The following is a 287,500-nucleotide window of genomic DNA, read 5'->3' as shown; positions in this document are numbered from 1 at the left end:
GTCTATTAACCACGTTAGTTTTGAAGGGCGCTAAATTCACATTAAATGTTAACGAAATAAGCAATTATGAAGAATGAAAATTAGAGAATGTAAATATAAGCATTGAGTTAATATTTTTGGCTGTCTTCGGTCCTATAACACACCTGGCCGTGCCGACAAATTTATCATACCGCGCTAACGCGCGGTATTCAATTTGTCGGCACAGCCAGGTGTGTTATAGGACCGAAGACAGCCAAAAATATTAATTCAATGCTTAAATATATAGGAAAAATATTTAAAAATCTTCTTCTTAAGAACCAGTGGGCCAGGAAAGCTGAAACCTATGTGGAAGCATCCTGGGGTAGTGTAAATTCTACATTGTTAAAATCAACAACCCCGGGGATAGGGCGGGGCCATAATAGGGGGTCAAAGATTTACATTGAAATATGCAGAAAAAATCTTTTAAAATCTTCTTCTCAAGAATCAGTGGGCCAGGAAAGATGAAACTTAATTGGAAACATCCTGGGGTAGTGTAGATTCTAAATTGTTCAAATCATGACCCCCAAGGGTAGGATGGGGTCATAATAGGGAATCCAAGATTTAGATAGAAATATATAGGAACAATCTTTAAAAATCTTCCTCTCAAGAACCAGTCGGCCAGAAAAGCTGATACTTATGTGGAGGCATCCTGTGTTAGTATAGATTCTAATTTGTTAAAATCATGACCCCCAGGGTTAGGGCGGGGCCACAGTAGGGAATCCAAATTTTACATAGAAATATATAGGAAAAATATTTAAAAATCTTCTTCTTAAGAACCAGTGGGCCAGGAAAGCTGAAACTTGGGTCGAAGCATCCTGGGGTAGTGTAGATTGTAGTTTGTTAAAATCATGACCCCCGGGGGGTAGGGTGGGACCACAATAGGAAATCCAAGTTTTATATAGAAATAATAGTAGGAAAAATCTTCTCAAGAACCAGTGGGCCAGGAAAACTGAAACTTAGGTCGAAGCATGCTGGAGTAGTGTAGATTCTAAATTATTATAATCAAGATGGGGGGTGTTGGCAGGAGGGGGGGGGGTGTAGTGGGCCACAATAAATATTAGAAATGGGGAAATTTGGTAAATAACTGCATCACCAAAGTTACTCAGGTGAGCGATGTGGCCCATGGGCCTCTTGTTTTTCATCAAGTCATTTGGATTGTAACTTTAAAAAAATGTTTATGCTTGTACAAAGCTTATTAAATTCCAGATGCCAAAGCTTATTAAATTCCAGATGCCCAATGTTTATCCATCTCTTCATTTCTTCAATACTGATAAACTATGCAAGGCTACAAACCACTTTACCTCAGATGCACAGAGAACTTTTTTCAATATATTTAATCCAGAACTCTGTATATTCCTTTATAAAAGAATTTTGCAATAAAACAAAAAGTCTGGTTAATTAGGATACTTTACTTTAAAAAACTTTTGATACAAATTTTCAATCCTTAAGGTTTTGGCATTAGTCATTATAAAATCTATCACAATGGAAAAAAAACTGATAGCATCATGACTGTTGCCATGGATACAACCTCATAAGATAAAAATATGGAATTAAAGAGCTGTCACTGAAGAAGTCTCTCATGGTTCCAGTCATAGATAAAAAAGAAAACAGCGAGATAAAACATGACACGTAGTGGGACTCCATAATACAGCGTAATGCCTCCAGCAACGTGGGCGTCGAAATGATCCCCCCGCTGAGCCTGAGCCGATGCTACAAGAGTAGTCGTCACTAGGCCCCGGGCTTAACAGGGGGTCATCCAGACACCCCGGGGCTACAGAGGCTGTGGTAAAACAAGACTGAAGAGAGAAATCACAGAAATGTTCGGTGACAACACTTCACAAAAGCATTGTGTAATATCAGCTCTGAAGTTCTCCTCTGGACTTAAGAAAAAAGACAAATAATGAAAGGAAACAATGTCTGCACATGTCAACAAAACAGTGAGTTATGTAGCTCCTGTCATAACTTAGGTTTTCTCTATGTACATATAACATCTGACAACTGTTAAAAATCATAAAAATCTTACATTATTACATATATACAGAGTCTATGCATTCACACGCCACTCAAAAATCCAAATAGTTCATAAACAAGCTCATAATTAACTGGAGTCTGTCAAATGTTCAATGATACTAAACACACATAAAGGAAAATGTCAGAACAAAATGAAAAACTGTTGAACATCACAATAAAAATGTTCACAAAATACATAACAGTTTTAAGTATTATAAGATAAAATTCATGTCCCATAATGCTCTCTGTTGTTAAATTATAAAAAAAACACAAAAAACAATGCTAAGAGTCGGATTCCTGTATACTGATTTGATAAAATATCTTCAACATCAATATAAATACTTGACAATTATATATCAGTAGATCATTATATATATTAAGAACTTATCTGCCTATACACAACAACTTTGGTGACCGATTAGACAATGAAGTAAATAACAATGTAAATTAGGACTCTGATTAATATAAATAACATGATCAGGCCCATGTAAGACTAGAGGGTATGATTTCTGTCTGTCCATGCCAGAGACAAGTGGATTCTCCATCTGTAGGTCACGTTCCTACAGACACGAGAGGTATATCAAAACGATCACGACTGATGAACAATTATATCTACATACACACATGCACACGCAGATATTTCGTGTGTCCCATGTATCAACTGCGTATACACCCAAAAAATCGAGGGTTCATTATGCACTGAGACTTCATACAAAATTATGATATGGAACTTTTGGAAAACAAACATGATGCCTGAAGAAATTCAGTGTGAAGTATGATATAAAAGAATGAATCCGTACACACACGCGATGTGATTCTTCATTCAGAAGTTCTCCGTTCCTCTCATTCAGGTCAATGTTTGGTCTGGAGCTTGGTTTCTATGGTAACATCACAGTCTCTCCACACACAAAGGAATATCACAGCTGGGGAGGATCAAGGTTTTTTTACTGGCTGAAGGTCAAAGGTCAATATCTAAAACTGTGAGCATGTCTAGTCAAACGGAACTTCTGAAAATACGGCAAATAATCCTTCGTTACCAAACAATTTTCAGAATTTCTTCCAAAGCATGTCAAAAACATTTACCCACATAAATATATTCACATATATTTGCCATATATTAATATTATTTATAATTGTAAAAAATGATATTTACATTATTTAACCTTAACTAAAATACGTAACAGCGAATTGTGAAGACATAACATACAGTCTCAGTGTCCATGCTTTATAGTTCATCAGTCAACAATAATTCAATACATGCACAAGTCAGCATTCTCAGGGAGCGGGTTATATAAATTACAGGTGTCATCTCAATGGTTTCTGTTATAAGGTCTCACATATACACACAAATGGCACAACTTTGATCAGATCATGAATTCAGTTTATGGTAGTATTATAAATATTTCTTGTCGTTTTAAGTTAATTTTTCCTATCTAATCTCATTATCTACATGTTTCCATACAAAGTATTAATAGGAATTTCAAATAAATTGATTTGAATTCTTATTGCACAAACTTTGATTATTAATTCATTGAATTCTGTTACACAGATCTGCATGCAGATATTCAAACCTAACAATTATTCATAAAACTACATCAAACGCAATCAATGTACATTTTATATACATGTACATTAATAAATATTTACATATATTCAGTGTATGAAAGAAACAAAAGGTTGCATCAAGCAACATTGCAAACCAGAGCCAGCTGGTTTGATTTTAAGTGAGTTTTATTGCACCGAGAACAATTAATTCATTCTGTCAGTCACACTAAGTTATGGTTCACTGGATTGCCACATCCTCCAGAGGAATCTTAGTCCTGTTTTTCATGTTGACTCGTCTTCTGCACAAAAATTAAAAGGTAAAATTCCACTTCAAGTCCATCTCTGGTGAATAATTAGACAGTTTTTAACAATCACCGCCACCAACCGCAATACATGTATACGGAAAAGCAGGCACATAGATAACATACAACCTGTACTGCTTTTAAAGTTTTAAATGGTAGAGTTCAGGTTAGTTCAAGCTCTATGAATATATACACCTATGGCAATAAAATGGTACACGCCAAAAAATTTGAACCGTTGGAAGAAAAGCATAAGACTCTATATACAGGAAAAAAACTAGCAATTTTCACAACATGCAAAATGTGGCTTCAAAATACAAAGAAGAACTGATGAGTATTGATAAATATGACCTTCATATTAAGGTTTTCTACTGGTTCTATGATTGATTACAATGTACATTTAACCTCGGCAATAACGAGCCAGACAAACTCGAGTTTACAGATGCTCATCTTTCTGACTGGTAATTGCTGTACTCGGAATGATCAAGGTTACTCTTTTTACAGGCTCACCCAAGATGAGAATCCCCAAAGTCGAGCTTATTTGGCCAGTATAATGATGAGTATGGAAGACAAGCGTTAATTCCCACTCCCAATGGGACCAGAGCTGTCAATCAAAGTCCTACTCTCATCAGACCCGCCCAATCAAGGAATCTAACCAATGAACTTGGTCCTGTATGGCCCTGACATCCACAACAGGCCAGATAAGCAGGGTAGGTTGATGGCAGATTTTAAGTTTTTGACTTTAAGAGTGTTCAGACTTGATTGGGCCAACCCTGGCTGCTCAGTAGCATTCTCTATAAAAAGACAGCGCCAGAGACAGATCTCCATGCAAGGACAGAGGGATCATAAAGTGGTGACAAATACCATTTCATCGTCACTGGTTTCCTCTGAGCTGGGACTGTAGCTCTTGTGATTCAGGTCATCGTTGGTGGAGTAACAGTTATAGTCCTTCATCTCCTGCACCAGGAACCCCCCGAGATGTTCATAGTAGGGGCTTCTCTGGCCAGGGTGGAGCGCCCCCGTGTGATTCTCATCTGGTGGGTGAAGTAACATTCTTGCTGCCATGTTCATGTCGTCCGCTGTCATATCATTGGCCTCTGCAATTTCTTGTTGTAACGTGTGAGCATCTACATAGCGATCTAAGCCCTCCTCGGTCAGCACCTGAAAAATAGGTGTTATTTGTGGATGTTCATTGATGAAATTGTCCTGCATAAGATAAAATTAAGTCATTCTATTTTAATCTGGAAATAAAAGATTACCACACTGTAAAACAATACTTCAAACAATATGGGTCCTTAATGAAGGGAAAACCTTTTTTCTTTACCATATGAAAATAAAAATTGGTCAGGGGCTATATTTATCTTAACCAATACATTAGTGATATAATATTTACTTTTAGATACATCTTTGCATGTAGAATTTATAAAGTACCTTTTCTACCAAGCTTTCAGCACTGGATTTATTGTGACTGCCGTGTCGATATTTCTGATTGGCCATCACATAGTTCGGTATGATGAGAGGCCCCGCCTCTTTGGTACGGGAGTACATGCCCGAGGAGTCCTGAATGGCCATGGTGTCAGAGCCTCTATGTAGATTCTGCCTCGGTGACATGTTGCGTCCTTCAATGAGGGAGTTTGAACGTGAGAATGTGGAATGTGCTGAAATTGGTGGTAGACATGCATGGTTAGTGGACATACACAGTCACACATGCTGGGACAGTCATTATAACATTAAGCCTTACAGAGAGTGAATGTTAATAAAACAACCCAGACCCAAATAACACTTTTCTTTGCTTGTGGGGATTGATTTCATGAAAATACATTACTGGAAGAGATGAATTCATCTCTTCATGCTGCAAAAACAGTGAAAATCAAACCCACAGAATAGTGATTTCACAGTACATAATGCCTCAAACATTTATGATACAGCATGTAGCACTTTGAAACATATAACACATGACGTCTGGGCTAAATCACAAAGGACACCTCATTAAAATTTTATAAGCAAGCATGCTATTAATTCCACCTGGCATTTTTAAACAGAATAAGATAAACTTCCATATGATTACAATTCTGTTGTTTGCAATTGAAACTTTTAGACGCAACAGACCATGTAGTGTCCAGTCTAAAATAATTCTGAATATATGTTATTGTGAAGACATTTCCAAGCTTTCTCTGCACAAAGTTAGTCAAACAAAGCAGATATTTATGTTGTGTAATTCATTATCAACCAGCACAGGGTAAAATTCCAATTTACAAAGCAGAAATGAGGTTTGAACAACACACAGTAGTGGTTGGGTTTCAATGACAAATACATTTATAAAATATTAGCACACAAATCTATCATGAAATGATGGACATTTTGAGCTTTAGAGCATAAATTTAAAACAAATCTGACTAAAATTCAATATATCAACAGGAAAAAAAAAAACAGAAGTCTCTGTCGAGACTGTAGCTCTACTGGTTTATACTTAATAAAACAAAGGAAGAGAAAAGTCGCAGTTGGGACTTGAAACTTTAAAACAGCAATAAATAGAAAAATAATCCTTGCCACTCATCAAAATAAAAACCAATGCATAGAATTAAGTATCTTAGTATAGTCTACTTGTGTGCCAAGTTATATTGAAATCGGGACTAAAACTGTAGAAGGAGTAGCATTTTGAAAGATTTTCACAAAAATTTCTATTTTTAGTAACCATGGCAACACCATTCATCGAAATCAAAAACCGATATACAGAATAATTATATATCTTAGTGTAGTCTACTTGTGCCAAGTTATATTGAAATCGGACTAAAATTGTAAGAGGAGTAGCATTTTGAAAGAATTTCACAGATATTTCTATTTTTAGTAACCATGGCAACACCATTCATCGAAATCAAAAACCGATGCATAGTATTATGTATCTTAGTGTAGTCTACTTGTGTGCCAAGTTATATTGAAATCGGACCAAAACTGTAGGAGGAGTAGCATTTTGAAAGAATTTCACAGATATTTCTATTTTGAGAAACAATGGCAACACCATTCATCGAAATCAAAAAGCAATGCATAGTATCATGTATCTTAGTGTAGTCTACTTGTGTGCCAAGTTATATTGAAATCGGACCAAAACTGTAGGAGGAGTAGCATTTTGAAAGAATTTCACAGAAATTTCTATTTTTAGTAACCACGGCAACACCGTTCATCGAAATCAAAAATTGATGCACAGAATTATGTATCTTAGTGTAGTCTACTTGTGGGCTAAGTTATATTGAAATCAGACCAAAACTGTACATTACTATCGCATAAGCTCTTCTGGTCTCTGACCAGTAGAGCTAATAAAGTTGCAAGATCCACCTAATAATTATGTTTAAACAAAGTTGTGATTTAATTAAAAAGATCTTTACATTCAGCCATTCTAGTCCATCAGAGAAAATTTCTGATTAAAATAATATAATTTAGTACCTTGGTTTTGGAAGGAAGCTCTGTTTTCTGGAAGCCCTAATTTAGAATAATCGTTTGGCCGCTGTCGACCATCACTGGTCAGTCCTGCCACTGCCATGGCCTAAATAAGCAAAGTCATTACTTACAATATGCCGCATCAAACAAAATAAAGTATTTACAACGTAACAAACCACACAAATAAGTATGTTTTTATGAAGCTCTGTTTTAAATCAAGATCAAGATAAAATATAAATTCAAGTAAATCATTATTTTAAATGAAAACAACTGTAAACTAGGTGGATATTTATGTGACTTTGAACTCTGAATTGGGCATTGCATCTCAATGTGATGCATTCAGGAAGTTTTAAAGAGAGAAAGTTCTGATGATCTGTCCTCTCAGACAAACAAACAGAGGTAAAGATAAAAAGAGGACATTCAGCAAAGTTTCTTTTGCCTGAGATACTGTAAACATACTTTTTTCAACGGGGTCATAATTCTGCAGAATCTCAATTTCTGTTTAATTCACGGGTAAAAAATTACGCGGATTTTCTAGACTATCAATATATGCCTTACATTTATATTAAGTACGCTTGGACAAATTTCCGCGGAAAATTTGTGACTGCGTACATACCGTAAATTAATACCACGCGGAAAAATGTACTTCTACAGTATGCTCTACACAATAGTCATCCATGTTACCTGAGTTTGAGCAAGCTTTAATGGTTCTGCGATCTTCTTCATGAGAGGATTTTCATCACTCTGTTGTTTCCCTATGCAGGCCAAACGTAGTGATGCTCCCCGACGACTTAACTTCCTTGGGGGAGGAGTAGGAGGGGCATTATCCTCTCGCTCATAATCACTGTCCTCTTGTGGCAGACTAAAAATAAAGGTTAAAATCAGACTTATTCTCAATAGACATAGATGTTTGCTTTACTTTTTCTCTATGGACATACTGTATACAGGGAAATTTTTGCCCCCATTTTATTTTTGCCCATTTCGCCCTACCCATTTGGGAGAATTTAAAATGGGGCCAATTCAAAGATTTCAGTATAATTTCTTACATAAAACTATGATTGGGCGAATTTAAAACAGTGCAAAATTATCTGCAAGTGTGAAAGGACAAAAATGACACCGCGTAGATGCCCTGTTTACTTACTCTCTGTAGACGTAGATGCCCTGTTTCTTGGTGACATCCTGAGGCTTATACTTGTCCCACTGAGGGACCTCAGATTCGGAGCCGTCCTGGCTTATTGGGCTCCTAGGGGGGACAGTGTCGTGGCTGATGGGGCTCCTAGGGGGGACAGTGTCGTGGCTGATGGGGCTCCTAGGGGGGACAGCGTCGTGGCTGATGGGGCTCCTGGGGACTAAGTCACGGTGGGATTCAGACGATGAAATTCCACTGAAAGATAAATTCATAAATAGTAAATTTTGCTTTTCAACATAAATGCTAGTTAATGAAAAGTGCTTTATTTGACCTTTTTCAGTTTCAGATGACTGACAGATCTAAACTTTCAATATACTGCCATTAATTCAACAGTTTAACCATTAACTACACTTTTACTTCAAACCAAACATTACCTGGTATGGCTTTGACGACGGGAATCATTGCTCATCATTGGTGAGACGCGAACAGGAGCTAGGGGGGAGGGAGTTCGGTTGATGGCATTGCGCTGTTCCACACTCAGATGGTTACAGCTGTCTGCTGGGGTCACTTTTCCGTTGAGTGAGTTTTGCGGTGAGAGGTTGGTGTGGGAGGAGATTTTGGGTGTTTGATTGATCAGAAGTGACTGTGTCCGACTGGCAAAAGGGATGGCAGTTTTATGGACTCCTGCGAGGGCTGTCATGACACTGCCAAATCCAAACAGTTTGTGGTTCCGCTGTTAGAAGGAAAGAATGTAATCAGGAGATTAGTAAAGACAGGTATGAGACAAGAAGTGGGGGGTGGAGGGGGCAGGAAGGACTACACGGAGGGGGCCGACTTTTGGGATTGGTTTTGTTTTCCCTGCCCAGTCTTGTGTGCGCCGGTCACAGCTTTGATAACATTGCCAAACAAGCTGTGGATTCTCTGTAATTACACAACAGACTGACACAATGTTCTCCCTCTAACACAGCTTCAGAGGAACAATAGAATACTGATTTAATTTACAAGAATTATACACAAAACAACACATATTTCTCCATTACAAACCCTGTGCATAGGTTCCTCGACATCCTTTTCAGCGAAGTCCTCCTCGTCTAAGTTTCCTGATATTGCACGGCGAATTTCTGGTCCCAGGTCATGTACAGCTCGCAACCCAGCCTGTACAACAGAGCAAATTAATAGGAAATTTATTGAGATCTACCAAAACCTAGGTCATGAAGGTCAAAATATGAGGTAATGAATTTCAAAATGTCACTCACAATGAACAGTGTGTAAGAGCAACACATATTAAAAGTAACAGCTGTCCCTGAATTAGCTACACAAGCACAGTTTGTAACATTTAAGTAGCTGCAACCAACAATTAACGAGCATGTCTTATAAGTAATTTGCCCGGCAGTTTCATCCTTTGTCTTACTTGTAGAGCATTTGTGTGCTCCTGCCCCTTCTCTATCTTTTTCATCTGCTCCTTTCGTTTTTTGAATCGCCTGAAGTAGTCTTGAATCAAAAAGGTTGCATAGAATTTTCCCACTGTCACGTCATCTTCTCCTGCAATGACAAAATAACCGACCCATTAAGAAACCTCTGATATGCTCTATACATAAAGTCAAACTTGTCTCATCTGGATGTTGTGTATTACGAAATCTTGTCTAATACTATGTAAACTTTCAGTCCCTTTTAGTCATTTCAGTTGGTTTTAATGATGTCTAATCTATTTTTTTTATAGTCAATTTTTGAGGATTCAGTGCTGTTTGGATTAGACAAGTTTCACTGTACATAAAATCATCTCATTAACTTATCAACACGTGTGTATATAGATCAGGAGAACCTGTCAAGAGTTTGACATGGGATGTCTTATCTCTTAATAAAGCTAGGTTTTTTTGTGTAAATCCATAAGATTTTCTATTCACAGAAAACAGCTGAATTAAAGGATATATACAGATATAGTGAAAAGTAGAATTCTTATTTTATAAATACTGTAAATCACTTTTTATTCGCGAGAACTTTATTTTCGCGTAATTACGCGACAGGGTATGTTCGCGAAAATTTCATTCTCGCGTATAATAGAATTCCGTAAGATTATATAGAGCAGTGACCACAATTCGTGAAAATTTTGTCTCGCTATAAAAGAGACAATGACTAGCTCGTAAAAATAAGGTGTCACGAAAATTAAGTGATCTACAGTAGACTATTTCTGAATAAATAATACCCCATCATAAATGAGAAATCACAAAAATCTACTTTTTTACTCCAATCTCAAAAATGATACTACATCAAGTCACTCAGGAAACCTACTGTAAATTAAGGAAATGGTGAAGAATTGTGTCCGAGAAAAACAGTACTACATAAAATAATCTCTACACAGAGGACGTCACACCAAATAAAATTGGCTAAATTTTGATATCCAAAATATTCTAAATTGTTCAGTATAATTATTGGTACTACACCTGTTTATAATTTCTTCCACAGAGAAGAAAAAATCATACAAGAGCCTTCAAATACAGAATATTTCCAAAAAGAGTTTATTCCAGAATAAAGTAATTTTCTTCCTCTGTAAATCAAAAACAGCTAGAACTGAACAAACATGCATGATCTCTCCTACGGAGAACTCAACATCAAACCATTCAGGAGAGAGCTCCCGTGGACCTCCTTACAGACACACTACCGACAGGAAAGTGGTGATCTGGTGCTCTAGTGTCACAACAAACAAAATATAAAACTCACTACCAGCAGGGGGGACTACTTGGTCCAGAAGTTTAGGACTGGTTCGTTTCCAGATTGTTTTGATGACTCTACGTAGATCCTCGTTAGCCTCGTCAATGTTTCCTTCCGTTTTGATCTTTAGAGACGTTCGCACCAAGGCAAACAGCGTGGCATTAAACATCACGGTTCCGTCACTGTTCAGGGGCATGTTCATACTGACAAGACGCTGGAAATACAAAGAGGGTGTGATATGATTTCATAGAATTTAAATTGACAATGTTTGCACACTAGGGTTCAGTATTTCTCACCTAAAATAATGTATATGTATTATATTTCGTGTGTACAATATTTAGCAGAAATTGACTTTTGAATATGTTAAAATAGATTTGAATAAGTGCAGTTCCCAATATTCTCTATTATGTATATATGTGCAAGACATTTAGTGTTAAGGTACTTGAATTAGCCGAAGTTTCTTTCCGCCAAAAGTGCTAAAAAGAATACATAGCCAAATGTAATACATTTACAGTGATTTTTTTTTCAAAAAGATGCATGTAGCATGTTTGTGAAAAATAAGGGGCATGATACTTATTTTCAGTATTGCTACTGAAGGGCTACCTTAAAAAATAAGGATATGCTTACCTTACAGGCAACTCTGTGAGGACAAAGCTTCCCAAATCCCAAAGGGGGTGATATCTTTCTGAGCAGCTGGACAACATCTAAATGCTTTATTCTTCCTCTGGGAAATACAATCACATCATATGAATTTTTGAAGCATTTGAACAGACTGATCATTTTTACAATGTTTTAAATAAATATATATACTCGGATATTTTTTTAATGTGAGAAATAACCTGACACTTCAGACTACAGTTGACTTACTTTGCCTCTGGATCGTACTCTGACCACAGCCTGACAAACTCGTCCAGATGATGCGGCCCCAGAATCGACCAATCACGAGTCAGATAGTCAAAGTTATCCATAATGACAGCCACAAACAAGTTAATAATCTGAAAATAATGACATCAATCTATATTCACTTTTAAGAATTAAGGCATATACCAGGTTTTACTTTATCCAAAATTGTACTAGTTAATGCCCCTTCTCCCCATGCTACCCCCCCCATCTCCCCATGCTAACCCCTCTCTCCATGCTAACGCCCCATCTCCCCATGCTAATCCCGCCTCTCCCCATGCTAACCCCCCTCCTCTCCTCTCTGTTCCACTCACCAAGAATGAACACAACATGTAGAAGGAGATGAAGTAGAAGTAGGCCACGCCGTTTCCACATTTCTCGTCTGGCTTGGCGTCAGACATAGCGTCACAGTCCTGACCCCCCACACAGGATAACATGATGTCCTGCCACGCCTCTCCTGTAGCCGACCTGTAACAGAAATGCCCCCCTGTCTTACTGTCAGTCTAAGAATATCTTCATGAGAACCTTTACAACAGGCTTCAGTGATAATTTTAGAAAACGCAATACATTTATTGTTCTTTTTTTAAACATTATTGTTTTATAAAAGTATATGGATCTTGTCAATTCCAAGATGGTTTGTAAATCGAAATCTTGCCTTATACAGTGCAAACTTTGTCTCATACATAGTAAATTCATTTATTTTTAACGAATGTTGTCTTAATCTTGAATATTTTCAAGTCTGGTCAATTTCTTTTAAACCAATGGTGCTGGATTAAACAAGATTTTTTTTTTTTTTTTTACATATAAAGATGTCTTAAACTATAGAGATATCTGATGGTGAAGCTTTAATATACATTTATTATAAAAATGGACTGAAAAGTTATCATCATATTAAGCAAGACTTTGGATTACACAATGTCCAGAGAAGACAAGTTTTACTGTAGAAATATCCATAGTGTACTTTACCTGAAGAGAACTAATACTGCTTGAGGAAATGTCTGGAAATTATTGTTCCTGTGGATCTGAGAGTCCTCCACGTCTGTAGAGATTTTACCAAACAACTGTCAAAGATAGCAATGATTGGAATTAATCACTTAAAATGATTTCAAACTGTGACAAAGTCATATTAAGTAATGAAGATTTGATAAAGCTATCTTATAGTAGAACAATGGTAAGAACAGGGTTCAGCGCTTTACCTGCATTCCAATAACGGCATAGATGAAAAACAGCATGACGATGAGCAGAGCAACATAGGGAAGTGCCTGAAAAAGTGAACAGCAATGGTAAATTGTTGTAACATGATAAGAATTTCTTTATATAAAAATATTTATAAAAGATACAGACACATCATTTACATATTGTTTCAAGTCAATTGAGGACTGCACATTTTTTTAAAAAAAACTCTCATTGACATCCAGAAGTGTGTACAATGTTAATAAAAACTGTTACATGTATAATAGATTCCGTAACATTCACTATTGTTTAATTAATATGGTGCCATTGTTTAAAATGGTGAGAAGCAATTAAAATTAACTTTTTCTCTTTTGTTTTTACATGGCTGAATTACAAGTAAATACTTGAAATCAACAGTCCATTTGCCATTACATGTTCTCGCAATCTGACGCCCACAAATCATCTAGCAATATCAAGTACTCACCTAAAATTAGGAATCTACTGTACAGTACTTACTTGAAAGGACTTGATAAATGTCCAAAGAAGAGTTCGTATTCCCTCGCCTCGACTCAGAAGTTTGACCAATCTCATCACTCGGAATAGACGGAAAAAGTTAATGCTGATTATGCCTTGCCCGGGCTGTAAGAGAAAAGAGGGGTATATATGTAGAGGTGTTCAATATGTACAGGATCTCATCAACATGACACTGCCCGAGGCAATACACACTAGCAAATATAAAGGCTTGCAAATATTGAAATAAAACAACTGGGTGCATTAATCTACATCCCAGAAAATAAATTTACAGACTAACAATTTTAATTGTGTATGCCTAAAAAATTGCTGATACAAGTGAAAACATGTAAAAACACGAGTGAAAAAAACCTTCCTGTCCCCGGTTAGCTGTCAAATAAAAGCAAATCACTTCACGACAACACATATGATAAAAAAACCATTTCAAACTTAAGTAAAACCGTCTTTAAGAAACAATGAAGATATAACTCTTTTAATTACTTGTGTAAAAATATCAGATATAATTTTTTAAATTCTGAATCATTCAAAGTATATGGAGTATATGTTTACATGCATATAGCTGTGTGTGTGATTCTTATCACGTACATGTACATTATTTCAAAAATGTGTTTTACCAAAAACAGATATTGTCTCCAATATATAGTTTACATATTGTAATGATCTACACTATTTCCACTATAGGATATTTTCTGACATACATATGGAATATCTTACATCCAGATCCTCGTCTTGCTTGAAATCAATTCCGTTAACAATGTACTACATGTATATACATAACAAACAGTTGACATATTACTACACATTGAGGGTATATACTGACGTAACACTGACCTATTTATACAGGGGGAGGGTGTGTCTAGACCACCATTATCATGCACATATACAACACATCCCTATAGAGTCTATCAGAGTAACAGGGTGTCCCAGATGGGGCAGAGAGCTGGAGGGAGGGGGAGAGGCGAGGCAGCGCTGGGGGTGATACTGTAGGCTAATTACTGAGCAGGGCTCTACCCAAGCAACTTCTAAATACAGTCTTCATTTCTGAGTACACATGTACTCAGTATCTTGTTCATTTAAGCGTTTAACTTTACCATTAATATAGATTAGAAATAAAAACTCTTAAGTTACTTAATAAATTCTTTTTCCTTAGAAATCTTTGATCTTAAAAAAAAATAGTCAAAAGGTTTAATATTCAAGGATAAACACTACATATCTCTATTTCAGCCTCAGAATAGTGAAGGAAACTCTATGTAACACAAAGTCAAGCAATTTGCTTCATTTCTTTTAGCAAAAAAGAAATAAAATGGATTTAGACATGCAGGAGGGATAAGACATGCTAAGCAGTCTCTGTAGGCCATGCTTTAGGAGAGAGAGACCTATAGGAGTCTAACATTCAGTGCACAGTCAACCAACCTTGGCTCGCTATTAGATTGTTGTAATTACAAAGTGAACCCATAATTAGTAACAAAATACAATCAGCATCTGGCATAGAAAAAAATTGGACACACAAACTTAAACATGTCAAATATAAGCAGTCTACTAAAGAATGATAATATCTGCAGCCCAATGGAAAACTCCAAATACATACAAAATAAATCAGTGTTTGTTCAAATGAAAATGAAGAAAATATTTATAATGCAAGTTTTCATCACCAAGACATTGAGAGTAGAAATATAGAAGAGAAATAAAAAGAAAGTAGTCTAAGAGTGTTTGTTTTCTACACTATAAAGTGTTCAAAATTGATATAAATTTGCCTCAACAGACTAATATTTAGAATGCTACTCGATAAAAGTATATAGACAAGTCATCAATATTATGGTTTACAAAAAAACCCAGATACAACTGAACATATAACTATTTAGTCTGAAGGAAGAATTTATGGAAATGTCAATCAAAATATTGATGAATTATTTATCATCCAAAAATGTTATAAGTGAAATCCATTTGTTTCGACTGCACCTAGCCATAAGAATATAAAAATAGGTCAAAGATTACAAAGCTCACCTCGACAAATGTTGTCTATGGGTAAGGCAAATACCGTATCATATTTTTTTTCTCGTTACTGTGCATCCCAAAATCAATATTCATGCAAGTTTGGTTAAAGTAGGACTTGTAGTTAATTGGAGATGGACTTGCTCCAAAAACTTGAACCTGTTCTCAAAACAATGTCAGTCATCTCCAACATACAAAGCAAGAATGAAAGTGTCCATCCTTTCAAGCATCATCCATGCAAGTTGAATTGTAATAGACCATATAATTATAAAGCTACTCCACAAACATCACCCAGGAAACCTATCTGGAAATTATAGTTATATGTCAAATTCAGTATCTGAAGCAAGTCTGGAAGTGACCATCCCTTCTTTCATCATCCATGTTTGTTTGATTCAGCTATGACTCTAATTCACACACTTGAAAAATAAAGGTCAGATCCAGCATCTGAAGTAGGTTGGGTAGTGTCCATTTCTAGATGCATCATCCAAGAAATAAAGTTTGGTCCAAGTAGGGCTTATTGTTACCTAGGAATGGACTTTGTCGAGGTGAGCTAAAAATTATTGGACTTGTCCGTCCAACCCTAATCCAGCCTGGTTCATGGAAATGTATTAATATCACATCAACCAGTGCAAACAGACTATTCACACACAAAATGGAAAAAAAACTACCATCACATGTTGTAAAAAATATAATGTTATGAAAGTTAACATGAGAAATTTCCAAAGACAAATTACAAACAGCTACTGGTGGTGCCTTGTCATGTAATACTACAGTCCGAGTCAGTCCATGCATTCTAAGTGAAATGTTCCACCATGCAAAGATTATTATCCATCAAAACAGTGGTCATTTTCTTACAACTCAGGGCAAAACAAACTTCAATATCTATCTCAGACTCAAATGAGAAGTCTGTGAGCCAATGCTCACTAGTAATACCCTGAAGTGAATATACACAAGTTCAGTTACTGTCAGACACAGGGATAAACAGGTAATTGATGAGGGATTCATACAAAAATGAATCCCACCACATGACATGTCTAAACATAAAGTGTGCTTAATTTCCCGCATATGCAATGAGTAGTTACTGAGAAAACTGCAACAAAACTTTCTCACAGACAGACAGTTACATGAGAGTAAAGGGGAAAGTTGTATATAAAGTAATGAATTCTGGAACAAAGATGTATCATTTAGTTGAGTTTTATTTTATCGTATCTTTTTTTTCATGTATTTCTAGACACTAAATTCAGTATGTATAAATCTCACTCAATTTCAATAAGCAGATGCAAGTTAAATGAATGATCAGTGACTATATAATGAATAAATTTTCACTCAGATTGAAAAAAAGAAACAAATCTCTATAATAATAACAAAACACCAAGTTAAAAAAGAGCTATTGGATTAATGAAATATCCACAGTGAACTATTGAGGAGACAATTAACATCCGGCCTGCTTCAGAGAAATAAGACAGACAAAACTGACATCATACTATGTTAATGTATAAATCAGGCACTGCTTCAGAATCTAATGTCTGTCGGTCATTGTATCTGTTATCTATAATGGCCGGAGAGCTGTTAATGGCATCTAAACTGTTCATTGCTACGTCAGAGTGATTTTGTTGTTAATGGCATCTAATCTGTTTATTGCTACATGTACAACTGTACATCAGAGTGATTCAGCCCTTACAGTCTTTAGTGAATCAAGACAATTGCTGGGAATCTAGTGAATTTGAAGCCCCCGAGATGAATTTAGACACGATGGTCCATAGTCATATTTGTTATATTTAAAAAAATATTTAAAGTTAAGTTTCGACAAATTCAGCTGCACTGTAATAAAGCAAGGAAGTGCCCAAAATACAAAGGTTATATCAAATGCATCAATCCTATCATCTCTGTTGACTGGTGGCACATGACTTCTATTCATTAATTTAGACACCTTAATAACATTTCTTCAAGTTTTCCTGTTTTTACTTCAGTGTGTCTCTTTAAGAAGACCTGGCTGATTTCTAATAAATTTGTTTTATTATTAGTACAGTTAAAGATTCATAAATGAGAAAAAAGAAATAAATAACAAAACTAGTCCAAAAAGAAGCAAAAGAGACATAGGAACAATTATTATTCAATGAGGAAAAGAAACTAAAAAATAATCAGAAAAGTAAAGGTTGAAAATAAAGTTATAAGAACATTTTGTAAGAATTTGAAAATCTGTCACAAGGACAGTAGTAATGAAGCACAGCCTCTACATAAAGGTAAGAAAGTTCAGATTCTGTTATAACTAACAGTCAACATCTAGAGAAAGCCGTAAGCTGTCTACTGATCATCAGCCCCCTAGAACTCAGCTAGACATACAAGCAGTCAGTTTTATTTGTGTAGCACCATTCATTTAGTCTGCCGTTACGTTTCTTCAGACATGACTTTGAGATTTCTTTGGGAAGAATTGAATTTAGAGATTAAATAAAGGTGATATTTCAAACAATTTGAAATATGCGTCCAAATTTTAAAAAATTTTTGTTTAATATGGAAACGGAAAATCATGTCTGTTTTAAAAAGCTGGGTTACTCAGATCCAGACAAATGTCTTGAATCACTAAAAATTGTTGTGAAAAATACTAAAACACATGTCAACTAGAGATTAAAACAGCCTCATTTAGCAGTGCATTTAGATCACATTATTACCTTTAAATCTCCCTTTTCTCGCTGAAATGTGCAATGTTTTTTAAAGTTTCAAATCCTAAACATGGTTTTTTTTTTTTAAAAAAGATAATGGTCTAGAACCTAATGTAGATGGGTCGTACTATTAAAAATAGAAAAATATCAGAGAATCGTATAAACTTCCACTACATGAGAAAATACAATCAAAAAATAGGTCAGCTGAAATAGCAGAAAAAAGAAAGTTAAGACTGACAAAGAGAATCTTTTCACGATGCAGTCTCTGCCATGTTAATCTCACATGACAAAAAGAGGAAGCAAAAGTCACAAGAATTTCATCCTCATAAACCACAGTCATCAGACCACAGATGCAGGTCACGAGGAGATGAGGAGACAGGTCCTCGAAGAACCCCCAGAGGAGGGGCAAAATACTTACATTGACCTCCGTGTAGATAATATCTATAAAGCTGCCCAGGACGATGATAAAATCAAACACATTCCAGGGGTCTCCAAAATAGTTCTACAAAATAACATAAATGTCAAATAATTAAGCTGCAACTGTCTCAAATGTTTCTCAATTGTAAAATTCTTAAGAAAGTGCACTTTTGAAAAGAAAGCTATATCTAGATTGGGGTAACACTGATGTTTTACCCTAAATCTAAATGCCATCAGTTTCAGGATAAACTCAATGGTGAAGACTCCAGTGAAGATCATGTTTAGGTAATCCAGGGCATCTGAGTAAGCTTCTGACTGTCCATCATACTGAAACACAGACACACAGACAAGGTTAGAACATCAAGGCTCCTCCACACATCTACTGTTTATAGCAACATCAGGCAAAGGCTTTAAATCTATTAAATTTTAATCCATAGCTAATTTTGTGAGATATATCAAACAAAACACGAATCATTCTATACACAAACCTTCATGGCCAGAATAACGGTGTTGAGAATAATCAAGGTGAAAATGCCGTACTCAAAAGCTCGACTGGTGACAAACCACCAGATCTTGTACTGCCAGCGAGCTTTAGGAATGTAGCGCCGGGTAGGACGAGTTTTGAGAGCAAACTCAATACATTTTCTCTGAAATGATACGTCAAGATCATTTTTATTTTTAATTGTTAAATGTGGGTAAGGAACAAACTTTCTTTTTTTCCTCCTCTCATTTAATCAGACCAATGAATTGCATATGTTTCTACAAAAAAAAGCTTCAAAACATCTCTATTTTCACACGTTATAATAACGCTTTTTTTTTTTTACTTTAAATCTGTACATTTTTATTGGGAAAAAAAAAAAAAATTCAACACATGACTCATTACAGGTATACAATTAGATTTTTCATTAATTATCAGAACTCAGTAATTTCCTTTTCCACAGTAAAGTACAATTTCAGCAAGGATGTGATTTCTTACTTGATTCCCCTTTAACAGCAAGTCAGATAAAGTTTCAGTACAATGTGATGTCTTACTTGATTTTTGTCCAGCTCACAGTTCTTATACTCCTGTTCTCCTTCATTCTGAAACGTGACGATCACAAAACCCACGAAGATGTTCATCATGAAGAAAGCGATGACAATGATGAAGATAAAATAGAAGATGGCCACAAAGGGTTGGTAGTTATAAATAGGCCCATGGTTCTCATCGTTGGCATCAATGGACTGATACAGCAACCTTTTAATACATTACAAACATTATAACTCAGGGTCAAAGAGTATTTTAGTACAAAATTCTAGACTTTCCTTTGCTTTGTCAAATCATAATTAACTTAGTTTCAAGTCTATTTAAGAATTCTTGGGAATTTACACAGAAATATAATTCTATGTATGATTAAATTTACTGGACGTTTTCAGATATAAAAACGATATATACCCTGGCCATCCCTCAAACGTGGAGACAGTAAACAGTGTCAACATGGCCTTGGGAACATTGTCGTAATTCAGGTCGTTGTTTGTCCATTCCCGTTCCTTCACTTCAGGTTTATCTATTTCTCCTTCTGGGTAGTCAATGTAACGACCCCTGCAGAAAACAACACCAAAATCAAGGATAAAATCAATGACAAAATCAACAAAAAAATCAACATCAAAATCAACGACAATTCGTAGGGTGTAATGGAATGAGGCATGAAGATATATATATATCTTTGAGACTATCACAAATCTTGGCAATCTCTGCAAGTCTTTTCTTATTCATTATCAATGTAATAATTCTTGTAAGTAATTGGTATTTACCAATTCCAATCAATCTGATTAAAATTTGATCCTCTATGCTACTTTTTTAACAATATGTTGCTTACGAAGTGACACATAGTTAAAAAAAGGCATTATAATTACTGACCTGCACTCCATCTCTGTCAGTTTGGATCTGTCTGAACAACTGTAAAACCGACCCTGAAATCAGAGGACATTATCACTTTAATTAATGAACCAATACATGCAATATCACCTACATCATCTAGTACCATTGCATCATAGCTGAACCATACATTTTTTAAGAGTAATCTTAGGACCCTATCTAGAAAAACCTTAAAAAGTTGGACTCCGATGACAGCGAACATAAACTGTAGGAGAAAGGTGACCAGCATGATGTTGTAGATGGTGCGTACAGCCACAATCACACATTGTACCACGTGCTGCAATAGAAGGGGAACACAGGTAAAAACTGACCTCAAAGAAATATACAGAACGAAACAATTGAAAGGATTCATCTGTACTAGCTGTAGTCTACAGTGTGTGTGACTGAAGATGACAGACTGACAGACAGACAGACAGGAGACAAACCTTGAGTCCTTTAGCCCTGTTGATGGCTCTCAGTGGTCTTAACACTCTCAGCACCCTGAGAATCTTGACTACAGATATGGCTTGATTGCTGAAAAAAAGAACAAAAATTTAGGAGTGCTGGACAGGAGTGATGTTTTTACAGCTTTAGAGCTGAGCATAAAAAAAATAATTCTCTCTGGAGAATAGTGAGCACAGTCTCTGCTCCCAATGCAAATTTATGCCAAAACAGACAGGAAACTTACTTAAGAACAAATGATATGATGGATACTCCAACAACAATGAAGTCCAAAATATTGAAGAAACTGCGGCAAAATGAACCTTTGTGCAAAATAAGTCCATAAGTGATGATCTACAAAAAAGTTTAATATTTGTCAGCAGCTGTAAAATGAACAATTCATTACGAGACACAAAGAAAGGATGCTCAAATACAAATAATCTCACCTTGATTATAATCTCAACGGTAAAAACGGAAGTAAAAAATATATCAAAGTAGTTCAGGATCTACAATGAAATAACACAATGAAAATTTTTTTAAAAGTGCAATATTAAAATAATAAACCAAATTCATAGGAAGAGACCCAGATTCACCATTAATAAATTTATAACACCTATGTTGTATTATATTAGGGGATCGGTGCCACACTTACTTCGTTTCTCTTGGACTCTGACTGTAGAGGGTCCTCAGCCGCTAACATTCCACTACTGATCAGAATACAGGCCAGGACGATGTTACCAAAGTACGGGTGGTTACAGATCCTGTGGCAAATCTTACGGAATCTGTCAAATACAACACTGAGATTACAAGACCTGTCATACTAAACACAGTGGATTAAAGTTGTGATAGACACAGAGGTGTATGGTGTCATAGACATTATTAGATGGTCAAAATGTGCTTAAACTGGAAATTTGTCATAAGTTCATTAAAGCAAACCTAATATAACTGTGATAGGATTGTCTTATAGCTCTATGATTTATCTTAGTGATATTTATCAAATATGGTGGTTTAAGTGTAATTCTGTGTGGGAAAAGTACCAACCTTGCACATACAAACTATTTAGACTCTTTAGAACTTGTTGCTCTGACACACATTTTCAAAAATGTCAATGTTTTGATTTATTTTTGAATGTTTTATTTTAACATTATGTAAGATTTTGGACTTACTTGTTGGAGGGTTTTAAAATGAAGAGTGAAGTAGCCTTAGGAATAGGTTTGATTTTCTCAGGAATGTGGAGTTCTGACATTCGTCGTGGTCGAGCGGTTGAGGGCGCCTGAGATTCCTCCTCCTCATCTTCCAGTTCTTCCATGTCCTCCTCATCTGCCTCATCCTCAGCAGCAGTCTCTCCCTCTACAACACATAACTCTACATCATCAAACTCCTCAGTACATTACACAACCCTAAATCATCAACCTCCTCATTACAACACACAACTCTAAATCATCAACCTCCTCATTACAACACACAACCCTAAATCATCAACCTCCTCAGTACAACACATAACTCTAAATCATCAACCTCCTCATTACAACACACAACTCTATATCATCAACCTCCTCAGTACAACACACAACTCTACATCATCAACCTCCTCATTACAACACACAACTCTACATCATCAACCTCCTCATCTTACACAACACACAACTCTAAATCATCAACCTCCTCATTACAACACACAACTCTATATCATCAACCTCCTCATTACAACACACAACTCTAAATCATCAACCTCCTCATTACAACAAACAACACTAAATCATCAACCTCCTCATTTCAATATACAACTCTAAATCATCAATCTCCTCAGTACAACACACAACTCTAAATCATCAACCTCCTCATTACAACACACAACTCTAAATCATCAACCTCATCATTACAACACACAACTCTAAATCATCAACCTCCTCATTACAATACACAACTCTAAATCATCAACCTCCTTGTTACAACACATAACTCTAAATCATCAACCTCCTCAGTACAACACACAACTCTACATCATCAACCTCCTCAGTACAATACACAACTCTAAATCATCAACCTCCTTGTTACAACACACAACTCTAAATCATCAACCTTCTCAGTACAACACACAACTCTAAATCATCAACCTCTTCATTACAACATACAACTCTACATCATCAACCTCCTCATTACAACATACAACTCTAAATCATCAACGTCCTTGTTACAACACACAACTTATCATCAACCTCCTCATTACAACACACAACTCTAAATCATCAACCTCCTCATTACAACAAACAACACTAAATCATCAACCTCCTCATTTCAATATACAACTCTAAATCATCAATCTCCTCAGTACAACACACAACTCTAAATCATCAACCTCCTCATTACAACACACAACTCTAAATCATCAACCTCCTCATTACAACACACAACTCTAAATCATCAACCTCCTCATTACAACACACAACTCTAAATCATCAACCTCCTCATTACAACACACAACTCTAAATCATCAACCTCCTCATTACAACACACAACTCTAAATCATCAACCTCCTCATTACAACACACAACTCTAAATCAGCAACCTCCTTGTTACAACACACAACTCTAAATCAGCAACCTCCTCTTTACAACACACAACTCTAAATCAGCAACCTCCTCATTACAACACACAACTCTATATCATCAACCTCCTCATTACAACACACAACTCTAAATCATCAACCTCCTCATTACAACACATAGCTCTAAATCATCAACCTCCTCATTACAACACACAACTCTAAATCAGCAACCTCCTCATTACAACACACAACTCTAAATCATCAACCTCCTTGTTACAACACACAACTCTAAATCAGCAACCTCCTCATTACAACACACAACTCTAAATCATCAACCTCCTCATTACATACACAAATCTAAATCATGAACCTCCTCATTACAACACACAACTCTAAATCATCAACCTCCTCATTACAACACACAACTCTAAATCAGCAACCTCCTCATGAACTCCAATACATTATCCTCTATTGTCATACAAATATAATCTACAACCCTTAATAAGTTAATAGGTGTTGCCTAAAAGTGCTGACAAATGGAAAAATTAGAAAATTATTTACATTACTAGTGTCAAGATATTCTTAAATTAAGTGCCCTTCCTTGAAAGAAATGCTAAAATGGACTTCCTTACAGGGAAACAAAAGATCTTAAAGAAATGACTAAAAATGCAGCATTAGAATCTATATCAAGTTCTGTTAAATAAACTAGAGCTGTTGAATCAAGACTTCAGGTGAGGAACTATTGAAATACAACATATTTTGTACACTTCATTGATCAATGCATCCAATGATTTCAATAAGCTTGAGGAAAATTCTCTGCATTGAAATCCACTTGACCGCTTGTGAGACACTAGGAAGATCGAGACCTGTAACTTAAGTCTGAACTAGTGTCTACAGACAGGGGCAAATGGGCAGACCAAGGGTCATAACTCCAGTATATCCACTTTCACCTTGTAATATATGGTACCGTATAATCCCTATTAACCGCCCCAGGTGCTTAGAAAATTGCGAAAATGGGGCAGTTATTTTGGTATTCTCTTCCTAAAATTTAATGTCATATTTTAATTTCAAAAAATCTTTTGAAAAAAAAATAAATTCAAAGAAACACTAAATATGTCTAACTTTACTTAAAGTGAAGATCATCCATCCATATTATTCTAAATGATTCATTTTCCAGCAAGAAATTGGATTATGGAAAGTTTCATTTTCACTTTCTTCAAATCTTGGCAGACTCGATACGATTCTAGATGAATTTAATCACTGTACAGGGGGCCCTTATTTCCTGACAATTAAAAAAGACCTATCCACTTTCATAGGGATTATACGGTATAATGACAATAGATCAAAGCCTAGGTATTAAACCATAAAGCAAAAACACACTACACAGACCATAAATAAAACATTTCTGTTGATTCAGACTGAAGATAGATAACACCTGTCTGCAAGGTCTGTAGATAATGGGTTCCTTAACTTCTGTTCGTTTGTTGAAAAAAATTTTTTCTAACACTCCATCCTTAATTTGTTGAACTGTCAAAAAATCTGACGCTTATAGGATGTCACTCACAACAGACCGACAGATACATTTATGTTAGTTCACCTTTAACAAAGTGATGCAGTGAACCACTGCTGGCTTGGTTTCACCGACACATTCATGCATTATAAAAGCAAAGAAATTTTGGGTAATCAACTCACTGTATTTATTAATACATCTCTCTATGAATTCATAGTTATTTATACTTATTTCATGAATGCTTATTATTCCTATTGTTAGTAATACACAATCATTTCATATCTAATTAATCAGCAAATGCTCCATGCATATTAATGGACAAGCATGCAAAGGTGTTAGTGTTCTAACCTGCAAAAACCTTTTTAAAATATGCACAAGTACATCTTTCCCTTGTGTGTTCTTCAGATATTATTATTAAATTATTTTTTTTTACGTGAAAAAGTGCCATCAAGAATTTCTTACACATGTGGAAGAAAGGAAATATGAGACAATACGTAAAAAAACTAAATCACTACAAGTAAACTTGATTTACAAAAAAAATTACTGCAAAGAAAAAAAAAGAAAACGACGAAATATAGCAACAAATGACACTATAACGAGACGGCCATTACCTAGGAGATCAAACGAGCTGGTATCACTGGCACTCGGGTCGTCATCTTCTGGGTAATAGAAAACGTGGATTCAAATTCTGGGTTAGTGCAAGATAAACAGGTGGGAATCATAACATTAGAGATTGGGCTAAACCTTTACCCATTAATACACAATTTTGGTTATATATCTTGTTAAATAGTTGTCATGCTTGGCAAGAAAACATACATAAATTTGATAGCCATGTTGCAATATCCATTATTTCATTTGTTACATTTATAGTAGTAAATAGGGCTATACAGAAAAGGCAAGTAACAAAGAAGAAGAAAATTCTAGTCAGAAAAAAAAAATATTTTAAAGCTTTATTGAAAAATTAAATGAATTGAGAAAAGCTAATTTTGCCAAGAACAAGCTGTGATTGTAGTAAGCAAAGAAGCTGGAGTATGTCACAAGTTATTATTACACAATGCATTCTCAAAGATTTTATAGGACACCTTGACATAATTAAAAAGGACAGTCAAACACCATCGCAATATGATAAATTGTTTCATTCCCCATCTAGACCATTTAGACATAATGCAACACTTACTGTAGGTTACCATCAGAGCAAATTTTCCAAAGTAGAATTTACAGTTTTAAATATAGAACATTAATTAAACATAGCACCAGGCTGGGAAACATAAGGTGCCCACAGCATAAGTGCAAGATTTAATCCCCCCAACCACTTATTGTTATAGCCATGTAAGTTTAGTCAATGTTCATAATGAAAGAAATCTTAGAAATGATTCAGTGCCAAAGTTAAACATTTTTCTTCAAAAATCCCTGCAATTTTAATCAATTTAACCTGCCTTGCATAACATTTCTACAAATAACCCCAAAGAAGAATCAGAATTCTTAGCAAGGAATCAATTTGGGTCTTGGGGAATCTTCAGGTTACTAAATTAGATGAAGCTAACATTTCAATCTACATATAAGGTAGCAGCTGTATTTCTTGACATCATAAAATCACTAAAATTACTTTTTTCTTAAAACTTTTCCACACCACACCCCCACTCCCTCAGCAAACTTTGTCAAGATGACCTAAAATCTTTGTTATTAATGAAAAATAAAGGCATAAAACAAATACTGAACCTGCTTCAAAAACACAGACAGGCACTTCACATTGTACAATTATGGTAAAAACATTCAGAGAAAACACGGTACTCAGTAACTGATGAAGATTACTTGTCAGTTACTATTTATCTACCCTAACTGAGGAAGATTCTAACATATTATTTTCTCTTCCACATACTTTCCTTACAGATACAAGGTATTATTGTCTTTCATCATGGCAATATATATATATGGTCTTCGTTGTGGGAAAAACTGCCACAGTTCCGAAAATGTGTTATTTGCATTCATTCTATAAAACGTAGGTTCTCCTACATACAAAGGGGCTACCATTATAGACATACAGATAGTCTACCATTATAGGAAAAAAATTGCAAATAAAGAACAAAAGGTTGTCTAGATCTTCTGCTATTGGCAATTAGATCAAAAAGTGGCTAGAAAGTCAGTAAAAGGTTTTCTCGTACCATTGCCTTCAGGGGGACCATAAAACACAATGTGTTGGGAGGAATCAGGTGGATTTAGGAAGAGAACTTACCCTCAATAGGTACATGGTTTGAGTCTCTGTATTCATCCTCTGTATGTCCCAGGTTGATTCTTACTCGGTGTTCATCTGTCTCTGGACCAACATCTTGCCTACAATTATTTCAGAAAAATATCATAATTTACATAAAATAAAACAAATTATCCTGTGGAGTAAAAAACCACATCCTAATAAAAAATACTGCAATCAGATCAACTATGCATTAGTCATTCTGATAAATGTCAACTTTGCTGTTTGTTTTGTTTCTTTTACTATAGGATGCTTGTTTTTAATGCTGTACAGTGAGTCTTTGACCTGATTAATGAGTTGATCCAATGCCTTGACCTTACTATAGGATGATTGTTTAATGCTGTACAATGAGTCCTTGACCTGATTATGAGTTGACCCATTACCTTGACCTGTGTGACCTCTGACTTGGCTGTCGAGAATGGTAAGCATTTTCTTCCTCTCCACCATTTTCATTCATTCCAACTCCTTCATCTGGTTCCAGCTCTGCTTCCTAAACAGAAAAGAAAACAAAATGTTGTCAATTATGTCATAGAAAGAACTGTCCAGCAATTAAATTGAATTTATCTGACACTTCATGTTAATAATGTGATGCACAACTCACTTACAAGTACAGTCAAACTTGTTTTAAGAGGCCACCTTTGGGAAGTCTGGAAACTGGCCACTTAAGACAGATGGCCTCTTATTCCAGTTTGCACTCAAAAAGGACATTCAGTCAATAAATAAACAACATTAAGCACTACAGTTAAATTAATTAATCATAATTAAACAGTTCAATTTCACAAAAGCTTTTTATGTGTATATATAATAATTCAAGCTCATTTAAAAAGAATATTTAAGAATTTGAAATGTTTAAGATTTTAGTGCATATTTCTGTTCCTACATATTGGTTAAACATCTTGCATTCATAAGTGTGCTTTTGTTACATTGAATTAATAAATAAACTCTTTTAATTTTCATTTGAAGAAATACATACAGTGCCTGACTATTATCCTTTTTTATCAAGAAAAAAACCCCACAAAAATACAGTTTAATGGTAAAGAAAATAAAGCATAGGAATTTAAGTAAAAATATGTCAATAAAAATTTCAATTACATATGTTAAAAAGATAGTCAGCAGTGTACCCCCCCCCCCCAACTTAATTAATCGGTAATTAACTTACTTGCTGAAGTTTATAAAGTCTGATTAATTTTATTTTGATAAAGCTGTCAGAATTTTTGTTTAACATACACAGACACACAAATAAAATTAACCAGCTGACCAGAGAGATGTATTTACGCAGCTGAGAATCATTCCATAACACAGGTGTCACATTCAGTAGAGCGTTACTAATCCCTATCAATCGTCTCTTGATAGTGAAATTCACGAGATAATCCTGCCATATGAAGCACTTTGTATTTACAAGAGTAGCAATTAGGGCTTCTACATGGAATCAAAATCTAAAAGGTGTGAATTTCTTTAGCTAGAGGAAAGTATCAATTGTAATTTTCTTTTAATTTTTCACCATTTTAATTACAAATTGATTTAACAGGACAAACATTTTTTTTCATAAACACAAACAGAGTTCAGCGTATCTAAAAGAAATTTTTTTAATTGCATTAATAGGTTAAATTGACTATCGAGGATATAATTACCCAAGCCAAAACGTTTAAGAGATGTGATAGAATCGCAACAAGTGACGAAATGGCCGCCTATTACAGTGTCAATAAGGCTGTTGGGGGAGGATTGGACTGGCCACTGGCCGCGTTACACAAGTGGCCGTTTATTCCAGTTAAAATATATAGCGAAAAATCATCGGGGGGAACTCAATCAAGTGGCCGTTGATTTCCGTTGGCCGCTAAGACAAGTTTGACTGTATATTCATTTTTCACAGTAAAATGATAATTTCTGCAGTATTTTGAAGTCAAAATTGCAAAAAATATATTTGTGTAATTCATCATAAACATTTGATATATGTCAATTCTTTTAAATTCAGAAACTTGAAAGGTTAGCTTGAAAGGTTAGCTCAAAATACCAGAATTTCAAGTGCAAAATGACAGGTCCAATGTGATTAAACAACCCTGAGAACAAAGTGACTATTCAGTCCTGAGTGCACATGAACTTCATAGTCCTGAACCAACATAACTTCTTTGCCCGAGTTCAAAGTAACTACTGAGCCCTGAGTAACTAAGACCTGCCCCCTACCTTGGATTTCTCCTCCCCCTCCGGTGTTTTGGATCTCCGTAGTGATCGTATCCGTTCCTTTTCGTCCTCCTTTTCCCCCTCCTCCTCCGTCAGACTCTGGGCGTCGGCCAAGTTATCCACGGCGATAGCCAAGAAGACGTTCAGTAGGATATCTATAGCTTTGTCAAGGAAACCGCTGTCTCAGGTATGTTTATTTGACGAAAAATATGTAAAGTCACTATCATTTAATTATTTGAGGTCAAAATATTTTAACTTTAATGCTTGTATATATATATATTTTATCTACTGTTTTCCACAGTGTCAAAATTCCACAGAATCACAATTTCTGATCAATCCATTTGAAGAAAACTGTGTATTTCTGAGAATAATACTATATGCCTTAAAGTCGGCTGGAACAAACAGAGTGCTTTTTTAAGTACCAGAAAAAATACTTCTCTAAAATAATGCTCCTAGGTGTTTCACTTCTCTGGTAGTTTTAGCTTTGTTTAGCATTAAGGATACAGTTACCACAGATGAAGAGGATGACAAAGTAGAGACAGGTGATTAATCCCGCAGAGTTGACACCGCCATACGAGTTAATGCCATTGTACATCACCATATTCCAGTCCTCACCAGTCAATATCTAAAACAGGCAAATTTATCAGTAATTCTATGGGAAAATATCTTCACAGAAATTTTTATCAGAACACATAGCAATAATCTGGAATACATGTTTTAGACAAGTAGTTTAAACTTTGACCATTACTATGTATCAAGCCATAAATATTATGGTATTTAAAAAAAAAATCCCTCCTTTTACTTGTGGGCCCAGTACTTAAAAAATCACAAAATGATACTCTACTTCTGTTCTGTTTTATAAATGTGTAATGTTTGTCAGAAACTGTATGCATTATACCTGTTTAACAGGTCTTAAAGTTCATTGGGAGATTGTTCCAAAAACATTAACCTAGTCACTTGTTTGGAAAATGTAGGCTTAGACCCAGCATCAGATGATGTTTTGAACTTGCCTCCAAACAACTGCAAGTTTGGTCCAGTAGGGCACATAATTACAATGAACAGCTCCTAAAACTTTAACAGAGGAGAATGCCGACACTGGCGATGGAGCGCATCTGTTCGACAGGGAGGCCACCCTTTTACTTATGGGCCCAGTACTTAAAAAATCACAAAACGATACTCTACTTCTGTTCTGTTTTATAAATGGGTAATTTTTGTTCAACTTTTCGTTATACTCTCTCTTTCACTAAAATCTCTCTCTCTCTCTCCTCTCTTACTCTTGTTCTCCTCCAAACAACTGCATACCCAGTAAGGCACAGATTACAATGAACAGAAAGAGGAGAAGCAACAAGCTGGCGATGGAGCGCATACTGTTTAACAGGGAGGCCACCAGGTTACGAAGGGAGGACCAGTATCTGAAAATAATAATCATAAACAATCAAATACTGCTAATGGTCATCAGGGTAAGCTTATTTAGAATTGTTAAAATGCTGTGTAAACAAATAATGACCTGGTTACACAATCAACCTTTTTATCATGTTGATATTTGCTATAAATGCGTCACAAAGCTTTTATAAAAGTCTGAAAATGTTCAACTTAAATAATAAGAATCTGAATTTTCATATACAAAGTGGAAATTTTAGCGAAACGCAAATTTAGCGATTTGTCCTTAAAAATTGGCATTTTAATTTTAGCCAGATGTAATTTCAGCGATTTTAAAAAGCTCACTAAAGAAGCTATTACAAATAAAGGGCAATTAATTTTTAGCGATATTCAATTTTGGCAATCTTGGCACCCTCGCTAATAATGCCAACATTTAAATCCTTGCTAAAAATTCTGCTTATACGGTACAACTATCATATATATAAACAAGAATCTTGCCTGGACATTTATTACTGAACATAGATTTCTGTTGGATGTTCCCAACCCTTAATTCATCCTATGGATCAACCCTTAATTCATCCAATGGATAGAAATGAAATATTACAGCATATCGAGTGATTTCAGTTTTACCTTGTAGCTTTAAAAACACGAAGCAATCGAGCACATCTGAGCACACTGACTCCTAGGGGTGGAAAGACATTGGTGTAAATGAGAATGACTTCTATGATGCTGAAGAGGACGACAAAACTGTCAAAACGGTTAAATAAGGAGACAAAGTAGCCCTGTAGTCCCAGACTGTACATCTTCAACAACATCTCCAGGGTAAACAGGATCACAAAGAACAAATTGGCAATTGCTGCAAAGTATATTATATGTAGTCATTTTATATCATTAAGGTTGAAAGGAGATTTTGCATTACCGGTACTTTTAATTAAATCACTTTTATCATGATCTATTGTCAAATCAATTTCGCAAACATTAGATCTGTATACCATGATACATGTACTTTAGTTGAAAATAGATTATTTGCATTTCAATTTTTTTTCAAATGTATCAAGTCAGTTGTCAATTAAGTTTCACAGACATTGCAACTCAGTGAGACACCTCACTTTGTGCTAATTAAGGTATGTTGCAGTAAAATTCATGTTTTCTCTGAAATCCCACACACCTTGAAAGCTATCCAACCAATGGGGCTGTCCGTGATGTTCAGAAGTTAACACACACGTATTTAGGAACACCATCACTATGACAGTCCAATAAAAAGCTTGGGATTTGACTAATTTTCTACACATTCGACGACATCTCCTGTTCCATTTCCGTAACCTCCGACTGAAAAGGGGGAAAAATCAAAACATACATACATATATACAAACAGCTCCTTATCCCTGTACAAAACCACTAATATCATCCTGCAAATTTTGTTTTCTATTACTACATGTATACATTTATGCCCCCTTTTGCCCTACTCAAAGATGAAGAAATTCAAGATGGAGCAAAATCGTCCTGTAGGTTTTCCTATTTCATTGATATTGTTAGTTTCATGCCTGTTTACCTTTTTCTGTGCCACCACGTCTGTTGGATTTCCCCACTCTCTACATCCTCAGTCTTCACTGAAGTAGTCTCTTGGTTTTCTATTTAAATATTCAAGAGAACACAATAAACTTAGAGTTAAATCATCCAAATTATAATGAAAATATTTTAAAGCTTCATATTTTTTTTTTTATGTTTTATTATATATTTTGCGATTTAAAGAACAGTGTAAATTCTTTGCGTACTGCAATTTACGTTTAAATGACTTCCTTGGAAAATTTAACATACCAGTACATGTAGGTATTAAGCATTTTGTAAAATAAAGTAAATCTGAGTGCCATTGATTGGAAAAAAGAATTTCTTGGAAAAGTGCCAACATGTAAGAGGGTCGAGACATTTCAAAATTGTTGGAGACACTTTCTACGCAAAAAACAGAAAAGGGTTGAGGTTTGAAATGATGGCTCTTAGAGATTTGATAACATGCATAAAAAGATTCTAGATGAATAAAGAACTCTCTGAAGAAACACTCAAAAAACAGCAGGGATATATAGGGAAATGACAAAAGAGCATAAGGAACATCAGATTTGATTGTGGAGGTAGAGAGAATAAGAAAAAAAGAAAACATATGGTGTAGTCATAGCCACAATCAGGGTAGAGAGTCACAAGAAGTGAATAGGCTGCCACATCACAAAACCTCAGAGGTGCCACAGACGAGACAAGCCGCCCCACCAAAGACAAGGTCATTTACATATACAAGTACCCAATGGAAATAGCTAGATAATTCAACCTTGGAATCCACATTTTTATACATGTAAATCATATTTTCTTGATTCACATCAATTATGATAATTGGAAAAGATTTTCTCCCTAGATGCCCGTTATTGAATTACTCTAGATCATTCTGGTAACTCAATACTGTAACGAGGCTAAATTAATTATCTGTAAAGATCTTTTATGGAAACATTCCGATATTTTCCATACTTCTTCAATACCTGAACTGTAAAATAATAATGCTTTTTGCCCTCCATCCCAATGGCTGTACTTGAAACTGTACCAAATCAATAAGAGCTTTCTGTGTCTGGATTCAGTGGAGTTAAAACTGAGGTGAATGCATTCAGAAAAAGTAACATGGAGCTATTTCTGGCTTGTTTACAAAGATAAATCTCATTGACAAGTCCATTCATTCATATTAAGAAATCAGCACATTACCTTCTCACAGTATTCTTTAATACAAGTCAAGGTCAACAACCAAACACTTAAAAACAACAATTTCTTCAACATATTATTTTGTCTTCTTAAGCAAAAATTATACTAACAACATACTGTCTGTGAGGCAAATAAATGTATATGAAAAAAAATCCATATCTGTTTTTTTATTTGGTACAGCTAGGATTTCTCACTATAACTACCATCAGATCCCCCTGACATCCCCTAACTTCCCCCTGACATCCCCTGAATTCTCCCTGACATCCCCTGAATTCTCCTTGACATCCCCTGACATCCCCTGACTTCCCCCTGACACCCTGATATGTTCACTGTGTTCCCTGGCACCTCTGATACTCACTGTGGCGGGGAGTAGCACCTTCTTCATTTTCTTCCTCGTTTTCCGGGTCTATATCTTCTGCTTGAGTAATCCAGTCTAGATATCCCCGGAGATCTTCTTCCAGTTGCTTCTTCTCTCGCAACTTCTGAAAATCACCCCGAGCTTTGGCTTTCTCTCTCTCTTTAGAAAATTCACTGAAAGCAGAATTCTTTCAGAATAAAGTGAATTTTTAAAAGAAACAATTTCAATCAAATTTTGCTATGCACTTTTTTTTGAGATTAAGAAACCTAGAAATACTTACCCACTAAGTACACCTAAAACTAAGTTGAGTACAAAAAATGATCCAATAATGATTAAACTAATGAAGTATATCCAGGGCCAGCTATTTCCTAGTGAATCATTTATCTGAAATAGAAAGTATCAGATTTTTTACATGTTCATAGGCTATAACAATAAACCATCAATTAACCCCCCTCCCCCCCCCCAAAAAAAAAATCTATGGTTTCTCTATAATACATCAAATTCAATCTGATTAAAATCAAATTCATTATGTTACTTTGTTTCAGACATGTTTGATACCTACATTATATAAGACATCTGTCCACCCCTCTAATGTGATACATTGGAATACTGTTAACATTGCTAAACCGAAGTTGTCAAAGTTTGTGATTCCATCGTTTGGGCCAGCCCAATATTTCTGACACACAGAGTCGTTAGGACAAGTAAATCCTTTCCCACAGGGATGGACATTAGAAAGAGTCATGACGGAATCTAAATAGACAAAAGAACAATCAGTCATTTATCCAGCATCTCTTTATGTTCATCTGATTCTTAATCCACTAAATTACCTACCATTCACCCTCAATCCATCAGCTCAGCCCACTTCATTAAGACTATTTTCATGTCAACTTTAATTTACTTAAAGGTAATAGTTGTATAATTTGAAATATATCCTTAAAAAGTATAAGAACTGGATATAGCCCTTTTGTATAGCATCATTTTGATCTATCAGGGCATTGAGAACAGAACACACAAAAAAACCTCTTACTTGTTTCTTTATCAAAACATGTTTCATGCATGGATCCTGAGAAAAGTTCTAATCCCACGATGGCATATATAAATATGACAAAGATCACAAGCAAAGCTATATGAAGTAAAGGCACCATGGCACGCACAATGGCGTTAAGCACCACCTGTAGACCTGAAAAGAAACCACACAATATGTACATAAAGCACCACCTAAGGTCTGAAAGGAAAACCACACAAATACTGTAAACCAACTTTTATTCACGTGCAAGAAATATCAGAGAGTTCTGCGGCCTAACTTTATTCACGAATACTAATCACTGCGAACCATTCATTTTGCTAAGTATTTGTAGAGAATGTTTCCTCAGTTGTGGAAATTAATCGTCGCGGATTGATTTTAAACTGACGAATCACAAATAAAAATTGATGCGAATAATAGTTGGTTTACAGTATCAAGTCCAAAGCTTCAATAGGAATTTGAGCTATCAAAATGCATATTTTTATTTAAATGATTTAAAGAAAATTGAAGTTAAATTTTTCAAGATATTCTTGACATGTATGAACAATTGATATTTTAAAAATTAAACTAAATATATGATTACTTCTGTTTTTTTCTTAGAACAGTGAAACTTGTCTAAACCAGACATCATTTGTACCAAAGAAATTGGCCAGTTTAAACAACATTCAGAATTTAACTGTTTTAAACCAAAGAATTTCTGGAAAGGGACTCAGACGTTAACAACTGTATTAGGCAAGATTTTGGAATACTCAACTTGGATTAGACAAGTTTCACTGCAGTGTATTCTGTTATATGTTTAATATGGGCTGAAAAATGGCATGCAAAAACAAGTTTAGTTAATGTTAAAACAAAAACAAATAAAAACATAAAAAGCAAACAAAATCAATGACTTAAGTAATAATTATATAAATCTGTGTACCATAATGTAGGGTCCATTATATTTTGTTTCTTAAGTTTCCTAATTAAACAGAGAGGGAAAAAATTAAAAATTAAATTTCCATTGAATTTTGTATCAAATATTAAAAATTGTAATTCATTGCCTATAGCAAACACACTTAATATAATGAACTGAGTCCTACATCAAAACAGCAATTTGAAAGTGCTTTTCATTCCCAAAGGCTTTGAAATATATTGTAAACTTTTTTCATTTCTTTAAAAGAGGAACTAAAAATTTCAGGGACAGTATTCTCATAATATATAATTTCTTTATACATATGTACATTTCTTGTTACATCTGATGTGGGTGTAATGCATTATGCCTATAACAATGTTATATTTCAATTGATAAACCACAGCACCTGTCTTCAATCACTCAGAACTTGTTAATGTACTTTTCCTGCCCACATAACCCCCTAATCTGCCATTCCCTCATACCTGGCATAGAGTTATACATATACCACCACTGTAGCTCAACCTGATCCTAGTCTCACCTGGGTTTTATTATCTGTCTTCATTGAGAAACCATAGGAATCAAACTGGATGTTGCAAAATTCATGTATTTTTTGGTACTATTGGGGATTTTTACAATTCAATTTCATTTTCATTTTATTTTAATTCTGTTTATTTTTTAAAATCAATTCGTATACCACCAAAAAAAAAAAATTAAAATGAAATTAAAAATAAAATTATACACTTGAGTTTTCAAAGTATACCATCAAAATAGTTTAAAATTGGTCCACACTTAAATTACAAAATAAATGTAAAATAAGACACAAATAACACACATCATGATTAAATAAAACAATATTCTACAACCAAACACACAGAAAAAATGCACTGTGGGAGATCACACAAGTCATTCCTTAAATTGCACACTACATACTGGGTCAAGGGAGATAAAGTATGTCACAGCACAAATCAAAGGGACAAAACTCTGCCTCAGCTTTAAGTGCTAGCAATATGCAGATGTATTAAAAATAATTGTCACAAGCACTGTGCTTTTTTGAAAAGTACTGAAACTGTTTCACAAATTAGCTTAACATGGTATGACACATATATCATTTTCTGACAGTAATGTCTTAGGTGCACTTTTCTGTGACATCTTATTTTTCAGTAAATGCACTGAAAATGGAAAATAATAGCTGAAATTTTGATTGAAGATTGAACATTACCCTGTATTATGCTGTGCATACATATAACTCCTTTCTATTTTCAGAAAGCCCTGCGGTGCCAGAAATGTAATGACAGGTTCTTGCCCTGTTCGTACTAATATAGAAAGGGCAAAGTTTTTGTCTTCTTACAAGTAAACAAAGAATTTAATTTTTTTTTAACTTATGCCAAGGAAAATTAAAAAGTTCATCTGATGCTATATTTTATAAGTTCAAAGGATAAAGAGACCAAAATTCTCAGAAACTATAGGGACATTGGGTAAAACTCTGAAGAGCTACATGTACCATTTCAATGGTCTTTTCAACCCTTTACAAGTCTGCAGAGAAGAATTTCAATGGAATTTTTTATCAAAATTACTTTACCAAAGTACCTAAATTTATATTTTTTCATGTTGTACAGAAACAACATGAAATATATTGTTACATATTAGTACTCCAAGACCTGGGTATCCTTTTATAATCATTATACAAGTTCCTTAGTTCAGAGAGGACATTATTTTTTGTACACCTCCGGCAATAAAAATAATTTAAAATTGTTATATGAAATTAAAGGTTACATAAAGGAAGGAAAATTCCGAATTCAAAATGTTACAGATTTAGTTGCTATATTTAGGCTTTCATTTATATTTTTTTAAAAGTGGGGAAATTATGTTAATATTAATGGTTAAATGTAGGACAATGAATCAATTTTTACTAAAAAAATTAGAGGAAAAGGTAAGAAAGTATAAGTAAACGATGTTTTTTAGGGTACTTAATTCTTCAAAGGTATTTTTCTCTAAGGAAGTCTTGGGTCAGTTTGGTTCACTGGAGCAGGTTTATCTATTCATCTATGTGGATGTAATCAGTCTTTATTGTCAAGTGCTAAAAGAATTTACAGGACACTGATTAAAAAAAAAATACACCAAACACCTAGATACTTACTGGGCACGCCTGAAACCAGACGTAGGGGCCGCAGAACCCTAAATGCTCGCAGGGCTTTTACATCAAAATTACTGATGTTCATTGTCGATAAGACAGTGCTTATTATACTGAAACGAAGAGGGAAGAAGCTACAACCCATGCTAAAACACAACCCATCTGCCATCTCACTGGCCATTCTACAAATCTCTCCTTCTTGTAATGTCAGAATACAATAGATGTCAGCAGTAACCACCAAAACACATGAACTCTTTTACAAGTTCATTTACAAATTTCTTTAATTTCATCAAATGAAATACAGTATCGTAGCTTTTTTGTCCATATACAAAAACTGGTACATGTACTCCAAAAGAGCTACAACTATTACTGCACTTTTATAGAATTACATGGGTTGGTTTACACATATATACATTGACTGTTAATCAAGCAATAAAACTCCTCCTCCCGATCGCAAGCAGTAAAACAGAAAAAAAGATATAAGGGTTAGAGAGATTAGTCCACTAAGGTCTCCCGGTATGGCTGTGTTGGTTACTTACTAGGGGCCCGCGAGACCAATCGTAAAGGACGCAATACCCTGAAGGCTCGCAACGCCTTAACATCAAATCCATATACATTTAACAAAGATAGCACTGGCGTTATAATACTGAAAACAAAACAGGTTACAATTATTTCAAATCATTTCAATTATTTCAGTCTTAAAGTATTCCAAAATGGATTGATCTGCAATGCAGCAAGTGATATCTGTAAATAATAAATATAAATATGAAATGAGATCCATCTGCGAGTAACTGCACGCCTGCAAACAAAAAGTCATGTTAGAGTACAAATACGTAATATGGATTTTTTCAAGCAGACATGATCATAAGCATCAATATGTAATGAATCATCACCATTGTTAAAAATAAACTTTGTTACAGATCCGTAAATTATCTTGGTTAAGTTTTAATCAGATATAATAAGCATTCTGACATTTAAGAGATTAATTTCAAAAATCATTTTTTATGTCATATATCACGTTTAACAACATACAATGAAATGAAAACTTTGACAAATTGCAGGGAATATACGTGGATAAAAAAAAAAGTTGACACTGACAATATGGGCATACAAATAATCTCTATTCAAATTAATATAGAACCACAATAAGGTACATAGGGAGAATAAATCAAAAGATTTATACTTGATTGAGTGAAAAATAATGTAGAAACAAATATGTCTACACCAAGAAGTGCAAGGATATGACACAGTGGACAATGTTTAATATGACCAAAGATGGTACATTTATTATGTCTTTGTACGTGTTAAAACTGAAAAATAAAGTCTTGGCTTATTTCGAACAAAGTGCACAATGACCAACCAATGCTTCCATTAATAAAGAATTAGATTTGTTGGAGCAATTTATTATGTTCACTTATCTTCAAAGAACTGCCTTAAATTCTTTAACTTCAATGTGTGTGTTGATTGGATGATCACTGGTCTTTTACTAACTTGGCATTTCTTGAATGAGAGACTAATGAACCCAGAAAATCAAAATAAGGCTAACGATGAATAATGGCAAAAATGTATCATTTATTGACCCTCCAAAGGTCTATCCTTAGTAGGTCGACATAATTATCAAGATTTCCTCACAAACTCAATGAAGATGAACAATATGTTTTCGCTATAGTGACAAACTAAGAACTGCAAATGACCGTGAAAGATGTTTAAAGCGAAAAACCTCTAAATTATGGCAAAAATATTCAATGATATAGTTATCTGGTGTGTTTTTTTTTAAATTAAATTATACAAAAACTAGAGTGATTAAAATTGTGTGGCTTGATTTGCACACTTAAAGTCTGTGTTGATAGAAGCCACAACATCTAGTGGTCACTATAGACAGTATTGACAGCATGCACTAATTTGTACTCACATTATAAAGATTGAGATAAGACTAACCAACAGAAAGAAAATCAGTGTCATGTGATTGATGTTCTCAAACTGGTACCAAACTCACTGCTCTCATACTAAACTCGTTGATATTCTCAAACTCATTGGTGTACTCAAACTCAAATCAAACTCATTTAACCTCAAACCAGTACTCAATGCCTTTTTGCATTACATGAGTTCTTTTTAATAATTAATCATTGCTGTTTTTTATCATTTTTATTTTATTTTTTGGTTATTTTCTATTTATTTATACATTATAAACATAATCAAAGGACTGCAATGCTAGCTTGATAAAGAAAAGCAAGTGTGAATGCTACTGAAAGAAAGAAATTAAATGTAGCTGAAGAAATTTTATTCACTTTTTTGGGAGGTCATTAATTCTCCTGAAGTTAAATCTGACAGTATTTTTTTTATAAACAGTAACTATAAACCAAAGGTGTTTAAATATATAAATAACTTTTCCAGAATAAAATGCTTAATATAAGTTATTAACTCAGAAAAAAATTTAAAATCAAATTTTAAAAAGAAGTGAATAATTATTGGTCGTTAGGCAACTGGTAAAATTGCTTTATAAGAAGAGAATCTATAAATATAGTGATTTATTATATATAATAATATAGAGTAAAAAATATAGTTCCTAAATTTTTCTATACAGAAAAACTAAAAGCATTTCACTATAAATCCCACATATAACCATGAAAACAATCTTCTATATTTCTTTTTTATTTCCAAATTCATGTTAAATAAAATTTCAAGATTTCATGAAAATCTGTTCAATTTTTTTTTTCCAAATAAGGAAGCGAACAATCTTGGAATATATATGTAAAATAAACTAAGCTTGCATTGTAGAAAGATAGCGACAACTACATGTATCAATAAATATAGACAAAAACTTTATATTTAAATCTGATCATGTGAGGAATAGACTTACCCAATAACTACAATTATAAAATCTAGGATGTTCCATCCATTACGGAGGTAGGCACCTGAATGTAGCACGAATCCGTACGCTATAATTTTCATGATTGCTTCTAAGGTGAATATAACTAAAAAAAAATATTCCACTCTTTCCTGAAAATACAAATATGAAGCAAATAACTATGATGTTTAAAACAATGTGAAAATCAATCATATATCAATATATTATTCATCAAATAATCTGTAATCAAGATGGGATAACCTATTAGGATTCCGTACGTGAGAAAAGAAATGCAACTTAAGCAGTGAAAGAATAAGGAACCTGTAATTTCACTTTTGGCCATTTTTAAGTACCAGGTACCTTAATATGGGCCTATTATGGTTAAGATGACAGATAGGCTTTACCGCCATTTAATTTCAAAGCTCCAAGAACCTCAATAACATCAACTATTATAACCATAAACATACTGATAAGGGAGATAACATCAACTCATTAATTAATTAATGACTATTTCTCTCAAATTTTGCATTACTACAAGGTATTGCTGGTTTTTGTGAATTACACATTATTTTTCCTGAGTGATCAGAGGGATGGGGAACCATAAAAATGTCTCTTGTACGTTACATGTATGTACGAGGTGATAACCATATATGAGTATATGTTAATTACATAATGAGTGGTAGAGCTCCTTAAGGTTGTATGCAATGTACATGTGCATGTATTTCAAAACTTATTTAGCTTTTCAATGCAGAGATAATTTTTCAAGATAAATTCTTGATTTAAAATCATACTATCATCAGATACCTCTTAGACAAAAAAATCAGCATATATCAAAAAGGGTTTTGAACAGATAAACCAATTGATAACACTTTTTGTGCTTGAAGAAGAAAAATTATTGTGCTAAAACTTCCTTATAATTTAATTTAGAAAAGAAATTCTAAAAGTTGCACAAAGGTTCTGCAATTAACATGGAAAAGACTGATTTGTTAATGAAACAAGTTTTAATAAGGGAAAACAAATTCGATGGTTTCATTTTGTATGCAATATGACTTTTATGTTGAATGTGCTGCAGTAGCCAATATCAAGCTACTTTATAAACCAAGTTTCCAGCAAAATGGGTTAACCAGTGGAACGAATGAAGGCACCTTAAAATATAATAAAATTTACATATAATGACATTCTTTTTTTAAATTCTGTGCTGCATGATCATGTAAATGATTTATGGATATTCATCTATTATACTTTTTTGCAAAGGAATTAAGGGTAAAAATGTTGTTTCCATGAATTGCCAGATGTATTTTTAAGGACTTAGGTAATAATTTTAACTACTTCTATCAATCCCAAATCATTGGTGGTTATAAAAAGATTATGTGATTTAAAAAAAAAAACTATTCCATCTTTCTCTAATAAGCTAAAATTCAGTAATGTTCTTAAAAAAATCAGGCATTAAATGCTGGTGGGATACATTTGTCAATGTTACACAATCCATTTAGTACCCGGTAGTCTAGTTCACTGTCACCTGCCTTCACCTGAGAATAATGCTTGACAGACTTAATGCCCAAAAAATAATAATGCCTCCTCATTATAGAGTCCTATCAAGATATAATCAAGAGAACTGCCAAATGAGGGAGAGTGAATGGTGGCCGATTTTGAAGACAATTTAGATCGGTTGTGTGTCGACTTCCTAGCTCGTCCCTGCATTAGGCCGGCGATCAATAGTCTCCGATGCCATCAATATATCTATTCTGGAGGTGATCTGACACAAAGGTTCCTGATTCAAAACATAATGCACAGTAATCCTAAATGGAGGCACCAATCAATAGCGCCAACAACAAGGCAATTTCACAGTCTACGCGTCACCATAAGGGCTCTCAACTACATTGGGTGTATGTCTGAAAATTATCAGGTGTCAGTCCAGAATTGCAGATTGAATTTATTGCCATAATTATAAAAAATACAGGTATTTAATGTACTAACAGTCAACAGTCATACCATGAAGAAAATGTCTTAGTATTGGGTGGACAACTTCCAAAATATCAATTGAGGACATAAAGCCAAATAAATGTTTTCCATTGGGGCCAGATTCTCATGCTCTGGAAGGTCAAACTAAAAGCTAGAACCATAATATCAATCTACTCTTTTTTACTTAATTGTGCATCATCATACCAGGTTATGCAATTTCATTTTCTAAGAAGTCTGTTTTACACCAGCCATCAGTAGAAATCAGAGGGGGGAACTCACATGGGTTGCGGTAGATTGTGCTGACTATGCACTGATTGCTGCTATTCCTTAGATTAATTAGAGGAAATACTTGAAAAGGGTCCAAGTAACACATCCAGAGAAATTGTACATCGGCTGAGAATAATGAACTAGCCCTCAGTGTATCTGTGACATATCTATTGCAGACAACTATTTTAGATCTGGTATCCATTAATACAAAGTAACTTGATTTTAGGCTTTGTACATGTATGTACTGGGTTGAGAGTATTTTTAGAATATACCGTATATCTCATGCTGGTCACTGACAAAATTAGATTCTTCCGAGCTGTCCAGTTTGTAGTTCACCTATTAACCAAAGTCTGAGGCTTTTGTTTTATTAGTTGTGTACCTATTTATCACAGTTTGATTGTTTTCTTTTTTACTATAGTTTGGTGCTTCTTTTTCTCATTTCTTTACTCGAGTTGGTTGTTAATATACATATTTACCAGAGCTTGGTACTTTCATGTTTTTAACCATATTTAAATTGGTCATACCATTTACCATATTTTGTACTTGTTGTTCACCAGAGCTAATCTTTTAACTAGAACTGGGTACTCATATGTAAACTAGATTTGGTACTTATCTTGGTCTAGGGCTCGGTCATCTTTTAATTTTTAAAGTTTGTGGTTTGGTGCTCAGTGCTTAATTGACAATTTTTTGTTTATTAATTGCCACTTCTGATAGACGATGAACTTTCTAAAGAACACACACAACCTAGTTTAAATTTAAACTTAATTTTCTTTTTCCATGCTTCAAAAATTGAAGGACCTTAAAGAGATTTTATTATGCCTGGGAATGCTGTGAATCTCATCTGAATCAAAATTTTAGGAAACACCTGATAAATAAAAAATTTTGTTCATATTTCTTTGAAAAACACAAGGATTTTCATTATTTGATTTCTTTTCAAAACTACTGGAAATGTACTATGCTGATTTATTGTCCAAGGACATATGATGGAACAATGAATGTAAATTGTAAGTAGGAATATCTTGAAAATGATCAGTGGGAAAGCTTAGTTAAACATTGTTAAAAAAAAAAACAACTTTTACTTGTACATTGCACATGACCTAAATCTAGGGATGGTGAATCTTTGCCGAATTTACTTTTGAATACTTGGTTCCTTTGTTTTATCACAGCTTTTAGCCCACACTATTCAGTCAAGATCAGGGCCTTTGTTTTTAGCCAAAGCTTGGTGCTGACATTTTTAACGTTTTACACTGCCTTGACTTACCAGTGCTGCGTTAACCTCATTGGAATCCTGGTTTGGGTAAGGATGGAACACTGCTAGTGCTACACAGTTAGCAAAAATGGTCAGGAGAATAAGATACTCAAACGCTGTGAAATAGCAGTTAAGGCAAACAAAGGTACAGAATAATTATTATTAATATCATTGTCTCTATTTTTTACATAATAAAAACAAATACCATCCCTTTCCATCTTTTCCATTTTCCTGCTTTCTCTCTTGCAATGAAAGAACAGGCTAAAAGAAAGGAGAATTCTGCTACTACAAAGAAAATCACACAAGAACACAAAACTGAACAAGTTTTGAAGTTCAGGGTAATTTCCATAACATAAGAATGCCTTTTGTATAATATGCTGGTAGACAATGGACATAATTGATATTGGAAGCTGCTGATTACACTAAAAAATATTTAGGAAAAAGAACACATACTAGTACAAACATTTATAGATCGAATGTTTTCTATAACTAATTGTAACTTCCCTGATTTGTTCAAAATAATGATCATGGAAGAGAAAGTTGCAAATGTATTTAAACTCAAGTTTTAATGTTTTTGATAATTTGTACATGTACTAAGTTTTCATTAAAATCAAACCAAAAAATAATATATATATTAGGCCATAATAAATAAATTGCTAGATTCTCATCCGAATTTTTTTAAAAATCGAGGCGGGCGGGCGGCTTTTATTTTGCATTTTTTATTTTTTCAATTTTGCAGATTTTTTATTGACCTGGTCAATCGGTGTAATTTTATCTACAATACCCGAATAAAAGTCATAGTAAAGGTTCAATTATCTCTTACTTCAAATCATCACCAATCTTTTTCAACCAATGAACCTTGTTTAAACTATATACGCATGTATTACAGCAATTACCATCTTTTTGTCAAAATCATGTCATAGAGACGGGGGTATAAAATCGGGGCGGGCGGGGATGAGAATCTATGAATATTTTTATTATGGCCTTAAAGCATTAATTATAGTTTAAAAGTTTATGAATTAATTTCATTTTAATACATGAGGCATCATCTCCCATTTAGACTACTGATGGATTTATGGATCTTGGTAAAGTTTACATGTGTACCAAGTTTTATTGAAATCAAAACTAAACATGCACATGAAGGAGGTGTTCCTTGGAAAATACATAACATATCATTCTACTTTTGGTACCCAATGATATTGAATATGAAAAAAAAACAAATAAAATTAATTGTCTTGATTTAAACTACTTGTGTTCTACGTTTTATATCAAATCATACAATAGCAGTAGAAAAAACTTTATTTATGAAAATTTTTATTAAATGGACAAACAGACTATGGTCTCTTACCAATAACATGGGTAAATTACGAGCTTAAATTGAAGTAAATTCATGAATTTAGAAACTAATTTTAGGAACACTTTCCCTTTCATTTCAAGTGATCTCATCATTCTTCAAGTGCCAAGAATGACTGAGCTTCTACAATCCCAGTATAACAAAGTTAGGACCTCAACAAAAACTCCCCCCTTTTACACCAGCTGTATTCTTGTTTACCTCAACTTTGATCACGTCACACCCACAGGTCCTGAGTGTATCTTTTATGTTACTATACATTTCATATGTACATCCACATTTCCATGGCCAGGACCAGAAATTTCATTCTTTTGAATCACCTGACCTTAACCTTTGCAAAGAACTTTGGCATACGGTTATGACAAATGCACAAACTATCCAAATGATAGAGCATAAGAATTTCAAAACCCAATCAAAGACAATAGATACAGGTAAACCTGCAGAACCTACAGAGGGAGTGATGTGTTAATTCTTATAGATTTCATCAACTCTTCCAATTTTCTGGGTACTTACATGGACAAATATGGCTATAACATATAAAAGTATCTCTGTTGTTTTTTTTTTATTTTAAATAAATTACACTGGTTAATTTAAAGACTATGTTTTACAACAAATATGGGAAAAACTTTCAAAAATGACAAGAGTTTAATACTATACTTATATAAATCATACAGACATCATGACCCATAGCATAAATGTAGGGTATATATGTCAAGGTGTGAATTACTCTGCAGACACTTTTTACCTGACATAAAAAAGTCTAACATGTATTTTTATCTTGTAATTTTATTCTATCTCTAACCGGGTCATAAAACCTTGGAAACAGAATTTATTATCTACCAACCATAAAGAGACCGCGGCCAATAACCTCCTCTGACAATTTACAAAAAACATAAAACTGTTAGACCAGAATTACTTCAAATGTTTTCTTCTGATATCAAATCACAAATCTTATGTTAATTTAGGCTACAGTGTATTCCCTCTGTGTTAAATTGTGGTACCTAGGTTGCTTGTCCTAATATACAGTATATGTAATATTGGGGTATGTTATTTGCAATACGAAAAAAAAAATACATGTACTGAGCAGATAAAATGTTGTGTAACATCAATAAATGTCTGACACGGCACCTCCTGGCGTACAGAATTTGGAGTTCTGGGTTGGTTTGGCAGTGGGCCCAGTAGCCACCGACACCGAGAATGTATAAACCTGCGTGGGAGGAAGTTTTCAAACATCCTCAAACAAAGTGATATAAGTGTAGCATCTCAGAATTCTACCAGATAACAGTCTCGTGCACTCACAGAACTCAGAAAATTTCTGCAACGCCGGGGCATCTAGTGGTGTCGTATTGACAGTCATTAGAGTACTGAACTGATGGTTTGTAACACTGTATCAAACCAACAGGTCTTCCTGGAATTGAAATGGAGATGGAATAAAAACCTTTGGGGGAAAATTCCACAGATCCATGGCTATCTCCTTTACAAATATTTTGCATTGTGAACTTCTCAACAGGGGGCATGTATGTCGATGTAAATGATACCAGAAGTCTCTGTCGAGACTGAAGCTCTACTGGTTTGAACTTATAGCAAAGGAAGAGAAAAGTACTTAAGCAGCTGGGATTTGAAACTAAATAGAATAATGATCGTTGATAAAGTCTCTTTATGTTCTTAGTGTAGTCTACTTGTGTGCCAAGTTATACTGAAATCAGACCAAAACTGTAGGAGGAGTAGCATTTTGAAACAATTTTACAGAAATTTCTATTTTTAGTAACCACGGCAACACCGTTCATCAAAATTAAAAACCGATGCACAGAATTATGTATCTTAGTGTATTCTACTTATGTGCCAAGTTATATTGAAATCAGATCAAAACTGTAGGAGGAGTAGCATTTTGAAACAATTTTACAGATATTTCTATTTTTAGTAACCACGGCAACACCGTTCATCGAAATCAAAAACCGATAAATAGAATTATGTATCAGTGTAGTCTACTTGTGTGCCAAGTTATAATGAAATCAAACCAAAACTGTAGGAGGAGTAGCATTTTGAAAGAATTTCACAGAAATTTCTATTTTTAGTAACCACGGCAACACCGTTCATCAAAATCAAAAACCGATACACAGAATTATGTATCTTAGTGTATTCTACTTTTTTGCCAAGTAATACTGAAATCAGACCAAAACTGTAGGAGGAATAGCATTTTGAAAGAATTTCACAGAAATTTCTATTTTTAGGGCAACACCGGAAATCAAAAACCGATACACAGAATTATGTATCTTAGTGTAGTCTACTTGTGTGCCAAGTTATAATGAAATCAAACCAAAACTGTAGGAGGAGTAGCATTTTGATTTCACAGAAATTTCTATTTTTAGTAACCACGGCAACACCGTTCATCACAAATATTTTGCATTGTTTGAACTTCTGTAGGAGGAGTAGCGTTTTGAAAGAATTTCACACTAGGGGGAAATCAAAAACCGATATATAGTATGTATCTTAGTGTAGTCTACTTGTATGCCAATGATAAAAACCACCATGCACATCAAGAAGACTATATGTAATTATGGCAGTGTCAGACATCATTCTAAGGTTCCTAAAGCATTCTGATGGGAACCATATTCTAACACTCAGGGTTTTTTCATAGATACACTGCATATGAACACAATTTTTTTTTCTTCTTCCTGGCCAATACTTGCTAACAATATTTATAGTCAAAATGACAACAAATCTGATTCCAGGGAGAAATGAGGCAATTATTTCAGACCCATAAACTCTACCAGAACTGACACTCAACTACATCATTGCTTAGTAATCCTCAGTCCCACTTAAGCTCCTTACTAACTTATGACCATTGTAACTAGGCTAAACTACCAGAGCTTTGTAATAAAGCCCCTTACAAGACCACTTTATGTGCTTCATTTCCATAGTCCAATGAACTGTTCATAAAGATATACAGTAAAAAAATCAAAGACATTCTCAACACAAGGAAGTGTTCAGTGAAGCTTTCTTATCTTACTACAGTTGATATCCTGAATGTCAATTCATGTACCTCAAAATTCCATGGATTAGAATTACCAACAACCTTATGTATTTAACATCAATTTTTCAAAAATCCATTTACCTTGAAGTTTCCCCCCAGTAGTGAGTTTCAGATAATAAGGTTTGACTGTAGTAATATAAAACAATAAACATTATTTATTTGAATTTCAAACATTATAGGCTTTTAGTTATACACCCGTAAAATATGTTCAGCAAGGCTTATAATTTCAACATCCATGCAAGTTCAACATGAAGGTCAAAAGAACTCTGCTATAGAACTTTAATAATTCAGATTTTTGCCACTCATCCAGATTACATAACCTGAATCAGCATCCAGAAGATGGTTAGTATATAGTCAGCATCTTGGGATGCACTATACATAAAAATTAAGGTAGAGCATCATACAAATATAGTAACTTAAGAAATAGACCTGCTCCAGAAACTTTACTCTCTGAATTGAGGTCAAATATAGTGAATCAAAATTCTACAGTTTAACTTCACTATCATGAATATTGATAACTTGATAACTATAATGTCTTAGTGAGTAATAATTTATCTCAAATTTAAACCAGGAATGGATGCTTTTCTTTCATTATAAGTGTAATTCATCATGTCCGATAGAATTATAATATATTATTTGTAGAGTCTTGGGGAATGCAAATTCACTGTAAGCATCAGTTCATTATAAGTGTGTTCACAATAAGTGTGTTTTACTGTATACTAAACTACTTAGTCTAATATGGTTGTTGAATGCATTTTACAAAAGACATGACCTATATTTCAATGTAAATTTATGGGTAAAATATATATCTGCAAATATTGAACCTTTGATAACTTCTATATAGTCTACCTGGTGTGTGAATTCTATCTTTACCATACTGCTAAACTTCATGTTCATCTGTGAAAGTGGCTTTGACTTTGACTTTTGTTTCATTGCATAAGCACTGAATAAGAGTGAGACAAAAAATTAACTTGTTTTCAGTTTATGACAAGAGCTGTCTGAATGCTGATGAAGAATTCATCATTTTAGTTCCTGTTTTCATGTCAACAGTACACATAAGACAGCTCAACATCTAAATATGATATGTATACAATAAAAGATCAACATCTGCAAGATGTCATTCAATGCAAATGTGTGCACGGTGAACTGAACATTACAGGTGTTCAATGAAAGCTTAACATCCATGATAGGTGTTCATCAAGTCCGAACGTTTAAAAGAAGTTCATTGGAACTTGAAAGCTTTACAAGAGGTGTTCATTACTGGCAGTCCAATATTTATAAGAGGTGTTCATTACAGATAGTCCAGTATTTACAAGAGGTGTTCATTACAGATAGTCCAATATTTACAAGAGGTGTTCATTACAGATAGCCCAGTATTTACAAGAGGTGTTCATTACTGGCAGTCCAATATTTACAAGAGGTGTTCATTACAGATAGCCCAGTATTTACAAGAGGTGTTCATTACTGGCAGTCCAATATTTACAAGAGGTGTTCATTACAGATAGCCCAGTATTTACAAGAGGTGTTCATTACAGATAGTCCAATATTTACAAGAGGTGTTCATTGATAAGATCTAATATCTTTCTGGTATTCAATGAAAGCCCCATTTGCAATTGGTGACCAGATGTTCAATGTAAGATCAACATTTCAAAGGACAATTCAATAACATACATGAACAAATGCAAGAGTATTGTACAGAAACAGATGGTGGACTGACCGACAGACAGACCGACCAACCGACAGACAGCAGCAAAGCAATATGCCCTCCTTTCTTCGAAGGGGGGCATAACAAAATTGTACGTAACAGTTCAAGACAAGCCTGAAGAAGATCTGCATCAGATACTGTATTTATAATGCAATCAACCATTACAATTAACACAAATTCCTCCTTTACTATTTGTGAAAACAGGAATTTGGACATGGATAACCAAATATTTTGTACATTTGTATAAGATTTAGATGCATATTCTCTAGACCTAACATCTAAAATGTTTATCATGTTTATATCTAAAATAATGATGAAAATTTTTACTCAATTTGCTTAAGGTATTTTGGTTCTAACTAGATCTTGATCTTCTTTTGTGTGTATTATGTAATGCATTTACAACACAAACCAAGTCAATACCAGACAAGCATATGTTGAGAGATCAGTGAACATCCAATACAAAAGCAATGTCACCTCCAAAACCTCTCTAAATTCATCAAATGCAACAGCTCTTACAAGTCTAGCCTGCTCAAAGAAAATCCCTATCTCTTAGTTAATAAAATCTCCCTTCTTCATAAAATTGATTATTTAACCCTTATAAGCATCCCCATCTTTGAAGTCAAGATAAAGGGAAGACTCTCCAACAAAGGCCTTCAGATACACACACATGTTTATGTATGAGGTACAGTATGGGGATTAATTGGATACAGATGCTGCCCGCTGATTATTGTGTAAACAGTTACTTAGGGGGTCAGGGAGTCACTGGACAATTAAGCTGGCTCTCCAGGGGCCCTTATCACATCATACAATGTAGTTATCACATAATGGACATCGGCCAATGGCTACTACTATGAATACCAGGTGTATACCAAATGTATCAGGGGAGAACAGATGACCTCAGGGGAGAACAGATGACCTAGGACTATATTATACAGAGAACATAGAAAAGTACTATAAAAGTCCTAGTATTCCATTTGGAACCAAAATTATGCTTAAATTTATTACCTTTAAAAACTGTACAATCCAAATGTTTTGGTATTTTCTATTACAGGGAGTTAGTGTAAGTTAATTGTAATTCTTTGATATATTATACATGACAGAATCATTGTGTTGTCAGTGGTGAGGTGCAGCTTCCTCAACTACATGTATTAAGCAAGGTCAATTTCTTACTCTGCAGACATTTGAATTTCGGCCAACGATGTTCTGCAGACATAAAGAACTATAGCTTGTAACTTAGCTTGGTCCGAATTAACCCTGTATTTGAAAATGTCTTTTACAGGCAAGGAACTAATTTTGCCTGCCCTAAATTTAAGTAAAGTATCACAATTAAAACAATGAAAATTAACTGAAAGTGTCTGAGATAAAGTACCCCTACTTTCCCTCCCTTTATTTTTCATACTGACAAGCCATCATTTTTCTCCTCATAATCTATTTGATTTCCATAATTCCAGCACTGTTGAAGCCCCAGACATTATAACACTAGACTGTATCCCATTCAATGTGGAGCACCTATTCTTTACAAAGCCAGACATAATGGGATAAAGCCAATGTTGCTGTATCTTCAGTAAATCATTTTAGTCACTAAATTCCTATATTGTGTGGACCGCTTGTCTATAGCCACTCCTGTCTGTGATGGATGGGCCAGGGCTTCAGATTCCTCAATGACTGGCAGGCATCACTTCTCCTAAGCTCTTCTCAACCAATCCTCCCCAAAAAATCAAATTAAGAGCATTGTTACAGATGAACCTTATAAATCTATAATTGCGCAATGCAGAACATCATGCTGAAGAAATGAGAGAAAAAAAGAGATCATTTATCTGATGTCTGCATGCACAAAAACACACACAGACATACACATAAAACCTTGCTTAATCTTTATGTTTTTAAATTTAATGATTCAAGCAGTGTCAGTACGTCATGTGAAGATAACTTCTGCATGTTTACATTACCTAGATAACGTCATAAACTAGTTCTGATAGACATTATCAGAATTTTTGTTCTGTATCAATTGTATAGGGAACTTACAAAACAGTTTTAAAAACAAATCTAACAGTTTCTACGACTGTATTTTTTCCTACAGAAGATTATAAATCAAAGCCTCCGACAAGATGTGATTTTCCATGGAAAGACAAAAATCAATATATATTAATGCACATTTTTATAAAATGATGTGCAATAAGGCTATATGGCTAAAACAGTAGAATGAAAAAGCATGTCTACTGAGTCTCGTTACTTTGATGGGGTATAGATTTTTAGCAATACACGGCGATCTTTGTGACCAGCAGGTTCTACCCGCTAAAACGTATTGACGGCCTCATTGATTTTTCTCTCGTTGCTATCAGGTGTTTTATTTTCACATGGCCGCCAATTGATTTCCAACCATTTCTATGCTAGCATCCAATATCGTCCTTCAACTTAAAATCAACTCATCACATACATACACTACTTTATAATTGAATTCTATAAGCCAAGATCTGTTCTAATCAATACCATCAATACTTTCTATCATATATAAGGGAGGAATTTTTTTCCGAATAGAATTATTTTCCTTAATTTTTTTCAGGAATTAAAATTGTAAAATAACATAAACTCCAACAGAATAATTGTCTATGTCCGTTGGTCAATAAATCAAGATAGACCAATGACATTGCACAGTAATGCCATAAAATAGCCTTTAATTTTGACTTTCTTCTTCTTTGAGTCAGTATCTAGATATATATATATATTTCCCTGGATTTTATTTGATATCTGCATTTCAATCAAGAGAATTTAGGAATCAGTTTTCTTCATATGCACTACAGATTTGTCATATTAAATTTGATATTAATTATCATGAAAATGATACAGTTGACATATATCATAATCAGAAACAATGGACAATCCCATGAAATATATGAGGTAACAAACAGTGTTCAAGCTCAAAGGTAAATTAAACATTACAAAATAGGAGCAGAGCAAACACAAAACATCAGAGGTGGGATCAGGTGCCATGGAGGAGTGAGCATCCCCTGTCGACAGGTCACACCTGCCATGTGCTTCTTGTCATGATCAGGAAATAAAGGAAAAATCTGTCCACAGGTCAATCAGTGTGTATATAATGACCTAACAATAAGTATGAAAAACACTTGTACAACTACTGCCATGAAGTGAAAATCAAGTAAAATTGAACCATAGGACTTGAACTAATCTATTCACCACTTATGGAATAGCTAAAGTTCTGACTGTATTTTAACTGACTTGAAAAATGCTGATGAGAGACTTAAATGTATGCATGCAGAGTCATTAAGGTTCCAACTAAAGATTATTCCTTAAATTGCCCATGTCCACAAATAAAAACCTAGACTAATGTTTCATAGTTAGGTACAATACAAGTTGCTATAAATCAATTTCTTCAGACAACTTAAAATTTTTCTCACATAGTGGAACCATGCAATGCTTGTTGTGACCAAAATATGACATCTTTGTGACGAATTGTCAATTATACTCCTACATATTAGGTAAAGATCGACCAACTATAAATCAAATTCAAAGACAAAAAATTAATAAGCTTATGGTTATATATGCATATTAACTTACATTTCACTAACCTAGATATTTGCTGGGCTGAAACATTCCAAAGAATATGTTAAGTTCAATACAATGACAGATACATCATATTCAGGGCTCTCACACCACTTTTTGGGACTGGGGCCAGGGCCGTTCAAATTGGGAAAATTATCATCATTTTGGGAGAAGTTGGATGACCAACATTCATTAAAAAAATCCTCAAATTTTGCTTTTTTAGAATTTTGTCATCAATTTAACTCTGGTTTTGAATAAACCATTAAACAGAACAAACATGGCTACGTAGGCTCTTTATGAAAGTACATTAGCTTTGTCATAATTATCTTTGAGTGTTGATAATTGCGGTTATTTGTCTTTCTGAGTGACAGTCGCTAGTCACAGTCCCGAATTTCCTCAATCACATGGACATCGTTGCTTGCCAATAGAGCGCGAGATAGAACATGCCTTAGCGTGGGTATGTTTCTAGGTGTAACTTACTAATATTTAAATGAAATGTCTATTTTTGAAACAAAAATGATGTTTTTTTGTTGATTTTCATGACAAGATACTCTGCACTCATAGTTACACATTTCTGTTAAAACAATAACCTGGTTCCCCGAACCAGTTTACGCATCCATTTGGCGTGAACTAATTAATAATCGTACATAAAACTTGTTTGTTTCACTTTCATTTGCAAGTGTGTTTTTTTTTGGGGGGGGGGGGGTTATGCGATTAAGTTTCATGGATTTTTTTTTTTTTAATTAATATTTTGCTATGGAAATTGGGAAATTTACACCGTTCTTTCAAATTCAAAGAAAAAAATTAATACCTTTTTTGCATTGCATATTAACTTACAGTTAACTAACCTAGATATTTGCTGGGCTGAAACATTCCATAGAATATGCTAAGTTCAATACAAGAGCCCTGATATTGAAAACATTGTATTGTGGTGCAAGTTTTGCAATAAGTATTGTATTGTGAAGAGGGTATATGAATTGTTTCTACAACACCCATCCCCCTTTCATCTTTCTGACTGTAAAGTCAGCCTCAAGATCTATATATGTGTATGTTTTTCCCTGACTATTGTAGCAGAGTTAATGCATCACCTAGATATGTAAACGCCACATTGTATTCTCAGTCTTTGACCTTGGCCTTTGCTCAAGAGACAAAATCAATAATGTCTTCCTCTAATTATTCTTTATCTGCACAAAAAATGTACAGACTGTCAGAAGGTAAAAGAAATTTATTAAGTTCTGGCATCATATCATTAAATGCTCAAATAAGCTTGAACTCTGAACTTTGACCTTGAACTAGCTTAGATAAATTGATTCCAAAATCTACAAGATCTATAGACCTGTGTTGCCCACCAGAAACCCTCCCCACAGGGGCCCACTGCTTATGTCTTTCCGAAATATCAAAATTATGCATCTCTACAAAGGTGTTTATGATAATTGCAAATACTGTATCTGTATGTGTGTGTGGGTTTTTTTTTCTTTCTAAATTTGACCTTCCACTATTAAGTGACCCTAAAACTGCAAATGTCTTAAATAACTCCATCTATATGTGATCTATGCAACAAATATAAAGCCATTAGTTTGATTAGAAACGTTTTAAAGTAAAATGCAATTCTTACATCAAAGTGTTGATGAACTGTATGATTTTGACGCCAATCAAATAAAACAAAAGAAGATAAGATTTGGCCCCCACTTTGACTAAGTTTCCACAGATCTATACTGGCAACATTACAGAATATGACCTCTCCCAGGTCACAGGTTTTGTCAGACTGTCCCTCTCTGTGTTAAATAAAACAAAGTCTACAAACAAACAACGGTGTTAAACAAACAAAATTTGTTTGGAAAAGCTTTGCTGGCAATAATTTAAAGTGACAATGAACTTTCTCCTTATAGATCTAATCTAGAAAGTAGCTATAATGTGGTTTGTCAGCTTCAAATAAATATGTATGGGAATTTTAGACAGACAAGAAGCTGGACAAAAGCAGGACTGGTCCACTGGGACCCCACCAGCTGCCATGTTAACCACGTTAACAGACTGCCAATGGTTACTGCTGAACAGAATGTCTCTGCTTTACTCATTGATTTGCTACTGCTGTTTTGTGTACAGGACCACAAAGCCATTGTATCAAATGTTGAATATTGCATAATTTTCTGCAGAATAGGACATATTATCACTACTTAGCTTAAGTGCTTTGCAACATTATATTCTGAGGCCTGGTATCAATATATACATTAGAGCCATCAGCAAAATTCTACAAAAGGCATTCAAATTTGACACATTTACAATAATTCCAAACCTGACGCCTTGAGACATGCACAACCAGTACAAATCAATCTGCCTTGATGACTAGATGCCGTTTTTCTTACCTTTACCGGTTCAAGTTTACAGGCAGAAAAATCTTTTATACCAAACCTCAGCCATACATCCAAGCAACAGAGCTATAGTGAGACCATACAAACCATGGTATAATCCCAAAAAGAAATTGGTTTGAAATAAATTCCAAAGAATTTAACAAATGCAAAAGGATATCTCCATTCCACAATCCTGATACACAATTTTCGTATAGGGTTTTTCAACGTTAAACAAAACAAAGCCCTGGGTGGCCTCACATTTTGGTTTTGTTGTTTTCGTGGTGGTGCTCGTTTTCGAGTCATTGTGCTGGTGTTTCCGACGTTGGCGGTAGCAGCCCCGAGCGCGGCGGCCCAGGCAGAGCTAAGCGGTTTGTTGTTAGAGTCAGTCCTGATGGTGATCCCCCCTCCTGGCTGAGGCTTGGAGTAGATGTGTGGCCCCTGATGAGTGTTTCCACTGGGAGAACTGAAATTCTCATTGTTTCTTCCTACAAATATGAAGAAATGTCAAATCAGCCACTAGCTGTCATACATTGTGAATTTACTAGGTGTACATACTTGATACATTTTAACAAACTTTAAACAACACACCAAATAATTAAGAGGAAAGATAAGTCTGTGTGCTCACAAATTTTAATTCACAAAGTAATGAGGTATGGACAAGGGGTTCCACTTCCTGCTACTGGGGCTACAAATGGGGGTGGAGGGGCTTGGAAATTTTCAAAAATAAAGGTACCAAAACCTGCATTTGGGCTGTAGTGTACAGCAACATGTTATTTCACTACATGTTAAAATACATGTATAAATTGTTTTTCCTTATTAAAAGATTTCACATCTTCAAGGTTAAATTCATTGTCTACAGCAGATCAGTTCAATTAATTGCATTCTATGTCATCATGTGCATTGATGTTTCAAACACTTGGTGATAAAGATTATCGATAGTTGGACCTAACAACAATGGGTGGACAATAAGGAAGTTGACAGTGCGACCAAGACTCAATGTTACTCCTTATACCTGGCTTATCAAATTTGGAATTTGTGCTTTTTCATTTACCTTTACATTAAATTAATTACTATATATGTGAGTGTGATATTTAAAAATTTTGCCAAAGGAAAAGAAATAAATCAGTCTCCTGTCCCATTTTTCTCTATAGATACATAAAAAATATCAATATTTTTTAAAAAGTTCTTATACATGTTATATGCAGAAACTTCTAAAACAATCAATTTTAATCCCATGACAATTGGCAAGCGAAAAAAATTACTTCAGAAATTCATTTGTACATTTTGTCTAGGCAATAGAGGGATATTCTCAGTTTCACACATTAAAATCTCTCGGCTACAACACAACAACCTTTGGTATATTAAACTTTCACAGGCAATGAAAGTATTGATTATCAGCAGCCCAGGAGTTCTGACACTGAGAGCTGACAGTAAATGTACCGTCATTTTTACCAGTCACTTCTGGTCACCTAAACCAAAGCTCTACTCAAACTAACTGTACCAACCTCACGGTCACCATAAGGAAGCGGTCAGGCTATATCCTCATACACCGGTCACTGCCCAGGGGTAAGCTGTGGGATCTCCACACTGTGATACCTGCTAGTTTAAGTGCAGGTGACGGACTAAAGCCTAACAATGGCCGACAATGCCTCCTATATAACAGGCCCAATATCTATACCAGATACATCAATATACGGAAGCCCTTACCGCTGAATTTCACTCAGCACCCATGTATAGACTTATAGTGTAAATAAATTGAAAAAATATGTTAAAATCAATACTGCTTTGGAATGTCTTCACATAGACAGTAGCAGCATGAGCTATTTAGGTTGTCTGACTGCTGAACACAATGACTGATAGGTGGTTTTCAGCAGCAGGCAGCTAGTACAGACTGACTTTTGTTGGCAGGCAGTACCTCAGGGAATCCATTATTGATCACACTCTAAACAATGGTGACCTATTAAATTTCTTTGCAAGCCAGTTGATTGAATATTGGGCTACAAAGTAACTTTATAATCTAGTAGATATTGAGTGATTACTTAACATGTGCTGTTTATTGATCCAGGAAGATAATGAAGGGAGATAATGCAGGATTTTCAAAGAGAAAATACATTGATCTAGTATAGACCATGACATAAAAATATGTTTATAGTAATTTAATTCATTAGTTTTGTTTAATTATTTCATGCTAAATAAAGTTCTTACACGTGTACTTGAAAAAAATTCCCAACCCCTTATTCTTAAAGTACTTATTATTCTTCAATATATCCATTAAATCATTTTTGCTGAACTTTTGTCCCTATTTTCGTGAGAACATTGGTTGAACAAGTGATGCATTGAGGGTCCAAAGTAACAGCAGAAAGATTTTGTTTGGATCAATGTGCTAAGTCCGAATTTTCTCTTCGCCCTGGCTTTGCTTTACTTGAGCTCACAGTGACCGCATGTCCTCGCTATGATGCAAAACGTGAATGAACTATGATTCAGAACCAAAAGTGATCCGAACTGAAAATGAAAATCTTGTACTGCACATCAATTACCGACAAAATTACCATGGTGTCACGATAAGTACTGTTTCATTCCTTTAGTATATGCCCCTCAGTGGGTCACTTACTGATCATTTTGAAAAACAAATTTGACTGAGAAACGTTTGCTCTTTGATCAAAATTATTACATTTTCTTTCCCACTTTGGTTCAGGGACTAACGAAGGACTGCCTTTTAAGATATAAAATGGTTAATGATCTTTGGAACCTGATCTTTTTGACAGTGTAAGAATTAATTCTGTTTATTCATCAGTTCATTGGGTGATTAACAAAGAATTTATCTAGCAAGTAAAACTGAAAAATCTATAGATGTCAAAAACTTATTATGACTTTGACCTTAACAATTGACCTTTGACCCCCCCCCCCAAATCTTTGGACTAAATTAAGTTTCTCTGTGCACCAAGTTAAGAATGAAAGATCAAATTATCTTTTTATTTGACTATAACATGGAAAGACAAGCTTGTACAAACAACAACGTTAGGAATACCTTTCTTGTACAAAGGAATTACTGCCCAATAAAATCTGAGGACTGCTTTATAGAATCTATACCTATTTTTATGCCACATTAGGGTAACTGGATTTCTGCAGCAATATACTGATAAATTAATTAGGGATCAATATATCTGCAGTTCAAATAGTAATTTTTCTGGCATCTACTTCATCAATTATGCAGTAAAGTAAGAGTCTTCTCATAAAGCTCTCCACTAATTCATTCACTGGGGCCCTGAATTTACTGGAATCCATCACCAGGTATCAGCAGTCTCAGGTTCCTGAGACAAAATGGTGTACTACTACATCTCTCACAATGCAATTTGGATAACACTGATATAAATTTCAATCTTGAACTGTTTCCGAGAGCTGCAACAAAACATTTACCGGGTAGTCTAAAACACAAGTTTATAAGGCAGCTCTATCAATTTAAAACAGTTTTTGCTTCCTAACAAAATGATTGATTGATTGCGTATTGTTTAACGTCCCACTCGAGAATTTTTCACTCATATGGAGATGTCACCGTTTGTATATATATCACTATATCACTAAATAATTTGCTAGATTCTGTTATTAGGCCAAATAAAAAAATAAGTGTGGTTCCGGTTACCCACCTTCCCTATTTTTCACACCGACCCTAAACTTTTTTTTTTGGCAATTTCCTTCTTTTTTTCCCAGAACTTTCTCTCTTTCCAGTGTAAAGACAAATAATGACCCCTAGAGAATAATGACGGGGGGATTTTCATAACTAGGCACCCATCAATGTTGACTAGTATATTATCATGCCACATTGAAATGCCACTGCAAAGCAGTGATAGGTATTACGAAGAAAAAATTAAAATATTTTGTTAAAAAAAAACAAAAAAATTCCTAATCCTTACCTACCTATCCTAATTGTTTGGAAGGTGTAACCAGAACCTCACCTATTTTTTTGTTTGGCCTTACTTGAAAAAGTTGTTTATAAGGAAAGTACAAAAAGAATATCAAAGATCCGTTTGTGAAAATCAGGAGTTGACAAGAGATACCTTGAGCATGAGCGGAACTGCTGACTCAGTGAGATACAGAGTCTGAGTGGATCGAGCTTATACTCAGTGAGGTGAGTATTCAACAGGATTCATAAATCACAATGTCTACATTTCTTTTTGTTCTTTCCTGCATCATTTACACCAGATTTAAGGAATTCCATTTAGATCTTTCCTCACATTTTACTACAGATCTGAAGACCTATGTAGACTGGAATGTAGATTAAAAAGCCATTAAAAACATATAAATACTTTCATCTTTTTTTAAGCTTGCGAGAGAATAAAATCATATTACTTGGACCTGTAATCTTTCATATAATGTTTGCTTTTAAAACCTTCTCTCGACTCGGGTTAAAATTATTGGGTCTGTAGGTACTGGTGGCAAAACCTTTTCTCCAGAAAAAAAAACTTTGAGTTGCAACACTTTTAGTCAGTCAGTCAGAAGAGGCAAACAAAGAATTTTTTGAAGATGTATGGCCTTGCTTTTCTAAGTATGACCGACTACATGTATTTGTTTTCATGGGTTGTTGCAGGGTATCTGGGTAACTATATTCATATACCAAATCATTAACATATATGTGACCTCACTTGTAACAGACAAATGATGACTTGTTCATATTTGGTGATTGTCCCCCCCCCCCTCCTTTGAATCTAACTACATGTAGTTGTACTATCTGATAAAGTTCATTTATGGAGTTCATTCTAAATAACTTGGAAGGATACATTTTATTCATTAGGCTGACCTAATGTGAATGTTACAACAACAAAATGTCCCCAAAATTACTATCAGCAATTTCGGTATGTAATTTGTCTTTCAAATCTTAGTGTAAAAGCAATATACATGTAATAGGGCTTGATGTACTCAGTCACTCTGCCTTTGGTGAGTGGGTGGGAATTATCACATTGTCAAATGAATGCTATTCATATGTATTATCCATCACATTGGACACAAATATTTAATACATTTGGATTGATATTTTGCATTGTTTATTTGTAAGTAAACATGTATATGTACCAAGAAAAGCACTAAGTTCATTACATATTAATGCCTATACACTTGACAACTGCTGAGGATAAGCTGAAATAACTCAATGGTACGGAATTTCAGATCAGGGAGTGTTTGCCATAGAACAGATGAGAATGTCTAAAGCGTTTGTAAATAATGCTAAGTTTACACAGTGTAATAAGATATACAGTCTTAACTGAATTGCTTCTAAGTTCTGGTATAAATATACATGTACGCAAAATTTATCGAAATTTCATTGATTGATTGTATTTTAATTGTTTTACATCCCATTTGAGAATTAATGTTTCACATATAAAGAGAGGTCTTAATTTTCAAATTCATTCATTATCAAGTATACATATTCAGAATTTGGAAATAAAAGTTTTTAAGATAACTCAAATTTTTTCTCTACAATATTGTTGTTCCTAGAAGTGGAGTACAGTGGAGCCTCATTTATCCGGACGCTTTGGTTCCCAGTGAATTTGTCCGGATATGTGAACCGTCCGGATACCTGAATCACCAGTTAAACAAAACAATATAACATTTAAAATTTCTGTCCCGATGAAAAAGCGTCCGGATACTGAAGCATCCGGATATCTGGGGTCCGGATATCTGAAGGTCCACTGTACATGGATTTTGGTTTGTCCATCAGTCTGTATTCTGTCTGTATAACACTTTCATTTCCATATATACAATATGTCTAAAAAGGAGCCTTTGAGCAATTTGCTATAAAAATTTATAGCCAACTTCCTAAGGCATAAGGAAGACTCCAATTGATACTGAGGTCAAAGGTCAAGGTCAGTAATCCCTAAATTCTTAATGTGCAATATTTTCACAAAATATTTCTCAAAAATAAACATTGAACTTAATTTCACAGAAATTTGGCATCATAACTCTCTGTGGCCTAAAGAAGTCCCATTGATTATTAGGTCAAAAGGTCAAGGTCAGAAACTTATACCTTGCAAAAAAAAATTATTTTTAAGATGATTACTTTTCATTGAGTTTTTTCAATGAAATTTTATATTGCATCTCTCAATGCCTTAAAGAAGAAACCTTATGAATTTGAGGTCAAAAGGTCAAAGGTGAGAGTCAAAAATTCATACTTTCTGATTGCATGTGTAACAGTTTCTTTCCAGATGATATTGCAAAAAGCCTTTGAGCTTTTCCAATGAAAATCTAATATATTTCAACTCTCTATGGGGCCAAAAAAAATAATAGTCTTGTTTCCTGCTACCAGCCTGAAAAAAATAGGGTAGGTAGGTCGGAAAATTATTTTATTTTTTTGTTTTATTTTATTTTTTTCAATGGTATTTGTTGGATATGAATATTACAAAACCAAATTGAACATGTCATTGGTCAATATTATCGTTTAAAATAAGTAGTTTTTCATGCAGGTCCATATTTAAAACATATATATTTCATGAAATACCACTTGAATGTATATATGTTTCACTTTTGGATCATAAAATTTTCAATTTTCCCTCAAAAACTAAATAAAAACTTTAGGGTCGGGTGCCAAAAAATAGGGTAGGTCGGGTAGCAGGAAACAAGACTATTTTTATTTTTGGCCTGGTCTAAAAAGATGACTCTTATTGGTTTAAAGATCAAAAAGTGGAAAGTCAAGGTGAGAAATTTTAACATTGCAAAATAGTTCATAATTATTTTCTTTCCTTTAGCTCATCAATAGAATTTTATTCTGTCTCATACAAAATTCTATATCTGGATATTTTTAAGTCAAAAAGTTAAAGTTCAAGGTCAGAATTCATACATTGCCAAAAAATGTTTCAAGATGATTTATACCTAAGTTGTCCTTCTTCTTAAAAAAAGTCTTGTAACTCCCAATGATTTGAAGAAGAGACCTAATAAATTTTTACATTGATTGTATGTCAAAAGGCAAAGGTAAAAAAAAAAATGGCTTGCAAAAATGGTTTCCTGCTGATGACTTTAGTAATCATTTAGATTTTGAAGAAAAGAAAAAAAATCTTTAGTCAAAATGACCCTTTTTGATTTTGAGGTCTAAGAACAAGCCTGAAGGTCAGAAATTCATATACTGCATGCTTGGTTTTTTCACTTTTTAAAATTCTATAATTGATTTTGCCAAGAAACTTAAGCCGTCAGGTCATGTTTCCTTTAAAACTATCTTCATTTTTCCTTGGATTTTTTCCTCTTTAAACATGTTAATTTTTTTTCTTTAGCAAAAGACAAAGATTCTCTGAACTGGATTTTTTTCAAACTGATTATATAAAATTCAATATTTTTTTTGATTATCTATCTTTTTTTTTAAAGTTATTACATATTTAGCAACTCAACTTCTTCAAGTCGATTGGACTAAAATAAATTTAGCAAAGAACAGTAAGCTCTCTCCTAAATAATTAATCTCAGACATTAATATGCTCTTGTGTTAATTACTACACAGACACAAATATCAAGGTCATTACACCCCATTCCCCTTCCATCAGTACCACACATTAACATTCAATATTCTGATATACCATTACCAGATTGGGCTACAAAAAGGAATCAGTCCTCATCAAATAGTCCCCAAAAGAAAACTCTGTGAACTCATTCATATGATTGATATTTATATATCACCTTTGTTAAAATGTGTTTTACAATTCATTTTATAATTAAGCAAGTCTTGCTTATCTCCAGTATGTACCTGAAGATTTTCTTTAATGATATGACACCCAATAGTTTGCTGTTCATAATTAGCACAGCTATCACGGGAGGGTTTGTGTGATAATTGAAACATTATGTGCAGTATGTGGCCTTGGTCAGCCAATATTGCCCATACATTACTTGACACTTGCTTAGTGGCCAGTGGTAATGAGAAAAAGCTTCATCTGTTCCTCAGTGGTAATATTAGAGGTTCCAGAGGCTGCAGACATTAGTAGACATTCCTGACCAAGAAGGATTCAATTAGTGCATAGCCCTAGGATCAATCTGCAGGATTAATCAGGCCAAGTCATGTTATTTTATATCTAGATAGAGCACCCCAATGGTGGGGGAAACACTGCCAATTATAAAGGTGTTTTTTCATGGGTGGCTGACTATAACATCTGGCTATGTAATTTTTTATTGTCGGGTGAAAAACCTCAAAAGTTGAAATTTTTTCACCTTTCCTAAATTGCCTCAAGGCCATGGCATTACAAATTTCATACTCCATGCAAAAATAACTTGCTTTACACTTAATGTATTCAAAATTAAGCATTATAAATTCATAGCATAGAGACATTAATAATTTTTGGGGTAATTAATTCTGTCACTGTGCAACAAGAATGGGAGTTAAATCACTTGTTGATTTTTTTTTTAAAATATCCTTGGGCTGATTTTCTTCAGCATCTACAATTGCAGCATGTGGTTACTCCACTACACGTGTAATATTAGGCCACAAAATTTTGGTTTTACACTGACACAATCAATTTCTTTCAGCTTGAACATCTCTGATTTATTTTATGTTGACAGGTGTCCTTCAGAAAATATTTCAACACCTCACTCTTATTTGCATTTATATTCTGCTGAATATACATCCAGGTAACAATCAACTTGAAATGACATTGTTTCACTTGATTTTAATATTACACGTTCTTCGTTCAAAATTGATAAGCAAAGCTATTCAAAGCATCCAGCATCCCCAACAGTCTGCCATCTTTATCGAATATCGGCTTTGTATTTTTTTTTCTCGCACAGGGAATTTAAAAAACATCGTGATTACTACTTAATTAAATAAAGAAGGAAGAAAACAAAGCTTGAATACACTCACCTGGGCCCGGAGACGCCATCCTAAACGTCAATGTGTTAAAACAATTCCCAAATTATATATCAAGAATCTGCATTTTTCATATCGCCCATTATTCAATGCAGCTTCCAGCATCATTCATCCGGGGTTTAAACCCATCATGATGATAATAAATCTACATATAGTCTAGAAATGGTTTAGTCATAGGAATTGAACAAGCCTCACTGTCTGTGTAATTCCTCGACAATTTTTCAAGTCATACACATCGCGAGTATGTTTTCTGACAGAGCTCAGTAGCCGATAACCATCGACAAGCAGCTCACCGCGGATGGTTACGCTTGACCAATTTTTTTGGTGCCAGCATTTATCGGATCGAATTTCAAATAAAGCTCAACATCATAAAATAATTCAATATCATCAATAAAATGCAAAAATATTTATTTATTTTTTATTTTAAGATTTATTTTCGACACATGTGGCGCAGTGAATATTATTCGCTGCTAGCCTGTATTTGTAAAACAATGGCGGAAGAGAGTAGGATGAATTTGGCTGCACTGCAGCAAAGAGATCCGTACATAAACGAAATTGCCGAAACTGCTACACAAGTAGCTTTGTATTCTTTTAATCCTAAAACTAATCAATGGGTAAGTAATGAAAATCATCCTGTATGTGTGTTTATGGCATGAAACATGCCCTTCTTGATAGTCTATTTTTATACATTGCATGTAATATTTATTGCGTTTGTCGATCTTGTTGGTTGTTGATGGTTATGTTGTAAAGAATCACAGACATGGGGAGGTAATGAAAATATTTAGTATGTTCTTGTAAGAAAAATGCTCATACTCAATATTTTCTTGAACTTCCAGTGCCTGTGTATAGAATGGTGTGTAAAGACTTGGAGAAAGTTCATAATGATACATGTAATGATAATATATATTCTGTGTAATATGTTTTACGGTGTGACCGTTGGGGCGAGCGCAGTTTATTTACTATCATAAACCTACACATGTACTGTCTATCATTCAAGAAATAGAAAGCAAAAAGAATAAAACAAAACAATAAAAAGAAATCATTTCCCAAGCATCGGGATCGAGATTCCAAACTTCTCGGAAGTTTCTGACAAAATCGGAAATACCCGAACCGTTGAAGTGACAAAAGTATGACGTCAGATAAAAAGTTCTGTTGACTTAGGACGCAAATGCTAGTTTTTGGAAAAGAGATTGCATTAAATCGTTCTTTTCAAGTAAGTTGTTGCTATGTTTTAGCCACCATGTTGCTATGCACCGCAACATGTTTTCCGACTTTCACGGAAGCAACCGACATAACTTCGTCAAAATTTGTAAGTTTCCGGTGACGTCATTTGTATCATTTCCGAAGGGCAAGGTGAAGGCCGGTGTTGTGGCATGGGGGTATTTTTTTGAATAAGGTAAGGCAAAATCATTTCATTAAGATTTCGGTAAGAAACAATGTTCCTTTAATTTTTTTTACTATTTTTGATTTATTTGCGCAAAGGACATTGGATAGTGCAGGAATTCTGGGAATGTTGCACTGAGAAATTTGGCTGACGTATGTACAGATTTCAATCCGAATTTCCTCTGTTCATACACGTTAGTCTATTGAGCTCGCTTCAGCGTCGCTTTGCGACGCTCGCTGCGCTCTCTAATATGTTAATGGTGCAACAGATCTATAGCACAGTTCTATACCTATGCAGTTTTCTTCTAACTGCACATGACATTTGATTGCATCATATGTATGTTGCATTACCAAACCAAAGCTTTAGCTAGAATAATCTATCTGTGTCTCACCACAACGTTTTTTCTCGCTTTAAATTTACAAGCCATGGTTACATTCGGAACTCTCTAGATTGTTCGTAGCAAATGTACTGAGTTTGAGTTATTGCCCATGTTTATTTTGCTACATTGTGTATACACAGAATGAATTCTATTGTTAAACCGGGTCCGTAAATATCATTTTAACAATTATCTATTTTTCTTTAATAGCCATTTAATAATTGATGTGATTTTAGTTTTCATCGAACCTTTTGATGCTACAGCGTGAACAAAGTTTGCAGTGAGATACAAGTTGCAAAACATTTTGGAGTTTGGACCATAGGTTAAAAATACTGTAGAAATAATTTCATTTGGATCAATGTGGAAAGCACTCACAGTGATAAGCTTCAATATGTTTGCAGTTTGGCTTTGACTTTTTTGTGGGTCATTGAACATTCAATTGGTTGGTCAGTAAAAAGGAAAATAGGTGCATGTGCCCTGCTGTGATTCTCATTATTATTTGGCTTACGGATAACCCAAAGACATTTTTAAAAAACTAGATATTTCCAGAGGTTCTTGATACATTTTCATTTAAAATTAAAAATGGTTGAAATTTAAGGACTTAAACTTAGCGTTTCTGATAATTTACAGCAAAACTTACAGCCCAAAGGCAACTATTTTCCCCGATGAATTCCCTCTGAAGTGAGTCCTATAAAGGATAATGTTTAAACAAACTACTAGAGCCAGTAGAAGTATTACTTTGTTTCCCTATTATCTATGCAACCACTCCCCCATTTGCATTTTTTAAAGTTCTTTAGTTTAAATAAAGAATTTTTTTTGTAATATTGATGTTAGTTTTAACTGCACAGATTATGTAGACATAGCAGGTAAAAGCCTCCAGCACTTGAATCACATGCTTCTTATATGAACTTGAGCATCTTACAACTGTGTTATAATTATAAAAAACCAATATTTTTTTCAGCATGTATTAAGAAATGTACCAAAATCTAAAAGAGAAAAGTATGTGATTAAACATACGGAATAAATTTTTAAAAATTATTGAATTTATAAAATCTTGAATCATATTCACTCTATTCACCATTCTTTCTATTAAGACAACATTTAAATGACCTTAAGAAAAAAATCAATCAAAATTTTCCTCATAACTTAATATTTTGATAAGTTCTTTCAGGTTGCTAACTTTTTTTTTCAATTTAACCATTTGTAAAATAATGGGTCAACTATAAAATAACACATACTGTATTGTATTCAAGGATGGGTTGTGGGAGGGGGAGGGGGGAGGCTTTAAAAAGTGGATACATTATAGGCATTGCACAGTGTGATTCTGTTAACGGAACAGTACTTTACATGTACAAAAAGGTGTGGTTCTATTGGCTGATACAAATGTCAAATGAGAATCACTCTAGTCACTATACATTAATTGTTATTGAAGGCTTGACCACTGAGGTTTATCTATATTGAATATGTCTTGAAACAGTGCAGTATGCAGTGTATGTGCTGTATGTTATTATATTTAACATGTGCATTGTGTAAGAATGAACAAGATAATTACTGGTATAGTATACAATGTTTGTCAAAAACCAGCCTAAAATGTCTTATTAACAAAGTCTTCTATTTCAATATACATAAAGGTTAAAGTTTTTAAAAACTGGGTTAAATTCTAGGGTCAGGGTCAAATGGTCAAAAATATTTATAACCGCATTGAAAGGTTTTGTCACAGTGAATACACATACAATATTTAATTTTGGTAATTTTTCGGAAAAAGTGGGTTAAACTGTAAGGTCAGGAGGAAAATTTGGTGATATCCGAAGAAAGGTCTTGTCCCAAGGAATACACTTATGAAATATGAAAGCCATAGCCCCATCGACTCAAAAGTTATGGGCAAGATTAAATTTTTGGCAGACAAATAGATAGACAGATGGATGGACAGGGCAAAAACTATATACCCCTCAATCTTCGATTATGGGGACATAAAAAATATGAACAAGATGTGTTTGTGAAACACTATGCGCCTGGCGGCAACAAAATTAAAAATGACATATTTTTAGCATATAGGTCACAGTCAAGGTCACAAGGTCATTGATCTTGGTGTCATGTGAAAGAAGTTGATTAGTGAAGAATGCGTACCAAATATGAAGTCTCTATCTCTCATGGTTCAAAAGTTATGGTGAAGATTCAAAAAAGCTATTTTTAGCATATAGGACACAGTCAAGGTCACAAGGTCATTTACCTTGGTGTCTTGTGAAAGGGCTTAATTAGTGGAGTATGCATGCCAATTAATAAGTCTCTTAGACTATCTTTCTTCATTCAAAAGTTATGGCGAAGGTTAAAGTTTGCCAACAAAAAAGTGATATTTAGCGTATAGGTCACAGTTGAGGTCACAAGGTCATTGACTATGGTGTCATTTAAAAGAGCTTAATCAGTGCTTTATGCATACCAAATATGAAGTCTTTATCTTTTATGGTTCAAAAGTTATGGCGAAGGTTAAAGTTTGCAGAAAAAAACTATTTTTAGCATACAGGTAACAGTCAAAGTCACAAAGGTCATTGACCTTGGTGTCATTTGAAAGAGTTTAATTAGTAGAGTATGCTCAAGAAAGATAAAGTCTCTTTCATTCATGGTTCAAAAGTTATGGCGAAGGTTAAAGTTTGCGGACAAAATGACAGACAGACAGACAAGACAAAAACAATATACGCCTCGGATCTTTCGATCCGGATACATAAAAATATGGCACTTGAACCAGCAGACATGATACCTCACCAAAAACTAGAACAATATAGTTAAACCCTGCACTAGAAACTCTTATAGACAACATTGGATTAATTGGCTTAAAATATTGATTTATAAAATTAAAAAATCTGTCAGCATAAAATCTTAGCAAAAACAAAGAACCTGTAGTAATAAATTCACCCTCATGTCCTTATGCATTTCCTTTATGTCTGACATAGGTGGTGAAAAATCAAGTTTCCACCGGGACTCGAAATCCAGGGTCTCTGGTGTACTGTGCCAGCACTCTTACCACTGAGTTAATGAGATTCAATATATTGACTGACTTTCACACACCAGTGAACTCTGTAACATATTCCCCCTCTTTGTAGAAATTTATCCTGGAATTCTAGGATTTAAGGAAATGCTATAAGGCAAGTTCCTAGGGAAAAGTGAGTATTGTACATTGGGCGCCAAATGTCACAGATGGTGAAAAATGAAGTCAACCAAGACTCGAGCTTAGGGCCTCTGGCACAACATGTCAGCACTTTGACCACTGAGCTATTGAGATTCGATATATAGTCTGACTTTCACACACCTTTAAATCTGGTGACATATATTAGGCATAAAAAAGAGACTTGGCCTTCATGTTTGATTTTTTTGTGGAAAGAGCCTTCACATATGAATGAAATTTTCTTTTTTAAGAATCTTGTATGATTGATAATTACCGTAACAAAACAGTTTTTATGATTGTTTTCTCTCTTCTGCCTTTTTGATTGCTGTTCAAGGTTATGTTTAACAGTTGTTAAATGGTTTGGTTTAGGTTCAGAATGCTTTCATACATGAAAAGTCCCTTTCATATTGGAAGATCTCCCAGTATGTCATGTATGTTTAAGAAATATTAAAGGATTTGCCTGTTTCATTCACAAATTGATGTGTTCAGAAAGCAGGTATTCTGTTTCCAGATAAAAAGCTCATTCGACATTGACAGATAATACTTAGAACTTTTACCATAAGTCAAAGAGGAATAACTCTGTTATACATGCAGGTAGCAATGGTCTGGTTTAATGTACTTTTATGAGCAAGCTGCCTAAATAAATATAAAATGGTAAAATGCCAACTGGAGAAGTTCATTGTTTTGCATACACTGTCAGTCCATTCAATTTTTGTATTTTTTCTAATGATAAATATTATTTTTGAATACATGTATTAATAAAATGATTTTAGTTTTAGACATCTATGTTAAGTGCATGAATTACAGACCGTTAGTATTTTGTGCCATCCCAATGACATTTGATAGAATCATGACACTTTCACAAAATTTAGTATATTAAAAGGTCTTCCATACTACTTGAAGAATCTTTCCTCAATGGATACTAATCAAATTCACATTTTGTTTAGTTTGTTAATTTTTGATTGAATTATGTCCCTTGGATTCATCACATTCTAAAATGTTCATTTTTCTGTTTTAATTTCTACCAGAATCTAGGCAACATATGCCAGTAGGAGAAAAAGGTCTTGCAATTGGAATGCTCTTAGAATGCTTGTTTTAACTTAGATGTTTTTTTATTACACTTCCCTTCAACTGAAAGCTTGCTAAGAAAGCAGAAAAACATTGATAAAGAAAAACATATAATTACAGTCAAAACTCATTATCTTGAACTCAATGAGACCAAGAAAGACTTTGAAATAGATTGTAGATGTGAGATGACAAGGATTTATATACCGTACTTTGAGAAAAAAGTGATTGGGTCTTCACTTCACTTGAGTATATCCATGTTACTGAAGATTTTGAGGTTCAAGATACAGAAGTTAGACTGTGTGTAGGATGATATATACAATAGTGTTTCCACTGATTCATTGATATATGTACAGTAAAACTCAGTTCTAACAAAGTCACTAGTACTGGGACTTATAAATTACTTCGCTATATCAGTAATTCGTTTAAGAAATTCTATATCCGTGAATTCACAATATCCGTTTTCGTACTAAACAAGTTTAACTGTATATCATCTGTTAAAAGATTTTCCAGACAGACAGTTCTTGTTATTGTCATGTCAATATATCCTGGTGCTTTCTCTTTTAATTTAATATTTCTTGTTTACTACATTTATAAATAGCCGGTGAGCTATTTTTTATGCCCCCTCTCTCTCCTCTCCAGTCTATTCTGGTTGAGGGATTGATGCAGTTCTAATGTTTTCAGCAGGTGCTCTGTATCCATCAGATATTTAAGTCCTATTGAATCTGATGTAGACAGGGAACTCGCATTCATTCAGATTTTCTCTAAAGCTCACGAAAACAAAAACAGAGTTGTATATCAGAAATGTCAATTGATGAACAGTTTCTTTTTAAAAATAAATGGTTCTATGAATAGGCATGATCATGGTGATGTATGTCTACAAGAAGAATATAACCTTAATTTTTTCTGTTTGTCTGCATGTTGGTGTTGGATTTTTTTTTTTTCTTTGAGAGTGTTTTAATGTTTCCATACTGCTTCCTGAATAACTGTTGTCAATTTTCAGAGCATTTGTTAACCAAATTAAACACTACACTGTCTGAGATTGCCTGACACTCTTTTAACTTGAAATGACACAAATCGTTCCAAAGAATTATTATTGAGTTATCAGCATTTTTGACAGTAGAGACTTCTAAAACCTATCGATATTTTTTGTCTATAAGATCTGTTCTTAATTTTTCGGTTTAAAACACTCTAAAACCCACTTCAAACTATTTAGCTCTTTGCAGATTTTACATGTAAAACACCTACTCTTTTCAAGTTGCTTGTAATTTGCTTGTTTCAGGTGTATATTCTGGCCATTTGAAATATAATAGCTTGTAAAAAGTTCATACCACTTTAGCATCTACACCCTGTTTGAGGTTAAATTACTCTAGCTAGAATCCAAATTTACAAAACTAAACTATATCATAGGTACATACTAACTAGTTTTATTAATAGGATTCACAAACTGTAGGGCATAATAAACTAATTCTGAATTCTGTACTGACAATTTATTTAATCCAAGTTATCCAGATTCAGTCCTCTTTTTCTGAACTAACAGACTACAATAGATATTCATCGGTGTACAGTTTATTTCATGACATTTAGAAGAAAAGGGTGCAATTAAAGAGCAAGTCAAAACTTTACAAATACAAGCATCCTGTTCAGTTTCTTTTATTTTTTAAATGGACCCAAATGGTGGCAATGGTAAAAAGAGATGTGGTATTAATTAAAACTGTTTATGTTTGTTGATAAACCAAAAACAAGAGGTTCAAGGGCCTTAATGGTCACCTGAGTATTAAATGACCCTTGACGTATTGCTGAATGACCCAATGTGACCTTAAAAGGGAGAGGATAATCCAATTTTGTTTTGAAGTGAGTATTTCTAAAGTATTCAATGTTAAACATCATAAAGGAGATACAAAGGTTAAGTTTTTCTTTCTGATTTCTTTAAAAAGTCTTTAGTAGACACAAAGATTTTGCATAATCTGAAGGTGTCTTTGTTCTCTATCCAAGGTCATATGGGTAAGTTCAAGGTCTTAGAAAGAAAAATGTGATCAATATGTTATTTTGAGTACACTCAATATGTTTATGGTAGAGAAACGTAGGAAGTAATACTTGACATCAAAAATCCATATGATTTTAACTGTTGTATGACTGGCTGTTAAAAGATGCTACATTCAAGGTCACTGGCAGAAAATTAAGACAGATGGATGACTTCAAGGGTTGTATAAGCAGTCAGAAGATGTGCTTTCAACATATGACTCAAGAATTACACAAGAAGATCAAAGTCACTGAAATATTACGGAGATTTGTGTGATGACTGATGAGTACAACACAAATTTAAACTAGAGGTACTGTGAGCAATGAGCTCACGAAGTGATACCCCCCGCCTCCCATATGAATATAATGGCAGTGTCCATGTTTTGCTATAGAAAAGTTCAAACCCAAAATATGTGTTGGATCAAAAAGTAAAATAGGAGGTCACAATGGCAATATGTAATAAAGATTCTGTGAAAGTTTCATCAAATTTCATTCTGTGGTATGAGAGGAGTTGCGGATAAGAGATGGGTACCCCAAAGCGTAACAGATGGACGGACGGACAAACATACCGATTACTATATACCCTCCCGCATTTCAGGCGGGGGATATTATAAAGTGACATACACATGACATTATCCCTATGGTATGCACTAGATTTTAACTCAATGAAAAGTACAAGGTTATGATGCAAGGAATAATGTTTTTCATTTGATTTTCTTGCAGGAGAAGACTTCCATTGAGGGATCGTTATTTGTATATAAGAGGTAAGTGCTGGTAGTGTGAGTGGCTGAGGAGATAGAACAGTAGGGTTCATTATCAGAGAATGGGCTTCTTCCCAGGGAGTCACAGATAAGAGAGAAGACAACTGTTATAAGGGGGGCTGTACTGTACCCATCAGAATGCCTGACCCCCATATTGTTCTTATGAATGATGTATTTCTAATTCAAGCTGATTCCCGTATCTTGTCAGAAAAACGAGTTTTTAATCCAAAAGTGCATGCATACGCAGAAGTACATATGTATCTGGTGTGAAGAAATTAAAAGTTTATTGTAAACATGAGAAAATTCAATCTGCAGCTGCCCAGGTTTTGGAACTTTTTTCAATTCATGAACAAATGCAATAAAATTGCAAAATTTTATCACAAACTGCAGTTTAGCAAATGAAACGGATTCACAGAATGTAAAACTCTCTGTGGTTTGTGCAATTTTAATAGTTTTCGATAGCAAATTTCTCGATCAGCACTTGATCATTTTTTTTTTACATGATTTATGAAACAAAGTTTTAAAAATCTTGTCAGGAATACAGATCAGTATGTCATTGTTCAATGTTCATTTTGAATATGTTTTTATAAAAATGGAAACTGAAAATTTTCAAGATATTAGCCTTTTTAGCTTACCTGATCAAAAATCATGGATATATTGATATATAGAATGGATATGACATGGACACATGATTTCTAGAAAAATGGCTGCAGAAGAGAGTCTCAAACGGATACTCTCTCCCTAAGCTGGAAAATATTGTTACAAGGGGTTATTATTTTGGTCAAATCTTCAAGTCATTTCTGGAAATTTTATGGGGGAGGTGTTACAGTCACACCCACACATTCCCCTGTTCTGACAAAATCTTAAGGACGGTTCCAAATTCGTGCAAGTTATGACCCCAGTAGAGACCACAATATAGGAATCTTTGGAAGTATAGAAGTGCCATGATTGGCCATTAACATGCTTTCTTAGGTGTTCAAATCATGTCTTAGGGGAAGGGGGAAGGGCTCAATAGAAAATCAAAGTTCAAAACCAGCTTTATCTTCAAACTTTTCAATACGAAGTGCTTAGGTGACTTTTGTGGCCTATGGGCCTCTTTTTTTCAAATAATGGATCCTAGGGTAGGATGGGGCTTATATTATTGATCAAATTTCACTCAGTGCATGTATATAGAAAGAAGAATGTTATTATTGATCAAATTTCACTCAATGCATGTATATAGAAAGAAGAATGTTTTGACCAGATTTTTATTTCATAAAAAAAGAAAAATATGGCAACATTCTTGAGGTAAGAATGGGACTGATACAGTTGTGCATTGACAGTTGTTGCTAAGTGCTGCAAAGAATGCAAATGTTGACAGACTTCAGCTGCATCTCCACGTGTAAAAAGCTAGGCCGGTTTACTAAGTATAGACACTCTTTGCAAGACGAGAAATTATGGAGCACTGAAGAGAGGGCTGCTTCTGCCAAGAAGCCAGTAACACATGGTATGGTTTATTATTTTCTCTAGTGATTTGGTTCTGGAAGAATAATTAAGGCGATTGACTAGAGTGCCAGATTATACCCCAGTACACACAGTATGTGTTTTTGTTCTTTTCCACCAATACAGGTAAATGTTTCATCTATGACGAATAGGAGAAAATGAGGTCATATTTAAGAGCCAAAAAACTATTGGTAGATATATTGATTGCTTGGCAAATGACAGTGTTTGCCAAGAGAAGAGATTTGAGTTATATATATTATGTCCAATGTTTTGGTATACCGTCTTTGATGGAATTACAAATTCCAGACATAACCCACTCATTTAATGCATCACATTTATCCCGTATATCCATTTGTATAAGTTATTGAAGAGAGAAGATTTGTATTTAATGTGTTCATTTCTCACCATAATTAATTCCTCAGATTGCTTCAGTAAGATAATGGATCTATATGTCCAATACCTCTCTCTCAGGCAAGCACTTGTCTGCAGAGTGACAAAGTTTGGTAGTACTTGTATACTCAGAAATTCCTGGAGGGGGTTTGGAATCTGGAGGGAAATACCTGCCCCCCTCAGGCAGCCAGTAAGAAGTCCCCCCTTTGGCAAAGTGTGAGAATGAGCCTAATGTGTAGTGGCAGCATCGCCTCAATTCTGCACGCAGTGACGGGTTTAATATTCATACTTATATACAAGGCATGCACTCTGTGGTCTGTCATTAATTAACTCAGAGTTTTCCTTTGCTGAGATTATTGGATTTAGTTTAATAAAAAAAAGTTCTAAAGCCATAATCCTTGCATATTAAGACAGGCATATGTCTAGTTTATAAACATGACGTGTTGATTTTCTCATTTCTGTATGATGGTTACATTCTTTCGTACATTACCTGGAAAATTTTACTTTGCATGAAGATACAATTATATTGCTATATAAAAAATACTTTTCAATACATCTTAAATTTTCCCCATTCATGTCAGCACCAGCTGTTACAAATTATAAAAAAGAAGTGTTAATGTAACATTACAATGCAGAAAAATTCTATCAAAAAATCATTGACCATCTCCATAACATACAGCCATCTGCAGCAAGTGCATGAAAACCAAAGGAAAGGCATTGTCTTTCCATTTATACCTCCACCCCCTTGTTGGGGTCACAGAGAGGTCAAGAAATGTTAGAGGGACAGTGATCTGTCCATCAAAGGGCCAGAGGTTGCCATGGTAACCCTGGTAATTAACAGCATACCCCTCAAGGTAGATCTTACCTGCGGATCGCCAGACAACGTGTAACCTCCATGCTGTCTGGTCAGTGTCACATTCTGAGGTCCGATTCCATTGATTGAGCGATTTGGCAATAAAATTCCAAGAGCTGAGAAATGTATCACACACAGAGCTACCAGATATATGTCGAGGGAAACACAGAGTATTATGTAGACTAGAGCAGCTAACTATAACTATAGTCGACAAATGACTTTGAAGTAAATTAGCGTGTAGGTATAGACACCAGCGGAGCTGTAGAACAGCTGTAACTCACACAAACCTAACTGACTCCTCTCCGTCTTCCCCTCTTTAACCCTAAGTATGTAAACTGCATGTTTGCATTGGAAAAATTGTGTTGCAGTATTGTCAGTTTGAGCTCTTATCGAATGTTCAGGGAGTCAAGAGTTTACATAACACAAGCAGGTTTTTTTTTTTTTTTGGATTCCGACAAATGGAAAACAATTAATCAGCACAAATATTTCCTGATTTTTTGGGGGGGCAAATTCAATTCACCAGACGCAGGCAAAGATGTACTTGAGGTGTTTCTAGACTAATTCGTTTTAAAATTATTTTTTTTCTTTAGTTGAATGCGTAATTTCAAAAAAAAACTTTCTGCTGGTGGTAGGGGGTGATTATCAGTCAGGTTTTGTTTACGAGCCTCCTAATACAATGGTTTTGACCTGCTTCCTACTGGAGATTTTTGTGAAAGACACATTTAAGGATCGAAAATTTTTTCCTGAAGTAGATAAGATAATCAATTGCCTTAATATTTGTACTACATGATCTCTAAAATGATGTCAGTATTCAATAACTTTTTGTTTCCTTTCAATGCTAGTTACAAAAACTCTCTGAACAGTACAAAAGAGCGAGCATGGTGGGTTAAATAAACAGAAAAAAAGTGTGTGCAAGAAAAAGTCTGCATAAATGCTAAGATTTTTTGTTAAAATTGATTTGAATGTTTACAACCTAAGTGTGCATTACAAAAAATATATCATTTAGTTTCATGGATTAAATGGTTTTAAAAAAGTGTAATTGGGGGGGGGTTGTAGATTTTATTTTATGCATGGTTTTCAATAAATGAAGTTTTATGTTTGTCTTCATTTCAAATTTTTATATTTATATTTTTAAAAATGTGGTGGCCATGAATTTGTTATTGTTTCTTTATACAAATGTATGAAAACAAAAATAAATTTCTCATAAAAATTAATGATTTAACGAACAGTATATTTTTGACATTTTGCTAAAGCAAACATTTGAGAATAAAACCTGTTTAGGTCACATATAATCCCTTTGGGCTCAATACTCAAAAAATATTGTATATATACTCCTCAGGTAGATAAATCATCTTATTGACCTGGAAACAGACAATATTTATTATCAAACTTTTTATGAATCATTCTGTCAGAAAATTTAAGTATGAAAGATATGTGAAAGTACAGTGTTATCACTATGTGTGGAATGTTCTGAAGTTTGATTTTTTAGTGAACATTGACCTTTAGTTTCAATTTTTTATCTAGCAAGATGGAGTACCATTGTACTTATTTTGTGATCAAGGTTACGCTATATCCAATGGAAATTACTTTGATAAAAAGCAGTACCATTTTTTAAAAAGCATTCTAACTTTTCAATCCATTCTGGACTTATCTAGCAGCCCCATTGTTTTAGTGGCCACTTACTCAGAAATGGTTCCGTGAAATGATGGCAACAGCTGTGTCATATTGCTACTGATTTATATTAACCTTTGCAAACAAATATTGGGGTTATCATTTCCATCTGTGTTGTAATGTTTTTCTTTTGGCCATACATTATATTATTATAATATGATATGAATGATATGATATCATATGAAGAATGAACATTTGTTTTGTCAGATTAACTTTGAAAATTGACTCTGTGTCAAGAGCTGTATTTTATCCTTGTATCAAGGTCATTTTGAACAAGGTCAAGAAACTTTGAAATAGAGAAACAATAAAAGCATACTCTTGAAAAAAAATTTTCTTGTGATATGAGGGAATGTCCTGAATCTCACTAAGGTCAAAGAAATTTAAAAATATAAAGGTCTTGTCATTCTCCTTCTTGACTAGGATCAAACTCAAAGAGGAGAGAAAAGAGAATACCTAAAGATTTTACTGGCAAAAAAGGTTGCTTCTGACCAGAGGATGTGTAACAGTCCTGTGCTGTGGTCATTTGGACAAGGTTAAACTCATCAGGATAGAAGTGTAATATTCTTGTCTATAGCTCAATTTTTCAATGGATTGATTTCATAAAATCACTACAGGAATGTCAGGAACAAAGGATCTTAAGACAAGGTCAAGGTCATACAAGTCAGAATGTGATTTTTTTAAAGGTTTTTGAAATACATGTATTAAATCTGAATGATTAAACTTTGAAATTGAAGGAATTTCAGAAGGTTATAGTTGGCACAAAGGAGATGTTTACAAAAGGTCAAGGTCATACAAAAGAGATGTTAACAGAGGTCATACAACTCTGAATTAGAAACATTCTAATGCAAGGAATGTGGATGGTCATATTTTCAGACTCAGATCATGGGAATTTAAGTGTTCAAATGCTACCTGTTTTGAAATTTTACATTTTGACTCAATATGAATTATTGAGTCTCTTCAATCTACCAAAAGTGTAATCCCCCACACTCACTAAAAATAAGTGATTGTTAAGAAAACAAAACAAAAAACATCCTTGATCGAATTCCTTAAAATGAAAATGAAACCCTGGGGAAAAAATATGAAAGAAAAACTTCCTTGTTTTTATGACAATTGCAAAGAGTTTGAGTTTGTTTCACTTAATAAACCCTCCATATGAACACAGGGGAAACACAGGGTCTGCTTTGTGTTGTGTGGCTGAACCCACTTGTCTTGGAGAGGGAGCTGTTTCAGTTTGCTTTCTTTTTCTGTCACAGGTCGGCTTCTCCAAACAACGGCTTCATGATTCTGAACCGGCTGGGGTTGAACAACCTGATAGAGCCTATCACAAAAGATTTGGAATTCCAGCTCCAGGACCCCTTCCTTCTGTATCGCAATACCAAAGGTCAGTGATTGGAGCCAATGTGTCAGTCAGCTAACAGATATACAAGACGGAATCTTCTTTATTTTTTATCGAAGGGCAAAGATCATTAGAGTTTTGAGTTTGTTTTCTTTATAAACTTTCTACAGCTTTTGACTTGTTGCCCTTCTAGTTAAAGCCTCTTTTTTTCCTTTTGCCTTGAAAAAAAGATATTCCTGTATAATATTCTATTTTTTTTTTATTATATACATCAATTATATCCCTTTTCGGAAGCCTACGGACAATTTTGCCTTCTATTATTGAATATACATTGTAAGTGTATGCAAGATTGACCTTGGGTTTCCGACAAATTGTATCGTGAGTTTTCACTGTTTGACAAAACCAAGGTAAAGGATAAGTGGACAGAGAGGGGACATTTTTTCAGTTTATAGCATAAAATGAAGAACACAAGTGCTGAAGTTTTCCATTTGAATGGAACATTTTGAGCTATTTTTAGATTGATTGTCATATAATGACACACCCATTTCTTTAGAAAGAAAAAAAATGGGTCAAATGGTTCATTCGAATATCTGGAACAGGTATTTCATAAATATAATAGCCAATTAACGGTTGATATAAGCACTTAGTAAGCATGTGTTCCACCGATACATGTTTTAGTAACTCCAATAAACATGATAAATTCAAACTTTATGTAGAAATTCGTTGCAATGCATTTTTTTCACAGAAGCGGTGACTCTCCAACTCTTTCTTATAACTTTAAAAATCTCCATTTTAGTGTAACTCATGTTGCTAGTTGCAAAGAGTAGGGTATACTAAAGCATTTTTCTTTGTCGTTTCTAAAGAAATAGGCATGTCATTATATAACAAATGAATTTCAATTGGAAACACCCAAATTTACTTTCCACACAAACAAAAAATTTTATCACAGTGACTTCAATGTGCTTCATTGTATATTCCGTGTCACTGTAGTCATTGCCACTGAGTGCTGAGCAAACTAAGATCTACATTTAAAGAGGCTGGGGGGTGGCAGCCATTTTTAGACTATTTCGATCTCCTTTAAAAGAAGAGCTCCATATAAAGATATACAAAAATGATCAAATTCTAAAACTAAAATGTAGGAATTTTTTCTTTGCCAAATGATAGTTGACAGCTTAAGATACCGAATCTAAAAAAATAAGTTAAATCTGGTGGTTAATTTGTGGTTAATTTGTTGACCGCCCAGCCTCCTTAAAGTCTATCACCAGATCTGGTGATGTCTCTTTAGGAGAAAAAAATTTGGATGTAAAACATTAAATAATCAATTAATCAAAGTTCAAGGTCATCCATAACATGAAAACTACAAATAAAATAAGTAAAGCTACCCAAAAAACACTTATTAAAGTTGCATGTAGTTTCTCCAAAATACATAAAAAATTTTATTTTACTAGAACCAAATTCAAAGTTTTGCTGAACATGTTATTTTGACTAGTGACATGTGATGATGATAGGTAGGCAGGTGTCTTTTTTCAATCTAATCTCTATCTCTGTGATAAGAATGAAACCCATCTGTTGTGATAAGATACTGTATAGACTAGTAAATCACTGACCACCTGACCACCCAGCTTACAGCCGAAACTGATACACGTCTATCATAGAGCCTCAGGAACTGTGTACACAATGTTATTTACTAAATTTCCATTGTATGTCGTTATTTTAAATCAAAGAAAATTGAATCACAATTTTATCCTCAATTTCCAGGAAATAGTGTTCAATTGGTTTCAAAGTATAATTTATGAAATAGTCCTCAAAAGGTTTCATTTAAAAGTATTTCATTTCAATTAACAGGTCCAAAACGATTAATAAAAACTTCACTACTAGTCCAACACGTACTGAATGATAGTTTTTCATTGGTCTGCAGTGGCATCTCTATTGGTTACATAATTATATGATATTTTATCTGTTAAGAAGATATCTGATTTTCGTCATGAATTACCCAGAAAACTTGCTGACGCCATAAAGAAGCATTATTTTCCCACCTCCTTGATATGTAATTATCCTGCTGGGTAACTCATTGAAAGTATTTTAGTCGATTTCAGCAAGATCTTAAAAGTACGTGAAATAAGTACTAATGTTTTAGAAACTCATGATATTTTATTTTTGTTTTCAGCGATCTATGGCATTTGGTTCTATGATAAAGATGAGTGCGCTCGGATTGGACAGTTAATGAATAGGTAGGTGAGAGTTTCGGGACCAGTGTCTGTGTTATCATGACGTAATCGGGCTGAGTAATTAGTGTCTTCACTATCGGAAACCTTGTCTGCACAACATATGCTTATATATGTGTTCTGAGCAGATAGATCGTTTTGATACCAGCTCTAAAAAAAAATTGTCTGTAGGTGTTTGAAGGAATTTGTTTAATCAAGAAAACTGGATATAAATTATGAAAAACTACATTAATTTACATGAAGAAATTGAGCTTAAAAAATCCTGTTCTAACAAGAAGCAGAAATATCTGCAATGTAATGCAGATAAATGGTTTTTAAGAAATGGTTATATAAGTGAAACTGTCAAACAGCCAAATGATGTAGTTTTCTCCTGTAACCTGTTTACCAAGGAAATATTTTTGATGAGAAAAGAAGACTTTTGGTGGTTTTATTTTTAAAGATAAGAAAAATAATATTTATGATAGACTTTTTGGAAAAATTATATCTATATCTCATTTCTTGCTCAAAAATTGATATGATCTCATATCTGTAAAAAGGAGAAAGCTTGTAGATAAAGTATAATTTTTTAAATATGCATGTATGTTCAGGTGCGACTCCAGGAATTGAAGTTGGTGGGAGGGGGGGCAAAAAATAGGCAGGGGGGCCCAAAGGCAAAGCCCTTGGAAGCTCCTGGATTATAGTAGACATTTTTAACATTGTATCAAGGAAACTATGTTTTATGCTAACTTCGACAATTTGAGGGGTGTAGGGATGTGCTCCCCTTAAATCCGCCTCTGATGTTATGAATAAAAAAAATATTTTTCATTATTCTTTCTGACTCTCATTGAAGAAAAGCGACACATGAAAAACAGATGTTCCACATGTGCTGCTGCAAGATCTGGCAGAATCTGAGTGTTTTCTGTCAAAACATGCAGCAAAGCTGGCGCAGCAAAAAATCATATTACAGAATTGTTCACAATTAATAAGAAAATTAAACAGCTGACCTGAGCTGTAAGCTAAAGTGAGATTTTCGGATCACCCATTGTCTAGCTTCTGTAAACTTGACACATTTTTTTTCTTCTCTAGAGCTATTTGGCCAATTTAACCAAACTTGGCATAAATTATCCTTGGATAAAGGGGTTTCATAATTGATCAAGTAAAGGGTTATGTCCTTCTAGGAGGAAGGAGGAAAAAGCAAAAATTGGGTGAGGTTATTCATTGGTTATGCATATTTTCCAACCGTCCTTAAAACTCTTGCATACCTAACAAACTAGACAGCAGTTCCTTAAATGTTATTAAAAAAAAATAAATATTTAACACCCAACTTGCCATAGTGATTATTGTTGTGAAGACTTAACCCTGCTGTCTGTTGGAAGACAGTTACCTCTGACCACTAAACAATGGTGTCTAAATTAGAGGATGTTTACCTCAAGCATTGACAGGTCTATTATGAAGCATTGATTAAATAAGAAATCATTAAGAGTAATTGCTAACAGTTCATATATTTTCATGAGAATTTATAGAGCAAGGGAAAAAATGAACACTCTCAATTGAATTTGTAGTGTTGAGTTGCAAAAGATCTACAAGATACTGTAAAGTGGTTAACAGTATATTGAAGGGATGAAAGTTTGATGATTTCAGTATATTAGAAAGATGACAAGTTGAAACTTTTACAATCTACCAGTATTTAACACACAATGCTGTTGTACAGGAATGTGAAAGTTGACGAGTGTAAATTTTGATAATTAGGAATCTGTGATTTTGTCCATGATTTCACATTGTCAAAGTTCTCACGTTCACAGTACATCCACCCCTATAATTTTCAAGAAGATTTTAAGAGAATGTTATGTATTTCCTTGTATGCCCAACTAAGCCCCATCCTACATGTAGGGCCTGAACTAAGAAGATTGGTATTTTAGGGTTATTCACTCATCGTGTCTGTATACAACATGTCCTTTGACATTGATCATTACACCCTACAATGTGCAGGGTGGCTAGTTGTCCTTCTTAAAAATTAATACTGAAGGGATCATTTTATTAGCTGAATTCCCAAATGTAATTGTTAGCTCTAATTATAGACTTATGTCAGATATAAAGTACACTGTACATGAATTACCCGGTAAATGCTTCTCATAGTTTGGTTTAGACCCCAGTTAGACTAATGGTTTTATTTAAATTTTCAGCTAATATTACAATCTGTATGAATAAAAAGTTTACCCTGTGCACATGTAATTGAAAGCAAGTGGAATTTTGTTTAATTTGCTAATGATCAATATCTTTCCTGCACATTTATCTCAAAATATATATCTGCACATTGATTGGAGAGTGGAAAGTAATATTGAAAATCAATTGCACTTTTTGCATTAAACTTCAAACATTTGATCACATGCAAAATTGATGAAACTTTTTTTATAGATGGGTTTGTTTTTCTTCAGTCTATTGCAGTTGGCGATTGATTACCATCGAGCGAAATCTGACATGAGACAACGAAGAGCTTCAGAGTCAGACAGCATGTTGGAAAAAGAAGAAAGTTTACCGAAAAATGTAGACATTTTACAGATGTTGTCTAAAGCTCAGCACGAATATGACAAGGTAAGTTAAGTTGTACCTAAAGTGTTTCTGAACTGACAGAAGAGACCTCACTTTCTGTTCTGTTTATTATATAATCTCAAAAAATTTCTTTTTCATGGTTTTGAAATCTTGTAAAATTATCAAAAATAAAATTGCTGCAAAGGTATGCTACAAGCATTATTAATTTCCCAAAAGACATGTACATGTAAATGTTTAATTGATCGGGTGAACACTGTACTCCATGAACCTTTTGTTTGGGCTGTCTTTTTAAAAGGTCCTTTGTTATTTTCATACCTTCCAGTCTAAATGCAGCAGCAGTAGTTTACTGGCAAGGGATCTGTCTGTCCCTTGATAGTCCGTCCAATGCTCCGTCTGTCTACAAACTTACTGCAATCGTGTCACCTCTCATATCTTTCTTACATGATGGACATTAGAATTATTACTCCACACTAAGATTGCTCATGACCTAAGGGTGTGTCATGACCTTGACCCAAGGTCATTTGGGGAAGTTCAAGGTCACTGGAAGAAAAATTTCATAATTCGTGTCCGGTCCATATCTTTTTATTGATAAACTTGGTAGGTCCATTTCACACAAAGATTGCCCATGACCAAACTTGGGTGTGTCATGACCTTGACCCAAGGTCATTTGAGAAAGTTCAAGGTCACTGGAAGAAAATTTTCAAAAATCATGTTTGATACATATCTTATATAGATAACCTTGGTAGGTTCTTTTCACACAAAGATTGCCCATGACCCAAGGATGTGTCATGACCTTGACCCAAGGTCAATTTGGAAAGTTCAAGGTCACTGGAAGAAAATTTTCATAATTCCTGTCCGGTCCATTTTTCTTATGGATAAACTTGGTAGGTTTTTATTTCACACAAAGATTGCCCATGACCCAAGGGTGTGTCATGACCTTGACCCAAGGTCATTTGGGGAAGTTCATGGTCACTGGAAGAAAAATATCATAATTCGTGTCCGGTCCATATCTTTCTTATGGATAAACTTGGTAGATTCTCATTTCACACAAAGATTGCCCATGACCCAAGGGTGTGTCATGACCTTGACCCAAGGTCATTTTGGGTAGTTCAAGGTCACTGGAAGAAAAAATTATGATGTGAGATCTTGCTTATGGATAAACTTGGTAGGTTCTCATTTCACTGAAAGATTGTTTTGACCCAAGGGTGTGTCATGACCTTGACCCAAGGTCATTTGGGGTAGTTAAGGTCACTGGAAGAAAATATTAATTCGTGTCCGGTCCATATCTTTCTTATGGATAAACTTGGTAGGTTCTCATTTCACTGAAAGATTGCCCATGACCCAAGGGTGTGTCATGACCTTGACCCAAGATTATCTGGGGAAGTTCAAGGTCACTGGAATAAAAATTTCATAATTGGTGTCTGATACATATTTTTATTATGGAAAAACTTACTTCTGAAAAACCCAGCGGGGGGTATTTTGTCCCGTTTGGACAGTTCTAGTTGTTTGGGCTGTCCTGTTAAAAGGTCCTTAGTTATTTTCATACCTTCCAGTCTAAATGCAGCAGCAGTAGTTTACCAAAGGCAAGGGATCCCAAACCCTTGATAGATAACCCCAATGCTTCAGCGACGAAGGCTACAAACTTACTCAGACCCACACCTCTCAAGATGGCTGAAGTTAATGATGAAGGTAAGAATTATTGTGCCCCACTATGGCCCTAACCATTGATTCAAGAGAGTAATTTTTTATCTTTCCTTCTGTCTGCTTTTTAGCTCACCTCGAAAAAGTCGAGATGAGCTTATGCTATACCCTTGGCGTCGGTGTCGGCGTCCCAGTTAAAGTTTTAGGAGCAGGTCCATTCCAAAGTAACCATAAGCCCTACCTGGACCAAATGTGCATGGATGATGCATCTAGGGATGGACCAAGTAACTATAAGCCCTACGTGACTAAACTTGCATGGATGATGCATCTAGGGATAGACACTACCAGACTTGCTTCGGATGCTGGATCTGACCTACATTTTCCAGATAAGTGACCAGGTTAAAGTTTTTGGAGCAGGTCCATTCCAAAGTAACTATAAGCCCTACCCGGACATAAACTTGCATGGATGATGCATCTAGGGATGGACATATACACTTGCTTCGGATGCTGGATCTGACCTACATTTTCCAGGCATGAGTGACCAGGTTAAAGTTTTTCTCTAGAGTAACTATAAGCCCTACCCAGACCAAACTGGCATGGATGATGCATCTAGGGATGGACACTACCAGACTTGCTTCGGATAATGGATCTGACCTACATTTTCCAGAGGAGTGACTAGGTTAATCCCAATAAACTATAAGCCCTACCCGGACCAAACTTGCATGGATGATTTGTCTAAGGATAGACAATTGAAACTTGCTTCGGGTGCTCGATCTGACCTACATTTTCCAAACGAGTGACCAGATTAAAGTTTTTGGAACAGATTAATCCCCAATGAACTTTAAGACCTGAACTTCCTTGAATATTGTTTTCAGGATAAATACTAACTGTTAAGAAAATATGATGTGAGATTTGCATTACTTAAACTGATAACATTCGTCTAGGTGAGCTTCGTAATCTTTGATTACCTATGTTTTTTAGCTTGCAAATACTTTAACTTTTGAATGGTAAGTGTTTTACTGTTTTAATGATTTTCTTTTTATGACGAAAAAATCATTGTTGCTGTTCTTTACCAGGTGGAGGGGAGCCGGATAGGACTAAGGCTTCATCAGTGCCCCCTGCCACTGCCCCTGCCACAGGTGCAGGAACAGCACCCATCAGTCTAGAAACTTTGTTCAGGAATGCTAGTCTACAGCAGCAGAGTGGTAACAGACAAGATCAACCCCGCCCGCAGCCATTTCACAGGTCAGTCAGCCCCACCCACAGCCATTTTACAGGTCAGTCAGCCCTGCCCACAGCCATTTCAGAGGTCAGTTAGCCCTGCCCATAGCCATTTCATAGGTCAGTTAGCCCTGCCCACATCCATTTCACAGGTCAACCCTGCCCTGCCCATAGCCATTTCACAGGTCAGCCCTTCCCACAGCCATTTCACAGGTCAGCCCTGCCCACATCCATTTCACAGGTCAGCCCTGCCCACATCCATTTCAGAGGTCAGTTAGCCATGCCCATAGCCATTTCACAGGTCAGTAAGCCCCACCCACAGCCATTTCACAGGTCAGTTAGCCATGCCCACGGCCATTTCACAGGTCAGTTAGTCCTGCCCACATTAATTTCACAGGTCAGTTAGCCCTGCCCACAGCCATTCCACAGGTCAGTAAACCCTGCCTACAGCCAATCAGCCATTTCACAGGTCAGTAAGCTCTGCTCATAGCAATTTACAGGTCAGTTAGCCCTGCCCACAGTCATTTCACAAGTAGTTAGCTCCGCCAAACCACTATTTCACAGGTCGGTTAGCTCTGCCAAGTCATTTCACAAGTAGTTAGCCCTGCCCACAGCCATTTCACAGGTCAGTAAGCACCACCCAGTCATTTCACAAGAAGTAGCCCTGCCCACAGTCAATTTACAGGTCAGTTAGCCCTGGCCACAGCAATTTTGCAGGTCAATTAGCCCTGCCCACAGTCATATCACAAGTAGTTAGCCCCGCCCATAGCCATTCCCAGGTTAGTTAGCTCTGCCCACAGCCATTTCACAGGTCAGTAAGCCCTGCCTACAGCCATTTCACAGGTCAGCTGGTCACTAAGATTGAAGTCAAATATACAGAATATATGTGTGTCTTCCTTGATTGAATTCTCATAATTTTTCTATGTACCATATAAGTGGAAATTTTAGTGAGACACAATTTTAGCGATTTCTGCCTAAGAACTGGTATTTTATTTTTAGTGAGACACAATTTTAGCGATTTTAAAATGCTAACAAAAGAATCTATTACAAATAATACGCAATTAATTTTTAGCGATGTCAGCACCCTCGCTAATAATGCCAAAATTAAATCCTCGATAAAAATTCTACTTATACGGTATATTTTGTTTGCAATCTAAGGTTATATTTTTTAAAAATGTTTATACTTAATTTATTTCAGGTCTATGTCTATGACAGAGGGGGACTCTAAATCTCAAGACTTATTGCGTCACATCATGTCAAGTGGTTCAATGGTGGAAGACATAGAAAGGCAGCAACACCGGGACGTCCCCCCTAAACCCCCCTCAGCCCCCTCACTCCAGACCCTCCCACAAAACTTCAAGTCAGACCAAAGAGTATCACCACCTAACAAAGAGAGGGAGAACAAGGCAGCTCCCACAAAGTATGATCTTTCACCTTATTTGAAAACAAATGAAAAAGAGGCAGAAGGTGGGGAGGATAAAGGGAGGAGGAAGTCCCCCAGCGTACAGACGGAGGGGGCGGAGAGTCTACTGACACCGGCAGCATTACAGACCTCAATGTCCCTCAGTGCAGATGTGGTATACAGAATATACAAATCATTAGTTAATTTTACAAAGTACAGTCCATCTTGTGTGGAAAAACTTCTGTTTCATGAGAGTTTTAATTAAAGCTTGCACAAGAATATTTTATTAAACAGCATGCTTAATAAGAATACTTTTTATTAAAAGATTCCACAAGAAAAGTTTATTAAGCATAGGAATTTTCATGTAAAGTATATGTAATTCAGTTATTGAGTGGCTTTTGTTATTGAGTGTTTGATGTATATTTCAGACCTCTGGTTTATCTCGGTTACTGCCTCAGAATCCCGATGTTTTACTGACCCCCATGGCATTCACTCAGTCCCCCAAAGCAGGCTCCCCTGCCACCACACTATCATGTAAGTAATAGATGTAAGTAATAGAAGTTCAACCTGAGGCTTCATTCATATTGCATAGTCCTGATATCTTAGTTCTAACTTTCATTTCCCGTGTTTGGTTTGTTTTTTTTTGAAAAAATTATTTAAGTTTTGAGATAAGAATAAATACAGCAGGAAATTTTGTAAATATTTTGTTTTTTGTTTCAGTTACAACTCAGGACTCGTCAGATGACCTACCAATAGCTGCCCTTACTAGAGAACAACTACAGCAAGCCCTCGTACATCTAATCAAGGTTAGCTCTTACAATCACATTATACTAGGTCCTTAGCACAGTTAAAAGGCATACAAACATGAATTATCTCTGTCTGATGGTTGTACATTCCATTAATATTTCATCATACCGTAAAAGTGGAAATTTTAGCTGGACGCAAATTTTGTGATTTGTCCTTAAAAACTGGTAAAATTATTTTTAGCGAGATGTTATTTTAGCGATTTTAAAATGCACATTAAAGAAGCTATTACAAATAAAACACAATTAATATTTAGCGGTATTCAATTTTAGCGATCTCGGCACCCTCGCTAATAATGCCAAAATTAAAACCTCGCTAAAAATTATACTTACGGTATTATATCTACAAAATATGACAAATTTGTCATCTATAATTTTGTTTTGGATTTTCCAGAATGATTCCAGTTTTATAGACAGTATACATCAAGCCTATCTCAACAGTTTAAAGTTATCCCACAAGACATAGCATTTTAAAGACCCACTATAGAGTCCCAGAAAGCCAAAGGATTGCCTATTCAATCATGTGACCAGGACCTCAATTCAGTCATATGACCAGGATTTCAACTCAGTCATTTGACCAGGATTTCAACTCAGTCATGTGACCAGGATTTCAAATTCACCAGAATCCATGAACAATTTTTATCAGTAGCAGATAGTGCTTTATTTCATTGTTGTTGTTCGTTGTGATCAGGACAAATACAAAATTTTATATCTGTGAAATGAGATTGCATTTTTTTTTCTCTCTGGCTGCTTTAAAGTGCAATTCCTGATCATTGGGTTTTTATTATATTGTAACACAAGAGTGTCATTTTTGTCAAGTGCTTAAATTATAGGTTGCTCATAAGGTTTTCAGTATTATTTTTATTGACACTTGCATATCCTGTGTATATGGAGAACAATTTCATATAAGGTTGATAATGTAAAAGATATAGACAGATGTGATCTCAGAATATGGTGTCATAATTTTAATTAGAAAATCAATATGTTGTGGAGAGATGTTATTTATTTTTGTTTGAAAGATTTATATGCTTTTTGCAGTTTGTACCAAGTGTATTTGGTATATATGATTATTTTTTTTTTTAACATTATAACTTGACTTGCACAATTTTGTTAAAGTCACAATTGCTGTGTTCATTTATGTCACCCACTGAGATTGCTTTCATCTGATTTTTTTCCCCAGTGTATTAAGATATCCAAGGTTTTCACCTTCCTTGTAAATGATTTTCTTTAAAAAAAGTGGCTCTCTTATTTTACAACTTATTCCCTATAACTACATGTCTTATCCTTATTTTGTTGGCATGATTTGAGGTAGCTATTTGATATTTTTAAGTGCTTTGTACGTTGCCATGGTTTGTGGTCCATTTACTCTCCATATTAATTCGGTGCTTTCATTATATATGAGTTGATATAGAGGTCTTATCAAGCATAACCAAATACAGGGTCATTTTCTAGGTTTTGAGTTCTTGGAAGTTATTGTCCAATTTTAATTTATGCTAGTATTTGCCATATTTCAGTCAGTACAGTGTATGATTCTTATGTTGAAATACTGTATCAAATACAGGGGAATACTTTTCCATTGGCTCATAGCCTCATACCTATCACCAGCTCCTTATTTATATCAGTGATTAAAATTTGTTTTCATTCATTATACTACAATCTTTACTCTAATGTTTGTTCTTTAAGGTTGATATTTACAAGTAGATCTAGACTGATTTATTTAATATAATTCAATCTTAGGGATATCATCTATTTTACTTTCTGTCAAAAATCTTGATACAAGTCGATTACAGAAATGTTTGAGAGAGGAAGGAACTATAACTCTGCAAATGAGAATGATGAGCTATACAAACCTTTAACAGATTACAAAATTGTTTAAAGACATTTTAAACTTACTTCATTTAAAGACCTAGAAAGAGTTTGTTTTGTACCAAAAAATAATTTCACTCAAAGAAAATTATTCACTTCAATCAATAGCTTCCAGTTTGTTGATGTAAATATTATACGAGTTATGAAGTTTGTGAAATGTAAGGAACATGAAGTATAAGACAACTATTTTTTTAAAAATCATGTGAGGAGAATGCGGGTCTATATTTTAAAACAGTTTAAATTATTTTGGCTTATCCCTTTAACCTAAAAAGAGAAAGAGAGATAACATGCATTTCATACAAGATACATGTACATTACTAAATAGTTTACTTGGAACAGTTAAATGTCCAAATCTTGAATATGGCTGTATTTTTTGTATAACTTGAGAATTTTACAAGTTATTAGAAAATTATTGTTGCAATGGAAATCATGGGCAAATATTGTAAAGTAAATGGGTGCTACACTGTAAACAGTTATTTGCTTTATATCAAGAATCATTTGCCATTAGCATTTCTCATTCCTGATTTGTAAAATCACTGTTCAGTCAGTTTGATGTGAGTAGAATGTAAGTCTGTGAAGTGAGTGTCATGATTGTAGTCTGTATGTCTGTGTTGTAAGATTATAGGACTTTTTTACAGTCTATTTATAGTGTAGTCTCTAGTACTCATGTATTTCATGTCAACAATTAAAGGCTCATGTATCAGAAGTTACCAACAACAGAAGTGATTTGACACAGTTGGTGAAGGGACTTTTGTTCATAAAGACTTTGAATGGTCTTATCCTTTCCTATTGTGTTAGTAATTTGAGAAATCATGTAGAGTTTTCCTTCAGTATTTAGCTGTGTGTGTGTTTGTCTGTCTGTGTTTGCTATTGTTGGACCCTGCTCGGTGAGTTTTCTAGGTATTTAAGTAAATGTGAGTAAATTTTGTTTTTCTTGTTGATAGTCATTCCATTAACATATAAGGAAATGGCTGTTATATAACTTATATTTACTTTTATTTTCTTGTTTTTCTTGCCATTTAGAAAGAAAAAAAGAGAATTCTGTGGTTGTATTTGTATGTAAGTATATGTTTGTGAATGAAGAATGAAAGCAATTGAATGTTTGTATGTGGAACTGTTTATAAAACAGTTCTTTGTCTTATGAGTGATATGTGCAGTACATGATGATGTTGTAGGAGTGGTCAGTGACACAGTATGTTGATTGTGGTCAATCAAGGAGAGTGTTTAGCTGAGTATTTGTTGTGGTTTACATAAAGAAACACACAGTACACAAGTTCTGGTATCAAAAGAGAGAGGTTATTCCTTTTTTTTTAATTGGGTGAGGGGTTGGGGGCAGCTTTTGTTTTCCTCAAACTTTCATATCCAAAAAAATCTTAAATCTTTCATGTGGTTAAAATCTTTCAGGGTTCCAATACTATGATAGCATTTTATAAATTTTTCTTGCAATTTTTCGGGTAGAAAGGCAGAAGGGAGTTTTTTCTTAAAGGAGGGAGATTTAACCAACACTGAAATGTTGTCTGTGTATAATTATGTTGTGGAAATCAATTTTAGAACAGAAAGTATTTGTAATTTAGGGAAGTATTTGAAAATGTTCTTTTAACCTCTTGATTCCTAAGATATGAAGGATTGAGGTTATGTATGTTTTTGTTTTGTCCATTTGTCGGTCTTTCCTTGTCCTTAGCTTTAAAAGTTGAATGAAAATGAATTGGAGACTTCTTTATTGTTAGAGAAGAAAGTCAAGGTCCTACTAAGTTAAAGGTCATCAGAAATTTTTCCCTATAAGATTTTGCCAGTTCTAGGAGCATTGTGTTTCAATATCCCATTTGTCATTAAAGTCTGAACAATGGTTTAGTAAGTGTATTGGTTCTGATAATTTAATTTGATTTAATGAAAAGGAATAAAAACATTTTAAAATGTTGTTATTACAGGAAACTGGCCGTTTTGCATTACAACAACATGATTGTAATACACTGTATTTACAGTAATTTGCTTTGTTTTGTTTATATTTTCAAGCAAGATATCTTGGAATTTAACAAATAAGTACTGTAGATCACTTAATTTTCGCGACACCTTATTTTCGCAAGATAGTCATTGACTCTGGGTTAGCGAGACAAAATTTTCGCAAATTGTGGTTATTGCTCTATATATTTTTAAGGAATACTATTATACGCGAGAATTAAATTTTCGCGAGCACACTGTCTCGCATAATTACGCGAAAATTAAGTTCTCGTTAATAAAAAGTGATTTACAGTAAGCATTTTCCTTGCTGAGAAAAACTTAATTTTGTCAAAAAAAAGGATGAACAAAATTGAGAATTTAAATTATTTCCAATATGATCATTTTAAAGAGTACGTTTTTGTACAATTCTTGAACAAGTACTACAGTATAATATTGTTTTATTTTTCAAATGCCAAATTGTATTTCTAAAAATTTTCTTTTACCCGGTACATAAAATGTTATTTCTGTTGTGTGATTTTCTGTAAATCGCAAATTGCACCATCTTTAAAGTTACACTCGCAAAAAGATTTAAACCTAGCAGTCATTTGGTTTGTATTTCAGAATATATACTGTATACAGTGTATCTGTTGACCAGTTAACATCATATGGTATGTTAGCTTGCATTGTAATTTGCAAACAAATGTGCAATTCAGCATTTCATTCTATAGAGAAATGGTGAAGCATTGAATGTTGTCAGGTTGTAGTTGTCTATGAGTGGTGCTAATTGCTCGTAACATTCAAAGGGTGCATTTTTGGTTATTAAGCTGAAATCTCATAAAAGAAATTCACTTGAATAAGCAAGTGAAAAAATGTTTGGAAGAACAAGAATTGGATTATTTTAAAGATTTAACAAAATGTATGGTTGGGAGACAAACCTTCGATAAATTCATTTTTGCTAACATTGTAATACATGTATTGTATTATTCATTGGTCACTTTTATTTCTTTTGTTTTGGCTATATTGATTGCTTTCAAATTACTTTAAATGACATACATATGTATTGGGGAAATGATAATGTCCAGACAGCTGTCGTAGAAAAATATGTACTTATACTAAGGCTAAAAAGGGTTGGTGGGGTTGTCACAATATAATTTTTTTTTGAGTGTGACTGTTTATATTTATCAAAAGGATACTGGAGTATTACAGTTTGACCTTTTACAAAATGTATTTGTAATTCTATGGGGGAGTCAGGGACCCCTGTATTACTAGTTGTTCATTCCAACCAGTCTTCAATTGTTCTGAATCAGTTTTTGTCCCTAATTTTAAAATTGATCATTATTTTCTTAAAGAATTTGTATAGGTGAAGCGTATGGGGTTTTTTTTGGTGGATCAAACAGTTGTCTATCTATTGGGATGTTAGTTTAAGAATATCTTTCTCTTGATTTACATTTCCAGTAAATTTATGATATCATTTTACAGTTTAATTTTTATGAGAGCAGTTATTACTTTTAGGGCATTGGATTATTTTGTTGTTTTTCAATTGTTATGCTTCTTTTGTTGTTCCTATCATGTTTCTTTAAATGTATACTAATTAATACAATGCATCCTCCAAACCTAGTTCAAAAAATTTTAAAATTTATCGCTAAAATTTGTTACAATTTTAATAGCCAAGTCCATTCATTTATAATGATGTATTTTGCAATATCATTTGGGGGCAGGGGGTGTCCTTATCAACATATTCAAAAAGTACAAAATAAATGTGTCCAATTTTTTTTAGGCATTATACATATATTGTGGAAACAAACCAGGGAATTTTATTTCAGTTTTTGTCCTTTGTCAAGAAATGGTTTCATTTATATTCAAAATGAAAAACATTTTAGAATTGAAAGAAAACGTGTAAAATTTGATTAATTTTTCAGATTGTCCTAAAGATTATGAAAATAAATGATTTCTAACAAAAATTAATAATGTGTTGTGATTATTAAAATTGCATACTTTAAAATCACATATTTTTGTGGGCCGGGTCAAATTTCGTGGTTTGAGGAAAATCTCTTAGTTCTTGGGGATTTGATTTCGTGGATCGAGAATTAATGAGTACTTATGTATGTAACATTTTACATTTCGTGGTGGACATGAATTCGTGGGTCTCGTCATACCTTGAAAACAACAAAAATTAAACCCCCATGAAAATTTGTGATTTCACGGTATATGTACAGAGGCATTCTCATTTCTTAATCATTTTTCAGTCCCTGTTCAATTCTGTAGAAACTTTTCTTGGGGTTAGTTACCCAAGGAAAAGTCTTGTTACAAAGAAAACACTTGTGAGTTATTGAAACCCTAGAATCAAGCATTCAAACAGACAAGATTAAATAAAGTTTTTGTAGACAAACAGATTATCAGATAGATTAACAGACAGACACTAAACAGACGGACTGACCAAAAATATATACCCTTGAGTCTTTGATTATTGGGACAGAAAAAATTGTTACTCTATTACATTATGATAACTTTCATTTCAAAAGCTTACAGAAAATCTAAGGTGCACAATACCACTAGGCTATGTAGCAAAAATTCTGTGAAAGTCTCATTAAATTTCATTCAGTGGTAGGCCTATAAAAGAAATTTCGGGTAAGAGATTGGTACCGAAATGCGTATTAGACAGATGTATGGACACCCCATCACTAGATACCCCCTGATTTTCAAACAGGGGAAATATGAGCCACGTTTACATTGAAGAAAACTACAGAGAACGAAGATACTTATTACAGTGTTTATTATGGGTATCGAGAACTATATTAAAATGACAACACGAAAATATTCCGATATCTAAAATTCTTCCAGTGTTCTAATCATTTATTTTCGACAAGCTTTTGATGTTTGTTAAAATACATACCAATCTTACTTATGATACCTGGAATGTAGGTTTATGTGAAAAATTGTCGTGTTTACAGAGGTTTTTCTGCAGACATACGCGTCGCAGCGATTCAGATTTGTTTCATTGTAAAAGTATATCAACTGTATCAAGCACTATACCGCACAAAACTGAAGACCAAAAAAAAAAAAAAAATTTCATATATTTCAAACACTCATAAATAGTTCTTCATACCATACGTATCAATTTATGTGTAGACTTTAGAATTTATTAATTGTCGGCTCTTAAATTAATAAATTCTTCTGAACTGATCAAAATCCGGAACTGGGCCAAATGATTGTATATATGTACAGCTCAACGCACTTTTTCAACTCGCATGGATTTTCGCACAAATTAAAGTCACATTTTTCTTGGAGTAAAACTTAAAATTATCGAGTTTCAGTACGAGAAATAATCTTTATATTATTAAATATTTTACGTTTAAGGTGCATATTCTCTAAAATCATAAAGTTTTAAATGCTAATGTTCTTAAAAGGAATTGATTTATAAATTGTATGATGATAAATGTGTATGGTTCTAACATTGGTATTTACAAATTAATTAATCAAACTTTCTTTGAGACGTTTTGGTTGAAATGTTCAAATTTACTTCTTACAGATGAGTATTTTTCTAGGTTCTTTGCACATTTATCATACTTCTCTTGGTTTTGTAGAAATGCTGCGCCGAAAAATGACAAAACTGCATAAAGAAACCATGTGAAAGGATAGGATAATAAAGTATTGTTTATCTTTCAACATAGTAAATTGTAAATATTGAAAAGAAAATTCTTTTAAATTTATGCTCTGAAACTTTAAAATTTTGTGTTGGAAGGTATCTTTCATGATGCTAGATTTCAGGACCTGAAAAAATGCCATCTTTTAACATGGAAACCAGTCGAACAGGATGTTAAATACTTCTTCCATCTTGCGCTTTAGTGTCATATTAATGTAAAGAAAACTAGAGGTACTGTGAGCAATGAGCTCACTAAATGATATCCCCCGCCTCCCATATGAATAAAATGGCAGTGTCCATGTTTTGCTCTGGAATATCCAAAATATATGTCAGATCAAAAAGTAAAATAGGAGGTGCACAATGGCAATATGTAATAAAGATTCTGTGAAAGTTTCATTAAATTTCATTCAGTGGTATGAGAGGAGTTGCGGATAAGAGATGGGTACCCCAAAGCGTAACAGACGTACGGACGGACAGACGGACGGACGTACAGACGGACGGAATTAACGATTATTATATACCCTCCCGCTTTTCAAGCGGGGGGTATAAAAATGAGATTACATTAACTGCACTGTTTCTGTATTAAGGCAAGGCAAAAGTATGCTTTAAAATGAACGGATACAAAGATGGTTGCATTTGACGAGAAAATATGAAAAAAAAGATTCGGAAACTCTCATAATATATCATCCAAGAGAATATAAAAATCCTACCAATTATTATGTGTGAGAATTATGTTTAAAGTGATGGAATATGATCAAAATTAAGTTATAAATCATTTTTAAAATATATTTTGTTGTCATGTTACACAATTTTACATTATAACAATGTGGCCTTAATTTGTGCGAAAAATCATGCGAGTTTAAAAAGTGTATTGAGCTGTACACGTGGTTATATGAATATAGTGCTTAGATCTCTCAACTTATTCAATAATAGGCCCCTAAAGAGTATTTTTCAAGTTTGATGAATTTTTTAATCGAGGTCGGCTACTGACAGAGAAGTTGAAGTTACAGTACTTCAGTCTCGTCTAAACCCACCAATTGTAAATTCCGTGGTCGTTATCATGACCTTGTTTGCACTGCAATATTGTAACTTTTTAATTCATTGGGTAGAATTTTGGCTGCCTTGTTTTATACTAATTGTTCGGCCTTTGATTTTTATACTGATTTTATTTTTATACTGATTTTATAGGGAGTGTTCCGTCTTCTGATCAATACATACCGATCACACAGTAGGCGTGGCCAGTTGGCAAGGATGCTTAATTATTACTCCTAAGTACCTGGTTAATGCGAACACAACAATCCTTAATTATATATTCTTTTTTATTTATTTTCTAAATTATGTCAAGAAATAATTATTTTCGGAAGAGTGCATGTATTGACGATATATTATCGCTTTCCTTCATATATTGATTCAATAAAGATGCATCCCAAAGAACTTGAAATAAACTTGAAATAAAATACAGCACAGAGTCTGTCACATCTGTTTCATATTTGGATGTTTTATTATATACGATAAAGGTCAACAAACACAAACTTAATTAAACTGAATGACAAACGAGATGACATCAAAATTTTTACCATCAACTTTCCATATCCATATAGTGCTTATATGGATATGGAAGAGCATGCCCCAAATTTGATCAATTATTAAACCGAGACAGGATAATATCAGAGAAGTTATTATACTGTATTTGACTAGGGAGTGTCCCATCTACCTGATCAATACATATTTATCACACGGCGGCTGTGAGCGGTCAGCAGGGGATGCTTACTCCTCCGAGGCACCTGATCCCACCCCTGGGATTTCCAGGAGCCCGTGTTTCATGCGTTCTTCACAGATTTGTAATGTTTTTAGATTTTTTTTAATATCGTCACCTTCTCCAAATTTGAAAGTTAATGAAATCCCTTGTGTTGGTTGCCAATTTTTTTTTTACTGATATACACGTATGATATGAAAATATTTAAATTTCTATTTGTTTTTTTTTTCTGTGATAACTCTTTAAAAGTTAGTAGAGTTGATTTTTTGATAATTCTGCCGGAATGTAAATTAGGCAAATCGATAGGTCAGGTGTTAAGGAGACCTAATATGCATACAAACCTCGTGCGCATCTGTCTTTGTGTCTGACGCTAAGGAGGCTAATATACATAATTATAAATCTTGTGCAGCTATCTTTGTGTTTGATGTCAGTAGGCGAGGACTATTGAAATTGACATGTGAAGCCTCGTGAAAGTTAAATCTATTGGTCTACATTTTTTAATACGGATGGGTATTGACCAGAAATTTCGTACTGTGATATATTGCGATATTTTTTTTTAACTGTATTGCGATATGTATTGCAATATTTTCATTTTCTTATGAAATTAACTTTAATTTACATGAAGAACAGACATAACTATAATGAGTTAGCAAAAGGAAAAAAACAATCTTGCTGGTTTTGTTAAAGCTATGCTCTGGAATACACCCATAAAATAGCGTCTTTTTTTACCGTTTGGCTTTTTAACAACTCTTCTTATATTTATTTTTTTTTTATTTTTAATGATAACATTTCTTAGTTTAAGCATTTTGTCGATATTTCGATATTACAAAAACGTATTGCAATACGATATTCTTTGTCATTGTATTGCAATTCTAGAATACCGAAATATCGATATTTTTGTCCAGCCCTATTTTCTAATAAATGGATCACTGTGTAGAATCGATATTCTGTTGATTTACTTATGTTACCACGTGTGCCCTCTCCTCATCCCTGGATAAAGGATCATCGCAATTACGTTAATTACACGTAATTGTTACGATGAGTGCTGGTTATAAAAAATCTCGTTGAAGTTCTGAAAAATTCCTTATTTCGGCTCAGGTGAGCTTTTTTTGATCAAAAGTCCGTTGTCTGTCACTGTTGGCGTCGTCGTCGTTGTTGGCGTTGTCTCGTAAACTTTTTACATTTCCCTCTTCTTCTCAAGAACCACTTGGCCAACTTTAACAAAACTTGCCACAAAGTATCCTTTGGTGAAGGGGATTCAATTTGTTCAAATGAAGGGCCACGCCCTAATTCAAGGGGAGATATTATGAATTATTGAAAAATGAATGGCATTTAAACAAAAAATCTTCTCAAGAACCACTGGGCCAAGAAAGATGAAACTCACGTGGAAGCATCCTCATGTAGTTTAGATTCAAGTTTGTTCAAATCATGACCCCGGGGGTAGGGTGAGGCCACAATGGACGGTCAAAGTTTTACATATGAATGTATATGGAAAATCTTCTTCTCAAAAACAGCCAAGCCATGATTAGTAATATTTATATGAAGCATTTTCAGGTGGTGTAGATTCAAGTTTGTTCATATCATGACCCCCGGGGGTAGGGAGGGGCCACAATGATCGATCAAAGTTTTACACAGGAATATGTGGGAAAAATGTTCTTCTCAAGAACAGCAATGCCATGGTTGGTTATATTTACGTAAAAGCATCCTCATGTGGTGTAGATTCAAAGTTCAAATGGGGTAGGGTGAGACCACAATGGTCGATCAAAGTTGTTTTTTTCTTCTAGCCAGGTGAGCGATGTGGGCCCTGGGCCTCTTGTTTATTTTTGTCAAGATGGTGTACTATAACCGCCGCCCCCGCCATTCTCTTTGCATTGTGTCCCTAATCTAAGTCAGGAACGTAGCATCGTTTTTGAAAGTGGGGGGGCCAACCTGAGAAATTTTTTTTTTACTTACCTGAAAAAGTTGACAAGCAAAAAAAAAAAAAAAAAACAAAACAAAAAAACAAAAAAAGGAAAAGTTGCCCAAAGTCGAAAATCCTATTTCGTGGGGGGGGGGGGGGGGGGGGGGGGGGAGGGGGGTGGGGGTGTGGGGGGGGGGGGCGGGGGGGGGGGGGTAGTGGCCAACTTTTTTTTCAAGACAACTTTCTTTCAATTCAAACTTTTTGGGGTAAATTTTCTTTATAACACTACACTGTGCTGAAATGTGGGGGGTGGGGCAACCTTCCTTTCAGTAAACATTTTCTATAGTAAAGGTAATGTCATGCAAAAAGTTATCACCCCCCCCCCGGCAAGCCCCCTGATACTACGTGCCTGTAAGTAATTTCCTTTTTAGACTGAAAAAAATTCCTATGTGCCTGGATTCACAAACGTGGACGAAACATTTGCCCCAGAACATTAATTTTCATTTTTAGGAGGAATATGATAGTGTCTTGTTTGAGCACTCATCAAAAAGTCCAATTATAGGATGCCAAAAGTGAAAAAAGAAAGGAAATTAATGTTTACATTTTGTTTTCTTTATTCCTTACAGTTTTGTCTTTGTCCGAGGTAAAGTTACAAGTAGTTAACATACTTTATTTCTACATGAATGTACTGGTTCATCAATAGGCGCGGTAAAAAAAAAATTCACGTGCAGGGCGGGACAAATAGCTTGACAGAAGCGGGGCTTGTAGCACGTGGATTGCCGGTGTAACGTTGATTTTTGACCCAGGTTGAAAATTGACCCGGGGGTCATTTTTCAACATGGAATACTGAGACGTAAGATGTTGAATTTAGACCCTAGTCCGTTGAAAACTGAGCCGGGTCGTGGAATTTTGATCACGAAACCGGCTCTAAATTCAACAGCATAAAAACACATATTTATAAATGACTTGGTTTTCACAACTGTGATTTAATCCATGGGCATAGGGAGGGGGGGGGGGGGGGGTAGCTTTATATATAGGAACCTTTTTTGCAAAGACAGACATAATTAATATATACATTGAACAAAATGAAATTGGTTTAGCCCTCCCCCTTTCAACAGGCTTGTTACAGTGTAGTCATAGAAAGAAGAGTAAGTGGTAGTTCTTGATTAAAAACAAAAAATCGGACCCCCCCCCCCCCCCCCCCCCCCCCCGAATAGGATTTCGGGTTTGGACTATTAGTTTTGTCAATGGACAAATTTTCTTTTCTTTTCTTTTTTTTTTTTTTTGTCAATTATTTTTAAAATTTGATTTTTTAAAATTCTTTTTCAATTATCCCCCCGCACTTTTAATTTGCTCCCGACACCAATGTAATCAATAAACAAAGAAAAAATCATTTATTTAGTATATGTAAATCATTAGAATATGTAAATCATTAGAATATGTAAATCCTATTAGTATACATAGTTACACAATATACAATCTAGTTCAGAAATTTGTTTATCTATATTTGCTTTTTCCTAACAACTCTTCATTTATTTCAATCTTAAATTTCGTAGTATTAGCATTTGGGAAATGGTGAGAGTTTAACGCACGATGCACATACGTTTTAATGCTTACAAATCTTAATATCTACACAGAGAAAGTTCTCACAACCCAGCGGTATTCAAAGGTTTCGTTCAAGGTAAATGCAATTTTAGACATTTGCGAAATACCAATGGCACTGCTCTCAGTATTACTAGTATTCTACAAGACTTTAAGAAACACTTGTCAAAGAGAAGCTTCTCTGATAAAGAAATAGATCCTATTATCACAGGAATAATTGGAACAGACAGAAATGATATCCTAAATAAAAGTAACGGCCAACTGAGACCCCACAATAAATTAATTATGGTTACAAAATATAATACGAGAGTCAACGGACTAAAAAACGCATCTTAAAATAATGGAACGAAACGAAAAAAGACACAAGATGCAAAGAAATATTTATCTCGGAACCAATTAAAGCCTATAGCAAAGACAAAAGCCAAGGCGATTATGATATAATTTTAGATCATGTTTACCACAAGAATACACTGCTAAGGTGGACCCCTGATGAGGCAAACCTTAGGGCAAGTACCCGTTACAAAAACTGCCGAACACTCAATACAATCCGGGGTAATGTATATTTCTATATATATTAATGAATACATTTTACTTATATTTTCAACAGAAAGGAATGCCTGGTTTAGAAGTTTGGTTTAGAGTGTAGGGTCCTAATAAATTTCATGGACAAGTTGGGCCTGTTCATAGTTTTGTAGTTATTTATGGATGCGATGGATTTTAGAAAGTATTGTCAAAAAATTAACTTGCCATGCTTGAAGATAACTGAATGTACATATATACACGGGATGATAGTTTTTTTTTTTCTATTACTCTTGAAAAGGGAAAAAAATTGAAACCGAAATATAAGTATAGAGATACTGATAAATCCCGTAAAAGAAACTCCAAATAATGTTCAAACTATGAGGTGGGGTCAATATTCAACAGGGTCAATTTTCAACTTGTTGAGGTCATCAGGGATAAGAAAAAAAATATCAAGCTGTTGAAAAATGACCCCGGGTATAATTAAATTCAACGACTTTTGGTCTCAATTTTCAACGGAGAAAAAAACACCCCTGGTTCAATATTCAACGTTGAAAAATGACCCCCGGTTCAATTTTCAACTCGGGTCAATATTCAACGTTACACCTGAATCAAGAGCAGTAAATATAAGGAATAACTGTCAGATTTTACGATTGATCGCATCATGAAATCGAAAAATAAAACAGTAAGTCCTTAATTAATTAAAATATTTCTTGGGATTATGGGTTTGTTTTGTTACTGTGAAATATTTGAAACACTATACATTTTTGACTGTATGCGAGGGCAACATTGCGTTTTGTCGGACCCAAGAACTGAGACCTAAACTAATGCCTTTAGGTCGAAGGCAGACAGTTTGGTTCGAGCTAGGGTCGACAAAACGCATGTTGTTCTAGAATACTGTCAATAAATATTTTGTTATACCGTTCATTTTATTTATTTATTTATTAAATATATGTATGTTGTACTGCCTTCCGTGATGTAACCTCTGGTCCCTCACTGTTGAACACCAACGAATGCAAAATTTAATGAGATTACGACCCGCCCGTTGTGTGACGTAACGGTCCAACATCTCATCGACAGGTCCAACATCTCACTCAGCTCAGAGGTTAAACAGAAATGTATAGCTTTATATATAGGAACAATTCTTAAAGGTATAACAATCTCCGGTACTATATTGTTCAGGATATAAGTCGGGTCCAGCAAAGAATTCACTTGAATTGAGCAAGAGCCAGTCATAATTTTTGAATCTCTAAATTTAATCTCCCGAACCCGCACACACACACAAAAAAAAGGGGGGGGGTAAGCAAACTTATCAGACATGGTAGATTTTTTATGAAAGTATAAACACTAAAAAATAGAGTAAATAAATAAATAGGCCCGAAATAAATCAATAAACAAATTAAAAAACAAACAAAAACGTAAAATAAAAAAAAATGAATCAATCAACTAATCAAACAAATAATTAAGCCTAAATTGATAAATAAATTGAGTATAGCCTAACTTGAAGAAATGAAACTAGTTTTTTCATGCTGTCTCTGTTGAAGTCAATCAGAACATCCGTTAGATCTGTTCTGTGATTATCCGAGAATGCTGCATGTCTGACGGAACATCGATCGACAAATGTCGCTCCGTCAATCACAGCTGGGGACTGCTTTTACGCTGTGCTTTATTCAAATGACCTTTGACATTGGCCGTCACGTGACAAAAACACACATTGAGAAAACTGGATATGGAGGGAAGCAAACGTACAATATCAACACGACGAAAATGAGGAAGTAAATATTGATTAAACCGAGATAAGATGGACGATGGTGTATGGAGACCAGCAAATGACAATTATGGAGTCGGTAAGTATAAAAAGTTATTAACACAAGAAATATTCACCACTGACAAGGTTGACCAGAGGAGATGCATGACATGTTTCGTTTGAACCGTGTCAAAAAGGATGTCGCATCATGTCATTTGACTGCTGTCATTATAGTATATTACGAGCTGTCAATGTTGTCACTTGTTGAATTGCGATTTTATGATGATTTTCAAGACAAAATTTTCTGCGAGTGAAGAAATTCAAGGAAGCTAGAAAAACTGCAATCTAGAGCTGTCATTTATAAATATACAATTAACTTGCAGAAAGACAATTAATACCTCTTTAATTTAGAATGCACGACTCATGATTTTGTACAAATAATGAACTGTGTGAGCAATGATTAGGAGATATGTATATCAAACTAATTTTTTTATCATTACTAAACACATCATTACCACAGCAACTGTTCATCCATTTGTTTCAGTTGAAAAGAAAAAAATGTAAATGGGTCATTCATTTTCACTGACCAGGAGAAATGAAGGGATGATTATTTATCAGTATTCACCAGTCTGTCTGTACACTTTGAGTGGAAGTCCATGCACCGGCCTACACTTGGTTTGCATGCTTTAATTATTACACACCTGAGTATGCATCTTTTATTAAGGGAAAAAGAAACTGGAAGGTTAAAATTAAATAATTATAAAACTGCTGATAAGCACACATATGCACTAAATAGTTTTGCTCATGTTTGCTAACGTCCCAATATCCAGACAATTGTTATGACACCCTCCATTAGTATACAAATTCGGGGTGGGGGGGGGGGTTGAAAGGACCTCCTGCTTACTGTATGTGCGGATGCTTTACTACAGAGCTACCGGTTTGACATACCAAATTCCCGTTACACTCCCCTGCCTTCTTTTTTGAGGTTTTTCATCCTGAAAACCTTACTGAGGCTCTTGTAAACTACCTGTGAATTAATTTTGTTTTTGTGTGTAAAATATAACAGGTGACCTGGAGAAGTTGGCGGGATTGGCACTCAAACCAGGATCCCCCGCTAACCATTCTACCACTGAACTACTGGATTGATTAAATTTAAATATTAATATTGCATTAAAGGTTGCAGTGTTTAAAATTAACCTAAAATATTTGTGATATGAGATAAATGGGAAACTCCAAAAGACATGTCAATTTAAGTAAAATATTACCATGATTTAATCATATTTAGATCTATAAGTTGAGAAAAGTTGGGCTGCAGACTAATCCGAGACTTTTTGTTTATCAAAAGTCTTTCAGTTTAGTAATGTCAGGTAAGATTCATAAAGAATTAGATCAAATTATGTTTTTTTTTTTTAGTTGACTCAGGTTTATTAGCATCAATAACATTGGTTTAACCTAAATTTCAAAGACATTAAATAAATCTGATTTTATAGATGTTGACGGGAGTCATGTAGTGACTGTATCTATGTACCAGTTTGTTCAGTTACCCATTTTGAAAATATGCAACAATCATCCATTTCCCTACTTTATGTTACAATGTCCTTGACCCATTATCTTTCAGTTGTCTTGAAACTATTTAATTGTTGTTCTGCATGGTTGATATTGAAAGGAGCGGGGGCTGAAATAATGTTTTTTTTTTAATCTCATCTAAGTATTGTCATGTGAAAAAAGTGGAAATTAATGAATTAATGTTCAGACTGATAAACATGTTGAACTAGGATATGATTATAACAACTTTTGATTAGAATGACTTACAAATTTTTGACCTGAAGTTTGTTTCAATTGAATTTCTTCCATATCTTCTGAAATGTCAATTAATTGAACCCCCCCCCCCCCCCCCCCCAAAAATCATTAGGCCTAGAAATTACTTTTGCAGTGATAGATTTACAATGAAAATAAACAATATCACTTGAAATATTTGAAAGCATATATCAATAATCATGTATGGATCTAGGTTTTGGGGGAAACCATCCTTTCTAGAGAAGTTGGGTAAATTAGCCATGGATCTGAAATTTAATATCATAAATGCCCATGCATGTAGAGTTACTGTAGATAAAAGCCAAGTTAAACCATATTTCAGAGATACCTCTTTTTGAAAATTTTTACTGGACTACGAGTACATTAAATTTCCTGTTGTAAAGCAGAGTAAAAATTATTTTAGATTTAATTATAAATGTACCAGGTAAGTGGAATTTTTTCTCATCGAAAGGGGAAAATGGAATATTTAGGGGAAATTTTCTCTTGGGAAAAAATACCAATATTGCTAGTAAACCTGTCTAAGATTTAAACCCCTAATAATTGTTACTGGTCTTAGCGAACCCTATATTTGTATCTTAAACTGGAATTTTTAATGACTCTGAAAAATTGACATTGACAAGATTAAAAAGTAAATAATGTGTTTATTTCAAATGTTCTGTAACAGAGTAGATCCCTGTTGATCTTTTGTTTTTGTATAGCAAAGAGATAAAAAGAAGCTTAATGACTGAGACCTGAGTTTATTGGAAATTTTGAGATATTGCCTAGTATATGAAATCCCAAGGAAATTGACTTGTCATAAATAATGAAATCATTTATTTCCCATATATTAAGTTTTTAGAGATTTCTTTAGCTCTTCTGGTCCAAAGATCAGTAGAGTTAATTTGATAGATAGATGTCTTATTGTCTGTCCATCTGCTTGTTAAAAGTTTTGGGTAATTTTAATGGGGTCTTGGCATTATCAGCTTTACTGCAGACCAGAAACTGTTTTGTTTCCGTTTTTGTCCATGCATAAACAGTTCTTAAAAATCACTGTCCTCCTCATGTAATTTTGGTTCAATTTTAATATAACTAATAGTTCTCAACTTGAATTACCTGAAATACATGATTCTTATTAGTTTCTAGTTTCAAAGAACAGTGTTACCATGGTTACTAAGCTATAATTTTTTTATTTTAAAAATTCTTTAAAAATGCTACTCATGTTGAGAGTTCCAGGTTTTTCCAAATTTCAATTAATTTTTACACAATCCTGTTCTTTGACTTTTTGTTTCAATGAATTGTGTTGCCATGGCAACTACTAAAAAAGATTTTTTGGAATTTTCTTGAAAGGTAAGTGCACCTACTACAGATTTAGTCTGATTGCAATATTTAGCACACAGAGGTACTTGAACAAGTATCATTTATTCTGTTTATTGCTGTGGTCATAGTTTTAAGTCGATCATTGCAAGTGTTTTTTATAAGTTCAAAACACAAGAGGAACATTCCCATCAGAGACTTCTACTTTACAAACCACCAAAACCATGTGCATATGTCAGAACCTTCTGTAATGTTTCTAAAATTACTGCTGCTCAAATGCTATAAGATTATAAATCTATTATAAAACCTTTACTACCTAGATTTGCAGCCTTAATAGAAAGGAAATTCCTCTTTTGTCTTTCCTTATTCTCTTTTCCTCAATCCTGTCTATGAAGGAGTATTTATTTTTTGTTTTACAACTACATGTACATCAAAGTTCATGTAGGGTTTATTTTCAATGAACAGCAAAATTTAAGGGTTATAAAAATACCGAAAATTCTCCCAACTGATTTAGATGTTTTGACCTGTTTAATACGGACACGTACATGTAAGCAATGCAATATGTAACTATATTTAAAACACTATATTGTTTATAAGGAAAACAATCTTAGCAGGAATGGATGGCATCTTTGACAAGAAATGCATCCAAAAATTTCTAGTCAAAATGTGGTATGAAAATTGATGTATTTTCTTCCCTTTGAATTTGATGGATTTCTTACATGAATGTTGAAGTTAAAAATTTATAGATGTGTAGATGTTATTTGAGAATTAATTACATAGGTGTTAGTTTTATTTAGATTGTCATCAATGTCATGGGTAAAATGATGTTGTGTCTATATTTATATGCAGAGTAGTGATTTGTATAGTGAGAAGCATGCATAAACATCTCAATCAGAAAAGATTAAGGGTGCATGCAGTTTCAGATCTTCAAATCATACTTCTAAACAAGGGAACTTTAAATAGGGTATACCCATTAGTGACATGCCTGGTATGAAATTTTATGGCCTGCAGATTGAAATGTTTAAGAATCCAGTGTTACATCCAAGACTTTTACAATTAACTTTGTGTTTAGGTTTTTCTCTTTGCATTTAATGAAAGCTATCTAAATGAGCAATCATTTGAGTGATTCACAAATATAATCAACAGCAAACCAGTTCTGTAGTCTCTGGTAAATTGACTGCTTTCAGCTGATGTTATCTCAGTTGACAAGGTGAAATCTCAGTACGAGGGTCAAGCTCTGAAATTTGACAATCTCTAGATTCAGAGAAGTTTCTGAAGAAGGAAGTTTCCCTAAGTCTGTCACTGATTTAAGAATTTTGTCTTTTTTATCCATCCTTTCTTTAAATCTATGTACATTACAAATTACTGTGTATTCATATAATTTTTTGTTTGGCTATGGAACCTCAGAATTTACTAGATACCCCACCCCCCAAAAAAAAAACACTAATAATTTTTCATGTCCTCCAAAAATATCACATTATATAAATCTTGAATTTGGACAATGACATGCTAAAAATTTAAACCTGTACTCAGTCCATAAAGTGTCCAAGTTGGTTGACTGGTTATGTATTATTCCATCAAATAACAACCTATAGGAGATTTGGAGTACATCAGTTGAACTCATTAAGAGGCAGATTTAAACATACACAAGGAAGGTGATGAGAACAGAATAGGTAGATAGTGTGTCTACAATAATGTGTCAGAGCTCTCTAATAGGCTGCCAGAAAGCCAGGGACATGAATGGGATGGAATGTAATGGCCAGGAAATAAATAAAGGCCTCTCAAACAATATAGATGTGCTTTTATGAAAAATCACTCACCAGGATTGGTTCTATATATATAGTACTCACCGTAATGGGGTAAAATATAGAGCCATGATCGACTAGCAGGGAAAATAGTTAGGCCAGTGTTAGTTTATAAGTGATTTCTGTCAATCTGTGAATACATATTTATACTTCCTTCATTGTTCAATTTAAGTGTTGTAATTAAGATCAGTGATTGAGGCTGCATTTAATTAAATGCTCAACATGTATATGTTTTACTTGTGGAATATTTATATATTTTGTGAAACAGGGCCAGTATGATTTTTTTTATGTTCTTGGTAAATAAACCAGGAAAACACAAAACAGAGCATTGGTTTCAATATTTTGTAGTGTAGTTAACAGGGATGCGTTGGTGCTCGAAGGAAGATGATAGTTTAATATTATAATATGGGTCAAAGTTAACTGTTTCAAAATAGTGAAATTATAATCAGCACTTGACAATCCAGAATTCTTCTAATGGGGACACACTGAAAATGTTTTGAGGGTCAATAATTTATTAATTAAAAGGCTGCATAATATTATATTGTGAGATTGTACCGGGTAAATATCTTAGTTTTGACTGTCAGAAAACTTTCGCTTTCCATACTGTAAGATATTACATATTTAGATGCAGCTGTTGATTTTGAATGTTAAATTTCTGTTTTAGGAAGACTATATATTTAATTAAAGATGTATAAATATAGACTACGACGAGATATTATATACGTCCTTTGTATCAATTATCAGTATTGATGACGTGTTGGCACACTACAACAAATAGATCAATTTAAAATTAAATGTTTTATAAATACATGTACTTCTGCATCAGATTCCTTCAAGATGTTTTTCCACATAGTAATTTATGATAAGGAATGTTTTCTTACACCTGTACAACAAAATGTTTTAATCAAAATGTCCCTGTGACCCTGTGGTTTATAGACCTGTGGTGATTTATTGTGGTACATGTAGTAGCTGTATATTTATATATATAGCTCTATAAAGGCTTGACTGATTCGTTTGTCAGCTTTTCTGCAGTGAACGGTGAATCCTAATTAGTTTGAAAAAATGACATTGCATAAATTTATTAAAAAAAGCAATATGATCTAGTGTTTGTTTAACCTTTAACGTAAGTTTATTAAAAATTTAATTCTTAAGCAATTACGATGAGTTAGGGTTTGTTTATTTAACTTTGATGCTAATGTGGAAATTGAAATAGACGAGGAATTTTTTTATGTACCAAGTTGTCAGTCCTCCCACAGTGGTTGAAGAAATGAGGTATATACCTGACTTTTCAAAGTATACTTAATATATTGCACAATCTGTGTTTGGTTAGCAGTTCATGCACAATTAAAGCACCCACATCTAAATTGTCTGAATTTCATACACATGATTGTCAAGTTCACGAGAATCAAGTTTTGTCATTGTCATTGAAGAATGTATAGAAGGAATTGTCAGGAGTTGAAAATTGAGCAATCGTTCTGGGTGTCATGGGGGAATATATGACTATTAATATTCATTGGGAATTCCTTGCCTAGTTCAGAGTCACAGCTAACTTTGGAGTTGTGGACTATTTATTGATCAGAAATATATAATTTCATTCATCAGTGATTCGTTTTTTAAGCCTATCTCGCATCAGTTTACTGTGTGTCATACATCTACCAATTAAGTACCAACCTAACTAATTTATGCAAATGTTGACTGTTTGCTTAACTAGGCACCCCAAAAACTACATCTTATGTCACTCTGTTAAAAGATGCAAAATAAAGCAAATAGTTGCTTTAAATTTATGAGAATTATGCAAGCTGTTTATTTATTGTAAAAGTTAAAAGCTGCAAAATCATATTTACACAAATTATGATGTATGCAATTTTATATATATATATATCAGCTACATGTAGACAGAAAAGTTGGGATTTTTTCTTGGAAAGGATATCCCCTATAAAACATACAATTTTTCAAAAAGTTTAGGACAGTACATATTTCCTTAAAAAGAAAATAAAGAACAAAACTGAAGAAAGATATTATACTGATCAATTCAACAATCAGTCACGCTCTCTCTATTGTTCTACTTTAATAAATCTTGATACACTGAGTGCAAGGCTGATTTATACATTTATCTTTCCCTGTTTTAAAATTGGTTACTGGTATATTAAAATAATGCAATTGGATTTTTTTTTCAATTATATCTGATTCACTTTTGATTAAATCTCTGAAAGAATATTGATTTATTGAGTGTGTGTGTGTGTTTTTTAAGAAACTTACCGGGTAATGTGTAAAGTTTTAGGCATAGTGTGTGATAAAATAAAGGCATTTCATATTGAATCATATCTTTTAATCCAGAGTGTGCAGTAGTTCAAAAGTGCTTTAAATTCAAAAGCCATTTGAAGGTAACAAAAATTGTGTAAAAGAGACCACCTAGATTATAATTGAAACGGAGACTCTAGGTTTGTTTGATGTTTCATACAGTGACATCATTATACACATTTGCAGTTCTATAAATAGTTTCTGTCTCTACTTCCTTTTGAATTCTTCACTTTCAAGAACTATCTCCTTCTTCAACCAGGAACTGACCTTCGTCTTACAGATGGGCACTGATTGTGCTCCTTTGTTAGCCAAGGCCATCTATGTTTGAAATAATATTTGTCTACCCTCTCCTGACTCAGGGTAGGGATTAACATCATTGCTGAATTTTCAAAATGAATTAAGATAGAATTCAAATACTTGTTGATAGAATAAGAGAATTACAGAATGAAAAGAAAAAAAGATTGCTTCCTGGAAGTTATAAAAAGTTTTGGTTCATTACAGCATACCGGTAGTTTGTTGACTCACTATTTCAAAGAGAACTCGACAGGTCCTCACAGAATCATACTAATAACTAGGTTAGATATGAGTATTACATGCTACATGTATTTTCATCTACTGTCTATCCCTTAATTTAGATATTAGTATAGATACTATTTTCATCTACTGTCTATCACTTAATAATTAGTGTAGAAAGTAGTACAGATACTTTGTTCTGACATCTTTTGTCTGTCCCATAAATAGCTAATATACTGATTACATGTTCAGCTGTAGCCTGATCTGTTTAGCTGTCTAGCTAAGCTTTAAATTAAAAGTAAAACTTTTACTGTTAGCATATTATAATTAACTTGCTGTACTCTATATAGTGCCTTCTGCAGAAAAAAGCTTGTGCTAAATCAAGTATGCCACTAAATGTTTTTGCAAACTTTCAGAGGGCACTATTAATCAGATCTGTGACAACTTGTTGAAAATCAATTTCTGCCAATTTGCATATGCCAAATAAAATACATTAACAGTATCTCTTGTAAAAATTGCACAGCAATTATTTTTTTCAAAAGACTAAGGTAGCAATTTACAATACATACCAAAATATGTAACTTTGACTCAGATTTAAGTAGAATTTTGGTAGATTGCATGCGAATATGCTCTTATCAATGAACTATCAATGATTTTTCATGATCTGAATTAAGTCAAAAACCTTTTATAAAGGTAACAGATCATACCCATATGATTATGTTCAGGAAAGAGAAAAGAAGTATTTGTGTGAAAAACAGCCCTTTTTATGTGCACTTTGATGGTCCGGCCTATTTGATATATATGTACTAATCATGTGGAAAAACTTTGAATATGCCTCTTAAACCTGAATCATAATTTTTCGGATTATACTTTAATAATTCAGGAAAGATGAAGTGTTTCAAGTAGGATTATATACACAGTACACACGAAGCATATACTTCATTCAACATTGATTTCATGTTTCCTTATAAAATTTAATGAAATTCAAGCATGTGTGCACTTTGCGCTATCATACTTATAAAGAGATGTACACACAAAAATCTCATACCAATGGGAATATGTAGTACATACAGTATTTTCTGGAAATATTTCTGAGTTTAAAATTATGAGTATGATTTCAAATATATAAATTTTTTCTCATGTAACAAACCACAAAATATCGGAGCTATCTTGTACATATGGTGAATGATCGAGTTATATTGCAACATAAATAAGGACTTCCTTTTTCAGTTTTTGTGAAAGAATAAACAAAACATATGTTTATGCTAGAAAGAAGCATGTCAAAATTAAAATAAAACCAAGGTCCTTAAGACATTTACTTATATTAATGGATTAGACAGGAAAATGTTGGAGTGGCTGTAGTATTGGATGAAGTGTTGTCTTCTCTCTGATAGGCTGGGAAGTACATCTCCTGGTGGGTTTTATACAGGGATCACAAGTCCCTTCTCAAAAAATCAACTTATTATGAAAGTTTTTTTTCATGCTGTTGTTTGTGTACTCTTAGATGCAATCTGTTGATTTAATATCTGTACTTAAATTGTACAGAGAGCTTTATTTTTAATCTCAAAGCTGCTGGCTGAATTACATATAATTAAATCCCAATTTTCAAGTCCAATACTAAGAAAAGAAGTGGAAAGTCACAAGACGATGTGTAATGAGTGAAGTCCATCGTCTCCTGTGAAAAAAGTGAATAATTATATAGAACCGAACAGAACATTTTATTTTCTAATTTAGAGCCCAGAACAGACAAGTATGAGATTATTACAATAATACTGAAAAGATAGGCCAATGAATAGCAAAACAATTAGTAAATTACATAAATCATTTCATTTATAAGCTGGATAAATAAATGCATATCAAAATTTGTCGACATAACATGACTTTTCATTCAAAGATTGTTAGAGCATGGCCTTGAATCAAAGTCAAATGGGGAAGATCTGGGTTATACAGGGGCTGAAGGTTAATATGATGCACACCTTCTCTGATAAATCTTACCTTTTTTGAAATTATGATAATGCAATGCAGCCCATTTACTTTCATACAAAATAGATCTTATTGCAGATTCTTATGAGAACCATGAAATACGTACACGTGTACTAATAATTTTGCTAACGTATTCTTTGTACTAATATTTTCAGCCATCTGTAGCTTCAAAACTAAAATCCAGAAGAGTCTGAGTCTGACTGTGGGAGAAACAGTCCAAATTTTGGAGGAGTATGGGGGACCCAATGGTAAGTTAAAAAAAAGACATACATGTATGACCATAGACTAGATCCTCAGGTATATCTTTGAGAAGAGAGGAGACATATGTGGCCCAATTGATAAGTAAAACGAAGATGTGTGACCACAAAGTGGATCCTCCGATAGTATCTTGAGAAGAGTGGAGACATATGACCCATTGGTGAGAGTAAAATGAAACAAATATGAACTTGAGGCATACTCATGACCCTGTGTGAGTGAAAAGAAAGTCTAGGGTATCTTTGTGAGAGCTTTAATGTTGAACCCAATGGAGATAACCAGAGGCTAAGTACATATGAATGAGGAGAATATAATGGTGTTGGCACAAGAGTTGTGTCGGGGTGGGGGTTGGGGTGGTTGGGAATAATTATGTAATTATAGACAGAGAACATGACTTTTATTGATGAGACTTCATGCTTTTGTAACAGAGACAATCTATTGCCTCTGCTGGGGATTGAACCCGGGACCTCTAGCTTGCCAGTCCAGTGCTCTACCGATTGAGCTAAAGGGTTAACCCACTAGCCCAACTAGTAGGATGCCGTTTATCTTAACAGTACCACATTGTCCCCCTCCAGAGAATGAGATGTCCTCATCTCTTTTGGAGTGCCGACACCTGTGGGGCGAAGTTCTAGGGGCAATCACTCTCACCCGCCAGAGAACACCCGGGTCCCAACGTGGGCGCCAAATGTAACAGAGACAATCTATTTCCTCTGCTGGGGATCGAACCCGGGACCTCTAGCTTGCCAGTCCAGTGCTCTACCAATTGAGCTAAAGGGTTAACCCACTAGCCCAAGCTAGTAGGATGCCATTTATCTTAACACTACCACACTTTAGTCTGAGTCTATTTATAGCAATCTGTGATTAATTATGATCTTTTTACAGAGGTGTTTGTAGAGGAGAAGGGAAAATATTTTATACAATTATTGAAGTTTGAGGTCAATGCAAGGATTTATCTAGCTTAGACTACAAAATTCATCGGGCTAAAAGGGCAAGATGAGAACTGGACAGCAGGAATGTTTGAAAAAAATAAAAGAATTTTATTTTCCTTTTACAGGCTGGTTTTATGGAAAGTCCACAAGCAGAAAAACAGGATGGGTATGTTTGAAAATCATAACATTAATGAAAGAATATGTATTTTTAAAATACCAAAAATGGGGAAAAGTCAACAAATTTTGTTCAACTTGCATATCCAAGCTTTGAAAAAAAAATTTTTGGCTCTTGAGCCATTTTTATGATTTCTTTACATTTCTTTGCAGGGAATATTTCCAAAGAGTTTTATTCACATCAAGGACTGCATTGTAGAGGGGAAGGGGTAAGAAATAAAACACTACAATATACTTACACAATTTTGATTCTTGATAAGCAGTTTTCACGAATTGTGGTTATTGCTCTATGTAATCTTAACTACTATATTTTTGCACACACTTAACAATATATAAAAAGATTTACAGTACTTTTGGATTTAAAACTAAATAATACTATTATTATTTTGCATTGTACTCAATGATCTAAAAGATCATTTTATTTCAAGCACTTAAGATGCAGTTATTTTCACACACAAATGAAAATACAACTGTTAGATTACTAATGTATTTGTATTGTAGAAGATACCAGACAGTCATTCCAAATGAAGATCACATGGTCAGAGAGTTGACCTTTGGCCTCAGAGAATGGTTTCAGTCTTGGAAGACCAAATATCTTAGTCAGGTAGCTTTAGAGTGCTTTTATAACATACATGCTTTAGAATTGTTAATTACATGCCAGTGTTGCCTACATGTAGACATTTATACACTAGGTTATCTTCTCATGCTCTGTCAACTAAGTGTTGTGATAGGAGTGCCAACTATAGACAAGTTTCAAATACTTGTAATCTAAACAAGAGTCAGTTGAAATTTCAAAAACAAACTTATAGCAAAGTGCCAGAGACCAACAATTTTGATTTGTTTTAAAAAATTATATCTGATGGGTTTATGATATGTCTAAAAACCATAGGGGATAAAAATCATCCCTTTCCTGTAATCATCAATTCATATTATAAGTGTGTCAGCCATGACCATTTTTTACTGTACCCAACTCTCCTAAAACTCAGAAAGCACAGTGTAGTTATATGTAAGAAGTCAACAAAATTACTAGATCAATTTCTTCTCCCTTTGTTTGTTTTTGGTTAGCTTTTTATTTAGGATTTGTAATTTACTGTTGACAAAATTATGGTTTAATTATGTCAGGGATGGAACCAGATGTTGGAGGATGTGGAGAGGACGATGGCCGAGCTCGCGATGTTACGAGGACGACTCATCAAGGACACTCTATCAGTGGAGCAGGCTTCCAATCTCCGCGAGGAAATCGCTACACTGGTGGACTGGGGCAACGGGTAAGACAATATTGTGTGGACTGGGAAAATGGGTAAGGCAATAATATGTGGAGTGGGGAAACGGGTAAGGCAATAATGTGTGGACTGGGGAAATGGGTAAGACACTTGTATAGACTGGGGAAATGGGTAAGACACTTGTGTAGACTGGGGAAATGGGTAAGACAATTGTATAGACTGGGGAAATGGGTAAGACAATTGTATAGACTGTGGAAATGGGTAAGACAATTGTATAGACTGGGGAAATGGGTAAGACAATTGTATAGACTGGGGAAATGGGTAAGACAATTGTGTAGACTGGGGAAACAGGTAAGACGGTAGTGTAGACTGGGGAAACAGGTAAGACGGTAGTGTAGACTGGGGAAACAGGTAAGACGGTAGTGTAGACTGGGGAAACGGGTAAGACGGTAGTGTAGACTGGGGAAACAGGTAAGATGGTAGTGTAGACTGGGGAAACGGGTAAGACGGAAGTGTAGACTGGGGAAACAGGTAATATGGTAGTGTAGACTGTGGAAACGGGTGAGAAAATAATGTGTGGGGGAAATGGGTAAGAATATTGTGGGGATTTGGGGAGATTGGTAAGTCAATTGTGTAAACTGGGGCGAGACTATGTTTATTAAGAATATTGATAAAATATTTTTGTATTACAATAAACACATACAGTATAATACTGGAGTGAATAAGAATAAAATTCCCCTCTCTCTCCAAAGGAAATTAAGAAATATTAGATGATAATTATGTTTGTATGGTGTTGCAGGCAGCTAGGTATGGACCTTATTCCACGTAAAAATGGCAAGGAGATGAATCCTGACGAGTGTAGTGTGATAGAGCTCCACAGAGTTCACTCCCAGGGGGTGGAGAAACTACGCACCAAATCAGTAAGAAAACCATAGAACAAAGAATATGTCAAAATAATTTAATTTTTCTTCCCCAAAACAAAAAAAAAAGAAATTTTTTCGATGAAGTTTTTAAGATTGTAAATTGATAAAATAACAAAATGGATCAGCTTAGTTTAGACTCAAGTAAAATCATTTCTAAAACACATCTTTGTTATCTTAAAAGAAAAAAAAGTAATGTTTCTGATATGAAATACCAGTATTTATGTACAGAAATATCATAAGAGAAATATATAGTGCATTATTAGATAACGCAAGCTCTCATTCTAAACTGAACTCTTAATTTTTTTCAGACAAAGCGTACCAGATTACCCACACAATCATGTTATACAGAATTGGTAAGATAATTGAATGGATGGGGTAATTGGGTTAGATGACGAGGGAAATATTTACAACCTCCTCGTACATTTCCGTAGCAGTCAGTGTAATATAGGCGACGACTCTGTAGTTTATTTATCCTTATTCAGTGCCAAAGATGATAAATTTATCAGGTATTGTTATATATTTGTGTAATATTGAATACTCCATAGAAAAATTCCTTACCACTTATTAGTTATGTATGTTACCCTTAATAACTCAAATCCTTGAATATCTCAGAAGTTTTTTACATAGTCCCATAGAGTTCAAGATGCCATGGTTTGACTGTACAACAGATTTGTCAAAAAATGAAAATGATTTCAGATTTAAAGAAAAAAAAGTGTTCTTGTCCCCATTTATTGATATGATATGAATGTGCATGTTGTGTTATGACCAAGGTCAGATTTGTAATCATTTTTAATGCACCAATAATATATATATTGACTAATTTATACTTGCAGTGAACAATATGAAATTAAACTGAACAAGACGGGATTTCCTTCAGACTTGGAGAAGTCAGACAACTTGAATGCTCTTTTTACAGTATGTTAGTTATAGATTTTGAACACAACATAATTTTTATGCATTTAGGGTGAACTGCCCTGGAATCTTAAATTTGAAAATTAAAATGTATTATACTCAAATTGCTATTGATTCAAACATTTTGAAGATTTGAGTAGGTGAAGATAAATATTTACTTCTAATTTGTTCCATTTAAGTAAACAGTGGTGAATTCCGATCATTAAATGTGTACTTCCTTGTCTATAGGCCTGGGGGCCATAAAACTGAGATGACCTTACTTTTCATACCAATCTCACTTTTCCGCTATGTATTCCTTTGGAAAAAACTGAACAAGACGGGATTTCCTTCAGTGGAGCTCGTCAACTAACGCTCTTTATGGCCCCCAGTTACAGTTTTTAACTGGGGTTAATTTTTATGCATTTAAGTTGAAAATGAAAATATTAACTTCAATATTTACACCTTTATGCGAAATGTTTTCCCAAATTTTGAAAAAAGAAAAAAAACATTTTGTTTTAGTTTATAGAAGGTCCTTAACTCTATTCTCTCTTGATGCCACCATTTGACACCAGGCCCTGAACCCTTAATGATGACATTTAATGCACATGTATTCTGTTGCTGATTTTGACTTGAAATTACTGCTTGTTTGCAACTGCCAGAGACAGATGGCTTGTTGAAAATAAAAAAATTCACCTATTTTGCAAATTGATTTCCATACCTTCCCCCCTCTCTCAAAAAAATCAACATATTGCTATAGTGTATAAAAGATGCTTAAGAGACAAAATTGAGCTTAATGCAGTATGTTAGTGAACTTTGAGTTCTCACCAAATTGTAAAATTAATATTACTATAGAGTTCAGAATGCCAGTCCGAGGTAGGGCTGAGTTGGTCATATGGATAACCTTATAGAAATCTTGTTTTATTATTTATAGGACTTATCTCCAGAAGATTTTAACAGAAATTTATTCCTTGTAGTTCGTATATACAGATATGGTAAGTAACAAAATAGCTAAACAAAGTTTCAAACTGAAAATGTGAATGATAAAGCTGCCATACTGTAAGATTATGTTTATAATTGTTTTCTTGTATAGGTCGTATGTTACAAGACCATAAGGAACACAAGAAGCCCCCGTCCTCCCCCTACAGAAGGCCTTTTGGGGTTGGAGGTAAGGACTGTGTGGTTACTGTGTTTATGTAGTTAGTCATTAGTACAATACACTCACTGATCCTATCTCTCTGTTTTCAGTGTTCAGTGTACGAGAAATCCAGGACCAGATGGACTTGGTAGATGACAAGTACGAGTGTAACATAAAGGTTGTGAGGTAAGCATAAAAAACAAATCATAGACTGTGGAATTAATTTTCATTAATTCTTTAGGCATGAAAAGACCCACAAAATAATGTCCACTACATAATGTAAAATGTCATATACAATACTATTCTCAACAATTTTTCAGCCACAGAACCACAATGAACCCCCATGAACCCATAATTTTTTTCCCCTAACCACAAAAGTTTGACCCTTTAAAAATGTGTGATTTAAAGGTTTCATTTTCATATCTTATGATAAGAATTAAGTGAAACTGGTTATCCAACCAAAAAAAAAGTGAAAGTTACTGAGACGGTTAACATTTTTACAGCTGTGCTGATGACTGCACATTCTCGGAGTATCACGAGACACTGATAAAACGTTACAATACTGCCCAGTTTGGGAGTTCCAGTCAACTTAAAGCCAGTGTGTCCAGTCCAGAGAAAACAAACTTAGGTGAGTAAATGTTATGATAGGGCATATAGCATTACTGCTCAGCATATTAGAAGAAAGTAGTTTTCTTATCTGTTTCTGGTCATAATCCATTGCAATCGTTGTGTACTTCTATCACAGTGTAGCTGTGAACTTTGACTCTTGACCCTGATTTCAGGCCTCCATTTGGCTGTGAAGATTCTGACAGGGGACCTGAAGAAATGTCAGACAGAACACCCCGTGCTGTTCAACAAAGGGCTGGCTGTCATACAGAAAATGGACTTCTCTGATGTCATTAATCCAGGTATGTTGAATTGGTCAATGTGATGAACCTATGATATAAATGTTTTTTAATTTGATGTTTACCATGTTTGATGGAGATATATTTTTCAAAAAATTAGAGTATGTACATTGAATTAATGACAGCCTGAATGTGCTTGTTTGAATAGATATACATGTATACACACAAGACTGTAAGCTATGTATTTGATTTATTTAAAGCTGTTTTCTGCAAAAGGCACTTTATAGAATATGCAACTAAATGATGTATTATGTTTAAGTAACATTTGTACATATAAAGACCTCACTAAACTTAAATGTACAAGTGATTTATTGTGTGTAGGGGAGGTGCGTAATGATGTATACCTAGAACTCCATGAGGGAGATTTTGACAGGGATGGGAAGAAAGCTCAAAAGAATGTAGAGGTCAAAATCACAGTACTGGATAAAGAAGGCCGACGCATTCCTGTAAGTCAGGCTAAACTAGTTCTAATTGTAACGGGGACCGTTACAGATGTTCCCCAAACGCTCCCCAACTCCCTTTTTGTGCAAATTTCAATATGCTTAGTTTCGCAGGATTTCATAAAAGAATTTTAAAAACTACAATGATATTAACTTTTTGTCATTTAACGCATTGTTCGCAAACGCACGTGCATGCACATGCAAAGTGATCATGACATGTTGTCTAAACCATTAACATATCTTTATATTCCAGAAATCAATAAAAAGTCATAAAAATATAAATGTTACCGTTTTTCAAACATATTGTTCATTTTACGCATTGCGTGTGCGCATGTGCATGCAAGCACGTCCTTGCATTCAATTTTGATAGCAATATCATGTGGGAATCCATAATAGCTATTCATATTCTAAACTTCATCCTGTTTTGTTGAGAAACAAGAAAGATATAGGCATGTAAAGTTTCAGCCAATCAGATTGCAGCACACGTGGATTTACGTGCTTTCATGATAATTCTTATATATCATGCTGTAGATCTTCATAATATGTGACTAAGTTCAAAATTTCAGAGGATTATGACGTAAAACAAGAAAGATCTTGAGACTTTAGTTTCAGCCAATCAGAGCAAAGCGCACGTGCATGCGCGTAAGATCTTGCAATTTTGACCATGTCATCTTGTCCATACTACTACTTTATTCATGCATTGTGAGTTTCAAAAAATTCCATTAAGAAATATAAAAGTTACGGCTTCATCCATTATCTTGGTAATTTCACATGTTGCACGTGCGCGCTCTTGCCAGCACACGCGCATGTACGTGCTTTCATGAAAATTATTATATATCATGCTGTAGATCTTCATAATGTGTGACTGAGTTCAAAATTTCAAAGGATTATGACGAAAAACAAGAAAGATATTGAGACTTTAGTTCCAGCCAATCAGAGCGAAGCGCACGTGCATGCGCATGAGATCTTGCTATTTTGACCATGTCAACACGTCTATACTACTAATATATACTTATATTATGAGTATGACAGCATATAATCAAAAAATAAAAAAGTTACGGCTGTATCTATTATTTTGGTCATTTCACGCGTTGCACGTGCGTGCTCTTGCAAGCACGTGCGCGCAAAATGACCTTTGTTCGGCAAATCTACATAACATGCCTACTGACCCTAAAAAGGTTTCACCTAAGTCGGACGTGTAGTTTACAAGATCATTCGCGGAAAAGATTTTCCCAGGAAGAAGAAAAATAATAATAATAATAATAATAATAATAATAATAATAAGAAACAGAGTAAAAACAATATGTTCCCCAACTTCGTTTGGGGAACATAATTATGTACTCATCTAGAAGCTCTTATTGCTTATTAAGCAATGGCTGCATCTTTATCATTTAGAATCATAAGTTCTTGTGAAGGATTTAATCATGCGTTAAACGTAATGTGATTGTTTGTGTATGTTTTCAATAATAATGTTGCAGCTTCTATATTTTAATTATGTTTAAAAATGAATTTAAAAGTTTAAGTGGGTTATGACTTTAATTTTGAATGGTGTCTCATTACTGATAAGCGAAATAATGCTGCATGATTTCTAGTAACTATTTGTGTTGATTGTATTCCAGAAATGTATAAGTTATGGTTGTGGAGAAAATTTACAAGATACATTCCGCTCAGCTGTATTGTACCACAGTAACGGACCAAAGTGGGGAGAAACTGTTAGGGTCAGTCAGTTTGTAATCAAATACTATATTATAGGCTAGTGTTGCCTATTTTCTTACATGCACAAAATCTTTTATTAAATAAAGTTTCTAAAAAAAAAAAGATTATTTTCCTTTCCTTTTCCCATATTAGATTTCTATACCCATGGAAAAATTCCCAGGCTCTAGTGCTTTGTTTGAGATCTCACACTGCTCAAGTAAGTTTTACTACTGCAAATCAAATTTTTTCATAGAATGAGCTGAACGTTTTTCAAGGGTAAAATGTTTACTTGATACATTGCAGCCAAATCCAGTAAAGCAGAGAAGAAGCTCTGTGGATTTGCCTTCATGAGATTGACAGATGATGAAGATATTGTGATCAAAGATGCATATCATACACTCTGTATATACAAGGTACAAAATGTTATCTGCATTCTGAAATCAGAATGAGGCCTGACAAAAATGTTTCTGATTTAGTGAAATAGTGGCTACTTTATTGCCAAATAGAAGCTGGCAGTCTTTTTGGCAGTCATGTGTTGCATTTTAACCATTGAATGTGTGACATTTCAATCCAAAGGAAACATAACTTTTCATATTTGACTTCTATTTTACAGTGTGAAGACCCCAGTAAGATTAAGTATGAGAAGTACAAGACAATGCCGTTCCTGGTGGACGATTTTGGAGACCCCCGCCAGTCTGTGTTCATTACGAAGTCCCTCCCATACACCCGCAGTGCCAGGGAGACCATCCAGGTGTCCACCAAACTGACATCCACAAAATTCACACAAACGTGTAAGTATTCAAACTGACATCCACAAAATTCACACAAACATGTAAGTATATACAAACAGACATCCACAAAATTCACACAAACATGCAAGTATATACAAACTGACATCCACAAAATTCACACAAACATGTAAGTATATACAAACAGACATCCACAAAATTCACACAAACATGTAAGTATATACAAACAGACATCCACAAAATTCACACAAACATGTAAGTATATACAAACAGACATCCACAAAATTCACACAAACATGTATGTATACAAACTGTAGGCAGATATCAAAGACTGTAATGAACAAAATTCTGATAAGGCCTAGCATAAGGGTAAGTGTATTTACTTGGTACTGTTAGAAGTACATTTTTAGCTCACCTCAACGAAGTTGGGGGAGCTTATGTAATACCCTCGGTGTCGGTGTCGGCGTCGGTGTCGGCGTCGGCGTCCCGGGTTAAGGTTAAGTTTTTTGGAGCAGTTTTCTTTTTAAGTACTTCTATGTCTTATATTGATTAGACATGCATGGAAGATGGTTCTAGTGTGATTCATCGTACCAGTCAAAAGTTTCAGATGCTGCAATTTCAGCAAAGGAATGACCAGGTTAATGTTTTTGGAGCAGGTTAACATTTTTGGTGCAGTTTTTGGTGTATTTTCATTTCCAAGTAACTATAAGCCCTATGTTGACCAAACTTGCATGGATGATACATCTAAGGATGCATACTACTAGGCTTGCTTCAGATGCTGAATCTGACCTACATTTTACTGTTGAGTGAACAGGTTAAAGTTTTTGGTGCAGGTTTCATTTCCAAGTAACTATAAGCCCTATGTTGACCAAACTTGCATGGATGATACATCTACGGATGCATACTACCAGGCTTGCTTCGGATGCTGAATCTGACCTACATTTTCCAGTTGAGTGAACAGGTGAAAGTATTTGGTGCAGGTTTCATTTCCAAGTAACTATAAGCCCTATGTTGACCAAACTTGCATGGATGGTACATCTAAGGATGCACACTACAGGGCTTGCTTCGGATGCTGGATCTGACCTACATTTTCTGGTTGTGTGAACAGGTTAAAGTTGTTGGTGCAGGTTTCATTTCTAAGTAACTATAAGCCCTATGTTGACCAAACTTGCATGGATTATACATATAAGGATGTATACTACCAGGCTTGTTTCGGATGCTGTATCTGACCTACATTTTCCAGTTGAGTGAATAGGTTAAAGTTTTTGGTGCATGATTCATTTCCAAGTAACTATGAGTTCTTTAATGACCAAACTTGCATGGATGATACATAAAAGGATGCATACTACCGGGCTTGCTTCGGATGCTGAATCTGACCTACTTTTTGTTGATGAGTGAAAATGTTAGTTTTTGATGCATGTTTCATTTCCAATTAAATATGAGCCCTATAATGAGCAAACTTGCATGGATGATACATCTTAGGATGCACACTAATGGACTTGCTTCAGATGCTGAATTCGACATACATTTTTAGATAATAGACCAGGTAAAAGTTACGGGTGCTCTATTACCAATAAACTATAAGGCTTATATAACATTGTATAAACCAAACTTGCACAAATGTAGCATCAAGAGATGAAAACTCTCAAATTTGCTTCAGATGCTGGATTTTAATTACATTTTCATGAAGAAGAACTAGTTTATATTTTTTATGTAGGTCTATTTCAAAATCAGATTAAAATTGCTTAAATATTTTCATTTTTGGAATGTACACTTCTTGTTGGTTAATTGTGTGACTTTGCCTTACTCAAAGACAACATTCATTGAGGTGAGCTCTGTAATCTCTGATTACCTATGTTTCTGTGTGGTATTAATTTACGCTATGTTATGTAATGTAATTAATCCACAGAAATTTGTCCAAGCGTACTTAATATAAATGTAAGGCATATAGAAACAAACTAGAAAATACAGGTAATTTTCTACCCGCGGATTAAACAGAAATTGAGATTCCGCGGAATTATGACCCCGTGGAAAAAATTACGCCTACAGTATTTGAAATATTGATGTTGGAGATAATAAGGTTTAACTGTACTTTATTAGCTGAGCTACTTGGAGTTTTGAAATGGAGAGACTGTATGAGTGATTTAGAAAGAAATCTTGACAAACTGATGAATTTACAAGGAGGAGAAATTATGAAGGTAAGTGAGCTTTTGGGGGTATTGTACAATTATATATAAACTAACCTAATGAATAATTGTCAGTGTATAGGAATGGCGTTTTTTCACAATCACAATTCAGAATTCACAATTTTTCACATCATTTTAAAAAGAAGTTTGAAGTCTGATGACTTATGATACTGATCGAGCTACAGACACTCTCTGTATAAGTGTCTTCAATTAAGCAGGTTCCTTTGTCTAGTTTAGAAAATTAATATAATGTAGAGACTTCATGCTTTCTCATTTGTAATATTGGAAAACAGCTTCAAATTTTTGCAATTTTCTTACGTACATCTTTATAAATTGATAGTATTATTTTGTTTTCAGTTTTTGTCAGACATTCTTGATGCTTTGTTTGAAATGCTCCAAGCAGGCAGTCAGACCCAGTACTATACCAAAGTGTTTCATGCTTTAGTAAGTTTGCTGTCCAATTAATTGAGATGCTTTAGTTTTGTTTTATAAAGACACTAGTAATTTCGTGAAAACTTCAAATTTAAGAACATTCTTTTCTCTTTCTACAGATTTTCATCCTGAACTTGCTGTTAGACAGCAGGTTTGAGAACTTTGTTCCAGTGTTAGACAGCTATCTCAAAGAAACATTCACATCACCTCTAGTCCATACGTAAGTCAAAGCACAGGCATCTAAAGTGAAGAAAAATAAGTGTCACAACTTGTATTTCTATGACATTACCTGATGGTGTTTAAAGGTTGGTTTCCCCTCACTTTTATAGAATAAAAAAATTTCTATAACATATTATATTTTGGGTATTTCCGTGTGTGTCATATTATGAAAAGAAACTTGATAATCATTGTGCTACAGTGTTGAAATGCGGTTAGAATCCAACTTGATTTACATTCACCACAGGTTTATCACAGCTCATGGATCACATTTTAAAAGTGGTGAACTTTTTACAAGAATCTATGTATCTGTGATTGAAATAAGAATCAGATTTTGTGGTGACTTCCATGTTAAGCAGATGATGTGTGTATTTCAGCCATTTGATGTCCTTGTTCTCGGACGGCATTCTGAGGGCAGTCAAGGGGGAGACCTTCCCAGTGGCCATGTCACTCAAGGTAAACTAAAAATAGATTCCATTTTCATGGTCAATGATAGTTCATTTTATTATATACCCATCAATTTCCTTGTTTTTGTTACTGTTTATTTTACAGAGTTTGATCCGATTTTCCGGATCACCACACTGTGGTTTTCTGAATCCATATCACCACTCTCTGAAACTGATGACGTAGTACGCAAAAACATGACGTTATTTTTCTTGCGTGTTAAAAAGTCCCTTGTTATTATGCTTTGTTTTATGGATAAATATTATACAATTGATCTCTAAAGTTTTATTCTGCTATATTTAGCTAGTTATAAGGGGGTATATAATAAATTTATCATCATAATAGTAACTTGATCCGAAGAGCCGTATCACGTCTCGTTGACAGGCGCGGATCATCAGATCAAACTCGACGCTTCGCGTCTCGTTAGATCTGATGATCCGCGCCTGTCAACTCGACATGATACGACCCTTCGGATCAAGATACTGTTATAATAATATATATGTATTGTAAATTGAAATGTTCAGTTTTGTCAAATGATATTATTGATGCTAAGAAAACCAATCAAACCAGGTGTTGTGTTTGATTGTTATTTGACTTAACCTTTGTTTTTTTACAGTGATGTTTGCCCTATACTGTATTATAATTAAGAGTAGGTAGATGTTCATTTTGTAGTAAGAAACTTAGCAGGTTTACACTTATAAATAGTTGTTCTTTTGTTTCAGTGCAAATACTCTTTCAGAGTTTTTCAGGGTGTGATATTGGAGCTTGCAATACTATGCTAAGATTATTTTTCTTTCTCATCTATTTGAGCAAGTATTATATTAATCAGAGAAAATCTAATAAAAAATGATGAACATTTAACTACATGTAAATAAGTCTATCAACAGCAGAAATTAAGAGTCATTATGACAAGGAATTCCACTGCTGTAAACAGCTTTATTATTTACAGTTTAACTTTGGTATCTTGAGCATAAATATTTCAAATGAAATGGATATGTCAAAGTGATTTAGAGTCCCAACTACCATTCTTCAGGCATTTAACCCTTATTTTTTAAAATCCTCTTTATCTCAGAAGTTTTTCTTGGTCCCATTAAATTTGAGATAGCGAGGTTTAGCTGTATTGAATAACTACGTACAAGTGTGGTTATGTATAGTATTGCAACATTTATTTCTTTCTTAGAATATTTCTGTACAGGATACTGATGGCTCTATTCATCTCTACTGTTTTATAAGTTGTGGCCTTTGATCTGATTTTATTGTGTTATATTTTTAATGTTGTAGAGGTGTTTTTTATTTTATGTGTTTATGATCTTCTGCATGTTGTTTTTTAACTTACTTTTTAGCACATTTTATACCTCAGAATTTAACCATTTTTCAAATCAAAAGTAAAACTTGCAAATTTCCCAAACATTCTCATGATAATTGAAGAATTTCTGAAAACATTAAAACAAGTATACTCATTTCTGGACTTTGACATCAACTTTTACTTATTGTATGGTAGATTGTTATGGATTTGACTTCTCTTCTATCTTTAGGTCCTTGCCCCACTTGTGAGATTTATTGTGCGATCTCGGGAACTTGAGACTCTAAAGTAAGTATACTAGTACTTTGTATCACTAGTAATAAAGTGACCTATCAACACATACATTGTTTTGTCTGTTACTACTTGCAAATATTTGCATAATGAGACATTCTGTTTATCAGTCTAATATACCCAGTCCATATTTATTATACCCCACGCTACTAGTTGCGTGAGGTATAATGTTTTTGACCTGTCTGTCAAGGTGTCAGAGTGTCAGTCAGTCAGTCAGTCCTTTTTTTTTGTCAGCGCAACTCCTCATAAACCGCTGCACAGAAGTTCGCCAAACTTTGCAGGTATTTAGGACACAATATGTAGATGTGCATATTACCAGGAAATTCCTATTACTTTATTTTTTCCAGGAATTTCCGCACTAAAAACTTAGGTTTTGGCCATACCTTTTATATAGAGATGAATAGTTTGTCAGCGCAACTCCTCATAAACCACTGCACAGAATTTTGTCAAACTTTGCAGATATTTAGGACACAATGTGTAGATGTGCATATTACCAGGAAATTCCAATTCCTTTATTTTTTCTTAGAATTTCCACACTTTTCAACTTAGATTTTTGGCCATACCTTAAATATAGAGATGATAATTTGTGGCAACTCTCTCATAAACCGCTACACAGAACAACAAAAATTAAGGACACAGTGTGTAGATTCATATTACAGGAAACATATTTCTGAAATTTTGGCACTTTTCAAATGAAATTTTGGCCATATAATATAAGATGAACACTTGTCATATTTCCTCAACCGCTAACAGAATTTCGTAAACTTTGCAGGATATTTAGTACACAGTGTGTAGATGTACATATTACCAGGGAATTCCGATTCCTTTATTTTTCTGGGAATTTGGGCACCTTTCAACTTAGATTTTTGGCCATGTCTTGAATAAAGAGATGAACAGTTCGTCAGCGCAACTACTCATAAACCGCTGCACAGAATTTTGTCAAACTTTGCAGGTATTTATTACCAGGACAATTCAATATTTTCAACTGTAGGTGTGCAACATATTTTAAACACAAATTTTCCATATTATTTAATTGTATTTTTTCCATCCCTGATTTTTGCCGCACTTTTCAAAACTTAGGTTTTGGCCATACCTTTTATATAGAGATGAATAGTTTGTCAGCGCAACTCCTCATAAACCACTGCACAGAATTTTGTCAAACTTTGCAGACATATTTAGGACACAATGTGTAGATGTGCATATTACCAGGAAATTCCAATTCCTTTATTTTTTCTTAGAATTTCCACACTTTTCAACTTAGATTTTTGGCCATACCTTAAATATAGAGATAGTTTGTCAACATTTTGTCACTGCACAGAATTTTGTCAAACTTTGCATATTTAGGACACAATGTGTAGAAACCGAAATTCCAATTCCTTTATTTTTTCACATTTCCACACTTTTCAACTTAGATTTTCGTATAGAGATGAACATTTTGTCAGGCAAACTTTAAACCGCTACACAGATTTTCGTCAAACTTTGGAGATATTTAGGACACAGTGTGTAGATGTGCATATTACCAGGAAATTCCGATTCCTTTATTTTTCTGGGAATTTTGGCACTTTTCAAATTAGAATTTTGGCCATACCTTGAATATAGAGATGAACAGTTTGTCAGCGCAACTCCTCATAAACCGCTGCACAGAATTTCGCCAAACTTTGCAGGTATTTAGGACACAATATTTGCAGGTACCATGCTAATTTTATTTTTTTTGATAAGGAATTTCCGCACAATATGTAGGTTTTGGCCATACCTTTTATATAGAGAAATTCCGCATCCTCATTTATTTTTTCAGATATTTAGGACACAATGTGTAGATTTGCCGGAAATTCCAATTCCTTTATTTTTTCTTAAAAACACTTTTCAACTTAGATTTTTGGGGATATCTTGAATATAAGAATGAACATTTTGTCAGCGCAACTCCTCATAAACCGCTGCACAGAATTTCGTCAAACTTTGCAGATATTTAGGACACAATGTGTAGATTTGCATATTACCAGGAAATTCCGAATCCTTTATTTTTCTGGGAATTTTGGCACTTTTCAACTTAGAATTTTGGCCATACCTTAATATAGAGATTTTGAACATTTTTTCGTCAGCGCAACTTTTACTCATAAACCGCTACACAGATTGAATATAGTGGTGAACAGTTTGTCAAACTTTGGCTGCACAGAATTTCATCAAACTTTGAGATATTTAGGACACAATGTGTAGATGTGCATATTACCAGGAAATTCCGATTCCTTTATTTTTTCTGGGAATTTTGGCACTTTTCAAATTAGAATTTTGGCCATACCTTGAATATAGAGATGAACAGGTTGTCAGCTCAACTTCTCAAAAACCGCTGCAAAGAATTTGATCAAACTTTCTTGATATCTAGGACACAATGCGTATATAAATGTGCATATTACCAGGAAATTCCTATTACTTTATTTTTTCCAGGAATTTCCGCACTAAAAACTTAGGTTTTGGCCATACCTTTTTTATAGTGATGAATAGTTTGTCAGCGCAACTCCTCATAAACCACTGCACAGAATTTTGTTAAGATTAAACTTTGCATATTTTAAGGAAAACAATGTGTAGATGTGCATATTAAGTGTTGAAATTTTTTGGGAATTCCTTTATGCTTTTTCTTAGATGGCTTTCCACACATTTGAAACTTTTGTTGTTTTGGCCAAGATACCTTAAATATAGAGATGAACATTTTGTCAGCGCAACTCCTCATAAACCGCTACACAAGATTTTCGTCAAACTTTCTCATATAGAGATTATTTAATTGTGTGTAGATGTGCATATTGTGTTAGGAAATTCCAGTGTTCCTTTATTTTTCTGGGAATTTTGGCACTTTTCAAATTAGAATTTTGGCACATATCCACTTGGAATATACAGATGAACATTTTGTCAGCGCGACCCCTCATAAACCGCTGCACAGAATTTCGTGTATTTGCAGATATTTAAAATTCACACAATTTGTAGATGTGCATTTTACTGTTTTCTCACAGGAAATTCCATTGAAATCCTTTATTTTTCTGTGAATTTCGATACGACCTTGCACTTTACAACTTAGATTTTTGGGGATATCTTGAATATAGTGGTGAACAGTTTGTCAGCGCAACTCCTGTTTGATAAACCGCTGCACAGAATTTCATCAAACTTTGTCATATTTCTAGGACACAATTTGAACAATTGCATTATTATAAGGAAATTTTGATTCTTTAAACTTTTCTATCTCAAACACTGATAGTTTGATTACCATGGATATGTTGAAGTGATTTCTCCCAAATCATATATTCTCTTTACATTCATGATTTAAATGTCATTTCATTATATCTATTGTATATTGTTTCAGACACAATAAATCACATTATTTTATTCTGAAGAAATCTGAATTGGCTTGCTAGCTATATTACTTACAACAGTTTATATCAATATTTATTTGTGTATCTGTTTTCATTATACATGTACTAGTATAAATATTTTAATTAGAATTTATATAATTTTTCTGACAGCTTTGGGATATTTGTTTTGCTGTACAGGACTAAATATCTGTGGTGTTGGAGTCTTGAACAAGTGTTCATACAAAAAATTATATAAAATTGATTTTTTTTATAAATTTTTATTTGATACACTGAGGGTTTTAAAATAAGATTAACAATAAGCTATATTGTGATACCAAAGGTTCATATGTTTTATGTATATTTAAGGAAAAGTATTTCATCCAAAATTTTTTCAAACTGTAATTTTTTGTTTTAAGTGTTGTAAAATTTTATATTAAGGAAAGAGAGACAATCACATTTTATGTAAAAGGCATTTCTCAAGATGGCTTTGCTGTCCAATATATACGGAAGTCATTTGAAACTTTTGTTGTGATCATGACCAAGAAGCAGCTTGCTGACTATGTTAAGGCCGTGATTTCTAAACTGCCACCCCTACGGGAAATCTCGGAGGACGTAGCCAGGAACAAGAAACATGGAGACTTCTTTTAAGTCTGTCCTGACCCAAAGTTGATGTACCTATTTCTGGATGATGGTAAGTAAAAAGCTTATAAATACTTTTAACAAACCTTTCTCATATAGTAGCTTAATTAATTGTCATTGATCAATCCCTGTATGATGTTGTGTTACAGAATCTCGCAGTGTTATGCTGCCCTTATGTTTGAGTCATGTTAGGCAGTGTCTACATCAGAAAATGTTTCTACAGCTTGTGACGAGCACGATCGGAGACATACTGGACAAGTTGTTCACACTCAAACAGGTACTCGAGCATATCCCTTTCACTTAGGAAGTTCTTAATGATAGAAAGGGTGTTTATTTATCTGATTTCTTACATGTATTCCCCTTTTTTCCACCTCATTAAGTGCATTTTGAATTTCTGTATGTCAAATATTTCAAAAAATTCAACCAATTCCGACGTGATGATTATATTTTGCTCTGTTTTCTCACAGGAGAAGGATATGTCTGATGACATTGAAATGTTTGCCAAATACATGTTTCCTGTGATGGTGGATACGACCTTGACCTTAAGTGAGAAGGTGGTTCCCCACTCCTTTTCTGTGACGGTAAATCATTACATCAGTATCTGTATGTTTTATTGTGTTAGCGTTGATGGGTGTTTTTTCTAACTTTTGTTTGATATAGTGCTTCTCCTCAGTAACCCTGAATCAGTGATTTTTTTGTCATTATTTCTAACTATAGATTGAACAATTGGATTATTATAAGGAAAAAGAAATTTTGATATTGTTAAACTTTGCTATCTCAAACACTGATAGTTTGATTACCATGGATATGTTGAAGTGATTTCTAAGGCCCAAATCATATATTCTCTTTACACCTTGATTTATTGAAAATTGCCAAGTTTTTTTCTTAGTGCCTTTGAGTTTGAGGTAGCCAGGTTTGACGGAAAAATAGTTGGAAGCACTTTAAAGTTGCTGAATTTTAGCTATATTACTTACAACAGTTAAATATCAATATTTATTTGTGTATCTGTTTTCATTATACATGTACTAGTATAAATATTTTAATTAGAATTTATATAATTTTTCTGGGTCTTATGGGATATTTGTTTTGCTGTACAGTTACTAAATATCTGTGGTGTTGGAGTCTTGAACAAGTGTTCATACAGAAAAATGTTAAGGAAATTGATTTTTTTTATAAATTTTTATTTGATACAAACGAATGTTTTAAAATAAATTCTGATTAACAATAAGCAGCTTGTGATACCAAAGGTTCATATGTTTTATGTGAGTAAAACGCCAAGAATATTTCATCCAAAATTCTTTTCCTACTGTAATTTTTTGTTAGATACAGTGCTTATAAAATTTTATATTAAAAAGAATACAATCATTCATTTTGTGTAAAAGGCATGGTATCATTCATGTTTTTCTGGCGACTTAGTCATAGCTATCTCAGTCATATATACTGAACGACATAAGGAAGGATACACATGCTTCTTGAAGCTCTTCATTCATAAAACAGACTCAAGAAATGTAATGATTTGAACAGAATTGATGACATATTTGTAGAGTAAGGTGTGTGTTTCATATACAGTGGACCAAATTTAGTATCATACAGTGTACCACATTACAGTAGTCCCAAACATGGCAACTTCTTTTAAGTCTGTCCTGCTCTTACATTCCAAAGTTGATGTATCTATTGTCTTTGGTTTGATGGTCATTAGTAAGAAAAAGAGAAAGAACATTTCATACTTGAAAAAAAGCTTTACACTTTAAGCTTTTAATTTCTTATTGAAGCCATTAGGTGAAAGCTAACTACCATGTGCATGTACATCTCTTATTGAAGCCCCAGATTGAAAAGTATAGGAGTGTAGGTAGTGCTCACATTCCCTCTAATTTTAATCACAGTTCCTTCATTTCTAGATTGAAAACACAACAGTGACTAATTTTTCATGCTCTTGAACACACATAAAGCCTTTTTATTTGAAAGATTACCTGCTAAATTAAGCAGAAAAAAACATGCAAAATTCCATGGATTAATGATTTTTGATAGCTTAATTGACTGCTTTTCATTGCAATAATCTAACATGAATAATATAGTGCTGGATTAAACTTTTGGTAGCAGGGACTTACAAATAGATTTTTAAGGCACTTGTCCAAGGGCTATTAAATGGTCAAAATTCACTTGTCCTTCCTGAATTTTGGCTTGCCCCATCAAAAACTAATACTATATTTATAAATATTAAAAAAAAAAATTTAATAAGTCACTTGCCCATGGCAAGTGATTGATAAAATTTCACTTGCCCACCCCTAAAATTCTCTAGCCCTGGGCAATGGGATTTGTCATCCCCTGGGTAGATTGAAAATTGAGATATAGACATATTATGAGGGGGAAACATGAGGATAACAAACAGTAATCAAGATTAACAGTTATTCAAATTAGAAGGAGAGCCAACATGGACCTTTAAAAACATCAGAAGTGGATCAGGTGCCATAGAGGAGTAAACATTCTTTGTCTACAAATCAAATCAACTGGGAGACATAAAGATTTTTTGTTAGGCAGTTAGAAAATGACAGTGTATCCTTTCTTTTGTCATTGAGTATATACTGTTTATTATTACACACTAGCAGTTCTTTGATGTTGAAGGATATGTTTCTAGTCATTCCTACATGTTAATGACTTCTGTGTAGAGCTTTGATCTGATACATTGTTGTAGCCCGCTATATCACCACAACAAGAAACGCAAGATTTTGACTGTGAGGATGAGGAGGTTCAGAAAAAAGGAAACAAACGCCAGGTCGACCGCGATCGCCGCCGCACTCTGACGGGAATTAACTTCTTTACCTCTAAACCAAGACCGCCCTCCATCTCAATGCAAACACCTACTCATACATTGAAAACTATCGATAGTACCCCAGTCAAAAATGTAGGCATTCAGATTCCATTCTAATTTCTACTTTATACAGTTAAACAGTTATTGTCAACATGTTTAGAGTTAATACCTGCCAAAAATTGAATATTATCTTAATTATGCAAAATTTTGAATTGATTAATAACAATATTTTGTATTGAAATGATTTTGTTTATAAATTATATGTTCAATTAGTTATCACATTTATTTAACTAAAACATTAAAATATCAAAAGTTTTTTTTTAATCACATTAATATTTGGATTAAAACTATTATAAATCAGATTTCAGTTGATTTTAATGAGTAAAGTGAGCTATATGGCTATCATGCCCAATAAATGAGTAAAATTGAGAAAACTTATGAAATTCCATTCCTTAAGCCCTTTGTTAGTGAGATGCTTGTTACATTGTTCATGCATTCATTCATTGCTAGTTGGAGGTGACCGATATCTTCAAGAAAAAAGTCCCCACATTCTCCATGGAAGACCTCGGGCTGAGTGTAAATTTCACTTTGAAATACGCATGATAACGCAGGACAACTCTGCTGATAAAACGCATGATAAACACAAGACAACACTGCATGATAACCACAGGATAGTTCCTGATAACTACATGACAATGCTGCTAATAATATGCATGATAACTATAAGAAGGGCTGCTGCACACGTTGTCTTGATTTTAATGCTTTTTCTCAGACTTTATAAGCATTCTGACGATTTTCTTGGGAAATATTAAGGTTTTTTTTAACATATGTTTGATGCATTGATTCTCAATCCTTTTTTTTTCATTGATGTGTTATTGTCTGTGCTTTTGCTGTTGATGCAATGTGCCAAAATTTTTACTTGGTCTGTCATTTTCTGATTTTCTTATTTGCTTCTCTTGGAATATGATTGACAGTACATACTTAGTATCTTTAAGAAAAAATGTCCAAGTGATACACATATACAAGACCTTAATGTTTCAAATAAATGTATCCTAAAAATGTACCATATATATGTACAAAACCATCTGCAAGACATTACTCCAATGCATAATCTTGAAGTTGAAAAACCATTATTTTAGATAGATGAAGTACCAGTTGGTGTGTGCATTCAAAAAATGTATGCAAGGTCAAACAACGGGATTTTTTTTTTTCTTTACTGACATTTAAGAGAAATGCAACACACTAACATTCATCTTTTCTACAAAAATACCTGAATGACTGAACTAACAATTTGCTCCATACAACACGATTGCTAGATGATAGAATGACAGTCTGTTCTAAAAAGTTTTCTAGTAGAAGGCAATATGATTACAATTCAACCAAAGCTAGTATAGAGTATTGGGTAAAATCAGAGACAATCCATAGTAACATGTATAAATCTTATAAACTTAAGGATTTTTAAAAACTAAATGTCAGAATTATCTCCTCTTCACAGAAGGTCATTGCTTCTTCAAATCAGATAAATTTCTTGTAGTGTATGAAAAATTTGTTAAAGAGAAAAATGTCAACTTTTAGAGATGTGTGTTTTTTTTTACCAGTGTCAATAAGAAATACTGGATCTGCAGATCAAATTCAGTTTAGGCTGCCTAAGTAGTGATGCAGCTCTGAAATTACTAAAAAGGTAACTTTGTATGGCTGTCATTTTAGGGAGAAATGATCTCTTGTATGGCTGAACTGTTGAGACTGATGGACCACAGACAATACAGTGTCATCCTGAAACCAACAACGGTCCCACTCAGGGTAACTGTCAAAGTCTTCTAAACACACTTACATTGGCAAGTAAAGCATTCTGGAATGAATATACTGGTATCAAAGTTATCATGAAATAATTGGATAGAAACTGTCATATATAGCTAGGCTACATACACTGCAAAATATGTTAAATAAAGCAGCTAAAACGGGATTGAAATCTGTATGAGAGTTATTTCCCTTTAAGTGAATTTTGAGATACTGTTTTTAGGAGTTTTTGGGTAAAGTCCTGCTGACCTTCAGAGAGTTGATCAAAGAGGACTTATTCCCCCCGGGATGGACAGTCATGAGAATGGTCATCAATAAGTAAGGATCTGATCTTGATTTGTAGCTTATATAAAGAGTTGGAAAGCTCTGTTTGTGACTTTTCATCATATTTAATATTTAAAAGTTACATATATGTATGTATATTATGGTATTACATTTTATTACTTTGTTTAAGTGCTCTATTCACTGCGATTGAATACTTGTCTTCATCGCTCAGTGAACACTTCCTGAAGAAAGATCAATTTGATATGCAGGTACCTACTTGCTTTACTTCTTGAAATAAACCAGAATTTTTAAATCGAAATGTGCATTTTTTATAATTGTATAAGAGATATAAAACCTGTGTTTTTTCATTTATTAGCTGTGGAGTCACTACTTTAATCTGGCGGTAGCCTTCATCACTCAGCCCAGTCTACAGCTGGAGCGGTACTCTGACGCCAAAAAACGCAAGATTATCGACCGGTACCAGGACATGAGGATCCTAATGGGCCAACAGATACAGAATCTCTGGGAAAACCTAGGTCTGTCTCACAGTCTGGCATGAAGTGAGAATGTTAAGTTGGGGGAGGGAGGGGCTAGGAAAAATTAAGTGTGTTTGAGGGTTGCCATGACCTTGAAATAATTTTGATCAGTAGAGGTGGGAAGGGCCTTTTTCAAATGCATTTGATGTTTTTAAGGAAATAAGTGGTGGTAGATCAGATAGTTTTTGGAAAAAATTTTCAATCTTTATATAAATAAGGTTTTTTTCAATGTACAGGTGCCAACAGACGACATTTTATTCCCTCCTTGATTGGTCCTTTCCTGAAGGTGACCTTGGTTCCGGAAGAAGAACTGAGGAAGGCCACCATTCCAATATTCTTTGACATGATGGAATCAGAGGTGAAAACCTGTGGAAATTTCCAGCTGGTCAGTATCATTAAAAATATCAGTTACTTTAACAAAGAAGTTTTTTTTTTTTTAGAATATTCTTTTTTCAAATCTGTGCATTTATTTTTATTTGTACTTTGTTATTAGGTTGAAAATGAGATGATAGAAAAATTGGATGAATTTATCACAACTGAGAACCTAGGAGACACAGATTATATGGCTCTGTTCAGTACAATGTAAGTAAACATACATCAGTAACATTCCCTTCTGTTCAGTACAATGATAACACTCTCAAGTGTTCAGTACAATGTAAGTAAACACAAATCAGTAACATCATTCCTCCACTGTTCAGTAGAGTATAAGTAGATACACATCCAGTAAACACTAAGCAACAATCAGTTCTGAAATCTCCCTGGTTGAAAGATTATTGTCAGTTTTGTCTTACTTTACATTCATGTAGCTATTGGTTTGTGTCACTTTATGGGTTGTGAGGAAAGTCAAATTGATTTTTTTCTATAGTGGAGTTGGGGAGGGAGGGTTGTGTAGTGGGAATATATAGAGGTTGTTCCCCTTTGTAACTGTTACTATAGTTATATGGTGTGAAAACAAAGTAGTACAAGACTACATTGTATTATCAGTGTGATTAATCTTTATGACAAGATAGAGGTTTTTCTCAACATGTACACTAGAGAAAAGTATCTGTACTTTTCTTGTTTTAAATCGAGTTTTAGTCAAATGAGCAGTCCCAATGAGTGACTTTGTTAATAATGTTTATAATTTATATCTATGTAACATATTATATCTAGCCTCTTTACTGTAATTGATTTGGGTAGAAAATAAATTTCACATTAAAAAAATTCAGATATTTTTTCATGGCTGCTTTTGTGCTGTATTTCAATGGATTTGTTGTGAAACATGAATAAAAAAAAATAGGAAGCCAATCAAGATTAATTTTTTAGCAAGGACGGTTAAAATTAACATTTTAATATATTCCAATTCTAGCTATTACTTCACCTCCTATATTTCCAGGTCAAAGTGATTAATAAATTTCTTCCATAAAGACTTTATTGATATCTTATTGTTTCAGTCTCTGCTATTCTAAGGGGGGCTTTTTTTCAATTCTGAGATTGCACAAAACAGCAGGAAGTAAATTATGGCTTGTCTAGGCTGGAAGAATTAACTTGAATTCATGTATGTAAAATATAAAATTCATTTTACTATACATATGTTAAAATTAAGAATGACATGTAAATGAAACAGGCATGTAAACAGACATGTTTCATTGTTAATGTATACATTTGTAAGCAAAAAAAGTCGCTTGCATATTTAACCTTTAAATATGTTTGTTAATTATTGGCTAAAATAGTTTAGTTGCATAGCCTTGGAAAAAAAATATGTATGAATATTACCACTGTACTCCTTTCTTAACAAAGAAGGGGGAGATATTTTATTTAATTTAAGTTATTTATTTGGGTGAAACAATAAATTGAAATTATAGTTACAGATTTTAAATGAAATGGTAAAAAGTTTATAAGAAAGATAGAACAAATGTTAACTATAATGAAAAAAAGTTTATGAACAGAGGCTAAAAAGCAAAATAGTTTTGAATTTCAGTTCTGTACAAAAATTGTAATACATTAAAAGTGACCATGTAAAATTAATTTACATCTACTTCCTATAATATAACCAGTATAATATGCTAATACCTTGAGATAAAATAATCTTTGATATTAGTGGAATCAGATAAGAACTAGAGTTTTACATGCTAGACATGTGTTTTACAGAATAATCCTAATTTTTACAGCTAATTATGTTCCCCAAACGAAGTTGGGGAACATATTGTTTTTACTCTGTTTCTTATTATTATTATTCTTATTATTTTTCTTCCTGGGAAAATTTTGTCCGCGAGTGATCTTGTAAACTACACATCCGACTTAGGTGAAACCTTTTTAGGGTAAGTAGGCATGTTATGTAGATTTGCGGAATCAAGGTCATTTTGCGCGCACGTGCTTGCAAGAGCGCGCACGTGCAAAACTTAAAATGACTAATATAGAATGGATATAACCGTAACTTCTCTATTTTGTGACGAAATGTTTTGAAACTTATAATGTAAGGATATATTAGTAGTATGCACAAGATGACATGGTCAAAATAGCAAGATCGCACGCGCATGCACGTGGGCTTCGCTCTGACTGGCTGAAACTAAAGTCTCAATATCTTTTTTGTTTTTTGATAAAATCATTTGAAATTTTGAACATAGTCATACATTAGGGAGATCTACAGCCTGTAATATAAGATTTATCATGAAAGCATGTGCATGCACATGTGCTTGCAAGAGCTCGCACGTGCAACACGAGAAATGTCCAATATAATTGATACAGACGTAACTATTTAAATTATTGATGAAATGCTTTGAAACACATATTATAAGTATATATTAGAAGCATAGACAAAATGACTTGGTCAAAAAAGTAAGATCTCACGCGCATGCACGTGCGCTTCGCTCTGATTGGCTGAAACTAAAGTCTCAATATCTTTCTTGTTTCTTGTCATAAACCTTTGAAATTTTGAACATAGACCAACATTATGGAGATCTACAGCATGATATATAAGAATTTTCATGAAAGCCTGCGCATGCCCGCGTGCTGCAATCTGATTGGCTGAAACTTTAAATGGCTATATCTCCTTTGTTTTTTGACGAAATGCTTTGAAATTTAAAACATAGTCATGCATTAAGATATCCTACAATATGATATAGAAAAAAATCATGAAATCACGCGCATGCACGTGTGCTGCAATCTGATTGGCTTAAACTTGAAATGGCTATAACTCCCTTGTTTTTCAACCAAACAGGATGGGATTTAGAATATAGATAGATATAAGGGACTCCTACAGGAAGATATGTTCATCATGCACGTGCACGCACGTGCGTGCATTTAGAACGAGTGAAATGAAAAATACACTTGAAAGAGTGATTTTTCTTACTTTTGGACTAAATGCTTTAATATATTGTATATTAAAATATGTAGATAGTGTAGACAAGATGATATGATCATAACGCACATGCGCAGGGGTGCAATGCTAAAATTGGAATATAATTGGTATCCTTCTGAGAAAACGTTGTTAAAGTCAAAAATGCATAGAGTTTGTCTTATTTAATGAAGCTTACAGGGAATATGGCACCAAAAAGGAGTTGGGGAGCGTTTGGGGAACATCTGTAACGGTTCCCGTTACAATTAGCACTAGTTCTCCTTTGAGATCAAACAAACAATTGATGATATGATTATGACACCCTGTATAAGTGTGGATAAGACATCACTTTGTATTTTATGACCCGGGGTGTTAAAACATCCACACTGAGGGAAATAATTGTTTAACATGTAAACATTAAAGACAGGCAAGGTGCAATAATGATTGCATGCTGTGTTAGATATGGGGACCGGCTGCCCTATATGGGTGTGAAGTACTCTCAATTATTGCATGACAGCCTCGGGGCATCCTAGTACGACTGTATAAAGTTTCCTGACCCCTTATTGTCTGGGGTGACACTAAGATATTTGTTTTACATGAAGGCCACTTGGGATTTTTACTGTTTTAAGTATTAGGGATCACGAAGGACTGTACTCAATATCAATATTTTTAAGAGATTCTCACTTTTTTGTGGCAAATTTAAAAACCATTCAATAAAGAAATATTCGGAGCATTGAGGCCTGACATCGCCAGAAGAGGAGATTTTTTGTGGAGATAATTTGTCCTTTAATGTAAACAGAAGTTCCCCCAATTTAAATCACCATAATTTGTTATCAGCTGAAAGCGTAACCTAAGTGATCCGAGGGCCTGTATTTAGCCATTGTGAGAGGGTCTATTATACCGGTGTTGTGTTGACTCGGGATTATTGTGACAAAAACAGCGTGTCCTCGGAAAGCGTCGGTGCCCCAGCGGACCGTTAGATGCGGTTTCCCTCATGAGGAACATCATGATCCCTGGCAGAAGGGCCTCTCAGAAGGGCCTAGGGCCTGGCTGCCGGACCGACAAAAACTTCAGGTCACGGAGTAAGTCCCAGCCTAATCTGTACCCCTGGAGGAGGGGGTCCTGTTCTAAGTACCAGGGAGAGGAAGGCAGTGGGAATCAGAATCTATCTGGATTGTCTGCCTCCCAAAACAGGAGGAAATCTCTCTCTAGATTTTCAAGGTTTGTAGGGATGGAGAGAAATTTAATGCTTGATAGGGGTAGAGTAATTTTTTTAATTATTGCCGAATACAGAACTTTAATAGGCTGAAAAAAGTTTGAAAATTTCAGAATATTTAAATTTGAATATAGCCCACTATCACCTAGAGTCATATAGATTTTATAAAGTTCACCTCCCATGTCTGGTTAAATGTCTCAGTAGATATTAATATATTAATGCTTCTTACCTTTAAAAAAGATCATATTTGTTTAGTTTTTTTGTTCTTGTATACCAAGAACAAATTGTTACATTTTAATGCATTACTTGGTTTTATAGTCGGGGGGATGGGGGGTGGGGGGTGGGGGATTAAACAAATATTATATTAATACCATGCAGTAAAATTATTGCGCTAATTTATCTTATGGTGTATAATGCTTCATTGGTCCATTTTAAAATATTTTTTTTACTCTTATCCCTCCATAAACAAAATCTCATGTAATAAACTGCATGTATGTCTTGTGATGCTCTTGTCCTAAAACAGAAAAATCAATAGATTATAGTAAGATTTTACCAACCTTGTTTTACCCTTTTACCTAGAAGTTTAAGGTAGCTTATTAAAGAAGTATAACATTCTCTTTTAAGTCATGGTAGGAGCATTAATATACATACAAGAGAGTAAGCATTGCTTTGTGCCATTTTCACAGAGTGACATGTTTTATTTCTGTTTAAGATTTTCTTTATTTTGGCCTTTGAACTGAAGAAGTGAATATTTGTACAGATGTTTTCACTTATCAAATTAAAAGATCAAACACCTTCACACATAGTGTACTCGGTAGCTGTTTACCGTCACGCTGTTTGTTATTTATTTCCTACAGACCAAAAAAAAAAGTCACAGCTTTTAATTACTTCGTTTTCCTCTTGTTTGTTTGGAAGAATAGTTGGTAGCTTTGTTAAAAGCAAAAGAAAGTAAATGTCTCATATTCAGTGTGAAATACTAAAACTGTAAGGATTATCCAATTGCATATCATTAAAATATATTGTTTAATTGATTTATTTAAGGTGCCCAATTACTGGTAATTTTAGTTTCTAAGGCAGACATTTTCCAGTGGCATAGAAAGATTTAGACACTGTCAGCTGGCCAAATAAATTCTGTCCTTTCAGACTCTGCAGTCTCATTTTCTTTTTCACTATTTGCCAACCAAAAGTTGAAGAAAGTTGTGCCTGAGAGCTATTACTGGAATAGGTTGTTGTGATTTATGAATGGCTAGGGAACCGTTTCTGTGGCGGGGAGATAGGCCATTGGCAGCTCTCTCTGCTGATAGCGCCAAACAGCAGGTGCTTCCTATAGCTACTACAGAACAGACTCCAAATCCTACAACTTCTCAAATTCTACAAAACTAATGGACAGACACTTTCTTCTATAAAGACAGAACTTCTGTAGTGCAATGTAGGCTTCTGAGAATCTCCTCTCTGCTTTGCTCCACTGTGTTTGATGAGGTCTCTTTCTTATATCCCTGGGAGCTGTTAATTGATAAATTGTGAAATAGTTCTGTGGTCTTGGTGAGGATGAAAACACCTCTGATGTTTAAGTTCAAGAAATTTGATCAGGCAAAGTAAGTATAATATGGTTTAATTAACATTGATGCTTTAATTGACAGGAGGTTAATTAAGTATTTAGGATATTTTTTTTAGCTTTTGATAAAGAGTTTGAAATGCTACCTGAGTAAGTTTCTAAGTGAACTGATGTAATGCAAAACAGCTAGGTTTTGCATTAAAATTTTGTATCTCAAATTTGTTGAAATACCACTTTTTAAAATTTATTTTGAAACTCAAATTTTAAGTATTTTCATCTAGTGAAATTAATTAATTCTGAAAAATCTTGCCGATATTAAATTGAATGCACCCTGTAAATTCAAAAATAAAAAAACCCCCAAAGAATGGTATTTTTCAATGGTACACTGATCAGCCATATTGGATTAAGAATTTGGCTAAATGATAAAACCAAAGAAAAGGCAACAAATGTTATTCTTTTCTCATGAAGCAGGCGGTACTGTTAAATGACTGGAAAATAATGGAGATAACACCCCTCATTAGAATCCTGCCAATAATGACTGGAGCAGACAGACACCATGTAGTGCTGTCCCAGGCTCTTACTCCTGGGGGATCTAAGGAGATTAACCCCCAATCTAGCTAATTTACACAATTTCAATTTCAATGGCATCCAATACACAGAGTTGAAATCGTGAAGTTTGTATTTACCCTTGTTTGGGTTTATAGGTATTTGATGAGGGGACATGCCTATAAACTGAGTGGACCAGGGGAGTGTTGTATACATATAGATACATATAAAGTCCTGGGGAGTGGTGCTATACCTATAAAGGCTTTGTTCGCTTTATTAGGACTTCAGACTCTTCGTCACCTTTCTGTGGAATATAAATAATCCTGGTCTGTAGTTCTAAAGTCCATTATCTCCCCTGGGAGTCCTGGAGAAGCTGGAATCAGGACGGGATGCTGCAGTTGGCAGATTGGATTAGACCACTGCCATCTTGTATCTGACAGTAGATAGATTTGTTTGACAGGAAACAGTTCACACTTTTTCTGATTGACACATCACTAAGCATCTTGGCAAACAACAATTTCATATATCATTTTTGTGTGGATTTTATTCTACAAAGAAATACTTTCAAATGTACAAACAGCATTGGAGTGAACAATTTTTCAGTTAACCCTCAGTGTACTATATGTGTTGAACTGTTCTGCAGATTATTATGGGATTTGAACATAATTATATGAACATTGAGATAAAATGGTGAAATTTTTCCACAGATTGTTGGATAAAGTAGAGAAGGAACCAGAGCTGAAGGAGAATGGCCGACAGTTTGTCCTGTCTGTCACCAACCTACTGGAGAGGCTGCTGGACTATAGGTAAGATTTAATGGGGGGACTTAGAGAAAAGAAGGCAGGGGATGCATGGAAGCATGCTTTGTAGACCATGTCAGTACTGTTAATATTTGAAGGGCAGCATTAATAGAGAAAAACTTTTTTCTTTCACAAGATATTGCAATTGGCCAGCCAAAATGTTGGTTATATAACTTTGCATCAGGATAACTGCAATAAACTCTTAATTCCACAAGAAGGACAGGACCTTGGTCTGATTTTTTTCCCATAATTTTAATAATGTTAGTAAATATGTCCAACATCTCTCCCATTAGATTTCTGAACTTTATTTAGCAATACATACATAGATTTCTGAACTTTATTTAGCAATACATACATTGGTATATACAGTGCCTTTCCTAGTAAGTTTTGCTAATTTATGTATATATTTCCATTATCTGATTATTCTGACCATAAGTGGGATATTTTCACACTAATGAAAAAAATATCTAATATTGTCGACACATCTCTTTAAATATTTCAGAATTTGAATCAAGTTTAAAATTTGTATTTCACACCGCAGTAGATGGAATTTTATTATCTATAACTTGGACAAAAAAAGAAAGAAATAAGAAGTTTGAAAAAATTTATCAAACACTATTTTTACATGTTTAAAGAACTGAAATAACTAATAAACTAAAGTCCTTTGCACTTTTGACCATTGTAGCAATATTGAAAGCAAAACCATAACATCTATATTCCTAGCTGCAGATCTGTAGCATTATGGTTTTATTGATATTTGTCTTTGACCATAACGCTACAGATCCCGTAATGCAAAAAAAGTGCAATTTACGGCGCAATATTTTTTGTGCACTTTTGGGGAGAATATCTCCACTTTCCAGCATCGGTCAATTAATTATCTTTCAATCCTTGATTCTAGGCACATTATTTAAATAATTTGTATATTTTATCCATCTCCCAACCCTTTATTGTCGTCTCTACAAGTGATAAACTCGCTTGATTAAAATTATTTGTTAGATTGCTGAAAATTCACTTCAAGCGAGTTTATTGCCTGTAGAGACAACTATAAGTGGTTGGGAGGTGGATAAAATATACATATTGGCTACAAAATGTGTCTAGAATTAGGGAGTGAAAGGTAGTTGATTGACCAATGCTAGAAAGTGGAGAAATTCTCCCCAAAAGTGCGCAAAAAATATTGCGCCATAAATTGAACCGTTTTTGCATTACAGGATCTGTAGCATTATGGTCAAAGACAAATATATAAAACCATAACGCTACAGATCTGCAGCTACTATATTCCACAAGGAAATGTACGTGATAAAAAATGCTTCTGAGTAGTCAGTACAGGCAAAACTTTGACATCACAAGAATACAATTTTTTTTAAAAACAAAAGAAGATGTAAAAACAAAGAATATCTCCTGCCATTCATGCAAGAATTATGATTCATGTTTGAATTTACCTTGCCTTGCATTGACTATCACCTGTTTGATAAAAAAGTTCACCATATAATCAGAAATATAAATGAACATGATCTTTTTGCACTAACAGATAATTGTTAGACCTGCATTGTTAGGAAAGAAGAGGAGTGGATCAATCTTTTTAAGAATTTATACATTAAAATTCTGAAATATGTACAAAAATTATACAGCTAGCTATTGACGATTTTAACAATATTTATTGTCTCTGTTAATTAGAGGAGTCTATGACATTCGGTAGTCTAACCCTAATAAATGTGGGCGAGCTCATCATCTGCAAATAAAAATAGTTTCCAGAGATTTTTTTAAATTAACCAGTGTATTATTTTCTACTTTGTGGTGTCTGTATAGTAAGAAAAGTGTAAATTCATTGGAATCTGTTTATAAACACAAGCTGTACATCTGCCTTTAAGATAATTTGTTTCATTGTGTGTCTGTATCTGTTACAATGTGGAGCTGCAGAGTTACGTGGGTATACTGTATTATGGCCGCTTACATTCTGAAACAGCTTTTAAATCCACAAATGAAAAATTCATGCGAATATTGCTTTTTTTTCCCTTTTGTAGGCAAGTTTGTGGAGGGGAGGACTACAAGAGCAGTCACATGAAATGTACCTTCAATATACTGGTAGGTATTCAGTAATAATCATCGTAAAAATCTGCGAAAATAGTTTGTCTACCAGTGCACAGGCTCATCTTCAGGGCCAAGACAATATGACCACTCCATGAATAGCTCTTAAACTTTGTTTGTATTTTTAAGTGGAAATTAATTATAACTTTTGGGTGGTTTCTGGAATTTTAAGTTGAGATTAATGAACTACCGGGTGGTTCTGGAGATCTAGGTAATGAACCTTTGTATGCTATTGAGAGCTTTGTGAGCAATGTGGAAAATAGAAAAATTGCAGAGTTCTGTGATGCAGTGGGTTATAGCTTGGTGCTTTAGGGTGGACAGGGATGCAGGCAGTAGAAGAGATATTAAGGTGTCATGGTAGTGTCTATGCAATTTTTTATTCCTCAGTCATGAGATTTATTCTTTTATGATATTCACAGGATAAAAATATAGAAAAATTATAACCAAAGAACTTGGTCAATGATTTAATTTAGCATTGGTGCCATACCACACTTATCCCTCAGTAAGCTGTTTAATAGCGTACACTGAAAACAACATATGGTGGGCCTCTTAGAATCCACTCAACCTGCGAGAAGTTGTAAATTGTCAAACAGAATGAAATTTGATGTGATCAACTGTAGCTTAACAACTTGAAGCTTTTCTTTGGCATGGTTCATTAATTAAGTCAAAATCGTTAGACTCTGCAGGCTTCCTTTGACGACCCTCCTTAAAAAACAGAAGAGAAGAAACACATGGAAACCATTCATCTGAAAGGATGATCTATGGTGAAATACAAAAAAAAATTCACTGCCGAATTTATAAAAATAAAAATCTATTTATGAAGCCGGAGATGATCAATCCAGGTTGAATTATGTAATGTGGAATGTTTTAGCTTGTTTATAAAAAGGGAGATTGAATCACCCAGCTAATGCTCTGTGTATATGAATTCCAGTCGATCTTCCAAAAAATTTATTCTGCAGTCAATAATTAAAGGGGTGTATGATATTTATTTATTGATAATGGTAGCAGCAACTTTGTTATTAACGAGAATTTCAAAGAATTGCTATTAAAAAGACATTACGGTACTTGAAATAAGTTCTGTTTATAGCTAAACAGGAAAGGCATTCAGTATCTTTTACATATATAGCTCAAGAAAGAAAGTTGTATACATATACTAGTATTTCTTTTAGAAGTTTTAAATATATAATACTGCAAGAGGTATAAATGCACCTTTACTATGATGGTTTATCCCCATTCTTTATTTATACTTACATAGTTATAAAAATAGTCAAAATATTTTTTCATAGAATTTTTACAAGGACAACACAAACAAAGAAGAGATGTACATTCGGTACATTAAGAAGCTGTATGACCTTCACCTTGCTGCTCAGAATTACGTGGAGGCGGGGCTGACCCTGAAGTTGTACGCCCAACTGTTACAGTGGAGGGACACGATGAGGAAGGAGGAGCTAGACTACCCCAACCAACCGGAGTGGGAGAGAAAGGAGAGGGTCTACCTCCAAATCATGGACTGCTTCGACAAGGGCAAGGTTAGGGCTTATACAGAATTATAACAGTGAAGTTTAGTATGGCACAGTAAGCAATTCAGTACACATTCGACTAAACTTTCTTGGGTCCCACTTTTTGCTTTTATTTTCCTCTATAAACTGATAAATGTCCTTTGAGTTTTAGATTATGTAATAGATGGATATGTACCATAAAAAAAGTGTTGAACCTTTTCCAGGTTTGGGAGTATGGTATTCCTTTGTGTAAAGAGTTGGCAGAGGTCTACGAGAAAAAGTTTGATTACAGGAAGCTGAGTAATGTTCTGGCAAGTACACTTCCAGGTCAAAGGTCAAATCTGTCATTCATCAACTTTTTTGAAACTGGATAAATTTCATAAAGAATGAAAATTTAATGAGTGAAAAATGTGTCCTATCTAAAGGTTCTTGTTTTCCCTTATGTTTATAAGTTAAAGATAAAATGTAACTTATTAATCATTCTGTTTTGCTCTTGACAGGAAAGACAGGCAAGGTTTTTCAGTAACATACTGGATGGGGTCAAAGTTCAGGAGGAGGGGCAGGACCGACCTGTCTTCTACCCCCGACAAGAACCGACCTACTTCAGAGTGGCGTACTACGGACAACTCTTCCCACTCTTTGTCAGAGTGAGTCAGAGTTTGTCTACTATGTTATACAATTAATTATGCACGGAAGTCCCAGTTTTTATGTTGGTAAGTAATGTATAAAAAACTGACTGAGAGGATTTAAATTTTTTCAGAACAAAGTGTTTATCTACAGAGGGGATGAGTGTTTGAAACTACAGGACATAATAAATCAGCTGAAACAAGAGTACCCCATGGCTACCATCCTACAGTTCACCAACACTATAGACGAGGACAAGAAGCAGGGGGAAGCTCAATGTAGGACAGTAGTTAACTCCCTTTATGTATTAAGTCTGTATTGATATCTTCTCTGTGTGGAAATTAAAAAAAATATACGTGCTCAAAAATTGAACTTACTACATTTAATCATGATACAATTAAAGGAAACAAACATATTTAAAGACATGCCTCAAAAGTTAAGTTACTAAATTTTTTTTTATTATTCAAGAGAAGGAGTAAAGAGCTAATGCTATGGCCATTTGTGCGGTGTGCGTCGTGCGGTGTGCGGTAACTTTTTAGAGTAAGACCTATATCTCGCTGACATTTTTGGTTTCAGACATACAGATTGGTAGTGTGAAGCCGCGGCCAGAAGACAAGCCAGAGTTTGTATACAACACCAATGTGGCTCCTGAGATTAAGAATTTCTACGCTGTTAATGATGTCAGTACATTCCAGTTTGACAGATCTTTCCACAGAGGAGAAAGGGATCCAAATAATGAATTTAAGGTATCATCACCTATCTTAATTCCCTTCAAAAACTGGGATTGTAAATTGACAGCATTATAAAAGACATTTTCCTTAAAATCAAGATTTGCTTTGAGATTTAACTAAAATAGCTTTCTTAGAATCATGGATTTTGGGATGTATATTTCAGAACTGAATACCTGCATTGATGTTAGTAAATTCTGATGTTCTGTTAATTTTTTTTACCCAGACCCTGTGTACAGAGAGAATGGTGATGCACACAAACTACTGTTTCCCTGGGATTTTACAGTGGTACGAAGTGATTAGAACTGAACATGTGACTCTTAGCCCCGTGTGTACTGCTAATGAGGCTGTCAAATCAGCCTGTAAAGAACTGCAGAAAGAGATTGATAAAACTAAAAAAGACTCCTCTATTGATGCTATCAAATCTCTCTCAATGAAATTAAATGGAATGATTAGTGCTTCTGTTCAAGGTGGAATTCCTAAATATCAGGAGGTAGGATCTTCAAACTTGGAATGTTTTATTTTAAAATAAAGAGGTGCAAGGTATTGTGATTGAAATAAGAATATGAATGCCATATTTGTATTTGTAAATGGCGTATCTGCCATTGCTGTTCATTCTATGAAGGTTTGCACACATGGGCATCTGTATCAATTTTCTTGCTCTATTAACTACATGTATTTTCCAGGCTTTCTTTACACCGGAGTACGAGAGACTTCACCCTGAGGAGAGGGACAGGATCCGCGAGTTGAAGGAGCTACTAAATGAGCAGGTCAAACTGCTGGATGCGGGTCTCCATCTGATGAAGACTATGGACCGGGTCCACGGGACGGGACTGTCTGACATGCTGAGGTCACTCAGCGAGATCCTGAAGGAGATCAAGGAGAGTCTGGGCATGCAGTCAGCCTCCGTACACAGGACCTCATCTCATCTCTCTATGACTTCCGTCAGGGTATGTGTCGCAATAACAAAAAATATCTCTGTTTTTTCTTGCTTTTTCAATGTTTTATTAGATTAAATACTAGTAGACAATCTCTTGGCCATTATCAAGAGCAAACTCTTTTATAAACACTTTCTCATATAAGCATGAAATGTATATTAAGAGTGTAACCTCCAAAAAATTATTGTTGATGAATTGGAAATAATTGCAAATAGACATGTTCATAAATGCATGCATTTATTTTGTTTTTATCAGTAATGAAATGGTGAAAAATCATTTTATATTGTTGTAAAATTGGCAATGTACGATATGATTTGTATTCTTACAGGAGTTTAAACCGCGACCGGACTCTGGAGTAGACAGTATGCTGGTAGAGATGAGGCCGGGAACCCCAGGAAGTGGGTCCCTCCACTCCTCTAGCAGGTTATACTATTAGTTATCCAGGTTCAATCAAGGGTGTACGGGGATTTACCCCGGGTTGTATTCCATACACCCTGAGGCCGAAGGCCGAAGGCCTCAGGGTGTATGGAATACAACCCGGGGTAAATCCCCGTACACCCTTGATTGAACCTGGATAACGAATTTATTTCTTTTGTACCCATAACAATGCTTTAGAGTGTGTCTCAACATATCGATGTGCTTTGTATTATAGAAAAACTATGCATTGTGACGTCACGTTTTATTTACACCCGGCTCAAGTCGGGTGCACGGATATTTACACCCGACTTTGTAACCAATCAAAGCTCGTGTTACAAGCTAGATAGGAAATAAAGCTCCTTATCTTTGCAAGATAGTCATTTACTCTTTAGAAACAGGACAGACTTTTCATGAATTTTGGTTCCTGTTCTTTGTAATCACAAATTAATTTATGAGAATGAATTTTCTTGCAAATAAATGATGATTTTCACTAGTAATATAGATGTTAAGGATGTTAATTAAGAAAAGTTAAAAATACTCTGCATGAATTAACCATAATTATATACCTTTACTTGTGTGTTAATGGCAGACCTAATGATGATTGTTAATTAATTTTTCAGTAATCGATCGTCAGGTTACTCGGCTGATGCAGTGTCAGGAGATCTGGTTGACCTGTCTGAACCAGAACCAGTTCCAGCACCTGAGGTTAGTTGTCAATTAAACCAGCTCTATGTTGACTTTTGGTGTAGTGCTGTAGTTTAGTCTCACTTTTTATACACCCTGTAGATTATAACATAGATATTCAAGAAAAACAACCTGATTAATAGTTGAAATAAAACTCAGTGTTTTGTGTGCATCAAAGGAACTGGCCCTCTGATGTTAAAAAAACTATAGCAGTAAAAAAAATTATGGATGCCCTTAAAGTTTCTGTAGAAATTATTTTTTCATAGATTTATTTCTGTTTTTGCAGTAGGACCAACAGCTTCATATTTACATCATTGAATGTGATAAATAGTTTGAGGAAAGTTGGAAAGAAAAAACACATTCAAAATTAATTTTTTAAAAAAGTGCAGGAAATATTTATAGATATGCACAGTTATATATATCCCATTTGAAGTTACCAAATATAGTTTTTATTATTTTTTTCATTATTTAATTGGCAGAGTGTGCTGAAAAATAAAAAGAAGAGAAATTTGTAACGACCAAGCACTCTTTTGTTAATACTATAAATCATCTATTTCAACCTGTCAATCTTTTTTTTTTTTTAAATAAATAGCAGTCTTGCATTGCCTTGAATTTCCTTTGTATATTGTACTAATCTCGCTCTATTTTTATGATGTTATAATATTTTATTAATTTATTTCTCCCTAAATCTTACTTGATAATTAGATTTTTTTGTTTAATATTGTTTTATAAATCTTGTTAACCTTAAATTCATTTGATTATGACACTATAGCTCTACCTGTTACTAGAATCATTTGTATTGTAGATAATATCACTCATTTTTGTAAAATTTATTAATCAAAATCTTTAATGTCCCATATACATTCTACGATTGATAATATAAAAGAATGAGATCTTTGAAAGAGAAGATCAATGTGAAAACAGCGAATGAACTGCCAATTTCCAGTTTATCGAAGATATAAACATGTACACAATGGACCTTAAGACGTTGAAATTCACATTGTAACATATATGTGGATGTGGGTGTTTTTATATACAGGACTAACAGAAAAATATTTAACCTTGTATATCTTTTGCTTATTCATTAGTTGTACATTTGTTAATGATATAAAGTAATTGTGGTGTAGAAAAACCCTATTAACCTGTTTACTTAACAATGCACGACTCTATGTATGACACAGTGTACCCTCTAGGTCCCCTATCCTTAACACAGTGTATGCCTGAGTAGCATGCTTAGCTAGTTTGTGTATCTATGTAGATATCCATCTCACTACCTTTTTTCATGTCTGCATGTTCAGAATTTCACACTACTTGACCTCTCACAACTCAAGGGAGTGAACTCCAACAGCAAGCCAAAGAGGCCATTGTCACTGATACATTCGTTCAGACCAGACAAGGCACATAGAGATCGCTCCAAATCCGTCTGGTATGGTTCAGGATCTACAAACAGTTTGCTTCCTGAGGTAAACTTTATTCCCTCCCTTGTACCAGAGTCAGGACTGGTTTGACGTTGTTGAATTATTTTTGGCCATTGACATAATTTATTGAGCATGTTGTGGTATAGAACTAGATGGCTATGAACTTGGATAAGAGGTTTGGCTTTTGGAAGAATGTTGCAGTTTCTACAAGTCAACTTTGACAGTGGAAGATTTGATGGTAAAAATATGCTCATATAATTGTCCTATGTTTGATGCCTCCCCTAAGCTTGAAGTATAGAGAAGCATGAGTATGAAATGGATGTATTTAGTCTTGGGCTGTAATCCTAACTGTTCAGTATATACTCTGGGTATGATCTCCTTTTCAATAGAATTATATTATATTATTCTTTACTATAAACAACCAGATGATGTAATTTTTTGCTCAAAACAGATGATTTTGCATTAATTGCCTGATTTAAGCTAGCTATCAGAAGCTACATGATATATGATAAATAAAATATACAAGGATGTTACTGCAAGAAGAAAACTAATCAAGTCATATGTAAAATAACATACATTTTGATAAGATTTAAAGAAGTACTGATCTTGAAAGTTGCACAATATTACAGATAAAGGTCACACCAAAAAGAAAAAAAACACAAAATGCTAGAAAATGCAAAAAAACTATTTAGGCCATAATAAATAAATTGCTAGATTCTCATCCGAATTTTTTTTTAAATCGAGGCGGGCGGGCAGATTTTATTTTAAATTTTTTCACTTTTGCAGATTTTTTATTGACCTGGTCAATCGGTGTAATTTTATCTAAAATACCCGAATAAAAGTCATAGTAAAGGTTCAATTATCTCTTACTTCACATCATCACCAATCTTTTTCAACCAATGACCCTTGTTTAAAATATATATACACATGTATTACAGCAATTACCATCTTTTCAGCTGTCAAAATCATGTCGACTTTTGCAGGATTTAAAACGAAAGTAGAATGGTAGATGAATACAGATCCCAATCAGAGTTAAGAGGAAGAAAAACAGAAATTAAAAAAATCGAGGCTGGGGTATAAAATTGGGGCGGGCGGGGATGAGAATCTAGGAATATTTTTATTATGGCCTTATATCTAGATGTTATAATTTAAGACAGAAAAATATAAGCGGACAGCACATTTAACTTTGAATATTGGATACAGAGACCTGTTTTCTTATGCGTGTGAAGAGGCCATGCAGTGTTGTGAAATATGGTTGTGCTTTTGTACCATCATTGTGTGTGTGTGATTAGTCTAGACCTTCCTGCTTAGTCATTATTTACTTATTTTTCAGTTTTGACCATGGTTTATGTTATATATAATCCTCCGTCTTAAACATTTCTGATTAATTTATGTTCTAGAGCTTTTATTTTTACTTTATTTGTTTTAGTTAATTTATTTAAATACATGAATGTTTATAGCCTGTTATTTTTTCAATGAGTTTGTAGTTCTGACAGAATTTGCCACATGCTTGAATGAAGTCTTTTGGCGTTAGTCTGAGCTTAATTTTGTGCTTAAGATTATGAGACTGGCAAGTCAACCACAAGTGCCAAAAAATATGAATACAGAAGTCTGGTATTGCTTTTAAAAGTGTATATATACATGTAGTACATCCTCAGTATATATTGTAATTATACCAGTTCATTTGTAGTGAAACACTTTCTTCTTTTTCTTTTCACAGAAATCAAAGTTTGGCTCAGATCCAGATATTGCACACCGTCCTTCTTATAGAAATCAAGGTAAGTCATAACAAGTTCCTACACAGACACAAAACTAAGTCATACCAAGTACACAAACATCAAGATAAGTCATTACAAGTACTTACACATACAAACAGGGTAAGTCATATCTAGTTCACAAACCTCAGGATAAGTCAAAAGAAGAACTTATATACAGAGATATCAAGGCAAGTAAAAAAAAATACACAAACATTAGGGTAAGTCATAAGAAGTACTTGTATACAGAGTTATCAAGGCAAGTCAAAAAAAAGTACTTATACAAACCTTAGGGTAAGTCATAAGAAGTACTTGTATACAGAGTTATCAAGGCAAGAAACCTTAGGGTAAGTCATAAGAAGTACTTGTATACAGAGTTATCAAGGCAAGTCAAAAAAAGTACTTATACAAACCTTAGGGTAAGTCATAAGAAGTACTTGTATACAGAGTTATCAAGGCAAGTCAAAAAAAGTACTTATACAAACCTTAGGGTAAGTCATAAGAAGTACTTACACAAATATCAAGGTCAAGCACAACAAATGCGAACTTCAAGGTAAGTAGTTACAAATACCCAGTACTTACACAAATGTCAAGTCATAACAAATTCACAAACATCAAGGGAAGTTATAAATGCAAGATATGCCTGGCATAAAGCAGATATAGGTTGATATGAATGAGGTAAAATACATTCTGATGTGTTTGCACATAAATACCAGTAATTTAATTGTTGTAACTTTAGGACATTAAATCTAATGAGATGTTCCATTTAAGTCCGTTCTTATTTAGTTTTAATTATTTTGTAGAACATGCCTTTCCAGTAATCAGTAACATCCCAGGTCTCCCAGTTAAACATCAGCTCACAGGTATGGATTTTATTTATAATGAGTATCAATACAGATGTAAGATCTGCAATGTTATGTTAAAAATAATAATACATGTACAGCTAAAATGTTTAGTTTTGTTCCCTGCAGAAGAAACCATACCCGAGAAACCAGAACCCCCTCCAAAAAAGAAACAACCTAAACCAACACAGGTAAATATCTATATGTACCTGTCTTTACCAACACAGGTGTTGTTTATATATATTTTCTATAAAAACCTGTATATCTTTAATATAAGCAATGATTGGAAGATTTTATTGTCAAGATTTGATATTTTTTAATTCTAAATTTAAGGAGTTGTCTGAAAAGTGTTCTTTTAAAGATTATATTAGATAAGAATTTTGTTTCACCATTCCATGTCTCTGTAATTGTATTTTCAGGAATTGGTCGGCTCCAGTTTTAGTGCTTCCTCAACCCCCGTCCCCCCATTACCCCCTCGTAAACCCTCCCTCATACGACAGACTAATGGACACCCTCGTGTCTCAGTGTTTGAGAATGTGGGGTCCTCCAGAAGTGAGGACGCCCCTCCTCCTATTCCTCAAAGGACCTCAGTACGTGTGCCAAAACCTATTCCTCGCTCAACTGTTACACGGCAGGACGAAAACAGCCATCTCTAGGGATACAACACACTGTCTCCTGTACTTTCCCAGTACATGAGAATCCCTTCGGAGGAGATCTCCCAGTGTCCTGCAGGGATCACAGTTATCCCTTGTGGCTGTTCGAGGACCAATGAAACAAGTGCTAATATCTGGAGTCAATTATAACTATGATTGATGTGCTATTTGTTGAATTCTGTATTTTCCTTTTTTGTCAGCATGATCGGGAATAATAAGGGTGCCTATTGTTATTGATCTGTACTGTGAAGTGATTCTTAGTGTCTGTGGGAAGCTCCGCATACTGAGATTCCTGTAAATGTGAAGTGATTCTTGGTTTCCTGGGTAGCTCCACTGCCAGTAACTTGTTATAGGTGGTCTCCCTTGGCATAAGGCTGTGATATCTAGACACAATACCTGTGTTTAATACATCATTTCATTTTCTTTAAATTAATTTTTGTAGGACAGCTATTTCAGGATCATGTTTTATTTTACATGTCACCCGACATCAGAGAATGATATTTTGTTGTTTCTATGTTAATTTTTTTTTCAAGAATTTTATTTTTATTAATGTATCAGGATGAATAAATTTGTTTCATTTGTAACTTTTACATTTCACATTACTCAGAACGTTTGTATATCAAAGGGTACAATCCTTTCAGAAAGAAATCTCATCACAGAGCTCACGTTATGTAACATATTCTTTACATAGTCGTCTATTTCTGTAGAGAATAATTTATAACTTTCATTTTACTCTTTTTAATGTCTAGAGAATATGTCAGTATTGACATTGTTATGTGCATAATTTATGTAAATAAACGTGTACATGAATAATATAACAAGTTTGTCTTTTTTTCATAAAAGAGAAATGCATACAAGGCAGTTAGGTTTTACAGATAGACTATAGAGATTTATTTGGTAAATTGGTATTAAGTTTAAAGTATCATTAAAATCTTTGATTGATGGCAAAACTATTTAAAAGCATCAGTTTATTAAGCATGAATTTTTCTCCAATCATGTTACTTTATTTATCTTATAATGAGCTTTTAAAATCTTCTTTATTCCTGGACATCAAGCAGTCAAACTGTTGGCATGATTGTAATCGGCACTGAGTCATCCACTACCAAAATTGTGAAATTCATGGCCCCAGGGTTAGGGGTTCTAGTGCTTGAGTGGGGCAAAATAGATTAATGAAAATATTTCTTTGAAAATCTTTTTCTATGCTCCTGAGCATAAAATAAACTAACAAAATACATAGTTCAGTTGAATAAGGCTGCCTCTTCCAAAATTTTGAAAATCATGGCACCAGGGTCTGGGGTTCTGGTGTAAAGGTATTGATTATATAGTGATGCATAAATTCTTTAAAAATATTCTATGCTCCAGGGTATTAGACCAATGAACTATGTACATAGTTATGATGAGGAAGGATGCCTCTTCCAAATTGGTGAATTTCAGGGCCCCTTGATCAGGGGGTTCTGGTGTCTGAGTGGGGCTCAAATGATTATATAGTGAAAATTCATGAATTCTTTGAAAATCTTTTCCCTTGCTCCTGGATATTATGCCAATGATCTAAGTACATATTTATGATGAAGAAAGGTGTCTCTTCCAAAATGGTTTATTTCAGGGCCCCTCAGTCAGGAGTACTTGGAGGTTGGGGGGTTACATACTTTGAAAGTAAATTAATGCTTTAAATCTGCTGATATTAATTGAAATGTGTGGCACAGCTGGTTATAAAGTGGAAATGTATTTTCTTTTTGTTATTCTGATTCACACTTACAGATTGTAGGTATATAAATAACCAAAGTATGCATGCTATAAAGTGTATAGTTATAATGAGCAATGGTGCCTCTTTCAAAAATTGTGAATTTCATGGCCTCGGGTTTAAAACACAAACCAAATTCAATTGTTGGAAAGTTGTTACATGGTACTCAGGTGACCTATAAGGCCTGGTGGGCCTCTTGTTAAATAGGTCGTTAGCTCTGTTTTAAAGAAATCATTCAGGATAGTGTTATCAAACTTCATAAGCCAATACAAACTGAATTCAGCTATTCAACTGCATCAACATTTTTAACTTGACCTTTGTCCTTGACCTCACTTTTCTTAAATTAGTGTTTAACTCAATTTTAAAGAAATATTCAAAGTTATTTTAAATAAAATTCATATGCTGACACATACTGATTAGAACTACATGTATTTAACCACAACATTTTTTTCTTTGACACTTTCCTTGACCTTGACCTCACTTTTCTTACACATGTATTAGTTTTTATCTTGGTTTTAAGAAAAGTATTACAGATAAGACATTTTTTCAAACTCCATATGCTTATACATTCTAATGAGAGCTATACAAAAGCATTTTTATCCCTGACATTTCCTTTGACCTTGACCTCATTTAAAAAAATAAGCGGTTAGCTCAGTTTAAAGAAATCATCCAGGATTATAGTGTTAACAAATTTCACATGATGATACATACTGAAGTAATTAAAAGTTATTCAACTGAACTTTTTTTTACCTTGACCTTTGACGTTGACCTCACTTGTCTTAAATTATTATTTAGCACAATTTTAAAAGATACCATTCAAGATAATTTAATCAAAATTCATGTTTGGATATTACTGATGAAAGCTATTAATTAAAGTGCATCTTTTTTTTTACCTTGACCTTATGTTTCTTTAATTTGTGTTTAGCTCAGTTTTAAATAAACCCATAGATGAAAGCTATTTTTGCAAAGATAGACATAAGCCTTGAAAATTGGGCTTACTTTTTTTTGGTTTAACCCCCCTTCTTTCAATTAGCTTCTGACGTCTATGCTTTAATTGCCTTGAAGGGCTTGAGTGCTGCAAGTGTACCAAATGTAGGCCCATGTATTTAAATCTTTTTAAAAATACATTTACTTTCAGTATTTTGATTTATGAACGTTTTCCCGGAAACTAAGTTTCCTTCCGTATGAATTCGTAAGTTAGACACTTCCAATTATGGCGCCAAGAAACAAAAAGCGAAAGTAGTCTAAGTAGTCGTTGTAAAAACTGGAAAACAAGGGATTGAATGAGATCTGTAGGCTGTAAAGGAAAAAATCTGTTACTTGAAGGTATCAAAATGCAGAATTTTGATGTTCATTGAACAGAAATATCGTCGTTCGTTTGAGTTCAGTTTGTTTTACCCGTTCCGTAAAATGTGATGTATCAGATATGTACACATTTAAAGTTATGTTGATAAAATGTAGAAGCACAAAATGTAAAATGACTTATGTGTAGGACAGTGATATTTTACTGGGCATCTTTCAGAAATGTAACATCTCCGTTTAAACCACGTATTAAACAGTTAAACACTCGCTAAAACCTGAACGCCCCATGCATGTCGCCCCTTTTTTACCTTCGCCCACGTTTCTCATAAAAGCGCCCCAAATCTTAATCACGAGCGCCCCATAAAGCTATATTATACCAGCGCCCCAAATTAGCATATATATTTAACTTAAATTAACTAGTAAAGTACCAAACTGTTGTCTTTGATGCGTGTTTTATAACAATTTATTAGATCAAAAAAATATTATTCACGAGCGTCCCGAATGATATTTATCAGTAACTGTTGTTTATCACGAGTGCTTCAAGATTTACGATGTATAATAACGAACGCCCCAAGAATTGTAAACTAGCATTATATGAAGATAAATGTAAACGTACTAAACAAATGGAATTCATATTTATACGTGCATTCCCGAACCGTAATTTATTTTGATTTTTTAAATTTTTTGATTTATTCAGTGCTAATAAGGATCTTACAAAGAGGAAATACAGTGCGAATAGAATAAACCTAAACACCGATGTGTATTTCTGCAGTAACTATGTAATAATAACCAGAAAAGTTTTTAGACTAGCTGTCATATTCATTGTAGAAACATGTGGTCTTATACCTTATATCTCCTGTAAATCGGTAAATTAATCTATTCAAGATACCAAGTACCAACTTTTTTTTTAAATCGTCTACGTAGGTTGCAAGTTTTTTTTATAAGAGTTACGAAATTTATATAGAATCTGTCAGTAATAAATATATACAACAAAAATTATAAGAATACAAAAAATTATACATCATTTAACCTACCCAAAGTCATCTATCTATTTTTTTTTTTTTTTTTTACTAATTTTAATGATGTAGATTAGGTTCAAAATCGCAGTATATCCTTAGTATAGTGCACGTGCCGTGCGTTTTCGTTGCTTCTTGTGTACCTGATTATGTAACGCTACATAATATTACACACCTGTCACTAGATCAGTGGGATTTATAGTCTGTGTATACGCAGTAATCATAATTTCAGACACCCAATTCAACAAACATACACTGTAATTCTGGTCCTTCGACGACTTATACCACCTTTCCATGTGAATTATATATCGAACATGCACAGACGGATCATGCGTGTAAATTAAAATGAATACATCTAGAAATTGATAACAAAAATAAATACATAAACGCATTTTAAGCACTTATCTGCATTTCCACAAATGAAAAAAATACTGTATTTCAAAGACTTCATGACGCAGATTTGGTCAAGCAACTATCACAAATCGCCAAATTAATTCAGATCACTTCATGTAGCCGGTATTTGATAAAATATGGGGGGGGGGGGTGTTCTCCTTTTATTTGGGATTACGGTCGTGTTCTGACTTTAATACAAATGACTGTACTATTATCTTTAATTAAACGAATAAAACTTATATTTAAAAGAATATTTCACCAGATTTCTTTGAAGAACGAAAAGTAAACAAATTGATATTTAGACGAGCACCTGCATGTGTATCTGTGACCAAATTATTTTGGGGCGCTCGAAATGCTAATTTGGGGCGTTCGTGAAATACGTTTGGGGCGCTCGTTATTAATATTTGGGGCGCTCATATTTGTACTTGGGCGCCGGTAAAAAATTTTGGGGCGCTCATGCATGGGGCTTTCAGGTTTTGGGGCGATACGACAGTAACCCTAAACAGTTAAACACTCTTAAACAGCTGTAGACAGGTGTCGATCCTTTGTTGACAAAACAATACTTTAGGCTATCTATAATCCTTCTTTTTCTCAGATATTTACAGGACTGAGCTCAAGTGCTGGAGACTCTAGGCCTACTGTTACAATGTCAGGTTTGTATTTATATCTGTCAACCACTTTGATGAATAATTATAAATTGTATTTTTGTCTCGCCTGCGACGAATGTCGCGAAGCGAGACATAGCGACCATAGATTCCGTCGTCGTCGTCGTCGTCGTCGGCGTCCAACTTTTGGTTAACCCAAATGTCAAAGTTTTATAAACTGCAATAACTTTCTCAAATTTTATTCAGTCTTCTTGAAATTTGGACACAATATTCAGTATGGATAAAAATTTATATCCCAAGTATGATTTTGAAAAAAAAAATTCAAATTTTTCCGTATTTTTTCCTTAAGTTGGACTTAGTTTTTTCATGATAATTTATGGTATATATATATTCCAGCAACTATAAGTTATAGGGATATGATAATTAGTCAGTGGATACATCATGGGTAACCACAAACGTCAGTACCAGAATTAGGTCATCTTGACCTACATTTTTCTGCATGAGTGACTTTGGTTAAATTTTTGGTGGAGGTCCATATCTCAGCATCTATAACTTATAATGGCATGATGATTTGTCATTGTACAGGTTATAAGTAACCAACAACATCAGTACCAGAATTAGGTTTTTGACCTACATTTTTCTGCATGAATGACTTTGGTTAAATTGATAATGGAGGTTCATATTTCAGCAACTATAACTTATAGTGGCATGATAGTTAGTCAGTGGATACATCATGGGTAACCACAAACGCCTGTACCAGAATTAGGTCATCTTGACCTACATTTTTCAAATGAGTGACTTTGCATAAATTTATGGTGGAGGTCCATATCTCAGCAACTATAACTTATAGTGGCATGATAGATTTGTCAGTGGATACATCATGGGTAACCACAAACGCCTGTACCAGAATTAGGTCATCTTGACCTACATTTTTCCGCATGAGTGACTTTGCATAAATTTATGGTGGAGGTCCATATCTCAGCAACTATAACTTATAGTGGCATGATAATTTGTCAGTCTACACATCATGGGTAACCAACAATATCAGTACCATAATTAGTAATCTTCACCTACATTTTCTGCATGAATGACTTGATACATATACAGTGGATTTGATTTCAAAATGCAAGTTCAAATTATTGCGACTCATAACACGTTGCAATATTCGCAATAATAAAAACATCACAATAATTTGTGAATTTACAGGGTATATGTATATAACCACAGCGACAGCAGGCGAGACACAGGGTTGCGGGCAACCCTTACGTACTTTTTTTTTTACAGTTCCAAATAGGAATTAAACTGATTCGGCGGTTTTATAAATAAACATGTGAATGAGAACCTTATTTAATTTTTTTTTTTTTTTGCCAAAGCAGTCCAATGACTTGCAAAAGCTTCATCAAACTGCAGACTTTCAAAAAATCTTGTTTTAACAAGTTAATGTCATTATATGTGGGTACTCATTTTTCCAGTTCCAAATTAGCCTCCTAGTTCTGAATACCTTAGTGTTTCCCAAGCAATTGGATTTATGTTTGTGTTAAATGATCAGCTCTTAAACTAATAATTAAAAACTAAATAATTATTTGGAACTGATCAAACTTTGGAACTTGTCAAATTTTATGACTGTATTAGAAATACCTCCAACACCAAGCTAGTATACATATATATTAAAGCAAGTTGTCCTTAGCTTTAGTAAATACAAACCTTTTACTTTTGAATTAGATGATGAATGTGATTTAGATGCCCTAGTTTCACTTTTGGATGACAACAGTGATGCAACAGAAATTAAGGAGCATGAATCGAGCAGTAGTAAGTTACAGGGGGATGCCCCTGCCTCAGATAATCCCAGAGAGGAGAAGGGGAGTGGTGCCAAAACAACAGAAAATCAACAGCTAGGTCAGACTTGCAAAGATTTCTTGAAGTCTATTTGTATCTTAACATAAAATGTTAAAATGAATAAATTTAGATAAAATATTACATATCGCTCAAACTTGGAAGTGGAGTACACTTGTATTTATTTTTTGTTAATTACAGTGTAATACTTCATGAAAAAGTTCAAAGATGAATTTTGAAATGAATGGAATGTGAGTGACTGTATTCTTACTTGTTTGTACTTTAAAACAAATTTGATAAATCAATCTTTAATTTTAGAGGAGGAATGTGATATAGACACTTTAACAGCATTTCTGGAGGAGGAGGACAGTGATTTTGAGGGGGAGGAACTCGGTGAAAATAGTCCAGAGAAATTGGTTGTGGACACTGAGAGTGCCTCCACTGCAGAGTGTGGTGTACCCAAGACGGGAAGTCCTCAATCTGTAAGTGAAGTGCAAGAAGATGACTCAGGTTCACAACCTGCCAGTGATGAAGATGAGGAGGAAGAAAAAGATGACTCTGATATTCAAGGTACTCTCTACAGTATTTGTTAAAGTATGGTATATGAGTATCAGTATATATATTTACCAAGGAAAATCTTATAACATGGTTTATATCTCAATACTTTCAGCAAAGGTTGTAAAGTGACCACTCTTGGCATACAAACCAAAGGTCATTCTGTATTTAAGGGTCTAAATCCTGACTAAGGCCATTAAAAATTAATTTCTTGGTTCTCAGGCCCTCCCTCATCTCTTCTAAGGGTGCCTCATTGACCCTTTTTATTGCTAAATCAGTAAAATAAAAACAAGAAATCACCTTCCTCATCATTTTTTTGAGGTTTTTGTACAATGTAAAAAGCTGCCTCATCATGTTTTGGGGGCAATAAAAAAGTTTTTTTTAAAAAATGCCTCGAAAAAAAAATATTTTTCGAAAAAAAGTCCTGAGAACCAAGGAACTGACTTTGCATGGCCTAAACAATACAAATAATGAGGACTGTCTTGTTTTTCTTTTCACAGCTGAGCTTCTTAATATTCAAAAGAAAATGTTAGAACTACAATCTCAGTTGAAAATGAGAAAGAAAAAGTCCAAAAGTTCGAAATCCCCATCATCGGTGGTTCCCAAAGCAACAGGGGACAAAGAAGATCCTCCCTGTAGTTCTCAGCTAAAGAAACGATCCCCTAGTGAAAAACAAAAAGAGAAACTGTCTCCTCATATGTCTAAACAGAAATGTGTCACTCAAAAACATCAAACCTCAGTACAACACAGTGTAAAGAAAAGTCCAACATCTAAAGATGGAAGCAGTCATCCAAAATTAAAAGACACTTTTCCCCAGAGAAATAGTGAAATGAAGAATAAAAAAAATACTGAGAAAGTAGTGTCTCCAAAAATTAACTCAGATGTGAATGTGCCAAATAAAATGAAAGGTAGGCAAATTACCAGTAAATTATTTATTTTCTCTTTATATGATGTAGAGAGTTTCAATTCATTTATCATGTTTGTGAGTGTTTCAATATTTTCAATTAAATCAGAGCTGACTACAGATCAAGACCTGGAAAGAAATCCATTTTTTACTGAGAACACAAATGCTGACCCCGGGGATCCTAGTGGAGGGACGGCTGGTCTGTTTGGGGACAGTGACAGCGACTGGGAGGAACTGGATGGGGGTCAGGGATTTATATAAATTTTTATATCAGTTCATTATATTTTTAGATTCTCATTCTGTCCATTATTTATAAAAGAAACTGTTGAATAGAGAGTTACTTATAGAAATTTTAGGTAAATCATTTTAAATCAAAAGAAGTATTTTAGGAGCAATGTACATATTCTTGTATAATTGTTGAAGAAAAAAATCTGAAATGTACTTCAGGGGAGAAGTCAGGATTAAGTGAGTCAGGTCAAGTCATAAGAGACCTGATGAAGAGAGAGAACGGACAGAGAGTGTCCCACGCCTCCCAGGGGGATGTCCAGGAGCTCCGACAGAGGGCGCTCAAGTCAAACTCGTGTAAGGACTGCTACCAAGTATATACCAGTTCATGATATAAATCTTGATTTATTCTCTCTGTACAAGTACCAAAGATACTTAAGCTTATACATGTTGTATAATACAAAACTGTATTACACCTACATGTACAAATTAAAGATGAATATCTACTTGCATGAGTGTTTGTTTTTTTTTTCAGGGAAAAACCGTCCTTTTGCTGGACAGGAAATGGTTGATCCTCCCCGTAAGAAAGCGAGTGATGATTATAAGAGTATAACAGATTCATTCTCTGGAATCAGAATCATGTAGGGCTTGTTTTTATTTACCTTTATATGTATTTTTGTAGAAATGCAAGTATAGTTTCAGTATATTCAAGCAAAACATGTTTAAAATTTACTCAATAGGATTTTAAAAATATATATATGTAGTTCTAAGAAAAGTTTTTTTTTTTGGACAATTTACATCAATAATTTTCTACTGTTTAATTCTATTGGATGAGTCTTTATCTTAGAGAAGTTTTAAATTGATACCATGTACATGTATGTTCAGTTAAATTTTCTCTGACAATATTAAATGGCAAGGAATCCTTGGTGTTTCAACATCAAATGTATAAGATCATTTCATGAATATGAAATAAACAAATGACAAGTTTTCAATTTTAATTGATAAGGATGGGTAATGCGGACTTGACTGTTTACTTATGCTGCCATAAAACTTCCATTGTTATTATAAACAGACACCAAATACCTGTAATTTTTTTAAAGTCTCATATTTTCACTTATAGCAATCCAAAAATTTCTAGTATGGAAATGAAGTACAAAATGGCTGACAGAACTTTGATCAAACTGTCCAAGATTCATTTAAAACTGAAGAGTGCTGATCTCCAGGGTAACTGGGTGACAATAGGGGTCATAGTTCACAAGACTGAGCCTCGAACATCTGCTACGGTGAGTGTGGTGTTGTTCATAAGCATTCTCTGACTTGTATGTACTACTTAATTGTTTATAAATATAAATTATTTTCCGATTTAGAGCTACATAATGATTGATATTTAGGGAAAATTTTGTCAGAAAAAAGAAGAAATGTATCCACTGGACAAGCAAAATTGATCGAAATTGATGATTGTAAAATTATTTATCTTTAGGAAAAATATATTTGCTACAATTACTTTCAAACTTTTTTATGCAAAAAAATTTGAATGACTTTGTGGCCTGTGTTTGTTTTAATGTTTATTTTGTTTTAGGGTAAGTCGTTTTGTATCTGGCGACTGAGTGACCTTGATGATTGTGACAAGACCATCAGCTTCTTCCTGTTTGGGGAGGTATTCAAACAACACTGGAAGAATGAAGTCAAGTCAGTGGTGGGCATCCTAAATCCTCACAAGATGGACAAAGCTGATAAGGTAGTCATCACGATTCATTAATAATATACTTGATTTTTTAAACATCTTTAAAAAACATCTACTTGCAGGGTTGTCCCTAAGAATTGAAATAACAGGGAACATAAAAATAGTAGAAGGGTGTCTTGGGTTCCTCCCCTGACGGGTTTGAGGGGGAATACCAGAATATCCTGGGGATTATGTCATCACAGATAGGGAAATTCCCTGACCCCAGGTCTAAGGGACAGCCCTTACTTGATTCTGATTTACCTTGCAACATTAAAAAGTTATAAAATGCTTTTATGAGCAATTACAATGTTACCTCGCTTGATTATATGTACAGGGCCAGCAGGATATGGCTTTTACAGTGAACCATCCTAACCAGATACTGATAATGGGCTACTCCCAGGATCTGGGCAAGTGTGCTGGAGCAAGCAAAGCGGGCAAACCTTGTACTAATTTCATTAATAGGTAAATATTGGTTGTTACTGATAACGGGCTACTCTTCCAATCTGGGCAAGTGTGCTGGGGCAAGTGGGCAAAACTTGTACTGATTTATCCACAATATTTATTAGTGTTTAAGAGAGTGGCTAATTGTTATTTAGAGCTACACATGAGATATTCCAGCAGTTCTCCTTTCCTCCTTTTGCTGTACAGAAATACAAGATTTTAATGTTGTCCTTCTACAGTTCATTTCTAGCAGTTTCTGAGTAGAGAAACTTTTGAATAAGTTTGTTTTGCATAATTAATTTATACATATAAAGGGTATTTTTTTACCCAGGCACACTTGCAAACTATTTTACCCAATTTAAATTCACTTAGTCACAAAAGCATGTTAGAATATAAGAAGAGAGCTTTGCTCATTACATTTAAATCAATTTTGAAATTTGCTCACTGGCAACTAATTGAAAGGAGCAAAAATAAAATTTCTCTATATGCAATATATGCTTCCCTTTAGACAACAAGGAGAGTTCTGTGTGTACCATGTACAGTCAGCTTACAAGAAAGTCAGTGCTAAAAGGACGGAGCTACAGGGAAGGTGCGTCTATCTCTCACACAATATTAAGATAATATATTATGTCATAAAATGAGATAAAATGCATTCCCCATATGCGACAATGTTAACTTTTCTTCACAGAGTTACTCCTGTTTAATACATTTTCAATGAAAAGTTGGACAGCCCTCAAATGAAAGCTCTTCAAATTCTCTCTCATTGGTTGAGATTGCAAAGTAGCATGTTCAATTTGTTTTCCAGCAAAATCCACATGTACACAAATATCTTAATTTGTTTATTAGTCATCTGTATCATTGTGGAACATTAAGAGTTATTGCTCTTGTTTCACTTCTTGCAAAGAAAGTCATTACTAAAATAGACTTTTACAGTTTTATTATACCCCCCGCAAACAAGTTTGGGGGGGTATATAGGAATCACCTTGTCCGTCTGTCTGTCTAGCTGTCCGTCCGTCTGTCCGTCTGCCTGTGCAATCGTGTCAGGTCCATATCTTTCTTCAACTCCACACAAAGATTCTCTCTGTGTCATGACTGGGTCATTGGGGAAGTTGGTCACTTGAAGAAAAATTTCATAATTCGTTCCGGTCCATATTGTTGGATAAACTTGGTAGGTTCTCCTTTCACACAAAGATCCATGAAGCAAGGGTGTGTCACAAATATCTTAATTTGTTTGGATTTCATAATCTGTATCATGAATAAACTTGTAGATTTCACACAGATTGCTAATGGCCCAAGAGTGTGTCTTGATTGACCCAAGGTCATTTGGAGAAGTTCAAGGTCACTGGAAGAAAAAATTCAAATTCATGTTTGATAATATTTTTATTAAAAAAACTTACTTCTGAAAAACCCAGCTTTTCTTTGTCCCGTTTGGACAGTTTTATTAATTTTTAATATGTCTGGAAAATTTAATGGGAAATATTTAAGTTATTGATTTGACATTTTAATCGATGTCTTTTCCATTTAATTCTGTGATTTTTTTTTCAGTTCACAAGTTACTCCCAAAAATCGAATGTTTGGACCAAGGAATACAAAGGAATCACTTTTCTTTTATGGAGGGGAAACATTTACCAACACAAAGTAGGATTTGAATTTAATTATACTGCATGTAGATCACTTTTTTGGGGGGACACCTTATTTTGAATATTTTTCGCGATTTAGCTATTTGGTATTTATTAGCAAGACAAAATTTTTCGCAAGATTTGGTTTCTGATGTATATAAACGTTAATAATTCAAATATATGCAAGAATAAAATTTTTGCGGGCAGACAGACTTGCGATATTACGCAAAAATAAAGTTCTCTTGAATAAAAAGTGATTTATAGTAAACATTTACATGATATGATGTAAAAATGCAATATTTAACTATGCATAAAGAATTCAGATATTTGAGTAGGTTAAATTGTTGAAAGAAAACTGAATTGTTTTTAATGTAGAAGAAAGTCCACCATGAAAGACCAAGTATCTCTGAAGAATCTCCAAGCCAAGCAGCTACAGAGCAAGGGCAAGTTTACCACCCTGTCACTACATAACCTTGACCCTGAGGATATAGACAAACTGAAACAGCTCAACCAGAAGAAGAACGACTTGTAAGTTTTCATTTTGTCAGTCTAGATTGCCGGATGATGAGCATGAGAACTTTTTTAACTGAATGTTAATTAAGCTGGAGATAATGTGCCATCTTTTTTAAGCTTTAAGCTGTCTATGTTTAAACAAAATGCTATTCCTCCCACAGTTTTGGTCCATTTTGATAAATCTGATTCACAGTAGTAGACTAAATATTAGGGATGTCAAATCGGTCAATTTTTAATACTCGGTTACTCGGACATTTTTCCGATCGAGTACCCGGGTACTCGGTAAAAGTGTAAATAAATATGAACAAGTTAATTGATAACTGTAAAACATTGTAAATTCTTGTAGAAATAAAACCGATGGGAGGTTACCTGCAAATTCTTTGTAACAATTATGACCACTTTGTACCCGACAACATTTTTAAAGTTCAATTTATTTATCAGATAATTACGAGAAATAAAATCATAAATGGTTCACAGTGTTTTTGTTTAAAAAATAATTTGTTCTGTAATTGTAATTAATGTAACTCTTTCTTGCGTTTGACGTCCAAGTGATAAGTTGTCTAAGCTACATGTAAGGTATAAACTTGATCAAGTTCTCCTATAACAGAGCGGATTTATACGATCTTCGTACACTTTTTGATCCTAGATTTCATAGAATTACGATACGGTATGTTGTAGTTTGGAGCAACGATGGACATAAGATTTTTAAGGCATTTGCCTTCAACCATTTGCATTAATTGGCATGTAATCAAATGCATCCATATCAACAATCGCACGTACAATATCTTCTGTCTCTTTCCCCGAAAATTTTACGGCTTCTTGGAGAATTGACAAAATTATTTAATTCATTTAAAAATAATGGACCTTAAACGATGTTCAATGAAAACAAATAAATAATTAAAGCAAACTAAACATAAGGGTAGAAGATAGTCGAAGGTGAGAAAAGCCAGGTAGGTACATCAGGTGTTTGGTCACGATAATTACTACTGTATAAACACTGCCACAGGCGAAAACGGTCATTTGGAGTAGGAAACCCTAATTACTGTATGTACCAGTGCAACGAACATTTTAGGTTTTAAACCGATGTTTTAATGCATTAATAAACAAGCTTAGAAATATTTATAAATATACATCCGAGTAACCGAGTACCGATTTTAGTATTCGATACTCGGACGTTCAATCGAGTACCCGGTTAACCGGGTACTTGTTGACATCCCTACTAAATATACATGTACATATTTGTGATTCATGGAATTTTATTTTTCAGTCCATTTCTAGCCTGAGATAATCCCAATCTTGTTTAAGTTTTATGTGATTGGTTTTTCAGTGTAGAATTATTGTCAACACCAACAGTTGGTTCACTGAACGTTGTCAAGCACCTAGTGAAAAAAGAAAACAGGACAGAAATAGGTGAGATAGTAAACATTAAAAATAACACAAAACATGTAAGGGGTGTTAATGATAAAATGAAGCAAATATAGAAAAAGTCAATTCTAACAAGTAAATTCTTGTCTATTGTATGTGCTAGTAATAAATTTACCTTGTTTCTATGTTTGAGAGAAAGGAATTTTCTTTTTCAATTCATAATTTCCATTATACATGTACAATCAAAACAATTGTATTGGTTTCCAGATTTGAAATTAACCCAAGATTTAGTTTAAAATAATATATCAAAGACATCTTGTGAATTAAGCACTAAGTCATATTCTTTAATTCCAGAATCGTCTGAGGACAAGAGTGTAGAGATACAGTCTATCTCTCCAGCAGAGCTACTAAAACAACACAAACTGGACATGATCAGGAAAAAGAAGGCCAAACAAGCGGGGTTCCCCTCCCTAGGGAGCCAGGGCAGCCCCACCCCAAGGGCACCTCAGTTAGGGAGAGGGGGGCTAGCTGACGGTTTTATTTCCCTGGACATGACAAGTAAAAGGAAACCTATCTCTAACATGGAGCTAGCTAAGGTAATCTGATTGTCAAGAGAGAAAATGTATTGATGACAAAATTTATGCTATGTTTCACAATGATAATTAATCTTTTTATCTTAATTGACAAACCAACTTCGAAAATTCACATTGTTTAAAAATTATCCAATGAAATTTGTTTTAAGGATATTTAATATTGGAAAATTATTTGGCAGATACTTTGATACTATTTTTAAAAGTGTAAGATTCACTGCACTTAAGTCTTTTGTTACACAAATACATGTACAAGTATATGTAGTTGTAAATTTATTACACATGATAGGCATTTTAATTTTCACACCTAGGAAATTTGCATCATTTGTTTAAGCCATAATTACAGTTTATGTACACATTGTGGCTTGGGTTTGTTGTGAATTTCAAGATTCAATATATAGGTATTTTATATAATTTATATGATCAGATCTCTGTTGGTCTACATTATGAACTGAAAGACATCAACAGTATATTCAGGCTATAGAGATTTAAAATTCATGAATTAGGAAAATAGTATTCTATAGTCATGATTGTTAAGGTGGCTTCAAATGAAAACTGATAGATAAAAACATGAACATAAAATGAGTTCATTGATCTAATATGACACATGAATTCAAATGTCAATACCAGATCTAATGACAATAAATTCTATAGGGGCTTGTTTCATTCATCATCCTATTCTGAAATCGCATCTGTAAAATTCCATAACTTGCGTATAAATATGGCCAAAAATTTCAGAATTAGGATTATATATAAATCCACCCATCTCATTTACTTCTCAATCACCTCCAACTTTTTTTTGCCATTGGATATAAAATGCTGCAAAAAATATATCTGTATAATTGACTTCATGATTAACTTTCTTATCTACACGCATAACAAAATGCCCCATAATCGAAGATTCGGGTATATAGTATTTGTCCTGTCCATCCGTCCGTCCGTTTGTCTGCAAAAACTTGCTCATAACTTTTGACTGGTTTGGACTATGGCTTTCATATTTCACAGGTGTATTCCTTGTGACAATACCTTTCTTTGGGTACCACCAATTTGACCTTTTGATCTTGACCTTGGAATTTTACACACTTTAAAACAAAAATACATTCTTTGTGACAAGACCTTTCATTGGATACCAACAATACTTATCCTTTAACCTTGACCTCGGAGTTTGACCTACTTTTTAAAAACTTTAATATTGTTCATAACTTTTGAACGGTAAGGGGCTAGGGCTTTCATACTTCACAAATGTAATCCTTGTGACAAGACCTTTTATTGGATACCAACAACTTTGACCTTGGAGTTTGACATATGTTTTAAAAACTTTCACCTTGTTGCACAGTAATAGCTAGGGCTTTCATACTATACATATATAATCCTTGTGACAAGACCTTTCATTGAATACCAACAACTTTGACCCTTTGAACTTGACCTTGGAGTTTGACCTAGTTTTTAAAAACTAACCTTGGCCATAACTTTTGAACAGTAATAGGGCTAGGGTTTCATATCTTTTTACAATTGTATTTCTTGTGAAAAGGCCTTACTTTGGGTGTCAACATATTTGACCTGCATTTGAGAAAGCTTAACCTTTGCTATGTTGCCATACGGGGGTATCAGTGTTTCACAAACACATCTTGTTCATTATATACATATACAATCCGATACCAAAAATTTAGAAGAAATTTAGGGTAGTGTTTAAAAATTTGTGATATAAACAATATAGCAATCAACTCATTTAATGTTCCTAATTACTGAAAATTAAAAGAAAAAGAGAGTTTGTATGTAATAAAAACTGCTATTTTTCTAATGCGCAGTTTGGTGATTCATCTGCTCTGTTAAAATAGAAATGAATCAGGTATACCAAGAAGATTTCCATATATCTGTTATTTCTATTATTATTTCCGACAGTGTCCATGATTAAGATTAATCTCAGAAGCTGTGTTTTTTTTTTAAGTCTTAGACCTTGTATCTCACTGTTATCCAACAGAATGACATCCGTATAAGATGTAGTGTCATACCCTCCAACAATGTATCTGTGAATCATGACAGTATTCTCTCTGCCTACAAATCACCAATATGGAGGTGCTAAACTAGCACAGGAAGCAGATTAGCATGAATTATCCATTTCAGTTAAAAATTAACTGATTTAGGTCGTTATGTCGTGTTTCCACTGTCTGTTGTAAATTTAAGCTTATTAATCCCTCCCCGATCCTGTGTGTGTATTGGGTGATTATCCTTGGCAGCTCTGATTTACAGCTTGTAATGTTCACCTTAGATCTATCTCCCATCTCTCATTCAGACAAAGAGGATTAAAGAGCCTTTTTACACAGGGCTAGAGGAAGTTATGATTAGGTCACTCCGTGGAATTTTTATGAATGGAATTGTCAGTGGAGTAATGGTATTGATTGTTTTTTTATCTGATTTGTGTCTGTGGCTGCCATTATAAGCTTATCGTGTCTTTCTGGCCGTTCCCCTCTTACAGCTGATCTCTGGACCACCATTGATGGAGTGCAAGTGAAGGAAAAGGGGAGATAACTACTGTCAGAAGATTAATAATTTAATTTGCTGCTTACTAAGACAAATGTGCCTTTTGATTGACAGAATTTTCTATAATAGCAAATACTTCATAGAATCCTCTTAGCTTTCATCAAAAGACTTTGCTTAAGACATGATCAATTAGGGGTAAAGTTGCCTGGACCTTCACATAGCTGAAAAGAACTTTAGATCAACGAAATCATGGTTTGAAGTTAGTCCACCAATGTGTACATTGTTGTTAAACTTCAAAACATTTTCTGAAATTTATAAAGTTCCCAGCTTGTTTTATTTTTAGCAAACAGGGAACATTTCGTCCTTGATTAATAAATGAAGTCCCCATGTCACAAAAAATGTATGAATTCTGTGTATGTAAGAAAATGAAAACAAAAAAAAAGATTATATAGAGCTGAAATATCATGACTGTGATTAGATTTCATTTTGAACAAGTCAAGGTTATCTGAGTTAAACTATAAAATTTTGTCAGAACTTTATTATTAATATCATTTAGATCATAATTAAAAATAATATATATGGTTTTAGTTTGAAGATTTATTGAGAATATGAATTTAGAAAAGTCTACCACTTATGTCAGTGTGATTTCTACATTAAGTTTTCCTATATGAAACTGTGATGTGCACATTTGCAAATACAGTAAAACTTGTTTAGTACGAACACAGATATTGTAAATTCACAGACAAAGCGAAGTGATATTGGATCCCTAGCTATATAGATTTAATTCCTTATGCAGATATAACGAATTATGGATATAGCGAAGTAATTTCATAGGTCCCAGTGACTTCGTTATAACTGAGTTTTACTGTAGTGGTTTTATCCAAGATTAAAAATAGAGTGGATTTCTACATTAAATGCATAGATCTGTTATTATTTGCACATTTACAGATTAAGGCTGTATCTAAGATAAAGAAGAGTGGAGGGATTGAGAAGGATGACCCTAATGCACTGAAGAGGAAGAGAGAATCTCCCAAGGCCAAACAGGAGATTCAGGAGAGGGTTCTAGCTAACCTGGGTAAGCCTCAATCCTCTCTACTCACTCCAACAGTAGCTCACCTCTCCTTCTGAGTCTATTGACATTAAATCTTAATGCTAGTACCTGTGAGACTCAGTGTCATTCTGGGTTATTTATGCGTTTGCAGAAAATAAAGACAATGAAGACAAGGAACCAGAGGAACCTCCACAGAAGCGTTCCAAGCTTCTGGGGAACATTGATGAAAATTCTGAAGATTTTAAAAAGCTGATGAAGTCTAGATCAAAGCATACTGGGGCCCTGGCTGAGGTGAGTGCCATTTGAAAATTAAAGAGATCCCACATTTCCTCTGCAGCTTCTTTAGAGAATTTTAATCCTAATTTTACGATGACTTCAGGTTGAACAAGAGCAGGAGGAGAGATACTTTATGGAGCTGGAGAAGAAAGAGAAATACGAAGAGAAGATGCAGTCCACCATGTCTGTCAACTGTACTGTGTTCACCTGTAAAAATGTAAGTCAGGTGTTACTAGACCTTATTACAGATTTTGATATATTATTATATTTCATGATAAATTCTATTGAGAGTACCCAACTTTTACAGGTCCATACCAACCCAAGTGTGCAATATAATGCACAGTGACTTCTTTGTGGTAGACCCCCCCCCCATTTTTCCAAACTTTATGTCATCACAAAGATGTATGTAATGTCCCAAATATCCCTCCCTTACTTGTATGGATGTACCGTATAAGCAGAATTTTTAGCGAGGATTTAATTTTGGCATTATTAGCGAGGGTGTTAAGATCGCTAAAATTGAATATCACTAAAAATTAATTGCATTTTATTTGTAATAGCTTCTTTTGTGAGCATTTTAAAATCGCTAAAATTACTTATCGCTAAAAATAAAATACCCATTTTTAAGGACAAATCACTAAATTTGCGTCTAGCTAAAATTTCCACTTATACGGTATATTACAAGAAATGTTTAAAAATTTATTTTTGAGGGAAAATGTATTTCCTTTGAAATATGTAATATGATTGTCATTGACTAATTATCAGGAAACATGCCCACCCTTGGTCTTTACACAGATACAGTCCTCCCAAGCTTGCTCTGCTTTACTGCCTATAGACCTTTCAGTGGCATATTTTCCAATATGCAGCCAATAATCTATAATTTTTGTTATTGAATGCTCTGCTGTATCTGAAAGGGCTGTATTTGCTTACATTCTAGTGAAAAAAACATAATTTGACTAGCAAACTGCAGATATTTAAAAAGTTCACGACTCCTTTGTTTTTGCTTTTTTTCCATGCATTTTCTCCAATTACATCTCACTTTTTTATGGCGTCGGGCTTGCCCGATCATCATCTAGCGATCAGTCAGGTTTACGTGACCGCACGTGTCAGTGGATGCATCCGCAATAGAAAATAGAAACAGCTGTAAACCAATTTTTTTAAAAACGTTCACAATGAATAATAGCTTGAAAATAAAATTAAATCATTTGTATCTTCAATTAATACTACTACAAAACAACGATATTATGTTTAATTTTTACGCAAGAAAAACGTTATGGTTGTTGCGGATGAATTTCTACAGAGAGGGTGCGTCGAATGACATGAATCACATTTTGGGACCGATCAATGTAATACAAACAATCTTAAATACGGTAAAATAATTACAAAATAAACACGAATACAACAAGACTATAAAGATTGATTTTCTTAATCTTAGCTTTACTTTTAAGATCTTCAATCCAGTTTTATCCGAACAACCGACGATATTGACCAGTAATGCCAGTATTACTGTATTTATCTATTTCCTCCATTTGTTTACCGCGCCCTATCGTAAGTCGATCGTACTTGTAACATTAGAGTCATGGTTGTAGTTAAGATGCAATCACTATACAACAGAACAACGCTCTGACAATGCATGGCAATAAAATTTTAAGTTTAAAATAATTTATGAAACCCTTCATATGTCTTCGATTGACTTGAAAAGAAATTAGATTGATATAGAGGATGGACATTTCTGACGATGTCTGGTCAATTCGAACCCTGACTCATTCGGACCAGGACACAAGGCTATCAGGCCCTATACTGTATTTGTGTTAAGACTATTTTTTTTTATTAGCTCACCTCAACGAAGTTGGGGGAGCTTATGTAATACCCTCGGCGTCGGCGTCGGTGTCGGCGTCGGCGTCGGCGTCCCGGGTTAAGGTTAAGTTTTTTGGAGCAGTTTTCTTTTTAAGTACTTCTATGTCCTATATTGATTAGACATGCATGGAAGATGGTCCCTAGTGTGTTTCTTTGTACCAGTCAAAGTTTCAGATGCTGCAATTTTAGCAAAGGAATGACCAGGTTAATGTTTTTGGAGCAGGTTAACATTTTTGGTGCAGTTTTAGGTGTAGGTTTCATTTCCAAGTAACTATAAGCCCTATGTTAACCAAACTTGCATGGATGATACATCTAAGGATGCATACTACCGGGCTTGCTTCGGATGCTGAATCTGACCTACTTTTTCCGGTTGAGTGAACAGGTTAAAGTTTTTTGGTGCAGGTTTCGTTTCCAAGTATCTGTAAGTCCTATGTTGACCAAACTTGCATGGATGATACATCTAAGGATGGATACAACCAGGCTTGCTTCGGATGCTGAATCTGACCTATATTTTCCGGTTGAGTGAACAGGTTAAAGTTTTTGGTGCAGGTTTCATTTCCAAGTATCTGTAAGTCCTATGTTGACCAAACTTGCATGGATGATACATCTAAGGATGGATACTACCGGGCTTGCTTCGGATGCTGAATCTGAACTGCATTTTCCGGTTGAGTGAACAGGTTAAAGTTTTTGGTGCAGGTTTCATTTCCAAGTAACTATAAGCCCTATGTTGACCAAACTTGCATGGATGATACATCTAAGGATGGATACTACCGGGCTTGCTTCGGATGCTGAATCTGACCTAAATTTTCCAGTTGAGTGAACAGGTTAAAGTGTTTGGAGCAGGTTTCATTTGCAAGTAACTTTAAGCCCTATGTTGACCAAACTTGCATGGATGATAAATCTAAGGATGCACACTACCGGGCTTGCTTCGGATGCTGAATCTGACCTACATTTTCCGGTTGAGTGAACAAGTTTTTGGTGCAGGTTTCATTTCCAAGTAACTATGAGTTCTTTAATGACCAATCTTGCATGGATGATACATCTTAGGATGCATACTACCGGGCTTGCTTCGGATGCTGAATCTGACCTACATTTTGTGGATGAGTGAAAATATAAGTTTTTGATGTATGTTTCATTTCCAATTAACTATGAGCCTTATAATGTGCAAACTTGCATGGACGATACATCTTAGGATGCACACTAATGGACTTGCTTCGGATGCTGAATTCGACATATATATTTTTCAGATAATAGACCAGGTTAAAGTTATGGTTGCAGGTCTATTACCAAAAAAATTTAAGGCTTTTATAACATTGTATAAACCAAACTTGCAAAAATGTTGCATCAAGAGATGAAAACTCAAATTTGCTTTAGATGCTGAATTACATTTTTATGAAGAAGAACTACTTTAAATTTTTTATGTTGGTCTACTTCAAAGTATCAGATCAAAATTGCTTAGATATTTTCATTTTTGGAATGTACATTTTTTGTTGGTTAATTGTGTGACTTTGCCTTATTTAAAGACAACATTCGTTGAGGTGAGCTCTGTAATCTCTGATTACCTATGTTTTTATTATTATGTTACCGGAGTCACTCACTTGACCTATCTACAGATCTTTTGAAATTGTTTTTCTTGTTCGACGCCATTGAAGCCTTTCAGGCTTTTGATTTTTCTTGATTAGAACATATTTTATTGTTATTTATAATTACAAAGGAATTGGGCACAAGTTCATAAAACTTTATTAATTACACCCTCTTCATTCCATACATTTAGTCAAGTGCTTTAGATATTTCTTCTGTGTTGACAGTGTGAGTACACAGCTTGGAAGTTAGCAGACAAATGTAAGGCAGAGAGACACACCATTGTGAAGTCGGAAAGATCCAAAAGGTTCTTCAAATGTAAACACTGTGGAAAGAGGAAAATTTCTATGCAGAAGTATCCAACAGAACCATGGTAAGTATTGAAGCCTTTAACTTCAGTAGGATATAACCAAAGGTCAAGGTAAATTATTTTGGTTTCAACAGAACGGACTTGTTGCAAGGAATATCTAAATGAAGTTTGAAAGCTGAAGCATCAATAATTCAAAGTTTTAGGCAAGATTTAAGTTTTTCCAAATATATTTTTTTTTCAGTATTTATTTATTTTTTTTTGGGGGGGGGGAATTTCTGTATTGTGGGATTAATTCCTCAGTAACAGGGTTTATTTATGTTTAGTATAACTGTGCAAGGTAAAAAAATAAATAAATATGTCTAAACCCCATAAGAATTTTCAGACATGTTAAGGACTTGTCAAAAGGAGGCAAGGAACCCCATACTGAAATTCAACTGAAATAAGAATGGGAACACAAAACTGCAGTATGAAAGAATGTACAGAAAATCATTTGAACATTCACACCCAACAATAGTAACTGTTTTCTTTAGCACATGTATCTCTTCTGTCTACATGTATAGCCAGACAGACAGATGAACACACAAACCAAAAGGTGTATGCCCTCTAGGGGTGTGCAATATTACAATGTACCGGTATATCTGTATATTGCGGTATTTTCCACCACGATAATATATTGCGATATGAAAATCAGATACCGGTATTTCACGATATTTATAAAAATATATAAAAACTTTAATTATTGTAGAAAACTGCTGAAATAATACTTGTAACTTCCTCGGGCTTTTTCAGACTCTTAAAAGAATACTTCGTTGGCTTTCAAAGAGAGAGAGAGAGAGAGCTTGTGATTCACTGTTGCAATTTTAAATGTTACTTTAAAATAAATTTTAAATTAATAATTAATGGTAAGACTTTAAAATAAAATTAATATGAAAGAAAATATATAAAAAATTTCTACAAGGTGTATACCATGTGGTCTGTGGTTCTCGAAATTTTGCATGGAATCTACACGATGGACATCGCGATGATACATATTACAAGTAAATGGTCATCCATGTTTTCACTTGTAGCAGTGTTGCTATAATTTATTTTTTTTAATGACTTTCATGCCATTTTAAACACTGTCATGCTATACCAGGAGCATGTAAATTAAAACAGCTAGCAGATAAAGGCCATTTCCTGATTGATGACATAATGTGTAATTAGGTCGGGTAAGACTAAAACACCAAAACGCACGAAAACAGGTCACAATATCTCTCTGGCTTTAATTTTATTCTGTAACATTAATAAAATTATATTCATCTTGTATGTAATGTTTTAATCTTAAATACAAATACAAAATACTTTATTGGCACAAACACAATTTCAATAATTAGCAAAGGCCCACTGAACATCATTAAATTTTTACATATTTTTCAAAAATTGTCAAGTAATTGACTTCTAAGTTCAAAACAGTCTCTGATAAATTTAACAGTAACTTTCAAGACTTTTTGTATATTATTGTTTACATATAATTGTAACATATATTTCTCATTGCTAAAATTATTATTTTTCTTCGTTATGTTATAGATATTACTAAAGAATGTGTTTCTTACCTTAGAGTAAGAATTACATTGAAAAAGAAAATGTATTTCATCCTCAATCACACCAGTATTACAAACATTACAATATCTTTCATTTCTTGATGTGGAAATATATCTACCACTTTCTATTGCAAGTTTATGTGCGCTTAGTCTAATTCTACTAAGAGAGGATCTCTCAGATCTTTTTTTGAGTAAATCAACATAAGGACTTCTTTTTCCTGAGTATACTTTCTTGAAGAAATCAAGTTTTTCTGAACTCAAGATTTTTGACGTTTGCTCCTGAGTGCACTGATCAATGATTCTTTGTATAATGTTTGGTAAAAGGTGTTGGATGGAACCTGTATATTTTGTAATGTTTGAGAATCCAAGATTATCTAGAATAGAAAATAATTTCTTAGTCCAAGAATTACAGTTACTTGGGGATTGGTAAAGTTTAAAGGCCAAAGAATCAGAAGTTTTCAGGTGATTCCAATATTTGATACTAGAGAGGGAAATTTTGGACCAAAGTGGTAGTCTTTTAAGTTCCGCTAAACAACCAGCATTGGATGTTTTGCAGTGCACTCCAAGGATGTCTTTAATAAATTTTAAGTGAAAATTTTCAATATTTGAAATATCTTTGGATGAGAGATCTACTCCCCATATTTCACTACAATAGAGAAGAACTGGAAGTACAATAGCATCGAAGAGTTTTTCTAAAAGTTTACATGGGTTATCAAATCCAATAATTCTTTTCATTTTAAAACATACTTTTCTAGCCTTTTCAATAAGCACAGCTGTTGCTAAATTAAACTTCCTATTACATTTCATCATAATACCTAAATAACAGTATCTTGGTACAATTTGTATTGCATTACCATTAAAACTAAATTCATTTCCTTGAGGCTTGCCATTTGAGTTAAATATCATAACTTTAGATTTATCTACATTAACTTGAAGTTTCCAATTTGAGCAATAGTTACTGAGAATATCAAGACTGGTTTGTAAACTGCTTTTGCTTTCTGAGAATATTACAATATCATCAGCATATAACAGGCAATTTACATGAATATTGTTTACTTGCACAGGATCACATTTTCCATTTTTTAAGTCATGGACAATACCATCAATAAAAACATTAAAAAGTGTGGGACTTAAGACATCCCCTTGCTTGACACCACATTCAGAATTGAATACATCACTTAATCCATCAGAAAATTTGATTCTACTCATTGTATTACTATACATGGAAAACAAAATATTGAACATTTTTTGGGAAATATTACATTCAAGAAGTTTATAGAATAAACCTAATCTCCATACAGTGTCAAATGCCTTTCTAAGATCAATAAAAGCAGCATAGACCTTTTTGTTTTTGTAGTGATCAATTATTGTTTTTATTGAGAACAAATGGTCTGATGTTCTACAGTTTTCCTTGAAACCAATTTGATTTTCACTTATCAGTGATGTATAGTTTACAAATTCAAGTAGCCTAGTATGGATTACAGTGGACCTTCAGATATCCGGACGCCAGATATCCGGATGCTTCAGTATCCGGACAATTTTTCATCGGAACAAAATTTTTAAATATTACTTTGTCTTGTTTAACTTATGATTCAGATATCCGGATGCTTCACATATCCGGACAAATTGACTGGGAACCAAAGCGTCCGGATAAATGAGGGTCCACTGTATTCTGTTGAAAAGTTTTCCTAGATTTGAAGTAATTGATATACCTCGGTAGTTGTTAGGATCAAGCCTATTACCCGACTTATACAGTAATACTAAATAGCTCTCATTCCAACTTTTTGGGAATACACCAGAATTAAGTATAAAGTTAAATAATTTTTCAAGAGGTTTCAGCATTACAGATCCCCCACTTTTTAAAATTTCATTTGATATCATATCCATGGAAGAACTCTTTCCATTTTTCAGGGATTTAAGGGCACTTCTTATTTCAGTGATAGTAAAATCTGGTTCAAGGAAATGGTTATGATGTAGTTTTTAGGTCACCTGAGTAAACTCAGGTGACCTATTGCTATCTGTTTTCGTCCGTCGTCGTCCGTCGTGCGCCGTGCGTTAACATTTGAACATTTTCAGCTTCTTCTCTGCAACCACTGAACCAATTTCAACCAAATTTGGCACAAAGCATCTATGGGTGAAGGGGAACGAAAATTGTGAATTTCATGATCCCTGCCCCCCTGGGGCCTGAGGGGTGGGGCCAAAACCACTAAAATTAATGCAATCTTTAAAAATCTTCTTCTTTACTCCTGGACATCAAGCAGTCAAACTGTTTGCATGATTGTAATCAGCAATGAGTCCTTTACCAAAATTGTGAAATTCATGGCCCTGGGGTCAGGGGTTCTAATGCTAGGGCGGGGCTAAATAAGTAGGTAGTGAAAATGCATTATTTCTTTGAAAATCTTCTCCTCTGCTTCTGGGTATTAAATAATCCAACTAAGTACATAGTTATGATGAGCAAGAGTGCCTCTACCAAAATTGTGAATTTTATGGGGCCCCAGGTTCAGGGGTTATAGTGCTAGGGGGGTGGGGTGGGGGGGGGCTCTATTGATTATATAGTGAAAATACATGAATTCTTTGAAAATCTTCTTCTCTGCTCCTGGGTATTAAATAAACTTACTAAGTACTTAGTTATGATGAGCAAGAGTGCCTCTACCAAAATTGTGAATTTTTTGGCCCCAGGGTCAGGGGTTCTTGTTTTAGGGTGGGGCTCTAATGGAAATGCATGAATTCTTTGAACATCTTATCCTTTGCTCCTGGTTAATATACTAATGATCTAATTACATATTTAAGGCCAGGATTTATTTTATTTTCAGTTTTACAAACCCTCCGCTCAAGGTTTTGAATTTTCAGAAAAAAATAAAACAATTTTTTTTCTTTCCGATGTCAAATTTGAGTCGGGATCGAGATTTCAAATTTACGAACTCGCACTTCCGGTTTTAAGATGAAACGGCGGGTAAATAAAGCTTGATTTTAGAAGATAGCTTGGTTTAGTGTAAAATTCATCGATAAGAGTGCCATTCAAAACGTTTCTTCCATTCAAAGGACAAATAAAATGCTGACGACTTTGTTGCACAATGACATGCTCATGATGCTGGTGAGATAATTATGCATTCGTTTCAAAAGTAACAGTACTGTAAATTATTTTCCTCCCCCAGATTTTAAACTGCCCCTGGTATCTATTGCATATTGCCAGCGACATTGTTTAGGTCTCTGTTATAGCTTACAGTCTAAGCATCATTCTTCAGAAAAGGGTTGCTTATGCATCAGATGTAATGAATAAAACTATGGGAGAAGTTAAGTCCATTTGAGGAAGAAATAAACAATAACCTGAAGAAATAAAAAAAAAATCAACTATTAAAAGGCAAGAATATACAAATATATACAGGCATGTAGTATCATTTGTATCAGCAAGAAAAATTATTTAACACTTAATTGAAAAAATGTTCACCCTACTGCCCAATACTCTCTGTTTGTTTTATCATGTTTATGATAGGAATCATAATTTAGGCATCAAGTAAATTCTAGAACAATGTCTACACATTCACCTAACACATATTTAAAAAATGAAGATATATTGAAAGACTTTTAAAAAATTGATTTTTTAAAAGATATTTTGACCAACATCACAAAATTTATATAACTGGCCCAAACTGGCAGATGATGAAGTAAGCAATTAAATGTTCTACTTTCGTATTTGTAAGCATTATGTGTCCAGTGGTAAGGAGCCTATTAGAATAGCAGAAAAAAGAATGTACAAGTGTTAATAATTGATTTATCAAAAAATATTTTTATTTCCTTCTCCTTTGGGACTTTTTTATTCTCATGTTCATAACTAAACCTAAACATAAAAAAAATGCTGGCCTTATAATGAAGAAACGGGCCTCTTTCAAAATAGATAATTTCAGGGCCGCTGGGTCAGGGGTACCAGGAGGGTACTTTGACTAAAAATAAATTAATGATTAATGCTTTGAAATCTGCCCTTTGATAAGCAATGGTGCCTCCTTCAGAATTTGTGAATTTCATGGCTTTTGGATTAAAACACGAACCAAATACAATTGCTGGAAAGTTGTTACATGATACTCAGGTGACCTATAAGGCCCGTGGGCCTCTTGTTCTTTCAAGACATGAAATTTATCTATTATACTTTTATGAAAATTATTGTGATTGTTGTCAGCTTTGTTGAGTTTTTTAAAAAACTGATAAAATTCCTCAGGGTGAACATCATGAGATGAAATTTGTCCAGTATTAATTTTATCTAATTTATTGAGTAATTTCCAGAATGACTTTGGATTTTTATTAATATTGTTGTTAATGTCATTACATATTGTGTTTCTGTAATTTTGCTCTTCAAATTTACATGATCTTCTGTATTTTGCCTTGTATGTATAGAACATTTTCCTATATTCTCCATTAAAAGGGTTCTTGTTTACAAGTTTTTCATTATTTTTTACTGTAATTCGCAGATCAGAACATGACTGTGAGAACCACGGTTTTTTCTTATTTTTACGAGTTTTATGCCTAGGTCCTCTCTTAATAAGTTTAGTCGATATTTTTGCACACTCAACAAGTATTGAGCTGAAGGCTTTTGAAATAGAATCACTATCAGAAAATTCAAAAATTCTGAAAATTTAATTTGGAATAGATTGCTGTGAATGTTCTTAGTGTAAGATTCTATTGCATCATTATTCCACAAAAACTTTCCAGGAACTGGTTTTAAATTATTTGAGTTATTTGAGCTTCGTTCTGAACAGAAGCTGTCGAATATTGCACAAGTAATTGGACAATGGTTTGATAAGGAAGTAAAATCTAGTACTTCAAAATAACCAATTGAATTTAAAAAGTCTTTTGATACAAGACAATAATCAACTAGACTACAACCATTATAGGTTATACAGGTGGGTCGACCTGTTAGGTCACCCGTTGTTCTACCGTTTAAGATTCATAAACCCGATTCTTTACAAAGGTTCAGAAGATTTTTGCCACTATTGTTAATGTGCTTGTGGTCAAGATTATTTCTTGACAAAAGTTTATCTGGTTAATAAAGAACATCATCTGAATTAATACATTCAGAATCAAATAAAACAAAATCAGGTTGGGTATTGGTGTAGGCATTGAAGTCACCTTGAACTATTACATCACCATTTCTACTATATTTTACTATGTCACTTAGTAAAACTGAATATATTTGTTCAATGTCATTCACATTGCCAATAGAATATTCGGGAGATATATAAACTACTGCAAGATAAATATCTCTTTGTAATCTAAAGAAACTTTTGATCAAGTTTGATCCATAAAATATCTGGATGACTATTGTTAATTGGTATAATACCACTTATAATTGTAGGTTTTGCATAAATATGTATTCCACCGGAATATCGTCTTGCCTTTTTATGTTTTTTTCTAGAGCTTGAGTGAATTAAAATGTGATTGGGAAATGCACTGCCTTGATTTGTTTCACCTAACCAGGTTTCCACTAGGCTAGCTATGTGAAATTGTGACAACTGCTCTTGAAATAGGGGGTCTTGGATTTTTTCATTTGAAAGGCCCTCTATGTTCCACATACCCAACTTCAAAAAATTTGAATTATATGCAACATGTTTGGAATATTTTTTCATGATGAAATAATTGAGAAAAAGATATATTATGTATAATTTTTTTTTCAATTTGAAAATTCTCCAAGAGAGTTAGTTTTGTTTTATTATCTATAATTAGGTATTGATTAAAAGTAAAGTGTTATTTTGTGTGCAATTAATGTCTTATCACTCCTCCCCCTTTAAAACTTACAGATAAATTCAAATAGTCTTGTAACTTGACAGCAATTGAAATATTCTGCTCAAATTTATTAATGATAATTAATCTACAATATATTGCAATATATTGCAATATTCAAAGTAAAATATTGCAATATATCGCAATATGGTTTTCACTCGCAATACCCAACTCTAATGCCCTCCCTCTTCAATTACAGGGACATAAAAGTGATCGATTCCCATCCTGAGATTTCAATGTCACAAAAACTGCTTTTGACCTTTCACCAATGTTTTTGTCAGTTGTAGGTCATTGGCAGAAAAAGTATATAATTTGTGTCTAGTCTATAGTTTTCTCATGGAAAAATGATTGAAGATAATGCAGAAAAAGAGTGTGATTTTTGTCTAATACAGAAACATTGGAAAGTCATTCTTAATCTTAGCAGAAAGATTAGTTATGACCTGAGGTTGTATAATTGTCTTGATGTAAAATCTTTAAGGCAAGATCAAGGTCATTGGTAGATGAAAGTATTGTATTTGTGGAAAGTTAATAAATTTCCAATTGAGAATTATTTAAATGCTGAAATATAAATAAAATGCATTGTTGGTATCTTTTTGAGAGCTCAGGCACTCACAGTAACTTGGGTTAACATCAGTCATAGATTACATTGGACATGTTGGATTATAATTTTCTAGCCTGCTATAGTCTTATGATCTCTCATATTGAAGATTAATGCCTTAACACTATGTCACTTTATTTTAAAAGTACAGTGTATGAATGATTACATATTGAAGAATTTTTTTTAAAAATTTAGAAAATTAAGTTTGGTTAAGGAATAATAATTAGCTTAGATGTACTTACCTATTCATGCGAAACAGCACTTCATAGTATAATCGAAAAATGGTTACAAAACATTGATAGTGGTAAACTTACTGGTGTTTTATTTGTTGATCTTAGCAAAGCATTTGATACTGTGAATCATAATATACTTCTCCACAAATTACTTTCTTTTGGAATTTGCAAAGACTCGTTTAATTGGTTCAAATCGTACTTGTCGAATAGGACACAGTGTGTTAGATGGAATGGTACTCAGTCAGAAAAATTAGACATAACTATAGGCGTCCCTCAAGGGTCAATACTTGGGCCATTGTTCTTTATCCTTTATGTCAATGACTACCCAGACTGCTTAAAACACTCCGCGGCTCACATGTATGCTGATGATACAACTCAGGATGTCTCAGATAAGAGTATCGATGTTATTGAAAATAAATTACATAGCGATCTTATCAATACGCTAGATTGGATGGAGAAAAACAAGTTAACAATCAATCTTAAAAAAACTCAGTGCATGTTAATTGGTACGGAACAAAGATTAAGAAACTGTAGGAATTTATGTATTAAAGTGGGTAGTATTGCGATTGAAAATGTATCTTGTGCAAAGCTACTTGGTGTCTACATTGACAAGTGTCTTACATGGTCTGAACACATTGAAATTTTAACGAATAAACTTGCTTCCAAAATAGGTGTTTTGTCTAGATTAAGATCATTCATGTCCTCTGAGTTATTGTTAAAAATCTTTAATACAATTGTTTTTCCCCATTTTAATTATTGCTGTACTGTTTGGGGCAATATGAAAAACAAAGAAGGTCTTAGCAAACTATGTAAACTCCAAAAGCGAGCTGCTAGAGTGATTTTAAGTACAACTTTTTATACACCTACATCGGAAATGTTTTTACAACTGAGATGGATGCCAATTAATGATTATTTTATGTATAGAACTGTCATCCTTGTTTTTAAAGTTCTACACGGATTAACTCCAGATTATTTAGATGTTTTTAAGTTTGTACATGAAATAAACAACAGAGCTACAAGATTGAATCAAAGTAATTTATTGTACATTCCGAGGGCTAAAACAGAATATTATAGAAGATCTTTCACAATTTATGGTTCCCAGCTATGGAATAATATGCCAGAATTTTTAAAGAATTGTCCATCTTTGCAAAGTTTTAAAACATCTTACATAAGAAATTATTACCAGTCTTCAAACTAAAATATAATTACTGAGATGATAATTCTGATTGTTTTAGACGAAACGTACACAAACCATGTGTTTATATTGATTTTAGTCTACTCGCTTTATAATTACTGAGTATATGTTTCTGTACATAATCTTCTGTCTGTATATATGTTTTCAGGACCACAATGTGAACTAGTTTATAACTAATTGTGCTATCCTGTATAAATAAAGGATATTATTATTATTATTATTACTTACCGGGTAATTTCATCAGGTTTTTAAACGATTTTAGCTTACAACTTCATGAATGAAATCAATGAACACTAGAATATTCTTCAAGTTATGTAACATTGTAATACCATCTGAGCTTCAGCTCTAGTTGAGTTTTTGCAAAAAATAATTGCTCAGAAGCTGCAAGCTATTTGATTCCAAAATTCTCTTGTGAATGAAACTTTTAATTCAAAAGACTGCTCATCAGATTTAAACTTCATGTGAACCTAAATCCCTCCTTTTTTTACAGTGATTGCGGGGAGTATAACTTCCTGAGAACCGCCATGATGGAGGTAGGGACTCTGTTTATGACAGATTTATGTCAGATTTCACTTCTAGGCAAAACAAATCTTGTCAAATTTACGACTTTTTTTTAATGGAGACTGAAGTTTAGAACTTGATATTTGTAGGAGAGGAAAGGCCCTAAGCTGCCCAGCGAGAATCTGAGTTTGCTGGGAGATGAGGTGGCCTATCTAGGGTCAATGAACCAGAAAGTCTATCTGGATATCTAGAGCCTCGAAAATGTCAGAACTGGAATAAGAAACACCCCCCAGTGTAAAATCAGAAGGAAAGCAAACTTTAAGACATTTTTTGTAAACTTGCAAATATCAGGAATTGTACAGATTTTTATTTTCTTCTTTATATATTTATATATTGATTTTTTGATTTATTTTTAAACATGGAAAAGCATGATGTTGGTGCTAGCTAAATATTTTAGATCAATATGAAAGTAATACATGTACGTGTATAAAACATGATGATCCTGGGATTATAAAGTTATATTGAAGTCGTCCACTATACAGTAGGTAAATTATACAGTAGGTAAAAATATAGTAAATTCTGGTTATGCCAAACATGCCTATGATGAATTCATACTTACAGCAGGAGGGTTTAAATTTCATATTCCAAAGAGTATTAGGGACTTATAATGGTTTGTTCCCGTTTTGCACACATTTAAATTACAGGTAATTAAAAAATGTGTGAAAAACTTGAATTTGACCAGGTGAGATAATTACTTAATTGCTATAGTCTATACCATACTTAGTAAGTATGTGAAAGGTGAACTTATAGTGGAAAAAATAAGAGAATAAATACAAAGTTAATGTATTTGATTATCTGATGATCTTAACATCTTCTTGGCTTGGGCATATTTTCAAATTAATTTTTATTCACTATCTTCTTTATTTTATGTTATATCTTTAATTCATTTAAAATTTTATCACGATTGAAAATTTTTCTTTCTTGAAGAAATTGGTCTTAAATAATAAATAATATTGAACAAATTTAATAATTTATTCAATAAAATCAAATATTTTCCCATAAATATATTTAGAAATTTAATAAAATGCCTATAAACTTGTATAAAACCTCTGAAGAATACATCAGGTAAATCAGGTATTCACAGGTAAATCTAGGTAAATCCAAACCATAAATCAGACTATAATTGCTATCAAAACACACTTAACACCTATTGTTCTATACTAATTACCAAATGTGTGCAAAACGGGAACACACCCTTATAATGACTAAGGTTTCTAATGAATTCGCATTTCAAAGGCTCTTGTTTTACTGTACATGGCAAAGAAGCCAAGCTTTCAATGCCAGAATCATATTTATAGACATATGTAATATCATTATTTACTTGTAAATTACCATGTAAATAGAATAAAAGCAGGAATAAACAAGATGATTTATTTTTGATTTACAATACTTATAATACTGTACATCTGATTTCGTCAACCTTTGTATAGTCTAGATGTATGAAATAGAGATTCGTTCTGGGAGCAGATCTTGTGTATTTTCCCTTCCGGGTGAATCATGGTACAAATGTCGCTGATTTTGTCCTTAGTTAGCAGACTAAATGACGTGTAATGTTTCTCCGGTAACACACTGGACAGAACGCCGATGATTTTATACGTATTGCCATGGCGACTGTCCTGCGACAGAATCGTGGCTCCCGAGTTGCCACGTGCTGAATCACATTTATTTAGAAGAACGTTTTTATTAAACAACGGAAAGCTATTCCACCCATTGCACTCCGATTTCCACATCAAGTTTTCGTTGTTTGGAAATGCAAAGAAACAAAGTTTTTCAGAATAAATACTGAACTTGACAGTGCGTAATGGCGAAAAGTCATGACGCCCAAAGACGCTAATATCTAATCGTATGACGGCATAATCAAACACAACGCGTCGTGCGTCAGACACGCCCTCGGTTTTTTGCCAATCAAAAGGCACTATAATCTCTTTAGCATAGTAAAGCCTATACCCCATTTTGTGTGGAATCAGAATTTTGAGCAGTTCCATCCTTTCATGAAATTTTGTCCCATCGTGGACGCAGTGAGCTGCGGTGAGGATAAAAGATGGCGTCAGAAGCGTTCCGCTACAACCAGACGACAGTTTGACGACATTGAAATACGGATACTGACCAAGTTTATAATTTTCCACTAAACTTCGGTCGTCACTTCCATATACAAACTCGCTCTCTTTGGGTTCTCTTTTACTGGTTTTCAAATTATCTTGCAAGGTTTGCGTATTTGTAAAATCAGATTTTCTGAGGAAGACACGTTTATTTTCTTGTTTTCTTGAAGCTACAGACGGGAGTATCTTGACAGTATACACTTGCTCAGATGGTAAAATTTGAAGAAGGTGCTCTGTTCCTAATTCCAACGGACTTGTATGATTTAACAGAAAAGAGTCGTTATCAACACGAGGCTGGTTTTGGCCAACATGGGTACATACATTGATTGTTTGGAGAACACAGAAGTAGAGAAAGAACGTCACCTCTTCCATTAGCTCAAAACTGGACTCATCCACCTCATGACTAGAAAAAAAATCAAAAATCAGTATGCCGTCATTAATAAATGACTTAGGTAAACTTGATGCCTCACGTTTTAGGGACATTCACATTGACAATAGCCCGTGTTGCAAAATTGGAATGGTACATGTATAAAAGAATATGACAAAAAATTCGAGATGCGACAAGCTTAGGGCGTTGAAATTCGCATGTCGACACCTTTGGAAATGTGAATAGCACCAAGTTCAAACAGTAGTCTTAAGCCAAGGTTGAACTAAATAGTGCAACGTAGTTTCCTTATGGAAGTGTACATTTGCATAGTAAAATCAGTTTTCACTGATTGACGTGTAAATAGTACAAAGATGATTCCTTTATAGACTTTATCCCGAGTGTTTATAAGTAAATTACAGGCCAAGTGCAGCTCCCGGAGAAAAAAGTTAGGTTGTCTATAGTTTAGGACGATTTTCACCTTAGTTTGGACTTTCAGTAGGGCGTGGCATTCTCGGCGCTTCGTAATGGCGAATACTAGTAGATTCTCATTGGTTAAGAAATTAATAACATCAGGAACTTTAAATTGTTGTGAACAACGATGAGGCGACTTATGCCCCACCTCTGTGCCGCGAGAGAACTTTTAGTTGGCTTTTTACTACACCAGTTGACATTCGGCCGAATTTCTATCCTATGTATATTTCAACAGTGAAGGAAACCTGTGTAAATTTCAGAAGCTAATTACGCGTCGAGAATCCCACGCCTTACTGAAAGTCCAATTAAGCTGGTAATGGTCCTAAAAAAAGCCCAACATTGTTCTAAGCCAATCACTCACCCGTCAAATCTTTTTCCGAGTCTGAGAGTTTTGCACTTGACAGTATATTTAAATATGTGCTGTATGTACATGTATAATATGCTTTGGATATATAGATATCATGAAATTAGCAACACAAACAGCAGGTCATATGCAGCATTCGATGCATTTATCAGAAAGCGGCATCAACTGCTGCGTTGATCGAATTAGAAAGTTTTTGGTTTTGATCCATCAGGTAATAAGCCTAGAAAAAAATTCTGAAAAAAGGGAGTTCGTATTTTAAAATTGTTTTTTTTTCAGTTGAGGTGGTGAGCTCTGTAGACTCTGATAAGCTATGTTTGCTTGTGAAACTGAATTACAAGACTGATACAGCTGAATATTGACAAATAGCTCTAATCAGCACGAGAATTTTCGTGGGATACTGTAACATGAAATTAATGATCACCATTTCAAGCCATTCATGCTTGCTCCAGCTTAAGCTGAATGGAACGGTGGGGGTGATAGACTTTTCATTTTGACAACTCGAAAGGGGTGGGTGTCAAGTGTTCCAGTAATGGGGCATTTGAACCTTCTAGCTACTAGTACCTGGCTACTAGAAAGAGTACACTGCTGTATATATAATTTCCCTAATTATAATGTCCGCAACATTTTCTTTAAAACTAAGAGCTGAGATTAAAAATTAAAATATCCTTTTTTATCCTTAGACTTTTTTTTGCAAAGATAGATATTAAATAGGCAATGAACATACAAGCGTGGGTTTATAACACCCCCCCCCCCCACTTTCAACAGACACGTCGCACTCTAGTTCCAAAAAAAGCTAAGTGGTAGTGTTTGGAAAAAAAAATTTGGTACTAAAAGAAGTTTCGATTTGACCAAAGGACACATTTTCTTTCTTTTAATTTTGCTTGTCAAGTTTTTTTGTACGTTGGCATTTTTTCTTTCACTTAGCCCCCCCCCCCCTCCCCCACTTTCAATTTGCTTCCGACGCCAATGTAAGATACAAGTAATGTGATGAACTTGAGTCGAAAGTCCATTGTCATTTCATAGGCGAGAAATTTAGGTTTGTTGACATAATTTTACTTCTTGAAAAATAGCAAAATTAATATTTATCAAATATAATTTCATGGAAATCAATGTTCTTTTAAAAAGTTCTGACATCTGGGAATAGATGGGTGCATGCATCTTAATATTTTTTCAGAACATAACTTTGGACAATACCAGGCATCAGTTTAAAATATTATAAATATTGCATGTAGTTGAGTGAAAACAGTTAAAACGTTGTACACATACATATAGTTAAATAACTCAATAGAATATCGATACAGGTGGAATATGGTTTTTGAAAGTGGGGCGTTGATCAATCTGGGAAAAAGTACTTGTATACATTACCAGAAAGTTTTTGAAAAAGAAAGGAAAATAAATCTCCGAACCTGAAAATCCTATTTTGTAAAGGGATGGGGTTTTATTTTGTTTTTACAACCGAATTTCTTTATATATTACATTAGCCTTTCACCTTACATTTTCTATAGTAAAAACACAACAAAAAAATTGGAACTTTCTTATTTCTCTTTCTTTTTTGCAAATCCAAAGGGGGGGGGGGTTATATGTATTTGTATAAAACTACCCATCAGTTTAAAATATAATAAATATAGCATGTAGTTGAGTGTAACATTGAAAATTTTCACCCCTCGAAAACCATTGTCAACCGGTTGGCAATGGTTTTCTTGGGGTGAAAATTTTTAATGTTACACTCAACTACATGCAATATTTATTATATTATACTGAATATTTTATACAAATACATATAACAGTGAACCGTCCGCGCATAAATTCTGCGCAGTCGCTATTTTTTGGAATAACACCCATCGTCAAGCAATATTGACTGTTGCTACGCTGGAGGGCGTGGCTTCATTATTCAGCGGGTGATAGTGTTTTTTAACAAATGTTTCTCGACCAATCAGATTCAACTAATTTACATGAAATTATAATATTAGCAATTACTACATATATTACAGATATTTAGACTCTCAGTCCTAAAGGGGTGGATGATAGTGGTGTGTGTGTGTGTGGGGGGGGGGGGGGTCAAATGTTCCAGTAATGGAGCATTTGAACCTTCTATTTCAAGTGGAAAAATATTGTTTGCTTAAAACCAACAACTCTTTATATTACTTTTATTGTTAGTAATTAAATGGTATCAGAATCGAAATGCTTTTCAAAGATGTTAATGTTGATACACTCTACACCTCCAATCCACAGTTCTTGTCAGTTTTTAAGCCTGACGTATCGTTTCATTCACCACACTAATTTTGATCTATTTGTCGAAAAGTCTGATAAATAAGTAAACAGAGGAATGGAGCGGCTTAAGGTATCATTTCATTGACATACAAGAACTGACATGTTATTGTAAGAAACCAAAATCCTATTAATTAAGAAAAGCCTAGCCCTTTGAAACTGGAAAGCAACACTTTTGCGTCATAAACGTAAAGAAGAAAGATCTCGACCTTGAATATAAATTGTGCGACAGTTGTACTGAAAAACAAGATGTGTTTGTTAAGCACTGGTGCCCTCATATGGCAGCTTTTGGCGAGGGTTGAAGTTTATAAAAGGTCAAAGTCAAATGATTTTTTTTATCCAAACAATGAAACAAAGTATTTGTGCTAATGAATACCGGTATATATATTTTTGAAATATGAGAGCAGTTGTACTAACCTAAAAGTTATGACCAAGATTAAAGTTTTTAAATAAAATTGATTAAACTTCCAAGGTCAAAGTCAAAAGGTTAATATTAATTGTTTCCAGTGGAACCCTTGCTGTAAGAAGTATACAAGTGAAATATAAACACCCTAACACCAACTGTTCAAAATTTATGAGCAAGGTTGAAGTTTTTGCGGACAAACAAACAAACAGACGGACGGACAGAGCAAAAACTATTTACCCCAGAATCTTCGATAGCATAAAAAAGAAAGAAAAAATATATGGATGTCCTAAGTACATGTATGCCATCGGACAAATAAAACACAAACGACTTTTTTCTTTCGGGTAGTTCCATTGTCTCATCACCGCGCAGTACATGTATATCGTCGGGTTGGGACAGGCCCCTAACTCATTATTATGCCCGCGTTTTGGGGGGTACTTGTACATAGCTTTAGCTCTGTCCATCTGTCTGACAGTCTGTTTGTCCTCAAAATACTTTAACCTGAATATAATGTTTGAGTGGGTAGAGCTATGGCTTTCGTATTTCATAGATTTATTCATTTTGACAAGACCTCTTTTCAGGTACTAGTATCAATCACATCATTCTTTATATAATCAATCATACTACTATAACCAATCACGTCTCACTTTAAATATTTAATTACATTTAAAGTTTAGTTACCGATTACATCATGCAGTGGTTATAGCGTCTGCTCTAGAGTCGCGAAGTAAGGAGTTGATCTTTACGTTGCGGGTTCGAATCTCACTGTGGGACTTGGAGACCGGTCTTTCGGATGAGACCGTATAAACCGAGGTCCCGTGTCACAGTAGGTGCTGGCTAGAAAAAGATCCCTCCCTGCTCAATGGCCCAACGTGCCGAGTATCTTAGGACAAAATTTGCACCTCTCAAACCAGAAAGTGGTGGCGTCTCCATGTGAGTTAAAAATTCTCGAGAGGGACGTTAAACAATAAACAAACCAATCACATCCTTCTTTAAATAAGTTTACTGACCAATTAATCCTTCTTTAGATAATCAATCATATATCTTAACTTTCCTAACCAATCATACCATTCTTAAAATAACCAATCATATTTACTATCTAATTCGCACCTTTGTTTTGATAATCAATCATATTTACTAACCAATTCCGTTTTTCCTTACTCGAAGCTTGGTTACAATTTACCCTGTTCTCCTAATGATTAATTAAATTTATCTTTAGATAATCAATTTTAATCAATTACTCCTTTCTTTCGATAATCATATATTTTTAAGTTTACTTAACGACCAAACCCTTCTTTAATTAATTTTAATTAAGGTTAACTAACCAGTCTTTCTTTCGATAATCATTTGTAAAGTTCACTTAGAAGGTTGGGATGAATCAAAATCCTAAACGAATAAAATAATTGCATACGCAGTACCGCTTATATGTCGATTTTTTAAAAGTCTGTTACTCAAAAATCAAAGCATGACAATTTATAACGATTTAAGATTTATAAGCAGATACGTGATTGTAGGCCAAGAAGACGTGCATCACACATTAACAGAAATGTATTACCTGACAGGGTGAAAAATAGATGTACACATCTTATTACATGAATGAACCTGCTAATCTAAAACCTATTTTTTAATGGAAATAAACCATTCAATCGTTCACAAAATACTAAAAATTAATGCAAACAATGTAATTCATGGTAGTTTACTACTTTGCAAATAAAAAGATTATTCACCAAGAATTAAAATATTAATCTTTTATAAATTTCTTATAAAGCCTAATAATATGTACATTAACTGAGAAGTAACTACCCTCCCCCAAATAATTGGAATTTTTCTAAGTCCAGGGGGCATAACTCTGTCAAAAATACCTAAAACAGACTTTGACCTAGATATTCTTATGATGAATCTGTATACTAAATTTCATTTCAGCATGTGCAACTTCTGCGAAGAAAATGAACGGAAACTGCAAATAATTGGGATTTTTCAAAGTCCAAGGGGCATAACTCTGTCAAAAATGGCTCGATCGTACCCAAAACAGAACTGGCCATTTTATGATAAAAGTGAAATAAACAAAATTCACAAAACTAAAAAAATGTAAGGAGACGGTCAGTTTAAACGTTTAAAGTTTTTGAAGAGTTATGTACCTTTGATGAAAAGAAGAAAATTTTCAACTTCTCAAGATTTCTTCGCTAAATAATTCATTTTATTTAGTTTAAACCATATTTTATTTGAACATGACAAGCAAGAAATACAGGCAAGAAGTACAAAGATCAAAAAGGATTCGGAAACAAGTTTCAAAAACTTATACTAATCCGTTTCCTAATTATTAATGATAAAGATGACAGACCCTTATTAGATAGTTACATAACACGGTTTTGAGCTGTATTACAACAATATTTGAGATTGACATACATATTGAATATGAAATCATGTTAAATTACACAAATGAAATTCATTTTATTTCATTTTATAATGAAGAAAGAGATTATGCCTATTTTAACCAAGAGATTTGTTTGAAATTCAAATTACTTTTTGAAATATATTATAAAAACATGCACTGCCCATAGAATTCAATGTAAAAATCAAGGTGCAATAAATTGGACAATAATCAAAATTTTGTAAATTCCTTTGGTGGAGCATTTGAAAACATCTTCAAAATGCTACCATGATTTAAAAAATCGGACCATTCATTTATTAGGCACAAAATTTGGTCGTTATACATTGAATACCTTAAATATTCTTATGATAAATCTGTATACCAAATTTCAGTATGTGCAACCGTTGTGAAGAAAATGAACGGAAACTAAATAGACCGACAGACCGTCCGACCGACAGACAGCAGCAAAGCAATATGCCCTCCTTTCTTCGAAGGGGGCATAAAAATCTTTAAACATTACGCGTATTTTAACAACATTAAATATGGTCCGAGTAACACTTAACAATTAAAATTTCTAAAATTATTTAGAGTTTTAGAATGTTGATATAATAGTTCAAATTTCTAAATTTCAAAAACTCAAACTGATTTCGTATATTAGAATTTAATATTTTAGTTCAAAAACCTAAACTTTCAAATTTCCAAACAGGTTTTAACATTTTGAGTGTTTATGTTTTTACCTTAAATATTCAAAATTCAAATTTCCAAAAACAAATTTTGTATTTTAAACTTTGGAGTTTTTAATCTACCGTTTGTTTAGAAAGTTTACGCTTAACAATCTAAATTCGATAACATTTTCGTCTTTTGATTATTTAAAATTTACTTCAAACTTCCAACTTTCGAACGTTTTAGATTTTTAGAAATTTAGAATTTTTATTCAAACACTCAACTTTTAAATAACTAAAACACCTTTTACATTTTGAGTTTTTAGAAGTTAACTTCAAATATCCAAAATATCAAATTCCAAACCTTTAAAACTATTACAAAAACACTTTTGGTCAAGCAAAAGAGCTTTAAGATAGTTAGAATATTGAAGTGATATTCAAAATTCAAATCGGGTTTGGAAATTTGATATTCTGGATAGTTAAAGTAAAATTCTAAAACTCGGAGTGTTTAGGTTATTTGAAATTAGAGCATTTAATCAAAATTCCAAATTTCTAAAAATCTAAAATACACGGACCAAATATTATTTACCGTTTAAAGACAGTCTATCTTCCAACTTGGGAATTCTACATTTACCGTATATACTCGCCTATAAGTCGGACCGCCTATAAGTCGGACACAGAGTTTTGGACTAGAGATTAACTCCCAAAATACCGACTTATAGGCGAGTATATACGGTAATCAATTTGTTTGAAATCCATGATAATATGTTGTCACTCCTATACTCAAAGGCAGAAATATGTGAAATTTTCAAAGCTTTTGGTAAGGTGTGGCATATGGGGTAAAGAAGATGGGTAAACAAGGGGGCGAAATGCCTATAGTGCGACAAATATGAAAGTGAGAAATAAAATCTCAATAATATCATAATTTTCTCTGATATTTCATCTAAACATTATAGCTGGAGACGTGTAGCATAGTCATTGTGGTTACAGCGTAGTGTGTTATTCTCAAAGCTACATGATACCTAAGGTTTTTAATGCTAGGACTCGAATTCCACGAATTCCACATTTTCTTTAAATATAAAAGAATATTTTTTTCCAATATTTTTTTTCTCAGAAAAGCTGTGTTTAAATCATAATTTCATAAATTTCAATAATGGGAGCTTTCCTCTAAATACTTAAGGAGATTGGTTCCTGTCAACAAAAATATTGAGAATATTTTTGTCAAGTATATTTTTAGAATCTATTCATATAGCATACTAAAAAATCAAAAAAAAAAAAAAAATGGGGATCACTGCGCTTCTTTTAGCACTAAGGAGCAATTAATGCGACCTTTTTGCACTGTAATTACTTCTTACACATTAATAATGTTTAGAAGTTTTTCCTTTAATTTTTTTTTAGACGAGCTCACTTTTGATCTCAAGTCTCATTTTTTCCAAAGGAATTAATAGTGGAAAAGTGAGACTGAGATCAAAAGTGAGCTCGTCTAAGTTTTATGGCCCCCAGGCCTGATATCTTGCGGAAATGCGTGGCAGGTTATCTCAATTTTTTGTAAGGAAACTTACTCCTCGTACAAAAATGTAATTTCTTGTATTTTAAAAATAATTAATTTTTCACAGAATGTAGAAGACAATATCACGAAGTGATAGTATCAGTAAGGCTAGTTTTGACCAATTTATATTAAAGGCAAGGCCAGGTCAAAGTCGTTACCTTTTCCCTTGACATTAATAATAAAAAAAAAAAACTGTTGCCAATCAAGCGATACCTTCTATTTTTTTCACAAATGGTAGGGAAGTCATACAGAGATACAAAATGATATAAAAACAAAAAAGTTTTGATGGTTTAATAAGAGAGAAAAAACACTCTTTGCGGATTTTTGGCTCATATCTTTATTTAGATTGGAAGCTTTAAAACCTAACATAATTGTAGTTTGTTTGGAAAATCCTATTTATTTCATATATTCTAAAACTTCAGTCCTTTATTATTAATTCAAATAACATTTGAAAAATTCTACAAGTCTTTGATTGTGTAAAAATTATAACTAACTTCATTGTTCTATTATAATTTTCAGAATCAGAAAAAATCTTTTCATACGTCATTGTTCCGCCAAAAAATATAGTCGCTTCCAGATTTCAAACTCAGTTTTCCATTTCTATTTAAAATTGTACAATTGTGATTAGAAAAGAAAAATATAACCTTTTAAATCTCTTACATCTAAATATATAAGAGATCAAATATGCATTGAATATATAGTCAGAAATCAGAGACAAAAGCTTTGATTTTTAAAAGTTGGATTAAAGGTTGTCTCGGGTAATTAGGTGTTATGGAGGAGTAAGCACCCCCTGTTTACCGGTCACACCCGCCGTGTGCTCCTGGTCATGATCGGGCATTCACTTATAGAAAAAAATTGTTGCTTTCATTAAACCATTTTTAGAAAACGTAGACAATTTATGGGAATATTTTGTTCAAAGTCATGCAGAATTGTTAAGAAAAAAAAAGGGGGGGGGGTTCAGATTAAGTTGCTAGAAGTTTTAGCGGGTTGAGATCTCCAAGATTTTTTTTTTTTATTGTCTTGTGAACTTGAATGGGAACTATTTACTTAAGAGGATATGAAATCTCAAACTTATATTGATGTATAAAATAATTATTATGGTTCTAATTTTGATTGTTTGTACGAATTGATTCAACCGCTTTTTCCAGTTTCCAGTCTAAGGTCTGGATTTAAAAACTTGTGTACATGTACACCAATGTATATAACAATTATTCTCTATAAAAGTTTTATTCCCACAACTATAAAACTTTTGGAGAGGATACAATTTTTTAAATGCTTCATCATTGTAAGACATCAATGGTCAGTTCTAATTTCATATAATGCTAATAAACATTAGTATCGAAATCTCGATTAAAAGAAAATAGTTTCTCTAAATATGTATTTATTTGATATCATTAAATCAGAGCTTAAAGAAGGAGAGTAAGAACATAATTATTTAGGTTTTTTTTAAACTTTGGTTTTATACAGATCATATACTGGTCATGACATTATCAAATATTCATCATAATATTGAAAGAAATTTAATGGTAAAAAAAAGTTATCATGTTGCGTTTGAATTTGATACTCATTTTAGGAGGAAAATGTAAATCTTTTTATCAAACAAATTGTTGATTTTTTTTTTCATTTATAAAAAGGAATTTGTGAAATTTACTATAAAAAAAAATCAAACGAAGTACACTTCATTATTTATATCTGACATATGTATCTCAGTACTTATGATTATAAGTATTGAGGTACTGAGTATGTCAGTCCAATTTAAGATATATCAAAAAAGATTTTTTTTTATATTTATCATGTTTCTATTTCGCGATAGGAAACTTTATAATTACTTGCTGCATGGATGTGATAAATGTTGTTCTTAAAATTGCTTTCAAATAAGCAATTAATTTCTATAGCATAAATTCATTATCTATCCACTACTGAATTAATTTGTTTAATACGAAACTGATATATAAATCAATGATATTTTCTATAATTGCGCTACGTATACGGAGTCAATTGTCCTCAAATTCCTGAAAAATAACATCAAAAGTACACAAGCAAATTCTTATTCACTTAGTTATAAAATGATATATTGCGAACAGATATGGTATGAACTGTTTCTAAAGAAAATCATAGAACACAAGTATATGGCTGCATGTTTCTGTAAGCAGAAATGACACAATTAAATAGGGAGTAACGTGTATTACTTTTTTCACGTATTTTATTTTTTCTCTTTTGGTGGATTTTTTCATCATTATATTTTAAAGCTGTAGTAAAACTATGATATCATATACATTATAACAATAATGAATTCCTTTATTTTCTTTTTCATTTACACCCATTGTGTACATAAACTGTATACTAAAATAAAATTGAGTAAAACTTCCAAGAATTTCTTCTTTTTTTTTTTTCTCCGAGTCCTTTTATCTCTCAGATAGAAATGTTCTGTTTACAAAACTATTCGAATTTTTAGATTTAAATTCATAAGCTTTTGAATAATGAAGTTCATTTCAAAGAAAGAACTGACCACTATTGAGTTCTCGCACCGTTTCCATTCTAATGGGTATACCCAATCCTTAAAAAAAGTAAAACTCCAAAAAATACCGGTATTTAGAATATGGATATTTCCTGAAACCATTAGATACATGTATAATAGAAATATTAATAAATTTCCTACTTACCTATGAGAAAAAACAATCTGTATACCAGAATTTAATGTCCGTGTCCGATCTGACTTTTATAGTACCAATACGTCGCCCCCGCAACACAAAGTAATAGGAGCTTGTGTTGAATGGACACCAGAGAGGGGTGGAGAAGATGGTATAATAATTAACTAAAGTGCTCCGAACCATCCTCATATAAATACTGATACCATTCATTCAATCAAACGCGGCGAATAGCAGTATCATTGCTAATATCTATAACAGTTTTCTCACCAAATTACCTAACAAAAATAAAAAGCCTGGTTCCAAATCCAGCTTACAAAGGAGGCGATTAGCTTTTAAATATTTAATGAAATTTTACGATATTTTGTTATCAATCGTGCATTAAAAATATATTGTTGTTGAATGGCTGAAAGTAATTTATGTTGTTTTTGACGACAGGAAATTAAAGCCTATGGTTTGAATCAGACGAAAGAAAACTTCTAACCGCAACTTTTTTCATCTGCTTGCTTTTTTTGCAGGACTGAAATTAAACCGCATTGTATTTACAAAATTTAAAAGTAAAGCAATACAGTTTTTAAGTTTTAGTTTTACGTAATGGAAAATAATTCATTTGATTTTATTATGTTGACAGTAACTTCGGGAAAAATGTTACGGTCAACCAATATAGTCTTCCAGAATTTTCATTGCCAAACAGGAAGGGGTAATTTCTGTATAAAAATGCTTTTTTGAAATATTCAATCAGCCCATTTTGATAAGCAGTACTGGGCTGCGTATAGGCAAATCAGTTAAATTATTTCAAATGTATTTCGATTATAACCTCCATGATCAAGTTTTAGATCATGTATTGCTCAGGATTATCCTGCAGTATCATTAATACCCACATCAGTACTCTGCAATACCCTGGATATTTACACGAGTATCCTGCAATAGCCTTGATATTTATTTTTACGAGTATGCTGCAATGACATAGTATTCTACAATGACATACTTCCACGAGTATCCAGTAATATCATTCATATCCAGACGAGTATCCTGCAATATCATTGATATACAACCGAGTATCATGCTTTTAAATTGATATTCTGGAAATATATATTTTGTTAAGATTTCTCTTTTCACAAAATATTTTTTTTAAAAATCCTGATACATGTAGTTATTTTCGAAAGAAAAGTATTTTTTTTTCATAAGAAAACTCTTTAAGTAAATTACACACAAGTTTAGCATACACTGTACCCAGAGGGGCTAAATTAGGCATAAATAGTATTTCAAAAGACATAAATGGATATTAGCTTCTATCAAATGATGGTAAGCAGTCTTAATACAGGATCGATGAACCTTAAAGGTGCATTTTTTTCAAGGTCTGTGTTAAAAAAAAACAAACAAACAAAATAAAAAAAAAACGCAGAATATATTGTGGTAAACCCTTCTGATATTCTGAGTTACCGGTGTGTGAGGGTGTTGGTGTGTTTATTTTAATTTTTTTTTTGAAAATTGAAGGTGTTAATTTTACGATAGTGTTTTGATAAAAAATCCAAAGTTGAAATGTATGAACGTTAATAATATATATTTCCGAGTTGCCTTGACATAGAAATGTTGCTATGTTTATTGCGAGAGAAATGCAGATAAAATAGAAGAAAATTCAATAATATTGACCTCGTGAACTTGATTAACGTTGATACATTGGTCACATGATATTTTATTAATGATATTTATGAATGGAGCTGGAGGATGGGCCCTCCCTAGCGATACTATCTTTATATTGGCGCGTGAATGTCCTGTGATAGAGCTCTTACGTAGCCGGAAATTTCATTCATAAAATGATGTCAATTCATCTACTACAAGGGTTTCCATTACACTATAAGTTCGTGGCGGACTTTCTCCGTACTAAACGATGATTAATTGATACATTATAGCACAGAATACCAAGGCTGTATCTTGTGAAAGGAAAACATCTTTTTTTTTCTTCGGAGTTAAAGGGAAGAATTGCTTCTAATGAAATCGACCGCAAAAAATAATGAAAATAAATTACGATATGCCAAGTTCAATATTCTATCTGATCTACTTGAAGTAATTCTAACTGTATAATAGACTGTAGCTTATCTATCAAACCCCATAATACGAATCACGGAAAAGGGACACTACTGCACTTACTTATTTTCCTTCTTTTTTTAACATTATTTTCAATTAAATATTTAAGTTGTACGAAAATGAAAAATAATGTATATAATATATTGAAATTAAACAATTATTTCAATAAAAACAAAACACTAATAAATTATATTAAAAATAAATAAATAAATCAAATGCTTTAACGTAGGTGTTTTAAAATTTGATTCCTTCTTCTGTATTGTATTACTCTGAGCTTTTATCTTTGATGATTCTAGATTTTTTTAAGCGAGAGGAGGAAAGGGATATTTAATTCGGTCAATTTGATTTATACACGATTTCAAAGCATTTTTCTTTCTTGTACATGATAGAGGTTCTGTTACATTTATCGACATCAACTTAATTATCACTTTATCAGTGTAAATATTTATCAAAATGCGTTTTCCAAATATTTAAATTTAGATTTGACTGCATCGGGGTTTTTATGGCTCAATTTTGCATTTCTTTCCCAATTTTTGAATATACTTCAATTTATTTACCCACAACTGACAGTATAACACTCAAGTATAGGCCGGGCTATTTCTGAACCTAACACCCATAAGATTTTCGTCTTTGAACAATTTCTTTTTCTTCTGCTTGTCAACAAAAACCATCCGTGACCCCCGTCTCCATTCCAGAATTTTTGGATCCGCCACTGGTTGCTATAAGTATATGTTGTAAAATTCTACTCGAAATTCACTCAAATTTTGAGGAAATTGCAGTTTGAAATGATCATATACGATAAGAAAACAGCTTTCCATCATCGTTTTCATTTAAAATAAATCTTCGTTTATCATAGATATACAGAATCTGGTTATCTCAATCTGTATAAGGAAACGCCTATGAAGAGTTTTATTGCACTAATTCAAAGGAAAACTCTCCGGGTCATGTCACAACGCTACGCGGGAAATATTAACGTTGACATTTTTATTGTGACGTAAACAAGAGGAACCCTAAACGTTGTAAACGTAAATACAAAATATGATGTAGGTATACTTCATAAAATTATTATCGAGATAAAATGGCTGAGCTCTCTCAATCCCAGGAAACAAGCTGTGTAGAACAGAAATCTGAAGAAGAGGTCCAACTTTCCCAGGTACCTTTTCAGTTTTGTTCAAATTAGAAGCTTTCACCTTTCATACCTGTGCGTCCTTTGCTTTCTAACCGCAGTAGAGATGCTGGTGACCGCGTTCTTGTAATCGATAACTGCACCATCAGTTCTTGTACTTTACAGATAGGACTAACGCCGTCATCAGAGGATTCGGGTGTCACGCCCTCTCCTAACACGTCAGACCTTCAAGTTAATATTGTCATCAATTCTTCCTCGTCCAGCAGCGAAAACGTTTGCAGAATTTGTCAACTGGCCAAAAAGAATTCGGGTATTTTTAAAATACAGTCTTAATTTTATCCAACATCTAAGAAATATTTATATTTGTTTTTTTTTTTAAATTAATATTTTGTGCCATATACATGTATTCTCTACTGACCTTTATCAGAGGTGCCAAACTATACTTTCAGTTTTCAAAACATTCTTAGTTGAAATTTAACTGATGGATAATCGGAATTATCTTAAAAATATTTGGTTAATTTAATTCCACAAACTGACTAAAAAATCACTCCATACAAGATATATGTACGTGACAGAATTGCTGCTACAGAAAGACACTAGTAGACACTAGACACCATCCCGGAAACTATACTCCGTAGCCACTTTGAATTTCGGCCCGAATTCTTCAGACAAAGTCAACCAGTATACCGGTACATTTAAAAGCGTCAACTACAGTCAATGGACAAAAGTATTCGTCATTTTTCAAAATGGCGTCGCGTTGTTTACGTTCACAACGGAAGTTTTAAACGTAGATTTGTATACTTAAAATTAAAGTCACTTACCTAATATTTGGTCAGATTTCCTTTCATACGTATTACTTCTTTAATCCGATCTGGAATGGAATGGATGCGTAGAGGCTGTGGACGTATTCCAAGGGGATGTTTTCCCACACTTGTCGGATTGCATGAAACAGCTGATCGCGACTTTCAATAGTTGCGGACATGCCTTTAAGCTCTCTTTTGATCTTTAACCAAATGTTTTCAATCACATTTAAATCTGGAGACTGAGCTGGCCAATCTGTGCAGTTAATATTATTTTCAGTCATATAGTTTTTCACTACGTGAGCCCTATGTACGGGAGCATTATCGTCTTGGAAAACGTCTTTGTTCGGGAAATGTCTGGCAATTACAGGCCATAAATTATTATCAACTATTTCCAAGTATTTGAGTGCATTTATATTACCTTCGACAGGTACAATAGTTCCCATACCATCAAAACACATGCATCCCCAGATCATAAGTGTTACCTTCCTTTTCGATGGCGGACAAATCAAATGGGGACTGTTCGCTTCGGCGTCCTTTCTCCACACATACACACGGTTATCTGTCCCGATAACAATCTGACTTTCATCGGAAAATATATATTTTTTCCATTCATTATCACTTTTCCAGTTTTTTCGTTCTTGACACCATTTTACCCGTTTTTTTCTGTTCACACATCGAACCACCATAGTCTTCCTTGCACGTTTCCTTTTGTACCCTTCTTCACGTAATTTTCTAAATACTGTTTTCTCACTAAATTGTCTTCCTCTTCCTTCGTTCAGTTTGTTTGTTAAATCTGTCAAAGTGTCCCTTCTGTTTGCTTTAGCGAGGCGATTCAACTTCGTCTTGTCCCGAATTGTAAACAAAAGTTGACGGCCAGATCTCGGCAAGTTTTCTACAGTACCCAGTCTGTCAAATTTATTCAAAATACTCACGATTGTTGACCTTGGTATACCAAACATTCTCGCCAGTTCTGCTTTATTTGGAGTGTGGTTTGCAGATTTTACGATCATTTCTTTTACCTCAGTGCTCAACTCAACTGATTTTCGCCCCATGTTTTCGAGTGATGTTTTCCAGTGTTTACAGACACACAAGTGACAAAATGACGTCACAAAATCGTGACGTAATTTCTCCAGTCTCTTTATTGAAAGTTGCATTCTATTTCGTTTGTTCTATAAATAGCGCGAGTGAAAAATAGCCGAGAGAGGCATCGCGATTAACGCAACGCCAATTAAAATATGACGAATACTTTTGTCCATTGACTGTAACTTCTGAAGGGAATGGTTAAAAAATAGCCCTAAGAAATAGATTTCCTCTCGGAAAAGTCTGCTGCTCTGGAGCACTCCCTCACCCCCACCCCCTGGAGAGGACTCCACTGTAGATTAGAATTTGAAGAGAAAATTCCATTCATGGAAAAATCACGGGTACATCTTGATTTCGAAATAAAGACCATTTCCTGCAAATACTAAAATACAGATCAAGTTTTTTTTTCTTAAAAAAAGGAAAAAAAATAAACAAGAGGCCCACGAGCCTTATAGGTCACCTGAGTATCATGTAACAACTTTCCAAAAATTTAATTTGGTTCGTGTTTTAAACCAGAGGCCATGAAATTCACAATTTTGAAAGAGGCACCATTGCTTATCATAATTATGAACTAAGCATGCTTACTCTATTTACTTAACACCCCGAGGTAGATCAAAGTAACAAAGAGAAAATGCACTTCCACTTTATGATCAGTTGTGAACCCCACCCAAAGGAACCACTGACCCTGGAGCCACATATTTCAAAATTTTGGAAATTTTATCATCAATTTTATTTTATCATAAATGGTTGATTAAAACCAAAGAGCAGATTTCAAAGCATTAATTTATTTTCAGACTATGTAACCCTCCCCCCTCCGATACCTCTGACCCAGGGGGCATGAAATTAACCATTTTGCCAGATGCACATTTTTTTTTATCATAAATACATATACTTGGATGATTAGCATAATACCCAGGAACAAAGGAAAAGATTTTCAAAGAATTAATGTATTTTACTTTACAATCAAAAGAGCTCCCCCCCTACACCAAGTGGTAAAACCTCTGAAACAGGGGCCATGAAATTCAAAATTCTGAAAGAGGCACTCTTGCTCATCATAACTATGTACATGTTTATTTAATACCCAGGAGCAGAGAAGATTTTCAAAGAAATAATGCATTTTCACTATATAATCAATAGAGCCCCGCCCTAGCACTAGAACCCCTGATCCTGGGGCCATGAATTTCACAATTTTGGCAGAGGACTCTAGACATTACATTTATGCTAAAAGTTTGACTGCTTGATGTCCAGGAGTAAAGAAGAAGATTTTTAAAGATTTAATTAATTTTAGTTGTTTTTGCCCCACCCCTCAGGCCCCAGGGGGGCAGGGACCATGAAATTCATAAATTTTGTTCCCCTTTACCCATAGATGCTGTATACAAAATTTGGTTGAAATTGGTTCTGCGGTTTCAGAGAAGAAGCTGAAAATGTTCAAATGTTAACACACGACGGACGACGCACGACGACGGACGAAAATGTATAGCAATAGGCACTTGAGTGACCCAGGTGACCCAAAAACAAAGAAAAAAATAAGAGACCCCGAAAAATTCACATAAACGCGAGGAACAAAAACAATTTCTGTTGGAAAAATTACTGTACCTTTTCTATGAATAAACTAAATGTCAGATGAAGTTGTAGAAAATATTATTCACAAATTTTTGTACGAAATTTCAGATGAAGATTTGGGATCTACTGAATGTAACTGTCGTGGTCAGTTGTCCAGAGTTCATTATTCCTGTCTGAAGGAGTGGGTACGATACAAAGGCTCTACTAAATGTGAAATATGTAATGGTCATTTTGCCTGCATTACACCACCTGCGCATCCAGGAATACTTCAGCTAGAGGTAAGCATCAGCCTGCAGCCTCGGGCAACATTTTCACCTTCAGGTCCAACAAATCATATGTTGTCAAAGGTTATACCTAGTCAATAAGTGTATAATATATACATTATTTTTAAGGCTTTACGTCAACTTGCCTGGCATCTAGAGCGGAACCGCCCCTTCAGTAGGCGCAAAAGAGCCGTCCTTGGAGCTACCGTGCTCTTTCTCGTCATAGTGACCAGCGTGACGTCACTGCTGACCGTCAGTGCAGACAGAGAATACGAGAAAGCTGCCAAAGACCCATGGAGCTCACAAAAACGAATGGATGAATCCAATATCATTTTCTCCGTCTGCATCGCCTTTGCGTTTTTCTGCGCCACTCTGACTGTTGGACTTATAGTTATCTGGTTCGGGGTGGAGTGCTGCTTTGCCATGCATCGTCGAGGGATTCTACGAAGAGCATCGAGACGGTTACTACGGAACGAAAATAGGGCCTAATTATGTGATTAATTATCATACAACAGGAATAAATTAGCTAGACTTAAACACTATGCTTAATATGTTTTACGGTTAATCTCAGCGAGATGTTGTAGGGACTAAACATTTTGGTCTGGTGTCCCTCGACATCTCAGCCCAGTGTCACACAAACTGACTCGGGTTTTCTTGCCCCAACTTCGACCGCTTGTTTCAATCAATACGGGCTTAAATGAATTAGCTGTCGATCCGCTTCAACCTTTTTCCTTGAGACACCAGTCCTTGTCACTATAAATATACATTTGTGGGCGATATCTAAAAAATGTTTGGGGTTTGCAATTAAAATTCTTATCATGACTCCCTATGCATATGCCCCCCCCCCCGCCTTCCTTAAAGTGCTCCCTTGAACGCACCCACCCCCACCTCCGGATCAGTGCATGCTTTTATTTTTCCTTTACCGGGGGGGGGGGGGGGGGGGGCACAGATTCTCTGAATTAGCTTGTGTCCTTTTGGTACTGAATATTTATAAATGTGGGTTTTTCCTGATTACTTTTTCCGATATATCTCATTTTCTTGCATGGTTCGTTTGTAATCAAAAGATTTTGCAAAACAAGTTATTGGAGAGGAGGGTCTCGGTGTATCTGGGCAGTCATTTATTACATGATTTGTTTATGAACATATTTTATTGAATTAATCAATAATATTGGAAACAAGCTCTTACAACAAACGAGTTCTTCTCCTGACATAATAATTATATAAACACATATAGTTCTCATGCAAAATAAATAAATAATCTAAGATTTTGTAAGTTTGAAAGACCTCTTGCTGTCTTGATTTTCACAAGTATTTTTTTTTTGTAACATTTGTTTCGCAATGGTTACAAATTACTGTTTTGCCATATAATAAAAATTGACAAAGTATGTCTAAATTAGACAGTACCTCAAGCATTGCAATACAGTGCACTGCAGCACAGTGATAGCTTTATTTAAAGCAGCATAAATTAGCTTGTAATTGAAAAAATATCATTCTTCACTCAACGTTTTCTCTGGATGTTTCGAATATACCCAAATCAGTACTTCCATAAAAAAATCAGCTAAAGTACTAGTAACTAACAGCTCTAAGCTATTTGCTGACTGGTAAAACCGAAGGGACTATAGAGGTCCTTTTCTTTCCGTCTGTCTGTCTAGCTGTGCACCGTCTCTCTCTTAGTCTGTTCCACTTGGGTTTCCGCATTCTGAATGCTTGCAGATAATATTGAGCTGATTGTTGGTGTATGTGGCATCTTGATATTTTCTAAATGCTTGCAAGATTATTTTTTGTCAGTGAGTCTATCTTGATAATGAATCAAGTCTCCATTAATATTTTACGAAATTATAGCACTTTCAATTTTTAATGAGAAACAGATTACTCCGGGGAATGGGACTATAGCTTTGAAATGTAATACTCTTAGAATACTTGCTTATGTACAGCAAAATGCCATTATCACCCGCAAAAAGAATTGACGTTTTCTCTAGTTCTTTTGATACGCAAGAGCATGCTCTGCGTATGAACAATTTCTTAAATGAGGCAAGCTATTGACAAATACATTGATGAGACAAGGATATCAACATTTCCCTTTACTCAATATTTCGTAAAATTTATGGTCGATATTTTGACATTGTAAGCAATAAAATCAACCAATAAGTCGAATTTTGAAATTTTTTTCATACAAATTGACACACCTTTATTTTTACACTGAATTGTCAACGGATTTTTCCGTTTTCCGATTATGACAAGGTGCACACGGCGGATGTAACCGATCGTCAAGGAACGCTTACGTCTCTACCGCATCTTATCCCACCTTTGATGTTTTAAGAGGTTCTTGTTTTCCCAGCTCTCATCTGTATTGTTTGATTGTATACTACTGAACGTATTCACTGTTTCTTACCTTCATATTTCATATCATATATTTCTTAAAATCTGAAAACGATGGCCCCATGATGTAGGTTGGAACCACAGCAGGGGAGGGTGGACATTTGAAATTAAAAAAGTCTATTAAAAAATCCAAATTTGAATCCAGGGTGAAATTGGGATAAAATGCAAGACCAAATGTTACAATAATTATATAATGCGTATAAAAAACCTTCCGAATAACAAAGCCAAGATACATGTAGTTATTATAATATCAATAATGAAGGATCCACTAGATGTTAAAATTTGATTCGGTTTATCAAAATATATATTTGGAAATTTACATCTAAGAATGGCTTGTTTTTTTATACTCAGCTGATATTTTAGTTCAGTTTCATTTCATATTGGTCGCGTACGATCAACCATTATCAAGTCTAAATTACTTTTTTGTCATTTCATTTGATCAAGTGGAACTCGTGTTACTTCATAAAATCAACATGTTTTGTCACAACAGAACACTTTTTTTTAATGTAACTTCAGTCAAAACACGTCATCAACAGTTCCTCAATAAAACATCACGCCAACATTTCACACAATGCAAGGCGCCTTACCTATTCATTAAAAAAGTTTCACCTACTACTGTTTGCTAACAGTATGATGGTAAGTTTTTTTCTCATTTATCTGCAAGCAAAGCTCCATTTTCAAGTTTTGGAAGTATGAGGGCGGCCATTACTTTCCTATTAACGCTTTGATCATATCGTTACCGAGGACATATTGTTTGAGATCATCCAACGCCCATCCCAGAGTATCTAAACTCAGAAAATAAAATAGAATTAAATAAATAAACTAGAGGTACTGTGAGCGATGAGCTCACTAAATGATACCCTCCGCCTCCTCATTGTTATAATTGCAAAGTCCATGTTTTGCTGTGGCCGGGAAACCCAAAATATGTGTCGGATCAAAAAGTAAAATAGGAGGTGCACAATGGCAATATGTAATAAAGATTCTGTGAAAGTTTCATCAAATTTCATTCAATGGTATGAGAGGAGGTACCCCAAAGCGTAACAGACGGACGGACGGACGGACGGACGGAAATACCGATTACTATATACCCTCCCACTTTTCAAGCGGGGGGTATAATAAGATCTCCCGCCCACTTTTCAAATAGAACAAAATAAACTAGGGGTGAGCATTGAGCTCACTAAATGATAATCCCAATGGTTATAACATGACAAAGTCCAATGGCGCCCACAGATCAAAAAGTAAAATAGGAGGTGCACCAATAAAGGTTTTGTAAAGTTTCATTAAATTTCTCAAAAAAATGAAATAGAACAAAATAAATAAATAAATATAAAAGATCATCCAAAGCCCATCCTAGAGTATCTAAACTCAAAAAATAATAAAATAGAATAAAATAAAATAATCAATCAATCAATCAATCCCATGCCATTTACACACACATGGCTCACCAGACACACAAATCCTGCTTCCTTCACCAAATTCTGAAATTGTAATCTAGTTTTCACCAGAATAACTCAGAATTGTATCTCTATTTGCTGCACTGTGATATCTTACGACATTTTTTTTTCTCCTTATTTTTAGGGCGACATTTTTCTGCATTTGATTGCTATGGTGGCATATTTATGCCATCTACATACTGTAGATCACTAAATATTCGCGACACCTTATTTTCGCGAGATAGTAATTGACTAATTAATAACGAGACATAATTTTCACGAATTGATGTTTTTTTTCTACATATTCGTAAGGAATACTTTTATACGCGAGAATGAAATTTTAGCGAGCTCATTGTCTTGCGTAATTACGCGAAAATAAAGTTCTCGCAAATAAATAGTGATTTACAGTATTTTTTTGTCGACATAGCATATCAAGTCAAATCAAGATAACTATCTCGTCAAGTCATGATAACGTTCTGGTTTCTCGACAAACACCGACTTCTATCATGTCCAGTCAAGATAAGATATATTTGTTGCGATACTATATTGATATGACAAGATAACTTATCTTGCATCATAAATAGAATATAGCTATCGCAAAAATACGATTGTTTATCTTGACTGGACAAGATATAAAGTCGGCGTTTGTCGACAAACAAGAAAGTTATCACGACTTGACGAGATAGTTATCTTGATTTGACATGATATGCTATGTTAACAAAAAGTTATGTAGATGGCATAAATATGCCACCATAGATTGCTGCTCAACAAAGCAATAAACAGCATTATAATGAACCAAATGAAATGATCGAGCTTTTGTTTTAGAGCTATTGCTAATTATTATTAATTGTCAATATAAAATTTGGCGTCTCCCTATTATTGCTCTAGATCATTTAGGTATGATAATTCCAATAGTCAATGGACATGACTTAGCAATGATCATCATTAGTTTTAAATTTATATTTACCAAAAACGTATTGACGTTATCATACATAAAATTCCGATATGAGGATCATTTAGTCGGTACAGCTGAAATAACATTACAAGAGAGACAACTGCAGAGAGAGAGAGAGAGAGAGAGAGAGAGAGAGAGAGAGAGGCAACATCCACATTTTTACCATAAACTTTTAATTAAATCGATTGGTAAATAAGATACATATACTCATTACCAAAAGGATACAACAAAACATACACTGAGTATTTCACGTATATTGCATATTTGTTAGTAGGGCTGGGTATTGGCCAGAAATGTCGTATTGCGATATATTGCGATATTTTTAACTTTATTGCGATATGTATTGCAAAATTTTCAATGAAAATTAAAATAGCATTTTCTTATTATGGCTGGACAAAATATCGATATTTCGGTATATTGCAATACAGTGACAAAAATATCGTATCGCAATACGTTTTTTGTAATATCGATATATCGGCAAAATGCTTAGAATAAGGAATTTTATCATCAAATTTTTAAAAAAATGTAAGAAAGGTTTGTTATGAAGCCTAACAGTAAGACAGAAGATGTTTTATGAATGTATTTCAGAGCAGAACTTTATTTAAATCCATAAGATTTTTTCCCTTTTGGTTACTATTCATATTTATGTACATTCTGCATGTAATTTAAAGTAAATATAATAAGAAAATGCTATTGTAATTTTCAATGAAAATATTGCAATACATATCGCAGTACAGTTAAAAATATCGCAATATATCGCAATACGAAATCTCTGGCCAATACCCAGCCCTAATATTTGTGTACTTAAATAAATAACCTTTATATATACATCTACCTACTTAACATACCCGCTTAAAGAGGCTGGGTGGTCGTGGCCATTTTTAGACTATTTTGATCTCCATTAGAAGAAGAGCTCCATATAAAGATATAATAAAATGATCAAATTTTAAAGCTAAAATTTATGAAATTTTTCTTTTCCAAATAATAGTTGACAGCTTAAGATATCATATCCCAAAATTTAAGTTATATCTGGTGGTTCATAAAAAAATAATTAGTTGACCCCCTAGCCTCCTTCAGTGAGAAACATTCATAGGCTGATTAAAAAAAAACTATTCTATATCTAAAACACTTAGAATACAAAAAAAAACAACAAAAAACAAACAAACAAACAAACAAATACATGTCATTATAACTCTCTTAATTTAAAATATCTATATTTGAAAAACACAATTTTATCCCATGTATTGACATTCTTTTCAAAAAAAAAATAATTATTTTTTAACCATGTTTATCATAATGAATACACATGTGAAGTATGAAATCCTATCACCACCTGTAGGAAAGTAATTACCTGGGTTAAAAGATTATTTTTGCAATTGTGGTTCAAAATTCAAGGTCAAGAGGTTTCACATATATTTATACCCGAAGGAAGGTCGTGCCTTTAAGATATACATAAGTATCAATGTGAAATATTAAAGCCATAGAAACAACCAATCAAAACTTATTGTAAAATAATTTTTCTGCTTACAAACAGACAATTAGATTTACAGACAAGCAACTAGACAGGCAGACAGACGGACAGGACAACAAGAGGCCCATGGGCCACATCGCTCACCTGAGCACTAAAAGTAGGAAAAGTAGAAAATGGTTTTTTATTGTAAAGTTTAAATCAAGTAGTCCCATGACCAATCATGGATTTGCTATTTTTTAGAAAATGATTTTTAAAGAATTTTCCTATATATATCTTTAAAAACTTTGGTCGGCCATTTTGGCCCCGCCCTACCCCTGGGGGGTCATGATTTGAAAAAACTTGAATTTACACTACCTGAGCATGCTTCCATATAAATATGATGAATTATGGCTTTGTCATTCTTGAGAAGAAGATTTTTAAAAGAATTTTCCTATATATTTCTATGTAAAACTTTGGTCGGCCATTTTGGCCCCGCCCTACCCCCAGGGGTCATGATTTGAACAAACTTGAATCTACACTACCTGAGCATGCTTCCATATAAATATGATGAATTATGGCTTTGTCATTCTTGAGAAGAGGATTTTAAAATAATTTTCCTATATATTTCTATGTAAAACTTTGGTCGGCCATTTTGGCCCCGCCCTACCCCCGGGGGTCATGATTTGAACAAATCCTGAATCTACACTACCTGAGCATGCTTCCATATAAATATGATGAATTATGGCTTTGTCATTCTTAAGAAGAAGATTTTTAAAGAATTTTCCTATATATTTCTATGTAAAACTTTGGTCGGCCATTTTGGCCCTGCCCTATCCCCGGGGGTCATGATTTGAACAAATTTGAATCTTCGCTACCTGAGAATGATTCCATATAAATATGATGAATTATGGCTTTGTCATTCTTGAGAAGAAGATTTTTAAATAATTTTCCTATATATTTCTATGTAAAACTTTGGTCGGCCATTTTGGCCCCGCCCTACCCCCGGGGGTCATGAATTGAACAAAATTGAATCTACACTACCTGAGCATGCTTCCATATAAATTTCATGAATTATGGCCAGTGTCATTCTTGAGAAGAAGATTTTTAATGAATTTTCCTATATATTTCTATGTAAAACTTTGGTCGGCCATTTTGGCCCCGCCCTACCCCCGGGGGTCACGATTTGAACAAATTTGAATCTTCGCTACCTGAGAATGATTCCATATAAATATGATGAATTATGGCTTTGTCATTCTTGAGAAGAAGATTTTAAAAGAATTTTCCTATATATTTCTATGTAAAACTTTGGTCGGCCATTTTGGCCCCGCCCTACCCCCGGGGGTCATGATTTGAACAAACTTGAATCTACACTACCTGAGCATGCTTCCATATAAATATGATGAATTATGGCTTTGTCATTCTTGAGAAGAAGATTTTTAAAGAATTTTCCTATATATTTCTATGTAAAACTTTGGTCGGCCATTTTGGCCCCGCCCTACCCCCGGGGGTCATGATTTGATGTTTTACCATAAGTTTCATCTTTCCTGGAACAGTGGTTCTTGAGAAGAAGATTTTTAAAATATGCCACCAAATTGTCATTAATTCCCAATTATCTCCCCTTGAATGAGGGCGTGGCCCTTCATTTGAAGAAACCTGAATCCCTTTCACCCAAGGATACTTTGTGGCAAGTTTGGTTGAAATTGTGAAAAGTTTACCCAGACGGTTCAGACAGACGGAGAAAAATGTGATCGAAAACTACATACTATATACTCTGAATCTCCAATTATAGGACATAAAAATAAAATGATAAATTAAACAAGATGCCCATGGGCCACATCGCTCACCTGAGTAGCGTTGACCAAGCTGTTCTTTACCAAATTCCCCCTTGTAGTACATATTGTGACCCAACCCTACCACATTAGCGCATAATTTGAACAATTTAAAATCTACACTACACACGGATGCTTCCACATAAGTTTCAGCTTTTCTGGCCCAGTAGTTCCTGTGAAGAAGATTTTTAAAGTATTTTCTTATATATTTCAATTTAAAACTTGTGTTCCCTATTGTGGCCTTGCCCTACCCCCGGGGTCATGATTTGAACAAATTAGAATCCACATTACCTCAGGATGCTTCCACATAAGTTTCAGCTTTTCTGGCCGAATGGTTCTTGAGAAGAAGATTTTTAATTTTTTTTCCCTATACATTTCTATATAAAACGTTGATTCCCTTTTGTGGCCCCGCCCTACCCCGGTGGATCATGATCTGAAGAAGTTAAAATCTTCACTACCCCAGGATGCTTCCACATAAGTTTCAGCTTTTCTGGCCCAGTATTTCCTGAGAAAATTAAAAAAAAGTTTTTCCCTATATATTTCTATGTTAAACTTTGATTCACTATTGTGGCCCCGCCCTACCCCCGAGGGTCATGATTTGGACAATTGAGAATCTACACTACCCCAGGATGCTTCCACTTAAGTTTCAGCTTTTCTGGCCCAGTGGTTCTTGAGAAGAAGATTTTTAAAGTTTTTCCCTATATGTTTCTATGTAAAACTTTTATTCCTTATTGTGGCCCCACCCTACCCCCGGGGGTCTTGATTTGAACAATTTAGAATCTACACTACCCTAGGTTGCTTTCACATAAGTTTCAGCTTTTCTGGCCCAGTGGTTCTTGAGAAGAAGATTTTTTAATGACCCCACCCTATTTTTGTCTTTTCTGGATTATCTCCCCTTGTAAAGAAACTTGGCCCTTGGTTTTAACAATTTTTACTCCCCTTTACCCAAGTATGCTTTGTACGAAGTTTGGTTAGAATTAGACCAGTGGTTCTTGGGAAGAAGTCGAAAATGTGAAAAGTTTACAGACGGACGGACGGACGACGGACAAAATGTGATCAGAAAAAAAAAGTAAACATAAAAAAAGTACATAATTACATTACAATAAATAACCAATCACAAAATATCACATGAATTTCCTAAAAAGTTTTGCATGAATTAAATTTTTGCAATTATATTAATGTCAGAACAATATGCATGTCTGCAACACATACGTGTAAGACTTTAAATGAGGCAGTTATGTCAAGAACAATAGAAATCAGATAATTCGATCGTTATATATAAATGTGCATAAAATATCAAATTTTAAAAACACAAGGAAGGATAGCAGTTTTATATAAAATCCAACATAATTCTTTTTAATCTTCACTTTTTAATAATCTATATACATGTATAATCATTTAAAAACCAAAACAATTAATCCCCATTTTAACCATATGATAAGTATTCTTGGACTGTTTATAAAACATGCATAATATATGTAAAATTTCATACAAAAAGCACCATGACCACATCCCTTGCAAACTTTTTACGTGTTGGTTGAGTAGGGACTCCAGTCCTTGATAAAAAAAAATCGTCCAATTTACACGATTGTGACTGGTCTGTCAGCTAGGTACTGTTCTAGATTCGGGTGATGTTCTATGAGCCGCCGATGTTCTGTCAAAGCTTCATATTTATCTAAAACAGATGGGTCCTCCTGAAGGAAAGTAGTCATCACTTCATGTACTGCTAGGTCTGCTAATGTAATCTAAATAGAAGAAAAGTAACCATCACTTCATGTACTGTTAAGTCTGCAAATGTAATCTAAAACAGAAGAAAAGTAATCATCATTTCATGTACCGCCAAGTCCACTAATGTAATCTAAAACAGAAGGACAGTAGTCATCACTTCATGTACTGTTAAGTCTACTTATGTAATGTGAAACAAGAGGAAAGTAGTCATCACTTCATGTACTGTTAAGTCTACTTATGTAATGTGAAACAAGAGGAAAGTAGTCATCACTTCATGTACTGCTAAATCTACTAATGTAATCTAAAATAAGAGGAAAGTAGTCATCACTTCAAGTACTGTTAAATCTACTAATGTAAGCTAAAATAAGAGGAAAGTAGTCATCACTTTATGTACTGTTAAATCTACTAATGTAATCTAAAATAAGAGGAAAGTAGTCATCACTTTATGTACTGTTAAATCTACTAATGTAATCTAAAATAAGAGGAAAGTAGTCATCACTTTATGTACTGTTAAGTCTACTAATGTAATCTAAAATAAGAGGAAAGTAGTCATCACTTTATGTACTGTTAAGTCTACTTATGTAATGTGAAACAAGAGGAAAGTAGTCATCACTTCATGTACTGTTAAGTCTACTAATGTAATCTAAAATAAGAGGAAAGTAGTCATCACTTTATGTACTGTTAAGTCTACTAATGTAATCTATAAAACAGAAGGAAAGTAGTCATCACTTCCTGTACTGTTAAGGAGGCTAGGGGGTCAACTAATTATTTTTTTATTAACCACCAGATATAACTTAAATTTTGGGATATGATATCTTAAGCTGTCAACTATTATTTGGCAAAGAAAAATTTCATAAATTTTAGCTTTAAAATTTGATCATTTTATTATATCTTTATATGGAACTCTTCTTCTAATGGAGATCAAAATAGTCTAAAAATGGCCACGACCACCCAGCCTCTTTAAATCTGCTAATGTAATCTATACATACTGAAAGGAAAAAAGAAACGCATAGTAAACTTTTAAATTAAATTAAAACTATTATTTTCCAATATGTTTTCCAGTTTTGTTATCAAACATTTTAATTCAACTTTAATCAACAAGTTACCAAAATCTTTTATAACTTCAACTCATAATTCTTGAGTTATTGAAATTGATATGTCGATACCCCCAAATTCTAAAATAAAAATTGTCATCATCTCCCTTGCGCATCAGTAACAGCCTTGATTTTCCTGTGCATTGAGTTCACCAGAGCATTTATCTTTCTTATGGGATTATTATTCAAGCCTTCTGACGGTAATGGCCGTCTTAATGGCTGAGAGTAGCTGTCTTATTCCAAAGCCAACAAATCCTCCGCTCGATGAATCCCACGAATTTTCGATTTAGGATAGAATTTAAAGAATCCAGCTGGTTTGGTACACGTGAATGTTTGTAAGAAAGTCTTGACAAACACTTGCTACATTTTCCCAGTGTGAACATGCTAAAAACATTATGCATACGACGCGTACGTGCGCGTGTGAGAATAAAATCGACGTAAAATTGCTAAGCTCGCGCCCCAAATTAGAGCAGAGAGTTTCTGTCAGTATTAGGGTGAGTATGATTGTCTGCTGTATAAATTTCGGTTTTAGGGATAATGTCACGGCAATAACCGAGGTAGCATGATGAAAAACCCTATCTTGATTTGACGTTGTTACGCGCCAACGTCATCGTCATGGTTGGTTGGGCACCTTTTAAGAGGCAGTCCACCGAAAAACCAGGCAATGGGTGGCACATGGCATGTCATGGATTTTAATTATTTTTTGCATGTAGACTTATTAAAGCAAGTGTTTACACATGACAACATCAAAAAATTTCATAGTGCTCCTCTAGTCCTAGTTTTGGTAAATGCTTAATTTTAAGTGCAAAAAGGTCAACATGAGGGTAAAAAAAATACTACGTTTTTATTTCGTTATATATATAACAGATACTCCAGAGGTGGATGTGCCGATGAATATTATTTATAGAATAGACTTTTATCTTTTATTTTATGAATTAATAAAATCCAATTTATGCTTCTTAAGAAAAAAATTATCTGGTCCAAATTTGAGTTTAACAAGTAAATGTTTAAATTCAGTATCCAATTTTGATTACGTTATAAAACCCAATACAATACAAGGAAATATTTGTTTACTTATGTTTTTATGAATACAAAGTACAAACTTTTGGGTCATTCAATAAAAACATTGGGAAAAGGTATTTTGAAAGAAATAAAAAGAGTCAAATTTACTTATTTTTTATAGTTTTCACAAATGAAACCGATCCCGACTGGAATTGTATAAAGAAGAAAATACTAAAATAGTAATGTCAAATTTGGCTCTTTTGTTGTAATATGATTAATAAATTACTTGATTTATTTTTTTAACATATTATAAAGGTGGCAGGTGCCTTAAGTTTGATAAATTGATTAATTTTTCATTATTTTCGATCGGGATCGGTTTTATTTCAATCGGGATCGGTTTTTACCGTAAATTTAGAAAAATTTCCTAAGTTTGGCTCTTCATGTTAATTTAACATTCATCATTGATTCCCAATTTTATAAGAAATGTTCATTATAAACACTTCATTAATTATTTTAACGCATATCCTGGTAAATCAATTTTAAGAAATTAGTTCTCGGACATGTATAAAATTACTTATCAAAAAAGTCATCTTGCTGAGACGCCGCCCGTGTACTGTGTAAAATACATGTGTACATTTTGATATTAAAATATTATTTAACATTTAGTATAATGTACTCTGAAGAGTAATCAAACAGAAAAAGAGAAATCATTTAAAAAAAATATTTTTCTTTACACTTTACGCAAAGAATTTACGAACTTCTCTGGAAAACTTGTAACTATTTCATTGTGACGCAATATTATGATGTCACTGATACATCAATGGAAACGTGGATTTAACCTGAATATTATAGCCAATTTTAATCTAAATATTATGTTTGGAGGCGAAAATGAATTATATTTTGAAAATAAATTATTTATTTTTTGTTTAATTATTTTCTTTAGTGTATCGATTCTAAATATTTCACTAGGATTCCGATGAAAATGTGTTTAGTAGATTTACCGATGCCACGGGAGATAACTCTTGCATCGCAAATTTTCATAAAAACGTCTATATATTTTGCCAGAAAACGTCTATTAAAAGTGTTTTTCCCAATGATTTTATTTTTTAAACAAAAAGATGAAATATTTCTAGATTTATTTAAATGTGAATTATAGTCCTGTTAAAATTGTATTAGAAATTACAGCTCTTTGTTTCTTACCTACTTTCAATGGTTTATATAGGGGAATTCAAAAACACAAGGATATTTTACTAAATAAGCAATTTTCAAACAAATCTTTAGTTACATTATTCCTTTTGGACTACATTGATATTGTTTTTAATAAAATACCAAATATTCATCACATTTGATGTGCCGCCTATTAATACAATACTGCCTGGTTTTTCGGTGGACTGCCTCTTAATTTCAAAGAATTTAAAAATTGTCATCATCAAAATGCACGTGTTTCTGGTTTTTTATCACTTCCACCACGTGACGCCTTACATTTCATGGTTGAGTAATTTTGACCAGCGATTTTAGTACAAAGTTACCAAAATATACATATGACCAATTTCATAATTTTCGGCCACATATTCAAAACTTTTTTCGCATATTATGCTCTTATGCGTTTCTTTTTTCTTTCAGTATAGAGGAAAGTAGCCATCACTTCATGTATTGTTGATGTAATCTAAAACAGGAGTAAAGTAGTCATCACTTCATGTGCTGCTAGGTCTGCTAATGTATATGTTAAATAGGGAGGAAATAGCAAATATCTGTCAAAAGTAATCTAAAACAGGAGGAAAGTAGCCATTTTTTTAAATATATATGAACTACCATGTCTTCTTATTTAAAAATAAGGTAGAAAAAGGAGAATAGTCATTTATGCAGTACTAAGTTTTCTAAAGTAACAGAGGAAAATAGTACATGTAACTATATACTTGTATGTTCTCGTGATAACTTCCGCTTTATTACTTGTGATAAAGTATCCATGTGTTCTTGTTATATAAAGTATCGCAGAACTTATATGTTTTGTTATATTTCTTGTGATAAAGAATTCCTTCCTTCTTGTTTCAAAGTATCGCTGTACTTTTCCTCTTGTGATAAAACATCCCTTTTTTCTTGTTATAAAATATAGCTGTACTTCTCATCTTGTGATAAAGTTTCCCTGTATTCTCGTTATAAAGTATCTCTGGAATTCTCGCGATAAATATCGCTATATTTCTTGTTATAAAGTATCCATGTATTCTTGTGGTAAAGTATCCTTGTACTCTTGCAATAAAGTACCGATGTACTCCAGGTAATATAATAAAGATTAAAGTCAATATAACACATATAACGAATCAGGGCCTTGCCGCATATAAAAAGAAGATCGTTTCTAAAAAAAAATACTATATGAAACTTTAAATTGTCCTTTCAGTTCATTCACCTTGGAGTAAAGGTTTGTGCAGCTAAAAGAAGGATATAAGGGCTTAATGTGCATTTTTTATCTGCTCAAATTACAACATTGTGAGGTCTGGGGCAGAGTAGTCCTTATCAGTTGATGCACCTTGAAACCTGTATAATATTACTTTGATTTTTGCCTTTTCTATATTTTATAAGAAAGTCATAATCAGGCCACTAGGACTTAACTGCATGAGAAGAACAAAGAAAGGCCTTGGGTCTTTCTAAAGCAAGCTGAAAGTGTGTTCATGGCACTCTTAGTCCTCACTCATTTTTCCTGTCATTTTTCTGATTAATTTTTTCTAGAATTTTCTTTCTTACTTTTGTATATGCCCCTTAGCTGTAGATCACCATGATAGCTCAAAAGGATTAAAATAGTTTCAATTTTCTTCTAGAATTTGATTTATTGTCAATTACAATTACGATTAAGGAGTAATCACTTATTACTTATTAGTATTAAAGGTATAAAACCTTTTTATTTCATATCTTGCTTTGCTGGAAGATGGTCAAACACATTAGTAGTTTGTTTTTTCACCTTGTGTCATAAATATAAGCTTGTATATAAACAATTCTGCTGTATTTTAAATGAAAAAATATATTCTAATTAAACACACAGAAAGACAACTTAATGTAATAAAAATGAGGATATAATTTTCATCAGACTGTTACCTCTGATCCCACGAAATATTTGTCGCCATGCTGCTTCAGGAAGCTGCTGAGTCTATCCAGGTATCTAGGTAGGATTACATCGTTCATTTTTAATTTAAGTTCATTCTGCAAAATATAAAATAAAATTTTACTCGGAAATATACCATTATGCATACAGTAATTGAATACGGTATAACAAGGTTAGATCCCCTAGGAGGACTTCTAACAGTTGAGTCTTTACCATTTTCTTTCTCAGCGTAAGATTTCTCCTTTTTATATCAATGCTAAAACTATATTGATAATATTTTGACTAAAAGTTTATATGAACGCTTTTTTTTATTTTTTCAGCTAGAAAATGAGTGCTTTCGATTTAAAATTGGCTTGCCAATCAACAAAGGTGAGTTCAATTAATAAGTACGAGGGGTGTTAGAAAATTTCGCGGACAGGTTCTATTGTGAGCGCGCTATTTCCACGAAACCAGTCAAAATTTCCAGATAAAATTTTAACCTTTTTTCCAATTAATATACAAGAATTTGGTGCTCTCCAGTGATTATTGAAAAATATACAGCTTTTTTATTTTGATAAACCTTGCTTCACGGAGCATGCTACATTTTGGCAAGTTTACATCACAAAACTCTTTATTAAAATTAAAAATTGCACAATTTTAGCGCAAAGAAATTTATGATATTTTACCTGCCGCTTAAGCATGCAGGAAGCGTCACTGGGAGAAATTTTGAACTAAATTGGAGGGTAAATGACTTTTTTATAGCCGTTTATAAATTATCAACGCGTAAAAACACAGCCAAAAATCGGAACGTTGTTGACTGTCATGGAGCACTGCACTACGTAAAAATTATCTGTACAGACAGGAAAATGTCTAAAAAGAGATTTAAATGTTCAAGATGCTGCCGGGAATTTCCTACACATGCAAAGAACAAGTTTTCAAATGGTTGTAGCTTAGTAAAAATGGAAGGATTAACATTTTGAATGATTAACTCCATCGATACCTCAATACCCCCTTATGGCATGGACGTTGCGTTGCGCTTATATGGTTTTGCATAGTTTCCATACCTGATCTAATGACTGCGTAGACTTTTATTTATTTTTTTAAGATCTCAATAATATCCGAATCAAAACAAAAGACATTGTAGTAGAACAGTAACATGTCTTGATATAGATATTCAATTTTAAAGTAGAAAAAAGATAAGAAAAATCTGAAGAAATGAAAGATTTATAAAACTGCGACAAAGCTTAACGGGTTGAAAACTGGTTGTCACGTCGCTAACGTCAAGTGATTGCTCCGTGAATCCCATGACCCCATAGTAAAAATAGCTGTAAAATTTCAAGATTTTATTATATGGACCTGAGTTTTTACATATCAATAAACAAAATGTAGGAATTTATTCAGACATAGGTCGTACTTCACATTACACAAAAGATTTTCCGTAATTCAACGTGTCCGCGAACTTTTCTAACAACCCTCGTTTTATTATCATTATTTACCATACATATACTGGATCCTAAAACTTCAGAAAAATACTACCAATCAAAAATACTTGACGTGGTCTTCATATCGACATTCAGGAAAAATACGTCTTTTCAAATTTAGACTCGGTGTATCCAAGTATACTCGAAATAAAAGACAAAAAGTGTCTGACATCTTTTTATATTTGGATTTTTACCGTTTATATGCGACAACGGGCAACTAACAACTAATTGTATAGCATCCCCTGCCGACCAGTCACACCCGCTGTGTGTTCCTTGTTCTAATTGGGAAATAACGGAAAAATTCGTTGTCAATTCAGGACTGATAAGTTGTATAAAAAACGTCAGTTAGCATTTTACTCAATGATAATTTTTTTTGCTGACGTCATTTTATTTACCATAGAACTTACGAAATGATGACATTTCAAGAGACTGTTGATATTTCATCAACTTGTTTGTAATAATTTACTTCGTTTTAGAAATTGTACATACGTAGATCCTGCTCTTGTGTATCGAATCAATTGAGAGATACAAACTCCGTGTGCAGGTGATGAAATTGTATTGCTGCATAAGTAAGGTAAGTTGACGATTGAAAAGTTCAAGTCATCACGTTTATAATAGAGGTTGGTTGTAAGATTACCATTAACTTCTTTTTCAAGTTAAATATCCAAACGTGAAACAGATGTCTCAGACTCTGTGGTATCGTATCAACATAAGAATGGAAATACCCATTGTCATAATTATGTTGCAATGGATCTGGTAAACATTGTAAAAAGATTATCTTCGGGAATATTATCGAGGGGCTGCGTGTGAAAATAAGTTGCCCCACTTTCTCTTTGTATATTGGTGTTTGCTTGTTGTGTTTGTTTAAAATCCTACTCTAAAGTCTATTTTTCACGGTAGGGGGATATTAGAAGGTAAAACCAACCCTACAAGAGCTGAATCATACAAAATGTTCCAATTGTATGCCTGTAGTTGTGAAATTGTATATCGATGTTGTAGAGTAGGATTTCCCCCATAGCCAGCTTTCCCCCCGGAAATCGTACTCTAGATCGAGTAGGATTTCTCCCCGAGGGGAAATCTCACACCAGAGCCAAACTTCCCCCTCTTTCTTTCTCAGCGTTGGATTTTCCCCCCTCGTTATAGAGTCAATATACATCGCAGCCGCAATATTTTTGTGAAAAAAGATAAACGACAAACTGATTTCTAAAAGGTACGAGTAAATGAGTGTTTATACATGTAACAAGTTTCTTAGAGTATTACATTAGCAATAATTGTCCGCTTTCGGCAAGTATAATGTAGTTAAAAATTGAAAAGTAAATTGCATTAAAGTGGAACAAAATGCAAACTTGAAATTAACCTGACAAAAATTAGCTCTCAATATCTCCAATCGTTTAAAATACATTGCGGAAAACAGTTTAAATTGAAAAGGTCGTAATTCTTTAAAAAAAAAAGTGAAGCGAAACGAAATGCAAACTTAAACGTTAACTCATCAAGATATACTCCTATACCAAAAATCAGCCCAATATCTTCAAGCATTTAGAAAAACAGCGCGGAAACCCATTTGGGACACACAGACAGACAGAAGGACAGCTAGACGGATGGACAGACGCAGAGGAAACTTATAATCCTCTCCAGTTTCATCAATTTATTTGATTTAAAAAAAATGGTTTGACGGTAGCCATGAAAAATCGGATTTAAAATTTTCATGTTCCTTTTTTCGTAAACGTATGTTCAATAGATCGGATCACTATTTTGAAGAAGGGGCACTTGTGGCATTGTGCCAACCATTCCTTCTCAAAAATAAGTAAAGCAATTATTTTCATTGGGGGAAAAATTGGTTCTGGGGGAAACGCACTCTATAACTACTACAAAGAGTAGAATTTCCCCCCGGAAAATTGACTCTGGTGTGGGATTAGGGGAAATTCTACTCTAGAGCCAGTTTTCCTGGGGGAAAATCCTACTCTAGAGCCAGTTTTCTGGGGGAAATTCTACTCTAGAGTCAGTTTTCCTGGGGGGAAAGCCTACTCTACAAGACCGGTATATTTTGCATTTGAATTCAGTTTTTAGATTTCGGATACTCTGTACATCATGTTTCTCTTGATTTTTTTTTCCATTTTACACAGACAATGAGGTTTGCTTTTTCCATGATCAAGTGTTTTTTTTAAATCTTCTTTGTTTAAGTTAAAAGATAGATTACCTCAGAAACATAAAAATATCTCTAAATTTGTTATTAAGAAAAAAGTTTAATTTAAACGCATTGTGACTGAAAAGCTGCTTGATATTGCTTGGGTATAAAGGGACCCAGTTTTGTTTAACCTAAGCTGAGAACGGCTTATGAATAGGGCAAAATTATTTAACTGCATACAGCTTTAAATTAAAGATACGTGTACAATCTTCCTCTTCATAAAAACTGAATACATAAGACCAATAGCCCAAAGTATATAATCATCCGAAAAGAATTTTTTTTAAATGAATGACCTTGAAGTAATTTTCAGCGTATGCTGAAAAATGCAAAAAACGTCAAGGTGAACGAAAAGTTCTACAACAAGAGAAACAAAGAGGATATTTAAAACGAACCAGATCCCTCGTAAGGGCCTAGGGCTCTTAACTACATATGTCTTCAAAATAATGGCTTTTGAAAATTAATTTAATGTTACATGGGCAAATATTAAAGTCAGCATTTTGTTAATTTCTTGTCGTTACAATGACCTTATCTGTAAATCCAACCAATAATTGGACCGCACTTTGATTGTCCTACTCAGTATTTCATACTAATTGTATATAAATTACAAACCGCTGCCTTGTGGTTACCTTTTGGAGAAGGAAAGGCTAAGGAGTAAACCCTACAGAACCCTACAGAAATCCGCTCAGGTAAGGGCGTTAGCTGGGTAAAGCAGTTACCTAGGAGAAGATAAACTCTAATTTAAAAACACGGGCAGATCTAGTCTCGTTAGCCATGGAAAGCCATAGATCTAGTGGAAGGAATCCATAAACAAATTACCTAGGTCCTCCAGGTTGGGGGTTAGGCAAGGGGGTAATCTCCCCTTCCTTTAAAATCATAGCGATTACGGAAACAAGGACTAGAAATTTTTCTACTAACGTCGAGTCTTCAGCATACCAGCAGAATACTGCATGTTTGACTGTGAACAGGGAAAGCCGACGGGAAGCTGTCCACACGAGAAGTATACTGAACTCACGAACAAAAATGAGAGTCGGTTTCTGGAACGTACGAACCATGTATGAAATAGGAAAACTGGCTCAAGTTCTGAGAGAGATGAAGGAAAACAGGCTACATGTACTAGGCATGTGAGTGTAGATGGACAGATTGTGGGAAGAATATTGCTAGTACAGGGGAAGTTATTGTGTACTCTGGAAGAAGGGACAGTCAACATCATGAGGGAGTAGCAGTCATCCTAAGTAAAAACGCAGCAAAAGCATAAATAGAATACCATCCTGTAAATGAAAGAATCATCAGAGTAAGACTGAGAACAAAACCTGTTCAGACATCTATAATACAGGTCTATGCACCTACAAATGAAGCAGAAAATGAGATTAAAGAGGAATTCTATGAGGCTCTACAGGCAGAATTTCAAAAAGTTCCAAAGCAAGATCTGACGATCATCATGGGGGATCTCAATGCGAAAGTTGGAAGCGATAACGTTGGTTATGAAAGAGTTATGGGGAGGAATGGCTGTGGAAGTATGAATGAGAACGGTGAATACTTCACAGAATTCTGTGGAAACAACAACTTGGTCATTGGTGGAACACTGTTCCAGCATAAAGAGATACACAAACTCACATGGGTGTCACCTGGAGGGAGAGATAAAAACCAAATTGACCACATTGCCATCAATGGAAAATGGAAAAGATCTTTACAGGATGTTAGAGTGAAGCGTGGTGCTGATGTTGGAAGTGATCACCACCTTGTTACTGCCAGCATAAAGCTTAAGCTAATGAAGGTAGCGCCAAAAAGCAACATCAGGCGAATAGATACAGGCAAGCTGAAAGAAAATAAAGTGAGGCAAGACTTTAGATTAGAGCTAAAGAACAGATTTCAAGTCTTGCAATGTGGTGATGTTGATAATGAAGCGGTTGACGAACACTGGAGTGAAATCTGCAAGCTGTTCAGTGAATCGAGCAAGAAGTGTCTAGGGTTTAAGAGGCAGGTGCATAAGGAATGGATCACACCAGATACTTGGAATATCATTGACAGAAGGAAAGACCTTAAAACTAAGCTATGTAAAACCCACTCTGAAAGAATAAAACAGAGATTAAGAGAGCAATACTCCAACTGCAATAGAGATTTGAAGAAAGCAACAAAGAAAGATCGTAACAGTTTTATAGCAGGCATAGCAAGAGAAGCTGAGAAAGCTGCTTCTGAACAAAGAATGGGAGATCTCTATCAAATAACAAAAAAGTTGAGTGGAAGAAAAAGAAAAACAAACATGCCAGTTAAAGACAAGCAAAGCAACCTCATTACATCCGAAAAGGAACAAGATAAAATATGGAGAGAACATGTTGAAGAAGTGTTGAATCGCCCGGAGCCTAACGAACTGGCACACATACCGGAAGCTGACACTGATTTAGAAATTGAAACAGAGGAACCATCTAAAGCTGAAATACTCAAAGCAATAACAACCCTTAAGAACAACAAAGCACCTGGAAATGACCAACTGCCAGCAGAGCTATTCAAAGCAGATCCAAACCTTGCAGCAGACATTTTACACTCATTATTCACCAAGATCTGGAATAATAATACAATACCAACGACATGGTCCAAAGGAAATATCATTAAAGTGCCAAAGAAAGGAGATCTTACTAACTGCAATAACTGGAGGGGCATCACATTACTATCAATACCTAGTAAGATTTTCAGCAGAATAATTATTGACAGGATTAAAACTGCAATAGATGCCAAACTAAGACAAGAACAAGCAGGTTTTAGAAAAGGGAAAAGTTGTTGCGACCAGGTGTTTACCCTGCGAAATATCATAGAGCAATGTACAGAGTGGCAAAGGCAGCTTATAATAAACTTTATAGATTTCGAAAAAGCCTTTGACAGTATCCACAGGGAAAGTCTATGGAAGATCTTAAGACATTATGGAATACCATCAAAGATAGTAGAACTGATAAAAACTTTTTACGTGGAGTTTAATTGCTCTATAGGCAGCTCATCAGATGCATGCTTCATTGTAAAATCTGGGATGAGGCAGGGATGTGTGTTGTCAGCTCTCCTTTTTATACTATCAGTTGACTGGGTAATGAAATCAACCCTAAATGGAAATAACACAGGAATAAGATGGACACTCTTTACCAATCTTGAAGACCTAGACTACGCAGATGACTTGGCCCTACTATCACATCTGGAAAAGCATATGCAAAGTAAAACATCAAAATTACAGAGAAATGCAGAAAAAATTGGACTAAAAATCAATACCAGGAAAACTGAAGTTATGTCATTAAACACCAAACAACCACCAAGAATACAGGTTGATGGAAACGACCTGAGCAACACAACAACATTTACCTATCTTGGCAGCATAGTAACATCAGATGGAGGTGCGGACAAAGATATAAAGGCCAGACTAAGTAAAGCCAGAGGTGCCATCATTAGCCTCAAGAACATCTGGAAAACAAATGACATAAGTAGAAGGACAAAATTAAGAATATACAACAGTTGCGTACTATCTGTCCTACTCTATGGGTCAGAATGCTGGAGAATGACAGAAGGAGACATATGCAAACTCTCTAGTTTCCACAATGGATGCCTCAGAAAGATCATGAGGATTTTCTGGCCAAACAAAATTACAAATGTGGAACTACATGAGAAGGCCAACACAGACAACATGCGAACCTTGTTGACTAAACGGAGATGGCGATGGATAGGGCATGTGTTGAGGAAGCCAGCCGACAACATCACCAAAGTAGCCCTTAGATGGACACCAGAAGGGAAGAGGAAACCTGGTCGGCCAAAGACCACCTGGCGAAGGACGGTTGAAAAAGAAATGAGGGACCACAAGCTAACGTGGGGAGAGCTGGAAAGAAACGCTAAAGATAGAGAGAAGTGGAGAAATCTAGTCCTTGCCCTATGTGCCCACGGGCATAACAAGGACTAGAGAGAGGAGAGAGAGTATATAAGTCTATTACATTTCAAACTAATTTTGACTACGGAATTCCGACTATCTGATCAATTCAACGGGCTCGAGGCAGGTGTGACTGGCTGACAGGTAATGCTTACTCTTCCTATACAGCTATCCCAGGAATTTCAGATGGACTGTGCTTTCCTGTCGTTCATTAATTTGATTTTTTTTAAGTTTAAAGAATCAGATTGTACCTCCAACTTTGTCAAAGTATATTTTGTCTGGTAAACTCGTGGACAAGTTGTATAATGTAAAAAATAATCATCACTGCATTGTGAAAATTTCACTACTTTTTAGGACATATTTTATGAATATACACATCTTCGCTAGCCAAGGGTTTCTGATACGCTCCTCTCCTCATAAACCCTCATGCAAGGGTTTATGAGGAGAGTAGCGTATCAGAAACCCTTGGCTAGCAAAGATGGAATATACATAGCAAATTTCAAATAGATAGATGCATAAATTAACAAATTATGAGATTTTATGTTATGCATTGTACCGCCTTACGGTCCACGGATAATAACGTCAAAGTGTCTAAAACAGCGTCGCGTTTCATCTTTGCTAAAACAAAAGTTGAATAAGTCGCACTTATTGGAAATTTCATTGACGCACATACTTGAGTCTCCACAAACAGTTTAGAAACCAACCTAGCACACACATGCGATCTTCTGAAGATTTAATAGTAAGATACGGACATATTCTCATCATCATTCAACTAACAGACAATCTTATATCGACGTTCGACAGTGACAGCGTCTTTTGCTATTACAAATAGCAGTTTGTCCGTATGTTTTGCACTACCCGGAGACTCGATTAAATAGATTTCGCTACGAAAACTCCCATTTCATTTACAACTAAAGATCTGGTCATATTTTTACATTATTTTTTTTTCTTCTGCATTCATTTCAAGTCTCTTAAGGTGTCATTTCAATATTCATAACAACCTGAACTGCTCTCCGGTGCGCCATTTTTCGTGTATTGTGCTTACCACGTTCCCATTTCAAATGCTCGGGATACTGCCAAAAATTAACCAAATGTCTTGAAATTTTCGAAAAGACGACAAAATAGATTGTGGAATTGAATAAGGATAATTTTTACCCCAATCTTATCTATTTTAAACCTTTATTTCGAATTAATACTTGTGTATTTTCTAATAAAACCTTGGTTTTCTGACCGTGCGCCGTAGGACCCTACCCTGTGCTCATTCAAGCATTATAGAATCTTTATTTTTGTCCATATTTTATCCAAAAAAAAAAAATTATGATGCACTGAAATATGATGAATAAACATTTACTGAAAATTTCAGGTTAATGCGCCCATTATTTTTCGAGAAAAACGCCTTGTCCACGATTTTACCGGACAACCCTCGTATTGGTAAGATTTTAAATAAAATTTAAAATACACATGGGTAAAATGTACACATTCTCTCTTTATCTGTTTTTTTTAGAGTAGCTTAGATTTACCAATATATTATAAAGAGGTGCTATTTTCATAGGATGAGACCGTCACGTTAGCTCAGTGGCCGGAGCGCTCGCTCCGTGATCGGAAGGGTGTTCGAATCACGGACTTGAAAGACCTAAGTCGATAAAAAAAGATATCAACTGTTCTCTTGCAAAGCTCTCGGTACTTTGGAGTAAAAGCAGTGGGTCTTTTGGATGAAACCTTAAAACCAAGGCCCTATGTCAGGCGTATAAGCGTTGGTACTATGAAGGACCTATAAGTGCTCAATGGCCGTGAGTGCCGAGTAAAGGTCTAAATTTGAAGCCCTGCACCGAAAGATGGTGACATCTCTCTATACGATTGAATATTTTCCGAACGTGACGTCATACAACATCACTCAAAAAAATTAACAAAAAAGCATCTTTTTTATCCTGTTCTAAGTAAACCTAAATTTGCCAAATCCGTAAGAGATATTGCTGCAAATGAACATAGTTACCAGTTTGTTTTTGTCCCTTTCGTGAATGATCTTGGCGTTTTCTGCCCGTAAGTCGTCACAAGTGTCTACGACCTGCTCTACTAGGGCCTGTTCCCAGTTACTGCCTCCCGCCAGCCCTGAAAACAAAACTCAGAGTATACTCTTAATTGTAAACAAAATATATGAATATTTATTTCTTAACATAAAAAGTTGAATTACTCTGATAACGCTAGCATTGCAAGTTTTAAACCACACATGAATGAGTATTTACAATTCAAACTTCATTAAGTAAGACACAGCCCTTACCAAACTCACGTGCCAAATAGCGTGCTATGGTTAGGCTCTGGGTGAGACGTTTCCCATTAACCTCCAAATAAGGCAGCTCGCCAGTTGGTGTGTCTGATAAAAGATAATTAGCTTGTCATTAGATATACCGAAAGGAAACGCATAATAACATAGTATGCGAAATGTTTTTGACTGTATGTCCAAAAAGTATGAAAACCGTTCAGAATTATGCACTAAAATCTTTATTTTACTCAACCATATAATATACGAGGGTTGTCCCAAAATTTCGTAGACTGAGCTCATATCTTTTAAAGAAAAACATTTGCATAAAATTTTAAAATAAAGGTTTGTTGTCATATAAATTACGAAGTTTTATTATGTTTACTTGAAAATAATTTGAGTAATAAGATTTGAAGTGATATCGTTCTCTAACACCCGGAGCAATCTGCAACGTCAAAAATGACAAATGTCAAGTTCAAATTTTTGGAGAAAATATTTCAATTACCAGAATTGTTTTAAATTAAACGAAACGGTTATAGTTATAAATGTGAAATATCTTAATTACTATGATATGATCAAACATTAAAATATGTAAACAAAGTATATGCATGTACAGGTATGAAATAATAATAATTTGAAAACGATACATTTCTACGGGCTTTTCGTCGTTTTCGCTTAACAACGTCACATTAATGCAACTCTCTCATTTCTTGGCCACCTCCGTCTTTTATTTAAGCTACTGTTATTTACATATACATAAAAAACACTTCTAATCATTTTAAATACTCAGGATGACAAAAAGTTTCATCTACCAAACCGATATGAAACCGGTACATTTTTGTAAAAGTGAATTCGGTTTGTCAATGCAAAACAATTATCATATTCCAATTCAACGTTTCTGTGCCAAATTCGCCATTTTTCAGGAAGTATTTCAACCTCCTGTATTTAAAACGTTATAAAAATCATATTTATCAAAGCATAAACACCAAAGTTTGGGGAAATGTAGTTAATAGAACAGTATTAAGAATTTCATTTCCATTAAAAAATACGGGGTAGTAATTACGTTTCCGTAGGATTTTAAATATAATATACCAAATTTTAATTGCAACTCTTGGGTATTGCGCCGCCTACCTACACCAAACAATGAAATGTGTCTTTTAAATTGGAATAATATGTGTAGTTACTCCATATTTGTCCATAAATTTATTAGATAGTGTTGGTTTAATCTATATACGAAGTTTCATTAATGTATGACATACGGTTCCTACAAAACAACACTTGTCTACGGAATTTTGGGACAACACTCGTATATGACGTCACGCAGGAAAAGTGGATAAAAGTCAAAAACATTTGCATATTGATGATGACAGGTTTGTTGTCAAATTTGTAGTACCACCTGATGCACTGGAGACTTCATCTTTGCATATTTGCAGTCAGAATGAATTTCTTGCAATCATGGGACAACTGACGGATGCTTCATTGGGCTTATAGTAACTGAATTGTTTTTTAGTAAAGAAAAGGGCAAAATATGTTTTGTTTGTTTTTTATTTTTTTTCCACAAAGGAACATTTTATCAGTTGACAAAGAGAAACATAAAAGGTTTCCAACCAACTGTGATGGTGACGTTTTCGCTTAACAACGTCACATTAAGATAGGTCTCTCGTCTGGCCACCTCCGTCATCTGTAATCGTCACGGCATCACAACTAACACTAAAATAGTCACTTTAAGGTTCTCAATCGTGACATTCATCCCTAAACTGAAAGAAACCGTTCATACTGCACTCAAGAAAAGTGTAGCCATGGTTTGTCAATGCCTTCTTACAATTATTCATATTTAGCAAATCAACTTGTTTCTGTAAATTCTCTTTTTCTCCAATCGAATATGTATGTGGGACTAACTGGTGGGTAGAATATAACATTGTACAAGTTTAAAAGAATTATCATTATACAATTTTACAGATTTTTTTCAAAAAGTTTGAACTTTGCACTTCGGCTAAAGGACTAAAACAGTTACAGGAATCTTTAAAAGATTAACTGCATAATTCTGAACTTATCAGGCTGCGGTTACAGTAGAGAGGAACAAAACCCTAATTTCTGCAATAGCTGCGACGTTAAATCCCTGCCTAACAAACAAACATAGACATTTTATTTGTTTAGATTTACATCTTTATCAAAAAAAAACATTCAAAGTTAAATTAATTTTTAACGTCAAATATTGTATAATAAACTAGTGCTAATTGTAACGGGGACCGTTACAGATGTTCCCCAAACGCTCCCCAACTCCCTTTTGATGCCATATTCCCTGTTATCTCTATTAGATAAGAAATACTTTATGGAATTTACACTTAATCAAGGTCTTCCCAGAAAAATACAAAATATATTTAAAAATAGGCATTGCACGCATGTTCATGTGCATAACGACCATATTATCTTGTCTACACTACCTCAAATTTTAATATACTTAATATCAAAGCATTTAATCCAAAAGTATTAAAAAATACACTCATTCGAGTGTATTTTTAATTTTACTCATTTCACGTGCACGCACGCGCAAGCACATGCATAATGACTATATTTATCTATGTTCTAAATCCAATCCTGTTTGGTTGAAAAACAAGGGAGTTATAGCCATTTGAAGCTTCAGCCAATCAGATTACAGCACACATGCATGCGTGTGATTTTATAAATTTTTATCTTAAAAAATGAATGACTATATTTTAAAATTTGAAACATTTCGTCAAAAAACAAAGGAGATATAGCCATATAAAGTTTCAGCCAATCAGATTGCAGCACACGTGCATGCGCGTGATTTCATGATTTTTTTTCTATATCACATTTTAGGATATCCCAATGTATGACTATGTTTTAAATTTCAAAGCATTTCGTCAAAAAACAAAGGAGATATAGCCATTTAAAGTTTCAGCCAATCAGATTGCAGCACGCGCGCATGCGCATGCTTTCATGAAAATTTGTATATATCATGCTGTAGATCTTCATAATGTAGGACTATGTTGAAAATTTCAAAAGATTATGACAAGAAACAAGAAAGATAAAATATTCATCCAATACAATTTTATGCGCGTGAGATTTTCTTTTTGAAAAGTTTCTCTAACTTTGCACTCCTAATTAGGACTTTCAAAAAAATTCATCAAGAATCTTTAAAAGTTACAGCAATATCCATTATATTGGTCATTTTTCAGTTGCTGCGCGCTCTACAAGAGTGCGCGCAAAACCCTTTTCTGGCAAATAGCTGCATAACATTAAATCCCTGCCTAAAAACATTTTACCTTAGTCATGTTATTTGTTTAGATCACTTACATTTTCCCATTAAAAAAAAATAATAATAATAATAATTTTAAACGTCAAATATTGTATAATAAATAAATGTGTCTTTGCATGCATAACTGATGGAACAGCCATTATTTAAGAAATCTAGGCACTTGACTTGCTTAGTGTAGTTTATGCACTGATTAATGGTAATGGTCACCATAAAAATAAAGGAAGAAATATTCAATGAATGTAAATATTTTCGTGTAAATGATTCAGGTATACACGTACCACATAGTTTTTTTTTGTGAATATTTCTATCTTTATCACAGCTCTCAGGATATACGCTCGGCGAACTAGGCTTCCTGCGTTTAGTCAACTTCCAGGACAGCCGTACCTCGACTTCAGTTGCTATATATTGTGTGCATACATACTTCTTATATTCTATGTTACGACCAATGTATTTGAAGAAAAACTATGCAAATGCTAATCTATATTCTATTTATTCAGATTGCAAAAGTGCAAGTATCCCCAATTAAGCAAATACAAACAAATAATCTATAAAACTACGGAAGACGAGAGGAAAATATTTTTAAGGTTAGATTGTACATACCAAAAAAAAAAAAGAAAAAAAAAAAAAGATTTGTATTTTGGGCCTTTATTTATTTATAAAATTACGGAAAAGACGAGGAAAATATTTTTTAGGTTGAATGGCACATACAAAAAAATGTGTATTTTGGGCCTTTATTTATCTTAAATGATTTAAATATCAAATTATTAAGTAATTAGTAATTAAAGATTCCTTACGAATTACGAAATTCTACCTTTTTGCAATTATTCTTATAAATCTTTCTTTATCTTTTAAACAATCTTGAAGAAAAAATTCAAAAACTTTGTTTAATACATGTAGTGGCCGTTAATTCAAAAGCGGTTGAAACGTTAAACCCAATTTCGATATAAAATTCATTTTTGAAATTATTTTTAAAATAATTGGCGGTTTTTCATATACACGTAGTAGTTACAACCTGATTTTGGTTTGAAACGCATTCTTGGCCGTTATTATTTCAATAGAAATTGCAATTTGGTATTTGTTTTATAGACATCCTCTGCCACTATTGAAATAGTTAATATTGTGCACAAGTGCATTGCTTCAAAACTGTTTGTTTAATAATATTACATGTTTATTTTTTAAAAATAAAAAAACGACTAAAATAAATTAAAAGCAATATATATTTGCCAAACTTGAAAAAAAAAAGTTTATGGACCTAATCCAACCCTCTTAACATGAATTAAGATTAAATATGTCTCATATTTGAATTTGAAAATTCACTGATGATTTAGAGTTTAGTTGATCTTCCTTTTATGACAGTAAAATACACGCTCTACTAGATAAACATTTATGACGAAAGGACAATTTGCGGGTAGAGTTACGCACTCTATGAAAGGTCGTGTAATGCTTCAACAATTATACGCTTGTGAAATCAATCTTAAATGTCAGAATTTTTACTGAGAGAAAACAAAACAAAATAAATGTTAACATACATATCTCACTGAATACTACCTCAAAAATGCTAATTTCTTAGTGATCTTTTGCATAATATACTAGTATAGAGTGGAAACAATTTTATAGTAATAGTAGTTGTTTAGTTAAGGACAGATGATACAAACACACGTTGTTAAAAAGTGAGGAAAAAATTACTAGAGTTATGTGTTAATGAGCAAAATGAACAAAATTTTATTCAACGTTTCACAATAATGGGATTTAATGTGTATGAATTAATAAGGATTGTCGCAGAAAGGTGGAATTCTGAACATCGTAGGAGGTTTACAATTTCATAATATATCAAAAAATCATTATAGCATCATTTGCAACAAAAATAGGCCCATAAATATTTATCAATCTAGGCATCATTTTTTTGTTTATATCATATGTCCTTAAAGTGCAAAACATAACTTACTATGTTTAATATGTTTCCAGTCTTCTAAGTCCACCCGTTCATCCTGGAACTCCACCCTGGCCAGTCTGAACACCATTCTGATGAGTTCCCCCCTCCCCCTCAGAGCAAAGTAAACATACTTGTAGCTGGCCATCTATATTCTGTCTTCGACGGCAATCCGTGTAACGTTCATTTATAATGCACGGCTGGGTATACAATTTCAGGTCCGTGCTTGATTGAACCCTACAATATATACATACATATACTATGTCGGGTCTTCGTACTCAAGGTACTTCATAATTTCATGTGATAAAAAGCAGTCCCTCGTTACATGTTCACTTTGTCGAGCTAAGGGGTGCAATTGAAGTAGAACATGTTAATCTTTTTGATACATTTGACAACACCCGGTGATTGGTCTTATAATAAAAGAAAGTTATCTAGTGCATGAAGGTTAATTGTTGTGTATTTAGCGATCAAAGGATGCGGTCGTTAAATGTATTTGTGATGTATATATATATGTATAGATATATAAGGACTATTATCATATTCATTCAGCCGTAAAAAAAAACTATTTTCCCACCAGAGTTCTATTATTACACAATACTTTGTTGTTGTATATTATTTATCTTCACCGCTTAATCTTAACGTAATGCTGACCCCAAAAATTAAATGTCACATACATAGTGATTTTTGATCATCTTTTTATTTGCGAATTCACAAAGCAATTCAAAGCAATAAGCGAGAGAGAGAGAGAGAGAGAAAAATACATTGCTCATTGTAATTATCTAAAGATTGCCTGGTTGATTTCCGTGTGCATACTGTCCAATTTAGCCCTACCTTTGAATAAGGCCTATAGAATATCAAGTCCTACTTTTAAGCCTATAGCTTTTGCAGAAAATATGCATGCAATGAGAATAATGACAACAAGATGTTAAAGATTTAAAAATATTTTTTGATATGTATTTTTATTATCATACAGTTTGCTATCTTTATCATACAGTTTACTCTTAATGTCATGCATTTTGCCCTCATCATTAAAAGCATGCAATCAGCTCTCATTATAATGCAAATTGCCTCATTATCCTTCAGTTTGCTCTTATTATCATGCATTTTGCCCTCATTATCATGCATTTTGCTCTCATTATGATGCAGTTTGTTTGCTTAATAACCAGACTAGAAGAATTTTTCATGCATTTCAATTTATATTTAATGAAGCCTGGCCAAGTACCAAAAGGTTACACGTTTTTGATGAAGTCTCATTACTCATTATGTAACCGCAAAAGGAAAAAATATTATCAATATAGAACTTAAGTGATCAGCTCCTATAGTGCATGAACCCAGGGTCACAAAATTCACAAATTACGTAGACGGTTCATTTCTCCCATTGTTCTCGTAAACAATTTTCTGCATGAGTAAAGGGTTAAGATATTTAACAAATTATATGTACTTAAAATTGATGATCATTTAAGCCTAACCCTTGACACTCAACTCTAAAAACAGGGTCCCGATTAAAAAAAAAAAATGTACAATTAATTTTTAGAAATTTTCAAATTATTTTTTTTCATTTTTGGTATTTTGATTATTACTTAATTGAATATGAATTAAACATATTCTATTGACAAAGAGTCAAAATGATTAAACACAAGTTAAAAAACTTAGATAGTCTTTTCCTAATTTGTACCATAGTTAGGTGTGATTTCTTTTGTTAAAAGTGTGGGTTTTCTGTAGATAACCCACACTTTTCTATAACCCCGCCCATAGAGTCGGAACAAAAGAGCTGTTTATAAAACGACCATGCACGGTTTTTAAATGAAACAATTGTACCAAATTTAGGAGAGAAAAAAGGAGTAAAAATTTTCAATTGTATACAGCATTTTGTAATAAATAACAGTTAAAAACGGCCATTAATACTTTAACTTTAGTTAAAAGTGAAGAAAAAAAAAAGCTTCAGAAATCGCTTGATTTTTTAAAACATTTTTTAAATAGTGTAATGACCAGGGTGACGTTAGCTTAGTATATTTCAATATATCGTTCTTTTGATAACCAACAAAGGAAACACGGTACATACTTGACGTAAAAGCAAGTGTACATTAATGAAGGTTCAATACATCCTTAAATAACCTTTTCGATTGCAGATCTAGCCCATTAAAGATCTAATTTTTATCAAATTGAAATATAAATAACCCCTATCAAACATTTCAATCTCTCTCTCTCTCTCTCTCTCTCTCTCTCTCTCTCTCTCTCTGGCAAAGTTTGTATCAGATTTACAAAAATTTAAGTTAAACCAAGTTCATAATAAATTTAAATTACTAGTATGTAATTTTGACGATTGAAATTTACAGAAAAAAAATATATCAAATTAACATATATCATTGAAACCAAACTCGTTATTTTTTTTTCAATTATATAAATCAAACTTTTTAAACGGGCCTAGATATGTTTAATTTTTATGTCGCTTGCTAGGCCCAGTGGTTAAAGCACCTGCCCTAGAGTCACAAAGTAAGGTGTTAAATCCCCTTGTGGGACGTGGAAAAACTATAAAGTATAAACAGAGTTCCCGTGTCGCAGAAGAATTTTTCATGCATTTCAATTTATATTTAATGACCCTGCCAGTGCCAAAAGGTTACACGTTTTTGATGGGCAAAATTTGTAACCGCAAAATTTGAAAAAATATTGTATATAAATCACTTACCCTATATACATGGACGTGGTCACAAAACACAAATTAGCGTAAAATCATATAACATCCAATTGTTCTTGAAAAACAATTATTTAACTTTAATCAGGGTTAAGATATTTAACAAATTATATGTACTTACAATATGAATGATTTTTGAAAACTATGACATTCAAGTCAAAAACAGGGTCCCATAAAAAAAAAATGTATAATTAATTTTTAGAAATTTTCAAATTATTTTTTTTCATTTTTGGTATTTTGATTATTACTTAATTGAATATGAATTAAACATATTCCCATTGACAAAGTATCTACATGATAAACACAAGTTAAAAAACTTAGATAGTCTTTTCCTAATATAACTTACAAATTTGCCGAATTAAAATACATGTATACATGTGGTTTACTAAAATATACATAGTAGTAATGGTAAGAAAATAAGGTCTTCTTTAAATGCACAAATATGTGTATAGATTTACATTTGTAAAAAATTAAGATCTTTTAAAAACGACCACATTCATTCAGAAAAGTTTGAATAATCTTAAAAGTTCAGCATTTTGTTCATTGGTAAGAGAATCATAACCCCATGAATGTACATATGTAACATATAAATCATTAAATGTCAATAGCTTATTCATTAAAAAATTCCTTGCTTTTGCATAATATTTAAAAGCAGAAAACAAATGGTATGCGTCTTCTAGTAGTCCACAGGAAAAATTAGGACTGGTTATTACGTTAAAGTGAAATAAGTTAAAGAGTTCAAAAAACAATTGTTTTAATCTTGTATCAGTTTTTTTTCCATATGTTATTTTTTCCATATGATAGTTTTAGGTAATTTTAATAAGAAATTTTGGCAAAAAAAAATTAGACAAGGGAATTCCTAGTAGCTTATCTTGAAATATTGCCTCTTGTATCAGGTACTAAATTTTGTAAATAAGAAGGTACTAAAGCATTGTGCATTTTATACATTGTTATTAGTTTTTCCTCTGTAGTCGAAGGTTTCCAACATGTTTCCAAATATAATGAATATCTTGAAGCCATAATTGTAAGCCCAATAAATTGCAGCAAATAATTCACTGTATGTCTTTTTGAATCCAGATCAAAGTTCAACAGCATATGCTGGTTGTGGCCCGATAAAAAAATATACATCTGGGATAGAATATCTCATGATACAGTAAATTTTAGTTTTTTTCATTCTTTCAAATAATATCAATATGATCAGACCATCCAAAGTTAAGATCACAATGATGTTATACTCATTTGGATTGAAATACCACAAGTAAAGCGTAATCTACTTAGGCCTATATAGTATATATTCTGTATTTACCGATCACACACTAGTAGTGTCTTTTAGCAAAAAAATCTTTGGTCTTTTGAAAAAATCTGCGATATCTCCAGCAATATTGTAATACTTAATGACCTTAATATTGATTTCTTAAAAGTAATTTAAATAGCTCACACGAGGTTCATACAATGATGAATGGGTGTAGATTTATAAAAATATCATACATCAACCTATAAGAACTACTCTTATAAAGAAACCCTCATAGTTTCTATCATTATTAGTAACAATGTATAAGTACATGATTCTAGAACTTTTAAAGTTAGTGACACGCACACTTAGTGATCGATCATCAAGCACCTTACATATATATTTATCAAAATACCAATGTTTATGCGGCATATACTAGTAAACGTAAAATTTGGAACTACAAGCATGTAGATTTAGAACACCTTAATACTTAAACCTTCAATGTGACTGGAATAGCCTTAATGATAATACAGAAAACATAAACACTGCTATAATAAACTTCAAAGAAAAGTTTCAGTTTTTTATTCACCAATGTATACCAAAATACTAGATGCACTGTGAGAACTGAGCTTACTAAAAGATAACCCCGCCTCCCATATGATTATAATAGTCCATATTTTGCTCTAAGAAAACCGAAATGTTTTAGATCAAAAAGTAAAATAGAAGGTGCACAATGGTATTCTGTAATAAAAAAAATCTGTGAAAGTATCATTAAATTTGATTCGATGGAATAGGACACATATTTTTGGTCTCCCAGAGCAAAACATGGACACTGCTATTCTTTCTGTAATATTGAAGGGTAACCATCTCTTATCCTCAACTCCTCCTATACTAGAGAATATTTTTTTTTTGTTCTTTCACAGAATCTTTATTTAATAGTGCGATTGTGACCTCCAATTTTAATTTTTGATCTGACACTTATTTTACTACAAAGGAAACTACGGCTAGAAATGAAAATAATTAAAATCAAATCAAGAAATTATTGCAATAAGAGCATATAGAATTCTGGAATAATGGAATGGAATAAAATTTAACTTATTGAAAAGAAGTTTTGTAAAATTAAAAGGCGAAAAATTCTTAAATGAGCAGAATTTAAACATTGGAGATATATACCTCGTTTTTAACATCTTTTTTTAAAGTTCTCTAACTCTAAGCATGTACAAGAAATAATTTTATATATTTGGGTCTTGCGAAAGTTTAAATTTGGTGTATTCCAAAGGTTAACCACAAGTTTTCTACTTACACCTGATGATATAGTGTTGATATCAGAAACTCATATGTTCAGAAGCATCCTTTTTCCTTGAGTATCGGTTAATCATAAAATGTCAGTCTAACTATAATTCTATATATGTATTCTAGCGTGGCAGTGACCATGATGCATCTGTAGCACTTCTAATGAATTTACCCCCTGAATTTCTCGTTACAAGTATCCTCGGTCAGGTCATTTATTTACTTACATGGTCATTGGTCATTTGCAAAACTATTTTATTAAAACACATTCTGATTGCACACGCAACTACTCTGAAGTTGACATCAAAAAGATGCTTGAGTTTCTGATTGACAGTGTCTATGTGGTTTTTTTGAGACCAGGTCTTCCAGCAATCTATTGGAATTCCAATGGGTACCAATTGCGCTCCGTTATAAGCAGACCTTTTTTGTATTCATATGAAGCAGAATTTGTGCAAATCTTATCCGTGAAAAAAAGGAAATACTTGCTGTGGCCTTCAACTCAACATTTAGATATATCGACGACAATTGTCAATTAACAATTGTAATTTCCATTCCCATGTCGATACGATATATCCTGATGAGCTTGAGATAAAAGATACCAAAGAGTCTGACACATCTGTTTCATACTTGGATATTTTACTTTAAAAAGACATTAATGGTAATCTAACAACCAAACCTCTATGATGAACGTTTCTATCTTCAATCACCTGCATACGGCGTTTATATATCTCAGTTGATTCGATACGCAAGAGCATGCTCTATGTATGAACAACTTCTAAAACGAGGTAAATTATTGACAAACACGTTGATGAAACAAGAATGTCAGCAGTCTCGATTAAAGTCATCATTTTGTAAGTTCTTTGGTCGGTACATTGACCTTGTCAGCAAATACAATTTATCATTGAGTCATGTGCTGACTGACGTTTTCATACTCATTGTTAGTCCATTATTTATACACTGAATTAACCATGCATTTTCCCGTTATTTCCCGATCACAACAAGGAGCACACGGCGGGTGTGACCGGTCAGCAGGGGATGCTCACTCCTCCATGGCACCCGATCCACTGATGTTTTATAGGTCCGTGTTTGCTCTGCTCCTATTTTGTATTGTTTTATGGACGTTGATATTGAATAATGTTCGCTATCTCTATATCCTTCATTATGGTAACGAATACAATCAATTAATTTGCGATTAACAGAAAATCAAGCAAGTTGGAGCAAGTGACACTGTAAAGTATAACTGAATAAAGAAAATGTTTCCAGCAATAAAAATTTTAACAAATGTCCAATGAAATTCCCCTGACATCGGATAAATAATTTATTTAATTTAAACATTGGTCTTGGAGATTATGAATATACATAAATGAAGAGCAAATAAAAATTAGTTGAAAAATTCTACCAAAGTGGACTCGGAGAGTGCAAAAAGAAATATGCACGATATGACCCACCCAAAGATCATCAAGGTATCATTTATTTCCTCTGTTTATCTTGAACCAGTATGACTCTTAATCCCATCAGAATATACTTTCATTTATTTGGGGTTATTGGGTTTGCTCTATCTAATTGATCTACATACCCAGGTTCAAACAAGCTGTGGAGACATTTTCCAGAATGTTTATTTTAACATAAAAATCTAGCAATAAAAATCTTGCAAGTGTTACCTTCTTTTACTAAGATAAGTTTGCTAAACATTTTTCACGGATGAGGTTCATTGCAGTGCAGAAGAAAAACCTGTTATCGCTATAACATTCATTACTTCAAATTACATTTTATTTATGTTTCACTTTATCAATTGGTCGCAGGAAAATCATGCATAAAATATTAATGTTATATGATACTTGATACAGCAAGTACTCTAGCTGTCTAAAATGCACATGAAATCCTTATAGTTTATATTAATAAATATTCAATGCAAAAATTCATATATTTTTGTTTTCTTTGACAAATTCTGTTTCTTTGTGTATTAAGTATTAGCCACGATCATTTCCTGTGTATAGGGATTAGCAGTGCCTGACATATTAATAAAATAACTACAGTGTATAATAATTTTGTATCCTTACGAAAATAAAATTGAAGGTATATTTCTAGACATAGAGTTAAAGTGAATTAGGAAATACGAGAAAATCCCATAAATCTTCGATAATATATAAATTATATTTGTGAGAGAGAGAAAGAGAGAGAGAGAGAGAGAGAGAGAGAGAGAGAGAGAGAGAGAGAGAGAGAGATTCTTCTTACTCCTCCACATTTATTAATACAAGTATATTTAAAGACAGATGATACACATTTATGTCCAAAACAAATATTAAAACAAGAAAACATTGTTGTAACCATCAATATATATAAAGTAAACAATAAAATGAGTTTGATGTGTGTGTGTGTGTGTGTGTGTCGAGAGAGAGAGAGAGAAACGAGAGAGAGATCAATTCCTCAAGTAAATGTTGGCTTTATAAAGTATAAATTCAAGTTAGACACACGCATCACCTATATTTAAAAATGTATTATTTTTCAATTTTATAATATAAAACACGAACTGTGCAGAGTACGTTTTTATCCGAGAAGTAAAATTCGATGTTCTAAAAAAAGGGATCTGTCATTTTTTCGATAGAAAATGATAAGCAACTATATATATTAAATATGAAAAACGTATATATTTTTACAGATTCACTTTATGGAAGTAATTATATTATGTATCTCGTAATTTACAAACAGAAAGAACATTCTGATTAACAGTCTTTTCAATGTTTAGAAAACCTTTAATTCTAAATAACTACTCCCACCCCAATCCCCATACACCAACACTTAAACTTATATGTATAGAGCAGCCCGGTCCTCCGGGCTGCAATAATAACTTGAGTCATGTTTATATAAGTAAAATTAACAATCTTAACCGCATATTTCAAATTTTACAATATTGGGATTTGAATTGACAAAAATTTGCATAGATGAATAAGAATTTTTGCAGAAAGAAAAATAAAAAAAAAGGGATTAAGACATTAAGAATACATAACCTATAGGCATTTAAAAAACAAAGCATAAAGGCATCAGAAAAACAAAGCATAAAGGCATTAGAAAAACAAAGCATGGAGGCATTAGGAAAAAAAGCATATAGTTATTAGAAAAAAAGCATATAGGCATTAGAAAAAACAAAGCATATATATAGGCATTAGAAAAAAAGCATAAAGGCATTAGAAAATCAAGACATAAAGGCATTGGAAAAACAAAGCATAAAGGCTTTAGAATAAAAAGGAAAAAGGCTTTTAAAAAAGCACAAATGCATTAAAAAACAAAGCATAAACGCATTAAGAAAAATGAATGAACCCATACATTTATCTTATACAAACTTCTTTCAATTATCAGATTCAATGGTAATCTTCAAAGACGCATTAAAGGGGTTGCATTTCTTATATTAATAATAATGTAACTTAAGGATTTTCTACGTTTTATGATCATGATAAAAAGGCAGGATTTAGTAAACTTTCGTGTTCATTTACATGCAGTTATATTTGCTAAGATATAAACAGTATACCATTCAAATGAACAATTTATTTTATTAAAGTTGACTCACTCCGATCAGGAAAACTGTAGAAAAAAAATCTCTACACAAGACCGAGAGGGTTGAAGTAAACTCAGAGAATGTGATATCAAGAAAGTTTTGGAAAAAAGATAAATTGTCCCTGTTCACGGATAACATACCAGTTTCTTGTTACATTTTAAAGAGGCATTTATAAGATATTGCAACATGAGAGGGATGGCTGACAGTTTAATGACAAATGAAGAAGAGCCCCTCAACAAAGTTGACAGGGATTGTCATAACATAAGAGTATGATATCCATAATTAAATTCTACCCAACAGAACCAACTGGTGCTGTATCAAGGGTATATTTATTGTATTGTATTTTTAGCTTGGTGTTTAAAGACATCACAGTCTCATACATTTGAACCCCCTAGGATGCATTATCCTTTGGGAATAGAGGTAACCTAACACAAACTCACCTTTAAAAAATATATAACACATTGGTCACGTACTTAATAAAATATCAGATGCATATTGTTTTGATAATATAAGAAATTAAAAAAAAATTACAAATTATTATATTTATCGTAGCAAATTTTGATACTGTAAAATTACAATCATTTTTTCTTTGAGTGAAATTTTCGAGGTTAGAGTAAAAAATATTGGTCTGAACATTTTGTGGTCCCCCGTAAAGAAGAGGGAATAGAGAAATGAATATATGTAGTGGAACTGTTTAATACATTTTAGAAATAATTGTTTGAATTTCATTTTACGTCCCTTGCAAGAGTATTATTTGCCCACATACAGGAGAATCGCTTCAGCTTTATACCTTTAATGAGCCAGGAAGCTGTGAGGATTCACAGTTGGACTTCGGTTTTACATCGTAGATTTGACGCGTCGACGGGAACAAGAATCGAACCCTGTTCCTCCCAATTACAAGGTAAGCGTCCTACTGCTATGCTACCGCTCTTTTATCTTTTGAAATGATTTAATGATGTTTACAGGGTACCAGTTAACTGAAACGGATTGATTAAAATGCTTCAAATTTTAGTGTTAGGTCGGAAGCGCGAAGAGGAAATGTAAGTTATGTCTCGACCTTAGGATACACCAAAGGTTTCCAAATGCCGGAATTTAATTTGTATGCAACTCTTTCATTATCAAAGATATTTAAGAAATAAAATACATATCAACTGTATCAGCATATCAACATTTGATACTTTTATTCTTTCCTCAAGTTGAACACAATGAAATGAAAATATAATACTAGATGATTAAATTTTGATAAAGGATACCCGAGATAGACCAAGTTTCTAAGTTTTGTGAACGGAAAGATATAAAAATAGTACTTATAATGTTAAAGGTAAATTAATAGTAAAGAACTGGTGAACAAAGTAAAAGAGATACCTTTATATATTTATCGAAACTTAAAGTTATAGCATAAAAGTAAAGATCAGTTTTAATTGAATTACTAGTATATGTAGATAACAAAAATTATTCAGACTCAAAAATCAATTCAAACAATACAATTCAGGATCAGAGCAAACACAAATCTCTTAAACATCAAAGGTTGCATCAGGTGCCATTGAGGAGTGAGCATCCCCTGTCGACGGGTCACACCAGCCGGTTCTTTCTTGTTTTGTCGGGATCGGGAAATAACTGAAAATTCCGTCGACAATTCAGTATGAAAATAACGGCTTAACAATAAGTATGAAAACTCTCATGTATTGTATCGGCCATAAAACTAACAAAATTATGACATATTAACGAAACTTTCGATATTCTTTTTTAGCATTTTGTTCGTTAATAACTCATGTCGTTTTAGAATTTGTTCATACGTAGAGCATGGTCTTGCGTGTTGAATCAACTCAGAGATATAAACCAGGTTATTTTGCTGCACAAGTAATAGAAGTGGACGATTAAAAAATTAAAGTCATCGCGTTTATCATAAAGCTACGGTGGTATATTTAGGACACGCAATTATTTTTTTTTTAAATAACAGAAAAAAATTATCTTGTGAAAACGACATAATTATCCTGTGAAAACGAGAAATTATCTTGTGAAAACGACTTATTATCTTGTGAAAACGAGATATTATCTTGTGAAAACGAGATAATATCTTGTGAAAACGACTTGTGAAAACGACTTATTATCTTGTGAAAACGAGTTATTATCTTGTGAAAACGAGTTATTATCTTGTGAAAACGACTTATTATCTTGTGAAAACGACTTATTATCTTGTGAAAACGAGTTATTATCTTGTGAAAACGAGTTATTATCTTGTGAAAACGACTTATTATCTTGTGAAAACGAGATATTATCTTGTGAAAACGAGATATTATCTTGTGAAAACGAGAAATTATCTTGTGAAAACGACTTATTATCTTGTGAAAACGAGATATTATCTTGTGAGAACGACTTATTATCTTGTGAAAACGACATAATATAATAAGTCGTTTTCACAAGATAATATCTCGTTTTCACAAGATAATATGATGCACGAGTTTCTGATTGACAATGCCTTACCAAAGTTTTTAGTATTCATGTGAAGCAGAATTTATTCAAAATCTTATACATGAGAAGAAGAAAGACTTGCTGTGGCTTTCAACTCGACAGTTTGAAATAACGACAAAATATTATCAATTTACAATTCCTATTTCAATTCTAATGTCAATACAAATATCATATCCAGGTGAGCTTGAGATAGATACTACAGAGTTTGAAAAAGCTGCTTCATATTTGGATATTCAACTCGAGAAAAACACAGCTTTATACGGTGGTATATTTAGGACACACAATTATTTTTTTTTAAATATCAGAAAAAAATTATCTTGTGAAAACGAGATAATTATCTTGTGAAAACGAGATATTATCTTGTGAAAACGACTTATTATCTTGTGAAAACGAGATATTATCTTGTGAAACTCGTTTTCACAAGATAATTATGTCGTTTTCACAAGATAATATCTCGTTTTCACAAGATAATATCTCGTTTTCACAAGATAATATCTCGTTTTCACAAGATAATAAGTCGTTTTCACAAGATAATATCTCGTTTTCACAAGATAATTATCTCGTTTTCACAAGATAATTTTTTTCTGATATTTAAAAAAAAATAATTGTGTGTCCTAAATATACCACCGTATAAAGCTGTGTTTTTCTCGAGTTGAATATCCAAATATGAAGCAGCTTTTTCAAACTCTGTAGTATCTATCTCAAGCTCACCTGGATATGATATTTGTATTGACATTAGAATTGAAATAGGAATTGTAAATTGATAATATTTTGTCGTTATTTCAAACTGTCGAGTTGAAAGCCACAGCAAGTCTTTCTTCTTCTCATGTATAAGATTTTGAATAAATTCTGCTTCACATGAATACTAAAAACTTTGGTAAGGCATTGTCAATCAGAAACTCGTGCATCTTTTTGATAGCAACTTCAGAGTACTTGTATTTGCAATCACAATGTTCTTAAACTAAATCTACATTTTTATCCGTTGGAATCAGCATTTTTCCCTTAATGTGAGGTATATGGGAGAGAGAAGAAAGACAACTCTGCACGGAACATTAGAAAACTGCATATAAAATCAGAAAGATTATATTGTTGTATGTATTGTTTAACTTCCCTCTCGAGAATTTTTTACTCATGGAGAAGTCACCACTTGCCGGTGGAGAGCTGCAAATTTTTGTCCTATGCTCGGCACTTACGGCCATTGAACAGGGAGGGATCTTTTTCTTCGTGGCAGCACCTACTGCGAGACGGGGCCTCGGTTTATAAGGTCTCATCCGAAGGACCGGTTCTCATGTCCCACAGTGGGATTCAAACCCGCGACGTAAGGATCAATTCCTTACTTTGCGACTCTAGAGAAGACGCTCTAACCACTGCGCCACGCAGGCGAAAATGATTTTTAAAAAAAATTTCAATCTTTAAATATTTTATGCTTGAAATATTTTGAGAAATCATTAAATAATTTATTGGAATAATATAATGATATCAAAAAAAGCTATTTCGGCTCGTTACTCTTTCTTCGATGCTCTATGTGTTATAACTTGTACTTATTTATCATATATTATATATTTTTTTTTCATTTTTGGTGAATTGATTTAACAGCATTTAACGTTTTCAGGTTTGAATTGTGTCGTGTTTTTGGCTGACGTCTTTCAGACCAATTATTATGCTTCAGACTACGGAATGTTTCCTTTACATCGTCTACTTGATCAGTATATAAGGTACATGACGGGTGTGACGGTCAACAGGGTGTTCTTCTCCCTAGAGGCAGCTGATCCCAATTTGGAATTTCTGGCGATCTGTGTTTTATGTCATGTTTACAGAATTGTATTTTTTGTTGATTTTTTAAAAAAAAAAAAATTCATGGGGGCTATAAATAGATTTGTCATCGTTTTCTAATATTCAATATTTTTAAAAATTCTTTAATTTATAAATATTCATCAAGTTTTTGTATGCTTTATCTTTGTTTACAGCCCATGACTAGCAATAAGTATTTACTTTATCTAAACAGCTACCTTTTAAACTAGATTTTAACCATAAAGTAGAATATGAATCAAACTTAAAAATGAAGTATATGTACTAGGCCTAAATGTAGAACTAAAACCATTGCTGATTGCAAAATTCTTCAAAAAAAAAAATAGTTTAAGTTGAATGGAAAATTCACCAAAATAGAAAAATATAGTTTAAGTAAGGTATATGATTGTAAACTAAAGTTTACGAATCGTTTCATATGCATGAAACTATGTTTTTCTGTAAAAATCTAATTATATAATGGTTGTAAAACTTCAAATACAAATGCTAATCTATTTCTGTCTGTAAATAGATTTTGCTGATAAATATAGATTATCATACCGTTACGTAAATTATAATTTACATTCTCAACATTATATAGCTACAAGTCCATAATCATTTAAAATTAATATCTAAAAAACCATTGCTGCTTGCAAAATTCTTCAAAAAAAAAAGTTTAAGTTGAATGGAAAATTCACCAAAATAGGAAAACATAGTTTAAGTAAGGTATATGATTGTAAACTAAAGTTTACGAATCGTTTCATATGCATGAAACTATGTTTTTCTGTAAAAAATCTAATTATATAATGGTTGTAAACTTCAAATACAAATGCTAATCTATTTCTGTGTGTAAATAGATTTTGCTGATAAATATAGATTATCATACCGTTACGTAAATTATAATTTACATTCTCAACATTATATAGCTACAAGTCCATAATCATTTAAAATTAATATCTAAAAGACCATTGCTGCTTGCAAAATTCTTCAAAAAAAAAAAAGTTTAAGTTGAATGGAAAATTCACCAAAATAGGAAAACATAGTTTAAATAAGGTATATGATTGTAAACTAAAGTTTACGAATCGTTTCATATGCATGAAACTATGTTTTTCTGTAAAAAATCTAATTATATAATGGTTGTAAACTTCAAATACAAATGCTAATCTATTTCTGTGTGTAAATAGATTTTGCTGATAAATATAGATTATCATACCGTTACGTAAATTATAATTTACATTCTCAACATTATATAGCTACAAGTCCATAATCATTTAAAATTAATATTTAAAAAAATTATAGTTATTTATCAAATAGATGCAGTTAATTTTTTTCACTTGCCATGTCATAGTTATGGTATCATTAAGGTATCTTATATATATGATACTGTGAATTCAACTTAATATAATAAGATTTTTTGTTTGTCATGTTGTAAATTTTGTATTTACTGCCACCAGGTAAATTCAAAATTTACAACATGACAATTCGCTAACTACACAGGACATCTCTCCCACCTAGAATTAACTCATGTTCATTAAACAAGTTGCTAGTTGTTTCTTTCTGCTGATGTTTTTTAAATTAAAAATGATTTTCAAATGACGCCACTGCCAAATTTCACATTTAACGTCATTTAATATCAGAAAAATGTGTTTAGCAGTCAGCATCAAACTTGACACTTATAACATAAAGTGTTGTCTAGAGCTATGTTGTAAATAAATTAATAAATAAAATGTTTGACAACGCCTACCTTTATTCAGTTGGCTCACTGTCCAAAAAAAATAAAGTGCGATATCACCTTGAGCAGATTGATAAAACCTCTCTCTCTCTCTCCACCGTCACGGTAGTTAGTCGTTAGCGCGCTTGCTTCCTGATCGGAAGGTCGTGTGTTCGAATCTGGCCGCAAATTACCACTCGGAATTCCTCGGATGGCTCGTACCTCGAACATAACTGAGCGTAGCGGAGTCAGCCGAGGATTGCCGATTGGCAAATGACATGAGTCGATAAAAAATAGGTAGCAACTGTTCGAATGTTCATTTGCCAAGCGCTCGGCAGGTCACGGATAGCCTGAAATTCGAGGTCACGGTAGCCATTGGCATGTTACGAGGGCTGTTCAATAAATAATGTCCTCGGTGCTCGGAAAGAAGCAAAAGGCGCTTTTCAATGATTTAGTAATAATGATTTAACTTAATATTCTCTTTTAATTAAAACACATGTCCATAATCTTTTTATCCAATATCTGATTGTTTTTAGAACTCATTTTTGGGTATGACCCCTAGTATACTGGAAAATGGCAGATCTTATGATTTCCTGGACTCGGTTTCTTTCTTCTAAAAGGTGTTTTTTTCAAGTTTGGAAATTGAAACAAGTCAAAAGTCGACAGATCTGGCGAATATTGTTAATGTGAAAAAAATTAACTTTCTGTTTATCCCAAAAACTCCTTTACTCTTCATGGCGTGCGGGTTTGGACGCTGTCATGAAGAAATTTAATGTAGTGGATTCCTGATTCTGGTTCCTTCCTCTCATTAACCTTTCGATTTGTTTGCAAAAAAATTGCTTTCTAGACTCTTCCAGAAATTAAACTGCCTTCCCGAATACGAATTTGAGCAACAAAACCACTAAAATTTAAGAAAATTGCATATAAATCTTTCTCTCTGCTTTTGCAATTCTTTGTTCTTCTCAGACCTTTGCTGTTTTTCTCAAGTACATCTTATTGTAAATTTTGTTTCCAGGGTTTTAAGCAATAGGTTCAAGTTTCATTATCTGTTTGAATTGAAAAAAAAAACGTGGATAACTACTATTACTGATATTTTAAAATAATTGTTTAGATAATCTTACACGCTGTCTTTTTCACTAATTTTTCAAAATATAGGGTGGCTTTTGAGTACTAAGCTTTTTTACTGTCAAAAGTCTCTTTAAAACAGTGTAAACTATTCCCGATATGATGTCTATCAAATCTGCTATGTGTCTTAAAGTCAATCATACATAATAAGTGATTATTTGTTGAAATTTGGCAAACAGTTTATTTGTTGTTATAATATTTTGTTGGCAAGGACGGAACCCATTTTGTGATGGCCATTATATGATTTTTTATCATTGAAATCCACCTGCTCATTTGCCTATAAAACAGACATTTGTTGCCGTAAATTTTACATATTTCAGTGAATATTTCTTTGGGATTCGTAACGAGTTTTACAGCAGCTTTAATGAAGAGTTTAATTTCACTCTAGTTTACTGATTCTTTACCATTCATTTATAATGCAGTGTCTCGAATAGCCCTTGTTTTCCAGCTTCTCACAATGAAACTAAGTGATGAAAAGTGGTCACATAAATTGTTATAAATTCATTATAGATTCAGTAATGCAAAAAAGTCAAGCTTAATGTCAAATGATATCTGTATTGTATGTCATACAGTTCAGGACATTATTTATTGAACAGCCCTCGTAAAAACCCTCACGACTCTTTAGTCCTAAGTGCCATAAATGTCTTCATTCTTGTATATGGTGACGTCTCTGAATGAGTGAAAAAAATTTGAAGGGGACGAAAAACTATCAATTTCCCAACTCCCCAATTCTCCTTCTCTCTCCCCCTGTCTACACATTTTCTCTCCCCTCTGTCAATCCCCTCTCTTCAATCCCACCCTATACCCCTACTTCCTCTTCATGCACCCCTCCCTCTCTCCTCCTGTCCCCTCCCTCTCTCGCCAGTTATCCTCTCTATCTCTCTCTATCGTCACTACCCTTCTCTATCCCTCTCGTTCTTTTCCCCCCTTCAACTCATATACATTCATGTACTCCATGGCCTTAAATTGTGAAATAAACTATAAACATGCCTAAAACATTGATCTTTCATCATGTCCACTCCTCCTTCGCTTTTCCTTTGTTTTCCTTATGCATAACGATGTGAACAATACTTAGTCAAGAATAAAAAGTAATTAAAGTTTCTGTTATTTCACTGATTTTATTCTTCATATTACAAGAAATTTTATTTCAAACTTCCATGATTGCAATACACTAATTCATTAACAAGTATTTACAGAACCGCATTAACTAAACAAACGCATTGCTTGTTTTTGTTTTCTAGAAACAAGCTAAACAAATAAACACTTTTGTATTTGTCTACAAGGGTGGATATTACACGCTATACAAATATACATGCACATTTTTGCTTACAGATCTGGACATCACAAGCTAAACAAACAAATACCCTTGTATGTGTTTACATGCTATACAAATACACGTGCGTTTTTGATGGTCTTGACGAGGAGCTCTTCTAATAAACTCATAGGTACAGGTATTTGTTCACAAGACTTCACAAACTTATCAAATATTCAATGAATAATATATTGAAGTTAAATGAAATGAAAAGTATTTTCATAAATATTTGACAAAACTTGATGCATATTTAATTAAAAAAAAACATAGCATACAACTTCTTTAAAAGATCATTTAAAATACACTACGTGTAATTGCATTGATATTAAATATAATTTAATATAAAACTAGAAATAGTCACACATCATGCAAAAATATTCAATGTTTTTTTTAACATATAAAGTTGTTAACAACGCTTTTTACCCTTGACAATAAAATGTATATAACTCTTAATACATAAACAAACCCATAGTCATATATATATAAATGTATAAAATAATGAGACCAGATACACGTGAGAACATGAAACACATCAAATAAATTATTTATAGACATGATTGTCTCCATGAATTATAAAAATAGAAAAGTAAATAAATTAATGGCGAAAATATCAATCTATAATTGCCCAAGTTTGTCTTTGATTTTACATTTGTACAAACATACATTCAGATCACAGTCTCACCCTGATTAGGGTTGAAGGAAACTTCATGTGTTCACTGAGAAGTTTTCTTTCTCCAGTATATGCTGAATGCCGTGGTACACGTCTTTGACAAACTTGGAGGGTTTGGCGAGTTCTGGTTCATTTTCAATATCACGATGTCCATGATACACATCTACGTCATCATCAGAAGAATCGTCCTCTTCCGGTTTATATACCCCGGTGCCCACTAGGAGGCTCTCCATCGCCAGCACTGTCTGTTGATAGAGGGCGTTGTTGTTTGGTATAGACCTGGACCGAGGTAAATGATTCATAATTTCTTCATTATCGATACATTCTGATTGTCTCCGAAGAAACCGGTGATACAGGTTGGCCCCAACGATATCGACGGAAGGATTGTCACTAGATAAATAAATCAATCGAATGATGGCAGTGCAAAAAGATATTTTAAAAAAACAAGAATGCGAACAGTTCAACAATAAGGAAAATATATTCATTTATTCATTTTTTGAAAATAAATTTTGATAAGTACAAAGAAAATTACATTAAGAAGGTTTCAGAGCAAGAATGAGACATAATCTTTCGAGAGATCTTACCCAATGAAGTACAGCTTTTTTATTGGATTCTGGATTCCCAGTTTCTGGGCGACGTCCGCAATACAGTGCTCAGCATATCTGTATGTGATTTCACATGGTTTTCCTATTAAGGCTGTGTAATCCAATTCTCGCCCCGTGATTTTCTGGAGGTAAAAATGTCATTCTTAGGCAATTTTAACATGTTTAAGTGTACATGTAGGTATTTTTTTTTTAGTAATTGAATGTCACCAAACCTTATTTTACCTTATATAGACTTTCTAGACAGAGAAGAAATGATCCGTGACCAAATCGTGGCATACAAGCACGGTCCATGAACACCAGATCCATGTTGCAGGCGATGATTGGGAGCTGTCTTACACCCATTATGGAGGACGGCGCCTTGGTGGGTTTTCCCTCTGTCAGGAGTAGGTCTATCAGTAACTGGAGGTTAGATTCCCACAGCTTAGGCTCGCCAATCATCAAAATGGCCTCCACAGGTGGGAAAGACAAATCGTCCCTGTAGCTTCCGTTTGCCTAATAACAATTAATGCAAAATTTTATTCCAGTTCTTAAAGATCACCATTCATGAAGCAATAAAAATATACCACTTAGAATTAGAAGTATATCAATGGTTTATTTTTCTTACCACACGTTTCCTGTTGTCATGGTCCACCATATCCAGAAATGGGTAAGCCTTCTGTATATCTTCAATTGTACAAACCTTCTTAAAACCGATACTTTTCTAGTTAAAGAAACTTGCACCAAATTATTTTGAATCGACTTAATATAAGTTCATCCGTTCCCCCAAAACTTAGCAAAAATAGCAAACACAAAACAAAATAAATAAATTTAATATTTCACTAAATAAAAACCCCTTTTCTACAAAAATTGCAAGATTTTCATCATTTCAGAACGTATTGCAAATCTTACCGATATACATGTAAGCAGTTTCTGTTAAATTTGGGAAGGGAACATAATTTCATTTCGACTCAATGTTTACTTTTTCGTATACAGGTATAGGCCTATATATGTTTCCTATAAATTTAAATCAGTAATTGTGAAAAAGTAATATTTTGCCAGCATAAAGGATACTCTAGAGCAATATCTCTGCGATGTTCTTGACCAATCACCAGCACGTGTTTGTCGTGAAACTCTGTCAGAAGTTTGGCGGGGGTTGGGGCGTGGATAACCATATCTGGTGAGACCTAAAAATACGTAAAATACATGTACATATAGACACGGTCAGCTTACCTACCTATTGGCTATATATATATATATATATATGTAACCAATTATTAATATTAATTAACATACTTTTAACAATACAACAAGGCATCTTCTCCATTGGTAACAATCGTAAAGGCATGTTGAGCTTACCTGCATGTTGAACCATTTGCTGATTTGTCTGGCTTTGTCCTCGCTCCTGTTACAGGCGTTGGTGACGAAGGCCACAGGGACTTTAAGGTTTCCCTCCTCATCCTGTAAGAGTTTTAGGGCCTTCACGGCGGGGTCCAGGGGGTTTGTTCCTCGTGCTAACACACCGTCAACGTCAAACAGGATTCCAAAGTCTGGCTGTCAAGAAATATTAATTAACGATATCAATTTTGTGATGAAACGTATAAAACATCTAGAAATTTACACGATTTATGTATACATGTAATGTAATCGAATATTATTTAACCTTGGAATATTTTCCATATGAACAAGAAAAATAAGCAAGATTAGACCGTTTCTTTAAACGATTTGAAAGCAACACTTTTTGTAAATGCCTACAAATCATTCCCATTCCAACCCATATTATGTTAACCGAAGAGCACCGGAAGAAACAATACCACGTGACATTGTTTACAAACAAAACCATGCTTTCAAGGACGTTAGAAATTCTGTGTACAATACCTCTGTGGTTTGGAGTTTTTCCTCCAGGCTATCTGGCAGAAAGAAATCACTTCCACTATCAGAGCCATCTAAAACAAAAAAATAAAAGTAAAAATACCATAAATAAATCCTGCTAATTGTGAAAAGTGCGGATTGACAGCGCGAGTACAACGAAACATTTAAACCTCAAACTCCAAACCCCATCGTGAGTAAATAACTATAACTATCAATACTATAAGCCAAATTCTCGAACATCACCTGTAGAATATCCAGATTCGTGTCGAATCCTAGAAATCATCATATTTGCAGCTTTAAATGTTTATTTAACGCTTTCGAATGTCAAATGAGAAGTAGATGCAGGGCTGGGTGCTTTCAGGCTTTTATAAGAATTGTACTTCGGGGGGATCTATACGCAGATAATTCCTATTGGTTGACATCCCGGTCATTCATGACCATGTGTTTACAACTGGGTCAATCTAGTATCAAACGCCGGTCATTGTGTTCATGAACGAACATTCCGAAATTATTGTTTACGTTTTTCAATTGCGTACCTTTACTTGTACTCTTTTTTTTTTTTTACACACGACCACATGACCATGTTTATGTGTATTTTTTTTTTTGCGTCTTTCGCCATAAGCATAGTACATTTTCAATTTTTTTTTTCAGTAAACAATGAATAAATCATTTTCTGAAGCAAAAGGTGAATTTTGACAAAAAAGATACAGTATGTTATTTGAGCAAAAATATAAATAGTTACGGAAACTTGCATAACTGCGACCAGATAGTAAGATATTGTAGCTAAGATCGATAATGTTGATATTTATTAATTTATTACTATTTCCAGATATTAAGATATTGTATATTTTATATACTGGTACATGTAGCTGGAATCTGGATAATGTTGAATGAGTTAAATTTATTATTATCATTTTTTAATATTTCCAAGTACATTTAAGCATGTTGATGAAACTGGACTTCGTACATAAGACAATCAGCATTTTGTTTTGCTTCATTTGAAAAAAAACAGAGAAATTTTAATGTAGAAGTTTACATCAATTCAAAAATGTCATTTTGCATTCAAACTTAATAAACCTTATGTTGAACTTAAAGATAATGGAATTCTCAAGGATAACAAAATATAAGGCTGGAATAGGCTGGAATATTTGGATTAGTAAACCAAGTCAGTATTACATCGGATGCACGTTTTTCAGCATGTGAAGATTTGGCGGTTCGGGTCAATCTTAGTTTTCTATCAGAAATCACGCCGAACAGGCATGGATGGCTAGAACCTTGGAATTCCCCCTCTAATCGAAACGAGAGCACGTGAAAGGAGGATGTAAACAAAAGCACGTGGTTTGATTCCCTCCGACTATTGGCCTCTGTAGAGAGGTACTTTGTTCAGGTCATCTATACTTTAGGATTTAGTGTACGTAAGTCATTGGAAACTTGTCCATTTAAACGTAAACAATATTGCTAGTCTAATATACAGATTCCACAAACAACAAATATTTATAATAATACTTGTATACAGAAACACTAAGATATTTATGTTATTGATTTTCTGTCAAAGAGACATAGCTAAATCTTGTACATTAGATAATATATATGAAATCTCTAATAATAAATGATGATTGTGTGTCTTCATTTCAAACATATTTTATTCAAGAACACATTTTGAATGTAGGTGCATGCATAGGTATGCAGCTCAACTTAATCTCTCGGTTGTGGTATCAGTATGACAGATGTCGTATATCTTGGAAAGAGAATCAATATATTCATGTACATTCAAATCTGTTTAAATGTTTTATTAAAAAACTAACATAAAGTGTATATATACAGCGTATATTAGTATTTTGACCAAAAAAAAAAAAACAAAAACAAATTAAGAGCTAAAGGGTATATGTATCAAGATATTTAGAGCTAAAGGGTATATGTATCATGTCACTAAATAACAAAGATTTTGTTAATTATAATAGCAAAGTCAATCTTTTGCTCTGGGAGACCCGAAGTCAATGTAAGATCAAAAAGTAGAATAGAAGGTGCAAAATGGCACTATATTAATAAAGAATCTATGAAAGAATCATTAAATTTTATTCAGTGGTATAGGAGGAGTTGCGGATAAAAGATTGGTACCCTTTAAAATTATAGACAGAGTGGCAGTGTGTGTTTTGTTAGGACCGTGTCCATGTAAAATTGGAGATCATCATGCCACTATGTAACAAAGATTCTGTGAAAGTCTCATTAAATTTCATTCAGTGGTATAGGATTTCAAAAAGTAAATATTAGTTTTACTCTGGGAAACCCAAAATATGTGTCTGATCAAAAAGCAAAATAGGATGTGCTCAATTTACACTATGTAACAAAGATTTTGTGAAAGTCTCATTAGATTTCATTCAGTGGTATAACTTTTTAAGAGGAGTTGCGGATAAGAGATGTGTATTCCAAAACGTAGCAGACGGACATGCATCCCGATCACTACATACCCTCCCACTTTTCAAGCAGGGTATCATAAGAGGTGCACAATAGCACTTTTTAACAAAGATTCGATAATGTGAAAGTCTCCTTAAATTTCCTATTAGTGCATAGTATAAGAGGAGTTGTGGATAAAAGATGGGTACCCAAAGCCGTATAAACAGACGGTTTATAAAACCTTATACTTATCATTGTACGTTCCTCTCTATAGCTAGAGGGCATAGAAAAAAATAAATGTCCCACAATCTTATTTCAATTTTAAAATCACAGGAACTGAAAGCCCATGTGAACTTTTCTGATCACTCGTTGTCATCCGTCTGTCTAGCTGTCTGTCCATCCATCTGTAAACTTTTCACATTTTCAACTTCTTCTGAAGAACCACTTGGCCAATTTTAACCAAATTTAGAATAGAGCATCCTTGGATGAAGGAGAATTTAAATTTTTAAAATGGAGGGCTAATCCCCTTTGCATGGACATGGGGAGATACTCAAGAAAACACAAAAAGGGCGGGTCATTAAAAGTCTTCTAAAGAACCACTGGGCAAGAAAAGTTTAAACCTAAGTGGAAGCATCCTTGGATTATGTAGATTCTAAATGGTTCAAATCATGGCCCCTGGGGGTAGGACGGGGCCACAATAGGGAATTCAAGTTTTATATTGAAATATATAGGAAAAATCTTCAAAAATGTCCTCAAGAACTACTGAGAAAGAAAATCTGGAACTTTTGGAAACATTCTGCATAAAGTAGTGTTGATTCTAATTGATTAAATCATGACCCCAAGGAGTAAGGTAGGCAGGGTCACAATTTGGAATCCAAGATTTACATTGAAATTTATAGGAAGAAAATCTTTTTTTCAAGAACTACTGGGTCAAACAATCAGAAACTTATTTAGATGCATCCATAGGTAGTGTATATTCTATATTGTTCAAATCTAACAGCCTGTTACGCTTTACACTTCTACCATCTCTTATTAGCAACTCAACAACTCCTCTTATAGCACTAGATGAAATTAATAAGACTTCCACAGAATTTTTGTTCAATAGTGTCATTGTGAACCTCCTATTTTACTTTTTATCCGACATATATTTTGGGTTTCCCGTAGCAAACACGGTGTGACACTGCCATTTTTTTCTATAATGTTAAGGGTACCCGTCTCTTATCCGAACCTCCTCCTATACCACTAAATAAAACTTAATGATTCTATATAACGTAATACAATTGTGCATTCCTATTTTACTTTTTAATCGGACACATCTCGGGTTTCCCAGAGCAAAAAATGGACTTTGTGCCATTATAATCATATGGGAGGCGGGGGTATCATTGAGTAAGCTTTTTTGGGTTTCCCATAGCAAAACACACACTGCCATCCTTTTTATAATATGGAAAGGAACCCATCTCTTATCTGCGAATCCTCCTATAACACTAAAAAAATTAAATACTTTCAAAGATTCTGTATTACATAATGTCATTAAGACCTCCTACTTTGATTTTTGATTTGACGCTAATTTCGGGTCTCGTAGAGAAAAAACGTTGACTTTGTGCCAATATAATCATATGGGAAGCGGGGGTATCATTTAGCAAGCTCAGTGCTCACAGTACCTCTACTTTCATAATAGTTAAATGCAGGTCTATTTTACCAAAAGAGTAAGTTTACACGCATATTGTGTAAAATTGATTTGAAAATTTATAGAGTTGTTTTGGGAAAAAGCACATGTAATATACAATCAGTTTAAGAACACACACACGGCTATATAGAATCTTAAATCGAATGTATTAAGTCGACTCTAAAATCAAGACAGTCATGATTTAATATTGTGGTCTGATCATTCTGACATTCTAAATCACATTTGCATAATATTAACAATGCAGGATTCAACGCATACTTGTAATATGTGTCAATAAAAAACTCAAATATTACATGCAATGATGTATATAGGGAAAAGAATTTTAACTGTTTGGATGATCCATAGTCTTTGCCTTAAACACACAAAAAGAAACAGTGTTTAGAAATAATGTCCATATCTAAGACGTACACATTTAAAGATAATAGTTAGATTACAAATTCGAATTGCAGAAAAATTCAGTTTTTAACCATCAATCTAGATATGCGCGTTTATTTTTTTTCACGTACAGTAAACTAAATATCAAAATAAACGCAGTAGTAATTTTTGATAAACAGCGGCCTTTTTCGGTTGTTATTTGTAAACAAGATTACGGCATGTTATAAAAAATAAAATAGCTAATTCTGGAACTTTCAAAGATATGCAACAATATACATCGTGTTCAAAACATTTAAACAGGATTACATTTATGCCTAAATTTATTCACTATAGTGGAAATGTGGATTTTTTTAAAAGAATTACAATTTAGACTTAACATTTAATTACACCCTTAGTTTCGTTTACTTGATGATTTGAATTCGTGAAGATTCTTTTTGTTTAAGTTTATGTGTTTTTTAAAATGTCACATTTTGAGATGAAAATGAAATTAAAACTTAAGCAGGACATACTAGTATATGCCATTTCCTTGCATTTGAAACTACATGTAGGATATTAAAACAGATCAACAATAGCAAATCGTGCATTTATTTATTTGCATGATTTCAATTGAGAGAAATGTCCTTTATATTTCCTACGATATTTGGGGCGTCCTTAAAATACAATTTAAAAATAACTAGAGGTACTGTGAGCACTGAGCTCAATAAATGATACCCCCCACTTCCCATATGATTATAATGGCAAAGTTCATTTTTGCTCTGGGAGACCCGAAATAAGTGTCGTATCAAAAAGTAAGATACGAGGTGCACAATGGCATTATTTTATGAGTATAATTTAATTTTATTCAGTGGTTTAGGAGGAGTTGCGGATAAGAGATAGGTTCCCTGCGATATGATAGAAAGAGTTGTAGTGTCATTGTTATAGAATTGGAAACCCAAAATATGTGTCGTATCAAAAAGTAAAATAAAACAGGAGATGCACAATGGTACTATGTAACAAAGATTCTGTGAAAGATTCCGTGGTATAAGAGGAGTTGCAGATAAGAGATGGGTACCCCAAAGCGTAACAGGCGGACGGACATACAGCTAGATGGACGAACACCCCGATCACTATATACCCTCCCACTTTTCAAGCAGGGGGGGGGGATATAAAAATATCAATTTTAGTAAGAAGACAGTATGCATGTGTTGTGACATAATAACCCTGTTTCTGATCTGAAGATAAGAAATGTACACAAAATTATTTTCTAAAGTACAAGGACATTCGGCTCAGGGTTGAATTACGTGAAAAACAAACGTAAAGTTTATTTTAATGACTCGACTATCTTAACAGATTTATGAAGTTAAAATTAGTGTCCGATAAGTCATAATAATGTGTGACGCGTCAATATATTGTGTCTGTTTGATAAGGAGGCCAGGGCAGGTTACATGGAGTACCTGTGTCTGTTTCTTTACATACAAAGAATGTGACCGGTAATTGAATCCTTTATCCAGTTGTTTATATCAGAAAAAATAAACAAATTAGATAATCTGTGTTACGAAACGATATCTCATCCTACAATACAGTGTACACTAAATATATCCTAAAGCATAAATTCTTGAAATTTTAAAATATTAACACACAGAAGGCTCCTACGAATTAGGGGATAGTGGGCGTGGCACCCTTAATATTTTTGACGGTATATACTTTACTATAAAAAAAAGAATCTGATATACGTTTTATTGTTCCCTTTGCTAGTTTTCCAGTATTGATGCTATAAAGAAATACGCACGCTAACTCTCGATTCCCGCCTACATTTTGCAACCATTTAATTCAATATAAATGGCAATTTGGCCATAAATTCTTTGTTTAATACAAAGAATAGTTCAATAGGAATAGAGGCATTGTCTTGATACCAGCGCTAAATAGTAAATTATCCCTAACTCCAGCTCTTGAAAAAGTGGGGTAGACGATATTTTCCTTTGAAATCGGACTTTCAAGTATCACCGAGTTTTGAAATAGTCTTGGATGTGACAAAATGTTCCTTACATCTTTTCTTATGTTTTAGGCAAATAAATAAAACAAATATGTTAAAATATAATGTTTCAGTTGTAAATCGCTTTGAAATTGGTGGAAAATAAGCATTTTTGTCGTTTTTTGTCAATAAACATATGCCCCCCCCCCTCCCCCCTCGTGACACACAAAAAAGCTTTGGTCTGAATTTGTGAAATAACAGTCCATATTACCTGTAAAAAAGGAATTTTTGTGTCACGGTGGGGGGGTGTTTTCAAAATATTTTCCGTTTTCCGTTGATTTCTATAGTGAAAAACACAAGTTTTACCAATATTTTAGAGTTATCTCTCTTTGTTTTTCCAAATAAGTAATGTTTTATGAAAATCCATAGAATTGCCTATAAAAAAATATTTTAAATTTATCGAATTTGTCAACTTTTGAAAATTGACTTGAAGGTAGGCGGGAGAACAATACTATCGTTCGCAGTTCTTAAATAAGAAGTCTATTTCATGACTTTGCCAAATCACATATATGTATCCTTTTCTTTCTTACTTTTTTATTGTAAAATAGTTTCAGTTGAGTGCACCCCCCCCCACCCCCACACTTCACTGAAAATGTTTCAGACGGGAGTGCTTGGTATTTTAAACGCCAATTATCATATGCCAATAGAAGAAAATTTTCTGAAATTTCCTTATGATGCATATTTTTTACATAGATTATGTCGACATGGAAAATATAATTATGTCAATTTGAATATGTCAAGATGCGACATCACTCTGTTGACATGAAAAAAGATGTGTACATGTAAATAATCAGATAAGAATTTAAAAAGTTACAAAAATAATTAAATATCGCCCTTATGTGACTTCCAGTAAGATAGATGCAACATATTGTGTTGGCCTGTATATTATGGTGACATGCAACTTTTTTATGTTGAAGTAAGAAGTTACTTATTTATTTATAGTGGCATGTGTATATTATTTAACTTGTTAATGTTAAAGTAAGTACCTTATTTATTTATTTATGTGTAAATTAAAAACACATTATACTAGTATGTTAAAGTAATTAATTTATTTACTTTAAGTAACATGTATACACTAATCAACTTGTTTATGTAAAAGAAGTTACTCATTTATTGAAAGTGACAAGTCTACATTAATTAACTTGTTTACATGCATGTTAAAGTATCTTATTTATTTTTAGTGAAATACGTACATTAAATATCTTGCTTATGTTATGTTAGAAAGTAACTAATTTATTTAAAGTGAAATGTGTACCTTAAGAAACTTGTTTATTTCAAAGTAAGTAAGTTACTTATTTATCTATAGTGACGTGTGTGCATTAGTTAAATTGTAAATGTTAAAGTAATTAACTTATTTACTCATAGTGACATTCAAGTAAACATCAATTAACATGTTTATGTTAAAGAAATTAACTTATTTACTTATAGTGACATGTGTACATTAATTAACTTTTTAAAGTTGATGTAAGTAACTTATTTATTTAAAGTGACATGTGTACATAATAGATAACTTGTTCACTGTATGTTAAAGTAACTAACTTATTTACTTTTAGTGACAGGTTTACATTTATCAACTTGTATATGTTAAAAAAATAACTTATTTATTTATAATGACAAGTGTACATTAATAACTTATTCATGTTAAAGTATGTATCTTTATTTATTTAAAGTATATGTGTGTACATTGAAAAAATTGTGCACTGTATGTTAAAGTAAATTGACTTATTTATTTATATTGACATGTGTACGTTAATCAACTTGTTAGTCACTTATTTACTCATAGTGACATTCAAGTGAACATTAGTTAACTTGTTGATGTTAAAGTAATTTAACTTAATTACTTATAGTGACACTTGTACATTAATAACATGTTTATTTTAATGTAAATATCTTATTCATTGCATGTGACAGGTGTTAATTGATTAATTTGTTTACGTTAAAAAATTAACTTATTTATAGTTATATTAATGATATAAATAATTTGTTTACTGTATGTTAAAGTAATTATGTTCCCCAAACGAAGTTGGGGAACATATTGTTTTTACTCTGTTTCTTATTATTATTATTATTATTATTATTATTATTATTCCTGGGAAAATTTTGTCTTTGAGTGATCTTGTAAACTACACATCCGACTAAGGTAAAATGTTTTTATTGTTATGTAGATTTGCCGAACAAAGGTCATTTTGCGCGCACGTTTTGCAAGAGCGCGCACGTGCAACATGTAAAATGAATTTAATTGATATAGGCGTAACTTTTTAAATTTTTGATGAAATGCTTTGAAACTCATAATGTAAGGATATATTAGTAATATAGACAATATGACATGGTCAAAATAGCAAGATCTCGCGCGCATGCACGTGCGCTTTGCTCTGATTGGCTGAAACTAAAGTCTCAATATCTTTCTTGTTTTTTGAGGAGATCCTTTGAAATTTTGAACATAGCCATGCATTAGGATATCCTACAACATGATATATAGAAATTATCATGAAAACACGTGCATGCACGTGCGCTGCAATCTGATTGGCTGAAACTCTAAATAGCTATAACTCCCTTGATTTTCAACCAAACAGGATGGAATTTGGAATATAGATATATTAAATGGACTTCTACAATAAGGTATGGTCACCATGCACATGCATACAACGTGAAATCTGATTGGCTGAAACTTTAAACAGTTATAACTTCCTTGGTTTTCAACCAAACAGGATGATTTGGAACATAGATATATATAATGGACATCTACAAGAAGGTATGGTATGCACATGCATACATGTGCGTGTTGAGCTGCAATCTGATTGGCTGAAACTTTAAACAGTTTTAACTCCCTTGGTTTTCAACCAAACGGGATGGGATTTAGAACATAGATAGATTTAATAAACTTCTACAAGAAGGTATGGTCACCATGCTCATGTATGCACATGCGTGCACGTGAAATGGGTTAAATCAAAAATACACTTGAATGAGCTAATTTTTTAATACTTTTGGATTAAATACTTTAATATTTAGTATATTAAAATATATAGATTGTGTAGACAAGATGATATGGTCATTACGTGTATGCCTTCACATGCGCACACATGCAATGCTAAAATTTGAATGAGCATGGTACATTTCTGGGTAAACATTGTTAAAATTTCAAATGCATAGAGTTTGTGTTAATAAATGAAGCTTACAGGGAATATGGCACCAAAAGGGAGTTGGGGAGCGTTTGGGGAACATCTGTAACGGTCCCCGTTACAATTAGCACTAGTTAACTTATTTACTTAAAGTGACATGTGTACTTTAATCAACTTGTTTATGTTAAAGAAGTAACTTATTTATTTTTAGTGACATGTGTATATTAGTTAACTTGTTTTTGTTAAAGTAATTAACTTATTTTTTTTTATCGTGACATGTGTACATTAATTAATTTGTTTATATTAAAGTAAGAAGGTATTTATCAAGTTTTTATAGTGACAGTTACAGACAGGTCACGGTAACCTAGTGGTATTGATGCCAGTTACAGACAGGTAACGGTAACCTAGTGGTATCGATGACAGTTACAGGCAGATCACGGTAACCTAGTGGTAACGATGCCAGTTACAGACAGCTCACGGTAACCTAGTGGTATTGATGCCAGTTACAGTCAGGTCACAGTAACCTAGTGGTATTGATGCCAGTTACAGTCAGGTCACGGTAACCTAGTGGTATTGATGCCAGTTACAGACAGGTCACGGTAACCTAGTGGTATTGATGACAGTTACAGACAGGTCACGGTAACCTAGTGGTATTGGTTTTGTGATCTGTGGGCCCAGAATCTATTCTCGTTTCCACCCCGCGTCTCTAAATGAGTAAAAGATTCTCAAACGAGACGTTATTTTAAGGTCTCTCCACCCTCATATGATGTCATAGGTTTTTGCAAAAACTGTTATTAATTTCAATTTACACCCAATAGAACATATATTTTTGGAAGAATGCTTTTCGATAGGCGTAATGATAAATATTGTTAAATAAAAGAATTTTCAATACATGTATGTATACTTTCTTTATTTAGTCAATTAAGCAATCTTTAAAAACTGTTGACAAGGGAAAATAACTCCTTCCTGGGTATCTTCATTCATACATTTTCTCTATTGTACTTCTAATGTTAAATAGTTTCCCTGATATTCATAATTCAAAAGTATCTTATAAGTATTTTGGAACTTTCAGCATCAGAATTATGCATTTAAACCAGTTTTTACATAATTATTATAGCACTGTTTACAAAAATGTAAAAAAAAAAAAAATTAATGTTGACATATACTTCTGTTTATTTATGTCCCCCATCTTAAATAATATGGCGACGTATAAATTTTTTTGCAATAATTGGTACAAGTATAATAAATGAAAATATATGCAGTTTTTGTATTTTGAACCATTAAAACTGTGAGGGTGGAAAAACCTTAAATATATACAATTATACAATTAACAATCGTAGCAATCTTAACAACCAAAAAAAAAAAAATTAAAAAAAAAAAAAAAAGAAATTTCAGAAAAATTTCTATTTTATTAATAAAAAATCTTTATAATCTCATATAATTGAAAACAAGTCATTGTTAAAAAAATTATAAAGTAATGAAGTGATTCGTTAAAATGTATTTTGAACCATTAAAACTGTGAGGGTGGAAAAACCTTAAATATATACAATTATACAATTAACAATCGTAGCAATCTTAACAACCAAAAAAAATATTAAAAAAAAAAAAAGAAATTTAAGAAAAATTTCTATTTTATTAATAAAAAATCTTTATAATCTCATAAAATTGAAAACAAGTCATTGTTAAAAAAAATTATAAAAAAATGAAGTGATTCGTTAAAATGTAATCTCTCTTTGCAGAGGGATATTCCTCCTTTAAATGGCTGTTTCTTATCTCCTACCCCCTGTCATCTATATATCTAAAATGTTTTTTAAAGAACGAAGCATACGACGAAATCTAGGATGTACGGAGTCAAGTACAGAAACCATAATGAGTCATGGGTTTCAGTTCTAATTTACTCATAAATATTAATACAGTTATAACAAACACACATTAGTAATCTACGCCCTAACATTATTGTTTCGTACTTGATCAAGGTTTTTTGCTTGATTATTCTTAGTACATTCTCTAATTGTATTTATAATAAATGATGATGTCATGCTTTTAGTGGTTGGTGAAGTATATGTCCCCCTTCCTTACAAAATACCAACGATGCAGATGAAATGAAATGTACTTCGGTTCCTACTTTCGACGCTGCAGCTTTCAAATTCAATACTCAATATCTACCGTGCCTTATTTGAAATTTAATTACTAATTCAAACTTAGTTAATTTAATTATCATATCGAAAATAAAATCAAGAATATATTCCAATATCTTTTTACATGGACTGTAAATTTGCAGTGTTGCCAAGTTTATAAATAAACAATCGCAATAATCTATGACAAAAAATAGCTTTTTTTTAATAAAAAAGAGGTAAAATCTGAAAAAAAGCGGTATTTTCAAGTTGACTGTCAAATAAATCGTTTGCAATAATACTGGGGTTCATAAATTCTGCAATCATTCTGTATTCAGTATAAATAGCTCTTAGTGTGAGTAATCTGTAAATAGATATACATGTATCCACACATAAACAACGTGATGTAAAAAGAAAAGTTTCGTGCATTCTAATCTTAAACGGCTAAAAATAACATGAAAATAATACATATTATTTAACTTGGGTATATTAATAGAAAAATAATTTTATTCAATTTTTGTTTCAAAAATTATTCTATATTATATTAAAAAAAATGATAATTATTCAACTTTTTAATTTTAAATAATGTTGCTTACTTTTTTATGAGTATTTTATCTAAATAATTTTTTGAAATGTATAAAGTTTATGTGAATCAGAGTTGCTAGATTGTTTCTTTTAATTTTAATTATTAGGTTCTATAGATATATAATATTGTTTTGAAAATGTTTTCTAACATTTTAAACGCATGTTTAGCAATTAGTTAAGCTAGATAGTTTTCGCGACTCTTTCATTCAGGAAAACTTTGGAATGATACTGCGAGAAATCTTTTTGATTGAGAGGAAATCATGCATTCAAAAAGGATGTTACGTACCTCCTAACACTCGAACTGACAACATTTCTTCCAGCTACAGTTACAGAGGATGACAAGGTTTGATGGGATTCAGATATTGGGGGGAATTGAATGCTTTTATATTCAGCTTTCGATCACTGAACCCGCCACACTTACAATGCGTGACTTTAGATATGGAGTAGGTCAGATCTCGGAAAAAGAGAATCGCGGGCCGCGATAACCTTGCTGAAATATTTGAAGGAACCTTAATGACGATCAATATTAAATTACCCTCGTGGTCCTTGCACCTGCCTATGACATAATGTTTCATATTGACAAAATATACACATTTTAGCATATTAGACAATACAAAAAAATACCTGGTGTAATATTTGATAACTTCTCATTTCAATGTCTTCGTAAGCTGTATTCCAATGCATATGTGTTATGTTTAAAATTTTGAATTTATCAAGTGAGAATTAGCAAAAATATTTTTTGTTAAATGGTAACAGGTGTCATATTGAAAAAAATTGTTTACTCCTTCTCAATAAATTAAATATGTTAACCACTCCTGATTTATAAACTAAATCCGTGGTTTTTTATTTTAAAATGTGCTGGGGATGGAAAGGGGGGGGGGGGAGAACTGAGTTCCCACAAACACACATTCATGCGCACGCAAAAAGGCCTGAAGAAAATGTATATTTTGATGGAAAGGGGGCGTTTATGGCGAGAACAATTCCCTGCTCCGAGACAGTACTTTCTAAATTTTTAAATTCTCTACAATATTTTCAGTAATGGCCATCTTCATCACTTATGATTCATTTATCTTATTAAATGTCTTATATTGGTTAATAGTTTGTTTTTAAAGTTGCAAGAAAACATATTTCAGTATAAATTAAATTGATTTATTGAAGCAATAAAAGGTGATTTTTGAATAATAGTTGGTCAAGTTTCCATTCTATTTTAAAGTTTTAAGATGGATTCTTCTCATATTTCTTGTTTTTTTTTAAATTAATGATTGACGCATTTCATGACGTCATAATGCATTGACTAGCCAGAAAATTACGTCATTCTTGTTAGACAGGCAATCACCAAAGGTATAAATGATATTTAATGCATTGTTACATGTAACTAAAATTAAGCAGCTTCAGTTTTTCAGAAATTCACAGGGCCAAAAAATGCCATAAGTGTACCTTGTTCTTTTCACAGAATCAAGAAGACAATATCTCTAAGTGATGGTATCATGCAGTAAGATTTAATTTGACTGTTTTATATTAGAGTCAAGGTTAGTTCAAGGTCATTACCTTTTCCCTGGACATTAAGAATAAACAATTACTGTAGCCATTCATACGATCCCTACTTACATTTTAAAAGATTGATTTTTTTTTCTTTTTGCATAAAAAGATACTAACATATAGTGTTTATAAAATGATATAACCAAACTGACATAAATAATTTAACTAAAATGGATATTGGCTAATCCAAATTTTCTCTATTTTTCTTATATTTTTAGGATATATTAGTTATTTTCATATGGTTCTTATATTTAAATTTTTCTTATTTTCACATATGGTAAAGTTGTCACATAAAGATACAAAAACAAAAAGTTTTGATCGTTTACTGAGAGAAAAAAATACTTTTTTTAATGGATTTTGGGCTCAAATCTGTACTTAGATTGGAAGCTTTTGAAAGTTAACATAGTTCTAGTTTGTTTGAAAAATCATATTTATTTGATATTTTTTGAAAATTTAGTCCCATATATTATTTATTCAACTTACATTTGTAAAGTTCTTCAAATCTTTGATTGTGTAAAAATTATAATTCATTGTTCTATAATAAATAATTCATTGTTCTATAATAAATTGAGAGATATTTTCATACGCCACCATTCCGCCAAAAATGAGTCCCTGCTTGTTTAAAACACAGTTAACCATTCTATTTAAAGTTATACAATTGTGATGAGGAAAGAAAAATTTGGTCTTTTAAATCTCTTTCACCTATATATATATATAGATAAGACATATTTATAAGCAAATATACTTTGAATATTTTATCTAGTCAAAAGCCAGAGAATAATCCTACCTTAAATGAGGGGAAAATAAATGTAAAATCTATTCTATATTTCCTAAAATGCAGTCTGAACACGTTCGTATTTCAATTAGTATTATCTTTATCTTTAGAGCAAAATTTAATACCTTTCATATATAATGGGCTTACCTTAAGTGTCGTACCTATCAAGATACTGAAGGAGCCCCTGATAACATGCATAAATAAAACATATAATATTTCTGAAGACAGATAATATCAAAAAGTATCATTTTTAATCTCCATTTTTTCATTAGTTTGATATTTTACTCAAAACACATTATTACTGTATGAAAACAAATGTGACATAAAACTAAACTGTGACATTGATAATATTTCTGTGTTGCTATATATTGTTTTACAATGTGTAAAGAGGAATAATATCAAATGTTATCAGAAACTTCTATACATTTTAAAAAATATAATGGCTGTCCATTTTTTCTATGGGAAACCTAAAATACGTGTGAAATAAAAAAGGGAGGTGCACAATGGCAATTTAATAAAGATTCTGTGAAAGTTTCATTAAACACATTATTACTGTATTGATAAGATGTGACATATAATTTTTCACAATAACAAAAGAAAGAACGAAAAATTTAATAATTAAATATTCTTCATTTTTAAATCAATAGCATCACATACATAATCACTGCGAAAAAAATGAAAAAATACAAGTTCTTATAAATGCATGTCTATGGGATAAAATAAATCTAAGCTAGAACTTGAACTGTGTTGAAGAGCATTAAAAACTTATCACAAATACATATAACAAAAATTACAGAAGATAAAATACGAAGAGGATACTAGTAATCAATGTTCTGTAATTGTATACATGAACGGAATTCATTATACAGTTGGATACTCGTAAAATTGAAAAACTAGATTCCATATCTCCAATTACGAAACATGTTCAGTGCATTTTTGATTTTGACCTTTTCCTCTGCCTTTTTTTTGTCAAGCAGTGTCATATGCTGTGACGTCATTGGTCTAGTTGAACAGTTGAGTCTCCATAGTCCCTTAGTGATTATTGTGAGATTGAATAAAAAATTAGACAAAAAATTTGGAGAAACTGACCTTTTTCTGCCCCCGTAATCGAAGATTGGATAACAAAATATTTTATCTCTTTATCTTCACCCACTTTTGAAAAAAAAAAACCCTAAACTATAACGTTGGCCCTAACTTTTGAAAAGTTCGTGCTAAATCTTTCATACTTTGCATGTATATTTATTGTGCGGAGACCTTTACATTAGTATAATTATACCCCCCGCTTGAAAAGCGGGAGGGTATATAGTAATCGTTAACGCTTTGGGGTACCCATCTCTTATCCGCAACTCCTCTTATACCACTGAATGAAATTTGATGAAACTTTCACAGAATCTTTATTACATATTGCCATTGTGCACCTCCTATTTTACTTTTTGATCCGACACATATTTTGGGTTTCCCAAAGCAAAACATGGACACTGCCATTTATACACATATGGGAGGCGGGGGGTATCATTTAGTGAGCCCATTGCTCACAGTACCTCTAGTTTAATTTTGGTTGTTACGCTGTATTTGATTGGATAAAAAATTTAATTTATATCGTATAAAATGGGTTGCCTACGTCACAATGACTTTCGTCAAATACGCATCGATCCGCCTGACATTACATTCAAATTTTGTACAAATTGAAGTCATTTTGTTAGAACAATCATCTTTTTTTTCTTACATCAAATGAATGAAAATTGAATTATAAGCAATGAATTTAATAGCTACCCATTTTATACGGTTATAAACTGTTCGCGGTTTATAAAAAAGCGTAAACTGTTCCAACCCAGCTTATAACCGTATAAAATGGTTAGCTATTAAATTCATTCCTTAAATAAAATTAATATTTTAACCTTTTGACCTTGACCTGCGTAAGACGTGGTCTTTACTTGGGTACCATTAATTATTAATATTGATTTGACCTAGCAGGTTGACCCATTAAAAAAAATTACATTCAATGGGACATTACTTATGAATGGGAAATGTTGGTTTTGGACTTCATATTTCACAAGAGTATACTTTCTTTGGGTAACAACGTTTGAACTTTTCATCTGACCTTGGGGTTTGAAATATATTTTCGAAACGTTTACCTCCGTCACGAGCTGCCATAAGGGGGACCGGTATTTTACACTTCCCGTTTAAAGTCTCTATCAGGATAGTTTGTTTGCTCTCATCTTATAACAGGTCAGAGTGTATTTTTAACAACCCTTTTCGTGAAGTGAAGAAAAATTGAATTTTATCACACTAAATAGAATATTCTTTCACCTTGTGACATTTTACTGCTCAGTCATGACGTCACAGTATACGAGTTTTCTATAGTATTCACGAAGAAATGCTATGTATATTTTTCTTAATAAAATCACTGTCAAACATGAACGATAAAATATTTTAGTATAGACCATGATTTAGTAAATATATGAAAACTAAAATTAATACACACTATTTTAAGAACAATATACATGTAGATGTAAATTATATAATAGTGTTGCATTATGCATGTACTATGCCTAAATAGTAGGCAGGGTTTGACACATGGTGCACGAGCCGGAGGCGAGTGCACTTGTTTGTTTTGAACATATTTTATTGTATAATTTATACAATGGGATTGGCTACAAGTTCTTGCAACTTAAAAAAACCTCTCCCTGTAATATATACAATAATTAAATTAGTGATTGCCAAAATAACAATTTAAGGTGTAAAGTTATACATATACATGATAAATACAAATTATTTCAAGTTAATACAAAATATTTCAAGTTAAGACACTTACTAAAGATTCAGAGTTCTTACAATATGTAGATCTATAATGATACATGTAAATGTTTACAATTATAACAGTTATTTGGAAAAAATATATATATGACAGTAATGATAATAAATAATAAACATGATCACAAGTAAAATTCTCGCATCATAAACAAACAAAGCTGTACAGATATGATTAAATGACAAAGAAACAGAAGAAAAACGGATCAAAATCTACCTGAATCACGAATGAACCTTTGGACACAGTGAAATATTTTGTTATTCACATCAACTGACAATGAATCATTTCCAAATAATAAGAGATGGGAGTTGACTATTGCCAAGTGATTATATTGTAAAATATTGTTTAAGAGGCAATTTCTTGGCCGCTCATATTTTTTACATACAAAAAAGAAATGGTATACATCTTCAATTTGTCCACATGAACAGTTAGGAGAGTCAATTATATTTCTTCGATAAAGATCATTATTAAGTATACTACTGTGCCTTAATTTTGTGTGAATTATATTTAAATAGCGTTTCCCATATGAAAAATACGAAGGTGGCTTTGAGGGATGTGAACATATTCTTGTTTTAAATTTACTAATAGAGGTTGTGTCTCTCACGTCTTTGGAAAGGGAATTCCAGGTATTAATTGCAGAGGGTACAAAAGATTTTTTAAAAGTTTCAAGTCTACATTTGGGAATAGAGTAATCTTCTGTGTTTCTTGTATTATATGTAGATTCAATTCCGCGAGTTTTTGGAAATATTTGTTTGAGATAATCGGGTACAACATTGTTGTGTACTTTAAACATAGTGGTTAATTTAGCTGTTCTTCTTCTTGTAATTAGGGGTTCCAATCCTGTCTCTGAATAGAGAATTTCTCTAGAAATAAAAATCGGGAGACCAGTGATGGTTCTTGCTGCAGCTAGCTGGACTTTCTCTAGTTTTTCTATATCGTAAAGTGTACAGCCGTCCCAGACAACTGAGGCATATTCGAGATGGGGCCTGACAAAAGTTGTATACATTTTTAAAAGAGTGTTTCGTCCAAGAGTGAATTTGAGCTTTTTCAAAAGGCCAAGCTTTTTATATGCAGTATTTACAACGCTATCAATGTATACAGACCAGCTTAAATCTTGTGAAAAAAGTAAACCAAGATGCTTATGTGAAGATTCAAATTCTAACTGACACTGTTGAAAGTAAAGTTTAGGAAGCTCAAAATCTTTTTTTAGTGTAAAGAAAACAGCTTTAGTTTTTAAAGGGTTGAATTTGAGTAACCATTTTTTAGACCATTCGTCTAAAATATTTAGATCGTGGTTAATGTTATATTCTATACTGGCAACATTTGACGAAGAATTCTGTAGGGAATTGTCATCTGCAAATAATCTACATAGTGACAACATGTGCACTATGTGTCAAACCCTGCCTACTATTTAGGCATAGTACATGCATAATGCAACACTATTGTTATTATATTATGCTGACTGTTGTAATTATTTATGCGGCAATCTATTTGACTTTTTCCTGAAAATATCGGTGCTTAAACAGCGCACCTGCAAGAACTAATTCAAAATATTCATGCTAAAATTGTTTGCATGCTTAGTTATTTTGGTTACTAGTATTTTCTCTAAATAAGTCGGGATTTTCTGTCCCAAAGCAACACATCTTTATTTTCTGTTTTGTTCGTAAGCCTTATTCGCTTATTCGTAAGCCTTATTTGTTCAATCGGAGTTCCTCGGATGACTCGTACCTCGCACATAACCTCGGACGTCAAAGGTGATCTTCCATCTTGCTGATTCAGTCATGTGATCTTATTTGAATTTCATTCAAATATTATACTTTTGAAATCCGAGTTACTTTGATGCACGCCCAACACTGTGTTCTTTCTATCAAAGAATACTAACATTTGGTTGTGATTAACACGAGGAATTACACTAATAAAGAAACTTTTTCTAAGAACTTTAGGCAGAGCGAAATATGAAATGAGTGACAAGGCAGTTTCCGGCGGAGAAATGTAGCGATCTGTTGCGTATTCCTCCACCTATCACATCCGAGGTTTGAATGGAGCGTAGCGGAGTCAGCCGAGGATTGCCGATTGTTATTTGTTTGCAGACGTCGATTCTCATTGATAATTTTCTTTTACATCCTTCAATCAAGCGTCATATAAAAAAGCGTTTTAATGACCCTATAAAATCAGTTCATCTAACGATCTGTATGTAATTAGTTTGAAAGTTTGTTGTACACATTAATCTAAAGTTCCTTAGAATGATATAACTGTTTTCAAATAATATTTGTCTATTTTCTCCTTCTTGTGTCAATTGTATAAATTAAGTTTATATATTTAATAAAATTCTACCAATCTGTGATCGTCTCTATGGCGTAATCGATAAGGCATCGGACTGACAATCTCATGGTCGTGAGTTCAATCCCCGGCATGTGGAAAGAAGAATTTTATTCAGTAAATAAAGCTGTGCACTATTTCGGCATAGTATGCTTACGCTGTATAATTCCTTAGACCACTATGCGAGAATAGTAGAGTATGGGTTATATAGAGACAAACTGACAGGAAGCATAATAATACTTTGTAGTGTGACATTGGAAGTTGGATTTTTATCACATGTAAATGGACAAAGGCTTACTTTTCATTGAGACACAATAAATTATATCCCCGCTTGAAAAGCGGGATGGTATATTGTGATCGGGATGTCCATCCATCCGTCCGTCCTTCCGTTACGCTTTGGGGTACCACTCTCATATCCGCAACTCCTCTTATACCGTTGAATGAAATTAAATGAAACTTTCAGAGAATCTTTGTTACATAGTGCCATTGTGCACCTCCTATTTTACTTTTTGATCGGACACATATTTCGGGTTTCCAATAGCAAAACATTGACACTGCCATTCTTTCCATAATATTGAAGGGTACCCAACTCTTATCCCCAGCTCCTCCTTACACACAAATTAAAACTTAATGATACATTTAACAGATTTTTTATTATACATAATGCCATTGCGTATCTAAAATTTTACTTTCTGATCTGACACTTTTTTCGCGTCTCCCAGAGCAAAACATGGACTTTACCATTATAATCATATGAAAGGTATGGGGGTATCCTTTAATGAGCTCTGTGCTCACAGTACCTTCGGTTTTTTTTTTTTAAATCTTTGACTTGATTTATAAAGAAAATAATCATTTTAATGAGAACACTTTTCTTCAAAAACTATTGACATTTTAACCCTGGGCCTTGTGCAAAAGCTTCACACACAAAAAAAAATAAAAGTAGTCTGACTAGGAATTTCATAACAAATATTTTGGTATAGGCCTAAAATAAGAATATACAGAACCATTTATTTAAATTTTAGAATCATTGTCCATGAGTTTTATGGACAACCCTCATTTTCATGTTGTTTTCCTGACAAGAAGGAGAAAGAAAATGAATAAAGAAACATATTTATTATTATAATAAGATTTATAACAATACACTAGAAATACCAACAACAAATCACATGCAACAAGATTCCTGGCACTCAACAGCAGAAACCTTACACAATGCACTTGGCAAAAAATATTACGGTTCTGTCTGATCTAGACCAATATTCCAATCAACCTCTCCATGCAAAAGAGGGTGGAAGAAAGGAAAGAGAATTGATAAAGCTTAAACAAAAGGTGACAAAATAGAAGAAAATAACCGAGCTTCCCCGAAAGAAGTGTGTTTGGAGATGAAAAAAAAAACTTAACACAATATGCAAGCATTTTTCTCCAGTACACATGTTTTTCATCTTCCAGTATATCCATTTAGTCCAACAATTTTAAGAAGAATAATGATTAAAAAGCCAACTTCACGATCTAATCAAAATAGGACTTAATAAATTTACAATAGATTGTATTATGTAGCTATGATTAGAAGTCTGATTTCGATAAAAATGCCAGCTTCTTCACTGCATTGACTTCAGAACAGTACATGTACATGATTCATAATGAATTCAGTGCAAAATGAAAGCCTTGTTCAGGCAACTACCCATAGGATACTTATGTGAACCCGTACAATCTATTGGGTTCACAAATCCTTTGTCACACGGTACAGTTGGGATATGTTTCCAGAAGAATTCATTATTTCCTATGAGACACCGGATTCGTGAATCCAGATTTCTACAATGGTTAAACATTCATTCAGATCCATGTATTGAATACTAAATCCGGAATATCTATACAAAGGATGGAAAATACAAGGTCCTGGGGCTGCCAAAATCTTGATCAAACTCAAGGGCTGTATTTTACTGAAAATATTTCTAGAAATACTAGTAATTCCTAGAGTCTAAATGAGTCAAGATGTCTTATAACTTGATTTTTCCAAATTAGCATTTATTCTGGAATTTTTCTCAAAATATCTGACATTGTCTCAGATGTTCACTCAACTCAAAGATAGCCGCCATGCTCACGAACATTAGGAATAATGTAGGGGTACTTTGTGTTGCGAAGACTTCAAACTCTCGGGGGTCACTGACAGAGGAAGAATTTTTCAGAATATATTAATTTAGATAAGCGTACAAATAACTAGAAAAACCCCTGGAACACACAACAAAGCGGATAGGGAACTCTCTGGCCACCTTTAAGTTGGTAACAGTAGGTATTAAGAGGAGATAAAACAAAAGAAGGTTTAAATCTGAATAAACAACCACAAAGAAACAAGGTATCTAATTACCAATTTCTGCCTCAATGCCAGCTCATACCTATAAAAGTCACGATCTTTTTCTCCTAGAACGCCATCCTAGATTCCAACCCTGATGTGTAAATTATTATACTTAATGCACAACTGGCATTTATTGAAAATTGCTGAAGATACCAGGGAAGGCATCCAGGAGTCATTCAATGAAAAAAAAAATTTTAACAGGGGGAAAAGTTGCAACACTTCAAAAGAAATTGAGAACGGAAATGATAGATGGACGAAAAGGAACATTAGAGCAGATCTCCACTGGTCAGAATATCCACAAGATGAAAATTTCTAGAGGCAATCACAACCACCATCGTCTCCATCCACGGTACGGAGTCCGCATATAGCTCTCTCCAAGAATGGGAGAGGATCGTACATATTGACCGTGGTTTGCGACGATGCACAACCACAGGCATAGAACTGAAATAAGAATACATTATCTATTCAAATAAGGGTGGAAACCCTTAGAAGTAACACACTGGACCACACCAAATAATAGCCCATCTCCAATCCAGGGACACCAAATTTTATGTGTTTGGAATTCCATAAAATTTACGGAAAACATCTCTACCGAGAGAATCTTTGTCAAAGAAGACGGTATCAAGTTCCATGACAGAATGCTATATCTCTGCAGAAACTTTTTTATAGGCAAAACCTGCTATAGACCGTGAGGTTTGTTTCAAAAATGGCAAATGGATACTTTTTACTTTTGTTGACAAACACTTTACTAAAAAGTAACTCATGTAAAACAAAAGCTCTTAATAATTTCTTAATACATTAAGAATACTCACATCTTCTCTCACTACCCTTTTATTGTTACGATTTTTTGGGACATCTCTTCAGTATCAATGTATATACTATTATATTATATATAAATAATTAGGTATAGTATTAATTTATTAAAGGTTTATTTCATATGTTAAAATACCCAGTACCGACAATTCAATGAAATATCAACATTCTTTTATTAGAGAAAAAATGTCAGTTTGCTTTGGAGAGTTCTTGATGAACAATTTCATCACTTTTCACCTACACATTACTTCAACAAGAAATTTCACCTAGCGACTTTAAAGCAGTGTAGGTTCTTGCTAATGAAGTTTGTACTCAATAGTCAATATACCAGTGTTTTATAGAGAGCTTTATTCCACATCAAACACACATCTTCTTCTCCATTTGGTGCACTAAGTGGAAGACCAATGCCCACTATGAGTAATTCCTGCTTTTACTTTGATGATTTCAATGGTCAGCTGCTGAAGACTATTCCATGGGACACAAAATATAGACCGTCAAATTGTTTTCGCCGTTTCTGTTCACCAAAGACTGCCGCAAATGTTGATATGATTACAGTATGGTAACAGCGAATTGGACTCGAGATGAGAAGACTTCTGGACAAGAATTTGGATACATCAAAAGAACAAATTAAAGATGGCATCTCTATGAATGGTGGATGTAAGAGCAGGCAACTTTCAGAGGATGAAGGGGTCCAATATCCAGACTTAGAAATAGTGAAAAGGGAAATAAATTCAGCATGAGACTACTGAAAGTTGTGAGTTGAATTATCAGAAGATAAATAAGTAATAACTCCTGAATAAATAGAGGAAAAATAAACTTCAAACAACTTATCTCTCTGCACTGAGTCCAATGGTATTTAAATTTAAATGGTAAGAACATTTAATATGTTTGTGTGTGTTTGCAATAAATTTGTTCTTGTGAAGGTACCTTTTTATGGATGAGTACTTTACAATTATTTTGCAGAAACATTTGTAACATTCAACCCTGTCAACTTTACTAACATGCGACTCTAATTTTGTCTACAGTTATGTACATCAGGGTATTGCACATTACTACCAGCTTGATTTCAACATATATATAGATAGTGTATCTCATCAATTACTCTGAATTATTTATTTTGTGGTTACTCTATATTTTCTCCCATATTTCTGTTTGCTAAATTTTATTTAATAAAATGTGTACATCCTTCAAGTATAAATACAACCAATAGACTCTATTCATGTGCAAATGCTCTAATCCATTTCCATATCAAAGCTGACCTGACAAAAAGCACAGGTACAGACACTGGAAATTGATGGACGCATGAAAATAAGCTCCGTGGCTTATTGCTGTGTGGGGCTTTTTAACAAGGACAGTCATTGGGATACAGCAACATAATCCCACTCTTTTCCAAGAGATTTTGCGAATTTACCCTTTGGCAAAGCTGCTGTATCCTCATTTCAGAGATTTTATTTAAGGAATCACTGTCTAGTTTGTTGGGTATGCCAGGGCACCAATGATTGTTGAAAACATGGGATAATTTGCATAATGCTCAATGTCTGTTACATGTATGCATAAATTAAATATCCCATGTTTTCAACTGCTGTTGATGTCCCTGGCATACCCAACAAATAAGACAGTGATTCTTTTTATTTACATTTATATGTCAAATAAAATAGTAAATATTTTTTTTAATACTGTCTCAATAGATTTAAGATACACAAGGCCTCCCATATTAATTTCAATAGTACCAGCCCACTGAAGTCAGACACAAAGACAGCCCTAAGGAGACTGACATAAGGCACTTCACCTTTCACCAGGCAAAATTTACATTCAGGTGTTATGATCAATAAGTCAATTCACCTCACTTTCAAACAGTCATCAAAGAAAAAACAAATAGAAATCTAAATATTGGAACTCACACTTTGTTGATGACAATGAAATGACAGTTTATTTTAACTTTTTGCACAAATGCCAAAGGGTCTTCAAAGGATTTTGTCATTCTTTTTGTTGTCAATCATGCTTGTCTGTAAGGTCAGACATGAAAAGAGTCAGAAAGAAGGAAATGCTGTTTCCCTAACTGCTTTTGGAAAGCATGGCCAAAATAATAGATGCTGTAGTCCAAGACAGCAGGTACCTAAAGGGGCCACTTACCCAGCAACTTACAAATAATACCTTTTGTAGACAATGTAACTTCCAATTCAATAATAAAACAAAAATGATCTACTGAGACATAGACTACATTTTGCATCAAAACAATTACCAAGAAGTTCATGCTTGATGTGTAGGTGGTCCCTATTTAACATATGTATATCTCTTCCCATGACATGTATTTACTGCTTCAAATCTTCATTCAAAACAGATACAGATCTATAAAATATGCAGTATGAAATAGCTAGGTTAAATAGTAAAAGAGCATTACAAACAAACAATGAAAATATCAAACAATAGCAAAACATTAGCTAACAATACCTTAAAAATTTATTCTAATCCAACACTAAGCACTAACAAACTTTTATATTTTGTTTCCTTTCCTTATTTTGTTGAAGCTCATATACAGATGGGCCCCTCCTATTTATGACCCCACTCCCTAGACACTCCTCCCCATGGTAAAACACAGCGTATTGTCCAGGGGTGATGGCACGCATTGGTTCATTCAGTGTCACCCTCACTTGGTCTTTATCACACCTGGTTACTATACAGGTAACAGGAAGATAAGTCCGCTGAAACCTACACTCTAGAACACAGCTTCTCCCTTCACTAAATCCGTCCGGTTCCTTGTGTATCCAGTAAGGTAATGTTGTATAGAACTCCTGATTAAATAATGCTGAGTGATTGGTTCCTGGGGCCTAGAAAGAGAAAACCAAATAAAATGTTTTGAGCAGAAATAATTCAAACTAAATGATTCTACAAACTTTGAACTTTATTTTAAAGCAATTTAAATATATAATTCTGGACAATATTAGACTTGGAAGAAAAAAACTTAAGAAGCAAGGCAGCTAAGTTTAACACTGCCTAATCAGTAAATTTAGTAGAGTATACCCGTTACTTATTTTATAATTTTAGCATTGTCCACTCTCTTATTGTTATCATAAGGGTACCTTAATTTAAGCATGTATGTATTAAAGAAGGTCTTACAATGATTACATCCTGAGTAATTCTGTCCTTATCCACAATAAAACATTTTCCAAAGCGGCCATGGTTAACATGAATAAGCTTCTGTCCTAAAGTGTAATGATGAATGCCTGCAGTAAGAAATAAATCACTGAAGTTATGAACGCATGAATGTTATACATTAATTGTATAACATTTATCTAAGGAATCACTGTCTAGTTAGTATAGTATACCAGAGCATCAACGATAGTGGGAAACATGGGATAATATGCATAACGGGCAAAGCACGTTATGCATAAATTATCCCAAGTTTCCCACTATCGATGATGTCCCTGGCATACTATACTAACTAGACAGTGATTCCTTATATTTCCATTTCATTGTAAAATAAAATTATAGATTTTTATTTTAAAAATTTAGACATAGATTTAAACTACACGAGGACTGCCAATTTCAATAGTCCTCGCCCACTGACGTCAAAACACAAAGGCAGCCGCACAAGATTTACATGCATATTTGGTCTCCTTAGCGTCAGACACAGAGACAGATGCGCACGAGTTTTGCATGCATATTAGCTCCTGACCTATCGACCTGCCTAATTTACATTCCGGTTGAATTATCAAGAAATCAACTCCGCTAACTTTCAAAGAGTTATCACAGAGAAAAAAAATTAGAAATAGAAATATTTTGGAATCACATTAAGGCAAAAATGATATACCCCTGAATCTTTGATTATGGGGGCATAAAAATAAGGGGGGAAAAACATCAATCCCCAATTTTAGAAAACGGAAGGGGGGGGGGGGTCCATTCCCAAAGTGCCTTTTGATCAGCTAAGGGGAGCTAATAAGAAAAACAACTTTTTTCTGTGATACAGATTATTGCAACAGGAGAGAGCTTTTACACCTACACAATCAAAGATTTTGCGGTACATTGTATATAACATGTAGTTATGTCCTGTCCGTCCATCTGTCTGTGTGTTTGTCTACAAAACTTTAATCTTGCCAATAACTTTTGAGTTGGTGAGGTTATGGCTTTCATATGTCACAGGTGTATTCCTTGAGACAAGGCCTTTCTTTTGGGTACCACCAAATTTGACTTCTTGACCTTGACCTTGGAGTTTGACCCACTTTTACAAAAAATACCAAACTTTAACCTAGGCCATAACTTTTGAACAGTTGGGACTGGGGCTTTTATACATCACATCTGTTTTCATTGTGGACCTTTCAATGGGTTAAATACCGTATAAGTAGAATTTTTAGCGAGGATTTAATTTTGGCATTATTAGCGAGGGTGCTGACATCGCTAAAATTAAATATCGCTAAAAATTAATTGCGTATGATTTGTAATAGCTTCTTTAGTTAGCATTTTAAAATCACTAAAATTACTTTTCGCTAAAAATAAAATACCAGATTTTAGGTAGAAATCGCTAAATTTGCGTCTTGCTAAAATTTCCACTTCTACGGTATTTTTGGCCTTTTGACCTTGACCTTAGAGTTTGGCCCATTTAAAAAAAATTAAACCTTGATCCCTTTTGAAGAGTTGGTGCTATGGCTTTCATATTCACAGGTTTATTCCTTAGGACAAGACCTTCTTCCTTTGGATACCAACAATTACTTTGACCTTAACCTTGAGTTTTGGGTTTGGGAAATGTCAACCCTCACCATAAGCTGCCATATGAGGGCATCAGTGTTTCACATACACATCTTGTTTTTTTAATTATTTTCATTTCAAATTTACTGAGAAAGTTTTGACATAAATATAAATTGGCACCAAATGAGCTTATCGATTGTTAAACATTTTAACCAGGTGGTAAATGTAAATGATTTGTTTTCTTTATAAATCA

General features: G+C 33.7%; 8 protein-coding genes across 11 annotated transcripts; 4 read left to right on the top strand and 4 right to left on the bottom strand.

Annotated features, from left to right (window-relative positions):
• Nucleotides 1–1,412: 1,412 nt before the first annotated feature.
• On the bottom strand, nt 1,413–65,608 carry LOC134247307 (muscle calcium channel subunit alpha-1-like). The gene is given in 47 exon segments (XM_062729672.1): nt 1,413–3,035; nt 4,737–5,033; nt 5,304–5,530; nt 7,314–7,413; nt 7,992–8,169; nt 8,449–8,691; nt 8,871–9,169; nt 9,481–9,591; nt 9,848–9,978; nt 11,158–11,359; nt 11,773–11,869; nt 12,013–12,140; nt 12,360–12,513; nt 13,012–13,106; nt 13,242–13,307; nt 13,735–13,857; nt 18,411–18,431; nt 18,820–18,903; nt 19,035–19,145; nt 19,307–19,465; nt 19,851–20,052; nt 20,251–20,397; nt 20,716–20,768; nt 20,903–21,010; nt 21,159–21,246; nt 21,401–21,507; nt 21,600–21,659; nt 21,806–21,935; nt 22,320–22,503; nt 25,823–25,870; nt 27,445–27,542; nt 27,843–27,949; nt 29,641–29,792; nt 30,142–30,262; nt 30,815–31,049; nt 31,648–31,873; nt 32,186–32,346; nt 32,570–32,648; nt 34,112–34,284; nt 34,392–34,495; nt 34,674–34,861; nt 35,139–35,291; nt 38,165–38,271; nt 41,019–41,158; nt 44,497–44,602; nt 56,662–56,968; nt 65,305–65,608. Coding segments are annotated over 47 exon segments (6,471 nt in total). The 5' UTR covers nt 65,324–65,608; the 3' UTR covers nt 1,413–2,993.
• Nucleotides 65,609–65,798: 190 nt separating this feature from the next.
• Nucleotides 65,799–94,636, top strand: LOC134247306 (mRNA-decapping enzyme 1A-like). 2 transcript variants are annotated; one of them, XR_009987804.1, is made up of 12 exons: nt 65,799–65,924; nt 74,041–74,081; nt 79,728–79,855; nt 81,978–82,041; nt 84,450–84,606; nt 86,118–86,253; nt 87,282–87,450; nt 88,625–89,003; nt 89,257–89,362; nt 89,549–89,634; nt 90,026–93,537; nt 93,749–94,636. XR_009987804.1 is itself a non-coding variant. In XM_062729671.1 (11 exons), the coding sequence occupies exons 1-11, from the start codon at nt 65,802–65,804 to the stop codon at nt 90,095–90,097; spliced, it is 1,461 nt and encodes a 486-aa protein (XP_062585655.1). In that variant the 5' UTR covers nt 65,799–65,801; the 3' UTR covers nt 90,098–94,636. The 2 variants fall into 2 exon arrangements, 1 of the variants encoding a protein (XP_062585655.1); XM_062729671.1 differs by having other exon boundaries at nt 90,026–94,636.
• Nucleotides 94,637–104,532: 9,896 nt separating this feature from the next.
• LOC134247316 (dedicator of cytokinesis protein 3-like) lies at nt 104,533–157,763 on the top strand. Its single transcript, XM_062729683.1, has 53 exons — nt 104,533–104,702; nt 114,468–114,560; nt 115,622–115,662; nt 115,824–115,879; nt 116,172–116,274; nt 116,793–116,938; nt 117,693–117,813; nt 118,125–118,169; nt 118,213–118,322; nt 118,650–118,731; nt 119,639–119,699; nt 119,798–119,872; nt 119,953–120,028; nt 120,346–120,470; nt 120,625–120,750; nt 121,069–121,193; nt 122,807–122,905; nt 123,036–123,099; nt 123,186–123,295; nt 123,496–123,673; nt 125,732–125,829; nt 126,175–126,261; nt 126,369–126,469; nt 126,843–126,921; nt 128,445–128,500; nt 128,694–128,715; nt 132,508–132,532; nt 132,630–132,757; nt 132,948–133,061; nt 135,173–135,382; nt 135,800–135,865; nt 136,997–137,089; nt 137,310–137,404; nt 137,541–137,619; nt 137,727–137,886; nt 138,123–138,271; nt 138,380–138,468; nt 145,227–145,325; nt 147,341–147,401; nt 148,691–148,933; nt 149,128–149,237; nt 149,409–149,550; nt 149,664–149,805; nt 150,104–150,273; nt 150,482–150,748; nt 150,942–151,205; nt 151,522–151,616; nt 152,231–152,315; nt 153,593–153,757; nt 155,433–155,490; nt 156,270–156,329; nt 156,438–156,499; nt 156,728–157,763. Exons 1-53 carry the CDS (start codon nt 104,657–104,659, stop codon nt 156,962–156,964), a joined length of 5,793 nt encoding a protein of 1,930 aa, XP_062585667.1. The 5' UTR covers nt 104,533–104,656; the 3' UTR covers nt 156,965–157,763.
• A 2,196-nt stretch (nt 157,764–159,959) lies between these two features.
• LOC134247305 (protein MCM10 homolog) lies at nt 159,960–189,905 on the top strand. Of its 2 annotated transcripts, none has more exons than XM_062729669.1 (22): nt 159,960–160,028; nt 162,009–162,066; nt 163,741–163,914; nt 164,170–164,421; nt 164,907–165,314; nt 165,420–165,554; nt 165,758–165,892; nt 166,071–166,176; nt 166,656–166,818; nt 167,115–167,273; nt 167,593–167,720; nt 168,208–168,288; nt 169,245–169,337; nt 169,694–169,846; nt 171,159–171,241; nt 171,551–171,792; nt 175,216–175,342; nt 175,470–175,609; nt 175,698–175,811; nt 179,257–179,402; nt 189,208–189,250; nt 189,368–189,905. In XM_062729669.1, the coding sequence occupies exons 2-22, from the start codon at nt 162,060–162,062 to the stop codon at nt 189,467–189,469; spliced, it is 2,991 nt and encodes a 996-aa protein (XP_062585653.1). In that variant the 5' UTR covers nt 159,960–160,028; nt 162,009–162,059; the 3' UTR covers nt 189,470–189,905. The 2 variants fall into 2 exon arrangements, with proteins under 2 accessions (XP_062585653.1, XP_062585654.1); XM_062729670.1 differs by lacking the exon at nt 159,960–160,028 and adding an exon at nt 160,064–160,084.
• A 621-nt stretch (nt 189,906–190,526) lies between these two features.
• LOC134247303 (uncharacterized) lies at nt 190,527–205,851 on the bottom strand. Its single transcript, XM_062729667.1, has 2 exons — nt 205,768–205,851; nt 190,527–191,780 (listed from the first exon to the last, which is right to left on the bottom strand). The coding sequence occupies exon 2, from the start codon at nt 191,747–191,749 to the stop codon at nt 190,694–190,696; it is 1,056 nt and encodes a 351-aa protein (XP_062585651.1). The 5' UTR covers nt 191,750–191,780; nt 205,768–205,851; the 3' UTR covers nt 190,527–190,693.
• LOC134247304 (E3 ubiquitin-protein ligase MARCHF8-like) lies at nt 205,545–209,940 on the top strand. The gene is made up of 4 exons (XM_062729668.1): nt 205,545–205,721; nt 205,860–206,004; nt 209,249–209,418; nt 209,533–209,940. The coding sequence occupies exons 1-4, from the start codon at nt 205,647–205,649 to the stop codon at nt 209,890–209,892; spliced, it is 750 nt and encodes a 249-aa protein (XP_062585652.1). The 5' UTR covers nt 205,545–205,646; the 3' UTR covers nt 209,893–209,940.
• Nucleotides 209,941–217,387: 7,447 nt separating this feature from the next.
• LOC134247302 (probable glutathione S-transferase 9) lies at nt 217,388–254,160 on the bottom strand. The gene is made up of 6 exons (XM_062729665.1): nt 254,145–254,160; nt 239,393–239,614; nt 234,189–234,281; nt 233,904–234,019; nt 224,361–224,465; nt 217,388–219,194 (listed from the first exon to the last, which is right to left on the bottom strand). Exons 2-6 carry the CDS (start codon nt 239,523–239,525, stop codon nt 219,030–219,032), a joined length of 612 nt encoding a protein of 203 aa, XP_062585649.1. The 5' UTR covers nt 239,526–239,614; nt 254,145–254,160; the 3' UTR covers nt 217,388–219,029.
• Nucleotides 254,161–256,334: 2,174 nt separating this feature from the next.
• Nucleotides 256,335–260,056, bottom strand: LOC134247301 (haloacid dehalogenase-like hydrolase domain-containing 5). 2 transcript variants are annotated; one of them, XM_062729664.1, is made up of 8 exons: nt 259,915–260,056; nt 259,678–259,745; nt 259,159–259,353; nt 258,874–258,986; nt 258,428–258,518; nt 258,046–258,315; nt 257,803–257,945; nt 256,335–257,608 (listed from the first exon to the last, which is right to left on the bottom strand). In XM_062729664.1, the coding sequence occupies exons 1-8, from the start codon at nt 259,955–259,957 to the stop codon at nt 257,254–257,256; spliced, it is 1,278 nt and encodes a 425-aa protein (XP_062585648.1). In that variant the 5' UTR covers nt 259,958–260,056; the 3' UTR covers nt 256,335–257,253. The 2 variants fall into 2 exon arrangements, with proteins under 2 accessions (XP_062585648.1, XP_062585647.1); XM_062729663.1 differs by lacking the exons at nt 259,678–259,745; nt 259,915–260,056 and adding an exon at nt 259,463–259,607.
• Nucleotides 260,057–287,500: the final 27,444 nt, after the last annotated feature.

Source organism: Saccostrea cucullata, unplaced genomic scaffold (assembly GCF_032062105.1).
Source record: "Saccostrea cucullata isolate Sc308-1 unplaced genomic scaffold, CSIRO_AGI_Scuc_v1 ctg61, whole genome shotgun sequence".
Taxonomy (NCBI): domain Eukaryota; kingdom Metazoa; phylum Mollusca; class Bivalvia; order Ostreida; family Ostreidae; genus Saccostrea; species Saccostrea cuccullata.
The sequence above is the reverse complement of the archived record's forward strand: the minus strand, read 5'-3'. Positions and strand labels throughout refer to the sequence as shown.

Excerpts from the sequence above, each read along its gene's own strand:
- LOC134247306 (XM_062729671.1), top strand. The coding sequence starts at position 65,802 with ATGGCGGAAGAGAGTAGGATGAATTTGGCTGCACTGCAGCAAAGAGAT. Across the intron at positions 74,082-79,727 it reads TCGTTATTTGTATATAAGAG|GTCGGCTTCTCCAAACAACG; the intron begins GTAAGTGCTGGT and ends TTTCTGTCACAG. Across the intron at positions 89,635-90,025 it reads CCCTCGTACATCTAATCAAG|AATGATTCCAGTTTTATAGA; the intron begins GTTAGCTCTTAC and ends TGGATTTTCCAG.
- LOC134247302 (XM_062729665.1), bottom strand. The coding sequence starts at position 239,525 with ATGGCCAGCTACAAGTATGTTTACTTTGCTCTGAGGGGGAGGGGGGAA. Across the intron at positions 234,282-239,392 it reads CTGGAAACATATTAAACATA|ACACACCAACTGGCGAGCTG; the intron begins GTAAGTTATGTT and ends ATCTTTTATCAG. Across the intron at positions 224,466-233,903 it reads AAAGGGACAAAAACAAACTG|AATGAACTTAAATTAAAAAT; the intron begins GTAACTATGTTC and ends TATATTTTGCAG.
- LOC134247303 (XM_062729667.1), bottom strand. The coding sequence starts at position 191,749 with ATGGAAGAGGTGACGTTCTTTCTCTACTTCTGTGTTCTCCAAACAATC.
- LOC134247305 (XM_062729669.1), top strand. Across the intron at positions 165,893-166,070 it reads GGCGCTCAAGTCAAACTCGT|GGAAAAACCGTCCTTTTGCT; the intron begins GTAAGGACTGCT and ends TTTTTTTTTCAG. Across the intron at positions 179,403-189,207 it reads AAGTATCCAACAGAACCATG|TGATTGCGGGGAGTATAACT; the intron begins GTAAGTATTGAA and ends CTTTTTTTACAG.
- LOC134247304 (XM_062729668.1), top strand. The coding sequence starts at position 205,647 with ATGGCTGAGCTCTCTCAATCCCAGGAAACAAGCTGTGTAGAACAGAAA. Across the intron at positions 205,722-205,859 it reads AAGAGGTCCAACTTTCCCAG|ATAGGACTAACGCCGTCATC; the intron begins GTACCTTTTCAG and ends TGTACTTTACAG. Across the intron at positions 209,419-209,532 it reads CAGGAATACTTCAGCTAGAG|GCTTTACGTCAACTTGCCTG; the intron begins GTAAGCATCAGC and ends ATTATTTTTAAG.
- LOC134247301 (XM_062729664.1), bottom strand. The coding sequence starts at position 259,957 with ATGATGATTTCTAGGATTCGACACGAATCTGGATATTCTACAG. Across the intron at positions 258,519-258,873 it reads CGCAGAGATATTGCTCTAGA|TATCGGTTTTAAGAAGGTTT; the intron begins GTATCCTTTATG and ends TAACTAGAAAAG. Across the intron at positions 258,316-258,427 it reads ATGACAACAGGAAACGTGTG|GCAAACGGAAGCTACAGGGA; the intron begins GTAAGAAAAATA and ends AATTGTTATTAG.
- LOC134247316 (XM_062729683.1), top strand. The coding sequence starts at position 104,657 with ATGGACGATGGTGTATGGAGACCAGCAAATGACAATTATGGAGTCG. Across the intron at positions 115,663-115,823 it reads CAAGCAGAAAAACAGGATGG|GGAATATTTCCAAAGAGTTT; the intron begins GTATGTTTGAAA and ends ATTTCTTTGCAG. Across the intron at positions 148,934-149,127 it reads ACTGCTTCGACAAGGGCAAG|GTTTGGGAGTATGGTATTCC; the intron begins GTTAGGGCTTAT and ends AACCTTTTCCAG.